Below are 207,050 nucleotides of genomic sequence, written 5' to 3'. Positions count from 1 at the left end.
GAGACTATGGGAAAGTATATTTAGCTCTAATTTCATGGGAATCTTAAAATCTTTCAGGGCTTCTGAGGCCAATAACCTATTACTTTACTAATTACTATTTTTTAGCTAAGGTTTTAATTTTTCATTGTTCCCCTATCAAAGCAAAGTACATAAAAGGTTTCCTGATATAGAAAAATAAAGTTTTACTAAATGGCCTTTAAATTATCTTTCACTGCTCAAAGTAGATGAAGCTTTGACAAAGTCATGGTAGACCTATTCTTATAAAAAAATCTGATAATCTCTCCCAGTCATATATAAGTGCAGACTGTGGCCAGTAAGACTTGTTAGTTTTTTGTTTCTGTTTTTGTTTTTGAGACCAGTTAGTTTTTATTTTAATCAGTTCGGCTGAATTAGAGCTGAATCTTGTTTTCATAAAGTTTTCTCAGAAAGAAAACATATTTCTATTTAATTGTATATATTCCAATATAAATATAGGTAATGGGTTGATTTACCTTAATGCTTCTAATTCTTAAGCCATCAATAGCAAGCATTATCCTTCATTCTTTTTTCATTTCTTTCCATTTATTTACAGAGTAAATAATTATATATATATATATATATATATATATATATATATATATAGTGCTTGACTATATGTGTGTGGGTGTTTATGTGTGTGTGATTATTTTCGTTTATTTGTTTATTAATTCTGATGACAAGATAAACATTTAAACAAATCTGATACAGAAATGGTAACTTTTTATGTGACTACACTCATAATTGATTTGCAAATTCAAAGGAAATCTGAATGTCACCTCTTTAGGAATCTGAACTATTGAATTTTTTCCATTGATCCAATACCTCATCATCTAATGGGTCATTTAGAACAGTTTTGGCTCATGAGCATTCTTCATTCCTGGCTTTGAAGTATTGAAGTGACTGTATTAGCAAAAATTACAGCGACAGGTGTGATTACTGACTACCCATCCAACACTAGGACCAGAAGCTCCATGAAGACACATTAATCGGGCTTTGAACCATGGAGATTAAGAAGCATACAAATACAAATCAGATCATTGTATAAGGAATTATCGAACTTAACATGCTGTTCCATGAAATGATCCAAAAACAGAAGCTCTGATTCCATGGTAGAAAAAACTGGCAAAACATCAAAACCTTGAAAAACACATGCACAGACCTGAGAACACCTTCCAAAAATGTGTTCCTTTTTGTCACTAACCTAAGGTTTATTATTGTCACATCTCTTGAAAAGCCTTGAAAGCAATAGTTAAAATACCTTTAATATTTAACTTACCTAACTAATTCATTTTTATTACTTGAAAATGTGAGTCATTTCAGCTGATATTTCTGAAGGCCACATATTGTCTTTTTATATATTTATTTTTCATGCATTGAACTGATCTACATAGTGTTAACTTTAGGGCTGGCTACGGAATTCCTCAAGATCTTCCTATTCCTACCTAAGGAATTCTTCTCAGCATGGGGTATACAGAGAAGAGGGTGTCAGGGAGCAAGAAATGCTGTCCCTTTAAGGATCCTTCTAGCTGGACCAAGAGTCAAACTGACATGAGACAGATGAACAGGAGATAGTCAAATTTAATAACGTACATACAGGGAATCCACACAGACATCGGGATTCCAAAGACAATCAGGAAAATGAGGCATATATGTCATCCTGAATTAGAGAAGAGGGTATTAGTCTAGGACTTAAGAGGAAAGGAATGCACTTCACAGGGTGATATAAAGAACAACAAATGTTTCATAATTAGATGTTTGCCCTGCCATGCAGATGGGCCACTGAGATAAAATTTATCTCTATTAACCCTTAGTCTGGAAAAAAAAAATCCCCAATTTAGATTTTCCTATGTAGTAAAGGGAAGGGCAAAAATCCCTCGTGAGACTACAGGGTCTCAATTGCCTTCAGGTCAAACAGTCTACATGCCAAATGGCTCATCCTGGGCAGGCTGCCCTTGGCCCCTACAATTCCTTCCTCTGAAATTTCAGGGAAGTTGACCTGGTATATTGTTTCATCTCATTGAACTCGTCCCTTACTCCTGACAACAAGTCAATTCAGTTAAATTCATTTCAGGAGGCAGTGATACAATTGTGTTCTCAAAGTCAGGCCTATGGTTCAAGTATTCAGGTATTAAATGAGAGGTGTTTCTTTAGAAACAAAAGCAAAATAACAGTTACTGATTGGATCAAATTATAAACCAGTTTCTGAGTTCTTAAAGGTAGCCAGTTAAGATTTCTAGAGGTCAGGCTGCAAGCATTTTCAGACAGAGTGAGGACAGGCAGGGATAATCTGACAGATTGTCCTCGTTTGTAGTTTAAATGTCTCTGGCCATCTTTTTGAGTGGACCACAGAGTAAAACACACAAACATCATCTATACGTGAACATTGTGGCAATTTCTCTGACATTTACATCAAGTTGTTTATAGTCAGTTTTCAGGGCTTTAGGAAAAAGAATAATTTTAGCTCTCAAATGATTCCAAGTTGAAAAGATGGGGAAAAAAATCAAATGTTGGTTTAGAGGTTGTAGCCAGGCATTGGAGGATGCTAGAATAAATAGGGATTTACTCCAGTTTATAATGAATAGTATTAAAATCTAATATCTACAAAAGTGTTCTATTGAAACAAATTTTCTGTCTGTAATCACTCTCATTTCTACCAAAGATAGCCAAATTAACAATAATTTACAAAACAAGTCTAGTTTCAAAAAACAAAAACAGAACAAAACTTGGCCCAATTATTTGCAAAAGTGCTCTGACAGTAGTGATGTACCATATAGACTCTTTAAAACCTACTTTACTGGAACTTTTCATTAGGAATATCTAGACTGAACTTTGAACAGCCTCTCAAGGACAGAAGCCAAGCCAAATACTTGCCATCAGACAATGCCTGCAGTATGTATACATTTGGGTGAATTCCTTTTTTCCAAGGGCCTCAAAATATTCTGTTTCCTGCACCTGCCAGGAAGTGACCTTCTTTACTCAACTGGTAAGGCTTTGGCAAGTCTGTAAACAAATTACCAGGCTGATATTTCCAAGGTACTTAATTCCTTAAAGCTGGTCATAGCTGAGTCTACCCTAATTCCTTAAAGCTGGTCATATCTGAGTGTATGCATATCTCTCTTTGACATTCCAGTCAAAGTTTTGGTAATATAACCTACGTTTTCAGTTGTGTCCTGTCATAAGAAATACGAGTTCTTATTGAACTTATGCAAATAAATATACTGCCATAAAAATATGAGTACTAACTGAGAGTTTCTGAGTTCTGGAGGGTTCAGGTAGGGAGAAAACAAATGTTTCAATTTGTTCACAAATGTATATTTTATCAAATTACTATCAGTTTGCTTAGAAGTTTTCTTAAATTAAGAAAAACAAAACACTTTAAAAAGTCAGCAACGTTACAAACAAAAAGTTATAAAATTTATAGCTCCTTAGTTTATACAAGTCTCATGACATTAATTCTTGTTCTACTTGAATTCAGTTTTTCTGGTAGAACCAGAAATTTTTACCTAGTCAGTTTTATGATCTTAAAGCTATCAGAAACCTGTACTCAGAGTTCTTTCCATGAGTCTCGCTAAAGATGAAACACATCTGCAGGAAACTTTTATAAGAGCATCTGAGTAAAAGTATCACTGTCTGTAAATAATAAAAAACTTAAAAAATGGCCTTGATTAAAGAGCTGATTCAAGTTCATTACAATGCAATTGACAAGAAAATATGGCTAGTTTGTGACACACACACTTCAAGATAATAACATACCTGGTTATTATCACCAGCTTTCTGGGAACTTTACACAATTTTTAGAACACTTATTTTAATAACATATCTCTATAAATATAATCTAAGAAAGTTTAATATCACTTATCTGACAATGCTTCCCCTGTAACTTAACATACAAAATAAGCCTAATTAGTTTAATTTCTCACAATATTATTGTTTTGAAATGTTTCAGGGGCCCACTGGAAATTTCAGTTAGACTGTGGTCAAAACTTTTCATTTTAGAATTTCATTTGGAGAAATATGTCAAAAAATACGAAAATGTTTGAATATTTGATTAAACATGAACAGAAATCATTATGGAATAATATTGAAATATCCATTTAATGAAGTGACAATAAAAGATATCAAAGGCAAATAAAGAAGGTTACATAGTTGTGAGCAAAATTTAGCTCTTTTAGTATTAATATTACACTGTTTATGTAAGTAATCAAGGACTATAATAATAAATTATCTGTAATAAATATAGCAAATTATTTTGGCAAAACAGAATCCTTTTTCTTTTTTTTTTTTTTTTTTAGGCAGATAACTTAAAAGGTAAAGAAACACTTTGTTTCTATTTCCGTATTAAAAGCAGACTGGGGTGCCTAGGTGGCTCAGTCAGTTAAATGTCTGACTGTGGATTTCAGCTCAGATCCTGATCTCAAGCTTGGTGAGATCCAGCCCTGCATTGGGCTCTGTGCTGACAGCTTGAAGTCTGCTTGGGATTCTTTCTCTCCCACTGTTTCTGCCCGTCCCCCTCTCACTTACATGTGTGTTTGCAAGCTCTCCCTCTAAATAAATAAATGAACTTAAAAAAACGAGCAGACCCATATTCGAGAAATATTTGTCCTTTTAACAAAGAGAAAACAAATATTTTACACTAGTGTACTTTTGATGTTAAAAGTCATTTGTTTACTTAAATTTATCTTAATCTTAGCAAGCGTCAACCACACATGTAACTCCTCTCTAAAGATTCCTCCTCCACAAATCTGCAACCTTTTTACATTTAGACTTTGTCCTAAGTCTTCCTAAGTCTTTGTCTCACTTTAGGACAAAACTGCTTTCTTTTCCCCCAAAAAACTTTACTCTCATTCTTCATACTTTTTCTTACTGAAATCACAAATCTTAGTTTCCTTGCATACAAAGTTGTTTCCCTTATGATTTCCAGTAGTCGTCATTACACTGGTCAGATTTTTTAATGCTTAGAAACCTTAATTTCTAGCAAAAGCTAAGTAGTAAGCAATTGTGAACTGTTTGCTACACAAGAGTTCTTTATTTTGGCAAATATATGACTGTATTGCATAGTTAGAAACTCTTTTACAGCAATTTTTTTCAATAAAGCATATTTACAAAAAGACACAAATTTATCTTTACTTTTTCTGTAATAAGACAAAAGCAGATACCTAGGTTTAGCACTTAATGTTTCGTTATTTACCTAATTTGGAAATGACCTAGATATTCAATAAATTTAACTTAACTCATCATTTAACTTAGCAACACTGTAAAGTTTTAGATTACCAAAGATTTGGAGAGCTATTTAAAAGTGTATCCACAAAACTATTCACTTATTTATATCTCTTTAATTTATTTGTTCTTAACAATTATGTTTATACTACAAATAAAACTTCATGAGGCACTAGACACAGACATTCTAAGCTTTTTTTTCTAAAAATAATTTGCAACAGAGATACCATAAACTTATTTGACTTTCAGTAAACATAAAGAGAATAAAAGTTTTATATTTAATGCTGATAATTCTAAAGACATGTATATCTTAATTAAACCAACAACATTAAATTTGCTTTAATACTGAATATTTTCCCAGATCATGTGAACTTGAAAAATTGAGTTAGTTCTTATCTTTCTGAGTTTTACAATGCCCAATCCTTACAAATACTTGCCTTCAAACCATTTAAATAGAGTCCTTTTTCAGATTAATTTTAGTAACACCATCCAGAGACAGAAAAAATACCACATTTACAACATACATGGAGATACATTTTAAAAAATACACAGATAAGACTGTTTTTACTAATATCTGTGAAGAGGAAATTATAGGCTCAATTTTCAGTTACAGGCTCAGTTTTCAAATACCTTCCTCTGTTTTCTTTTTTTCTGATAAAAAATTTCTTCCTTAAAGTTTGTATTTCAAAGAATGGCTCTTAGGTCCTAAAGAATGTAGGGGTAGAAAATTTACATCACAAAGGCACACAGAAATTACCCAAGATTTTTCGAAGGTGGGTATTTGGAACATATCTGCCCATTATCAGAGGTGTTAGAAACTGCAGTTTTTATTTTTCATGTTTTAGTGTTTATTTTGAGAGAAAGCATGTAAACAGGTAAGGGACAGAGACAGAGAATGTCATGCAGGCTCCACACTGTTAGCACAGAGTGCAATGCAGGGCGGGATCTCACAGACCATGAAATCATGACCTGAGCAGAAACCAAGAGTCAAGACACTTAACCAACTGAGCCACCCAGGCGCCCTTGGAGTTTGTATTTTTAAAAAGGTCTCTTTCCCCTTCTGTTTTTTCTTTCTTCAGTCTTAGGCAACTGTGGGCTGTGTTTATATTTCAAAAAAAAAAAAAATAGATTTATAACTTGAAGGGATAGAGAAAGAATGTAAAAAAAAAAAACCACCTATTTTTTTCCTAATGTCTCAGGGTAATTGCTATTTAAAACTTACCTTTTTTTTTTTAAGTACAGAACAATTTAGTTCCAATATCCTGATCTTTTATAATATCCACAAACATTTTGATAGGAATAGGTGAGGTTTAGAGATTAGTAAAGATAGGTGGGTTTTGACTTGTTTTTAGAGTTGCATTTCTGGTTTTGTGGAAATTTGTAAGACAAAAACAGTTGACTCTAATTCCCCAAAGAACTGGATTATAGCCTAAACACCAAGGGTCACACTTGTCTTTTTAACTAAATTTGCTTCTTTATATCAGGGAAAAAAATTAAATAACATAGGAACCAAAAGATTTATGCCTTTGTAAAGTCTGTGTAATGCATTTTAACACAAGCCTTTCTTCCCGCCCCCCCCCCAACCCTACCCCGGGTGCACCATTCAATCTTGGGTTCTTTCAGCCCCTGAATATTGGCCTTCCACTGATCATTTGTAGGAGGACTTATGAAAAAGTGTTGTCTTGTTTCCTCTGTGAAGGGAAGGTTGTGAATATAGTCAAATAATCTTTCTAGTTACTTTCTAAATTTGGTAGGATCTTTTCAAAGTAGGGGTAAAAGGTCTTTATAATTTAAAAGATGTGCTGTTGTCCAGGGGACACAAATTCTTTTGCAGAGGGTGTCTAGGATATACCTGTAAAGGATATTGCATGGTAATAATGTCTGAAGCTGGCAGAGCCTGATTTCAAGAACCCTGGAAGGTAGGAGTAAAGCAAGCCCTATTGTCAGTCTGGGTGCTTTTGTTAAATTCATTTCTGGCTTTCAGCATTTACATGAGCAGCCTTTACACTTTGTACCTAGAGATTAGGCCTGAATGATCTCTGTAAATCTTGCAGGGAAATGAGGCTGGACTTTAAGAAGGGGATTTTATATTGGGTGCGGATATTTATTTTTGTCTTAAGTCTAGTTTCTGTTCTTTTATCCTGCCGAGGGAGTCCCTGAGGCCAGTCATTATACCACTAAGTCAATGGAGTGTTCTCTATTATATTTATATATAATATAAATATAAATTATAAATAATATTTATATGCAAACATAAATTTAGAAGGAGAGAAAAACGACTCTTACCACTCTTGCTTCATTGGACTCCGCAGATAGATTCCAAGGGACTGACATGGTTAAGACTGCCAACTGCATGTATGTGTGTGTGTGTGTGTGTGTGTATATACATACATATATATATATATATATTTACGTGTGTGTGTGTGTGTGTGTGTGTATTAAGATTCCAAGGGACTGCCAACTGCATGTATGTGTGTGTGTGTGTGTGTGTGTGTGTGTGTATATATATATATATACATACATATATATGTGTGTGTATATATATATATATACATACATATATATATATATACATACACATATATATGTATATATATATATATATCTCGCAGCCAATTTTTAAAAATGTTTATTTATTTATTTTGCAAGAAAAAGAGTATGAATGGGGGAGAGGCAGAGAGAGAGAGGGAGAGAGAGAATCCCAAGCATACTCCATGCTCAGCACAGAGCCCCACGACCGTGAGATAATGACCTGAACTGAAATCAAGAGTCAGAGGCTTAACCAACTGAGCCACCTGCACACCCCCAGTCAATTTAAAGAATCCATTAGGCGGCCATTAATGAGCAAGATCTATTACTACCCACTGAGACCAGTATGTTTTTCAATTGTTTAATGAAAGACACAAGAGGTGTCTAGAGAGGGTATAAATGATGCAACCCCCATGATCCAAAAGTTTACTCCTGAAATTAGTCTAAAACCTCAAAGGGCTTCCTTGCACAGGCAGTAAGAATGGTGTATGTCTGGTTTCCCATAAAAACATGAGATACCTCCAGTCACAGGCCCACTAATCTGTGACACCAGGCTGTTGTTACTGAAATGGAAATTTTCAGCAGTAGCAAACAGTGAAGATTGAGACAACAAAGGTTCCTGTAGGCTCGTACCTCTCATGACAGACTCCCATAAGAGCTGACACAGCAGAACTGAGACAGCTGGAATTCTAGTCTATTTGGCCATCGAAATGCACCCTGGTAAGTGCACCGTCTGAAAGGTGGAGACCAAAGAGACTGTTCTCACTGGCCACAAAACCAAGCTCTTAGGACATAGAACAAGGTGAAAGGAAAAATCACATCTGGAATATGTACATTAACAGCTTTATCTAAGCTTTGGGTCTTCTCTTGGAGCCACTCTAATACCTAGGAGAAATGTGCCATGGGATTGGGGATCTTGTGCCATTTTATAGTGTATCTGATTGCACAGAAGTTTTCTTGAAGTTGGTGGGTAGCTTAGTGTCAATCTAACCCATTCTGTGACCAAGGTATCCTATCATGGGAGTCTCTGAGTTCAGTGGCAAGCGCTCTACCAGGTTTTAAATGCTCGCCTCCTGTCCACCGGTTTTGCAGCTTTGGCTTCCAAGGTGTCCATCAGCAATAGCCCTTCCCTCATGTGTACATTCAAAGTCTGTTTGACAAACAACATGAAAGACACAGACAAAAGAAAACAAAGTCATCTCTGGGAGGAAAGGGATCAGTAACCAAAGAGTTGTTAAGCCCAAGGAACAACTTCCACACATATTTTCTTCTGCTAATCTAAATTTAGAAAAAGAGAAAAACGACTCTTGCCGCTCTTGTTCCATTGGACTTCCCAGATAGATTCCAGCAGGCTGGCATGGTAAGAAATCCTACCTGGTGCCGGCTGTAAGTCAGATGTGCCAGGATCTCTCAGCTGCAGCTGTGTCCAGAGAAAGCAGTGTCCAGCAAGTTAAAGTGTCCTGCCAACTATGCCAACTGTCCCAGAGCAAGAATTCCAGTCTCCTTCAAGTGTTCTACCTGGAATAACATATTAACAGGAGATAATAAAATTTAATTGTGTACACACAGGCAATCCACAGACATGGAGATTACAAAGACTGTCAGGCAAAATGAGGTATATATGTCATCCTGAGCTAAGGAGAAGGGGCTACAGGTCTGGGACTTCAGAGGAACACAGTAAAAAATAAACACAAGCCCCACGGGGCGCCTGGGTGGCGCAGTCGGTTAAGCGTCCGGCTTCAGCCAGGTCACGATCTCGCGAGTTCGAGCCCCGCGTCGGGCTCTGGGCTGATGGCTCAGAGCCTGGAGCCTGTTTCCGATTCTGTGTCTCCCTCTCTCTCTGCCCCTCCCCCATTCATGCTCTGTCTCTCTCTGTCCCAAAAATAAATAAACGTTGAAAAAAAAAATTTTTAATAAAAAAAACACAAGCCCCAAATGGAGTCACTTAGACAGAGTTCCCAAACTAGTGCCCGATACATAACCCAAATGCAGTTCAATATCCCACAGAAATGTAGTCTTTAACTATTCAGCCAGGAATTTTCCAATCTGTGACATTGATTTTGTCATCTGGATCCTCTCCATCCCCCAAAGAAAGATGAGGTATTCCACGTGAGACACCTTGCTTTGCCTCCTAGAAACCACCATCACCTGAAACAATCCTTTTATTTTGCTAAAAACCTTCTTGCCTCCATCATTCTTCTATAAAAACCTTCCATTTTGAGCAACTCTTCAGTGAGCCTCTCTACTTGCTAGTTACAGTGCTGACAGATTCATGAATTAGTTAATAAAGCCAGTTAAACCTTCAAATTTACTTGGTTTAATTTTGTTTTTTTTTTTTAACAGAAGAAATCCTATTCACAGGGCAGTAAGAAGAGCAGATATTTCATAATTAGATGTTTTTCCTGCCATACAGATGGGTTATTCAGATGCAATTTAATTGGTAACCCTTATTTTGCAAAAAAAAAAAAAAAAGACCCTCAATTTAGATTCTTCTATGTAGTTGAGGGAGGGGTAAAATTTCTCTTGAGCCTGCAGGGTCTCAATTGCCTTTAGCTCACAACAGTCTGCATCCCAGGGGCACCTGGCTGACTCAGTCAGTAGAAGATACGACTTTTTTTTTTTAAACTTGTTTTAATGTTTATTTATTTTTTTAAATGTATTTTTTAAAATTTTTTTTTAACATTTATTTATTTTTGAGACACAGAGAGAGCATGAACAGGGGAGGGTCAGAGAAAGAGGGAGACACAGAATCTGAAACAGGCTCCAGGCTCTGAGCCGTCAGCACAGAGCCTGACACGGGGCTCGAACCCACAGACCTTGAGATCATGACCTGAGCTGAAGTCGGCCGCTTAAGTGACTGAGCCACCCAGGCGCCCCAATGTTTATTTATTTTTGAGAAAGAGAGAGACAGAGAGACAGAGAGAGAGACAGTGTGAGTAGGGGAGGGGCGGAGAGAGAGGGACACACAGGATCCGAAGCAGTCTCCAGGCTCTGAGCAGTCAGCACAGAGCCTGATGTGGGGTTTGAACCCAAAAACCGTGAGATGATGACCTGAACCAAAGTTGGATGCTTAACCAACTGGGCCACCCAGGCGCCCCAGTAGAACACGTGACTCTTAATCTCAGGGTTTTGAGTTTGAGCCCCACATTGGGGATAGAGTTTACTTAAGAAAAATAGATAAAATAAAAAATTTTGGGGACGCCTGGGTGGCTCAGTTGGTTGAGCGGCCAACTTCGGCTCAGGTCATGATCTCACAGTCCGTGAGTTTGAGCCCCGCGTCGGGCTCTGTGCTGACAGCTCAGAGCCTGGAGCCTGTTTCGGATTCTGTGTCTCCCTCTCTCTGACCCTCCCCCGTTCATGCTCTGTCTCTCTCTGTCTCAAGAATAAATAAACGTTAAAAAAAATAAAAAATAAAAAAAATAAAATAAAACATTTTTAAAAACCCAGCCTTTAAAAAATAGTCTGCATGTCAAAGCAGTCCATCTTGAGGTGGTCTGCCCTTGGTCCCACAAGAGTAATATATTGTTTCTGCGAATGCCACTTAGTCTACTTGTGACTGTATTCCTATGTTTCCTTGTCAGCAGTGGCAACAATGGATAGGGTGTTGCAGAAGTAGAGGGACCTCCTCTTGGGCTCCTCTATGGCTTGTGGGCACTCCCTTCTCCTCGAACCTCATATCCTTTGCGGTGTCTTCTGGACCAAACAGAAACTGGCAAAGATTTAGTGGACAGAACTTCCTTTGGATTCAGAGTGAATATAAGACAATTAGAACACAGAACAGAAAATACATTAACAAATGCGGATAGGTGTTGGATAGAAGGGCAATAAATGCAAAAAGTTATCAGAAAGAGCAATGATGGGGGAAGTTTGAACTTCAGAGAGAGAAGAAAGTCGATAGGGATGCTCATCCTTCATTTCATCTCATATCTTTCTCCTGGTAGACTTCTGTCATTTTTCATAGTTAGCAAGCAGTTGCCTTTCCCTATCTTTTACCTACAAAAAGTCTATGGTAGAGGACACCACAGCACACTCCAGACTGAGACGTAGCAGGGGTGTACTGCTGGTCAAAAGAGGATAGGTCGACGTAGGGCCAAAATTCTTTTTAACAGGTTAAAAAATTGTTACATCTTCATAGAAAAATATCAACGGGTACAGAAGGTCATAATACAAATTGCAAGAGTCATGGTGTCTCCAGCCACTGGTTCCAATAGAAGAAAATAGACATATCAAAACCTTCCTGTGCACCTTCCCAAAGATTATGCTTATAGCAATGTGTGTGTGTGTGTGTGTGTGTGTGTTCTTATTAACCAAATAGCATTTTATTCTATATAACCATTAAAAAATTGAGGCTAATTACATTCATATGTCAGTTGTTTATTGAACAACATATTATTCTGTATTGTTATGTATCTTTTTCCAGAGTTGTAGAGAGTAATAGGCTATTTCAATGGTTAAAAATCAATAGTTAATACTAAATAATGGCTTTGTATTTTAATTATGGTATAAAGTGTTCCATTGTATAAAAGACTCTATTCTATCCTTTCATCATTAATAAAATCAGTGTTTTTATAAGTTATTTGTTGTTGTTTTGTTAGTTTTCTATATAAGTATTTCTTTATCAATTACACTTCAACAGAGGTCTCTGGGTACCAATCCCAGTACAGTTTTATTGCTTTGGCATTTTCTCTAATGGTATTGAGATTGTTCTCACAGTAAACTGTTCACATTATAGAATAGTATCCTGGCTTCTCAGGTCCACTTGAGAATGGTGACCTAGAAGCAATGCTTGCTTTTCCTTCCTCACTTTTGACCTAACACTAGTTAACCATATCCATGCACATCAGGCACAGAGTTTTAATCAACAGACAGTTCCTGTTCCTCTCATCTTTTCTCTGCGGTGGGGCTCAGAGCATTAACTAACCTGAGTGCCTGGTAGAATGTAGACTGGGAGATAGATTAATTCAAACATTGCTCATTTTGTACTGGGCTTTTTCCAGGTCATCTGTTACCTTTCAGAAAGAGGAGGAAAATTCAATTCTGGACGGTTAAAAACTCCCTGGAGTCATGGATACCGTCTATGGGGTGGGGTCAGGTGTCCCATCAGGATCAAACACAGAACACTGAATCTTGTAGGGATATTTAGTAATGGGCAGAGTTGGGTTTGACACAATGTTCACCAAACTGTATTATTATGCTCACCGAACTCATTATTTTAGCTGGCTCACTCAACTAGTCTCATTAACTACAAATAATATGTGTTAAGCTCAGTACTATTAGCTTTCAGTTTGCCAAAAGCTGTTGAGGGATCAAGCCACAAAGGAAATTCTTATCTGCAAAACAAGGATGAACACGAGGGTGCTGACTATGGGCGCGTATTCCTTTTTAGGGTTTGGCCATTGCAACACACACACACACACACACACACACACACACACACACCCTTAGTTTTTGTTACCCCTGAAGGCAAGTCTTTGCGTAAGAATACATTTGGTGCGACCACAACAGCTGCAATCTTCCTCACCCAGAATTCATGCAAGAAGCAAGACTGGAGCTTCTCCGTCGTCATTGTAATGGCCTCAAATAAAAAAAACCTTGTCACCAGGGCGGGGGTTGGAAGGCACTGGAGCGCAGCAGCCCTGCGAGCAACCGAATTCCCTCCTCTGTCGCTGATTGGTTGAAAACTGGGAGGCAATGACCAGCCTCCAGCGGCTCGACTCCTCATTGGCTGCGAGGAGGTGGCAATCAGGGCCGGCCCAGGCGGCTGCGCCGCTTCCAGCTCTATGCTGCCGCCGCGGTCCTGTTGCGCTGTCGCTGCTGCTGCCGCCACCCGGGTCCCTTCGGCCGTGCCTCTGCGTGGGGGCTGCCTCTTCGGCTCCGGTCGCAGACACCATGGTGAGTGCTTCCAGCCGGGTCGGGCTGGAACATCACACCGCGCTGCGCCGGGCCTGGTTGCCCGAGGGAGCCGGCCGCGCCACCGGAGCTCGGGCGGGGGCCGGGGAAGCGCACCGTGGGTCGCAGGAGCCGTCTCGCCTTTTTGCCTCTGTCCAGGGCGGGGGGGGGGGGGGGGTGTGGTGGTGGTAGTGGGAACGCTGGGGGTCGCGACAGGGGCGGTGAGTGCCTTTGCTTCTTAGGGGAGGGTCCGCCACTCTGCATCGCGCAGCGACTCCCCAGACTCGGGAAGGGGACGTGCGGCTGAGGCGCGAGGGCTTCTCGGCTCAGGCTGACCCCATCAGTGTGAGTGGCTGAAGGTCAGTGGCGGGGAGGTGCCGGGTTCGCGTCCCCGTCGCCACATTTTCCCGGATGCCCGACTTGCCTCGGACTGGTGACAGGTGAGTGGAGGGGTAAGAAGGTGTCCAGGCGGTGGGGCGGCCGGGGACGGAGAGGATCTGCCCTTTATTGGGGCGGAGGTGGCGCGCCTCGGATGCCCCTCTTTAACACCGAGTACTCCGAACCGAGCGGAGCCACGGGGTAGGGCAGAAGGTTAAACCAGAGCCGTGGCAGCTGAGACTGCAGCCTCGCCCGCAAGCCCCTGCCCACCTACTGCGGGTCCCTGACGCTCAGGTTTCCCCTGTCCCCGCAGTACGGATTTGTGAATCACGCGCTGGAGCTGCTGGTGATCCGCAATTACGGCCCGGAGGTGTGGGAAGACATCAAGTAAGTGACTGGCTCCCCTAGCACGGGCTCTGCGCGCGCGCTCGCTCGCGTGTGTGGGGCGGCGGGGGCGGGGGGGATGGGAGCAGTGTCGGCGGGGGTCCCGGGGCGGCCCCGGCGCTGCACCGCGCGCCTCGCTGCGTCCTCCGCTTCCTGCCTGGGTCGTGGGCGCGCATCCTCGGAGATGCCTCCGGCCGCCGCTCCCGGCTGCAGCTGCGCTCCCACGCTCCGGAGCTGGGACCCGGAGAGGAGGGGCGGCCGGGGCGGGGCTGCGAGGGCGAAAGCCAGGCGGAGGAGCCCCTGGGGTCACCGCGGCCTCCCGACCCGGCCTGAGCGTGGGAATGCCCTGCCAGCGCCGGGGCGGTTCCGGAGCTCTGCAGGCTGGGCGACTCCCACGCGGAGTGGGGCCCGGGGGACCACTAAGGCTTCCGCGACGTTCAAAGAGCCGGAGGCCTTAGGAACTGACGGCAAACCTGGACTCCTTTATGATTGACACACCTCGCAGACCCATAAAACAGCTGAGCCTTTTTAGTGTGCAAAAACTCAACTTCTCTTGAGACAATTTCTTGAGCAATTGAATCAAGTGCATTTATTCATTTGAAATGAAGTAAAATTGGAATGTTTTTTTTTTTCTTTCATTTTCTCAAAATTTTGGTGTCTACTATGGCGAAGGCTGCCTCGCAGGAGAGCATCCTCACGCGGGGAACCCAGTACTTGGGCTGTGGACCGAAATACCACAGCCACCTGAAACTTTAAACCTGTTGGAACAATGGGTCATCTCTGCAGGCATGTTAAGCATTTTGATCTAACAAAATTCTCTCTCTTTTTCTTCTCTCTTATTCTGGTGAAATTTGCACTTAACTTGTATGGATGGGCACAACCAACTAGATAAAGCAAAGCCATATACTGTATGTGGGTTTTCATTCTGGAACACCAATCTGTCACATCGAAATGGAGATACAGGGAGTGATTACCTGGGTGGGCAGAAAAGAACAAACACATTGTTATTCCTTACATTCATTTCCTAACCTCACTGATTTCATTTTGTTATATCAAGTGGGTGATGCTTTCATGTTCCCCACCCCCCCCCCCCCAATATATTCCAATCATTAGCAATCAATGCTAACAGGTCTTATTATGCAGTCACATGATAATGATTTCTTTTAAATACCTCTTTCCATGGAAATGGTCAGGGTTAAATATTAAGCACTAGAATGCAACTTTTCCCTTCCTTGGGTTTGTATGGTTGAGCATGGGTTCATGTTCCATGAGCCATTTCTGTTACTCACAGGGCTCATTTACATATTAAGTAGAGAAGTGGAGATTTGGAAATTATGGCTTAAATCAAATGAGTATTTAGGCACTAAAGCTTACTTTGGGATTTGAATCTGTCTGCCTTATTAATACCTTTGTAATTTTTATTTTGCCTGGTAGAGTTACAGAGAAGGCAGACATCAAAAGCAAGATTTTAAACAGTGTAACTTAGTATAGGGTTATTTTTAAGCCCCTTTCTTTGTGAATTTATGAAAGCATCATGCATGTCCCCACAGGTTTTCCCACCCATAATATAGAAATCCCCAAATTTCTGGATGAAAATCCTACGACAATATGTTTAAAATTTTGAGAGCACAGTAAAATCTATCATGGCTAAATAGGCATTATGTGTTTTAACCAGATTTAGAGTGTATGTCCTAGCCATTATCAATTTAAATCACTGCTAAATACAAAGATGAAAAATTACACTTTAAGAGGAATGTATCAGCAGTTTTCAAAAATTAAATTATCAAGTGATTTGTTTGGATTGGCCATATTTTCCCCAGAGAAGGTCAAACTATCTAAAAATATTCAAACTCCACTGGTGTGAGAACTTTGTCAAAGTAGGCTAAGAATATTGTTACATTCTACTTTACAAAACAATGCATTTTTAATTACACATCAGTATCCTTTGACTCACTAATTTATCTTTATTTCTGAACAGTATTCTTAACCCATTCAAGTGTTAATAACTTAAATCATTCAAAATGTTTTTTTCCTGGTAACATGAAACAAACCATATGGGTGTGTGTGTATATATATATATACATATATATGTTTACATCAAGAATTATGTACCTCTGCAAGAGGAATACTATTAAACTAGTGTTGTAGTGCAGGTGTTAACTTTGATTCTTTTTTTTGTCTGAGCATCCCTTTTGTTGGAGACCATATTGTCTTGGGTACCATTTAGTATCTGGAATAGAGAAGATTGTTCAGTTTTCTGTGTTGAGAGGGATTAAAGCAGCTCATTGGTTTCCAACCCAGTCAGCACCTCTGAGGGGTTACTATGCTCTCCCTGGAAGAGTATTTGCTTGGCACAGCAAAGAGATCTCACTTCCTGGGGGCTGGAGAGGAAAATTTGGAGCAGCTTAACTTAAAAATGCTCCTTGGGAGATTCTGATGCCTCCTCTCAACTTCATCCTCTTGTCCAGGAAGGATCATTGCAACCAATGGTACAAGACACTTTCTGTTTTAACTTTTTATGAAAAACTAAATCTGTGATTTGTTGTGTGTGTGTGTCTCAGTAAGTACCAAACGTCTCTATCTTCCTCTTTGGTCTTTTTGAGAAACTACATAAATTGATGTTTATAGAAGTTATATATAACACTTTTTTTTGTTTAGTAGGAAATGGCCATATATCCTCCATGAGAAGGAATACCAAACATTTAATGACAAATAAAACTCTAAGTTACAGATTCCAGACAGAAAATTTTAAGCGGTAGGAGCCAAAAATGCTTCACTGTAAACTCCATATACACTTACACTCTTACCAATCATATAACCATTTCACACAAGCTTTAAGTTCCTCTTTTTAAGAAAAAAAATCATCTAGACTAAGGATCAGCAAATGTTCTCTTAAAGGTAGTAATATATATATATATATATATATATATATAATATATAATATATAACTATAAAGATAGTAAATAATTCAGGTGCTGTAGGCTAAGAGTCAATAATGAGGATATTATGTAGGTACCTATATAAGTGTTAAGATGTAACCATCTAAAATGTAAAAATTATTCCTTGCTCTCAGACCAGACAATCCAAGGGGCAGTGGGCTGGATTTAACCCATTTACTAACCTCTGATCTAGACCATAAATACATATGAAAAAGCAAAAGAGACCTCTGAATCTACCTCAAATCTTGTTTTGTTGGTTTTTCAATTTTCAGATGGTCTTTTCTAGAAGCCATGGTTCCAAAGTGATGAAAAAAAAAAATAATCATGATTTCAGAGAAAACAAAGTCAGGATATACATAATAGAAGAGCACCTAAGCACTCGATTTAATTATCTCTGTTATCCTTCCATCATCCCTGGCGAAACAGATAATTGCATCAAATTAATGGGTGCAAATTTAGATTGACCTAACTTCACTGAAGCATAAGGATGGATTCAAAACACTGGAAAATCTAAGATGGTTGAAAGTATAAAAAAACAAACCAAAAAAATACCTAACAACTAATTATTTTGCCTAGAGTTGAGTGGTCCAAGGAACGAATTAAAAATAGATTGGAGGGGCGCCTGGGTGGTGCAGTCGGTTAGGCGTCCGACTTCAGCCAGGTCACGATCTCGCGGTCCGTGAGTTCGAGGCCCGCGTCAGGCTCTGGGCTGATGGCTCTGAGCCTGGAGCCTGTTTCCGATTCTGTGTCTCCCTCTCTGCCCCTCCCCCGTTCAGGCTCTGTCTCTCTCTGTCCCAAAAATAAATAAAAAAACGTTGAAAAAAAATAAAAAAAAATAGATTTGAAATTCGCAAGTGCTATATGGTACATGTCTTATCCCTTCTCTGTTTCACTAAAAGGTATGAGATAAATATTTGGATCAAAATTTTGGTATGAGATTTGAAAATAATGTAATCGCGTTGTTAGTTGATAACATGTTGGAGCAAATTCCTCTAGAAGGCTGTTGATCATCTTGAGTAAAGAATTTGTGTATGTTTAGTATGGTTTTATTTGATGTAGCTACAGCAGGGCAGCATACTTTTTCATTCATTGATTTATTCCTTTTTTCATTCTCTAGTTAAGCTTATTTTTAATGAACATAGTGTAGTCCGTCAGGCACTGAGGGTAGAAAAGTAAGATGTGCTCCTTTGCTTCAAATAAAGTCTTATCATACTACTAACTCTTATCAGAGTTATCAGGATATTTTCTGCCTGTAACTCAAACATAGAAACATTTGGACCTTCCAGTTTTGAAATTAATGTATCTAGTTGAATTTGCTAGTCACAAATCAGTCATTATTGTTCATATTAGCAAGTTTTTGCTATCAGCTACTTATGTGGCTTTTCCCACGTTGTCTCAACTATCCAAACCTCCCTGCGTAAGAAAACATTATACCTACTGTATACAGTTGTTGTTATAATATGCTGAAAACTGCCTGAAAATGTTTAACACAGATTTTGAAAAGTAACTGCTTATTAATAAATGGTAGCTATTATTAATTTTACTCTAGAGCCAGAGTTTTTTGACTCTTCTCTTCCCCAACTCACCTGAAAGATAATGAAGTTCTCTTTTGAGTAATAGTAGGTCATTGAAGTCTACATAGACTAAATGTTCCCTCATTGGTGTAGATGAGTCACTTCACTGTCACTGTCACTTGTTTTTCTCTTTTGTCCATTCTGTGCAACTGAGACCAGTTCTTTAAATTTGAAGTGCCTCTTAGACTCTATTCTTCTTGCATTCTGGTTCTTAGAACTTTCTTTTGTGCCGCGCGAACAGCACCCTGGTTGGGTTCTGTGTGTCAGGCTTGTCCCAGTCTCTCTATTTTGCAGATCAAGGGAAGACTGTTACTTTCATTATGCTGGTTTTCTGCTCATGTCCCACTTTGGAATCACACTTACATTATACTTTTCTGGTTCCCTCTCCCCTCATCCCTATGCATTGCTTGAAAGAGTAGCAGCAGTTTCTCCTTATCTATTTTATGAAAATAAATGAGAACAAACAAAAGAATGCACCATGTTTTGCCATGTTTTAATAGATTTTCATATTCATTGAGGCCATATAACTAAATTTCTATATCATTCTGACCCTTGTTCAAGTAGGTTTTTATCTATTAATGGTACTCTATATTATAAAAATTGTTTAAAACTTCCAAAGTCCTTTCCTCTATGCACTTTCAGTTGAGTGCTGAGATAGGAAAAGCCCTTTCCAGCTCATTTTTTCCCTGCTTTATTGAGATATAATTGATACATAACACTGTGTAAGTTTAAGGTGTGCCAGTGTGTTGATTAGACACATTGATCAAGCGTGAAATGATTGCCACCATAGCATTAGCTACCACTTCTCTCCTATCACACAGTTACCCTTTCTTTGTTCTGGTAAGAACATTTAAGATCTACTCTCTTAGCAACATTCAAGTATATGACCCAGTGTTATTAGTTATAATCAACTTGTTAATCTTACAACTGACTGTCTTCCCCTTTGCACACTAGCTCCCCATTTCCCCCACCCTCACATCCTGGGAACCACCACTTTGCTCTGTTTCTCTGAGTTTGCCCTTTGTAGACCCCACATATAAGTGAGCTCAATGTTGTCTGAGGCTTGTTTTTAATGATTGAGCTGAGTTTCCAGAGGTGAAATGACTGTCCTGGGGGATTATATGTAGGAAGCTGAAAGGTCAGGACTCCAATCCTGCTCTTCTGGTGTCAGTTTACTGTTTCTCTTAAGATAGAAATAGGGGCAAATATAATATACGTATAAAAAGGAAACCATATTGTCATGCCTAGAAGCTTCTTCAGTACAAATAAACAAATTAATATGCAGGTAAAAATGGGTAAATTTGATCATTGTTAGGATTGAGACCTCCTTCTGTAGAAAGACCTGCCAGTCACCCCGAAAGATAGAGGTAGGCATAGTGCATGAGCTGATAAGCTCACTAGCATTTGAAGTTATTCTTGCAGGTGGCAGTAGATGTCCGTGTGTGAACCCCTTCGCATACCTGCCAGTGAGCTCTTTCCATAGGGCTCTCCCAGAACCTGGACCATGTCTGCTGAGCAGCCAGGTGATAGGCCAGGTCCTAGCCTTATCTTGGGGTTTTTCTTTGATGATTTGAAGTATCCCCCTGAAATCAAGCCAGGTTTTTGTTTTACTTGAGATACTTGCAAATACTTTCTGTAATTTTCGAGAATGAAAACGAAGCATAGAGACATATTATTTAATGGGGTGTCTCAGAGAAGGAGCTTCGCACGGTAAAATCAGAGCCAGAGGCGACATTAGAAAATCTGTATTCTCCCTTCTAGCACACCCAGACCTAGTTGTGGCAGATGTTAGCTAGACATTGCTGCTGTTCGCAAGGAGCGATGTCCTTTTGGCTCTCTCTCCTGTCCACAGGATAAGGGACTTGAACACATGCTTCTCTTCAGTGTGTTGGAAAGCAGTAGGTATGAACTGATAGTGTGTGCACATCAACAGGAAAACACACTTTAGGAAATCTGTACAACTGGCCCAGTTCAGAGGGTGACAACTCAGAAGACATGAGTACTTGCAGCTTCTCCATCTGCTTCTTTTCCTCCCTGTTCATTAAAGAGGAAATGGTGGGAAAATGGTGTTTTCGTGTCTAGTAAAACGGAGCACCTTTTTTATGTCAAAAGATACTGAGGTCTGCTCAGCAGACATGATCCAGGTTCTGGGAGAGCCCTCCAAAAAGAGCTCACTGGTAGGTATGTGAAGGGATTTACACACCGACATCTATGTCCGCCTGCAAGATCTTTCTATTCCAGGCACAGGCAAATATTCTGCAGTATTTTTTGTATCTCTTTGTCACTGTGGCTATGGGTCCATTGCCTGTTCTGATCTGCTTGCCATTCATTGTTGAATCCTGAAATATTAAATTGTTGCCTTCTTGGAATTCTTTGTGATCAGTTTTCAAATCACTCAAACATAGGGACCTTTCGGTCCACAGCTCCCACTTTCAGCGCTCAGCCTCAATGGGCCAGTTTTCAGTTCCTGAAAACCTTGAATTTTATGTGTGAGAATAACACCTGTGCTTAGCAGTTCTCATCTTCCCTCTCCCTATCCCCTACCCATAAAAGGAAACATCTTTCAGCCTTGAGATGGCAAAACAAATGTTACCTCTTTTTTATTTCTTTTTTAATTTTTTTTTAACGTTTATTTTTGAGAGAGAGACAAGAGGATGAGTGGGGAGGGGCGGAGAGAGGGAGACACAGAACCCACAGCGGGCTCCACACTCTGAGCCGTCAGCACAGAGCCCGATACGGGGCTCAAACTCATGAACTGCGAGATCATGACCTGAGCTGAACTCAGACGCCCAACCAACTGAGCCACCCAGGCACCCCAGAACAAGAGTTACTTCTTAAAGGAAAGCTTCTCTCACCTCCAAAGCTGATTTTTCTTCATAGTACATACCAGAGTTTATGATCATGTATTTCTACTATTGGTTAATGTTCGTTTTGTGTTAGTAGATTCTAGCCTTTGTAAAAATTTCCTAGGGAAGAGCCTGGTAGATTGTTGTCCTTTTCTTCTCTCTCTTTCCCTCTGTGTATGTGTGTACGTGTATGTATATATGTATATTTATAATCCTTCACATTTTTAATTTCTAAAGAGTAGAACACATACATATTCACAGACTTTTTTTCTGTAACCAGTATTTATTATGTCAGAATTTATGTAACCAGAATTTATTATGTCACAATTTTTTATGTCACCATTTAACACAATATAAGCTCTGTTGAAATGGACTTTTTTTTTTTTTTTACATATCAGCAAGGCAGAAGATAGAGCAGTATATTATAGCATCTCCTTTTGGAAGAGTCAGAGTTCTTCTATGTCATTTCCCTGTGTACATGGATATAATGAAACAATTAAAAATACTGCTGTTGGGTTACCAGTTTCATATACCAAAAAACAGTTACTGGATTGGATTCAGGACAAGAGTGAATCCTTTCGCAAGTGTCTAAAAGTCGGGTAGATGTGGCGCTGTTTAAAGTCAGTGCTATAAACTGTAGATAAATGTTTGTAATGCCAAAATTAAATGTAAAAACCAGATGAGAATGCTCATCAGGTCGTTCAGTTGTGAATGTAACAGCTCATATATATTGCACACTTACCATTGGTTCCTCAGTCACAGTCCTAAGTGCTTTATACTCATTGTGTCCCCTAATCCTTACAGCCACTGTAGACAATAGATTTGTTCATTGTCCTGATTTGATAAACAAGGGAAATAAATGAGTCTTCAAGACTTTAAAACGCTGTCTCAAATCCCTCAGCTGTTAATCATCAGAGCAGGGACGTGAATGCAGGTAGGCTTGCAAGAATCACGTTACGTGCTTTTCCCTAAAGAGAAGGACCTATGACCTTCTTTCCAAAGGAAGCCAGTTTAGCATCGTCATTGGCCAGATGCATGTGTATTAGTACTACTCATTTTTTGTTTTGTTTTCCTGGACTCTTCAAGCACTTTCACGGGTGATTTAAGCTATGACTTTCTTAAAGGTGGTTTTATTCACCAACTCGCACATCTATTGCAGAAAGTCAGAGCCTCAGAAATTTTGAGCAACCTATTTATCTTAAAAGAGCTGTGACTCTGCTTACAAGGTGAGTTAATGTTGAAGGGCACACAGAGGGATCTAAGTGAATTCCTGGGTCTGATGAAGCTACTGAAAAGGGTTCATGTGAGACGTTTGTGGATGTGTCTTCAGAATTCAGGCAGTTACTAATGAGACTCTCATTAGACTCTCATGGCAACTCGTACAAAGGAAAAAAATTGCAATTATATATTAAGAATGATGTCACTTTGCCGCCATCTGTGTCACTCTTGACTGCATTTACTGTTACTGTTTACAGTACTCGGATGAGCAAACACCTTGACTTCAGGAGGAACCTTTACTAACTGCAAGAGACTCCAAGCAGAGAGCTGTCACTGCATTTAAAGGGTCTGTCTCTCCCTGCGGTAGCTGCCTCAAACCAGTTTCTCTGGAGATTCAGACTTAGTGGGAATCAACTATTGAAAATTGAGATGTCATTAATACTTCACAGCCACTCAGAAAAAAAACAATGTGAATTTTTAACTGTTTAGATATTATATATAGTTACCTGTGTGTTATAGTGGGAGATTTCAATTTTAGTAATGGTTGGACACCATTCAGCATTTATGATGTCCTTACAGTGCACTAAAATAGACCACCTTGGGGTTCATTGTCAAGACAACATCTACGGTCCGTCTTTTAATTAAGCATGTTCTGTCATGATGGTTTTTAAAGGTTCAGTACCCCTTTAAACTGCCACTGGTCAGTTTGCTTGTATCATGTATGCTGGCCTTTTCCTTCTGAGACCAGACCCGATTTTGAGGCTTTATTTTCCAAATGCCTGTATTCAGGGTCTACCATCACAGAATACCCGTTTCCATACCTCTCTGGGAAACTTCTGTACCTGAAAGCCAGGTCCCTCTGGCATACTAAACTTATCTGAAAAGTGTCTCACAGCAGGAATTCAGTGACCAAATACGGATTCAGGTTTTGTATGTTCCCATTTTACAGTTCAGGAATATCTCCTCAACTCTGCTGTCAGAGCAGAGCCCGCTCGGATCCTCTGTCTCCCTCTCTCTCTGCCCCTCCCCTGCTCGCACATGCTGTCTCTCTGCCCCTCCCCTGCTCGCACATGTTCTCTCTCTCTTTCTCAAAAATAAATAAACATTTTTTTTTTTAAAAAGGAATATCTCTTTAAGTATGGAGCTATGAAAAATGCTGCCTGGATATTTCTGACAAATTGTGCGCCTACTCTTTAAAAATTAAATAGTAGTTTGAAAACAAACTGTTTACTTTTGCCAGTAACGTTTGATTGTTTGATTTTTAGTACGCAGTTTAGAAACATGAGAGGGAAATGTGTTTAATTACCCCATTCACCTCTTTTATTTTATTTATTTAAAAAAAACATTTTTTTTAACGTTTATTTATTTTTGAGACAGAGAGAGACAGAGCATGAACAGGGGAGGGGCAGAGAGAGAGGGAGACACAGAATCTGAAACGGGCTCCAGGCTCCGAGCTGTCAGCACAGAGCCCGACGCGGGGTTCGAACTCACGGACCGTGAGATCATGACCTGAGCCGAAGTCGGATGCTTAACCGACCAAACCACCTAGGCGCCCCTCACCTCTTTTAAAACATGTACAAATTTATTGAGCACAATGCTCTATTCCAGGCACGTGGGTTAAGCCCCAGTGATTAAAAAAGCAAAAGGTGAAAACCAAAACCACAAAACACCATAATAAAAATACCTACTATTCTTTTGGGGAAAGGCAATTAGTGTAAATAAATGATCAATTTAAATTCCAACAAATAGCCATTTTTAAAATTAAGTGGGAAATTACTACTGGGAAAATTTTTCATGTACACCTACTTAATTTTTAAACAATTATTGTGGCTACAGATACATCGAATATGATGATTTCTCATTTCATCTCCAGGTGAGAAGAGATAGGACTTATTTGTTTTCAGCTCTTTGAATTAAGAAAACTTACCATCTAGGGGTGCCTGGGTGGCTCAGTTGGTTAAGCCCACAACTTCGGCTCAGGTCATGATCTCACGGTTTGTGGGTTCAAGACCCGCGTCAGGCTCTGTGCTGACAGATTAGAGCCTGGAGCCTGCTTCAGATTCCTTCTCTACCTCTCTCTCTGCTCCTGCCCTGCTTGAAGTCTGCCTCTCTCTCAAAAATAAATAAACATTTAAAAATTTTACAAAAAATAAAAAAAGAAAGAAAACTTACCATCGAATCAACAAGAAATTAAGTATACCTTTAGTTTGACTCTTTTGATGCTAAATCAAAATTCCCAACATTTGGTTGTCATTTCTTTCCTTCTCGTCTTCCACCTGCCATTTTGTCTCCCTCCTTCAGCCCTCCTCCCTCATCATCTTCAACAGCTAGACCTCTGTTAGCTGGGTGTATTGGGCATTAAGTCGGTGGGAAACACTATTCTAAGCTCAGTACATAGGTTAACTTTGCCAACCAACACAACTCCAAGTAAGTACTGCTGTTCCTCTATTTCACAGATGAGGAAACCAAAACCCCAGAGGTGAACTTGGCCCAGGTTAGCGCAATTGCATGTGGGAGTAGCTTAGCTGGTGCTTTTGCACACCATGTGAGAAAACACCATGACTTACCATACAGATGGAGCCAAATGGGCTTCTCTCTACCTAGGTTTACTTGTTAACCAAAGAAAATACCTTTTTTTTTTTTAACTTCATCAAACCTCATTTAAGCCATTTAAAAAATGAGCCTCTAACTATGTCTTACTATCAGCTGACTTCTTTTATTGAGTAATACACTACTAAGTAGAAAAATTTAATGCTTAATCCAAACACAGTTCTTGCGTATACAGGTAAAGATAACACGAATGCCTGCAAGGTATACTATTTGGAAATAGGGGAAGACTATATTCTTTTGGGGTCATCCAAGCAATATTTAAAATAATAGGAAGCAGGAGGATGTAATAATACAAACTAGGATATATGATGATAATAGTTCTGTTGGTTGCCCTTTGATAGATGAGCACTACCGAATAAATTTTAATTCAATTTACTTCTGGTTTTATATGATAGTTGCTGTGATCTAAAAGTTATTGGGAAAAAAATACTTAGTTTTTGAGAAAATTTTAAATTATGTTTCCCGGAAAAGCCTGTGTTTTTTTCGCATGTAAACTAAATATAATTTTTCAACTAAATATAATTTAAATAACAGAGAACTACATAATTGCTTTGTGTATGCAGCAGTTTAAACAAAATTAAGGCTCAGAAAATATATTCTGAAAGATAAGTGAGTCTTGAAAATTTGGGTAGTGTACTTGGCTGAATTTGGATAATGTAGGCACAAAAGAAACTCTATCCAGAAAATAAGCCTTAAATATTGTTAAATGTCATATCTATATACTTGATGCATCCTTTACTTTTGCTTTTATGAAAAAAGCTAGAAACTTAATGGAGATTTATGAGGTGAGGTCATATTACTTGAATTGTATAAATCGTTTATGTAATCTGAATATCCTCTTACTTCCCAGCTTTTCTCACGTTTGTTGGTTACCCTCTGTGGTTGTAGGTAGCTAGTGAAAAAACATCTCCAAAACCAAGGAGATAAGGTCAGAAGGAAGCCCATTGAAGCTTCCTTCAAAAAAATAGTGGCAGACATATCTTGGAAGATGTTTCTGAGATATATTATTGTCACATCTCTGCATCCTCTGGAGGCTAAATCATTTGACAGTATAAAGTCTGAACAAATATAAATTTGTCCAGAGGTTAGAAGAAAAATAGTATTGAGAATGGAGACACACTGAGCAAGCATTTCTAGCAGCTTCAGTGACCCTATTGCCTGAAATTAATTCCTTTGCATATTATTCCTTTTGCACTGTAAATTCTCCTGCTCAGTCTAATGTATTAAACCATTTTGCACTAAAGTGTCTGTGATATCCCCAATTCACTTTTCCCCCAAAGAAGGAAAAAAATGAAGAATGAGCTCCAGAAGGAAGGAAAATGGGTCCGGAAAGATTAGGTCATGGAGATCAATTTTACCTGCTAAAATTTTGCTTGGAAATTAACTTCTCCAAGGAAACTCCTCATAATCACTGTATTTAACAGTGCATCCTTCCTCTTCTTCCTACATCCTTACTCTTATCCTTTTATCCTAATCTACTTTCTTTTGTAGCATTTATCACCTCATGATAGATGATAAAATTTGAGGATATGTTTATTGCTCATTGTTTCTGCCAGTTAAAATGTAAGCTCTGTGAGGGCAGGGATCTTTATTTCCTTCATTGATGTATCAAAAGTACCTAAGAAAATGCCTGGGGAGTAATAGGTGCTCAAATATTTGTGGCAAAATACCTCCTCCTGGGGCTGGGGGTGGGGAGAGTAATTAAAGGGCCACCCAAAATTCCAAAAGATTTCTAAAATAAATGTAAATAAGGAATTCTAAGTATTTTAAATAATTAATTAGAATTTAGTGTAACATTTTTCAAAGAAGATGATGATTTCCTTCCATGTACTACTGTTTAATTTATAGTTCAGCCTCCCTCCAGGGAGCATGTGGGTCTGATCACTTCAGGAAGTAAAACTTAAAAGATAAGGGAGCTTATTTTATTAAAACAAGAGAAAGGAAAGAAGGAATGCATTGACTCATGGTTAGGGGATTTCTAGGGAAATGGCCATTCTTCTATTTTATGAAGAGAGATTGAGTATACTGCTTATACTTCATTCATTTAACTCTTGTTATAGATTGGTGAGTGTTTCCGAGAAAGTGAGTTTATTACAGAAATTTACGTCATTTGATTTACCCCATTGGAAGAGGGCACAGTGAAAACATAAATTAATTTATATTTTATTATATTATATTTAATTAAAACATATCTATATTTTATTAGAATGCCCTAAGTTAGAGGCTTCAAAATTCTTTTTTTAAACATTTTTTTTTTTTTAAGATTTTTTAATGTTTATTTTTGAGAGAGAGACAGAGTGCAAACTGGGGAGGGGCAGAGAGAGAGAGGGAGACACAGAAACCAAAGCAGAAGTAGGCTCCAGACTCTGAGCTGTCAGCACAGAGACCAAAGCGGGGCTCGAACTCACGGGACTGCAAGATCATGACCTGAGCCGAAGTGGGACGCTTAACCGACTGAGCCACCCAGGCGCCTCTACATTTCTATTTTTTTTTTGAGAGACAGAGAGAGACAGAGCAGGAGTGGGGAAGGGGCAGAGAGAGAGACACACACAGAATCGGAAGCAGGCTCCAGGCTCCAGGCTCCGAGCTGTTAGCACAGAGCCCAGCGTGGGGCTGGAACCCATGAACCGTGAGATCATGACCTGAGCCGGTAGGATGCTCAACCAACTGAGCCACCCAGTCACCTCAGAGCCTTCAGAATTCTAATCTGTTGAGCAATGCTATTTTGTAATAAAATGTCAGTGGCAAAATGAGAAAAATTAGGCTATCTGTATCCTTCAAATCAGCAATTCTGTTTCTAGGAATGTATTCTATTTTTACATAGAAATATAATCAATTAGCTACAAAGGTAGGCATCAAAACATTGTTTATACTTGCAAAAAATAGAAGCAATCTAAATACATACTAAAACTTCGGTGTGCCTACACATGCAATTTTATGCAAAGTATAGAAATATATTTTTTGACATGAAGAGATATCCATCAAATACTAAGTCTAAAAAGGAGATTTTAAAGCAGTTTAATCTGGTCCGTGTTATACATACAAGTGTATTGAAACATGAACAACTCTAATATAATATTAGCAGTAGTTCTCTCGGAATAATGAAGGATTTTTAAAAAGTTTTTCCTTTCCTTATTTTACATTTTTACACAATTAAAAATTATAATGTGCAAGACACATAATAGCATTTATCAAAAGGTAAGTCAGTGGTTGTACATTGTATCTTCATAATTTGGGGATATTTCACTGACTTCTGGTATTAAAAACACTTAACGGTTTGGAACATGTGCTTCTTTTATTTAATAGCTGTGCATGTTCAGTAAAAGGAAGATTTCCACATCTTATGTACAGCTGTGTAATTTTTTGAATATGTAGACATAAGAAGCCCTATTGTCATTAATTATATATATATAATATGTATGTATAATAATGTGTGTATATATGTATGTGTGTATATATATAATAATGTGTATATATATGTGTGTATGTATATATATATATAATATTATAATGTGTGTGTATATATATATACACACAGACTCCTCAACAACTTAGAACATACTTCTGCATACTGTCTCTTACAGTGTAGGTGTTGGGTTATATTATTGCTCTTGTTTTTAAAAAGTGAGGGTTTAATACGCATGTGCTTTGTGTGATTTGTCCACGTTTATTCAGCTGGTGAATTCCAGGCTCTGAAAGTCAGATTTTCATACCTACCGAAATCAGGCTCTCTTGTTTCGTTTTGTCTTTTACATGCACTGTTATGCATAACTGTAAGGACACATGTAGTATACTATGAAGAACACAGGGTACTTTTTAAGAATAGCTACATCCCACCTGGACCTAAGACATGCCACCATTTGGAGCTTTTCCCCTGAGCAGACACTGGTATTCCAACCATGAACAGCAGCTGTGATACAGATTACAGCAGCTTCCAGAGAGAGAGAGAAGGCACTATGGCCTGCCTTGGCAGCGTTTCAAAAGGAGCTATTTGAGCTACAGTGTTTCATGTTCCCCTGATGACAGTGGCTAGTTGGTCTTGCATTCTTCTGGCAGCACACAGGGATTTAGAGGAATTGGATTGGGAGTCAGATTGATACCCAAGCTCCACGTATTTTTGTGAATTTAGCATTGGAAAAGATATCTGCAAACTTGTCAGCTCTCTTCTACAGCTGGCAATGTTGTGAATAATAGATTTCTCCTTTGGACATGTGTTTGAGAAAATAATCCAAATCCTATCAAAATAAATGTATTTATATATGACAACTATTAAAAATGAATGAATACTCTATATATTTTGAGCTACTGCATGTAATAAGCTAAGGATCTGTTAGCAGATTTTATCAGTCCACTTGGCACCTCAAACGTGTTTAAAACGTAACTCTTGATCTTACCTCCCCTCACCCACACCCCTCCAGTCCGCCTCCAACGGCCTGGCCTTTCCCAGTTTCCTGTTGGTGACAACACCCTTCCAGTTTCTCAGGCTACAACCTCGGTGTCATCTGTGTGCCCTGCCCTTCTCTCACACCCTGGATCCAATCCATCCGTAGATCATGTTGGATATGCCTGCAGAATATATTTCATCTCGACCACTTCCTCTATTCACTGCTTCCACTCTGAATCAAGTTACCAGCCTTTCTCGCCTGGGTTTTGACAGTTGCCTCCTAGCTGGTCTCCTCACTTTGTCCTAGACCCTTCTGGTCTGGTCTCAATGCAGCAGCACAATTAAGTCCTTTAACCTACGTCAGTTTGTCTCACTGCTCGTATCACAAGGGCCAGAATTATCCATCTCTTTCAAGTAAATGTCCACCCGGCCTCCTTGTTACCACTCTGACTCATTCTCTTACAGTTACTCTGCCCCCCACCTCTGTTCCAGGCACGCTGGGCTCTGCTGATCTTCAGACACCCAGACTGCTCCTGCCTAGCCTGCTCCACCTTGCTCAGTGGCTCAGTCCCAAAGCTTCTTCAGACTCTGCTCAATTGCCAGTATCTCAGTGAGGCTTCCTGGCTTTTGTACTCAAGCTCCCTCCCCCCGACCTGTCTTTATTTTTCTTCACACTACTTGCCATTATATGTTACGTATTAGTTTTATTCCTGTCTGTCTCCCCTCCTAGAATGCATATGTTGCAAGAGGTCATGTATTTTTGTTTGACTTGCTAAAGGTTCTATCCCTAATCCCTGGAACAATGCCTGGTACATATAGGGACTCAACAAATGTTTGCCAACCATTTGTTAAACCAAAACTTATTTCTTGATTCTGTTTACTATCAGGTGTTGCATTGGGCATTACTATATACATGTAAGTCTTGCTAAAATATGCTTAAATGTATCATTTTAATTTGAGGAGGGGAATGTGAAATAATCCCTTCTTGAGCACTAGACTTTTAGGCAAATGACATTGATTTCAACAAACTTGCCAAAAATATCCTAGTTCAGGTATAAAACCATGGTTTATGCAATCATTGTAACTGTGGTAGCTACTCTTTTATTTCAACTTTTTTCCCGTCTCTTGTTTTTGTTTTCCAGAAAAGAGGCACAGTTAGATGAAGAAGGACAGTTTCTTGTCAGAATAATATATGATGATTCTAAAACTTACGATTTGGTTGCTGCTGCAAGCAAAGTCCTCAGTAAGTTGAATGTGATGTTCGTTCTTTGTCTAAGTTACATGTAGAAGAAGCCCAAAGGAATACACAAACCAACATCCCATTGTATAGTTATGCAGGTTGTACACTGCACAATGGTGGAGGGAAGGCCCAGGCTACACTGAGACCCAGTTTTCTTTACAAGCTCTTTGGAGAATGGAGAAGCTCTCTGCACCCCCTCACAGAAAGCCATCTGTTGGGGGAGGAAAAAAATTATTACACTTAATGTAATAATCACTTTAGTTTTGGTGTCAACAACATAGTAATTACAAAAGGGTAGTATGCGGAAACTGTCCTCAAATCTCTCTTGCGATCATGGATTCTGTTAACTGTTGGTAAAGGAAACAAGAAACTGAGGTCTATGCCAGGGAAAGCTCATACAAAGTAGACAAAATTTAAAAAGAGCTTCACGGAAAAAAAAAAGTTGATCTCAAAGTTATTGACACAGTGCTTAATTTACAACCAGGCTACAGTTTGGGTAGAATAAAAAGATGCTTTTTAGCTTTGCCAACTGTGAGTAGAAGAGCAAATGTCTATTGCAGAATACAAGAATTACAAAGAAAGTACAGTAAATTGTTAATAATAAAAATATTCAGCCTCATTAGTAATCAAAACTGAAAAAAATCTGAAATAAGTTTTTCATACAAATTTGGCAAGTTTTAAAAAATTGAATGTTTAGTGTAGTCAAAAGTAGAGATAAAGGGGAAATTGCACACATTTTTCATGTGATGGTAAATTAACACATTGTAGAGAATAATTTTGCATCATTAGTCAAAGTCTCTTAAATAAATCTACAAACCCTTTGGGAATTTTTCATAATTATTATGTTTATTTGCATTAAGATTTATGTATGTTTTCACTTCAGGATTACTTGTATTATCAAAATTAGAAAAGTCTGCATTTTCCATAAGAGTGGATTGATTAAATAAATTGTTGTGTTCCTGTGTTAATGAGATAGCAATTAAAATTGATGTTATAGAAAAAAAATTGAAGATTTTAGGAAATATTAATAATTGAGCACTAAGAAAGAAGAGAATATTGGGGGACACTATATGCAACCAACTTATTAAATATGTGTATTTACCTGAAGAAAACCATTTTTCACCACAGAATGAAGTCATGTGCATTCTTGATGATTTTCCTTCTGTACTTTGCAGAAAAAATAAGTTAATACATTAAATATCTGTTTTAAAAAGCTAGAAATTAATTTAGTAGTTTCTCGTGAAAGCTGAGAAACTGATTATTTTACATATAAGTACAAATTGACACTGCTTACCTGTCAATGTGTTGTCTTCAAAGATTTCATTGTATTGTTCAGGCCATTATTTTCTCTTGTAATCTATGTCTACTTGCACAAAAATTGAGGATGTTTTGACTTTACATTACGCACCTATTTTCATTCTTCCCACTAACAATATTCTAGCTATAATATATTTTATTGTTGTTCTCTCAAATCTATAAAATAGATCTCAATGCTGGAGAAATCCTCCAAATGTTTGGGAAGATGTTTTTTGTCTTTTGTCAAGAATCTGGTTATGATACAATCTTGCGTGTCCTGGGATCTAATGTCAGAGAATTTCTACAGGTAAGCGATTTGAGGTCCTGTAGTTAAAAGTTCTGAGTTAGGGATTCTTAAGGAGAGGCTTTAGAATACTGTTGCTCAGCCAACTAGATGAGAGTTGTCTTCCTACCAAAATGGAATCATAGTGACTTTTTCTAATTCATATAAAATTATGGTTATTGGGTAGTCTTGAATACATTTTAGCATTTTTGTTTCATATTTTTTCTTTAACTTTTGATTGCTGATCTTGAATATTCAAGTTGTAAATTAATGATCTCTGAAAATCTCAACATGGTCTGTTGTGATCTGTTTCACTGCCTCCTTTTTAATGGTTTGTATGTACTGGTAATTGTGGTTTTATGTTTTAATTTTTTTTTTAAACATTTATTTATTTTTGAGACAGGAAGAGACAGCTCATGAATGGGGGAGGGTCAGAGAGAGGGAGACACAGAATCTGAAACAGGCTCCAGGCTCTGAGCTGTCAGCACAGAGCCCGATGCGGGGCTCGAACTCAGGGACCGTGAGATCATGACCTGAGCTGAAGTCGGCCGCTCAACTGACTGAGCCACCCAGGCGCCCCTGGTTTTATGTTTTAAATGTATATAATGTGGTCTTATTTTCTCTTTTAAGGCATTCCTAGTTTGTATAGCATAATTAAATAGTACATCAGTATCTGTGAAGTTCGACCTGGGCTCAACGTTGAGGAGAAAGCACCGTGACTTTCAGGAGCTTTCAAAACAAGTGTGAGAAGCATTGCTCCCAGTTACATATTAATTAGCCTACTGTAGAAAGGAAAGTAGGAACGCTCTTCCAAAGTTGGTTTCAGGTGAAATGAAAGAACTAATGTCCCCAGAGGCCTTTGTCTTCTATTCTTGTTTAAATTACCTTAAAATTTTTTACCAGTAAATTACACATTAGATGAGAGACTATTTTTGGATTGACTGCCCTATTTTAAGCACAGGAATTTGTAAGACCCTCTTCTTGAAATGTGTTAAGGTTGAAAATTATGTGGTTGTTTGTAAAGGATATTTCTACACCAGCTGCTGAAGGCAGCCAGATCTTGCTGGAAAATGATGTCAGTGCAATACTAGCTGAACCAAAGCCCAGTTTTGAGGGAATGTAAACTACTTTCAATCCAGCTGCATTATTGATTTAACAGCCAAAATAAGAACTTTCGTGTTTAATCAAAATGTCTGCTGTTTACATAGTGACATTTTTCTTACAAACTTAAAACAGCATTAAATCAAGATGGAAACTGGTTTGCAATCCCCTGCCATGGATTTACAGAACTACTGGTGTCAAAAAAAAAAAAAACCTGCCACTTCCAAATGAAGTCGCTGCCAGGAGATTTTTAAATTAAACTTTAAAAGGCTGTATGTAAATGAGTTATTTTAAATGGATTAAAGTTTGATACTTAAAGTTTATTGGGATTTTGGATTTTTGAATACATAATTCCATTTTTTAATACTTTTGTTGCCTTTTGGCACCTTACTAGCAAAGTTTCAATTTGTGATTCCTCTGTCTTTTAACTTTTGTTCTCAGTGGCCACATCTGCATAAGGAAACAACTATCCAAAGGATCTTAACAATTTTTTTTTTTTAACCTTTATTCATTGACCTTTTGCTAAATTTGTAATGGCCCAGGAAGGGAGCAAGCAGCCTATTGGTGCGTTTCTCCAGGTTCTAGAACTGTACCATCCAATAGGATAGCCGCTAGCCACATGTGCCTAATATGCATTTGAAGATTTTTTTTTTAATGTTTATTCATTTTTGAGAGAGACACACACACAGGTGTGAGCTGGGGAGAGGCAGGCAGAGAAGGAGACACAGAATCAGAAGCAGGCTCCAGGCTATGAGCTGTCAGCGCAGAGCCCAAGGCAGGGCTCAAACCCATGAACAGTGATACCATGACCTCAACCCATGAACCATGAGGTCATGACCTGAGTCAAAGTCAGACGCTTAACCCACTGGGCCATCCAGGCGCCCCTACTACTATATTTGAAATGTGATGTGGTATGTGCAAAATACACAGGAGATTTCAAAGGCAAAAAGAATTACTAAAAGAACACAAAATAGCTGATAAATATTTCATATAAATTACATGTTAGAATGATAATATTTTGGGTATATAAAGTTATATAAAATATATCACGAACATTAATTTTGCCTGTTTCTTTTTTCTTTTTTAAACATGAAGGCTATAAAATTGAATATTACACATGTGACTAGTATTTGTGGCTTGCTTTAGTGGCTATAATTGCTTTTTGTTTCCACTGGACAGTATTATTTCAAAGAAGCCTAGGTCCCTTTTCCTCAAATCAGTAGGCAGCTTTAGTTAACATGTCTTTAAGTTGCACATGATTTTGTCTCCCAGTGTGTGAAAATGAAGAAACTAGAAAGTTAGAATATTGTGAAGTTTTCACCAATATTATATATTTTTTATCTAATTCTTTTTTTCCCTCTTTTTCAAATTGCATATCTTAACAGCAAATTGAATGTACTAAAATACTCCTTTTCTTAAAAGTAGGTATTTAACTTATGATTAGCCTATTTCTATAGAAATTTTAAATGAATATTTTTATTCTGTGTAAGTGATTATAAAATAAAGCAACTGATTTCAATAAATTTTTTTAAGATCCTATGAAATAAAGCCACTGATTTTCATAAATTGTCTTCAGATCTTCATTCACATATAAAAAATTTACATTTTTTGTTACATAAATCAACAAAACATTCGTTTTTGTAGACTTTAATCCTTCACCAAAGAGAAAGATAAACTGGGTCTCATTTTAAAGAGAGTTTAGGGGCACCTGGGTGGCTCATTTGGTTGAGTGTCCGAATCTTGCTTTTGGCTTGGGTCATGATTTCACAGTTCATGGGATCGAGCTCTGTATCAGGCTGATAGCAAGGGGCCTGCTTGGGATTCTCTCTCTTGCTTGCATGTTTTCTGTCTCTCAAAATAATAAATAAACATTAAAAAATAAATGGAGTTTAAAAACTCTTCTGTCTTTTTCACCCCCTGATTTTAATCAGTAATCAAATCCTTAGAGTCTGTTTCTTAAATACTGTATTTTGAGAATTCTACCACTTTTTTTCATTTCCTCTACCCTTCTGTGGGAGCTGTCATTCTCTAGAGATTGGATGGGTTACCTGGCCTCCCTTCAAGACTCTTCCAATCTCTTTTCCACTCTACTGGTTTTTCTGAAATGCAAACTTTCTCATTATATTATTTTCTTGCTTAAACCCTTCAATGCTTTTCAGTTACTCACTGGAAAATGTGGAAAGTACTTAAAGCAATTCAAACTACTTACATCCCCTATCCATCCTTCCTCTTCCTTTCCCCCAGCCTAGCCAAACAGAATTTCCTTTAGAATCTTTGTTTTTATCTTTCTGTCTCTATCCTCTGAGTTTTTGCACCTGCTCTTCCCTTTGTCTGGAGCACTGTTACTGATACTTTTCATCTAAATAAATCTTGTTTTTCTTGCTGGTCAAACTACTTGTCCAGGAAGACACCACTCCTCTCTCCAATCTCTGGCCTCAGGGCAATTGCTGTTTCCCATGTTTTCATGTTTCTCAGACTGTATTATCATTTCCTGTTTGTTGGGCTGGAATGTAAACTTCATGGAGCCAGAGACCATGTATAATCTCTTAATGATGGTATCTCCACAGATACAGTTGTATCTGGGAAAGAATAAATACCATTTTGAAGATTGAAGAATGAAGGTTTGCTTGTTTCCACAAAAATAGGAAGCGAATGCAATAAGAGCTCAAGATTAATTCTTGTATTAAAGATAAAAAAAAACTCATTTTGAGGAGACTCTATAATTTTATTTAGAGATGAGTTATAGTTTGAAATGTCCATCGCATGTGGACAGGGCAAATTAGTGTTTATTAATTAACATACAAGTTACATTATTTATATCTATGGAAACTTATAAAATGATCATCCTAATATCTCCATTTGGAATTCCCAGGCAACAGTATAATAGCTACTGGAATTACAACATGGGAAATCATTTGGCCATGCCTTAGGCTGGGCAGCCCTGACAATTCATCATGGTTCTAAAGAGGATGTCCTTGGAAGTTGTCTGTCCTCAGCCTCTCAATTGTACACATTATTAAGAATTTAACATATATTCTATTTTTGCTTTTCTTGAAATAATTTTCAAAAGTTTTGAGTACCAGGAACAGCATATAATAAGCAATCAATAGTCTTTGTTTTTGTTTTTGTTTGGTTATTGTCAAGCTGGCTAACATACAGTGTATACAGTGTGCTCTTGGCTTCAGGAGTAGATTCCCATGATTCATCACTTACATACAACATTTAGTGCTCATCCCAACAAGTGCCCTCCTCAATGTCCATCACCCATTTTCCCCTCTCCCCCACCCCCATCAACCCTCAGTTCTCTGTATTTAAGAGTAATAGAGAGTCTTTGAATGTTAGAATTAGTTAATTCTGAAGTGTGTGTGTGTGTGTGTGTGTGTGTGTGTGTGTGTGTGTGTGTGTATTTGGCTCAAGCTATTTTATTCAGATAATTCTTCTTCTTTATAGAAATATTATATTTAAGAACACACTGAATAGATATTATCTGTCTTTTAGTTCCAGAAAAATGTTTCTGATGTAAATTCTATCATTTCCTTTGATTAGTCAATTGAAACAATTTAATGATTTAAATTTAACAATTTAAACAGTTTAAATAACGAACAGCTCTTATTTAAAAGGCTTTTCTACTAATATCAAATTTCTGACCCTGCTTATCTTTTGTGCCTCCAAATTAAATTTTAAAACTTTTACACCATGCTTATTTTTAATCTACCTCAAGACTTAACAAAAAACATCTAAAACTACTACATGGGTAAGTATAGGGAATATTTATTTATTTATGTTTTTCATTTATTTTTAAATGATTATTTCTTTTTTGAGAGAGAGAGAGAGGAGAGAGAACACCAGTGTGTAAGGTGGGGGGGGGGGGAAGCAGAGGAGAGAGGGAGTGAGAGAATCCCAGGTAGGCACCATGCTGTCAGTGCAGAGCCCCACAGGAGGCTTGAAGCAGGGTTCAATCCTGCAACTGTGAGACCGTGACCTGAACCAAAATCAAGAGTTAGAAGCTTAACCAACTGAGCCACCCAGATGCCCCAACTGAGGAAGCATTTTCAGAAGAAACTTTTTAGAAACATTACACTTCTAAACATTACATAGTTTGGAATTGTTTTTCTTTAAATCTCCTGTGAAACCATCGATTTGTGGACTAGTGATAAAAGTAGATAAACTTTGGAATGTATTATTATCCTTTAGGTGATTTAGTAAATGGAAAGAAACATGATTTATCAAAAAGAGATGAACGAAAACAGGAAGACATTTTTAATTTTGAATTGTGTACATGTTATTTGAATATGTTGTCCTAAAAATAAGACCTTATATCAGCAAGTTTTTCTTCTATTCTGCCATTTTCTTATTCTTAAATTAAGAATAAAACACGTAGTTTCATGCTGCTACTGTAGTAAATTTCTATTTGAAGCCTCTACTGTATTGATTAAAATACCACAGGAGATATGTAGGATTTGAAAGCTTCATTAAAAAAAAAAAAAAGAAAAAAGAAAAAAATAGCTAGTAAGGAACATCCAGTTTGACAGCATTTCCACTTAATTTATGCTCTTCTTACTTCCAGTGTCCTGTTTGCATTATTGTAGATCGTATTTTTCCAAAAATCACTGCATTAATATCTATGTCACATGCTCCTGTGCAATATGATTTTGTCACTCCCATCAAGAGGTGGAATTTGCCTTACCTTGAATCTGGGTTGGCTTTAGTGATTATTTGACCAATAGAACATGGCGGTATTTTGATACTTCCTAAGCTTGTTCATAAGAAGTCTTTAAGTTTGGGGGCGCCTGGGTGGCGCAGTCGGTTAAGCGTCCGACTTCAGCCAGGTCATGACCTCGCGGTCCGTGAGTTCGAGCCCCGTGTCGGGCTCTGGGCTGATGGCTCAGAGCCTGGAGCCTGTTTCTGATTCTGTGTCTCCCTCTCTCTCTGCCCCTCACCCGTTCATGCTCTGTCTCTCTCTGTCCCAAAAATAAATAAACGTTGAAAGAAGTCTTTAAGTTTGCACCTGAGTGTCTTGGAATAGTTGCTCTTAGGATGCTCCCTCCAGGACCCCAGCAGCATGAAATGAGAAGCCCAAGCTACATGGAGAGGTCACGTGTAGGTTGTCAGCAGCGCGAGCTGAACTCCCAGCAAAGGGCCAACAACCACTGTCAGTCTTTTGAGTGATCTATCCTGGGAAAACAGCCTGGTAGAGTATTATGATGACACCATCGCCAGCTTCATCTGACTCCAACCCAAGGACTTCCTGAGTCCAGAAAATTGGCAGAACCGTGAGAGATATATTATTGTTTCCAGCCAATCAGTTTGGGGTGCTTTGACATGCAGGAATGCATAATTGGGACAGCACTCTGCGTATTGTTTGCCTCTTTATTTTTTATGTCTACATAAAAAAATTACTTTTTATTTTCATTACTACATATATGTACACTTATATACATATTAATGGATGAGTCAAGAGCTTTGAATAGGCCATGTTTGATAAGGATAATATATAGCCTTGGGGAATGAAACCCAAGTCAATCTATAGCACGGCTACCAATTCATTCTCAGTGGTGTTACATTATGATTACATACATTATATATTCTTTACCTCCCTAATAAGTTTACAGAGGTAAAATGAAATTGCAATGAGCATGGAAAGCTGCCAGGGTTGATTATTGAAAAATTAATAAATTAATAAGTGAGCAATTTGCCATCTTAGAGGTTAGCCACGATTGAAATTATGAGCTTGCTTAAATAGGCATCGGAATCTCAGTTGAATATCAAACACATATTCTGTTATTGTCTTCTGGAAACACCGGTTCCTTCCCTAATTTTGGTATGCTGGCAGTTTCACTCATTCATTCGGTTCATATATGTGAATGTTCCTCTACAAGCACCTCTGTTCAAGCTGTGATGGGATTTTCCTCAAATTCATGTTGGCTCAAGGTTTTGGCTTTTAAAGCACAACGCTGTGCTTTGGCCAGCCCACCAGGAGCAATCTGGGATTGATGACAGATCTAAAATTCTTCAATGTTTGTGCAAAATGCTATTTTGAGAAATCTGAGGATTTTCCTGAACAGCTGTGAAATTCTAATACTTCCCTAAATTATTTACAATATTTCTTAGACAAAAATGCACCATTCATTTTATTTTTAACTTTTGAATTTCAAAAGGAACTTTTTCTCAACATCTAAAATGCCAATTTCTTTAAACTGTAATTCTAAAATTGACAAGTAAGGGAAGATGAGTATTTTAGAATTGTAAGATATTTTTTCTCTTTGAGTAATTGGTATATTTCTTCACAAAATAACCAGGATTTTTTTTTAAACATGAATTTAAAAACAGTAGAATAAGTGAACAATTTAGGCAGGTAATTTTATGACTATTTGTCTTTTTTTCTTTAATTGAAATATTTCTCTTGAGAGGATGGTAGTGATAATTATATGTAGTTTTAAAAATATTACCAGTGAAATAATTTTAGTGACTCTGATAACAATTAAAGAATTTTTTTTAATGTTTATTTTTGAGAGACAGAGAGAGGTTGGAGGAGGAGTAGAGTGAGGGAGACCGAGGACCCGAAGCAGGCTTTGCATTGACAGCAGAGAGCCTGACACGGGGCTTGAACCCACAAACTGTGAGATCATGACCTGAACCAAAGTCAGGTGTTTAACCGACTGAGCCACCCAGGCACCCCTAATTTCTTTTTAAATAGACCCTTACATTGTTTCTTTCTAAAAAGATTCTCTGTGTCTTTCCAGTTGGAAGGCTGCATCGCAGGAAGTAGCACCAAGAGGCAGGAAGAATATCATTAAAAGTGTTAACTTTTTACTTGTTCTGATCTCATGCTGTTCACACCCCAACCTTGGTTCTTCCCATTATACGGGGTTGAGTTTTCCACTTTATTTAGAGCCTGCTTGTTTGAATTTTTTTATGTTCAAATTCTAAAATGACTTATTCCTTATCAAACTCGACAAAATTTGTTGCAAATTGCAGGCTGTTTGTAACAAATGGTGTTGGTCGTGTTTCTCAGAAGTGTAAGAAGCAAAATCAATGGAGATACGTTATCTCATTTTCCTTCCTTGAAAAAAGAGAGGTTTGAAATGACTGCTTTTTAAGATTTCTTCCCATTCTACACTTCAGTAATGTTCTCAAATAACACAGGCAACTCCCTTTTCCACCTTCTCTAGGAAGAAGCTACTTGGAGACTGAAAAATCTCTCTTAAAACTTTCAAGGAAAGGACTTACTCCACCCACTTATGTGGATCATTTAGAGATTTTTCATTAGATGCCAAGGAAGGAGGGAAATGAGGTAGTTAATTCCTGGAAACTTTGTCTCTGTAATTATGTATGAAGTTATTTTTACTGTGCATATTATAGAGACAACTTGCATTTATTTTGAACCATTCCAAGATCTTTGAAAATATGGAACTTCAAAGTATTTCTGAAAGGAATAATAAATACTCATTTGTTTCCTACATCTGTGGATTGTAGTGAATCCAGAACTCCAGCACAGTTTTCCAGGATGAGAGCACTAATTTTTCTTCTGTAAATAATAAATGCTAGGTGACATGATAGATTGGACTTATGGATAACAGAATTCCTGAGTAGAAGAAGTATATTCATTTTGCTTGTAGAAAAAGCAGTAAAATGATACCAGAACATTAGGAAGTGAATTCAGAAAACCTGACCAACCTTTTTGGCCTCTTGAGGGAAAATAGATGAATGGACCTGCTCCCTATCGCTTTTTTGTTTTCTAACATTGTAAAGCTAAGAAGAACGAAGTCAAAGCATATTTGAGGTTTGCTTTATTGTTTCCTGGGAATCCACTGTGCTGAAATATGTGTATCTATATATATTTTTTATGTCTCTTTTATGTATATACTTCCTTGTAATTGGTCATTCAGGTCTTTTTTTGTAATCCTACTCCCATGGGTACATTTAGAAATAAAATAGGATACCAGTTTTAATATGAAACTCTTGTTCTCTAGAATACATTGCTACAGCCATGTGGATGAATAATTAGTTTTATATAGATAATATTAGACAAAGTGGGCATGGTTTTCCCTTGGCTTTTTTGAGAATGTTTTTTGTGGCCTTTGAGGTTGCTGCAAATAAGTACAATCTAACTACAAATAAGGCACATTTTTAGCAATATAAATATACTCAAATGAAATCAATTTAATTTTTAAACATGAATTCTATTTCTAATATAACAGGCTGCGGTCGTCACTTTAATTTTGAGAGAATAAAACCAAGTAAGGAAAGCTGTAACTAAAGAAATCTCAAGAGTATTTTTTATGTTAGATACAATCTAAAGAAAATCAATATTACATTAAGTGGTGTTAAATTTTTTATGCTCCGGGAAAGCACTTTACTTGTCCATTTAATTAATAACAAATTCAATAAAACAGCAAATCTCTGGAGAGCTGGTTACCACAAAAACTTCAAAGATGAACATTCTGACTTGATGTGTTTTAGTGTCCCTCTTGCTTTGAAGTGACAAATTTAAACACGATTTTATTACCAACCTTAGTATTATAAGTATTTTTATTTAAATTAGAATGGGTCCACATTAAAAAAAAATTAACATATATTTATTTTTGAGAGAGAAAAATGGAGAGAGACAGGGTGTGAGCAGGGGAGGGGCAGAGAGAGAGGGAGACACAGAATCTGAAGCAGGCTCTAGGCTCCGGGCTGTCAGCACAGAGCCCAGTGGGGGGCTCGAATTCATGAACCGTGAGACCATGACCTGAGACAAAGTCAGAAGCTTAAACGACTGAGCTACCCACCCAGGCACCTGAAAATGGGCCCACATTTAAGGTGCAGTGCCTGTCTTTGTGTGACTCATGGGAAAGTGGTCTTGGGCTATCTTGGCCGATCTCTGACCTTCGTTAGCATCAATGGTGCTGCTTCACAGTAATGGTGCCAGTTGTTACTGCCTCATGTCATCTGTTTAGCTGCATATAGAAATGTGCTAATGGCACAATATGACACAAGATGAAAATAGGTGAGTATGGAAATGATATTGGCCTTGCTTTATGATATATTTAAACATTTTGTAGAGGACAGTTTGAAAAAAAGTAAGATACATATTTTCAAGTTCTTGTTGGACTCCACTTTTTTTCTTTGAAATCAGCCACAGCATCGTACGTTAGGGCTGATTACGTTAGGATGTTTCCTATAAACACAGCAAATAGCTCAATTTTTACTTTGAGAGAAATGGAAATAAGTATCAAGCTTTTTCTGGTGATTTTTCTTCTCACCAGATTTTCTGTCACATTTTTTGCAACACCAGTAGTAGTAGAAGGGATCTTTATGTCAGACAGTCTTTGTGCCTCCCCTTTTCGGGAAGAACCTCGTATTACTCAACCAAATAAAACAGTTTTAGGCCTTCAGCGGCTTGTCGTTTACATGAACCGTTCAATACTCAGGGTTTGCCATATTCGATTCCTTTTATATGGCAATAGCAACCTCTAGAGGCAAACAGGATGAACTGAAATTTTTGTCAAGAGCTGGCCTGAGTTGATTATAACCGGTGTAATTTTTAGAAAGAAAACAAAAATCATTTGGTATCAAGACAATTAAAAAATAAACCAGATTCACCCAATCAAGAAGACTGGAAACATTTATCTGAATCAGAATGTCAATCTTTCACGACCTAGTTGAGGGCTTTTCTTCACTTTGAAGTCTTTGGACCCCACTCTTTAAGTCTGAGTTATTGGCTCTCATATTTATGCGTCAAAAGCCACTCTGTACATTTCTTTTATGATATGAGCCATGAACTGCTTAAAGTCAAGATTTATGTCATGCAGATTTGTATCTTAACCTCTACCCTGCCGCCAGCCTGTACCACATACGGTTCATAATATATAATGCATATGAAATAACTTTATAGAATGGATGAATCATTGAAAGGAGAGGAGAGAAAATTAAACCACAGTGCCATTGGTGCCTTGGTGGAATATTTCTCAAATTTGGGTACCCATCGAGCTACCTTGTATTCACCTCTTAATATCTTACTAGATACTTTTGTTTCCCTAATTGACTTCTTTGAGACATTTGGAACTGGAACTATAGTTCAATTTTGGCCTATCTCCAGCACCTTTTTGATGCATTCTTTTATGCTCATGGCATTCTGAAACTATTTTATTTTACCCATTTGTTTTTAGTGATAACCATCGGTTATTGATGGATTAGTATTTGCTTGGTGTATTAGTTTTTATTGCTATCATAACAAATAACCACAGATATTAAGGTCTAAAACAACACAAATTTATTATACTATATTTTTAGAGGTCAGGGTCCATTAAGGTTTCACTAGACTCTAATGAAGGTGCCAGCAAGGCTACGTCCCTTTATGTAGTCTCTAGGGGATAATTGTTTCCTTTCTCATTTAGGTGTTGACAATTCAGTTCCGTGCTGTTATGGGGCTGAGGGCAATGTCATGTTTTAAATCAAAGTCTAAATTCTAAAGCTACCTTGTTCTTAATTCTTATACCATGCTATGTTGTGGATATCCTACCATATATGTGTAACACACACCCACACATACACTCACACACATACACACACATACACTAACACATTATCAACTGTTATTTGAAAAACCATGTTGGACTAAGGAAAACATATTGTTTGCACCATTTCTCCTGGTGATGTTTATGCAAACAAGTTTTGTGTATTAGTGAGTAATGCATGCATGCTAGTTTGGCATGGTCTATTAATGGCAAAGCTGCAAGAACAGAAAATACTTATTGGTAAATTTATTTGTTTTAGTTTTCCAAGATTCAGGTCCAAAAGAGAATCATTTCACAGGTCAGCTATGAAGCTGTATCTTGATTGGAGGCTACTAATGAATATGAAGAAATTCTGCCACTTTAATTTAGAAAATGTTAATTCTAAAATATTACTTCACAAAGTAGTATGCTTATATTTTCATATGCTTATCACTCTGATATAGTTTTTTGAATGAATGATTTTTAGGTTTGTAATGTAAACAGAGGGTAATATGGGGTCACTTTTGGCACCCATATTGTTTATCATAACATGCATATACAACTTCCCCAAACTCCTATAAATACGTATATCTTTGCTTTAGCCCATTCTTTTTGCATCCCACTTGTTTATTTATCCTTTTTTAAAATGTATTAACTGATAATAGGCTCAGATGTTTTTATTAATTCTACTACTTTAGCCTTAAGTTCTCTCCACGTGTGGTTCCTGCCTTGTAGTTGTCTCCATGCACAAGGGAAGGCTGTGTTATGTGAATGTTTATTCAGTCAGTCCACCAACTAAAGTCAGATTTGAGCCTTGTTTCCTTATCTTGCTTTCTCAAAGTCAGCTGCCATTGTGGAAGCATCATTTATTCACCTCATTTCCTCTTTATTACAGAATCTTGATGCTCTGCATGACCACCTCGCTACTATCTACCCAGGTATGCGTGCGCCTTCCTTTAGGTGCACTGATGCAGAAAAGGGCAAAGGACTCATTCTGCACTACTACTCAGAGAGAGAAGGACTTCAGGATATTGTCATCGGAATCATCAAAACAGTAGCTCAACAAATACATGGCACTGAAATAGACATGAAGGTAATGGTCAGTAATGGAGGCTCTTCTGAACACATCTGACATACAGAATATTAAACATGACACTGTGAATTTACCTGTAGCTGTCACTTCTAGTGGACCTCACCAGAGGCATATTTATGAGCCATAACAGTGCTACACCAGCAATATTCTATATTTGGCCTTGGAAATCATTATACAGGATATTTTTTCCCTATGGCAGCAGAAATCTCTCTCCAATTATACATTGCTTAAGGCAATGTGAAACCTAGCTTGCATTTCCTGTATGCATCGGCTGGGTAGCAGAAGGAAAAGTGACTGGTTAAGCTGTAGCCTTCAGAATACAGAAAACCCAAAATGTGGATAGTCAAATTCTAAGATACATAAGATATACATATATAATATTAGATATTATTTTACTGATCATTGTCTCTGTAGATTCTTTTTATCTGTTCCTGAAATAATAGTTGGGATCTTTCATTTTGTGATCTAAAAATTTTGTTCTTTTAGAAAAAAATTGGATTACTTGGTGAAAGAAGTCAGGTCTTAATATTTAAAAAATGTGTTGCTATTGATAATACGTGCTCTAAGTTTTGAGTGAAAATATCAGGGTAGTGCTACATCAGCTGTGTAATAAAGAAAACCATTGTTTTTCTCTCTTTTTGACCCTGCAGTCTCTCCCAGTCACCTGCTCGGTGTGTGCCCAGAATGCTTAGCCTTACGAGCCATTTTTTAGTTGCTCGAAGTTCGAGAGAATTAGGGAGAGAGATATCCTATTTCAACTTTTTTTCTTTATGGCTATTTCTTAGATGTCAGAGTTATGTTCTAGCACATACAAGAAGCCCAAACTTTAAGTACAATATTATACAAAATAAAAATTGTCATCTTTAAATTGTTTATATTGGAAAAGTGTCCCATATATTTAATCTAGTAATGCCATGTTAGATTCGGTGGTTTTCTTTCTTTCAAGAGTTGATGTCAATTCTTGGTGTGACACTTTTGGTGAGTCCCAGGTGCATCCTTAGTTTTTCTACGACTAGAAAGTAGGACTCTGTGTAACTTGACATTATCAAATCCAGAGACATTTAAAAAATTAAAACTGTGGGTAGAGAATCAACATGTATCCATGGCTAGGAATCTCACTGGAATTTAGCCAAAATATTCTATGCCTTTCATTTCTTATTTTTGATCCTGACCCCAAACTAACGCTACACTTATGCCTAGTGAGCCTTTGTCAGGGGCTTTTAGCATACTGTGTCTACTCTTGTGTTTGTTTTTTTTTTTTTTAGGCAGGTTGAGCAAAAGACAAGTACGTAGAAACTTCAAGAAAAAAACACAAATCAGGGCGCACTTGGAGATTGCAGTTGCTATGGTTATCAGTGTACTTGGCATGGGAGATTGGCAGCCGTGAGCACACTCTATATAAAATTCAAGATTTTACTTAGTTGCACGGTTTCCTTTATACAATATTTTGTTGCCTTGTGACCTTCATGTATTTAAGTGCTCCCACACAGACCTTCTGGAATATTTTCAGTTTTAGTTATATTTGGTATATTTAATTTTTGTCAAAGACACCTTTAATTTCCTGAAGTATTCTTATGTTGAATCCGTAAGCTTAATGAGTCTAGGGTTACCAGATAATTTAACTACTTAAGGAATATTATACCGTGTCAAGAAGTGATATGCCAACAAGAGCTTAAAAATATGATCAGAAAGCAGTTCATTTAGGGGCACCTGGATGGCTCAGTTGGTTAAGTGTCTGACTTTGGTGCAGGTCATGATCTAGTGGTTCGTGAGTTCGAGCCCCACGTAGGACTCCGTGCTGACAGCTCAGAGCCTGGAGCCTGCTTCGGATTCTGTGTCTGTCTCTCTCTGCCCGTCCCCTGCTCGCTCTCTCTCTCTCTCTCTCTCTCAAAAATAAATAAACATTAAAAACATTTTTTTTTGAAAAAAGCAGTTCATTTTGACAATTTAATCAAAACAAAGGAACAAGATTGAGGAATTAATTAGTAAATTTAGGTTGCACATAATTCAGTTCCTTTAGCTAAAATGGAACCAGAGCAGACCATCCAAACTGGGCTTGAATTTGAAGACTGACTCTTATTTTGTTCATGAAACTTTAGAGAAAACAACCTTAGTGAAGCAGACTCTTTAAATCATCGATAAAAATACTAATATTTAGCCAGTGTAGTAGGTGAGTGTGACTCCCGGGAGTAATATCCTAATTGCATCATGAAACGATTTGAAAGAATATGTACAAGGGCGTCACGTTAATTGTGATTTGTTCTTAAGTCTCAGAGTGTGCTGCTGGGAATGCATGAGCAAAAAAAGCCAAAAAGAGCAACATTCTGCCTTCATTGAGCTATAACTGAAGAACTACTGTGCCCACTACTTCCCATTTGGATCTGGCCACAGTTGAGATACAGTTTTTCCTTTTGGAAGAGGATGTGTTGTTTCTGGTTTCTTAAACTCAAACGAATAAACATCTTTTCTATACCTTAATAATGTATTTGCCTATGCGTAATATTTCAGAAATGTCACTATTTCTGTAAATTATAGAGCTTTACTCACTATTATGATTGCTTCCCTAGAATGAGTTCCTAGACTTGTAATTAGATTGAAGAATGCACAACTTTTTAGGGATTACTTGTATATTATCAATCTACCCTTCAGAAAATTTAATCAAGATCCCCTCCCACTTGTGGTATTCGAGATAACTCTTTTTCTGTATCTTACCCAATTTGGTATGTTGTATAATTGCTATTTGACGGATAAAAAGTGACATTGCATGTATTTTTAAATATGTAGCTCTATTATTTCATTTCCTTCTGTTTGCACATATCATTTTTTATCATATTAAATAAAACCACTTTGTATGGTTTGTGGGGTATTCACTGTACAATTGTACCTGGCTGAGCGGGCTGAGCCTACCAGGACAAGGGGGTGATTTTCTCCCAATTCTATCAAAGAAGCCATCTGGGCTGCTGAAGGATTCATACCAGATTTGCAATTTTATTGTAAGTAATTTTTCAGTCTTCAAATTGCATAAGTCAATGTCCAGAAATAGTTTCCTATTTAAGACATGCATAGTATTTGCATTGATGCATATTTTAAAATTAACTCTCTAAATGCAATTCTCATAACCAGTTTCTTAGGCATTTAGGATTTTAAGTAAACTGAAATGCAGTCAGTTAACTCATCTCCCCCTCTGAAAAATCCAGGTTATTCAGCAAAGAAATGAAGAATGTGATCATACTCAATTTTTAATTGAGGAAAAAGAGTCAAAAGAAGAAGATTTTTATGAAGATCTTGATAGATTTGAAGAAAACGGTACCCAGGAATCACGCATCAGCCCGTATACCTTCTGCAAAGCTTTTCCTTTCCACATAATATTTGACCGGGACCTGGTGGTTACTCAGTGTGGCAATGCCATATACAGAGTGCTTCCCCAGGTAAAATGACATCACACTTCCTTGAGGTCTGAGGCAAAGGCTCTAGAGTTGTTATATGTGGCCATTTATTCACTTAATACATTGATTATATATCATGTAATGTGCAGTACATCGTATATCACAGAAGTTTTTTAAACTGAGCTAAGTGTATTTGAGCATATTGCAACTTTCCCTAGGACAGCTATTTATTCTTCTTCTGTTTTAATCACTCACAGGGACAATGGGAAAATTACATGGGGATACTATTGTTTTAATGAGAAAATGGGTAACTTTCTAGTCATAAGCAACTCCTCTACCAAATGATTATGATTTTCTACTTTAAAGTCTTACTGAGCTGGCTTAATCTAATCTCAAATCATAAGAATTATTTCTACTGATCACATGATCCTTTCTTTTCATCCACATTGTAGCTCCAACCTGGGAACTGCAGTCTGTTGTCTGTCTTCTCTCTGGTTCGTCCTCATATTGACATTAGTTTCCATGGGATCCTTTCGCACATCAATACAGTTTTTGTATTGAGAAGCAAGGTAATCAAAATATTATTTCTTTCAATGTGAGTAAGGGGTGTTATATCTTAGAAGTGTCCCTGATGGAAAGTTACCTACTATACTATTCTATTATATGGAGAAGGTATAGAAAAATTCAAACCAAACCTCAGAGGGAGTCCTGTTTCAAAGGCAAGATTATTGATTTTTGGTTTGCCTGAGCAGCACTGGAACTCTTACTAACTGATCAAAATTAACAAAAGTAAATTTTGAGACTGTATTGTTGGGACAGTGCAATTTCACATAATAAAACAAATATCTTTTACTCCCTGTACAGCTACGATGTACTATTTTAGACATCAGAAGAACTGATAAAAAAAAAAAATACACTTTTTTAACTTCACCCAAAGCCACTGATTTAATTCTTCCTTAAATTGTCTATTATTCTTGGTGCCATTTTTGTGGGAATTTAAAAGTGATAAAATATTCTTTTGGTTGAATGTTTAAGGAGTACCCAGATCTCATAGTTTCTGTTCTTGGGAGTGATACAGCAAACGTGTCCTAGAATATATATTTTGTCCTTCCTGAAGCCCTTGGAAAGGTCTTACCCACACATACTTTATGTATTTGGAACTACTCCCAGCCTCTCTGTGAATGCAGGTATGGGGGATAGAGACACTTGGTTTCTTTTTTTTTCATAGAACTTAGTATTATATGTTGGAGCCATACTGGAAAATCAGAAATAAGATTCACAGTAGCTTTAAAACAATATGCAAGCATAGTAAGACTATTATCTTTTTGGGTCCAAAGGAGATAGTCAATTCGTTTTTCTGCAGTGTTCGCAAGGTAATCACTTTGCTTATTACCTGGCAGTATTTCTGTGAAATGCCCTTCCTGATCTACTTGGTGTCCTTATTCCCCCTGGACACTTTGGTGGGAAATGAGGTATACATGTCCTTTTTGCTGACTTGTTGTGTAGGGAGAAAGATACTAGTTTAATAGCTGTGTCTTGGTTTTTCAAGGAAGGACTGTTGGATGTAGAGAAATTAGAATGTGAGGATGAGCTGACTGGGACTGAGAGCAGCTGCTTACGTCTCAAAGGGCAGATGATCTACTTACCTGAAGCCGATAGCATCCTTTTTCTGTGTTCACCAAGGTAATCATTTTTAGATCAATTATAATAGATAGAAATACCCATTTTTAGCTAACAGAGAAATTCAAAAGCATCTTATTTAATGATGTCTACATGTTTCAAGTATAATTAGGTATTACAACCCCTGTTCATACAGCACTCTAGTACAAGGATAATTTCATTTAACATTTGTAACAAGCTCAGAAGAAATCCTGTATTCTTTTTTTTTTTTTTTAATTTGTCCTGTCTTAATCAATGTGCCAAGTGTATGTGCCATCAGATCATGGGAAAATCTAATCTGGTAGCTAATGCTTAGCTTTGTACCTTCCAAAGAGGCACCACATAGAAAAGAAATTCCATAAAGCATTTAATATGATGACATAAATGCATGGATATATTTGGCACCGAAAAATTACTTTCTACAATTATTTCTAGATTTAAAATATAACTACCCTATATTGAAAATATTTAGCTACTCTAATCAGGATATACTATTCAAAATATATTATTACATTGAAATTTATGTAAATTATGTTTTTTGTAATGAACATCAGAAGGAAGTAAAACTGTAGGATGATATTTTTCCAATTTGAAAAAACATTTTACCAAAAGATGCATGGCAACTCAGAATAAGGAAAACATACCTAAATTTACTTAGAAAAATAGGAAAAGGTAACTGGAACTTTTTAGGTGGTATTTTGTGTATTTATAACTTTGTATGACAGAAACCTATGCACATTATTTAGTAACACATTCACTACAGCATGTTTTGCTGAGCTACTGGCTAAAAATTTAATTTAAAGTCCACCGTGATCACTCTTCATTTAAAGATACTGCCTGAAAATTTCTGAAAACTCTAATGAACTTTATAACTTCCTTTAATATTATTTAAAAAAATTTTTTTTTCAACGTTTTTTTTTTATTTATTTTTGGGACAGAGAGAGACAGAGCATGAATGGGGCAGGGGCAGAGAGAGAGGGAGACACAGAATCGGAAACAGGCTCCAGGCTCTGAGCCATCAGCCCAGAGCCCGACGCGGGGCTCGAATTCACAGACCGCGAGATCGTGACCTGGCTGAAGTCGGACGCTTAACCGACTGCGCCACCCAGGCGCCCCCTTTAATATTATTAATACACTATTAACAACTACATAAGACTAATGATTATTTTTTCCTGAGAATATGCATCATGAAAATAAAAGAGACAAACTTAGAGAATATCAACCCTTTATATCTTTTTATTAGTCACTTTCATTGTTCTAACTGTATTTTTATCTGGTATCAATGTGGTTTTTTTTTTCTTTTGCCCTTTCCAAGTTGAGCTTTAGTAGAATGACAGCTGTTCAATAGGGACAATTTCTATTCATGGAGATAGGGGTCTCTTTGGAAACAGAAGCAGAAAATTTGGAGGCTCTTTGTTAATTACCATATGAAGAAATTGGTCACATATTGACACATTCACAATTTGTCATATGGTACCTGTCCGTGTATTTAGAAAGATTTGTACTTGTGTTAAATGAGATCCACTAAAAGCATTTTATTTATAAATAATTCTAAGATGATTAGTTTAAATTTAGGGGAAAAATGTTACTAGTTCATTAAGATAATAAGTAAATTTTTAGAAAAATGAGACATAGAGGCACTTTGGTGACTCAGTCAGTTAAGCATCTGACTCTCTTTTTGGCTCAGGTCATGATCCCAGGGTCATGGGATTGAGCCCTGTGTGGGGCTCTGCTGAGTATGGAACCTGCTTAAGATTGTCTCCCTCTGCCCCTCCCCCACTCCCTCTTGTGCACACAGGTACTCTTTCACACACACACACACACACACACACACACACACAGAAAAGTGAGATATAATTTGATTGTTTTTAAACTCCATACAAGAATTTTTAGCCATTTTTATTTTAAGCTTATAATCTTTTTTTTTTTTTTTCTCTGTTCACGGGCAGTTCTTGTATATCAGCTAGCAGGTGATCTGTCCTCTTTTCAGATGAGTCTATTCTGCCATTGAGCCGAGTTGTTCCAGGTTAACATACATATGCATTTTAACAAAATCTAAAGAAACCATATGGTTCATTACTAAAGTCTTTGATCATTTTATTTTTCTATTTTGACATGCTTATGTTGGCTTTGATTTGTGGACATTTCTGCTGAGAATGTATAACAAGGAGACATTTTATTAATCCAAAATTCTTCAGTAAAGCCACAACTCCTTATGTCATTTTAGAGAAATTCTTATTGTGAATGCCCAGAAGTTATTACTTTATATTTAAAGAATTCAAACCAATAATATAACCTTAAGATATTTTAACCAAAAAATAAATTTTTAAAAAGCAGCCACTTATCAGATCATCACTGAATCAATACAATTATGCTATTCTTTTTTTTTTAATGTTTGTTTATTTTTGAGAGAGAGAGAGACAGAGGAGGGGCAGAGAGAGAGGCAGACACAGAATTTGAAGCAGGCTTCAGGCTCTGAGCTGTCAGCACAGAGCCCGACACAGTGCTCTAACCTATGAACCATGAGATCATGACCTGAGCTGAAGTTGGATGATCAACCAACTGAGCCACCCAGGTGCCCCTATTATGCTAATCTAAAAATAACTTCGGTAAAAAAAAACAAAAAACATAGGTTACAAATATGCATACACTTTAGTAAGATTATATAATGTTTCAAAAATGAGAAAAATTTTCAAAGCAAACAAAAGCAGTAGAAGAAATTAGAATGAGAAGTAAGAGTAGCACATAAAATACATGTCATAAAGTTATAAGCACATAAAATACATGTGGAAGATAGGTCATAAATCTGATTGTAAACTTTTTATCACTGCATCTAAAAGAGAAAAGCAACCAGTTACAACAGTCAATGGATGCATAAGGCAACAATGAACTGGTTTCTCAAAAGAAGCATTATCATCCCTGTTACAGAGGGCAAAAAGAAAGTTTTCTCCATCTCTTTATAATGAGGGGAAAATGTGATTGCAGTCCATAACGGCCACGTGTTAAATACCAGGTTAATTTTCACAGGATAGTTTTCTCCTTTATCTTTCAGTTTAGGCTGATGGAATCAAAAAGTGAGATTTGGCAAAAATGTATGTCACGTTCACTGCTCCTTGATAGATTTTTTTTAATGTTTATTTATTTTTCAGACAGAGAAACAGAGCATGAAGGGGGGGGAGGGTCAGAGAGAGGGAGACACAGAATCCGAAACAGGCTCCAGGCTCTGAGCGGTCAGCACAGAGCCTGACGCGGGGCTCGAACTCGCGACCCCAAGATCATGACCTGAGCCGATGTCAGACGCCCAACCGACTGAGCCACCCAGGCGCCCCTGCTCCTTGATAGATTTTTAAATATATGAAAGAATGAAGTTATAGTCTTCATGCAACTCTCCATTTTTTTTTTTTTTTTTTTTTTTTTTGTCTTTAGCCTGACCTATTGAATGGTAGGAGATGACCAGATTTTACTCCTTGACAGTAGTCAGGCTTGATGTTAGCATGTACACAAGTTGGCACTGACTTCGCCTCATTTCCCTATCTATCAGTGTGATGAACCTGGACGATCTGACAAGGAGAGGTCTGTACCTAAGTGACATCCCTCTGCATGATGCCACGCGCGATCTCGTTCTCTTGGGAGAACAATTCAGAGAGGAATACAAACTGACCCAAGAACTGGAAATCCTCACAGATAGGCTGCAGCTCACGTTAAGAGCCTTGGAAGATGAAAAGAAAAAGACAGACACGTAAGAATGTAACCTTGTGGGTAAGGAAGGGCATTGTGTATTGTGACTCTACTTTGGTTAAGTTTGGTAACTAAACTAGAAAGGCATGCATGGGTTTCAACTAAGTTGAAAGAATAAATGCCATAATACCTCCCTGAAAATCAATACAATAATCCAAGTATGTATTTAAATGTGAAGTATCCATTCATTCCTTCCTTCATATGAGAGATATGTTCAAAGCATCCTCTGTGTGCCAAGGGCTGGCTGGGTTCTCGGGGTTGCAGTGAACACTGTACTTAGAATTGGCCTTCATTTTCAAAAAATTCATTCAGATATGCACTGTGCATACTACTTGGCCTTGCTTGTATATATTCGTTAAAGGCACTAAATCACTGGACATTCATGAGAGATTTTACCCAGGGTCTTGGGTATTCATTTTTGATGGCTTGTCGGAGAATTGAAGTGATCTGTCTGACTTCTCCTAAGAACTATTTCATTCTACTTGAACACCCAGAATATTGATAACAGCATCACTTTCTGTACTTTTCTTTGCATTGATATGTGTGTGGTTGCCCTGAAATGAATGCTGTGCCCACACATAAACACGCCAGTTAACTATTTATTAATTACATGGATGAAATAGAGAACGACATTTAATGTCTGTCTATACATAGCTTCTTAATTCACTTGTCTTGACCTTTGTATAGAGAAGCTGAAAGCTATGTCTGGTTTCTTTGATGCCTCTTTACTTTCCTTGTGGCTCTCAACAGATCCCTGAATCCCTCCAGATATTTTGCAGATTTCAAAAAGGATATGGGATAGGCGGCTCAAATTCCTCCCACTGCTTAAAAAAAAATTCAAACTGTAGGTTTTATTGGTATGTGGTACAACTTCATCCTTGAAAATAACACATTGTATGAGGCTTGTAAGATTCAACTTAGCACAGTACGTCCTCTGGCTTTAGGGAAGAAAAAGGTAGAGAGGCATCATTTCTTCCTCTGGATCCTCATGCCAAGAGCCATCGGTTACCCCAGTTTCTGCTTCTGTCCTATCAGTCCCTCGGCTCTCACCCTCCTCCCATTGTGCTTACCACACTTGTCCCTCTGCGTGGTACCTGATGCCATCGAAAAATCGCAGGATTGCTTATAGAAGTACAGTCTTTTCTTGACGAGCCCAGGCTCCACCTGTTTTTTCCATTTCTTCCACGGAAGAAAGAGGCATGGATGAGACTGGGAGGAGATCTACTTGGTTTAATGGTATTTACACAAATTCAGGTAAACTTCTTATTCCTGAGAGATAAACACGGTCCTGGTATTATACTACTCAGACAGTGTTCTAAGTGCTGGTAATGACAACTTTCCTACTGTGAATACTGTAATAACAGGTCAGAATTCAGTACCACGGATGAAAACTCTGACTTCCTATTGCCAGGGTTCTGCTTCGCCTATTTGGTTGCCTTATTTCCATTTAGTTTGAATTGGTTTGGATTTGGAGGTGTTGCATGTGATTAAAACAAATAAATTATGGTATTTTTGAAAACTTACATAGATGGCTAGTAATGGGTGTCTTATAAGACTCCAGGTTTTTACGGTACAAACGACATCAAAACTGTGATTCCCAGCATTTCTTCCTGCGGCTTTTTCTCCATCCCGCTGAATAGGCTGTTGTATTCTGTCCTCCCTCCATCCGTTGCCAATGAGCTGAGACACAAGCGTCCAGTGCCTGCCAAGAGATATGACAACGTGACCATCCTCTTCAGTGGCATTGTGGGCTTCAATGCCTTCTGTAGCAAGCATGCATCTGGAGAAGGGGCCATGAAGATTGTAAACCTGCTCAATGACCTCTACACCAGATTTGACACACTGACTGACTCCCGGAAAAATCCATTTGTTTATAAGGCAAGTCCAGACCACATCCTAATGCAGTGCCCTTCAGAGTCTGAATTTTGAGACCCTATGTTCCGAGGCACCATTCTCTGACTATAGCCCTACAGCCTTGGTGCAGTAGGCCTCCATGTATCCACTGTTTACCATTTTCTTAAATAATTTACCTCTTGTTGTAAACCTTTCTCTTCCCTGTAACCAAAATGAATAGAGCTGATGGTTCCCTGGTTCAAATGAAATGTTCAGCAGCTTTTTGCACTTACATTAATGAATCTGCACAGGTTGTTTCTCACCCATCATGTAAACATAGCATTTGTTTTAGTGCTCTGTCGGACACATTTTTACTGAAATACATAAATGCTTTGCATAGTAAAGAAGTCTTAGAGCATGAGAAGGGGACTGGGGACTCGGGTTTGCTTTTAGATTACACCGACCTGAAGATAAACATTTATAAGGCATTTATGCGCTTTGTTTCAATTGAAAACAAATATAATATTGGAAAAAATGAAGTCAGGGGATTATTGCTTCATAAAAGCAAGAATGTTAACCAGACCATCTCCAGGCATCTGGAGTAATAGGAGTGCCACAAGGACTATTTATTTTATAGTGGTTTTCTGAGGTACAGTGTGACATTTTGTGAGCACATCATAAATGTAAATGGTTATTGAACATGATAAACCATTGGACGTTGGGCAGTGGCTCTTGTGTCATAAACCATCATTATTTTAGGGAGATACTGGTAATAAATTGTTCCAGTGAATTATAAGCGTATCTGAGATGAGAAACCAGGAATTACTAGGGGGGAAATAATGCTGTGTCCGTGCCTGGCTGTAATCAAAGACCTCAAGTGCTGTGTGCAAGTTTCAAATAATTACAAGGTTTCATCTTGTTGGAATTGAATGTATTATAATTTTAAACGAATTCATGGGAGGAAAGTTTAAAGTTACTGGTAGCCTTGGGGAAATGTTGTTTATATAGAAGTGTAGCAAATGAAACAGTAATGTTTATTCTAACCAATGACCGTGTAAATATATGTGCTGTGTTAGGTGGAGACAGTTGGTGATAAGTATATGACAGTGAGTGGTTTACCAGAGCCATGCATCCACCATGCACGATCCATTTGCCACCTGGCCTTGGATATGATGGAAATTGCTGGCCAGGTTCAAGTAGATGGAGAATCTGTTCAGGTTAGTAAATAAAATAGATACTATAATAGCAGTAGCAGACCTTTGTGGTCAACTGACTCACATTCTTTGGCAGGCAGTCATTACGTCTAAGGGAAGACATCATCATGACAACAGACTATAATATTTTTGAACCCATTGTATTACATTTTTTCACAGAGATGGGAAATCTGTCCACCTTTTTGAAACTACCTAGTCTGTTCCATGTGCTGAAATCAAGAGGATGAGACCAAACTTCCTATCCTTTCTGGTTTATTTTTTAAAAATCTCTTTCCTGCGTCTCATATAAGTTGCCAGATTCATAACTTTGGAATCTTCTGACTTTAGAAAAAGTCCACTTTCTCTTGGAAGACAGATTTTGTGAGAGTTTTTTTTTTTTTAATATTAATGCTTGATATTTTTTTTTTACCTTTCCTTTAATCTCTTTTAAAAAAATTTTTTTTTTCATTTATTTATTTTTGAGAGACAGAGAGAGACACAGCACAGGTGGGGGAGGGGCAGAGAGAGAATGAGACATAGAATCTGAAGCAGACTCCAGGCTCTGAGCTGTCAGCAAAGAGCTCAACGTGGGGCTTGAACTCACAAACTTTGAGATCATGACCTGAGCCGAAGTCAGTCGCTAAACCGACTGAGCCACCCAGGCGCCCTGAGAGTTTTTTATTTTGTCTGCAATACACTTGGAGTTCTTCCAGAGAATTCTTATGATTTCTTTATGATGACTTTACGTTATTCTATGACGTAAAGTAATCAAAAATTAGTGTTTTGGTGATCGAGCTTATTGAAACAAAGCTTTGATTTCTGCAGATAACCATAGGGATACACACTGGAGAAGTAGTTACTGGTGTCATAGGACAGAGGATGCCTCGATATTGTCTTTTTGGAAATACTGTTAACCTCACAAGCAGAACAGAAACCACTGGAGAAAAGGGAAAAATAAATGTGTCTGAATACACATACAGGTAAGAGAACAGGTCTTGGTATTTACTGATTTGCAAGAAAAATGTCTCTTCGCATGTGTTTTAACTCTCTGCATGATTTTGTTACTTTTAAACAGTCATCACTTATGCTCTTAGGATTGTTTATTTTTTATTTGAGAATGGATCATCACTCCCACTTTCAATGAATCTACACCACCTTAGGAATTCCTTGCATGACCACCATTACTAAAATCCTGTGTTACTTTTAAATACAATTTTAACATGTGTCATTACTGTCTCGATTTCGAACTTCGGTTCATGTCCCTTTCTCCATACAACCATAGTCAAGACGTCTTTTCCTATTCCCTGTCCCCTATCTTTTAGATGTCTTATGACACCAGAAAACTCAGATCCACAATTCCATTTGGAGCACAGAGGCCCAGTGTCCATGAAGGGTAAAAAAGAGCCAATGCAAGTTTGGTTTCTATCCAGAAAAAATACAGGAACAGAGGTATGACTAATCAGCATGCAGTTACGTTTTTTAAAGACAGAATATAAATACAAGGAGCTAAATTATAATCACTGAAAATATGTCTCCTTTGAAAAGAATTCTTACTTGCTGTAATGAACTCTCAGGTAAAGCACTGTAAGTACTGAAACATTAATGAGCCAGTTAGAACAATGAAAACTTCTTAGGGGATACTTTATTGTTGCCGGCTTTACCTCTAATGAAATTAAACTTAAAAGCACCAGACGGGGAAGACCAGTTTTTGGTTCTTCCTCCATAATCTGGCTGAGGTGAGAGGACAGTGAGGGACTCCCTGGCCTCTTTGCTTAGCTTCATAAGGGGTTCTGAGATCACCATCTGGCCAGAGTCAGGACTGCAAGTTATGGGAGGTTTCTTAATCACGAAGCTTCAGATCCTTCTAAGGGCCAATCTATCTCCCTGTGGAATGTTTGGGGATCTTTAGACATCCTTGGCCCTCGTGCGTTTTTCCTAGAAAGGAGAGCCGATTTATACTTTTCCAGAATCTAAATGATTGCATAGGGGAACCTCAGGTCCGTGCTAGTGCTGTGTTTATACTCCGGTTGTACTTCTATGTGCTAGAGTTGACTTTAGACACCAGCCCTCCAAACTGGAATCCTGATTCACGCTGGGCTCCTACTCTCCCACACACAGGCCGCTATATCAGAAGTAAAGTTGATACCTTGTTCCCTGTTGATGTAGAGGTTCTTTAGAGAGGGTGAGACTACTTGATTATATTTCCTTTTCCGAACGTATACATCCCCTAAAAATGCTGGTAGAGCATAAGTCCTAAAAGGAATGGAATGCCAAGTTTTAAAATATTTATCTTTATCTTCTTTCTGCTGTTTTTACTTTAGATAATTTACTTGTGGTTTTGGCATGCTTACTGAGGCTCTTCTGATAAATTAAGCCCTACCTCAAGTGTTGCTCGTTTTAGGTGGGTGGTCCTTGTTTCACCCAGAATTATGATGGGAAGACTTAGAAAAACAGATGTGCATGCATATCTTAAAAAAAAAAAAAAGAAAAGAAAATCTTTGGGGGATACTACAAGCTTTATTATCACTGAAAATGAACCCTTATTTATTCCACTCTTTAAAGGAACCAGCACAGGATGATAACTGAATTTCAGACTGTGGGATGACGGGGACCGCAGAATGGGCTCCAGTTGTCCCCTGTCACACACCAAGCAATTATTCCCTGTGGATACAGATTTCGCTTTGTCCTTTGCAACGACCCCAAGCCTTTCTCTTAGGCATAGCTCTCATTATTCGTTATTCAACCTTTGCTCTGCTTTTGGTAATTTTCAAGGTTTAGTATATTACCTAAAGTTTGGCTTTAGATGTGGATAATGTGAATTTCATGTGTCTTAAGATCTACTACAAGCATTACTTAACATGGTAATTTGCAAGTGGTAGGCACCCAGTAAGTAGTTGTTGAATTTAATTAAATGACACTGAACAGTATTTGGTCGTGTGTACATATCATATCATGGTTTGCCAAATCTGTTTAGTGTTCCATGTATATGTACATGTATATTTTAATGACTATAATAACATATAACAAAGTTTATATCGTGTTGGTGTACATCATCATAGAAACCATTTTCTAAAAGAGTGAATTCTAACTTTTAGGGGAAAAAATGCAATTTATTTTCAGATTCCCAAAATAAGAATTAATATACCATGCTAAGAAAATAATGAGTATTTTGAACTGTGCTAATTTTTCATCAAAAATACAGGATGCACATTTCTGTTCTTAAAATATTTGGTTGCTCACCCAAATCATGTGGCATTATAATTCCTCTAAAATTCTGTAGTTTGTACTATATCCCTTGTATTAAATCCCTTTAACAACATGTTATAAAAAGTTGCACTGTTTCACAGTGAGCTATTACATTAGCTTGAGATAAATGTCAGGGCTCTAACCACATCTGAGAATAAAATTGGGAGTACTACTGGGATACTCCTGTAAGAGCCATTTCTGGCCATTTATTTCCCGAAATGAGCTTCTTTTTCTTAGCTTGGAAGAATGTGGTTATATCCAGGCCATCAGGTTCAGAAAAGTTAACTTTAATTTTGACATAGAATGCATCCCTATTGGAATAATTGGCCTGTTGTTCTTAAATAATTTATTAATATCTACCTTTATAAAATATAGTGCAACTACATTTGTGTAAGAGTGTTTGTCTTTAAATTTAGTATTTCGCATCAGCACAACGATACATGTATAAATGTTCCATGTTCCTGTGTAAGAAAATCTGCAATAAATTATTTTTTCCACTTGTCTCTAGACAGTTTTTATTTCACCAAAAATGATATTAATGTCATTATTGGCCATGTTATTAATGCCATTTTTATACATACATTTTATAATTTTCCCTGTTTTGCACTTTAATTTCAATTCAGTGTTGTTATGACGTTGAATGGCTGCACTTAGATAGGCTTAGTCTCAGATGCTCTTTTTCTTCAGTACCAACTAAATGCAGAAGCAAGACGAGACCCGGGGGGACAGATCCATGGATCGATAGGAAATGACATCATTCCTTGAGGATCTCAGTCTTTCAGGAGTGAAAGACACATGTACAAATAATTACAATATGTGATATTTGTAGTGTCCATCCAATTTAAGGAACTGAGAGAATACGTAGAGAATGAGAAAGGAGGGGATCAAGGTAAGACGGGGACAGGGGGCAGCAGGGAGACCAGGCAGGGTTTTATGAGGGTCTCACTTAAAGATGAATCAATGCCACAGGAGCGGGACTCTGGACCTCTTCCAGCAGCAGATGCTCAGGAAGTGTCTCCAGATTCTCTCCTGCCTAAGCCTCCTGCACAGCACGCGTTCTGTGCGTTCACTTTGCTCTGCATATCTTCCGAATTTCTACAATTCCTTGACGTGTCTCTGTTGCACTGACCCCGATGAGCCCTTCACGTTTGTTTGTTTTCATCCTCTTTTTATTGTTTCTGTTCAGTTATTTCACAAAGATTTTTTTGGTAAGAGTTTTAAAACATGAAGAAAAGGTTAAAGGACTCCTATAAGGCACAACCATTCACCAAGCACCTGGATTCTACACTTCTTAAAAATTTACTTTTTGGCGACTCCCTTTTAATTCATATTCTGGCTTTTTGTAGTCTGCTGGGTTTTATTTCTTTTGTTGAGCGCTCACCCACATACTATAAAATTCACTTTTTAGAAGTGTACAGTTCACTGTTTAGAAGTGTATTCACAAGGTTGTACAACCAACTAATTCCAAAATATTTTCATGACCGCCCCCCCCCCCCCAAATCCTGTAATCATTAGCAGTAAATCCCAATTAACCCCTTCCCCCAGCCTCTGGCAACACTAATCTATTTCCTGTTTCTAAAGATTTACTCATTCTGAGCATTCCATATAGCAGAATTGTACAATATGTGGCATTTTGTGTCCGTCGCTCAGCATACAGTTTTCAAGGTTTGTCCATGTGGTAACATAAATCAGTATTCCGTTACTTGTTAATGGTTCAGTTATATTCTATTGTACGGATTCGCCACATTTTGTTTATTCCTTCATAAACCATGGACATTTGAGTTGTTTCCACTTTTGGTTAATATGAATCACACTTAGGATCATCTGTACAAGCTTTTGTGTCCATATATATTCCCAGTTCTCTGGTATTAAACGTAGGAGTTTCATTTCTAGGTCATATGGAACTCTAGGTTTAACTGTGGCAAGCTGCCAAACTGTTTTCCAAGGTGGCTGCACCAGTTTTCTTTCCCACTGGCAGTGTATGAAAGTTGCAATTTCTCTACATCCTTGACAACACTTGCTATTGTCCATTTCTCTGATCCAAGCCATTCCAGTGGGCGTGAAGTGCCATCGCACTGCGGTTTTGATTTGTATTTCCCTCATGACTGCTTATGTTGAACATCTTTTCAAGTGCTGGTTAGTCATTTGTATATCTTCTTTTGAGAAATTCCTATTCAAATTATCTGCTCTTTGGGTGGGTGGGCGGCACCAGCCTGCCCTTGGGGTCTCCATTGGCCGCCTGCCGGCTGGCCTCTGCCCTCAGACTGGCCTCTGCCCTCAGGCTGGGCTCTGTCTTGAAGGCGTGAGTGGAGGTGCTGCTCCGGAGCTTGAGAAGGAGCCACCCGGCAGCACTGTGGAGGATCCAGGGGATCTGCAACGTCCCCCCAACCTTCCTCCCCCCCTCCCACCCCCTCCATCCCTGCACTCCCAGCGCCCTCTCCCCCACTGCGCTTCTCTTTGGGCGCTGGCGCCCAGGGTCGGCCTCTCACAGCTCCGGAAAGGAACCCAGGCAGCTCTCTGGAGCTGGGGACTGGAGACCCCATGAGGCCCCACAGAGGCCCAGGGGCAGTGGTGATGGTGTGCGAAGCCATGCTGAGCTGCACTGGGCTTTGGTGAGGTGCGACAATTTATCTTTGACTGTTGAGGCAGGAAAATGTGGATGATTACTACATCACGAGGGGGAGGAACTTGGCAGGGGCTAGTCAGAAGGCCTGTTAACATTTCTGAACCTCAGGGTATCATTATCTGTAAGACAGGAATGATCATTTTCTCCTCGTGGGAGGGATTTGTTGGGATACTCCTGGTATTTTGTTTTCTCTCACCATTTTGTGGACATTTTTCCTATCCCTGCGTTTATTCTGCAAAATGTTATTGATAACATTATCCATAAAAGACATTTAGGTACTGAAAAGTTGAAAAACACAGAAATTATTTGCCCCTTTGTAAATGGAGTTATTTGCTTTTTTTAGAATGTTTACCGGACTTCAGCTGGGTCACGATCTCACGGTCCGTGAGTTCGAGCCCCGCGTCAGGCTCTGGGCTGATGGCTCAGAGCCTGGAGCCTGTTTCCGATTCTGTGTCTCCCTCTCTCTCTGCCCCTCCCCCGTTCATGCTCTCTCTCTGTCCCAAAAATAAATAAACGTTGAAAAAAAAAAAAAAAGAAAGTTTATTTATTTTGAGAGCGAGCACAGTGGGGGATGGGCAGAGAGAGAGGAGAGAGAAAATTCCAAGCAGGAGCCATGTCAGCGCAGAGCCGAAGGGGGCTGGATCTCACCAACTGTGAAATCATGACCTCATGAAATAATGACCTCAGCTATGGGATGCCTGGGTGGCTCAGTCAGTTAAGCGTTGGACTGTGGCTCTGGTCATGATCTCTTATGAGTTCGAGCCCTGTGTTGGGCTCTGTGCTGACAGCTCAGAGCCTGGAGCCTCCTTTGGATTCTGCGTCTCCCTCTCTCTGAATCCTTCCCCACTCACACTCTGTCTCTCTCAAAAATAAGTAAACATTAAAAAAAAAAAATCATAACCTCAGCTGAGTTGGAGACTTAACCAACTGAGCCACCCAGGCGCCCTGAGTTATTTGGTTTTTAATTGTTGAGTTTTAGGAGTTCTTATATTCTGGACACTAGACTTAATAAGATCATGATTTAGAAATACTTTTTTTTCACCTAATATGTCGGTTTTTTCACTTTCTTTGTAGTGCACTCTGAGGCTCAAAAGGTTTAAATTTTGATATGGTTAAATTTGTGCACATTTTTCTTAGGCTGCTTATGCTTTAGATAGCATACCTAAGAAACCATTGCCTAATCCAAGGTCACAAAGATTTACACCTGTATTTTCTACCAAGAGCTTCATAGTTTTGTTCATAGTTTTAGCTCTTACATTAGGTGTTTGGTGCATCTTGAGTTAGCTTTGGATATGATGACCCTGGGAGTCCAAATTCATTCTTCTGCTTGTGGAAGTCCACTTACCCCAGCAGCCTCTGTTGAAAAGCCTATTCTTTCCTCATTGAATTATCTGGGCACTCTTCTTGAAAGTAAATTGACTGTAAATGTAAGGGTGTATTTTTGGACTCTCAGTTCTCTCCCTAGATTTATGTCTATCCCAGTGCCAGTACCACTCAGTCCTGTTGACTGTAGCTTTGCGGTGAGTTTTGAGATTGGGAAATATGAATCCTCTAACTTTGTTCCCCAACAGCTCCTTTAGGCACTGATGTTTCTCAAGATTTCTTCTCATATCCTTGAATAATCTCACTTGTCAAATCTGTGACTACCAATAATCTTGACTAACAGGAGTTGCACGTCTACTTTGTGCAAGGTTTTCTCCTTGCCACTTTAGATGGCTTATTGTATCCACATCCTAACAACCTAAATAAGTATGTGTTATCTTTTAATATGTTACTGTATTTTGTTTGCTAACATTTCACTCTGTTGGTTATGTCAATTTTTATAAAAAAGGAATGGTTTGTAGTTGTGTATGTTTTGTCAGGTTTGGGGAATTAATCATACATTTCCTCATAACAGATGTGAAAGTTTGCCTAATATTTTGGGGGGATAGTTAACAGTTTGGAAAAAAATTTCCAGTGAAGTTGTCCAGATTTAGTGCCTTTGTTTTGTTTGGTTTGTGGAATAGCTCTCTAATTGTATTCTTTGTTGCTTCTCTGGGAACTGATCTCTTTACCTTTCCAATTTATTAGACTTAACAATATTAGTTTTTTAAAAGAAAACTATCCATTTCATTCAGATTTTTAAAAGTATTTTAATAGGCACACAAAATAAACCTTTATGATACTTAATTTTTTCCCCACTTTTGAAGATTATTTTGCCTGAAATAGTGTTTGTTTTCTTCATTTATCTCTTAATCCTGTTAATTAGTGACTTTTTTCCATTTTCAGAGAACTGGGTTTTGGATTGGTTAGTTTTACTATTTTTCTATTTTCCAACTTCTAAATTTCTGCTTTAATCACTAATTTCTTCCTTCTATTTATTTAATTCAGTTTTTCTTTGTCCCACGATTTCGAGTTATATGTTTGTCTTAAGAATTGAACGCTATATGGGGCACCTGAATGACTCAGTCAGTTAAGTGTGCAACTCATGTTGATTTTGGCTCAGCTCATGATCTCACTGTTTGGTTGATGGAGTCGAGCCCTGTGTCAGGCTCTGCACTGACAGCGTGGAGCCTGCTTGGGATTCTCCCTCTCCCTCTCCCTGCCTCTCCCCTCTCTCAAAATAAATAAACTTAAAAACAAAAACAAAAACAAAGAATTGAATGCTGTACAATTTCTTCTGATAAAAAAACATTTGGACCAAGTATTCTGATACATCACGTTTTGCTATCATTATTATTTTTGAATTCTCCAGTTTTACGTGGTATTCTTTTGTTCCAGGACTTGTTTAATCATGTGTTCTTAATTTTCCTTTTTTTCCCCCCTGTATCTCCACTTTTCTTTGTCCCAACTCTGCTGTCCTGTTCAGTGTGCGTTTTATTCCTAGCTCCTTCTTCTCTGTACAGGTGTTTGTTCTGGCAAGGAGAGTTTGTTGATTATTTTCAGATGTCATACATCCCATGCCATCCCATCCTCATCAGACCTTCCCTTGGGCTCCTGATGCTTACTCAGTGATTGGTTTCTGTCGATTGGTCTTCCCCATTTTGGTTGCTAAAGTCTCAGATTAGTTGACTGAGCTTTCTAGTATGTATTTGAGATATCTGGATTCTCTGATTTTTAGCACCCAGTTTCTTCCTCCTATTTCCTAGATAATAACACCATCTGATGATTTTAGTTATCAGTGTTTCCCAATCCATAGGTTTTGGGTACATTTGGGTTGCAAGTAAGTGCTTTTGTTTTGGCTTAGGCACCTGTGGGTTTTTGGCTTTGCAATTTTAATTGCTATGCCTGTTTGTAAGGAAGATTCAGGAAGACTCAAAAACTACCGTGGCACTGCCATCTTCCCAGAATCCAACATATATTTATTGAACATCTAGTTGTGGCAGGCACTCTTCTAGGTATGATGTTTGGAATGCATCAGTGAACAAACAGCTCTGTGTTTGAACCACTTAAATTCCAGTTTTTGCATCTTGAATATTTTTTAAAGTCTTCTTTATTCTGCCTACATTATCCTACTTCAGGCAGTCATCATCTCTAATCGGAACAGTTACAAGATCTTCTTTATAAGTTTTTCTACTTCCCATCGTTCTCCCTCTGCATTCCACACTCCCAAATTGCTGCCAGAGTGGTCTCTCTCAGATCCAAATTACTCTCCTGCCTACAATCACGTAATAGCTATCCATTGTCTCTACACCCCCAGCAAAACATACAAAATTTACCAGCCTTCTATGCTAGTCCCTACTTTGTAATTTTCCACTATACTCTTTCTGGAATGCTCTGTCCCCATACTCTGCTGGCAAACTCCTATTTCCTAGGCAAATTTAGTCCTTCCTTATCTTCCTGTTCCACAATATTTACCATAGTTAGCACATTGTTTGTTTATGTGTCCGTTTCTGTATTAGGCTTTAAGTTTTTTTTCCTTTTATTTTTTTCTATTATTTTAACTTTATATATATATATAATTTACATCCAAATTAGTTAGCATATAGTGCAACAATGATTTCAGGAGTAGATTCCTTAGTGCCCCTTACCCATTTAGCCCATCCCCCCCTCCCACAACCCCTCCAGTAACCCTCAGTTTGTTCTCCATATTTATGAGTCTCTTCTGTTTTGTCCCCCTCCTTGTTTTTATATTATTTTTGTTTCCCTTCCCTTATGTTCATCTGTTTTGTCTCTTAAAGTCCTCATACGAGTGAAGTCATGTGATATTTGTCTTTCTCTGACTGACTAATTTCACTTAGCATAATACCCTCCAATTCCATCCACATAGTTGCAAATGGCAAGAGTTCATTCTTTTCGATTGTCGAGTAATACTCCATTGTATATATATACCACCTCTTCTTTATCCATTCATCCATCTATGGACATTTGGCTCTTTCCATACTTTGGCTATTGTTGATAATCCTGCTATAAACATTGGGGTGCATGTGTCCCTTCGAAACAGCACACCTGTATCCCGTGGATAAATACCTAGTAGTGTGATTGCTGGGTTGTAGGGTAGTTCTATTTTTAGTTTTCTGAGGAAACTCTGTACTGTTTTCCAGAGTGGCTGCACCAGCTTGCATCCCCACCAACAATGCAAAAGAGATCCTCTTTCTCCGCATCCTCGCCAACATCTGTTGTTGCCTGAGTTGTTCATGTTAGCCATTCTGACAGGTGTAAGGTGGTATCTCATTGTAGTTTTGATTTGTATTTCCCTGATGATGAGTGATGTTGAGCATTTTTTCATGTGTCAGTTGGCATCTGGATGTCTTCTTTGGAGAAGTGTCTATTCATGTCTTTTGCCCATTTCTTCACTGGATGATTTGTTTTTTGGGTGTGGAGTTTGATAAGTTCTTTGTAGATTTTGGACACTATCCCTTACCTGATATATCATTTGCAAATATCTTCTCCCATTCTGTCGGTTGCCTTTTAGTTTTGCAGATGGTTTCCTTCACTGTGCAGAAGCTTTTTATTTTGATGGGGTCCCAGCAGTTTATTTTTGCTTTTGTTTCCCTTGCCTCTGGAGACGTGTTAAGAAGTTGCTGCAGCTAAGATCAAAGAGGTTTTTGCCTGCTTTCTCCTCGAGGATTTTGATGGCTTCCTATCTTACATTGAGGTCTTTCATCCATTTTGAGTTTATTTTTGTGTATGGTGTAAGAAAGTGGTCCAGGTTCATTCTTCTGCATGTCGCTGTCCGGTTTTCCCAGCACCACTTGCTGAAGAGACTGTCTTTATTCCATTGGATATTCTTTCCTGCTTTGTCAAAGATTAGTTGGCCATACGTTTGTGGGTCCATTTATGGGTTCTCTATTCTGTTCCATTGATCTGAGTGTCTGTTCTTGTGCCATTACCATACTATCTGGATGATTACAGCTTTGTAGGATAGCTTGAATTCTGGGATTGTGATGCCTAATGCTTTGGTTTTCTTTTTCAAGATTGCTGTGGCTGTTTGGGGCCTTTTCTCCTTCCATATAAATTTTAGGATTATTTATTCTAGCTCTTTGAAGAATGCTGGTGTTGCTTTGATAGGGATTGCATTGACCATGTAGATTGCCTTGGGTAGTGTCATTTGTTCTTCCTATACAGGAGCGGGGAATCCTTTTCCATTTTATTGTGTCTTCTTCAATTTATTTCATAAGCTTTCTATAGTTTTCAGTGTATAGATTTTTCACCTCTTTGGTTAGATTTATTCTTAGGTATTTTATGGTTTTTTGTGCAACTGTAAATGGGGTCAATTCCTTGATTTCTCTTTCTGTTGCTTCATGTTCGTGTATAGGAATGCAACCGATTTCTGTGGGTTGATTTCATATCCTGCAACTTTGCTGAATTCATGAATCAATTCTAGCAGTTTTTTTGGTGGAACCTTTGGGTTTTCCATATAGATTATCATGTCAACTGCAAAGAGTGAAAGTTTGACCTCCTCCTGGCCGATTTGGATACCTTTTATCTCTTTGTGTTGTCTTATTGTAGAGGCTAAAACTTCCAATACTATATTGAATAACAGTGGTGAGAATGGATATCCCTGTCTTGTTCCTGATCTTAGGGGGAAAGCTGTCAGTTTTTCCCCATTAAGGGTGATATTAGCATTGGGTCGTTCATATATGGCGTTTGTGATCTTGAGGTATGCTCCTTCTATCCCTACTTTCTTGAGGGTTTTTATCAAGAAAGGATGCTGTATTTTGTCAAATGCTTTCTCTGCATCTATTGAGAGGATCATATGGTTCTTGTCCTTTCTTTTATTGATGTGATGAATCACGTTAATTGTTTTTGTGGATATTGAACCAGCCCTGCATCCCAGGTATAAATCCCGCTTGGTTGTGGTGAATAAATTTTTTTAATGTATTTTTGGATCCGGTTGGCTAATATTTTGTTGAGGATTTTTGCATCCATGTTTATCAGGGAAATTGGTCTATAGTTCTGCTTTTTAGTGGGGTCTCTGTCTGGTTTTGTAATCAACGTAATGCCGGCTTCATAGAAAGGCTTTGGAAGATTTCCTTCCATTTCTATTTTTTGGAACAGCTTCAAGAGAATAGGTGTTAACTCTTCCTTAAATGTTTGGTAGATTTCCCCTGGAAAGCCATCTGGCTCTGGACTCTTGTTTTTTGGGAAACTTTTGATTACTAATTCTATTTCTTTACTGGTTATGGGCCTGTTCAAATTTTCTATTTCTTCTTGTTCAGTTTTGATAGTTTATGTTTCTAGGAATTTGTCCATTTCTTCCAGATTGCCCATTTTATTGGCATATAATTGCTCATAATATTCTCTTATTATTGTTTTTATTTCTTCTGTGTTGGTTGTGATCTCTCCTCTTTCATTCTTGATTTTATGTATCTGGGTCCTTTCCTTTTTCTTTTTGATCAAATTGGCTAGTGATTTATCAATTTTGTTAATTCTTTCAAAGAACCATCTTTTGGTTTCATTGATCTCTTCTACAGTTTTTTGGTTTCGATAGCATTAATTTCTGCTCTAATCTTTATTATTTCCTGTCTTCGGCTCGTTTTGGGTTTTATTTGTTGTTCTTTTTCCAGCTCTTTAAGGCATGAGGTTAGGTTGTGTATCTGAGATCTTTCTTCCTTCTGTAGGAAGGCCTGGATTGCTATATACTTTCCTCTTATGACCTCCTTTGTTGTATCCCAGAGGTTTTGGGTTGTGGTGTGACCATTTTCATTGGCTTCCATATACTTTTTAATTTCCTCTTTAACTTCTTGGTTAGCCCATTCATTCTTTAGTAGGATGTTCTTCAGTCTCCAAGTATTTGTTACCTTTCCAATTTTTTTCTTGTGGTTGATTTTGAGTTTCATAGCGTTGTGGTCTGAAAATATGCACGGTATGATCTCGATCTTTTTGTACTTACTTAGGGCTGATTTGTGTCCCAGCATAGGGTCTATTTTGGAGAACGTTCCATGTGCGCTGGAGAAGAATGTATATTCTGCTGCTTTAGGAGGAAATGTTCTGAATATATCTCTGTTAAGTCCATCTGGCCCAGTGTGTCATTCAAAGCCATGTTTCCTTGTTGATTTTTTGATGAGATGATTTTTCCATTGCTGTGAGTGGGGTGTTGAAGTCCCCTACGATTATGGTATTACTACTGATGAGTTTCTTTATGTTTGTGATTCATTGATTTATGTATTTGTGTGCTTTCACATTTGGCATATAAATGGTTACAACTGTTAGGTCTTCTTGGTGGATAGACCCCTTCATTATGATATAATGCCCTTCTGCATCTCTTGATACAGTCTTTATTTTAACGTCTAGATTGTCTGATATAAGTATGGCTACTCCAGCTTTCTTTTGTTGACCATTAGCATGATAGATGGTTCTCCATCCCCTTACTTTCAATCTGAAGGTGTCTTTAGGTGTAAAGTGGGTCTCTTGTAAACAGCATATAGATGGATCTTGTTTTCTTATCCATTCTGTTACCCCATGTCTTTTAAAAAAAATTTTTTTTCTTGACGTTTTATTTATTTTTGAGACAGGGAGAGACAGAGCATGAACAGGGGAGGGTCAGAGAGAGGGAGACACAGAATCTGAAACAGGCTCCAGGCTCTGAGCTGTCAGCACAGAGTCCAATGCGGGGCTCGAACTCACGGACTGCGAGATCATGACCTGAGCTGAAGTCAGCCGCTCAACTGACTGAGCCACCCAGGCGCCCCGCCCCATGTCTTTTAATTGGAGCATTGAGTCCATTGACATTTAGAGTGAGTACTGAAAAATATGAATTTATTGCCATTATGATGCCTGTAGAGTTGGAGTTTCTGGTTGTGTTCTCTGGTCCTTCCTAATCTTTGTTGCTTTTGTTATGTATGTATGTATGTATGTATGTATTTATATTTTCATCTTTTCTCCCCTCAGAGAGACCCCCTTAAAATTTCTTGCAGGGCTGGTTTAATGGTCACAAACTCCTTTAATTTTTGTTTGTCTGGGAAACTTTTTATCTCTCCTTCTATTTTGAATGACAGCCTTGCTGGATAAAGAATTCTTGGCTGCATATTTTTCTGATTTGGCACATTAAATATATCCTGCCACTCCTTTCTGGCCTGCCAAGTTTCTGTGAATAGGTCTGCTGCATACCTGATCTGTCTTCTTTTGTAGGTTAAGGACTTTTTTTTTCCCTTGCTGCTTTCATGATTCTCTCCTTGCCTGAGTATTTTGTGAGTTTGACTATGATATGCCTTGTTCATGGTCGGTTTTTGTTGAATCTAATGGGAGTCCTTCTATGCTTCCTGAATTTTGATGTCCGTGTCTTTCCCCAGGTTAGGAAAATTTTCTGCCATGATTTGCTCACATAACCCTTCCCTATTTCTCTCTCTTCCTCTTCTGGGGCCCCCTGTGATTCTGATGTTGTTCCTTTTTAATGAGTCACCGATTTCTCTAATTCTTAAATCATGCTCTTTTGCCTTAATCTCCCTTTTTTCCTGCTTCATTATTCTCCATAAGTTTGTCCTATCGCTGATTTTCTGTTCTGCCTCATCTATCCTTGTAGTTGTGGCATCCATCCATGATTGCAGCTCAGTTATAGCATTTTTAATTTCATCCTGACTAGTTTTTACTTCTTTTATCTCCACAGAAAGGGATTCTAGTCTATTTTTGACTCCAGCTAGTATTCTTATTGTCATGATTCTAAATTCTGGTTCAGACATCTTGCTTGTATCTGTGTTGGTTAAATCCCTGGCTGTCGTTTCTTCGTGCTCTTTCTTTTGGAGTGAATTCCTTCGTTTCATCATTTTGAAGGGAGAAAAGGAATTAATGGGGTAGAAAAATTAAAATTATAAAACTTAAAATTAAAAACATTTGAAAATTAAAAAATTAAAAACACACACACACAAAATTGAATAAATAATGCTGGATCCTAGGTGTGTTTTGGTTCTGGGTGTTGAAAGTGGTTTGATTGATTAGAGGAAAAAGGGGGAAAAAAAGAAAAGGAAATCGTTTGAGAATTTGAAAAAAATGAATACACTGATGTAGACTAAAATGAAATGATAGAAGTAAAATAGAATTTGAAGAAAATTACACAAAAGTAAATAATATAGTAAAAAAATTAAAGAAAAGTATTTTTAATAAAAATTAAAAATAAAAATGAATTTTTTCTCTTTCTGTATTTAAGAAAAAGAAAAGAAACAAAAAAAGAAAAACAAAAAAGAAACAAAAAAGAGACAAAATAGGGAAAATCATTTGAAATTTTGAAAAAGTGAATACACTGTAGTAGACTAAAATAAAATGATGGAAGTAAAATATAATTTGAAAAAATATACATAAAAGTAAAAAATATGGTAAAAAAATTGAAGGAAATTTTTTTAATAAAAATTGAAATAAAACTGAAATTTTTCCTTTTCTGTATTCAAGAAAAAGAAGTGAAAAAGAGATAAAAAAAGAAAATTGAATAGATGGACCCGCTAACTGATTGAAATATGGCTGAAATTACTTCATTTTCCCCTAGAAGTCTGACTATGAAACGCTTTATAGTCCATAAACAAATCAGGTGGTGAGACCTGTGTGCTTCAAGAGGAAGGTTGGCCCAGTTGGGCAGGGCTCAGTGTAATGGCTCCGTTCTCCACTAGATGGCGCTGCTAGCCTACTGGGTTGGATTGTTGCAGAGCCTGTAGGTGCGTATACGCATGCATGGGAGAGGTTTCCATGGAGTCACCCAGCTACCCAATCTCTAGTATGGAAACTGTTCTCTATGATCAGCAATCATGCACCCGTCCTCTGTCTTCAGCTTTTGTTCACTCCCGCTTCTTCACTGCCCATGACCAAGCCCCAGGCAGTACCTCTCTCTCCAGCTTTGTCTCAGATGTGGCTATTTTCCCCGGCCCCTTACTTCTGAAGGACTGTGGCTTTGGCCCGCTCCGCCCCTCTGCGGGAGGGTCTCACCGAGCAATGGCCGAATGAGCAGTGGCTGAGTGTCGGCTGCACCCAGGAACGCTTGCCGGACCCTGCTTCTGCCAGTGCCCCGAGACTGCGGCCAGTTGCCAGCCCGCCCCAGAAAAAGTTCGCGAGATAGTATAGCGGCAGCTTTTCACGGATTACGGAAAATCACAACACACATCTAACACCGAGCCGCACCCTTAACGACCCTGTTCCAGCACCAGCGGATGTGGCCGTTTTCTGGGGTCTGCTGGGACCAGGTGGCTTCAACAACCTCTACCAAATGTCCTTACAGCAGTGGAACCGCTTTTCCCTGTGTGGCCCGAGAACCTCCCGGACCCCACTCTGCTCCTGGGGATTCGCCCTTCCCACCAGAGCATCGCCAGGTATCGAGCTGCGGAGTCGCAGCCTTTGCGTTCCCCTTGTTTGCAGTCTTAATGGAATTTAAACCCTCTCCTTTCTCCTTTCTCCCTTTTTAGTTTAGTCCCTGTGGCTGTTTCCAATTTTCCACTTTCTCTCCAGCTGCTTTTGGGGAGGGGTGCTTTTCCCATATTCTCCCCCCCCCCCCCCCCCGCCCAGTCCTCTCTCTGCTCACAAAAGCACCTCCCTTACCGCTCCCCAAGTTCAGCTTTCTGCGCCGCATACCTGCTGAATTCTGTGGTTCAGGTTGTGCAGATTGTTATGTTAATCCTCCAGTCAGTTTTCTAGGTGTGTAAGATGGTTTAGTGTTGGTCTGGCTGTATTTCATGGACGCGAGACACACAGAAAACTTCCATCCTGTTCTGCCATCTTGGCTCCCCCTGGCTTTGTTTTTTAAGGCTAAAATAAATAGTTCCTCCTTTCCTAGATTGGTCCCTTGAGCCCAACACCAAATGGGCACTTACCATATGTTGGGTGGAGGAGAGGAGGGAGCAGTCTCTTCCAGTGGTGGGACCACAAACGAGAATCAAAGAGAATGATACATGGAGACTGGACAAAAAGGGAAGCACAAAAGGACTTTAAAAAGTGGCATTGCATAATTTGTGTTTGGAGGAGACCATACTGTCACTGAGGTAGGGGCTGATTTAGAGAGAGAAGAACCAGATTGAGGGTGGAACTGAGGGGCCTCTGCTAGTTTGTGTACTACTTTATTGTGGTGGCAGGACAGAAGGTTTGCTGAAGACAGATCAAAGTTCAGTGAAGCAATCCTACTGAAAACCATCCAAAAAAATTAGAGCCAAATGTTATGAAAATGTTATGTCAGTTTGATTTGACGATAGAAGTACACATTTTAAAACTTTTACAGTCGAACACCAATTTATATACACACACAAAAATATCTTGCAGAAGGAATTCATTATTTTATTTGGTTTAAATAAATATAGGGGTAAGTCACCAAATGACATGTTCTGTTTTCTGTGTTATTAAAGTTTGTGACATTGTAATAAGAAATATCTATTTCATCTTTGTCCCCTCCCTGTTTCTAAACACAGGACTCCTTGGGGATGGCTGGGTGGCTCAGTTGGTTAAGCTTCTGACTCTTGATTTCGGCCCAGGTCATGGTCTTGCTGTTCGTGAGATCAAGCCCCATGTTGGGCTCTGTGCTCTCAGCATAGAGGCTGTTTGGGATTCTCTCTCTCCATCTCTCTCCGCCCCTCCTCCACCTGTGCTTACAGGCTCTCTCTCTCTCTCTCTCTCTCTCTCTCTCTTTCTCAGAAATAGATAAATAAACATTTAAAAAAAAGGAACTAAAACTCTTGGAATTTCCTGAGCAATGAGAGGACAAAGGTGTCTTTTTTACTTTAATGAGGTGACTTTTGTTTACTTATTTTATTTATTTATTTTAAAATTTTTTAACGTTTATTCATTTTTGAGAGACAGAGAGAGAAAGCATAAGTGGGGAAGGGGCAGAGGGAGGGAGACACAGAATCCGAAGCAGGCTTCAGGCTCTGAGCTGTCAGCACAGGGCCCGACGTGGGGCTTGAACTCACGAATTGTGAGATCGTGACCTGAGCCGAAGTCAGATGCTCAACCGACTGAGACACCCAGGCACCCCTATGAGGTGACTTTTAAATCACACCTAAGGATGGAGGCTGGTGCCAGTGGAGCCAACCATTGATTGGAGGGTTGGAACTTTCAGTCCCACATCTGAGCTCCAAACTCCGGGGAGGGTAAAAGGACAGGAAGCTGAAAAGAATTGCCAAATGGCCAATGATTTAATCAATCATGCCTATGTAATGAAACCTCCATAAAAGCTCAAAAGGACAGGGTTGGTGAACATGAGGACATAAAGGGTGAGTGATGCCATGGGAAAGGGCTTGGGGGCTCCATCCTTCACCTTCACCCACCTTGCTCTCTTCCATTTGACTGTTCCTGAGTTATACCTTTTATAATAAACTGGTAATTTAGTAAGGAAAATATTTCTCTGAGTTTGCATGCTGTTCTAGGAAATCAATAAAACCCAAATAGGAGATTGTAGGAAACTTTGGATCTATAGCCAGTTGGTCATGAACACAGGTGACAATCTAGACTTGCAATTATCCTCTAAAGTGGGGGACAGTCTTGTAGGACTGAGCCCTTAACCTGTGGAATTTGATGCTGTCTCCTAGTAGATAGTGGCGGAGATGAGTTGAATTTTAAGACACCCAGCTGGTTTCATGAGAACTGCTTGGCGGTGTGCAAAAAAAAAAAAAAAAAAATACAAACAAAAACCCACATTGTAAATGGGCGCAGAATTCTTAAAGGGGAAAAGTCACTTACCTGCTTACCCCTAAGTAAATTTCTCTTTTTGCTGTCCTCACTAATGACTCTTAAAAGCTCTAGAGGGCAGCAGAGAATGCTATTTAGAATCTAAGTCTGATAAAGAATTGGAAGGGACACAGTACAGTACCTCTTGGAAGTGCAGTTCACCACCTTGGCTCCCGACTGTCAGTTCTTATGTGCAACCTTGAATGCCTCCCTTCCACTCATCCATCCTCCCCTAGGTTCAAAGGAATGTCATCAAAATAACTATTTCTATCTCATTATAACCGTTTGTGTAGCATGAAACGTATTCACACACATCTTGTTTCAAAATTTCACCCATGTATTTCCTACCAATTCTGTAGGAAGCTGTTTAAATTTATTAAAACAGGCAATTGTGACAGAAGCTATAATTTTGTACAGAAGAATTATAGACAAACTAAGCTGTATTTGTCTCATGTTAAAACCTATTAAATACAAATAAGCAAGTACTATTTATTTACCAGGAGAAAATTAGAAAACCTCTTCTATTGTATTAAAAATGTATTTAAATGATACCTCCTTGCTACTTCTACTATATTGGAGAGAGGAAATAGTGTAGGGTAGATTTTAAAAACCAAACGAAAGCAAAAAACACTGGACAGAAAGTTAAGAATCTGAATCCAGTTCTCATGAGTTTAGCCCTGTGGTTTTAACACATCATTTAACTTCTTAGGATTTAGTTTCCTAATCTTTAAAAAAGGAGTTGAAAAAGATACCTAAAGTTAATGCTTACTCTAAAATTCCATCATTTCTTCAGTAAAAATTCGAGTGGAGTGATGCTATGACTTTGGTGTGGCCCTTTTGGAAATACTTTGATAATCTGTACTAAATGTACTCTCTTAACAGTTAATGAACATTGAGTAGATCAACTGAGCCATTTTAAAGTAACTTCTAAGAAATGAACAAATCCAAGGCAAAGAGTTGATGAGGACTTTTGGCTGCAAGCTAAAATCAGAATGCCTAGATCCTGATTAGTGTATGAAAGTATTAATGTATGTGTTTCTATTAAAAATTGACCTTATATTATTTACCTAATTATGATACCTAAGTTTGAATTCTTTAATAAAGTTTTTTTTTAATTTTGATTCTCTAAAATAAGGGGAGAAAATGTACCTCTATTTTAAGCAGTAATCATTTTGAATAGAAAATTACGTCTTAAAATTAAAGACAGCAAGTGTCAATATTACCTGTAAGGTTTTTAAAATTAGTACTAGGGGCACCTGGGTGGCTCTCAGTTTGTTAAGCGTCTGGCTCTTGATTTCAGCTCATGTCATGATCCCAGGGTCGTGGGGTCGAGCCCCACATAAGTCTCTGCACTGAGCATGGATCCTGCTTGGGATTCTCTGTCTCCCTCTGTCCCTCTCCCCTGCTTACACTCTCTCAATATATATAAAATAAGATAAGATAAGGTAAGATAAGATAAAATAAAAATGTTTAAAATTGTTACCAGTTAAATTTATTGCCCATTGTGTATTAAAATATGAAGCATTTCCCTTAAAAAAAAGAAAAGAACTTCATTACTGAAACTTGGAAACAATCTGTGTCCATCAATGGATGAATGGATAAAGAAAATTGATACATACATACAAATGGAATGTTATTCAGCCCTTAAATAAGAGTAATCCTGGGGCACCTCGGTGGCTCAGTCCTTAAAACGTCCAACTTTGAATCAGGTCATGATCTCACAGTTCATGAGTTCACGCCCTGCATCTGGCCCTGAGCTAACAGTGCAGAGCATGCTTGGGATTCTCTCTTTCTCTGCCTCTTCCCCACTTGTGCTCTCTCTTTCAGAATAAATAAATAAACTTAAAAAGACAGAGAGACAGAGAGAAATCTATTTGTGACAACATGGATAGATTTTGAGGACATTAAGGGCATTACGATAAGTGAAATAAGCCAGACACAGAAAGGCAAATAATGCATGATCCAACTTATGTATAGAATCTACTAAAGTTGAAGTCATAGAAACAGGGAGTAAAATGGTGATTACAAGAGATAGGGTTTGGAGGAAATGGAGGGATGTTGGTCAAAGGTACAAACATAAGAGGAATGAGTTCTGGAGACCTAATATACAGCATGACTACTGTTAAGAATAATAATGTGGGGGCGCCTGGGTGGCGCCGTCGGTTAAGCGTCCGACTTCAGGCAGGTCACGATCTCGCGCTCCGTGAGTTCGAGCCCCGCGTCAGGCTCTGGGCTGATGGCTCAGAGCCTGGAGCCTGTTTCGGATTCTGTGTCTCCCTCTCTCTCTGCCCCTCCCCCGTTCATGCTCTGTCTCTCTCTGTCCCAAAAATAAATAAACGTTGAAAAAAAAAAATTTAAGAATAATAATGTGTTGTATACTTAAAATTTGCCAAGATCTTAAGGGCTGTCACACACATATGCACACACATACACACAAAAGGTAAATATTAGAAGTGATAGATATGTTAATTAGCTTGTGGCAATCTTTTCATAATGTATACATATATACATACATCAAAACATCATCCTGTACGCCTCAAATACATGCAATTTTAATTTAACATTTGTACCTCAGTAAAGCTAGAGAAAATGGTTTTGTCAACTTAAAAAAATAAATTAAAAAAGTTTATAAATACTTTCCCTTTTGTGGTTTTGTGCACCACATGAATAAATTTCAACATAATTTATATATATTCACGAATATAAAACAATCATAAAGTTCTAGGCAACCACAACACGAAAATCTGGGAGTTTAGTTTAAATGTATTAGGACAAATAACAGAATCAAAGGGATTTGGCTCATCTCTGTGTAAAAATCATTACAGTGTAAGGCACAGGCTGAGCCAGCTTCTGGGCAATTGGCACTCTCAGTGGGAAGGGTCACAGTGTTTCCCAGGGAGTAAGGAGTTTGCATCCTGGAATCTGGGACAAGGTGATGTCAGGGCTGAAGAAAATATCAGTCTCAGGAAGTAGGTAGAAACCAAATTTAGGATCTGGCAGGAAAGCCTCGGATCTTAGAGATAGGGGCCGGGAACCTAGAGATCGCGAGGCAGGAAAGATCTGGGAGTTAAACGTGTCTCGGGGTCCAAAGCATTTTAAAAGCAGGGTGCCAATGTGTATGTGCAATGATGGTTTTGAAAAATGTGTGTTTAATGATTTTACATTCTCAATTTTAAATATAGAGCGGGATATAAAATAATAAGGCGGTTATAATTCCTTGATGCATTAGTAGAACTATTTCTGCATCCAAAGCACCGTATCTTTTAAGCTTGTTTAGAAAATTGCAAGGGTGGTCTTTGTCCACATGGCCAAAAAGAAATATAACATCAGATGTAAATTTGAGTCACATTAAAATAGGGAAATTTTAAGTGAAAAAATGTCTGGTAGCCACACTTCAAAAAGAAGAAAGAAACAGGGTGCAACAATTTTAATAATATGTTTTATGTAACCAAATATATACAAAATATTATCATCTCAATATGTAGTCCATATACAATATTATTAATGAAGCATTTTATATTCTTTATATCTTCCTGAAATTTTGAAATCCAGTGTGTGTTTTATACTCGCAGTACATCTCAATTCAGACTAGTGTTAAAATTTTATATGTTAAATATTTTAAGAGTCTATTTGAGCAGCACCTGGGTGGCTCAGGCTGTTGGGCATCTGACTCTTGATTTCAGTTCAGGTCATGATCTCGCAGTTGGTGAGTTCAAGATGGTGCGGAGCCTGCTTGGGATTCTTTCCCTCTCCTCTCTCTACTCCTCCCTGTCTCTCAAAATAAATAAACTTAAAAAAAAATTTTTAAGAGTTTATTTGAGCAAAAAACCATTCCAAGTGGGCAGTACTATACTGGGAGTGGTTAGGAACACTCCACTGACTGGGATATCAGGGAGAGACTTTTCTAGAAAAAAGGTGGAAACAAAGTAAGGAAAATTTTGAATGGCTAATAGTTTAAAGTATAGATGGCTGTTTGTGATTGGTTGTCTTTGGGTTTCAATTTCATAACCCTGAGGCATTTTCAGGCTTAGATTTTGGGTTGCTTATGTAGACTTACATGGCCTTAGAGCCACATCAGTCTAATGACCTCCTCATTTGGTTAATTTAACACCAGCCCTGCGTGCCTTGGTGGCTCAGTCGGTTGAGCATCTGACTTTGGTCAGGTCATGATCTTGCAGTTTGTGAGTTTGAGTCCCGCTTCGGGCTCTGTGCTGACCGCTCAGAGCCTGGACCCTGCTCCCGATGTTTGTCTCCTTCTCTTTCTGCTACCCCCTCCCCCCCACCAAATAAACATTAAAAAAAAATTTAAAACAAACAAATAAAAAACACCAGCCACTTTTCAAATGTTCGATGGTCACTCAAAGCTGATGGCAATTATCAGACAGTTCAGGTCTAGCTACACAGAATACTGACTGCATCTTCTATAAAAAGTGAATAGTCATATGAAATATTTTATTGTTTTGTTTCTTCCTTGCCAGCACGTTGAATAGTACCTTGTTATTTATAAAAACAAAACAGGGGGCTCCTGGATGGCTCAGTCATTTAAGCATCTGACTCTTGATTTTGGCTAAGAATACGATTTCATGGTTGGTGAGTCTGAGCCCCACGTAGGGGGGAACCTAAAAGTGGGGAACCTACTTAGGATTCTCTCTCTCCTTCTCTCTCTGCCCTGTCCCTGCTCTCCCTCTCTCAAACTAAATAAATAATATAAAAAATGTAAAAATATAAGAACAAAACAAGAAAAGTAGCTGAGTAGTTGAAAGTGAAAGTAGTCATGTGATAAAGAAAAAAGTATATGTATGCTTATACTTCCTATTTTAATTTATAATATGCAGTTTTGAATAGAGCTTTTTCTTTTAAACTTAAACACTCTGTGTACTACAACATAATAGAAATGGTGATAAGAAGAGTAATGAAGGAAAATGAGTTCTATCTGAGAGATTCTTAGAAAAATATTTAAGGAAAGAGAAATTGGACCTTTTCATAAGTTGCTAACATTAGCAACTTAATGTTAAAATATTATAAAGATTATAAGGAACCTTGCATTTCCACTTGACAATTCTTTTGCAAGTTTTGCGAAAGAAGCAATTATAAAGTACTAAGCAGCACCTATTATCTTTTGACAAAGACTATAAAAATCTAGTTTATCATTCAGTTACCACCCACGTTCCATTTCTCCTCTTCATTTGTATTCTTGTTAAATGCTGCTCTTTCCCTGTCAACGGAGCCTATTTTTAACACCTGACAGGAGTATTATCAAAGTACTAACTGAAAATGAATAATGCAAAAGATAACTACTAGCAGTTTTGCACACCTGTGGACACATGAGCAATTTTTACTTCACTTGTGCTCAATAAAATCCCCTGAAAGGTAGGAGTTCTTCAGATTTCAGTGGGAGAAAATATGCCTATCATACGGAGCTCATGCTCTCCTCTTTCGTGCTAAAAAGGTGTTCCTGGGGCGCCTGGGTGGCGCAGTCGGTTAAGCGTCCGACTTCAGCCAGGTCACGATCTCGCGGTCCGGGAGTTCGAGCCCCGCGTCAGGCTCTGGGCTGATGGCTCAGAGCCTGGAGCCTGTTTCCGATTCTGTGTCTCCCTCTCTCTCTGCCCCTCCCCCGTTCATGCTCTGTCTCTCTCTGTCCCAAAAATAAATAAACGTTGAAAAGGTGTTCCTGATTTATAAACTTTTGGGGATTTAAAGCTGTTTATATATAGCTCATTGCATTTGTTAACATGTAAATCCCTTTTAAAAGTTCTTTTAAAAATAGCGTTAAAACTGTAATAAAAGTTACAAAATTCTTTCAGCATACGTTTCTTTAAATGTTGTACTGCACTGTAACAGTTATTTGAACTTGGCATGAAAAAGTTGAACAAAGAGGTGATCGGAATCCCTGCAGCCCCTCAAACTCACACACAAAAAAATCTACACTACCAATGGCATTTGGGGAGCAATACTACAGTCACTGGGTACCTCATGTGCCCAACACCATTTTGAACATTTTCATGCGTTTAATCCTTAGAGCAACCCATTGGTAAATACTCTTATTATTACCTCCATTTATTTTATTTTATTTTATTTTATTTTATTTTATTTTATTTTATTTTATTTTATTTTTTCATTTTATTTTTATTTTTAATTTTATTTTAATTTAATTTAATTTAATTTAATTTAATTTAATTTTATACTTTCAAACTGTATCCAGCTTTATTAAAGATGCTTTTCATAAACAATCATGGTATTTCAGGCAGGGCATAGGGAGACAACCGCTAACAGCATACAACAACTTTTGGGTTGCCTGTGTGGGTCAGTCGGTTAAGCATCTAATTCTTGATTTCAGCTCAGGTTATGATCTGACAGTTTCTTGAGTTCGAGCCCCACGTGGGTTCTATGCTGACAGCGTGGAGCCTGCTTGAGATTCTTTCTCTGCAACTCTCTTACTTACATTCTCTCTGTCTGTCTCAAAATAAATATGCTTAAACACACACACACACACACACACACACACACACACACACACACACCAGTACACAACAACTTTCAAATTCCCTTCTTCAATGGACTACCAAAATCAGAAAGCCTCTATGAAACCCACTGAAGTCTTCATTTGGTGTTCTGAACATCAAAGTGAAGGTTGACATTTCACATGTAACATGTTGTTTAACCACTTTTCACAAGTGGGCCCTGACTCAGGAAGTGAAATGACAATGGCAGAATTACCAAGATCCACAAGCTAAAAAAGAAATGGTTTTAAGAGATGCCATCTCCGTGGTGACACTGCAAAGTCCAGATTGCCTAGTGTGCTGGGGACCACTTCCTGGGCTCAGGTTCCAACGGGTCTTTGGGTTTAAGGGAGTCAAGTCTATGGTGAAGGCAGAAAGGAAAAAGAAGTCATAAAAAATTGAGGAGGAAAGCTGGTAAACGCAAGTAAAAAGGACCAGCCAGATGTCTGAGGCTGGACACTCCCCTTGCATGCTTTTGGCTTCTGCAATCTTGTTTGCCTCTTACATCAGCCAGCAGCCAGGAACCGGAAGCTTGACTATACTAGTCCTGCCCAACCCAGAAGCAAATATAATAACAGATCAGTAAAACCCGAGCCAGAGGCTAGGCCTTTAAAGGTAACTCTGCCGGCCAGCAGCGGTGCGAAATAAACAGTCTTTTCTGATTTCCTGAGTGTGTGCTTCTTGTCCCTTCCTGGGCACCAGGTATTTGCTGTAACAAAATGAATTTCAGTTTTTCCACACCACAAGTGTTTGTGCCAAGGTGGCTAATGTGTGTCAACATCAAGGAATCCCCCATTCCTGGGAACCAAGAGAAAGTTTCTCAAAACTATAAGGCAAAGGTGTTTCACCCCTGTATCAATCCAGCTTCGGAAATATTCTATTAGTGACATGGGCCCTTTCCCCAAACAAAATGAAGCTTTCTGTATACTACCAATATAGTTCAAAAAAAAAAAAAAAAAAAAAAGAGAGAGAGAGAAAGGAAGGAAGGAAGGAAGGAAGAAGGAAAAAGAAAATCCTGCATTTTTATAAAACTTGATGAAAAATAGCATTTCACCAGGAGTAAACAGTTGTCAAAAATGCACACACTTCACTTGGCGTCTCCAGGACCCTCACCTCCCTGTGCCTGGTCTGTTTGGGCATCTCTGTTTTCCGCAGGGTTGTTCCCATCCTCACCAGTATTTGCTTTTCCCTTTTCCTCTTTGGGTACCTTCTCTCCTTTCTTCACAGGGGTCTTTTGAGGGCTGGGCTCTGGCTTTGGAGGCACAGAGAGCCTGCAGACCTTTTCTGTGGCTCATCCTTCACCTTGGCTTTCCTTCTGCTAGCATCCCCTTCAACGATTCTCTTAGGTATGGTGGTCGTGACAGGGGGATGTAAATGCTGGTTGGGGGGATGCAGTGGCCCTCGGTTTTAGCCCATCCAGGGTCGTTCTTGCCTCTTCTTCACACAGCTCCACCTCCATTTTACTTAAAAGGAAATGGAGCACATAAAGTTTGGGTAATTTGCCAAAAGTCAAACAGAGAGTGAGTGGGAGAGCTAATAATTATACATGGCAACTAGGTGCCAGAACCTTCGCTTCTAGGCAGAATGTTCTGATGCCTAACATATTATAGGCAAGCAAAGCAGTTGGCAAGGGGTGAGCTTCTGATGAGAGTTTTAACATTAGATTATTATCTGTCAAGTGATAAAGTTCTAGTTGGACAAGTGTGCAAGAAGTGTGGGGGAGATATGACCGGTGGTTTTAGCCCTATACCTTATGACTAATACTGAAAGGCAGGATTTGGAGGGCTGGGGCACAGGCAGGTGACAAAAGCAGGTCCAGAGAAAGAACACGTGATAAAATGCAGTGTAGGTCACAAAGCAGCAATCATAAGGATAGAACAAGAGGATCATATATGTAGTAGGAGAGATGTCGTGATAGCGATCAGGCCTTCTAAGTATGAAAGGCTTATGGTCTGCCTGAAAACCAGATTTGCCTCAAGTTTTCAGGTTGTGGGACTGTTTAATTCCAATAGTATGCTTTGATGGGCCATAAAAGTAAGGATAGAAAGTCATTTACTGTACCTTTCCATTAAGGCATTTTCTAAGAGTGCAGACTCCTTGGATGTGGAGGGAACCCTCCGAACGTGGCCAACCTCGCTGTCATGCTCCTCGCCTCTATCGACTAGCAGCTTCATTTTATCTGTAGCAGTTGTTGACTAAAAGAACTTTTACTGACTTTCCTTCTCAAGTCTTCTAACAAGGTCTGCCAGAAATACAGGAGACCCTGGTTTCCCATCCTAGTTTAGGTCTGTGCTTCCATTGTACCTGGGCATAATCCACTGCCATTCTTCTGTCTGATAAAATTTTGATGGCTTGTTCTCTTGTCAAATAGATTATGAAACAATGCATGTCCAAGACTGCATCTCCATCCACTCAAATCCCCAGCAGCCAGGCTAGAGCTTTGCCAGACGGCAGGAGTTCAGGATTGTCGATGTCCTTCTTCCAGGGGCGCCTGGGTGGCTCAGTCAGTGAAACATCTGACTCTTGGTTTGGGTTCAGGTCATGATCTCTCATTCATGGGATCGAGCCCCACGTTGGACTCTGCTTGGGATTCTCTCTCTCTCCCCTCTCTCTCTGCCCCTCCCTCCACCTACTTCTCTCAAAATGAATAAATAATCTTTAAAAATAAATGATGTCCTTCCAAATACTAGAGAATCTACTGGGGAGGAAGAATGATATTTGCGCAGTTTCTAAAGCATCTGTGTTTTCCACTTAGCAGTTTGTTCTTTGTGCTGACTGTGGAGTTATTTATTGAAACAGCCTTCTCTTCACATACACATGCACATGGATGGTTAGTACCAACTTGCAGTTTGAACAAAGCTTCACTGAAGATATGAGGGAAGAGATCAGATGGGAATAGCTGCAAAACAAAAAAACAAAAAAAACAAAAAAATGTAACATTAAAGTTCATTATTATTATTCTCAGGTATCTGAATTTCACTGATTATACTCAAGCACAGCAATCCAGCATTAGTCAAAAGACCACTCAGAATCTCTGCCTTCTTGTCTCTTTGCCAGCTTCTGGTGTCACCAATTCTCTGTTGACCACCTGGAGGAATTGTCTATTTCCTTTTATTAATCTCGGCGGAGGGCGGGGGCGGGGGGCTGGGGGAGTAGGAAGGATGACAATTTATTATTATTTTAAGGGAAAAATTTTAAATTGTTAGCAGTTATCCTTGCTATCAGATAAAATATTGTTGATATATATGAACAGATCTCATCATTCATTCAAGGGTATATGCGTATTTTCTTCTAAATGGTGCCATCAAAAGAAGACTTGATTAGCAAAAGACATATATGATGGATTTATTTTCATATAGCTCCAATAAATATACTCAATTTGACTACTGCAGTAAAATGCTATTATTAGAGCATAAGTATTTTATAATCCATTTTATTCATTTAAATTAACCTAGATTTCCCCATATATACCTTCCACTCTCCCCACTGGCACAAGTGTGTGTGACTGTGTGTATATGTGAGTACATGTATCTTAGAGAATTTAGAAGATGATATTAGCCAGATTTAAAACAGTAATTATATGTATGTAAAGAAAACTGACTCACACTTAGATATAAAAATTTGGATTTTAATTTTTTTTTCAACGTTTATTTATTTTTGGGACAGAGAGAGGCAGAGCACGAACAGGGGAGGGGCAGAGAGAGAGGGAGACACAGAATCGGAAACAGGCTCCAGGCTCCAAGCCATCAGCCCAGAGCCTGACGCGGGGCTCGAACTCACGGAGCGCGAGATCGTGACCTGGCTGAAGTCGGACGCTTAACCGACTGCGCCACCCAGGCGCCCCCAAAATTTGGATTTTAAAATCTTGAAACTTTAACTGGATATTCCTTGACTTTTTTTATTTTTCTTTAAACAGAACCAAAACTAGTAACAGCCTTATTTACTTGTTTCTGTAACTCCCTAATAATATACACATTTTGCTTTTTCATACGGTTGTAAGAGAAAAAAATGGAAAAAGATGCCAACACTTCTCGATCTGTGGGCTTGAAATAAGAGAAATGCCAGGCAAGTCCTGCACTCACTGCTGTCAAGGTGCTGGCTTTCAGTGTTAAAATTCATCCTTGAAGCTCAATGAAGATCTCACAAAAGGCTCACTGCTTAGCTCTTGCAATAGTGCTGATTCAAAGGTTTATTCAACTTTTGTTGCTATATTTTCCCTTTTGTTTTAAAGGAATTTTAAATTAGATAAAATTTGTGTTGCATCGTAAATCTATATTTAACAAAAAGGCAAAGTCTTAACAAGTTTCTAAAACTTTCAAAAATATGAGATCCCAACAATTTTGCTAAATAATTAGCACTTCAATCAGTATTTTGTATATATAAAATATTTTATTGTCTTCAACCTTTTCTTTTTGTCAAAAGAAGAAAAATTACTCTGACCTTCATTCTAGAACTAAAGCATCTATTAAGTTATTTCGGAAATTTAATCACCCAATATTTTTCTCAAAATTTTTAAATGTCATGACCTGGTTTGCCCATTTACTTTTCTTTTTTCCCCTGGTAATTTTTTTCAGATGTTTGCCATAAGCAGCAACTACTTTAAGTGAAAAGAAAACAAATCTTTCTCCTGGTTCTCACTCAGTAATTTGGGAATTACACATTATTTATATGGGATTGTATATCTTTGTCTACATTTTAATGACTGAATTCAAATAGATTTTTCAATTACTATCTACTGTATTATTTTAATCACTCAAAAATCATCAAATTGTTAAAAATCATTTCTAAAATGTTGCTCCTTATTAAAGCACAAGTTAAGCTAAATAACAGCAAAAGTATCAACACTTTAACATCATTAACATCAAATAATATTTCCATAATGGAAAAGTACCATTCTCCAGGCATAAATTATTTATGTGGCCAAACTTGACCGAAAACAAATATCGTCATGACACTGAAATAGGAAATCTTTATTTGTTCTTCCACTGTGAGGCATGATCTATTGGGGGTCACCAACATAAGTGTCCACAAAATAACATTTCTTTACTAATGGACTACCAAAATATCCCCAACTCCCAACGTTGTAATGTATGTATATTTCTCTTCATGTTTTTATGTGTGAATTCTTCCCTTGGGAGATTATACACATGAACAGACACACACTTGTATGTATGTATGTATATATATATAGAGAGAGAGAGATAGATATACACACACACTTTTGGAAGAAATACTTATGTATTTACTTTTTGAGATTTTTATATATGATGCATGTGATACGATATATACATAATATGAATACATAACATACTGCATAATGTTAAATATATATTATATATAATATGTATTTATGTTTTCAATAGTAAAATTTCTGGGTCCTAATTAATGTGTAAATTTAATCTGCATACTACTTGCATAGAATCTGTCAACATTACTATTGGCATTGCATGGAGATTCCCATATTCTGTTGGTATCATACAGCCTATTTTTCCTTTTGATCTGCAACCACAATCTAACCACTCCGTTCAAGAAACGATAGTGTCTCTTCCTCAATTTGCTGCAGGGCAAAGATCAATTACCTTAGAGAAGAATTTAAGGATTCCTATAATCTAATCACTTCTTTTATTCAAAAGGATTTCTAGTTCAACTTGATGTCCTTTCCACTCTCTCTAAACTAATCTCCTTGATGTTTTGCAAACACACTGTACAAATCTACAGCTGTAAGGTTTTGTTTCAAGCTTCTATGCTGAAGACCTTGCCTTCTCTCTGTTTATCCAAGTTCTACCAATCTGATCTGCAGGATTCAACTCTGTTTAGATATCTCCAAAACTGTGAATAGTTATTTCTCTTCACCTTTTCTGAACTTTTTTTTCAATAAGCTTTCTGAAACTTAACAGTGTATTAGTATAGATGTATATATGCCATGTTATTAATATATATGTACATATAATCATGTATTAGTTTTCTTTTCTCTCTGTCTCTTAAAACAAGAATGATTTAGTGGATTTTGTTGTAGGAAAGCTCCCTTTAGGCTCAGGAAGATAAAGGAGTTGAAGGAGATTTTAATTTACTTTTAACAGAGACAGAAATTCTGCCAGTGCCTTAGAGAGATGTGCTAATTTATTGAGGACCTCCAAATGGTCACTGACAGAGTTCATATTTAATTGAATGGTACACTGTGTTTTGGTAACATGAAAATTTTTAATTCATTTAATACTCAATCTCCATGAGTATGACATCAGGGGGGAATTTTGGCTTAACTTCTGAAAATACAGCCTCATCCTGGGATCATTGTCTACTCAAGTTTCATTTACCTTTCAATCCATAATTAAAACTCTAAATCTTTTATTGTAACGTACAACTGCAGTGGAGAGATGAAAAATCGTCTTTCCATACCGTATCTCAGTTAATATTATCATGTTATTTATCAAACCGTCCCCAAAAGATTTCTTTCTATATAAAAATGCATCCCCTGCTACAAAAACAGTTACCAGAGGCCACTGCTCACTAAACTTCAGGTTCCATCTGGGATAAGAGGAGCAAAATTCTAGAAGCAAATTTCCAACAACATAGGTTTTCAGGTATCACTTTGAAGCTCTGACCATTTTCCTCCCCAACAATCTGACATCTACCTCCTGAGCAATTGGATGTACCATGGGGAAGGTTCTTTGTTGATTCATGGCATTTTGGAGAGGAAATAGCACTGATATATACATATGTGTGCTCTTACCAGAAACATGTCATATTTTAAACTGTACAGGGTTTCCACAAATGTATTCCTCTAGCCTGAGTCTTCTCTGTATGAATATGATAAACATGGCTTGAAAAGCAAAACCCAAAAGATGATTCCTACTTGCTCATTTTGCAGGCAGTTTACCAAGGGCTGCCAATTAATATCTTTTCTTCAAATACCTCAAATAGCTCTATTGGGTCAACTTTATAGTTTGGCTTCAGGTCATTTTTCTGTCTCAGAGGAAAAGCACATCAGCATGAATCATGACCCATGACCATACCTGAAAGAATTAAGAGTACTAGGTCTCTCGTTCTGAGCCCCTCTCTCTGGAACAGAATGACAGTATTCTTTCCCAAGGTTATTTGTCATTTATGTGCTCCTTTTCCATATTCCACAGCTTCTGCCTATCTGTTTTTCACCTGGAGACTTGACCTCTCTAGGCTATAGTTTCATATGCAGCCATGCCATCAACCCCTCACAGGCAAGTAGCAAAAATCTTAGTGTTCCTTTCGTCCATTCCCAATAAAGTGTACTGTTAGAAAGGGAAAGATTAGGGGACTGTCACTACACAGGCAGTGGGCCAGGGCTTCCAATTATTCCCAGGTGAGCCACATAGTGTGGAATCTTCATTCAGTCTATTTTTCCCCTTAGAAATATTTATACTTTCAGAGAAATTGATATTATGGCATTGATTGTTTGCATGGTGGCTCTTCCCTCTTCCAGAACATACAAGTGCAGTCCTCGACCTGGTACAGCTAGACACAGTAGAATAAGAAAGATATTTTTAAAGTGAGAAAGTCAGATAGTATGTGCTTGCATCATCCTCCAACATTCATTCTCATCCCCATATTCTTTACAAAGAATGCTTTGCAAAGGTGCTCCTCCACTATCCCTCATATTCAGATAAAATCTGAATTTACTCATGAGTCGGATCAGCTTTTCATACCTCTATCATACTCTTTCCATTTTTAATAAAGGTTTTGATTCCAGTTTGAGGATGGTAGGAGATATATTAAGTCCATATGATGTTAAGCTTCTTATCTCATTTTGCCACATTAGCAGCAATGACATGTCTCCTTGATCTGTGAAATGCAGTTGGTAGAATCAAACAGAAACACAATCTGTTGTTCCAAATCTGTGAGGGGATTGACTTCAGTCAAAGGGTAATAAAGCCCAAAGTAGTAATCATGCCTATTCCAGTCAGAACCTATTTGAAGTCACATGGGGTCACTGGTAAGAGTTCCCCTAACCTATCTGCTAGCTATTGTCCTTGAGAATCTTACCCAAAGCCTTGTAATCTTTTCCTCTTGGCATTCTGGGAAGTGTTTTATACAGGAGAAAAGAATGTCACTTTTATACCCATCATTGAATAGTTTAAACATCTCTGTATTCTTATATTTCATATACCAAGTAGCCAGCTTCAGGGGCCAGAACAAGCCTCAGACTTTGCATTGCAAATTCCTTTTGAATCAGCCACTAGGCTTTTCCCAGATGGACATCTACATGACCCATTTAGATTTTTCTTCAGAATTCTTACAGAGATTTCTAAAATTTCATTCTCCATAGAGAGATATTCCTTTTTTTTTATGTTATCAAGCTTTTATTTTTTTTTATATGAAATTTTTTGACAAATTGGTTTCCATACAACACCCAGTGCTCATCCCAAAAGGTGCCCTCCTCAATACCCATCACCCACGCTCCCCTACCTCCCACCCCCCATCAACCCTCAGTTTGTTCTCAGTTTTTAAGAGTCTCTTATGCTTTGGCTCTCTCCCACTCTAACCTCTTTTTTTTTTTTTCCTTCCCCTCCCCCATGGGTTCTTGTTAAGTTTCTCAGGATCCACATAAGAGTGAAACCATATGGTATCTGTCTTTCTCTGTATGGCTTATTTCACTTAGCATCACACTCTCCAGTTCCATCCACGTTGCTACAAAAGGCCATATTTCATTTTTTCTCATTGCCACGTAGAATTCCATTGTGTATATAAACCACAATTTCTTTATCCATTCATCAGTTGATGGACATTTAGGCTCTTTCCATAATTTGGCTATTGTTGAGAGTGCTGCTATAAACATTGGGGTACAAGTGCCCCTATGCATCAGTACTCCTGTATCCCTTGGGTAAATTCCTAGCAGTGCTATTGCTGGGTCATAGGGTAGGTCTATTTTTAATTTTCTGAGGAACCTCCACACTGCTTTCCAGAGCGGCTGCACCACTTTGCATTCCCACCAACAGTGCAAGAGGGTTCCCATTTCTCCACATCCTCTCCAGCATCTATAGTCTCCTGATTTGTTCATTTTGGCCACTCTGACTGGCATGAGGTGATACCTGAGTGTGGTTTTGATTTGTATTTCCCTGATAAGGAGCGACGCTGAACATCTTTTCATGTGCCTGTTGGCCATCCGGATGTCTTCTTTCCATAGAGAGATATTCCTAATTGTCCTAATTGAAGGCTCATTTGATTGGACACACAGCAAGGCTATTGACAAATTCCAATTGTCTATGAATATCCAAATGTTATTCTGGTGGTGGGAGTCCCATGCTTCAGTATCCCCAAGTATAATGTCTTCTATTATGTCCATTGTGTGGACTTACTGTGCCTTCTTCAGCCAAAGATTTATCATTCACAGGGTGAATGAGGGCTCATTTCTAAACTGACTTACATCTTTCAGTGAAGAATTTTCCATCAATACACCAAGAAGCTTGTTTTGTTTAAACAGAGAGGAAATAATGATGTTTGGGCCATTCAGTAATAGGAACTCCCCATTTTGGGGATTTTGTCATGGCCCTAAATGCACAACTACAACCTGTTCTTGGATGCAATATATTCCCACCCTTCCCTTCCTTCAGAGCTGCCACTGAACATGCTTCTGTAAAGACCATTTCCATTTTATCATACAGTCCTTCTGAATTGTTCTGTCTTTATTGGATGACGTCTCTGACGTTGCAGCTGAATTGGGGCTTAGAATTATTTGATGTGGTTCTGTCTCCACTAAAGCCTGGTAACAGATCAATGATTGACTCCTATGAGGATCATCTGTAGTTGCTGCATTCAGCAACTTGCAACCCTAAACTTCCACTATTTTATGCTGAGATGCAATATTAGGCTTCTGTCAGGGAGACAATAATCTTCATACATCTATTTGACAATATTTTCAAAATTATCTGTGCTTTTTTTAAAGTTAAAATATTAACTGTGGATGAAAATAGGGTAATTCTAAAGGTTCTCACTTAGCATGACAAAATGGAGCAAAAGGTTAAATTGACTTATTTAAGCTACAAGCCATTAATGGCAAAGCCCTCTATTTTATACAATAAGTGCATTCCATTATGGTAAGTGCATTCCATTCCTATCAGGTATAGGCAATGCCACAACAAGATGTTTTTGTTTTTCTTTTTTGCTCTCCAATGTGCAATTTCTTATTAATACTTATGTCATCCACTGCAGCACCAATGCAACCTCCAAGTTGTTCTTTCAACTTCTGGATATTGCCCTACATAGCTTCAAGTTCCTATGTGACCTTGTCCCCTTTCAATAGGAGGGCTATGTAAAAGGCCCAAACATTTATTGATATCCACTATTATTGGCCTCAGGGTTGTATCACTGGAGGGTTTGCTGGTTATTATGTCACAAGCCTAGAGTTCTTTGCACCCACAATATTTCAAATGCTTCAGAACTATTCCATTTTTCTGTAGGTGCACAGACTCTGTATTTCCATCTTCATCAATTCCCAAAGAGGTAACATTTAAAGTTCTGCAATTGTATGTTTAATTATATTTACATTTAAAACATTTGGGATTGTGTATTTAAAATTCTGAGATTTTTTGTTTGGATGCTGAACATGGCAACCAACCAAAATTAATATCCATCCTGAATAGTCTCCTCCATTCCACTGTGTTTACCATTCCATTATTTGTCTCTTGATCATTTAAGCAAAGAAATGAAGAAAGCAAGGATTCATTTGCAATTGATGGTACTTTTCAGCCAAGTGGTCCAACTGTCCTCTGGCCTGTTACTGTATAATACTGAGATGGTACATTTGTAATAAAGGCCTAAATAAGTAGCCTCACAGGGCACCTGGATGGGTCAGTCACTTAAGCGTCCCACTTTGGCTCAGGTCATGGTCTCACGTTTTGGGATTTCAAGCCCCACATTGACTCTGCTGTCAGTGCGGAGTCCATCAGATCCTCTGTCCCCCTCTGTCTGCCCCTCCCTTCACTTGCTCTCTCTTTCTCTCTCAAAACTAAATGAACATTAAAACAAAATAGCCTCATAGTACACTATGTTTCCAAGTTCCCAAAAGAGCTTTGAGCAGAAATGAGGCCCATTTTGTTTGCATGTTTGTTTCATATATCAGTCTCGATTTTACCTTGTGTTTCATTTTCCTTTCCCTTTCCTCATCAGTAATTTCACTTTTACAAGAGTGATTAACAGACACAGCAGCCTCCTCTTTTCTATCATTTCCCGTTTCATTCATCTTCTTTATTTCAATCAATTTTGCCATTTTTCCAGAGGTCAAAGCTATATCAGGCAAAGTCTATGGATGAGATTGGTCTCTGCTTAATCTGTTTTAGAGCTTTTGTTACTTTTAACCAAGGGTAAGATGACAACCCTTAGGCATCAAAATCTCATGACATCCATAATACCTATTGTTTTCCCAAAGTAATTCTGACCTATTGATTTAGGGGTCCAAAAGCTACTCCTTATACTGCTTGTGTTGCTCAATTCTCTTTACTGACTCTATGGTCTAGGGTCTCGGAGCTTAAGTCTCAATTACGGGAAGTGAGGCTTACATTCTGAGAAGTTCTGTTCTTAATCAGTTGCTTCTTTTATTACAACAATCCTTATGTAATTTCTTTTAAACAGTATATATTTGTAATGTTTAAAGCATAGGAATATCGGAAGGTAAGTTAGTAAAGGTCATGTGAAATACTTAAAATTTGTTATAATTCAGGATTCCTCAAGTCCAAAACATAGGAGTTATCTCAATTATATTTTGTGACTTTCTCACTTTTTGTTAGGCATAGAATAATGTTTGTGGAGTTTTTCCTGATGGATTCAAATCAGTTAAATATTTTTTCAATGTGTTGAAAAAGAGTAAGAATAGTATCTCCTTGGTTTCACTTAACAAATTTGAATAAGTAGAGGAGAAAAGAATTGCAATACAAGAAGTAAGAAGCTGTCCTGCAGTAAGCCTGAGATTCAGTCACACTAATATTAGCACAACAAATGATTTTTCACAACGGTCACAAAAACAAAAACAAACAAACAAACAAAAACTCATGGCTTTGCAGCCAAATATTTTATGCTAGATTTTGGTCCACAGGGCAGAGAAATGAGTTACTTTTCACACTGCAGTACCATCAGTCCTATATTTTCTGTTTATTGGTTTATTTACCTTATTTATTTCTTATTTCTTATTTTATTTCTTGTTTGTTTATTACCTTATATATTTCTCCACTTCTCAATCCCCTTTCCACTATAGGCAATCTTTCTGATGTGTTTTTATGTAAATATTTAATGTGATATTTTTGTTTACTTTTTAAATATGTGTTCTCTTAAAGACATACTTGCTCTGTGTGCATGCATATTCAATTTACATAAACTATTGCATTATAGAGTTTGGGAGTCATATATATATGTTATATATATGTTATATAAATTATAATATATATGTTATATGTATATATATGCTAAGTTTATTTATTTTGAGAGAAAGAGAGAGACACTGGGGGAAGGCAGAGAGGGAGGGAGAGAGAGAATCCCAGAATCGCCATGCTGTCAGTGTGCAGCCCGACGTAGGGTTGGATCTCACAAACCTTGAGATCACAACCAGAGCCAAAATCAAGTCAGATGTATAACCAACTGAGCCACCCAGGTACCCCAGGAGTGTTTTATATTTTAAACTTTTCTTTACTTAACACTTTATTTTTTAAGATTTATCAATATATCAGCATTTGGGGGGGAATCACATTTAATCCATAGGGTCCCTCTGCTGCTTAGTCTTGCATGGCATGTACCCACACCATTGCCGTAGGTCTCCCCAATGATAGCTATAAGGATGAAGCAGCTTCTAGCCTGTCACATCTCTGGGAGAGAATTTCTCTGAAGTATTTGTCATGATAGGGATGGCCAGGTCATGAGATAAACATATTCCTCATTCGACTGAGTCCTAATTGCACTGGCCTTATCTCCACAACACTAAGCACTTGCTTATAAATAAACTTGAAAACAACACCTTAAAACTTTTCAGATGTTATTCTCATGTGGCTGGAAAGGAAATGAGACCTGGCAACACTAGAATGAGTTTGGGGTTAGAGTTCTATGACTTGTTGATTATTTCTTAAATGTTTTTGGCAAGACTTCTGAATAATTCACCATTGATTGAATATTCTGAGAGGCTGAAAGCAGGTTGATTGATTAAATAAGCACATGGAGATATGTGGAGAAACTGACAAAACACTATGTACTCCCAATATACCAATAAAGTTAAATAAATATAACTTTATTTTTAAATAGATTTAAATATCCACCTGTATAGGAAATACATAGAGATTCCTGCTCCTACAAAAGTTATACAGTTATACAGTATAACTTTCCAGACAAAGTAAAATAAAATTACGTTGAATTTCAGTGAAAGTAAATATTCTCAGAAATTTTGTAAAGCACAGATTGCACATATTATTTCCAGAATAAAAAAGTATCTTTTCTCCTCACATACAGTTCATTTACCAGGTCCAGTTTGCATTTTTAGATAGGACATAAGAACATAAAGGACATAAAGAATGTCCTTGTACATTATACATTCATTCATTAAAAAAAAATTATGAAATGCCTACTACACCATCTCTACTGTTGTAGGTGCTGGGAATTCAATGTTGAAAAAAAAAACAGTACCTGCCTGCTCTCTCTCTCTCTCTCTTTTTTTTTTCTCTCTCTCTCCCTGTATGTGTATGCATGTGTGTGTGTGTGTGTGTGTGTGTGTGTGTGTGTGTATGTGTTTGTGTATATATATTATATATATGTAATATATATATATTATAGATATACACATAAGTATAGACAGAGATAAAGATGTATAAAGAGATAGATACCTACAGTGGCTTTTATTGAATTCCCAAGATATAAGATAAAATTACATAACAGTGAATTAGTCATGAAGAAATTTGAAGGTATTATGAAGAGAAAAGCAAAAGCTTTTGTCCTATGTGAACATTAGCGTTCCTCTATGTGATTTCTCTTCTTCAGATGACGCTGAGGTGGAGGAGACCCCTGGGTCATTTGAGGTATCTTCAGCAAGAACAAAATGCATATCCAATACAAATTTGTGAATATATATTCAATAATTTCTATAATTGTAATCATGCTGGCCCCACAAAATAGGTCCAGTTGACCACCAACATCTGATGTAATAAGGCCAACAATGAAATTGAATAAATAATGTGTCTTTTATAAAAGGCACATCGAACATTACTAGAATTTAAATTATTTGAAGCTAATAGATTAACCATAGTTGATATTATATGAAAATGAATTAGTTGTATTATGTTAAGTTATAAAGTAATAGAAATTAATGATATATTAAAATAATATTTATGTAAATCATCTCAAAAAGGAGAGAGTTACAGAGAAAGAGTTAACCAACTGATGAGAGAGAGAGAGAGAGAGGAAGAGAAAGCAATTATAAAATCTGTTTCCAAAAATATAACTTAAAGATTTTGGAAGATAATAAATTGAGGCAAATCAATAAAACATCCTAGACAATTACAAATTCATTTCCATGTGCTAAATGAACAAATGTAACATTCAGGTGACTAACTGAATGATGATGTTTTCCAGAAGCAATTTGTGAAGCAATTTGTGAATTCTAGCGTCCTAACTATTTCTTTTTAAGCACCTGTAATATTTCATCTAACTAAAATATGTTAGCACAGTACTGCCTTCTCTTTAAGAAATTTTTAAAATCTATATTTGTCTTTATTGATTGTGCTTAGTTGTAGTAAAATGTGACACAAAATTTACCATATTAATAGATTTTAAGCATGTAGTTCTGTGGCACTACGTACATTCCCACTGTAGTGCAGCCATCACCAACGTCCATCTCCAGAACTTTTTTATCCCCCCAACTGAAACCCTGTACCCATTTAAAAATGTCTCCAGTCTCCCATTCCCCCCAGCCCCTGGCAACCACCATCCAACTTTTTGTCTATGAATTTGACTACTGTAGCACTGACTTCTTTTTTTTAAATTATTTTTAAAAATGTTTATTAAAATTTTTTATGTTTATTTATTATTTTAATAATAATAATGAGTGAGGGAGGAGCAGAGGGAGAAGGAGACACAGAATCTGAAGCAGGTTCCAGGCTCTGAGCTGTCAGCACAGAGTCTTATGCGGGTCTCAAACCCATGAACTGCGAGATCATGACCTGAGCTGAAGTCAGTCTCATAACTGACTGAGCCACTCAGGTGCCCCTGTAGCACTGACTTCTTAAATAGATTACATTATTAATCTTTTTCTCATTGCCTTGTACCATTCTTAGAATCATGCTATTTGTTGTACAGTTTGGTAGTGAAATATAAGTTGCCTCTAGACCTTTGAGAAATTTGTATATTTCCTCCCCATTTAGGGTCTTAGCTGCCCATGTGTGATTGCTGTTATTTTGCCTGATTGATACTCTCTACTGTCTCCTACATCACTTCCTGTAAATATGCAATAAGATCTACAAAATCAGCAATTAAATTTGTTAAGGACATGAACAGACAATGCTTGTAACTTAAAGATTGAATTTTACTTGAGTGCTGATTCATGGGGGCACATGTACCCCAATGTTTATAGCAGCACTATCAACAATAGCCAAATTATGGAAGGAGCTCAAATGTCCATCACCTCATGAATGGATAAAGAAGAAGTGGTACATATATACAATGGAATACTACTTGGCAATGAAAAAGAATGAAATCTTGCTATTTGCAACAAGGTGGATGGAACTGGAGGGTATTACACTAAGTGATATAAGTCAGTCAGCAAAAGACAGATATCATACGTTTTCACTCATAGGTGAAAGTTGAGAAATGTCACAGAAGATCATGGGGGAAGGGAAAGAAAAAACTATATACTTACAAACAGAGAGGGAAGCCAGCCATAAGAGACTTTAAATACAGAGAACAAACTAAGGGTGGAAGAGAGTGGGGTGGCAGGGGGATGGGCAGGACAATCGGTGGTGGGCACTGAGGAAGGCACTTGTTGGGATGAGCACTGGGTGTTTTGAGTGAGTGGTGAATCACAGGAATCTACTCCCGAAGCCAAGAGCGCACCATGTACACTGTATGTTAGCTAACTTGACAATAAATTATATAACAAATAAATAAATAATAAATTGGAAGTACAAAAAGATTAAATTCTACTCGCTCAGTCTCTTCTTTTCACTCCAGTCTGAATGGAGTTCTGTGTGGATGTCTGAGATGCTTATCTACTCAGAAGCAGGATTGCTGAAACACTCTATAATAGTCAGTTGCTTGGCGGGGAGGAGTGCCTGGTGTCTGAAAGGAAAGCAAGATGCTGAGTTCGAATATGAATGTCAGCCTTTCTTGGTGAAACCCGGTGTGAGGTTTACTGGAGGTGTGTCTAGGGAGAGAGAAAGTGTCAGATTTAAATGACAGATGAAGACTAGCACTATCACTTCTCCATTGAGAAGCTAAAACCTTAAGTACAAAAGGAAAAAAAAAAAAACAACCTGAGAGAAAATGTCTTAAAAATTGAAGAACAAGTAAATTAACACTTACCAAGTAACTCAGACACACTCACTGCCTTTTGCTGCTGAGTTATTTTATAGTATAAGTCACTGTAGTTTATTTCAAGGTTCACAAGATTCTCCCTAGGGATAAAAACAGAGTTAATATGGCTCAAGATTGTCAGCATTACTTTTAATGCTTATTTGATGAAATTAATATTCATTTTTAATTCAGTTGTCACTTAATGTTGAATTAAACACAGCACTGTAATCACAATAGCTTGTTACATTTGGAAGGTACTCTTGCCATGTTGGTATTTAAGGAGAAGAATTTTTCCCCAGATCCAATAATTTTTCTGTGGCTTATTCCTGAGAAAATTGGAAAAAGACATTAAATGTCAATATCTATTGAGTAGATTGGAATATTTACAAACATTTAAGTATGTGTCTGATCTGAATTCAAATCTTGTCTTTGTTACTTGTGTGATCCTGGAGAAACCATGTGGGTTTCTGGAACCTTGGTTTCCTCATCTGTAGTGGGGGTTTTAGAGTCAGGATTGGATTGGATTGGATTTAATTTTTTTTTTTTTAAACTTTTTTTTTTTTCAACGTTTATTTATTTTTGGGACAGAGAGAGACAGAGTATGAACGGGGGAGGGGCAGAGAGAGAAGGAGACACAGAATCGGAAACAGGCTCCAGGCTCTGAGCCATCAGCCCAGAGCCCGACGCGGGGCTCGAACTCACGGACCGCGAGATCGTGACCTGGCTGAAGTCGGACGCCCAACCAACTGCGCCACCCAGGCGCCCCTGGATTTAATTTTTTTAATGTTTATTTTTATTTTTGAGAGAGAGAGAGAGAGAGTGAGTGGGGGAGGAGCAGAAGAAAGGGAGACACAGAATCCAAAGCAAGCTGCAGGCTCTGAGCCGTCGGCACAGAGCCTGATATGGGGCTTGAACTCATGGACTGCGAGATCATGACCTCAGCCAAAGTCAGACACTGAATCGACTGAGCCACCGGGCACCCCTAGAGTTGGGATTTTAAAGCTATGTGAGGAGAAATTAAATAATGTATGTAAAGAATTGGCATAGAATCTGGTATATACTGGGTGTTCAATAAATGGCAGTCATTTATATCATTAATATATTAGGGCAGACTGTTTTCCTAGTGTCTTCTAGAAATCTTTACTTGAGACCAAAGTGAATAAAAATTATTTTAAAATATCTCTTGAGATAGCCTCGGATGCCCTCACACTCTGTCCCCACCCCAGCTCAGATCTTACTTTGAACTTGAATAACATATCCAGTTGTCTCATGGTATTTTTCTTTGAATGTTCAATAGGTATTTCAAATTGAACATACTCCAAGTCATACTCTTCACATTTCCTCCATTTATAAGGTATTAACAATACACAGCCAAATCCATCGGTAAATATTTGCTTTACCTTCAAAATATGTACAGAATCCATCTCACCTGGATTTTTCCAATAGCTTTCTGACTGGTCTTTCCACTTCCAACTTTAATGTATTTCACTGCAATATCTACATATCCTATTTTCTTCACATAATGATCAAAATAATACTTCTGCAACTAACAAATCATGTCACTCTTTTGCTCAAAACTCCCTAGATACTCCCCAGTATACTCTAAGTAAAACTCCATGGCCCTACCTCTGTCACCCACCCACTTTGAACTTTCTCAACTCATGCCCTACCATCCTTGGTCATTGCTTATACTGCTTCCTGCCACACCAACCTCCATTGTGCTCTATCCGTATACGAGGCATGCTGTTGGCTTAGACTCTTCCTCTGCATTTGATTTTCCCTCCTGCTGGAATGTTCTTCCACCATTTATCACTGAGGCTAATTCTTATATCTCCTTTAGATCAGTAGTTTTCAAAGTGTGGTCACAGACACTTAGGGGTCCCCGATATCTTTTTGGGGGGTTCATGAAGTCAAAATTATTTTCATAATAAACAAACATATCATATCATGTGATATTTTCACCGTGATTGTTATTTCAAGAAAGCTAGCAAACTGGCAAACTATGGTTATTCAGACTATGATATTTGGTGGACATTGTCACAGAAATGAACACAATGACTTGTTGCTTCAATAGCTGATAAGATTTGTAGTTAATAATAAATTTCGAGGGGCACCTGGGTGGCTCAGTTAAGCATCCAACTTCGGCTCAGGTCATGTTTCACAGCTTGTGGGTTTGAGCCCCATGTCAGGCCCTGCGCTGACTGCTTGGAGCTTGCTTCAGATTCTGTGACTCCCTCTCTCTTGGCCCCTCCCCCATGCACCTTCTGTCTCTCTCAAAGATAAATAAACATTAAAAAAATTAATAGAAAATAATAATATAAATTTTGAGCCTAGGTTTTAATGTGACAGTTAGAATTTTGGAGAATTTGTGTCTGCTATGATGAGCTTGACAACTCCCCAATTTTTAAAGACTTTTCTGATAAATAATGATATTAAAATGAAATATATATTATATAATAAAATGGATCAATATTTGGAAGATCTGCACAACTCAGAGAATTTTTTCTTTTTTTTAATGCTTATTTATTTTGAGAGAGAGAGAGAGAGAGAGAGAGAGAGAGAGAGAGCATGAGCAGGAAAGGGACAGAGAAAGAGGAAGAGACAGCATCCCAAGTAGGCCCTGTGCTGTCAGCGTGGTGCCCAATGAGGGGCTCGATCCCACGAACTGTGAGATCATGACCTGACCTGCAATCAAGACTCTGATGCTTCACTAACTGAGCCACCCAGGTGCCCCTAGAATTTTTCTAATGACCAAGAAATAACGTTCAAAATCATTCATGGATGAAAGATCCATTAAAAGTACAAGACCAAGAGATATTAATATATTTAAGTACAAAAACTTCATTGAGATGTTTTGATATATCACTACTTTCAAATGGCAGCTTTCCAGTGCCATCCTTGCCTCTTCCTATCCCATAAGAGATAAACTGATAGGAAAGCCCATGCACTTTCTCCTTTGGTACCTGGGAAAGTTCAAACCCTTGGGATTTCTAAGCCAAGTCTTAATTCATAACCACATTGCAAGGCAAAGGTGGCTGCCTCTCCTTGTTCTCTCAAGCCAACAGAGGATCTGCTTGGGAGACCCCAGGGACTTCCCAGAAAGTCTCATTATATGACTATGAATTTTTTCATACTCCCTTGATGCGAGTGTGGCATCATGGGTCCCAACATCCAAATCAGATTTTGAGTACAGAGTTAATTCCACTTCCCATGGGGCAACGACAAGATGCGTATTATAATGAACATGTAAGAAACTTCACTTGTTGAGCTCTGATGTGTTATCAAAGAAACGTGTCACATATCCACAAAAGCTATTAAAATATGCCTGTCTTTCCCAACTACATATCTGTTTGACCTAAGGTTTTCTTCACAGTCTTCAACCAAAGCAACATGAACCAACAGATTAAATGAAAAAATGAGAATCTAGCTGGCTTCTATTAAGCCAGACACTGAAGAAATTTACAATATTCTAAAACAATACTACTCTTCTTCCTAAATTTTATGTTTCTGAAAATAGTTATTGTTTATAAAAATCTTTTATCTAATGTTGCCATAGAGTAATTGATTATTACTGTTTCAAATGAGTGAATAAATAACATTTTTATAGTTTAAATTTTCAATATGACAAATGTTGATACAACTCACACAAATAAAAGCTCATTTGACTCTTCAGTAACTTCTAAGAATGCAAAGGGACCTTGAGATCAAAAAGTTCGAGAACCACTGCTTTAGACCTTTGCTCAACTGCCACCTTCTCAGGAAGATCTTACTTTATTGCAATCCTCAACCCTAAGAACAACTCTTCCTGACTCTGGCTTCCTCGGGCCCTTTTTCTCTGCTTCCTTTCTCTCCACAGCACTTAGCACCGTCTGATATGACTATATATATTTATTGTTCATCTTCACCCCAGTGGGAATAAGTGCAACAAGTCAGGGTTTTTGTCTTTTGTTCAGTGAGGAAAACTTAATGCCTAGAACACCTCAAATCCTGACACAGAGTAGGTGCTCAGTACATATTTGTAAAATGAAGAAATAAGGGAACAAATTGAAGATGAAACCAATGAAGGAAGGGGTAGATATTAACCTGTCTGTTTATAAGCTGAGGTGGAAACCAACCACCTGACGATTTTTCAGATGGCAACAATAAGAATGAATCCTATTAGCAATGTTTCTTGGAATTATGTGGTGTTTTCTCATATATCTAAGGAACATGGCTGTAAATCACTCTCCTAATTGTTCACAGTTAGAAATCAATATTCCTAAGTACACTTACTTCAAAATATATCATTAATATGTTTACTTAATTTCCACTGGTTTAACCCAGGGTGACAGGAGAATGTATTTTATTTAAGTTGATAATCAGGAGTCACTGCCATATTTACAAATAATAAAACAGCTGCCAAAGTGAAGGAAATAATAAAGTCTTGGGAGTCCAATAATTTCAGCAATACTGCAATCTTCTTGCTCTCCATTGTGCTCCTAATTTGCATGTACACTGATAATATTGTTTCATTTCCTAAGCACAAACCTCATAACTGTTTCCAATCATTATCCATCTGTGTTTTTGAGAGAAGATAAATTCATCCCTTACAAAATAGTGTGACATTTATTCTACTTCTCGCAGGCATGTGCCTTGCCTAGTAATTTGGCTCTCATTGAATCTATGCTTCTTGAAGATAATGAAATTGTTTGGGATTTAAGTCCAAGAATATTTGTTTGTGTCAGGGGAGGCACAATTATAACATATTTGGGTTTTAATAACAGTAAGGAGATCAACATAAAAATCGAGAGTGTATTGCGTTTACAAAACACTAAATAAGGACTTCAGTTGCTTGAGTACGCGTGCTGTATTAAGGGGAATGAATTAGTTTTGCATAAAACAAACAATTTGATACAATTTTTACTTGAAAAATTGTCAAATTAAAACAGAACAATTCACAAAGTTCATTTGTTTTGCTAATGGAATTGGCCTGGATTCAGCCAAAATTTATCTTTATATTCACTTGCAAACTGCCTACCTTAGTCAAGCTAAGCTTCCTATCATCTGTCTAATGGGGTTTGGCAGCTGCCACATGAGGCCCTGGATTGGTCATAGTCTGAGGTTGGCTTGTGTGCACGGAAGAAACACAGACAAGTCTTCACATATGTTGGAAGTTGCTTTGTTTCAAATCTTACCGCGGCTAAGATTTCACATCTGCTCTCCTGGCATTTGTGTTTTCTGATTTATTACTCTTTGATTTCTGGTACCTGTGCCCAAGCCAGTTTCCTAATTATATGTGTGGTTTCTAACCACCAGCTCCATCTATGATTTGGACACCCTGCATTCCGCTGCATCAGTTCAGCGACTCGCCCTATTCCTCGCAGTAATGGCCTCAACTCTTCACAACCATGTGAGGTCCTCACATATCCATTGTGTGATAAGATTAATTGGAAATAAATTTATAATAATCTAAGTTTTAGGGGAAAAAAAACCTCTCAATGTTCTCTAGGATCATCTTTGTTATACATGGGTTCTTTTCTGATTCACCGATATGTCTCCAAAATCATGCCTACATTCTTTGCATATTAAATAATGATGAAACTCGGGAGATCTCTAGCAGCCAAAAGTCACACAAAGTACTCTTCTTGGTCATATTTTAGCATAACAGAAATAATACCATACATAAATCACTTTCACATATTAAAATGGAATACAAAGAGACATCTGTACTGGATACAAAACCATTAACAGAGATCATTGCAAATTTTCTAGCCTTTTCTTCTTTTTATCTGCTAAGTATTTGAAATCATACCTTATCAACCCTGTCTTGATGAAAGTACTTTCTCTTTCTGATTTAAAAATGTTTTAAATGTTTCTAATTTCTGAGAGAGAGAGAGAGAGAGAGAGAGAGAGAGAGAGAGAGAGAGAGAAAGAGAGTGTGAGCAGGGGAGGGGCAGAGAGGGAGAGAGACACAGAATCCAAAGCAGGCTCCAGGTTCTGAGCTGTCACCATAGAGCCTGATGTGGGGCTCAAGCCCACAAACTGTGAGATCATGACTTGAGCCAAAGTCAGACCCTTAATCAACCCAGCCAGCCGGTTGCCCCACTTTCTGATTTTTAAGATCACTTTATTGTTTGGGTATTTACATGGGGAGAGTATTTTATTTATGTCATTAAAATAAATACCAGGATAACACTGGATTCAAAACACGCTTTTACTGTTAGATACCCGGCTGTGCAAAAGTAAATCAGCTTTTAATTAGTTAATATATTTTAATTATATTAAATGAAATTGCAAACACCAATGTACTGTGTTGCTGTTTCAGGTGCTCAACTTAAAAATATAAACATGAAACAAAGAGAAATGTTAAGGCTGATCCCTGATTTTAAAAGAGTTCTCCATGAAGTTTGACTTGCAATTTCTAATGGTGTAGCAGAAAGAGACCTAATTTAATCCTCAGTTAATGAAACTTGGAAGTATATATCTGTGTGGAAAAATACAAGGAATCTGTGGTCATAAGTCTTGGGCATAAGTTCTTTCTGTGCCACTGACTACCTTTATAGGACATTTACATGAGATACGGTGTGCTTCAGTTTCCTTACCTGTAAAGTGAGAAAAATAATTTGTGTTCCATCAACCTTACAGTTATTAAAACAAACTATGTGATATGCAGGTAAGGAGTTTTCACACTTTAATTTTTTTAACGTTTATTTATTTTTGAGACAGAGAGAGACAGAGTGAGCAGGGAAGGGGCAGAAAGAGCAGGAGACACAGAATCTAAAGCAGGATCCAGGCTCTGAGCTGTCAGCATGGAGCCTGATGCAGGGCTTGAACTCACAAATCGTGAGATCATGACCTGAGTTGAAGTCAGACACCCAACTGACCGAGCCACCCAGGTGTCCTGGAGGTTTTCATACTTTAAAGCATCAACTAATATTAGTCAGTACTATTATTTTCTCCAGTTGGGTCAACAAGGGTGAGATCATGAGCAAATTACTCAAGCAGGCCTCATTTTAGTTTTCACACAATTAAAGGATTCAAGGGCATGACCTTATGTACTTTTAAAATTCTAGGTTTTCATTGTCAATTGAGTGACATAAGTCTTTGCCTCCTTTGATTGATCAGAATTTTGTTTTCTCAGCCTTTAAGAGTTTTGAGTAAACAAAATATTCGTGCTGATTTCAAGGAATTTACAAGACTAAAAAAGATTACCTGATATATTCCTGACTTTGATTTAACTTCTTGGAAAGATATTTCAAAGCTTTTTGACTTGGAAAAATAGAATAAGAAATAGTAGCAGGGTATTCTGTTTCTTCACAAGGAACAGGGCAGCTAGAATTATGTTTTCCCATTGTACATGATTCCTTAATTTTAATGTAGTCTGAAATGAAAATCAGGACAGGATATTGAGAAAAGGGGATCATTTCACAGTTGAGAGGAAAGAGCTTTTTAAAATTTTATCATTTGATTTTCAATGCTAAAAACGTGGTTAACAATTTCTATCATCACTGTCTTAACAAATGGTGTTTATATTTTATATTTTAACATAAATACAGCGAAGGAGACAGAATATGAAACATAGGAATTATTATCTTTTAAATTCATTGAGTCACTGGCTTCTGACCTTTGTGAGAAATGAGAAGATTTTTCTAGAAATTCTTTGGGTTTATCTCCATAAAATAGTATGCATTTGGACAGGAGAAAGATGGAAAGTTGTTTGTGTGACCTTATATCACTTTGAGAGGAACTTTGAAATATAATCCTGAAAGCCAATGACTCAGGTTTAAAGTAAACTTATCCTGCGGTTTATCTCAAGTTCTAACAGCGTAAAATACATGGCTGGGTGTTCAGATTATCTTGTAGCTGTGGACCTAGTGACTTCTGACTCAACCACCGAGGTTCTCCGTCCTGTCTTGTCTTGACTTCTGTAGAGCAATCAGGCTATCGATGCAAATGTATCCTTGAAAAATCCCCTGCAGGAGGTGGTATTTGTCTCCAGCTTTCCTTTGGACCACATCCTGGTACCCAATCTCTCTGCTCCTCACTCTGGGTAAATATTCCTTTCTTGTTCTTCCCTGTAGTTTTGCTACGGAAACTCTTTGTTCTTGTGAATGCTTTGTTTACCAAGACTCCCTGATTAATGGCAAACTTTGGGTTTCTTCTCTGGAATCTAAGTATGATACTTCTTCAGGGCATGACTTTTGCTTGCGTTCTCTGGTTCTTGATTCTGGTAATAAACACCATCCTTTCCTTCAACTGACACAAACACATCCACTCACACACACACATGCTGTCATAAGCACACATTTTTCTGTGTAACCCATTATCACTCCACACTCCCTGAAGGACTGCATGCATGATTTATTTCCCCAAACTTTCTCTCCAGCCTCCATCAGGGATAGGAAATCATAAGAAATTTGACAACGTAACTCCTAACTCCACTGGTGAATAATCTGACTTCTGGGGGCGCCTGGGTGGCGTAGTCGGTTAAGCGTCCGACTTCAGCCAGGTCACGATCTCGCGCTCTGTGAGTTCGAGCCCCGCGTCAGGCTCTGGGCTGATGGCTCAGAGCCTGGAGCCTGTTTCCGATTCTGTGTCTCCCTCTCTCTCTGCCCCTTCCCCGTTCATGCTGTCTCTCTCTGTCCCAAAAATAAATAAATGTTGAAAAAAAAAATTTAAAAAAAATAATAATCTGACTTCTGCATATTCAGCTTGAAAGATATTAAAAAATACATCAGGTTCCTTCTACCCGTATCCATTCCATGAAATATTTTACAACAATGGAAAAGAAACTTCTCATTCTGTTCCTGGTGTCCTGGAGATATTTCCACAATGGGATAGAACAGCAAGTTTTATAGAATATTATTCTATTTTAATTTTAAAAAGCAATGATTTACCATCACAAATACAAACCTATTTATGTGGAAAAAAATAAAAGTAGAATATACTAGAGTATTAACATTAGTTCAGAGTTAAGATAAATAATATGAAAGTAAAAAAAAATATTGCTTAAAAAGAAGTTGTACTCAGTAAAGGTGGCGTGTATGGTATTGGTCTCATTTGCATAAAAATTTATATAAGCATTTACATATAATGCGGTGTATAGCGAAATGAATAAATGAGAGGATGGTCACCTAAATAATGATAATAATTCTCAGAGTGATGCAACTTGTACTGATCTCTGCGAGATTTTTCTCTGTTCTGTAATGTTGGAACTAGTCACAACAAGCATGCTTTATTTGTGTAATAAGACAAAAAAAAGCAAGGCTATTTTGATTATACAAAACTATAAAATTGAAAAAACACAAAATTTGGAAATAAAAATCACGCGGTGCCTGGGTGGCTCCCTCAGTCAAGCATCTGTCTCTTGATCTCAATTCAGGTCAGGATCTCACAATTCGTGAGATAGAGCCCCACGTTGGGCTCTGCACTGACAGCACAGAGCCTGCTTGGGATTCTCTATCTCTCTCCTTACCTCTCCCCTGCTCATACTCCCTCTGTCTCTCAAAATAAATACACTTTAAAAAAAATTCCCCTTTTTTTTAAAGAAAACAAATAAGAATCAAAGCTTTCTGCTGTGACTTTGTCACTGAATATCTGTTTTTCATAAGAATTTTTTAATGTCTATTTATTTTGAGAAAGAGAGAGCGAGAGAGCATGCAAGTGGAGGGAGGGCAGAGAGAGGAAGACAGAGAATCTGAAGCAGGCTCCAGGCCCTGAGCTGTCAGCACAGAGCCTGACATGGGGATTGAACCCACACACCGTGAGATCATGACCTGAGCTTAAGTCTGACACTTAACCCACTGAGCCACCCAGGTGCCCAGGTCAATGAATATCTTTAATTCAGGTGCATCTCGAATTCAGAAGGTTTTGTTTTGTTTTACTGTCTATGTCTATATAAGCTACTGTTCTTAATTTTAAAAACATTGAAAAAGTTCCTCTTTACAGTCTCTATTCTGTTTCATCTCAGGACTAGCCATACTATGGTTTAATGTCTTGTATCACTCTGTGCAATTTTCATATAAATCGTGAGAATAAAGAAATAAACCACTTACCAAGTGTAGGTGAAACACAGTTGTAAAACTTTTGTAGGTCACACTCTATCCCATTTCCTTAAAAATAATAAATCTAAACATAAAGACTTTACATTTCATGAAATAAGTGACCTAATGACAAAAATATATTTTATCCATCCATCTTGTTGTTTGCAGAACAGTGAGAACAACAACAAACTATGAAACCATGCTAATACTTAAGGTATTACATTGGAATACCAATATACATTGGAAGGAAAAATAGAAATGTTTTTGTTAATTTCCTTTTCTTTTCCTCCATCTATACCAGGCAAAATCATTTAAGTGGAGATAATGTCTTAAAACATAGCTTTGAAATTTAAAATTATTCTCACACTTATCATCTCATTTGTCCCTACACTAATCCTGTGATGTGGGAATCATCATTGTTACAAATAAGAAACTAAGGTTCAGAAAGTGGTTTGTCCAAGCAGTTGCAGGGGAGCTGGGCTTGGCTCATTTTGCTCACCTTCTGTCCTGTTCCTTCTATCCATTGATTGATTGCTTGATTTTTTTTTTATGGTATTGGAAGATGCATAGCATACAGTATACTTTCTTTAAAAAAAAAAAAGTTTTTATCTAAGTTCCAGTTAGTTAACCTGCAATGTAATATTAGTTTACGGTGTACAATTTAGTGACTGAACACTTCCATATTTACATATGATTTAAACTGACCTATGATTACAATACTTACATGTGATTTAAACATACATATACACACTGGCACATCTGGCATGTTGCCTTTCTAGCGGTATTATGGGGCGGGTAAGGACCAATATTGTTAATCATTGGCTGTGGACCTTGCGAGAAATTGTAAAATCAATATGTAGCAGAGCTGAGATTAATTCCAGGCTGATTCTAAAACTTTAGTCATTGCGCCTTAACGTAGCTAATTGTCTACTGCCGTAACCCCATGTGGTCTCTGGGGTTAGCCTCAATGTTTAGTCAAGGATCTTGAAAATAACCAAAAGGGATTGTCCACTTATAATTTGCAGATACATTTGGCTAACTATGAGGAAGTGCTCTTTGTAAAGGAAATGAAAGGAATACAAAAATAAAATCTACTTTCAGCATTAAATTGATAAAGAAGCCTGTCTTTCCCAAAGTATGCTGGGCTTCTTCAAATGCTGTTTTTCTCATTGCAAAGAGCAATGACGTTTTGGAAACAATCCATATCTGAAAAACTGATTTTGGGGATTGGCTCTGCAAGTTGATAGATAGTAGAGGTACTTTCGCTGCTTCATTTAACGTCTCTATATTTTTAACGTCCTCGTCTATGTTCTCACATAGATGGATATGTGAGGATCAAACCAAATCAGATACTATTTTGGAAGCACGTGGGATATGCAAAAGTTTGCACAAATGCCATGCTTTGTATTTTATATTTCACTTTGTCTAGCTCCTAATTACATATTTGTAATTAAATTACAAAATTACATATTTGTAATCCAGTTTCTGACTTGTAAGAAGTAACACATTTTTAAATTATAAACATTATGGTTCATCCATCAGTTCAGATATTTTTTTTTTTCTCAGAAACTTTGGAAAGATAATTAGGAATGATGGATCAGATCCAGCATTAGCAGTTTTACAGAATGGCAGTTTTTTGTTTTTGTTTTTTTTTTAATTTCAACGTTTATTTATTTTTGGGACAGAGAGAGACAGAGCATGAACGGGGGAGGGGCAGAGAGAGAGGGAGACACAGAATCGGAAGCAGGCTCCAGGCTCTGAGCCATCAGCCCAGAGCCCGACGCGGGGCTCGAACTCCTGGACCGCGAGATCGTGACCTGGCTGAAGTCGGACGCTTAACCGACTGCGCCACCCAGGCGCCCCCAGAATGGCAGTTTTTGAGGGGCCAGAGGCCAATGATCAGAATGCTCGAAAGAAGGAAGTGATGATTCTCAAAATTCCTAAGAAGTTTGCCAAGTGGAAACCATTGTTAATAAGAGCAGAGTTAGCATTAGTATATCCAGTGTGTGTGTGTGTGTGTGTGTGTGTGTGTGTGTGTGCACGTGTGAGATGGGCCATAGCAGCAAATTTAAAGGGCCAAACTGGTATTGCCTTTAATGCACTCTACACTTCTTTATAAATTTGCCGGAGAAGGGGGATGAGGCAAATCTGAATAAAAATAACCAGTGTTTATATAGAGTGTATTCTGTGTCAGGTGGGTTTCAAGCTACTTACATGCTCCTTTCATCCTTATGACATTCCCATGAGCTAGGATACTATTATTATTCTTCCCAGCTTATAGGAGGTACAGAGAGGTTTAGTTGAAGGTCACATAGAGGAGAAATTGTGTAGCTGAAATGAACAGCCTGGGTCAGAGTCTAGCTCTTATCCACCCTGCCCTACTGCATCCTTCGGGGCTTGCTTTCCAATATCCATGACTGGAAATGTTCCAAATTCTATGCAAAGGGAGCCTCGGTTGTTTTTCTAACCACAAAGAAAAGAATTCCCCAATGATGAAATATTTGGGGTTGATTAAGATTTATATAGATGATGGGGCGCCTGGGTGGCGCAGTCGGTTAAGCGTCCGACTTCAGCCAGGTCACGATCTCGCGCTCTGTGAGTTCGAGCCCCGCGTCAGGCTCTGGGCTTATGGCTCAGAGCCTGGAGCCTGTTTCTGATTCTGTGTCTCCCTCTGTCTCTGCCCCTCCCCCGTTCATGCTCTGTCTCTCTCTATCCCAAAAATAAATAAACGTTGAAAAAAAAATTAAAAAAAAAAAAAGATTTATATAGATGATCTAATTTTGCTTTCAAACTGAGAAAACTGTGATGATCGGTTTTAGATATTTAAGAGCACCAGACTTACATGCTCAAAAGAAGAATTGGGGCCTCGTTCAATTTTCTTTTCTTTTCCAGAAATCTCCACTATGACTCCAGGATTTAAAATCTGTCAGTGGAGGTTGTATTTGTTAAATGGATGACTTTCTGGCATAGAATTTCATAAGAATGGAAATCAATTTTCTGATACGTTCATTTCCTGTGATTCAAATTAAGTAGGAAAAATTAAATAAGGGAAATTTGTCATTCTTCATTTACCAGGAAGCAGAAAAGGTAAACATCCACATTGTTCTTGTATGTGCTGAGCCATGCATTCCTTCAAGCAAGCAGAAGTGCTGTAGGTACTAAAATTCTGCAGCTTGATGTTAGGGTTGCATTCTCCCCAGGGGTATTCTTGATGGAGTGTCTTGAGATAAAATAAATACCTGGCTCAGGAAGTTTATCTGAGTCAATCCATACATCTCCATTCCAAGTAGAGAAGCTAATATACATTTTTACTTTTTTCCTCAGATCTCTTTGATTCTTTTTTTTTTTTTAATTGACTACATTTGCCTATTTTGCCTGCTCTATTAACATGAAAATCCCTGAAGGTAGATATAACAGGGGTCCTTTCACACATATCCCAAATGCTCTGTACCTGTAGTGAATTAATAAAATTAGACAGACTGCTCTAAAAATTAACTCATATAAGAAAAATAGTATCATTTATGGAAATAATGTTAGCATATTAATCAGTCCACCCACAAAATAGGAACCAAAATCATACACACACAAAAAATCCTTTATTGAGTACTTATTTTATGCCAGGCAGTGGGTAAGTGCTTTCTTTATGTCATTTCACGTAAACCTCATAATAACCATGAAAACACAATATTATCTTTATCAGAGAAAGGAGATGGAATTTCAGGAAGTTAATTAAGGAAATGGCAGAGCAAGAGGCTGGCCAATGGAAATCAGCCAGACATGTCTGACTCCAAACTTCCTCCTCTTCCCACTTATTTTTCTTCTTTCCAGAACATCTCATTGAGAAAACGCACAGTTCAGCAACTTAGGAGTCTCTTCATATTTACTGATCCTTTCCATCTCTAATGGAATTTAAAATTACGTTGATTTTACCAGGTTTCCCAGCTTTCACTTATGTTGTACATGTGAATTCATTGTTTTTGCTAAATAGTTACCTCCTAGTAATGGGAAAGAATTTGAAATGAAACTATGGAATTTCCAGAGGTCTTCTGAGAGCATGGCAGAAAAAGGTTTCTAATGGAAGTATTATTTATGTGTATATACATTTATTACCTTACCTGATTCCCTCAGACTTTACACCTTGTGAATATTATTTACCTTGACTTGGCGGATTGTTACCCGTGCATGCATTCCCACAGGTGACGACAAGCCTAAACCATCAATCTGGGGCACCTTCTGTGGTGAATGGATAACAAAGATGATTCCAGCATAAACAAAACCAAGGGTTTTTTCATAAGTGAATTCCTCCTGAAACAAACAACAATTTCCCCAGGTTACAAATTGATATCAATCCTACAAAAGTTTAAGAATTAGTTATACTATCTCATGATAGCATTTGACTTACTTAAAATCAAACATTTCATATCACTGTTCAATTTTTATATAAAAACTGAAAATTAAACACCTCTAAGACATACTTTTCATGGTTGAATCACATGTCAAGGTGTCAAGAGTTTCCATAGATTACTTTTCACCTTAGATGAATGCCACAGTACGTATCATGACTGTTAATCATCTGATTTCCTGGAGGCTCTCTCTTCACCTTGTTGCCTTTTAGTTGCTTCTTCCTTGGCTGTTCTCATCGCTTCATTGGTTTTAGAAAATCATTTGGCTCCTTTCGTCTCTTTGCAATTAAAATCTTTGGCCTTCTTTAAAATTGAAATTCATTTCCTCCTAAGAGTGAAGACTTACACTATTTCTTTAACATCATGCTCTTCTATAAATCCTATGCCAGATGAAAAAAACGAAGAAACTTCTGGTGATTTTGTTATTAAAGATCTTCCTTGACGTACAATGAGATTGCATCCTGATAAAGCTATTGTAAGGTGAAAATACCATAAATCAAAAATGGATTTAATACTCCTAACTTACTGAGCATCATAGTTTAGCCTCGCCTACCTTAAACATGCTTAGAGCACTCACTTTAGTCCACAGCTGGGCAAAATAATCTAACTCAAAGCTCTTTTTAATAATAAAATGTTGACGGGGCGCCTGGGTGGCGCAGTCGGTTAAGCGTCCGACTTCAACCAGGTCACGATCTCACGGTCCGTGAGTTCGAGCCCTGCGTCCGGCTCTGGGCTGATGGCTCAGAGCTTGGAGCCTGTTTCCAATTCTGTGTCTCCCTCTCTCTCTGCCCCTCCCCCGTTCATGCTCTGTCTCTCCCTGTCCCAAAAATAAATATTTGAAAAAAAAATTAAAAATAATAAAATGTTGAGTATCTCATGTAGTTGACAGAATATGGAACTGAACATGAGAAACAGATGGTTGTATGGGTGCAGAATGGTTGTAAGCATATCAGTTATTTATGCTGGTGATTGCGTAGCTGTCTGGGAGCTACTGCCACCCAGCATCACGAGACGCTGTCACACCACATATCATTCGCCCAAGAACAGGTCCAAATTCAAACTTCGAAGTGTGACTTTGACTGAATGTGTATCACTTTGCACCATTGTAAAGCTGAAAAATTGCAAGTGGAGACATTGTGAAGTCAGAGACTGTCTGTAGTTGTAATTTCAGGTTATAAGGAGAAAGAATGGTCTTGGGGATACGATGATTTTTCCTGTGAATAGGTCGATTGTATATGTAATTACATTTAATGAACGTGCTTAATATTCCATTTGTAACTCAGGACCCTATTTCTCCTGGGTCTGTTAGGACTCTAAGAAATACTCGGTTGGCTGGTCTGGACAAGTATTTAAGAGCCATTCACTTATGGAATATTGCATTACATCTGCAGACTTCAATTGCATCCTAAAAATATTTGGGAAATTCTAGCTTGTATAATCCACAATGTAACATTGGAACTGACCATATGGCCAGTATTGAAATCACCTAGAAATATTTTTTTAAATTTTTTTATTGTTTATTATTTTTGAAAGAGAGAGACAGAGAGCAAGCAGGGAAGGGGCAGAGAGAGAGGGAGACACAAAACCAGAAGCAGGCTCCAGGCTCTGAGCTGTCAGCACAGAGCCCAACACGGGGCTCAAACTCACAGACCGCGAGATCATGACCTGAGCGGTAGTCAGCCGCCCAACAGACTGAACCACCCACGCTCCCCTGAAATCACCTGGAAATATTAATCAAATATATGTACAAGCATATACAGTATATGATCAAATATATATACATGCATTATACTGTGCAGTACTGTGTTGAGCAAAAAGTATCTTGAATGAGATACAAGAGGAAGTTATGAAATATACCTTAAGAAAAATTCTTTGAAAGTAACCAATGGCCCCACTCACTTGGATTGGAAGATAGGATAATTCAATGGGATTTGGGGAAACTAGATGTATTTCTCAACTTTGCCATTAATTGTGTGATTTCGGATACTTAATTTATCAGCATTTCAGAATCCTCATTTATAAAACCACTATAATGAAGTAGATTATCTCTAAATGTGTAATACTAGAAACAGCTGTGTAAGATAAAGCTTAAGAATTAACCTTGGGTGGGAGCTACACCAGGTATGCTTGAAGCTGACGTCTGTTGAATTTCTTAGGTGTCTGGACATCTGCCTCTCAAGCTTAAACACTTAGACTTCTTGGATCAATTACCAATTTACAGAAGCTACGCTTAGGCAAAATCAATTTATACAAAATTCTTTCCATAGCAAGTATTTTTAAAATAATCCTTCAGACTATAGGTTCCGTGGTTTGTTAAATACGTGTGGCATGGGTTCTTTCCAAAACATATTGCCTTCTTTACATAAAAATCTTTCTAAAAATATTCTTAAAATACATAAAGTCATCTTAAATTAACTACACACATTGTGATTTAGAAACCTCTGGTTTCCTTATTTTGTGGCATAAATGTTTCTGGAGTCACAAAACTGACAGTAGTATAGCTAAAAATGTCCAGGTTAGCCTCTAAATTATGAATTTTTAATATTAGAGATCAATATTTGCATACATGGGACTCCAGTCTACATAATCAAAAATGGAAATAATATACAATTCATGGGCACAATATGACGGGGCAAAATGTTTTGATCAAGTCTTTTGATCATTCTTTTTTGTCTTGAGCCCTGGCTAGGTTTAGGAAAATTCAGTACCTGATTCAAATTGAAGAGCAAGCTTAATCCTCTTCCAGAGACACTCACTTTGTTCCTTGCTGATATTTTCGCCATAATTAAAAGTAAAACAGTTTCCATATTCAGTGAAGACATGTGCAAAGTCCTCCAATATGAAAATGAACCAAATAGGGGCGCCTGGGTGGCTCAGTCGGTTAAGTGTCCGACTTAGGCTCAGGGCATGATATCACGATCCGTGAATTCGAGCCCCGCATCAGGCTCTGTGCTGACAGCTCAGAGCTTGGGGCCCGTTTCAGATTCTGTGTCTCCTTCTCTTTCTGCCCCTCCCCTGTTCATGCTCTGTCTCTCTGTCTCAAAAATAAATAAGCTTAAAAAAAATAAAAAAAAAAAAAATGAACCAAAGAAAATACAATCAGCTGGGTAGTTTGGTCACTTTTGAAGTTTAAATTGCTCAAACTTTTTTTTTTTTAAATCAGATGTCTAAATGAGAATGCATAAAGATCAGAAAGAATAGATAATGTGGTGACTCTGGTTTGTGCTCAATAATGGTTTTTATTTTTTTGTATGTGATTATATAGGTGGGACATTTTAATATGTAAATAAGCAAGAAGAACTAATCAGTCTTCCATGGAATTATTAAGAGGATACTGGAGTATTAATCTATGATAATGAGAGGCTAGAGTTGCCAGGAGTCATCATGGCTCTGGGAGGGAGAACTCACACGGGAAAAAGCCAACGTGAGTCATGAGACAGAGAGAGAGGACCTAATACATGTTTACTATAAAATTTCTTGGTGACAAGTTTAAATATGTTGGTTGGTAAATAACAAGCAACAGAGAAGAACTTCTTCTCTAAATTAAGAGTACAGCAGGGCTTTATCTCTGTCAGATGTCTGTCAGGCATTTTTTTTTTCCTGTTTTCTGTGTGCTAAAGAAGGCTACCAAAAGGATACAGAATTGTGTCCCCAAATCATGAATTTATGAAATTAACTTGGAATCACCTGACAACACATGCTACAGAATTGCTGATACAAGAAACAGGATGCCAAATTGCCTTTGCTAATAGTTTTCGGGTATATCTGAAACTTTATCTTAAGTGTAGATTAATCCTATAAAGGATAAAAACAGGATGTTATGAGTGATCAGAGAAATATACATAATTTTCACAGTCAAATGCTGGTGCCTACTCATTTTCTATAGCCCCCAAGCCAAAAAAACTAAATGTTGGCTCCTTAATGATAATAAAAATGCTACCTTGGAGTAAGTTACTGAAGAATGGGAAAAATTAAAATATCCCCTGGGGTGAAAATTGTTTTTGTTTTGGAAAGATTATCCTTCAATAAAGGTAATCGAAGATTTCTGTTTTCTACCTTTTCTTATCTAAACTACTTAAGAAAAGAAATACGTCTCGTGTGTATTCCACGCCCCTGATGTCATAATGCTCAACTAACTAAACACAATCTTTGAGCAAGTTTCAATTGATTCCCCACGAAAGTAAACTTTATCTCAGTGTGAAGCAGTACTGTGCTATAGTTTTATTATATTGATGACATTGGAAGAAATATCAAACCATTACCTGTGGGCCACATGGCTTTCCAAAAAAGTCACATTCCAACAAAGTGCTATTGTTGAGATAAAGACCTTTTTTTTTTTTTAAAAACTCTGTAATGCCGAAGTTTTGATAACTTGCAAAAAAATCAATAGCATCTTTAAAGCCAGTATAATTGGACCTGATTTCCTGAGGATAGAGGACGTTGGATACAATATTCCATAAGAGAAAAATAATACTAAATTTGGCTGCAGCATCTGTTTGGAACCTATTAGTAGAAATAAAGGCAATATTTATAAGAGCAAAAACTTTCTATTATCTAGAAGACACATTATCTAGGAGCCAAACATCTGGCCCCTATCAACTTCTCAGGCATATCTGCTACGCTGTCCTTCATTCATAACACATTCAAGCAAAATTGAATCCCTAAGAAGTCTTTGTCACATCCTGCAATTTACCTTGTATTTGTACATACAGTTTCATTTACCTAGAATACTTCTCAGACATTGATCTGGATACGTCCTAACGGATCTTCGAGATGCAACATGAAGAGAATAGGAACACGAGGTCACTAAGAATATAGACTTAGGGGCAAGATTTCCTGAGTTCAAATCCCAGCTCTGTCATTGTTGTAGCTTTGTACTGTGCCCATGTGGTTATGTTGGAACTATTTTCCAACATCTTCTTCCTTGGATTTATCTGGTTACAATCTGAGGTCATTGTAGGGTCGGAGCTTTGGTCTGGTACACACATTGTTGTAGATCTCCTGACTCAACTTGTTGGTGTGGGACAGCAGCCAGGAGCTCCCTGGCCTCCTTAAGCTTCTTCAGATCTTGGGTCAAGAAAGAGTACAACCTGGAGAAGGTGCCAGCTTGTCCTGTAGGTCTCCTACACTACCAAGATCAGGGCTTGTGAAAAAGAGAGACACGCATTTCTAGTCTGTGTTTGTTTCCTTCACTTCAGATCTATTTTCCTTTCTGACTGCTGATGTTGCTGACTTCAAGCCCAGCACCAGAAACAGAGGCAAGAGACTTACAAAGACTGCTTAACCAGCCCCTACGTGCAGTGGACTTAATCCCCAGAATAAATCCCTTATTCTGTGTCACTCACAGGGCTTCTTTTTCTCTAATTGAGCCCTGATTGTTACAGCCACTTAATGGGATGACTTAGCCAATTTCTTCCTCTCACTGTGACTCAGTTTCTTCACTTGTAAAATTGGTGTATGTTAAAAAAAAAAAAAAAAACCTGTCTCAAAATGCTATTTTGATGATTAAGTTATTTTTCCTAAAAAATTTAGAAGAGTGCGGAGCAGAACGGAGTCGCCAGAGCCAAACGCAGACGAGAGGCCCACGGAAGAGGGTAGGAAGGGCGGCGAGGCGGTGCGCGCTCCACGGACTGGCGGGAGGGAGCCGGGGCGGAGGGGCGGCTCGCCGGCCAAGCAGAGCCCCCGAGTCTGACTTGCAAAAGCGGAGGGGCCTGACGGACTGTGTTCCCACAACAAGCGCGACTTAGCGTCTGGGAGGTCATAAGTTAACAGCTCTGCTCGGAAAGCGGGAAGGCTGGAGGACAAAGGGAGGGAGAGCTGCTGAGCCCCCTGACAACAGAGCTCAGTTTGGTGGGGAACAAAGGCGCTCGCCAGCGCCATCTCCCCCGCCCATCCCCCAGCCGAAATCCCAAAGGGAACCGGTTCCTAGCAGGGAACTTGCTCGCTCGGCGCAAACACCCAACTCTGCGCTTCTGCGGAGCCAAACCTCCGGCAGCGGATCTGACTCCCTCCCGCTGCCACAGGGCCCCTCCTGAAGTGGATCACCTAAGGAGAAGCGATCTAAGCCTGCCCCTCCTGCCCCCGTACACCTTGCCTACCCACCCCAGCTAATACGCCAGATCCCCAGCATCACAAGCCTGGCAGGGTGCAAGTAGCCCAGACGAGCCACACCACCCCACAGTGAATCCTGCCCCTAGGAGAAGGGAAGAGAAGGCACACACCAGTCTGACTGTGGCCCCAGCGGTGGGCTGGGAGCAGACATCAGGTCGGACTGCGGCCCCGCCCACCAACTCCAGTTACCACCAGAGCACAGGGGAAGTGCCCTGCAGGTCCTCACCACGCCAGGGACTATCCAAAATGACCAAGCGGAAGAATTCGCCTCAGAAGAATCTCCAGGAAATAACAACAGCTAATGAACTGATCAAAAAGGATTTAAATAATATAACAGAAAGTGAATTTAGAATAATAGTCATAAAATTAATCGCTGGGCTTGAAAATAGTATACAGGACAGCAGAGAATCTCTTGCTACAGAGATCAAGGGACTAAGGAACAGTCACGAGGAGCTGAAAAACGCTTTAAACGAAATGCATAACAAAATGGAAACCACCACAGCTCGGCTTGAAGAGGCAGAGGAGAGAATAGGTGAACTAGAAGATAAAGTTATGGAAAAAGAGGAAGCTGAGAAAAAGAGAGATAAAAAAATCCAGGAGTATGAGGGGAAAATTAGAGAACTAAGTGATACACTGAAAAGAAATAATATACGCATAATTGGTATCCCAGAGGAGGAAGAGAGAGGGAAAGGTGCTGAAGGGGTACTTGAAGAAATAATAGCTGAGAACTTCCCTGAACTGGGGAAGGAAAAAGGCATTGAAATCCAAGAGGCACAGAGAACTCCCTTCAGACATAACTTGAATCGATCTTCTGCACGACATATCATAGTGAAACTGGCAAAATACAAGGATAAAGAGAAAATTCTGAAAGCAGCAAGGGGTAAACGTGCCCTTACATATAAAGGGAGACCTATAAGACTCGTGACTGATCTCTCTTTTGAAACTTGGCAGGCCAGAAAGAATTGGCAAGAGATTTTCAGGGTGCTAGACAGAAAAAATATGCAGCCAAGAATCCTTTATCCAGCAAGTCTGTCATTTAGAATAGAAGGAGAGATAAAGGTCTTCCCAAACAAACAAAAACTGAAGGAATTTGTCACCACTAAACCAGCCCTACAAGAGATCCTAAGGGGGACCCTGTGAGACAAAGTCCCAGAGACATCACTACAAGCATAAAACATACAGACATCACAATGACTCTAAACCCGTATCTTTCTATAATAACACTGAATGTAAATGGATTAAATGCGCCAACCAAAAGACATAGGGTATCAGAATGGATAAAAAAACAAGACCCATCTATTTGCTGTCTACAAGAGACTCATTTTAGACCGGAGGACACCTTTAGATTGAGAGTGAGGGGATGGAGAACTATTTATCATGCGACTGGAAGCCAAAAGAAAGCTGGAGTAGCCATACTTATATCAGACAAACTAGACTTTAAATTAAAGGCTGTAACAAGAGATGAAGAAGGACATTATATAATAGTTACAGGGTCTATCCATCAGGAAGAGCTAACAATTATAAATGTCTATGCGCCGAATACCGGAGCCCCCAAATATATAAAACAATTACTCATAAACATAAGCAACCTTATTGATAAGAATGTGGTAATTGCAGGGGACTTTAACACCCCACTTACAGAAATGGATAGATCATCTAGACACACGGTCAATAAAGAAACAAGGGCCCTGAATCAGACATTGGATCAGATGGACTTGACAGATATATTTAGAACTCTGCATCCCAAAGCGACAGAATATACTTTCTTCTCGAGTGCACATGGAACATTCTCCAAGATAGATCATATACTGGGTCACAAAACAGCCCTTCATAAGTTTACAAGAATTGAAATTATACCATGCTTACTTTCAGACCACAATGCTATGAAGCTTGAAATCAACCACAGAAAAAAGTCTGGAAAACCTCCAAAAGCATGGAGGTTAAAGAACACCCTACTAACGAATGAGTGGGTCAACCAGACAATTAGAGAAGAAATTAAAAAATATATGGAAACAAACGAAAATGAAAATACAACAATCCAAACGCTTTGGGACGCAGCAAAGGCAGTCCTGAGAGGAAAATACATTGCCATCCAGGCCTATCTCAAGAAACAAGAAAAAGCCCAAATACAAAATCTAACAGCACACCTAAAGGAACTAGAAGCAGAACAGCAAAGGCAGCCTAAACCCAGCAGAAGAAGAGAAATAATAAAGATCAGAGCAGAAATAAACAATATAGAATCTAAAAAAACTGTAGAGCAGATCAACGAAACCAAGAGTTGGTTTTTGAAAAAATAAACAAAATTGACAAACCTCTAGCCAGGCTTCTCAAAAAGAAAAGGGAGATGACCCAAATAGATAAAATCATGAATGAAAATGGAATTATTACAACCAATCCCTCAGAGATACAAACAATTATCAGGGAATACTATGAAAAATTATATGCCAAAAAACTGGACAACCTGGAAGAAATGGACAAATTCCTAAACACCCACACACTTCCAAAACTCAATCAGGAGGAAATAGAAAGCTTGAACAGACCCATAACCAGCGAAGAAATTGAATCGGTTATCAAAAATCTCCCAACAAATAAGAGTCCAGGACCAGATGGCTTCCCAGGGGAGTTCTACCAGACGTTTAAAGCAGAGATAATACCTAGCCTTCTCAAGCTATTCCAAGAAATAGAAAGGGAAGGAAAACTCCCAGACTCATTCTATGAAGCCAGTATTACTTTGATTCCTAAACCAGACAGAGACCCAGTAAAAAAAGAGAACTTCAGGCCAATATCCCTGATGAATATGGATGCAAAAATTCTCAATAAGATACTAGCAAATCGAATTCAACGGCATATAAAAAGAATTATTCACCATGATCAAGTGGGATTCATTCCTGGGATGCAGGGCTGGTTCAACATTCGCAAATCAATCAATGTGATACATCACATTAACAAAAAAAAAAGAGAAGAACCATATGATCCTGTCAATCGATGCAGAAAAGGCCTTCGACAAAATCCAGCACCCTTTCTTAATAAAAACCCTTGAGAAAGTCGGGATAGAAGGAACATACTTAAAGATCATAAAAGCCATTTATGAAAAGCCCACAGCTAACATCATCCTCAACGGGGAAAAACTGAGAGCTTTTTCCCTGAGATCAGGAACACGACAAGGATGCCCACTCTCACTGCTGCTGTTTAACATAGTGCTGGAAGTTCTAGCATCAGCAATCAGACAACAAAAGGAAATCAAAGGCATCAAAATTGGCAAAGATGAAGTCAAGCTTTCGCTTTTTGCAGATGACATGATATTATACATGGAAAATCCGATAGACTCCACCAAAAGTCTGCTAGAACTGATACAGGAATTCAGCAAAGTTGCAGGATACAAAATCAATGTACAGAAATCAGTTGCATTCTTATACACTAACAATGAAGCAACAGAAAGACAAATAAAGAAACTGATCCCATTCACAATTGCACCAAGAAGCATAAAATACCTAGGAATAAATCTAACCAAAGATGTAAAGGATCTGTATGCTGAAAACTATAGAAAGCTTATGAAGGTAATTGAAGAAGATTTAAAGAAATGGAAAGACATTCCCTGCTCATGGATTGGAAGAATAAATATTGTCAAAATGTCAATACTACCCAAAGCTATCTACACATTCAATGCAATCCCAATCATGCTGAAGGTTGAAACTAGACCACTTTCTCACACCATTCACAAAAATAAACTCAAAATGGATAAAGGACCTAAATGTGAGACAGGAAACCATCAAAACCTTAGAGGAGAAAGCAGGAAAAGACCTCTCTGACCTCAGCCGTAGCAATCTCTTACTCGACACATCCCCAAAGGCAAGGGAATTAAAAGCAAAAGTGAATTACTGGGACCTTATGAAGATAAAAAGCTTCTGCACAGCCAAGGAAACAACCAACAAAACTAAAAGGCAACCAACGGAATGGGAAAAGATATTCGCAAATGACATATCGGACAAAGGGCTAGTATCCAAAATCTATAAAGAGCTCACCAAACTCCACACCCGAAAAACAAATAACCCAGTGAAGAAATGGGCAGAAAACATGAATAGACACTTCTCTAAAGAAGACATCCGGATGGCCAACAGGCACATGAAAAGATGTTCAGCGTCGCTCCTTATCAGGGAAATACAAATCAAAACCACACTCAGGTATCACCTCACGCCAGTCAGAGTGGCCAAAATGAACAAATCCGGAGACTATAGATGCTGGAGAGGATGTGGAGAAACGGGAACCCTCTTGCACTGTTGGTGGGAATGCAAATTGGTGCAGCCGCTCTGGAAAGCAGTGTGGAGGTTCCTCAGAAAATTAAAAATAGACCTACCCTATGACCCAGCAATAGCACTGCTAGGAATTTATCCAAGGGATACAGGAGTACTGATGCACAGGGCCACTTGTACCCCAATGTTCATAGCAGCACTCTCAACAATAGCCAAATTATGGAAAGAGCCTAAATGTCCATCAACTGATGAATGGATAAAGAAATTGTGGTTTATATACACAATGGAATATTACGTGGCAATGAGAAAAAATGAAATATGGCCTTTTGTAGCAACGTGGATGGAACTGGAGAGTGTGATGCTAAGTGAAATAAGCCATACAGAGAAAGACAGATACCATATGTTTTCACTCTTATGTGGATCCTGAGAAACTTAACAGGAACCCATGGGGGAGGGGAAGGAAAAAAAAAAAAAAGAGGTTAGAATGGGAGAGAGCCAAAGCATAAGAGACTGTTAAAAACTGAGAACAAACTGAGGGTTGATGGGGGGTGGGAGGGAGGAGAGGGTGGGTGATGGGTATTGAGGAGGGCACCTTTTGGGATGAGCACTGGGTGTTGTATGGAAACCAATTTTTCAATAAATTTCATAAAGCACAAAAAAAAATTTAGAAGAGTGCGTAGAATATAGTGAGAGGTAGGTAAATATGCATTAAATAAATGAATGCCTCATTTATGGTCAAAGTACTTTCCTGGCAACTAAAGCAGAAGTTATCTATTTGCCCTAACTACAATAAGGATTTTGTAACTCCCTTATTCTGCTGAGCAACTTTGGCCCTGCCTTATGTATGGTTGTTTAAATGTATACTCTATATTCTTTTCAAAATGTGATTGGTATTTCATACTTTGGATATTATAAATCTTGAAACTGAGCAAACATGTTCCATTCAAATTTACTGCTAGAAAGCATAGAATAAAATGTGTATCCACCCTTGGTAAGTAAGTACACAGAGCTATGTGGTGCATGGTTTGTGTGTATGTAACCACACTCTTGGACTTCCTTTATGTCCCAGATTTTATATTATATTTTATCTTCACTTTCAATTATATTTTATATCCTTTTGCTTTCTCATATAAGCCACGTGAAACCCTTTCTCGGTCAGCGTAGAACACATACAAAACCAAACATAGAAAATAGAAAACAAACCCAAGCCAATATACATCCTTTCAGAGATGAGAAACTGCTTTAATGGCCAGGTCCTAAGATAGTGTCTTACTTACCCAGCTTTGACCCTTGCAGAGCCTGTCTTAAATCCACCAGCCCAGGTTCTAGAATCCTATACATAGCCTGCTATGACTTCCTCTTCTCTTAAAAACACAGCTAACTCATGGTGGTATTCTACTAAGTGTATCAGAGCCAACAACCTTGCTTTTCTTGGTCAAAAGTGTTTGTAGTGATCTTTGAGGAGTTAGCCATCTACATTTGCAGAGGATTTGGGGGAGAGTCATGGTGTTAGCCCTAACTGAGGGATGGACCTTCCACTTCCTTCAGCCTTCTGTCTCTCTGAATGATGACAGCATACCAGGGATCAGCTCCAAAGCCCTGCGATTTTGGGTCAAGAATCATTACTACTTCATATAATGTTCACCGGATTCTTTTCAAAAGGATTGTGCAGAGAAGTGAAGGAATTACCACACGTGTAGGAGGTATGAATACAATAGATAAAATGAGTACAAGGGAAGGCGTTTTAGAATAATCTTTTAAAATGTTTTGTATTACATAATAATAGTTGAGACCATGAGGGTGATTTAAGCAGATGAACTAAACTTAATGAATACAGTCTAACAATATTTGGAACAAAGGAAGTAAAAAAAAAAAACTGTGAGACATATTGTTCAGCATAAAACCGAAGGGCCTTGCCGAGTTTATTTTCAACTTTAATTCAAATTTTAAAACCTTCCTGTGTCTCATCTTTCAGAAACCTTGCTTAGTTTGAGAGTGCTCACTCTTTTATTTAACATACACTGGTAAGAGGCTAGCAAAAGAAAACATAATAAAAATACACTGATTTGTTTAAACAAGTTAATAAGTGATAGCCAGTCAACGAATCTGTCATTCTTGTGTGCATTAATGCCCTCTCACTACACATCCCCAGGTTATGTAACCCAAATGTATATGCTTCATCTGATGTCCAAGTTGATGCCTGACTCAGCCCTTCACTTAGTCCCACCAAAACAGATTTAAGTCCACCATGCATTAACAAGAAATGAGTCTTTTCCAGATCGTTTTATGGAAAGGAAAAAGGGGGAAGAATGTCTGCTGGTTGGATCTCCTAGGAGCCAATTTTAATATCTTATCAGATCTCTCACTAACATAAAATCTTTGACACGTGTTCATTTTATATTTGTATGAGTCATGCTTTCATCTTTTATTTAAAATCTCTTAACATGTCTTTGTTTTTTAAGCGTTTATTTATTTTTGAGAGGCAGAGAGAAAGCATGAGTGAGGGAGGGGCAGAAAGAGAGGGAGGCACAGAATCCAAAGCAGGCTCCAGGCTCCAGGCTCCGAGCTGTCGCCCCCGACGCGGGGCTCAGACTCACAAACTGCAAGATCATGACCTGAGCCAAAGTCGGTCACTTAACCAACTGAGCCACCCAGGCACTCCATATTATATTCTAATTATTGTAATAGATACAATGATTTTCTCTTTTTTGCTACTAATTTTTAAAAAATTTTATGTGGTAGGAACCCTTAATATGAGATTTTTCTCTTAACAAATTCGAGTATACAATATTGTGTTGTTGATTATAGGTACAATGTGGTACAACAGATCTCTAAAACTTATTTATCTTGTATAACTGAAACTTGATGCATATATTTTTTAATGTTTTTATTTATATTTGAGACAGAGAGAGACAGAGCATGAGCATGGGAGGGGCAGAGAGAGAGGGAGACACAGAATCTGAAGCAGGGTCCAGGCTCCGAGCTGTCAGCACAGAGCCCAATGCAGGACTCCAACTCACGGACTGTGAGATCATGACCTGAGCTGAAGTCGGACGCTTAACCTACTGAGCCACCCAGGGGCCCCTGAAGCTTTGTGCATATTGATTGCTAACTCCCCAATTCCACTTCCTGTCCCCTCAGTCCTTAGCAGCCACCATTCCACTCTTTGATTCAATGAATTGGACTATTTGAGAGACATGGTATAAGTGGATTCATGTAGTACTTGCCTTTCTGTGACCGGCTTATTTCGTTTAGCATAGTGTCCTCAAGGTTTATATTGTAAGGCTTCATATTGCAGAATCTCCTTCTTTTTTAAGGCTGGATAATATTTCAGTGTATGCACATATCACATTTTCTTTATCCATTTTTCTATCAATGGGCATTTAGATTGTTTCAGATCATAGGTATTATGAATACTGTTGCAATCAGTATGGGAGTGTCAGTATCTCTTTGAGATCTGTTTTAAATTCTTTTGGATACATACTTAGAAGAGAAACTGCCAGGTCATATGGTAAATCTATTTTTAATTTTTTGAGAAGCCTCTAGACTGTTTTCCTAGCCAATGTTCCCTTATGCATTCCCACCAACAGCGTACAAACATTCCAATCTATTCAGATCCTCACCAACACTAGCTGTCTTTGTTTTTTGTTTGTTTTTGTTTTTTGATAATAGACATCCTGACAGGTGTGAGGTGTATCTAATTGTGTTTATTTGCATTTCTCTGATGGTTAATGATGTTGACCATTTTTTTTTCCATATAACTATTCTCCATTCATATGTCTTCCTTGAAGAAATGTCTACTCAAATCCTTAGTACATTTTTTAACTGGGTTATTAAGTTTTGTGGGGTTTTTTGGGGGGGGGAATTGTTTATATTTTGGAGATTTACCTCTCAATGGTTACTTTTTAAAAAAAAATAATTTTTTACCAGTTATGGTTATTTCTCTGAAGAGAGGATCTGTGAAATTCCTCACACTGCCATTGTCAAAATAGTATATACATTTTATTTTAAGAACAGATATCTTCAATCAGCCTTTGCTTATGTTAGAACACAGACCATTTAACATAGTACGAGGCAATAGTATTAAAAATCTCTGGGGGATGGGGTTGATTTGCTTTTACTCTTTGGGACTTTGGTGCACACCTTGACACATATCTAACAGTCACACAAGTGTGCTATAATATCTAATATATATTGAACACTTGTCCAAGGAAAACCCCAGGAATGAGAGAAAATGGTGTATGTGTCATCTCATCTGATGCAACAGGAAATGGGTAGACAACGCCATATCATTTTACACATACAGAAGTTGAAGCTAAGATTAAGTGACTTGTCCATGATCAAGTAGTGGATCAGTGGGGGATCATAAGGAAATCGCCCTCCCCGTCTCTAGGGTAAATCCAGCATGTGCTCTTCCAGGCCATCCATTGGCAATTACAGGGCTTTTCTGGACGGCGTCATGGGGCACAGCCACCCTCCTACAGGAGACCTGATACAGTCATTGAATTGTAGTTTTCTGGAGGGAATTGTAGCTAAGGACTCAAGAATAGCAGAGTATTAAGCCAAGTGTAAAGCTCTTCGAGCTTCGGGCCCCGTGTGATGGCACAGGTCACGCATCCATGACGCTGGCCCTGCCTTGGTTACCTTAAAGGTCTTGTTATGTACACATCAGAACATTTCCTGTCTCCATACTACCTTCGCACAGTGGCTCCCTCTTCAGGTTCTTCTTCACCTCCATCTAGGAACTGCCTGGGCATCCTTGATACTCAGACTTCCATGACACTCCAGACCGAGACTGTCCCCTGTCCCCTGTGCTTTCAGAGCCCCTGCACATACCTTTATGGTACTGCACAATTATCATACACACTGCATGGTGACTGTTTATGTTTCTCTCTTTCTTCCTAATCAACGAACTTTTTAAGTGCAAGGATCCAGACTTTTACTTTTATCTAACCGCAGGATTTGGTGTGATGCCGAGTAAATAACTGTGGAAAGAAAGAAGAAAGGAAAGAAAGAAAAATTAAAGAAGAAATCAAATAAGCTCCTTTGCCTTCCTAAATTTGGGTTTTTAGGTATAATTTAAGAACTTCAAAGGTTTTATATACATTAAATATCACATAGTAAAACCCAACTTATGTTATACAAGCAAGGTTACCCTAGCAAAGTGATAGAGGCCTATCACTACTAAAAGAGTAATTGTTACCTGTTTAAATGACAAAACGTCACAGCTGGGAACTCGATCTTTTCCACATACTGAACCTCGATGGACATCGTGGTGGACCATGTGAAGTAGCTGACCAAACGACTGTAGACCTGCCACACCACGAGTGACACTGAGCCCGGGACCACCACCAACCAGATCAGCTTGTGAATTTTGCTCTGGCTGCGAACAAGGTTGTGTACTCCTTGGAAAGAAGTGGAGATGGCAAAGTCATGGTCGACTTCTTCCGGTCATTGGCAGATGGCAGCGGTTTCTTTGAGAGGCATAGCTTTATCTTTTCCAAGAGTCCTTAAATTGAGCAAAATAATGAAACAAACACAAGTAATGAGTTAGAAAACCTTAATGCAATCTGCGAGAAACACAACCCAAAGAAAAGTTGGAACAGGTTACCCTTTTCAACTTTTTCAAAATCCATCTTGAGTTACATGGTTTCTTTAGAAACTAAGTAGACGTGTTGATTCCATGGGTCGAATTGAATGGGATGCTTACAACTCATAATCTTTAAAATAATTAGCTCTCGGTTTTGAAATACAATTCCCCCCCCCCCCCCCCCCCCATGAAACACAAAGTCTCTTAGATGTCTTGAGCAAAATCAGGCTGATTCTTCTGAAAGTTATAAGTGGGGTTAAAAAGCAATCTTTAATCTTTGACTTTTAATTGATCTTCAATTAATCATAGTCCTACAGTAACGCGTGTGTGGCTGAACGTAACCTCTGCAACGTCACAGGCGTCGAAACACAACTATTTTACTTCAGTTGGTTAATCTAATCAGAATGTTTAAAATCGTGTTATCAGTTAAGCAATCTATTTTCAACCTCTTTAGAAAGTGAGTTTTTTCAATACTGTCAGTAATAAATCAACTCGTGTTTATTTATATTGATTGATAAGGGCTGGTGAATGTGGCCCTAAATTTTTCCTGGCAATATATAACATATTCTGAATCTTATGTTGGAAACAAAAAAAAATTTGTTTTTATTTTTCTGTAGAAGACATTCAGAATTTCTTCGCTGAAGGAAGTCTGAAATACAGCTCAGAGGATGAGATGGCCTTTGACATGGAAATAGCATTCGCCTGGTCAGGCCTGGCCTCTTATAACCTGTGCTACTGTTCAGAAACTGTGCCAAGTTTCTTAACCTTTCTAGTAAGTGGTTCCTCTTCCATCAGATGGGAGAACAGTATTTGCCTCATGAGTTTGTTGTATTAAATAAGACAATACCTGGGGATAAATTGGCACATCACCTGAACCATGCATGAAAAGTACTCAATTAGTATTACCTATTTTTATTATTCTGCTAATTTTGTAGTGATGTGGCAAATGGCGAAATATTCGGGGATTTTTAAACATTGTCTAAAATTCTCATTTAAGAAATGAATTCTTAATGGCCTCACAAATGCTTATAATTAAGTGAATTGACTTAATGTTTTTTGCTTCAATTCAAGAAGTATCATTTGTTTCAACTGGTCAGCACTTGTTTCTAAAAGGTTTCAAGTGTGGCTTATCATTAAATCATTACTTAATACATCATAGGTCCCAATCAATTAGCTGAGCTTACATCATGATATATAAAAGGCACTTATAAACATTTTCTAAGGGACTCCATTTCATTTGTAAAGTCTTAGGACACAATTACAAATTATATTATGATTATTTTACAGACTAGACACTAAGCAGGAAATTATGTATTAATCTGAGTAGCCTAACTTTAGACAAAAACTTTACAATTGTCCCATGTATCGTTGCTTTTAATATTGAGTTAGGCAATGTATATATAAAGTAATTGGCCCAGTCCCAGGGAAAAATTAGAAATATAAGAAAAACTATTGTGGGGCACCTGGGTGACTCAGTTGGTTCAGCGTCCAACTTCGGCTCAGGTCATGATCTCACAGTTCGTGGGTTCAAGCCCCACCTTGGGCTGTGTGCTGACAGCTCAGAGCCTGGAGCCTGCTTCGGATTCTGTGTTTCCCTCTCTCTCTGCTCCTCCCCCACTCATTCTCTCTGTCTCTGTCTCTGTCTCTCTCACAAATAAACATTAAACAAAAAAAATTCTTTCTCTTTCTCCATCTGCACACCTCTCCCCACTTGTGATTTCTCTCTCTGCATCTGTCTCTAAAAAAAAAAAAGCTATTGTTATTTTTATTTCCTAGCAAAATAAATTAACAATGCTCTTTTGTGTGTATTACTTAGCCATCAGTTTACAAACACAAAGAATGAACTCTTACTGAAGGACAACTCAGTCTCTGGGCATCTGGCACCCTTCCTACTCCAGGGCCCAAAGCTGTTAGAAGGGGAAGAGTGATCTAGTAATTAGTAACTGGCCAACCAAAGTATTGCCAGTTGCAAGCATACCCTGAAAAATCAAAGTTTTCAGGTGTATCTGTCAACTTGTTTAACATAGACCCATTCCTTGACAATTACTGCGGTTTTACTGGAATATTCTTAATCATTTGCGAAGACTTTAAAAGAGTTTTGAAAATAATTATTATTGCTCATGAATAGTGAAGAAACAAGGTGAAATATTCCTATGAGGAAGGTTAAAATTGGTTTAATAAATGACACACCAGCGGAAAAGACAAAGCAAACGTCTTTCCTGACTGAAGTAAACCCTACAGAACTACGGCAAGTGGCCCTTGCATTGAATACTGATCTTTAGAGAAGCATTTTAAGGAACATCAAACAAGTTTTACTGTATTTAGAAACAAAACAAAACAAAACAAAACAAAACAAAACAAAACAAAACAAAACAAAATAAAAAACTTAGAGGCACATGATACATAGAAACAACAACAACAAAAACCCAAACAAGATAAAACCAAAAAATAGATCCTAGCATACCGTGATATTTCACAACGATTTTTGTTTGACTCCTTCATAGAAATTACTTCATTCCTACATAACAGAAACTCCATTACTTATATCCAAGTCATATTGGAAATCAAATTTCCCAAATGGAAAACATAATCTCCCTTTCCCTTGGCTAATTTCTAGCCTGTGGGAATGAAAATGGTAACTGGAGGAGTTCACTCCTTACCTTTCTCAGCATAGGCTTTTGGTTTTTCAATCTGCTTCATTCTCAATTTCAGCCTGTGGCGTCCTTGAGGTATATCCAATTTTCATTCATAACCGTGTTCATTTTGTGGCCTTTATATAAAATGCACCAATTGAGGTTGTAAAACGTGGGGGCAGTATAAATATTTGTGTTGCTATGTTTTGCCTCATAAAACACATAATCTGCAAACCCAAAATGCTGGCAGAACCAGCTATGAGTATTTATGGACTGACGAGAGGCCATCAGAGAGGGAAACAAAATACATAATTGGGAAATCTTTTTCTCTGAATGAAAGGGACAATCCCTGCAGATATCTTTGGTTTTAGAATCACCCCTGACCAGCCTTGTTGACACTTAGGCGGTGTACCTGGAAGAGAATCTCTTTAGCTTTCATTTCTACCTCTCTCTTTCTACCACTTTGAATCAAAACGTGGTTGAAGTGAAATTTGGGGGGTAGAGAGGCCTTTTCCTGGCTGAAGTGACTTTCTTAGTAACAGATGTAAACTGTTTTAAACAGAAATAGTAATCAATGAAAGTAACAAAATAAAACATTAGAAAATTTCTCCTCAAGAAGTAATGATTGCTGAAAGCATACTAATTCAATAGAGCACACAGGCCAGTTATTTGTCCATATTAACATTTTTGAGAAAGTATATTAAATAAAAAGTGAGAAAATACATTGTTGTGTATAAATGGCACCACCTATTGACACAACTGAGGAACTGCATGTGTCACTACTCCGAGGCTTTTAGAATTTTGTAACACTGACCATTAACATGGTTAGATATATTTTACATACAGTTTCTTGGAAACTCAGTACTGTAAGCTGAAACTAGTGTTATATGGAGGCAAAGTAAGAAGTTTCAAGGGATGTGAATGAAAATCCTGGATACTTCCCCAACAATCAAAGATTTCAGGAAGAGGGTCAATCTCATGGTGGATAAACTTCTCCATGAAAGATCTCTTCTTTGGGGTTAAATGACAACCTCAGTTTTTAAAATTTAGGTATTCCTGAGAGGAATAACAGCTAGTTACCTATTCACCTTGCCTTCCTGGCCTTCCTCCCTTTCTTCTTACCATCTCTCCACAGCAGCTGCTGGAGCCCTTTGGTTAGCAAGGTCATAGATTACAGTGTTAAATAGGCCTAATTATTTATATCCTATATTTTCTATCCTATATAAGCCTATTATTTATATTCTATAAATAAGGTAATTATTAGTTATCCACTGTTTGAACTTCTTTTTTTTTTTTTTTTTTTTTTTTTTTTTTTTTTTTTATTAAGTAACAAGTCTTACAATTAAACTTATTCACTTCTGTACTTGGCAAATCAGCTACACCTCTCCTCTAAGGGCCTGCCCTCGCGGTCGAGTTTTATTTTTTTAAAGGTTTTGTATTTTTTTTTAAGTTTGTTTAGTTGAGATAGAGAGAGAGCGAGAGCGTATGTGCGGACGTGGGGGGAAGCGTCCAGAGCCTGATGCGGGGCTCGAACTCACGGACCGCGAGATCGTGACCTGGCTGAAGTCGGACGCTTAACCGACTGCGCCACCCAGGCGCCCCTGAACTTCTTTTTTTTTAATGTTTATTTATTTTTGAGAGAGAGAGAGAGAGAGAGAAGGGGAGGGACAGAGATAGAGGGAAACAGAGAATCCGAAGCAGGTTCCAGGCTCTGAGCTGTCAGCACAGAGCCCCTCGGGGCTCCAGCTCACAAACTGTGAGATCATGACCTGAGCTATAGTCCGATGCTTAACAAGCCACTGAGGCGCCCCACTGTTTGAACTTCTAAAGGCAGAGTCATTACTTGATTCAAGTTGAGAACAGACTGGTAAGAAGTGGGGCTAATCCAGAAAGAACAGGTCCGGCAGGCAACAATAATAAAGAAGGTGGGTGGGGAGAGGGGGTTCCTATGAGTGTGTGTGGTGAGAGGAGGGGAACAGGTGGTGAGGGAAGCAAAATCAAGAGAAAGACAGTCTTCCAAAGCTATATTTTATCTGCCTTATAATTTAACCAAGGCTCAAAAATAACTAGCAATTTTCCTAACGTTTCTTAATATCTTCACTTCCATGTCACTTCCTCTTTCTTGGAGCCCACACTTTAAATAATTGTTTTTAATGTTTATTTTTGAGAGAGAGAGAGAGAGAGAGAGAGAGAGAGTGAGTGGAGGAGGGACAGAGAAAGAGGAAGTCACAGGCTCAAACCCATGAACTGTGAGATCATGACCTGAGCCAAAGTCGGACGCTTAACCAACTGAGCCACTCAGGTGCTCTGACCCCACACTTTTAGTTATTTCCCCACATTGCCTTCGGGTGTTAGAGAGGGAGAGAGACAGGGAGAAAGAATGAAACAGAAAGGAAGGAGAGCAGGCAAGATCTCTCCATTTCTTGCCTGTCTTATACTTAATAAACAAGAAAAGAAAGAAAATCATCTTCTTATTTTTATTTGCTCAAACTTGTCCCTCTCTTCTGGGACATTTAAATATGATGAAAGTATCTGTTCCTGCTTGTGCTGATGTAATACCTCCTCATCTCTCTCCCTCTTGTTTTAATTTTTTTTTAACGTTTATTTGTTTTTTGAGAGACAGAGAGAGACAGAGCATGAGCAGGAGAGGGGCAGAGAGAGAGAGGGAGTCACAGAATCCGAAGCAGGCTCCAAGCTCTGAGCTGTCAGCACAGAACCCGACGCAGGGCTCGAACTCACTAGCAGTGAGATCATGACCTAAGCAGAAGTCAGATGTTTAACCAACGTAGCCACCCAGGTGCCCCTCTCCCTCTTGAAGATAAACTTCTCAATGCTGATTTCTTCTCTCCTTCTCTCTTCAGGTGAAAAATACTAAACCATCTCCCCCACTCGATTAGCAACTTTTAGTAAACTTAAATTCCATCCTTTCTGTCTGGCGAGAAAATCTCCCTCTCATTTGCCTTGTTCTTCCCTGTTTGATTGAAATCAAAGCCCAGTGTCTTTTCCACAGTTATCCCTTATATCTTCTTCCTGATCTGAATTTCCTTAACTCTTTGAGGGATTTCCTTAAACATCAGTACAGAAATTTCCACTTTCCTTTTTCCTACTTTCCAGGCTTCTTGTACTTGTTTTGCATAGCAAGTGCATTTGCTAAAAGATAAGATTTTTCAGACCCCGTCCAACACCACCCCACAACATGCACACACACAAAAGTGGGTAATTACATGGCAAAGCAAATGCAGTGAGGATCTACAGAGTTCTGAACTGTCATTGTACAGGTAGCACCAACAGCAGAAAGCTACTCATTATTATTGATAAACTCAAAAGATAAAAGAGAATGAATAGGAAAGAAACAAAACCTTTCATCTGACCTCAAATTTGAATTAAGAACATAAACAACATTAAGAATTTTATGCAGTGTCTAGAGAAGTATATTCTGGCCCAGTCAATTAAATAGACAAGTATTTCCTATTTATTCTATTTTTCAGAAAATCTTATGTTTTTCATAAAAATGTCGATCCTATTGAATTGGCAGATATCTAAAGTTATTTTAACAAGTCATCTTTGGCTACTACTTTTATTTATTTATTTATTTATTTATTTATTTATTTATTTATTTATTTTTGAGACAGAGAGAGACAGAGCATGAACGGGGGAGGGGCAGAGAGAGAGGGAGACACAGAATCAGAAGCAGGCTCCAGGCTCCGAGCCATCAGCCCAGAGCCCGACGCGGGGCTCGAACTCACGGACCGTGAGATCGTGACCTGAGCCGAAGTCGGACGCTTAACCGACTGAGCCACCCAGGTGCCCCTTTGGCTACTACTTTTAAATTTAGCTTTCAATTAACACTCCGTGTTTTACATTTTGTTTAGGGCAATGCATAACCATTAATGGTGATGCATTTTTTTTTTTTTTAATTTAGACAGATTTGGAAAAGCAGTATAGGATCTGCAAAGGAAGACAAGGTAAAGAATATGTTTTCTTTTACTGGAAATAGGTTTTTTCCTTAATAATTTTGGAAAGAAAAACCAAAGAGAATTTAACAACTTAGGATGTTTTCAATAAATACTTTGATAGTGTCTTGCTTTGGTTTGTAATAATACAAAAAGCAGGACCGATACTGGTATTTTCTGTTATATCCTGTACGTAAGCATTGTTGGTTAGTGGTTTTGCATTCATTGCAATATAATCTTTTTTTAAAACACTAAGTGGGAGCCTGGGTGGCTCAGTTGGTTAAGCATCTGACTCTTTTTTTTTTTTTAATTTTTTTTCAACGTTTTTTATTTATTTTTGGGGACAGAGAGAGACAGAGCATGAACGGGGGAGGGGCAGAGAGAGAGGGAGACACAGAATCAGAAACAGGCTCCAGGCTCTGAGCCATCAGCCCAGAGCCTGACGTGGGGCTCGAACTCACAGACCGAGAGATCGTGACCTGGCTGAAGTCGGACGCTTAACCGACTGCGCCACCCAGGCGCCCCAAACATCTGACTCTTGATCTCAGCTCAGGTCATGATCTCACACTTTGTGAGTTCAAAGCCAGCGTCACACTTTGCACTGACAGCATAGAGTCTGCTTAGGATTCTGTCTGTCTCTCTTGCTTTCAAAATAAATAAAGAAGCTTAAAAAAACCACTAAGTGGAAGAAATTAGCCACTGTGATCATATCCATTCAACACAAATTCGTTCATCTAAATGATAGCATTTAGTGTAGAACGGGGCCTTATGATAGACCTCACTGAGTCCAGCCCAATTGTCATCCTCCATCCTCATCTATGGAAAAAAGGAGGAAGCTCAGACATGAGGTAAAAGCTCAGATGTTCCACGAAATCAGGGCTCTTTGCCTGTTTTGTTTGCTGATCCGTCCAACTCTAGAAAAATGTCTGGCAGGTGGGAGGCAGGTAGTAAGTATTTGTGAATGAATAAAAAGTTTGTCCTAGCCTTGTACTTTTCTCATGACACACACAAATATAAGAAAATTATTGCAATTTTTCCAACCTATTATTATTATTTTTTAATGTTTATTTTATTTTTGAGAGAGAGAGAGAGACAGAGAGACAGACAGACAGAACATGAGTGGAGGAGGGGCAGAGAGAGAGGGAGACACAGGATCTGAAGCAGACTCCAGGCTCTGAACTGTCAGCACAGAGCCTGAGGTGGAGCTTGAACTCAAGAACTGTGAGATCATGACCTGAGCTAAATTCAAACGCTTAATCAACTGAGCCACCCGGTGCCCCTCTAACCTCTTATTTTTAAAAGTACAAACTTACAGCGATGCCTGGGTGGCTCAGTCAGTTAAGCATCTGACTCTTGGTTTCAGGTCATGATCTCACAGTTCATGAGTTCAAGTCCTGCATCAGTCTCTGTGCTGACAGTGTGGAGCCTGATTGGGATTCTCTCTTCTTCTCTCTCTGCCCCTCACCCACTCACACTGTCTTTGTGTCTCTCAAAATAAATAAATAAACTTAAAAAAAGTAAAAAAAAATTAAAAGTACATACTTATAGTAAAGTGGAAAAAATTGTGCAATGAATACCTAACTACGCTTTACTATAATTCACTAATTATTAACTTTTTCCCACATTTGTTTCATCTTTTTTTAAAAAAAAAATTAGCATTTATTTATTTTTAGAGACAGAGAGAGACAGAGCATGAGTAGGGAGGAGCAGCGAGAGAGGGAGACACAGAATCTGAAGCTGGCTCCAGGCTCTGAGCTGTCAGTACAGAGCCCAACACGGGGCTTGAACTCACAGAGGGCAAGATCATGACCTGAGCTGAAGTCGGACGCTCAACCGACTGAGCCACCCAGGCACCCCACATTTGCTTTATCTTTGCTTCTAAATGCAATACATCATCCTCTTCTTTATTAAAAAAAAAAAAAAAGGACATCCTCCTGCAAAAATACAATATAAAAATCTTACTCAGGAAGCTTTACTGCGATACAGCACCATTACTTATTAGGCATTCCACACTCAGAATTTCCAACTTCCTCCCCAAACAGAAAGGTATTTTATTTATAATGTTTTATTTCCCCAATCCACCATCCTATCATGGATTGTGTTCAGTTGTCATGTCTATTTAGTTGCCTTTAATCCAGAACATTTTCCTAGCCATCAATTTATTTTTGTCCTCTTGTTACATTTCTATTTTTGAATAATTGATACATGTCATATGTTTTGCAGAATGCCTCTCAATGCTTGATTGTATAGTTTCTTCTTGATGATTAGGCTCCAGTCAACTATTTAAGGTCACTGGAGTACCACAAAGTTACGTATGTTCTTCACAAGGCATCACGTCCAGAGGCCTATACATCTCAGTCTCTCCTGTTATTGGTGACCGCACATTTGATCTCTTGGTTAAAGTGCTGCCTGTCAGATGTGTCCTTTGTAAATGTACTTGTTCCCTTTAATAAGTAATAAGTAACACTGGGAGCGATTCTTTGAGATTAAAATATCTTGTTCCCAACTTTTCATGCAAGGATTTTAGCATAGATCAATGAATCTTGTCTGAATTCATTATTGCTCTGATGTTTCCAAAATGATGATATTCTCCTTCTGTCATCATTTCTGCTTTGTTGTTGTTGTTGTTGTTGTTGTTGGCATTCTTCCAGAAACAAGAGCATTAATTTCTGGTTTCTCTGATTTTGTTTTTAAACTAATGGATTATTCTATATATTAAAACATAGTCCTATGGTTACTCATTTAAGGGATTCTTCAAAGTAGCACCTTTTCTGCAAGGACTGAAGTCAGTTTTCTGTGCTTACTGCTGTCTCATTTTCCATAATTATCCATTAAAAGATTGTAAGTCAAATATGTGTTAGAAGAAAAATACTGCTAATTTTGAAAAGACAGACTTATTATGCATTAGACTCAGATTAATCAATTTAAAGCACCAAAACAATTAGCTGTAGGAGAAGAGGTGGGGTTCATGGTAGTGTCAGTTGTCAGTTATTTGGATAGTTGTGAGAAATGGTAAGGCAACATATAGACATATATCTACATCTTATATAAAAGAAACCAAGAGATTATATACTTGTCGTGATATACTTGTCTCCATGAAGAAGGTGAAGGATTTTTCTTTTAAATAACTCAATAATTTTTTATACTATATTTATTTTATGTTTTTCTAGCAAATATACTAGAAACCAAACTTCTTGGATCAAAACAAAAGTGAATAGCATGCTGTGTATTTCTTTATTCTATGTCTTGTTATCTGAGTGTATCTAATAAGATGTTGATCTTGGTATCCAAACAGTTCTTCTGATTCATGCTTTCATGTATTGATTTAATGGGATGTTCATCCCTAGATGAATGTAGGAAGTGACTGCTTTATAATTTACGTAGGAACGTACACAAGAAAATGTTACGTATCTGTGACATCGTCATTAACAATCATAATAAATGTATCATGAATATAGTCTAATTATTTGTTTAAAAAGCCCATCCTGGGGCAACTGTATGGCTCAGTAAGTTAAGCGTCCGAGTCTTAGTTTTGGCTCAAGTTATGATCCCACAGTTTCGTGAGTTTGAACCTCACATTGGGCTCTGAGCTGACAGTACGGAAATTGCTTGGGATTTTCTCTCTCCCTCTCTTTCTGCCCCTCTCCCTCTCACACATACTCCCTCTCTGTCAAAATAAATAAATAAACTTAAAAAAAAAAAAAGCCCATCCCTAGCTGGTGTGTTCAACTTTCTGAAAATGAAAGGTTTTTGAGAATCTGCTAATGAGTTTTTTACTCCATTTCTTGCCATGGTGTGCTATTGGCTCAGTGTGTGGGAGGTTTTTGTTTGTTACTCAGCTGCCGCCAGGCCATCAGTAAAACAGCTCTGTTTATACACCTCTGTAGTTTTGCTTACAGGATTGAAAAACGTTCCTGTTATTGGTCGAGATAGGGGGAAGGACTCCACTAATGCTTAACTTGTAGGCCCAGAAAGTTGCAAAATCATGTGTCCATATAGAACATGACACTGTGGGTCAAGGTTACCCAGACAGGGTCTAATTATACAAACATACTAGCTGCAATTTTATGTTTCTTTGTTTTCTTCACTCTAACCTCTTACCTTTTTGTGCAATAGAACATTTGAGAGAAATGTATTTGCCAGAACAAAAATATTCATTTGTCATTATTTTCATATTTTTGAGGACTATTCTAAAGGAAGGTTATAAGTTGTGTGCTTAGTGTATCTTACCAAAAAAGAAGTCAAAGCAAAGCAAAACAAAAACACAACTCAAAAATAACAAAATTCAAAAGTTGAACATTCAAGAGGCATGAGGAATAATATAGTATAAATGATTTAAAAATTTTCACCATGTGAATTTTATACTACAGTGGTATAGTTTCTCTCCAAATTCATGTCCACCTAGAACCTCAGGGTAAATTAATTTGGAAATAGATTCTTTTCAGATGTGATTTATTTAAGGATCTCAGATGATGAAATAATTCTGGATTTATGGTTTACCAGCATCAATTTGCCATCTGTGTGGAGAAAAGAGAAGATGTGGACACAGAGACATTCACAGAGAAAGGCCATGTGAAAACAGGGAGAGATTAGAATGATGTAGCCACAAGCCAAGGGACTCCAGAAGCCACCAGAAGCTGGAGAAGTTGAGGAAGGGTTGTCCCCCTGGAGCCTTCATTGGGAGTATGGTCCTTACAGCATCTTGATTTTAAACTTCTAGAGATCTGTGAGATAATAAATTTCTGTTGTTTTTAGCAACCACATTTGTTGTGGTGATTTGTTACAGTTGTCCTAGTACACTTGCTGAAGAGAAATCAGATGAATTTTAAGATTTATAAAAAGTTGTGAGGTTCCTTGGCAAATATAAGAATTTTAAAACTGGAAAAATAAAAAATAAAAAGACTTTTAAGCCTGATGAAAGAGCCTAGTTCAACTGTGTTTTTAAAAGGTGACTGCTGAGACTGTATGTGAGATGAAACTCATGCGCAGCTCTGTGGCAAAACAAATGTGACAACCCAGATGAACGTCAGATAGATGTAGAAGATTTTTTTTTAATTAAAAAAATTTTTTTAATGTTTATTTATTTTTGAGACAGAGAGAGACAGAGTGCAAGTAGGGGAGGGGCAGAGAGAGAGGGAGACACAGAATCTGAAACAGGCTCCAGGCTCTGAGCAGTCAGCACAGAGCCTGACGTGGGGCTTGAACTCACAGACCGCGAGATCATGACCTGAGCCGAAGTCAGACGCTTAACTAACTGAGCCACCCAGACGCCCCTTAGATGTAGAGGATTTTTTAAACAAACATTATTACAATGGCAAGAAAATTCATGAACATTTATGTTGCATCATAAGACCAAATTCTTTGTAACATTTTTAGTAAATCAAGAATAATGAAAAGTATTTTTATACAGTACTTGGGTTAGCATTAAATTCTCAGGGTTAATTATCCTCACTCAACAAAGATAAAATACCTAATGTGGTCCAGATACTGCTTGCAGATGTATAGGATGCATCAATGAGCAAAACATATGTTTAGAAGAGATGACAATAAACCTAATCACTAAGTAAGTTAACTAATGAGTTGGAAGATGAAATGTGTTATGGGAAGAAGAAGAAGAAGAAGAAGAAGAAGAAGAAGAAGAAGAAGAAGAAAAAGAAAGGAAGAAAAAGAAAGAAAAGAAAAGAAAGAAAAGAAAAGAAAAGAAAAGAAAAGAAAAGAAAAGAAAGAAAAAGAAAGAAAGAAAGACAACATGGCAGAAGAGATCAAGATTTCTCAGTTTTGAGGAAATGGTGTCAGTTATTGTAATAAGTGGGGTAGGCAGTGTAGACATATTTGGGAAGGTAATATTTGAACAGTTTTGGAAGCAGTAAAGGAGAACATTGAAAGCAGTAAAGGAGAACGCAAGAGGAGAACATTCCAGGTACTCTGCATAGCTAGAACCAAGGTCCTGTGTGGAAGCTATTTGTTTTTGAGGAAGAGCAAAGAAGTCAATATAAGTGGACTGTAGTAAGAAAAAGAGAGGGGAGAGGATCAGAAGGATAATGGGAAGGCATATAATACTAGGCTTGTAGACCACTGTAAGAGTTTTATTTTTTATTTTAATAAAATGGAAAATTTTTGTGATTTGTTTAAAGAATGACATGAACCTATTTATGTTTATTCTTGCTTACGGTACTGGGAATAGCATATGTGTGGGGGGTGGGTGGGGTGACTGAGTGGGTAGTGGAGAAGGTTGTAGGAAGCTGTTGGATTCTTACATTTTTAAAGGTAGAGCCAAAAGGATTTTCTTGTGGATTACACGTGGACTGTGAGAAAGAGATAGGAGTGAAGGATGACTCCAGGAGTTTTGACCTGAGCAATCAGAATGAAATTGCTATCACATGAGATAATAAAGGCTCTTTGTAGATTTTGCAGAAGTGGCAAGGTTAGCTCAGTTCTAGACCTGTTGAGATTGCAATGCCTATTAGCCATTCAGGTAGAGATGTTGGGCAGGCATTGGGAGAGGGTTGAGTCTGGAGTTCAGAAAGGAGGTCTGGGCTGGAGACAGACATTTAGGAATGAGTGGCAACTGGATTGTATTTAAGGCCATTAGAATGAGTCATCAAGCCAGGGAGTGTAGCTAGAGAAGAGGAGATGATCAAGGACTGACCCCTAATCCCCAACTTTAAAAACTATGGGAAAAGGGAAGACCATATGGAGTGACCAATGAGAGGAAGGCAGGAGAAAAACCAAGAGAGTGAGATATACTTGTCTCCAAATGAAAAAGGTGACTCACAGGGGAAGAGTAGTCAACGGTGTTAAATTCTGCTAATGATTCAAGCAAGATGAGACCTGAAATTTGACATTGAGCTAAACACTGTGACAGAGTTAGAGAAGGGGTAGTATGAATATTCCAGTGGCCAAAAAGAGAATCCAAGAAGAAAAGTTTGAGACAGTGCATATGAACAACTCTCTTGAGGATTGTTAGTACTAAATGGAAAAATTAAAAACAGTTTTGACACGCAAAATGTGGTCAACGAAAGTTTTCATGAGTTTCAAAAACAACAGCATGTTTACATTCTTATAGATATGATACACTTAAGAGTCAAAGTGCAACCATGTAGAAGAAAGAATCCATAATTGATGGAGCAAAGCTCTTGAGGTGCCATGATGTAATACACAAGTGAAAAGTTTGGTGTGGATAGTTCATTTATGGTAAAGGGCAGGAGCACAGAGTATGTAGGGGTTGATGGTAGGAAGCGATGGAAGAGTCAAAATGGAAATTCTCTTCTGATTGTTTCCACTGTTTCAGTGAAAATGAAATCAGAATCTTCAACTGAGAGTAGAGATAGGGGTAGAGGAGAGTGTAGAAGGTGTGAAAATTAATAGGATGAATGGTCTGGGGATGTATCAAGTCACTTCCTGGCAATGTAGAAAGCCCACTTGAGGGTCATGGTTATGATTACATGAATTCAATAGTGTGGCACTTGTACTGGACAAGTACAACATTTTCTTGTGGATGTAAAAAGGTAGAAACAGGTGAAATTAATTTTAGTAATATATCTTATTTAACAATAAATTAAAGTATTATTTTGACCTGTAACCAACATAAAAATTACTAAGGAGACATTTTCCATTCTTAGTGTTTGGTCTTTGAAATCTGATGTATACATTACACTCACATATATATTTGGACCAACCACATTTTAAGGGTCCAATAGCCACATGTGGCTAATGCCTCCTGCACTGCTGGTGTGGGTCTGGGTGATCACTGCGGAGTGACTGGCCAAGAGACAGTGGAGTTCAAGGTCCTCAGGGGAGGAGGAGAGTTCAGGGAACTAAATGGCGAAGCTGTTGGCAGGATCGTCTATACATATATTGAAAATTTCAAAAAGCTAACAAAGGGGAACTTTTGAGGAGAATGACAGACAATAACCAGGTAGGAAAAGTCAATGAGAAACAAGGAGGATGATGCAAGAGTCAGCAGGTAGTAGCAACAGTGAAGAGTAATGGAGTTTTTGGGAAAGAATAGTCTGAAAACAAGTAAGTAGAATTTCTGTCCCTTCCCATGGTACAAGGGCTGGAGGGAGAAGAAATAGCATATGGCAAATGGATTGTGTTTAGAGCCATGAGAATGAGATCTTCTTTGGGAGTCAGTATCTTTATAGGAGGTTTTCAGGTGAGTGAAAATAATAGGTTAAGCAAGAAACACTGGTTTGCTTACAGCTGTTAGGATATGAATGTGTCATTGCTGACGGTGAGGAATTGTGTAATGGGCATTTTTGTATACATACTTACATTTTTCAACAGAGGTAAGAAAGCTTTGCCTAAATTTATAATATTAAAAACAATGACTTTTCTGGACAGGGGAGAATTCAGGGAGTATAAAACTCAAGTTAATGATTGGTTATTTCCGGGAGGTGGACCTCTAGGAACTTTCATTTTTGACTTGGTCCCTTTTTGTATTAACATGTTGTTACAACATGTATGTTTTTGTTTGAATCAAAATAATCAAAGACCTATTCTCTCCATGAGGTCCTTTAATTTGATGTAACCTCTTTCCTGAAAAAAAAAAAGGGTTTTGAAAAGAATAGCTAAGTGAATAAGATTGGGGTGTGGATGTGAGTGTATGTTAAATACCTCGTTAGATTAAAATACAAAGAACAGGGGCGCCTGGGTGGCGCAGTCGGTTAAGCGTCCGACTTCAGCCAGGTCACGATCTAGCGGTCCGTGAGTTTGAGCCCCGCGTCAGGCTCTGGGCTGATGGCTCAGAGCCTGGAGCCTGTTTCGTCTTCTGTGTCTCCCTCTCTCTCTGCCCCTCCCCCGTTCGTGCTCTGTCTCTCTGTGTCCCAAAAAAGTAAATAAAAGTTGAAAAAAAAATTTTTTAAATACAAAGAACAACCAAATGATCAAGAGTCAATAATGAAGGAAACCAGAATATGTCACCCCAAAATATACTTCTTTGACTTGAAAGTGATTTTAAGCTGAAGGCAATTAAGAGGCAGTACATGCAGAAAAGACTACCCCCCCCCCCCCCCCCCCCCCCCCCCCCCCGCCCTTCTGCTTAAAGGCAGGAAATGAATTCTCGTTTTACTGGAAATGGACTTTTATCAGCCCAGAGTAATTTGCAAACAAACCTTATTAACCTAACCTTTATCTTTCTAGTTACTTCTTCACCATACCCTTTTGTCCAAACCCCTTGGTCCTGTTATATGTTTATTTATTTACTTATTGTCCAAAAGGTATAAAAGCTTCCTGTTCTGATCACTTTGGGTCTTCATTCTCTTATGAATGTACATGTACTTGAACAAATTCAATAAGATGTGTCTCTTTTCTTCTCGTTAATCTGTCTTTGTCAGTTTAATTTTCAGACACAGCCAGGGACCCTAAGACGGTTGAGGGAAACTTTGTCCTCCCTTACTATGACAATTCATGTGTCCCCTGTATACGAAGCAAATCCCAACCTTCAGCAGGACACACATGTTTCTCAGAAAAGACACCAAGTCAGACAGCTAAAAGAAAGCTGGAATGGCATCTATTGACATAAGTGTATTTGCAGAACTGCTGAGAAATTGCCATTGATGTGTGAAATGGATTGAACAATCAATGACGGAGCACTGGTTCTTTATCTTCTGTTAAATAACATCTGTCCCTTGGTTGGTGGCAGCAGCTATGGTTTTCAGAGCCTGTGGCTTCTTTACCATTGTCTTTTTAGACTGAGGTGACCAAAAAGTTTTGCTGAAAATAAGCCACAATCCACTCAAGTCAGAATGATGACTTTAAAAAAAAAAAAAAAGTTTAAAGTTACCATTATTTTTGTTTTTATAGAATTCCTTCCTCTTACATGTTGTGATTACCCTATTTGCTATTTTTTTTTTTTTTTTTTTTTTTTTTTTGGTTCATCAGGTTGTTTATACTTTGTCAACCAGTTTGGACAAATATCAAGATAATAAACTCATTTAGGTGACAGAATTCCTTGATTATCGGAAGGCAGCATAAAAATAGAAAGAGCAGTGGTCTGACTGTGTCTCCCCCCAAATCATATGTTGAAATCCTAACCCTCAAAGTGATGCTGGTAGGAGTTGGGCCTTTGGGAGGCGATGAGGTTAGAGGAGCCTTCCAGAATGGGTAGAATGGGGTTAGTGTTTATTAAGGAGATCCGACAAAGCTCCCTAGTCCTTTCAGTCATGTTAAGGACCAGTGAGGAAGCAGGCTCTCTCCAGACACTGGTTCTGCCAACTCAATGACCCTAGAATTCTTAGCCTTCAGAATTATGAGAAACAAATATTTATTACTTACGAGCTACCCAGTTTATGATATTTTTGTTACAGAAGCACAAGTGGACTAAGATAGTGTTTGACATCGGATTTGAGATTTGTAATGTGAACTCTACTATTTGTTGTCTGTGTAGCCATGAGAGGTCACTCGAATTCTCCAAGGTAACTTTTCTGCATCTGTATAATCAGTCTAGTATCATCTCACAAAGAATTATATGAGATAACATGTCTGCTACAGGGTAAACTCAACACATGTTAGCAATCGTTGTTCTGGATTAGCCCATATTGTCAGTTAGGAATGACTTGGACAAATTTTTTTTGGTTGAAAGATTGACAATAATTTTAATTTCAAGCATGCATTCCTAATTTTTACATAGAAAAAATATCACACTTATTTCAGTCTTCAAAGGCATGTGCAGTCTATAGTCTTTTATTTGTCTTGTAGTATCATTCTGTATAATCAAATCAATCATGTAATATCATTAAATCAAATTCATATAACTTTGTAGTGTCTACCATGAGTAAGAAAAGTTATTGTGTTCTCTGGAGGATATAAAGCCTATTCTTTCTTTCTTTATTTTTAAGTTCATTTATTTATTTTGAGAGAGAGAGAGAGCACACATGTACGCACATGAGCTGGGGAGTGTCAGAGAGGGAGAGAGAGAGAATCTCAAGCAGGCTGTCAGCACAGAACCAGACTTGGGTTCGAACTCATGAACGGTGAGATCATGACCTGAGCTGAAAGTAAGAGTCAGGTGCTTAATCGACTGAGCTACACAGGCACCCTTAAACCTGTTCTTTAAAGGCAGAGACAAAGCAAACATTTGTCAGATGTGTTTTCATAAATAATAGACTTTCTGAAATCAGAGGAATTCGATCTCACTGTGGGTAGATGGTGCTCTGAGATAATCTGATAAAGGAAGGATTTCAAACAAATCTTCCAAGAATTAAGGAAAGCATCGGGAGATTATTTATGTAATTTTGCACCCCATGAAAACATTTTGTAAGGTTGTGTTTATTACATACTGCAGCAGGGGAGACGGCACACAAAGAACTCGGTTTCCCTCTTCCACTAACATGAGAGACTCTTACTTCTCCAGGGAAAACTCCAGCTCCACTTCTCACCCCTGCCTCCTGGATGAAAATTAGCACACTCGGTCACCAATCACTGGTTATATAATCACAGTGCTTCTCCTTGTATTTCATTTATTTTTACCACATTGGACACAAAACAACGTCAAATCACCAGCTGAAATGTCAAGATTTTGATGAGAGGGACACTATATTTAGGATTTTCAGTACAGGATTTTCCAAATTTTATTCTATATAATACTAGTTCTTTGATAAATTTCTGTGGATATTAAAAGAAGAATCACCTAAATTTGTGATTTACCATGCACTTTGGGAATTTTATTTTATTTATTTTTTATTTTTTTTATTATATGAAATTCATTGTGGGAATTTTAAAGGTTTTAAGAGGATTTGCAGGGCCTACTTCTGCTTGTGTACAGGTAGCATTTGATGATAGAAATCTTTATTTCCATTATTCCTATGAAATCAATGAGAAGTTTTGTTCCAGGCCATCCCCCACCAAAGTGATGAGTTACAACTGAAGTGTGCAAATAAACAAACCTTCATTGGCAATTTAGGCACATCATGATCCTCAATAGAATATCTATTGATTGAGATTAGTGCCATCCATCATCACCTTCATCCATATTCTAGGTAATCTCCTTATAATAGAATAAAGGAAACTTGTCTTTGTCTCATTATCAGAACTGTTTGTAGATTTCCCCAATAACTGATTTATCTTTATTTTAATAAGACTGTGAGTCAAGTACTTATGTAATCTCCTTCTTCATATTGGCTACTAGAACAGCCAAATTTTGGCCCATCTCTAAAAACTGCCTGGATTCTTCCAGCTTGCATTATAATAATCTCATTTCTGGCTGAATCCTATTTTCTTACATTCATTTTCCTCTAGACCATTTCTCTTTATCTGCCTAGTTGTAGGTGCATTTTTTTTTCATGTTCATTGAATGTATATTGTAAATTTCCTTAGCCTTTTTTTTCCTTTTGGAACAAGGGGAGTATAGACAAATATATAACTATATTTTACCAACTACTTGCATATGTTTTGTTTCATCAACTCAGTCTCCTTTTAGAGAAACAGTGTTATATAGGAGAACGATCATTGCATCCTTGGAGCCAGGACAGATGGCTTTGTCTCAATTTTGTCTTTACTAGTTGTTGCAGTTAGTTAATATTTTGAAATTCTCTGGACTTGCCTTTTCTCAGTTGGTTAGAAATAGATAGCCTAGGTTAAAGACTTCAAGCCAAGTGCTTTGGGCTGGAAGGTACAACAGAACTCCTGTTCCTGCTGTAGAAAAAGGTAGAATGACATGGGGTTAACTTCTGTCAGATGTGGGATAGGAACAGGGCTGGTCTAAGATACGTGGGTAGCTAGAGTAGGCTAAATTTTTTTGCCATTTAGATAAATATGTCTTATGGATCTGTTTTCATTTGTTGTTTTTGTTTGTAAAGAACACACTTTGATTTAATCAGAATTACTTTTAAAAACAAATTCACACAATAATTCTCCTCCAATATCTATACTGGAACAGATAATTTGAAAAAAACGTCAACAAATGGCATCGTCACGATCTTTTATCTTTTAAATTCGAAAATAGCATACCAAAATGCTGAGCAATTATATATTGAAAATAAGTTATTCATTTCCACTAACCAGAATATTTTTGCATTATTTAGTTTCAGAATTTTAGCTGACATTTTGTCACACTCGTGGCAAGAATGTTCAACTGCAAAAGGTCAGGGCTAATGAGAAGTCTGTGTTGCCTCTCTTAGCCTTGAGGATGCTTTCTATGTAGTCAGGAGAAAACTCTGGTTGTATTTCACCCACAAGAAAAGAAGCTATGCATTCATGTCTGTATTCAAGTCATCACCCATTACCCAGTACATTTGTAACTCTCTCAGGCAAATGAGAGTAGAATACAGGCGAGCTTAAAAGATAGATGACATTTAATACTAAGCAAAACCGGGATATGTTCGCCGTGTTCTGTTGGAACAGATGTGTCACAATTGTATGAAGAGACAAAAGTGCTGGCAGAATTGAGCGTCACATGTCCCTGTCATTAGAGGCAAGCAAAACTCAGAAAGACCTGCATTGAAACAAGTGCAGTCACACTCTGGCTGGTCACACAGTTGTAACAGAACATTAAGTTGGATTTATGAATTTGAATTTATTGGATATACAGTTTTATTTGTTTGCTTTTATAAATTTTCCCTGAAGTTTAAATTCTATGCAAGATGTAAACATCCTTATAGCTGATATTATGTTCACCTAGATCTGAGTCTGGCCTACTCTTTTTTGCCATTTGGACCTAGTTAGTGTCACCCTTTCATAGCGGCCTTTCCTTATCAATCAAGCCTTCCCACTCCATTATTCTCTGTCTCATGACTCTATTTTATTTTATTCATAACCCTTATCGTGATCTAAAATTATCATTCTATTTCTTACTTTGTCTTAATTTTTATTGTCATTTCCCTCTCATTATAGGTATTAGCTTCATGAAAGAATGGATATTTTCTGGGGGCGCCTGGGTGGCGCGGTCGGTTAAGCGTCCGACTTCAGCCAGGTCACGATCTTGCAGTCCGTGAGTTTGAGCCCCGCGTCGGTCTCTGGGCTGATGGCTCAGAGCCTGGAGCCTGTTTCCGATTCTGTGTCTCCCTCTCTCTCTGCCCCTCCCCCGTTCATGCTCTGTCTCTCTCTGTCCCAAAAATAAATAAAAAAAAAGTTGAAAAAAAAAATTAAAAAAAAAAAAAAAAAAAGAATGGATATTTTCTGTCCTGTTCATCATTTTAATCCTAAGGCTTAGGACACTGCCTATCATAGTCATCAGACTCAATATTCTGAGTGAATGAATACTTTTAGTACAAACTTAAATAACCTTATAATAAATGTAATTTAAATCATCACTCAAGATTGTTTATATTTTGGTACACTATTTCAAAGGAATCTCTGTTATTGGACAGATGATGAGAATAGGTAACTTTTAACTTCTAAACCTTAGGTTATATTTATCATACCTAGGACATTATGAAATAAAATGTAAAAAATACTAAGCACTTGTTTCTACATCAGAGATATGAGTCTTTGGGTATCCTGTTGATAGTTTATCTTATTAACTTTGGATATATTTCTTTCAATTTGGCCGTTTAAATAGACCCAAGCCTTGAGGCAAATTTGGAACTAGACTTATTCTTTCACCAATGCCTTACTTCCTGGAGCAACTAGTAAATCTGTCATAAAGATCAGATTCTGGATATTGTGATTTTATCACATCATTAAATAAAAGTTTAAATCAAAGTCAAATAAACAAATCATTACCGTGAAAAAATGACTTCTTTATTGCATAAGATAATTAAAGGTATTCTTAGATTTACAGTAATGCAGAACATGGAACTTAATCTTTGATTAAGAAGAGAATCAGTAAAAGCATATAGAAAGGAAAAACTCAGATTACTTTTGGTCACCAAGTGCATGGAGGTTTTCCCCCTTCAAGCAATCTCTCTCTCTCTCTCTCTCTCTCTCTCTCTCTCTCTCTCTCTGCCCCTAGTTATTGCAACCACTGAAGACTTTAAAATCCCACCTGGACATCAGGTGAGAACAGGACAAAGGGTGGGCAGAAAATTAAACCGCAGATCAAACAGATAGGAAGCTGGTGAGCAGACTGTGGTTACTCATGTTTTCACCAGGCATTGGCTACAGAAAAGATAAGTGGCCCTAACAGGCAGGGTCTCTGCCCTAGAGTAATAGGGTGCAGAGGCCACCATGAGCTCCCAGCTAAAAAACATGGGAGGGACAAGAAGAAAAGGCACTTCCAAGGAAGGAAAAAGAAAGCTGGACGTCTCCTACAGTTTGACTCAATTCAACACTATCTACCTGGAGATAGTGTCAGATCCAACAGGTTAGGGGCTCAGTCTCACAAGACTGCCTTCACTCCACTTCAGATGTCAATCACAAGTAGGAGGTCCCCAGGTTCCCCACAACTTTTGCCCCACTTGGCTACAAATAGGAGGTCCCCGTGACCCTCTCCTTGCCTTCAGTTAATTTACTATACAGTGGCTCAAAGAAGTCAGGGAAACATTTACTAAGGTTGGCCTTTTATTAAAGAACATGATAAAGGGTATAGATGAGAAGCCAGATGAAAAGGTACATGGGGCAAGATATTTGGGGAAGGGTGCCAAGCTTCTGTGGCCTCTCTGAGTGTGCTACTCTCCCCACATTTCCACTAGTTCACCAACTCGGAACCTCTCTTAACCTCATACTACTAGGATTTTTATGGAGACTCTCACATAGACATGATCAATCATTAACTCCATTTTCAGCCCTTCTCCCTTCTCAGAAGAATGGGGGGCAGGGCTGAAAATTCCAAGCTTCTAATCGTAACTTGTTCTTTCTGGTGACCATCGCTCATCCGGGAACCATCCAAAACCTCACCCAGAGTGGCCTCAATAGAACGAAAGACTTCCTTCTCACACAGGAAATTACAAAGTTTTTAAGAGTGGTATCAGGAACCAGGGTCAAAGACCAAATATAAGAACCAGAAATGTTCCCAGTGCTCTTATCACTTAGGAAATTAAAAGGGTTTCAAAAACTCTGTGCCGGGAACTGGGGGCAAGGGCCAATATGTATTTTCTCTTATTGTCACAATGTGTTATTGAAGTCTAACAGTTGGGAGTTACAAGGCAGCTTCTGTGGGAGAAAGAGAAAAGACTTCAGAGAGAGCGACCTCCATTTGTATTCTGGCTCTGTCAGTTACCAGCATCTGTGGTCACAGTTCTTAGATGACTAAATCCATGAACCTATAGAACAACTCTAGCATAAGGCCTGGCATATAGATGTTACGAAAACATAGTTCTTTTCTCTTATCCTTTATTGAATTTTCTGCATCCATTTGTGCAAAGAATTTCACAAAATTGGCCAATTATTGGGGAATGATCGATCTAATCTCGACCTCATGAGAATTCAAAAGGCACAGAAGATAGTTAGCTGCACCTGAACAACTTTTACTGAGTTTGCTTAGCAAACTGTTGACTTACTGACCTGCCTGTATGCAAAGATTAAGTAGAAATATGCAACACACAGTACCTGCAGCTTCACAATTTTATTTTATTATTTTTAAGAAAATTTTTAAAGATTTTTTAAAGTTTATTTATTTTTGAGAGAGAGAATGGGAGAGAAAGAGAATGTGGGAGGGGCAGAGAGAGAGAGGGAGAAAGAGAGAATCCCAAGCAGGCTCCCCACTGTCAGTGCAGAGCCCAACATGGGGCTTGAACCCGTGAATCGTGAGATCATCACCTAAGTTGAAACCAAGTGTCAGACACTTAACCGACTGAGCCACCCAGGCACCCTGAAGCTTCAGAATTTTAAAACCAAAGCTCATTGACTGCCTTCATCGGTTATCCAGGTTTTTTCCTTCTCATGTTTCTCAATATTGTCAATAAGCCACTCTTCTGTTTGATACCTGAACTTTTAAATTCATCTTTGACTCTGCTGAAAGAAAGGTGATGAAAAGATGACATTCACTTTCGTCAAGAAGTTGTTGTGTCTCTGTTTACCTGGCTTCATACAAAAGATTCAAGGGGGAGGAACACACAGTACTCTTTGTCTAGAGGCAATAAAGCCTAGTGAGCAAGTCAGGCAGAAAACCCAGGGATAATGATTACATGTGATAAATGCTAAGAATTTAAATATAAAAATTTGTTGTTGAAACACTGGAAAGGAAGTAATTACTGTTACCTAGGGTATCATAGAGGGAAGTGCTATTTGAAATGTGTTTTTTTATTTTATTTTATTAAAAAATTTTTTTTTTAACATTTGTCTATTTTTGAGACAGAGAGAGACAGAGAATGAATGGGGGAGGGTCAGAGTGAGAGGGAGACACAGAATCCAAGGCAGGCTCCAGGCTCTGAGCTGTCAGCACACAGCCTGATGTGGGGCTCGAACTTGTGGACCGTGAGATCATGACCTGAGCTGAAGTCACATGCTTAACCGACTGAGCCACCCAGGAGCCCCTGAAATGTGTTTTAAAGACTGAGTAAGAGTTCAGTAGGTGGAGGGACAGGGAGATTACTCTAAGCAATGAGAAGTTAGAAGATTCTCAGAAATTAGTGTCTATGCTTTGGATTTATTATAAAATGTTTGGGTGGAAAGTGAGAGGGAATGAAATCTGAAAATTACATAATCTAAGAGTGTGAAGTCTTCGGTTCTCTCCTAATAAATTAGGGCATTATGTCAATTCTGTTGAATGTTTAAAGTTATAAGTTTATTCCAGGGGCTCCTGGGTGGTTCAGTTGGATAAGCGACCAACTTCAGGTCATGATCTCACGGTTCATGAGTTCAAGCTCTTTGCGTGTCAAGCTCTGTGCTGACAGCCCAAAGCCTGGAGCCTGTTTTGGATTCTGTGTCTCCTTCTCTCTCTGCCCCTCCCCTGCATACATTCTGTCTCACTCTGTCTCTCAAAAATAAATAAATGTAGAAAAAATGTCTTTAATATATGTTTATTCTAGTAGCATCAGAATTTTCTTCCCTCTTCCTTTTCAAAGAACAGACTTGTCTATTTGAGCATTTTGCAAATTTTCCTGACTCGAAACCCCCTTTAATAGTATTTTTAAAGATGGTTTTAAGTATTACTTTAGTAATAATAAGATGAACCATATGAAATTGCTGGTTTTTAGCTGTTTGGACTTACCAAAATAAAAATTTCAGATGATCCAAACTGTATATCGGGCTATATGAAGATTTTTCATCATTTCATTGATTTTATTTGGTTAGTTATAAAATGTGTTCTTTTTTTTAAAAAAAATCTTTAACTTTTATTTTTGAGACAGAGAGAGACAGAGCATGAACGGGGGAGGGTCAGAGAGAGAGGGAGACACAGAATCTGAAACAGGCTCCAGGCTCTGAGCTGTCAGCACAGAGCCCGACGCGGGGCTCGAACTCACGGACCGCCAGATCATGACCTGAGCCTAAGTTGGACGCTGAACCAACTAAGCCACCCAGGTGCCCCTAAAATGTGTTCTTAATACTTTCAAAACTTATTTATGGAGATTTATAGCATAGTGCTTCTGTACAATTCATCCTATTCAGATAATTTTAAAATGAATTCTCACTTATAAATAGTACACTAATCTAAAAATATTCTATAAAATTTTATAACAAAAAGCATGACTTTTTGGCAAATTTCAAACGGCAATATATCAAATTTGACCTGGGGGACGAAATAAATGTTAAAATGTCAATTGGAGTTTTACCACAAATTATATCATCAATAGTGGACAAAAGCAGTTTTTAAAACCTTGTGTTTGAAAATGCTACATCTTACATTTGAAATATCAATGGAATTATTTTTCTAATATTCATGGTTTTCAAAAAATTAGGAAAATATGGAAGTACAATATGAGTTTATCTGTAAGCATTTCTCCACAAAGATCACATTCCATAGACCAGGAAAACAAAAATGTCACCTGGTGCCTGGCTCCTTTCTGATCCTTTTTTGCTGTGTGAGACTCAACAGTTTTCTTACCTACAAAATGGCTTAGAGTCACCTTACATAAATATATCTCCCAATATATATTTTTTTCTCCTTGGAAACTAGTCATCCTAAATCCACAAAGGGGAAGAAATAATCTCTTAATTGATCCTTAATTAACATCACAAGTACCCCTTCCCTTGAAATAGGTGTCCTAGTAGTTTCTTGTCTGCCTTTCCTTGGGTCTGTCATAATAAGCAAATATTAGTTACGGATGGCTGTTCCTGAGTTTTATGAGATTGACTTTGAAAAGCTTCTACTGTGTAACTAAGTTTAAATGCTGGCTAAAGAGTTTTAATTTTCCTCAGACTGCCAACTATGAGAATCAATCCAAGCATTAACAACAACAAAGCAACATCAACAACAATTGACTACATGATACAATAAAAGGTAATTCATTCTGTCTGACCAAATGAAAGACTTCTTGAATGGCTGCTATGTTCACAGAACCTTCTGTGCTTAGCAAGGAAAAATATTTTGAAAAACCAAAAAGTAACTGTTCAGTTCTTAAATGTATTAGATCTCATGATGAGTTAGGGGATCTATATATATTAATTAGGCTTTCTCCAAAGCAGAGCCTGAGACAGGGACTTGAGCAGAGGGAACTTATTTGGGAGACATTCCCATGAATAATAATGACAGAGCAGGAGTGTGAGACAGGAAGGGAAAGAAGAAAAGCCAAAGGATTCATTTGTGAGGTCAATGCCCTAAATAACTGGGATTCCTCCAGGATAGTTGGAGAAGGGTGCAGAGTGCCTTCAGAATTATCTTCTGCAAAATGAGATGCTGGAGCATTTATCCATGAGAACTCCCTTCTTGGTTTAGTGTTTCTATGTCTACCACAATCTTTGTTGACAAAGAAAAATGTGAACAGTTGGGTACAGGGCAGGGCTAGTTCTAAGCTATGAGGATTATGGGAAAGAATAAAATGGAACATTCTATAATGGGTTAACAGGTTCATATAGCCTTTTATTTGGAAACCAATACGGTGATGACTGAAGAAATAAGAAAATTCCTATTCACTTTCTAAATTTCGCCCAACGCCAGATCCTGCTAATTCTTGCCTCTGTTTCATCTCACAAGCTCACTTCTCTATATCCTATCCTTTAAAATCACAAGGGAAGAACGAGAGATGTAGGTTTTGGTTTTAGTAGTCTTAATTGTTTTTAATATTTTTTTATGACATATGTGAGGAAAAAAGTCATCTTATCGCTCAAGTTTTAGGTATTTTTACTCCTAAAACAGGTTAGATGGTTTCTAGAGTCTGTTTTAGGCCCAGAATTGGTCATGACTCATGTCTTCTAAGCATGCTTATCAGTCAATATTACCTTTAACGTATCCCTTCTGTAATTAATGTGTACAACAGAATTATATGCATATGGGTGTATAATGAGATTAGAAGTTACTATAAATCCTTGCCTTGTACCAGTAGGTTCTGTAGTTACCTGCTGTAATGCCTGAGGATGTCATCGCCAAATTTGATTCTTTGAGTTAAAGTGTATTTCTGGGAGATCTGTGTAAAATATCTGTACATAAAATATCTTGGGGCAGCAAAGACTATATTGGTTATAGAGGTTTTACATCTGATCATGAAGAAAGATTTCTCAATCTGAGGTAAACATCACATTGAGAAATTGGTTTCCAAGTGGCAACATTTTATGTATATATATATATATATATATATATATATATATATGTATACAACCAGTCATATATTTTATAACAGTTTTGATTGCAAAAATTAAAGGGAATATATGTATTTGAGGCATTGTCGGTTACTTTCCTGGCTGAAGGAAACAAGCTTTTCTTAGATTAATTTATAATTTCCCTGATGCACTAAACTCAAATCCTTGAGTAATTGGTGCCTGGGTTGCTAAGGTTAACCACTGAATTGACACTACTTAGAAAACCCAAGTGGAATCCGATTTAAAAAAGAAAAAAGAAAACGGTGTTGCTTCAAAAATATCTACTTTTTTCTAATTTGTAGTGAAAAGAACATCTCCTTATTTCTTTCACTAGTATGTTCACCTTTAAGGGAAGAACGCTTCTCAACCCAAGAGACTTAAAAGAGTCGAATAAATAATTTACCTATATTCTTTGTAAACACATACCGAGTTGTACAACCATGTGTTGAAAGGGGAGTTATTAAATATTTTCTGCTTCCGGACACCATGGGCAGGGCACTAAGAAAGGGCGCTCTGCCTCTTTTGCAGACAACCCCTCCCCACTGTGTGAGCAATGCCAGAGTCACCTGTAAAAAACCCAAAGGGAATAGGAGGGGTTTAGGGTATGGTTTCGCTGATTTCCCAGTTCTCTTTATGGCATGGCATGTTCATGCTGTTTCTCTTTCTGTAAGGCTGCATTAAACATTATAATTTATTATAGTCATAAAAATCAAGATTTCAGGGTGGATTGGGACCTTCAGAATTCTGATGAGTATTGAACCACTTCCATTTGGTAGCTGATCATGTATGGAAGTTAAATCACTTTTTCCCATGGCACACAATTCATCAGTGGCAGAGCCAAGACTAAAAATGAAATACCTGACGTCTAATTATTTTGGTGAATTTGACATCAGATGACCATTCTGAGGGTTAAATACATGGGAAATTCTGGCTGTATATGTAGTTCTTAACATGTAGCAGTGGTGTACCAAGAACAGGGTGATGGAGTTTCTACCCTGGCTCAATAGTTTTTAAAGCCATAGTTTAGAACTTGGACAAATAAATAATGTTTTCTGGGAAAAATATTTTATCACCAACATTGTCTCAAATTGTGGGCACTTTATTACTGTTTTTACATGATCTATAAAGTACCCTAGTGTGGATGACTCCCAGTGTCCTACAAATGCTATGCTGCAGGTAAGCAGTAAATTAACAATGTCCATTTAAGGTCCAATACAATACAACAAACGACCCAACTGCTGGTAACTTTCAGATGAGATTCAGGCCAGAAGCTCAGGGAACATGAGACAGAAATGAGGTTTGAGCATGTACCCTGCCTTTGTCATATAATGAATTTCGTCTCCCAGAGACACCCAAGTTCAGCTTTTGGCTTAGCACTCGTAAGAATATAGACATATGAGACTGGGAGAATAAATAACTTGTTTTTTACAAGCTCATTATATTATATATCCTAAAATTTAATGCCAAATGTTTTATTGGAATAGAGTAATTAAATGTCTTTAAAAAAAATAGCCTCCATTGCTTTATTTAATGTTTGTTATTTTGGATATAAAAGCAGAACTTAGCTAGTCAAATGACCTGGTTTGGCAGAATACTCACTTTTTTTAGCAAACAAACTGGCCCCCACACAGATCCCCACTAAAGTTTACAGAGTTCAGCTTCTGTACCAGTTGAAACTAGAGCCTACCTAAGAGCACAGAGAGAGAACTGATTGGCTGGTGCAGAGCGAGGAGGATATATAAAAGGCCTCTGTGGAACATCTGGGAAGGTCAGTGATATCACCTGTTCAGAGTCAAAACTTGGAGCTTCTCAGACGGTACATTTTCACCATGAGTGGGTGCCCATTTTTAGGAAACAACTTTGGGTGAGTATTTACCTCTATTTTAAGTATGGTTAGGCACTTAGAAATGCCAAGTAAGAACGCTTCAATTTCTGAATTTCAAATGCACTGAAAATTGTCGCCCATATTCTCTTGTTAGAAAATCAACTTTAAAAACAGTAGGAGAATTTTGACTACTCATATTGTTAGTTATTACGCTGTCTCAAGATCTCCTGTTTTCTCCTCACTTATTTAATCTGTAGATGTGCTTTTAAAAAATTGTCCATAGAAGGCAGTGAAGACGACAAATCACAAACCGGTGTGAATAGAGCCAGCAAAGGAGGACTTATCTACGGAAACTACCTGCATGTAAGTGGGAGAGCCCTTACAGTGTTCAGCCTCCATTGTTAGGTGCTAAATTCCACAAAGTGACATTTTCATGTTTTGGGAGTTTTTTGTGTTTTTTTTCTCTCAGTCACCAAAAAGTTTTCTGGACCTAATGATATCCCTTTTCACGGAATGTATGCCTTTTCAGCTTTTTAAAGAATAATTCAAGAGACTCATATGTGAAAATTCACCTCTCTGGCAGAGATACAATAGAAGCAGAGGACATTATCTTGAGCAGAAGAGTGTAAATGATAAGATAAAGTGTAGATAACTGGCAGGCATTTCACAACTTGTGTAAATAAGGCATAGTCACTAAATCCCAGCCTAGGTAATTGCGAATGTATCCAGAAAAATTCATTTATTAAATCCTTTATCATAAAGTAGAAATGTTGAAGGTACATGTTTTCTTGAAATCGTTAGTAAATGAAAGAGGGATATTACAAATGAGGTCTTTGGCAATAAGTCTGGGGTCAATTTACAGCGTGTTTGTCATATATATATATATATATATATATATATATTTTTTTTTTTTTTTAATAGACTTTATTGACAGATTGGTTTCCATACAATACCCAGTGCTCATCCCAACAAATGCCCTTCTCAATGCCCATCACCCACTTTTCCCTCCATATTTTTAAAGAAGTGAAATATTTAGACCCTTTGATGCTTTCATTGATGGGTTGCTGAGGATGAGCTGATAAAGAATGTTAAGATCTTCTTAGAATAGGCTCTTTAGGGAACAAAAGAGTGGAAGATGAACAGTGAGCTCAGCAAGTGACCAAATTTTTATCATACTCATTTCAAGAGGCAGAGGGATATGATTTCTCAGTGAGTGTAATGGTATTTTTATGATAGAATCCTACGAATTCTATTCTATCCTACCTATTCTCTTTCTTCTGAAGAGAATAAAAATCATAAATTTAACTCATTCTTTATAAGACTCATGCACTGTTGAAAAAATAGATTGCTTCCTGAGAATTTGGGAACTGAGGAATTTTTTTTCAGTATCGTATTCTACTTTTTTTTTTTAATTTTTTTTTTTTTAACATTTATTTATTTTTGGGACAGAGAGAGACAGAGCATGAACGGGGGAGGGGCAGAGGGAGAGGGAGACACAGAATCGGAAACAGGCTCCAGGCTCTGAGCCATCAGCCCAGAGCCTGTCGCGGGGCTCGAACTCACGGACGGAGAGATCGTGACCTGGCTGAAGTCGGACGCTTAACCGACTGCGCCACCCAGGCGCCCCTACTTTTTTTTTTTTTAATGTTTACTTAATTTGGAGAGAGAGAGTGAAAGAGAAAGAGAGAACGCAAGTGGGGGAGGGGCAGAAGGAGGGGGACAGAGGATTTGAAGGACTCACCCTGACAGTAGTTTCAGTGCAGCAAGCACAATGTGGGGCTTGAACTCATGAACCCACGAGATCATGACCTGAGCCAAAGTTGGATGCTCAACTGACTGAGCCACCCAGGAGCCCCTTGTATTCTACTTCTTATTAAAATTAATAAAAAAAAAAAACAAGTTTTACAATTTCAAAATTAATCCTTCTTTTTTAAAATCTTTTTTTAGCCTTATTGAAATATAACTGATGTATAACATTGTGTAAATTTGAATTATATAACGTGTTAATTTGACACACATATATTGCAAAATGATTACCATCATAACACTAGCTAACATCTGCATGGCGTCACATAATTACCATTTCTCTTTGTGGTGAGGACATTTAGGACCTACTCTCTTAGCAACAGTTTATTAACTATAATCCCCATGCTATATATTAGATCCCCATGATTTATCCATCTTATGGAAGTTTATACAAAATTGGCCTTTCTATTTTTTGTTTAAAGTTGGAAAAGGTTTTGAACGCACAAGAACTTCAAAGTGAAATAAAAGGAAATAAAATCCATGACGAACATCTTTTTATCATAACTCATCAAGGTAAGTTGAACAAAAGGTTGGACAGTAACTATTCCACAGGCATTTCCCAACAATAATGAAACCTACAATTCTTTTAACTATAAGATGGCCAAAGACTAAAAAATCCCTTCTGTTAGAAATCCTTGAGAATATTTTACTGCCAGGTAAATTCTCATAAGGCATCCTTCTAGGGTTTATAACTGTCTTCTTTATGGTTTTTTTTTTTTTTTACTGTTATTTGGATCAGGGAGGACTTTCTCTTTTTCCTAAATCCAAGGAAACTTTCTGTCCCTTGTAATTCACAAAAAAATTACAAGCTAACAAGTTACTATTTTTCAACTTGGAACTTTAAAAAACTATTTTCAAGAAATAGATCACTGAAATGTATTGTGACTTTACACAATCGTATATAAATCTGGTAGTAAACGTAAATGTTAAATTTGCCTAAAATGTATGTTTATTCTCTCCAGACTTCTTACCTCTGGGCAGTGGCTTTTAACATAGGAATCCATGACTTTGGGAGTTTAGAAGGTCCCTGAACTCTTAAAATTGTGTTCAAAATTTCATGAATATGTATCTTAAAGAGGTCCATGGCCCCAGAATATTAAAATTTACTCTAAGATTGTTGGTGTCATAATATTGTCGAATGTCTGACCATGACCAATGTCTCATGGTAGCTGGTGCCCCATTTCTAAACATGCTTCTTTTTCCTACCAGTTCTTTGTATCTTTTCCTCAAATGGTTGTTTAACTGGCTGGTTAAAATGAGCAAGTCCTCAGAGTGAAAAAATAAAGATGGAAAATAAGTGGCTTGATATGTTGTTACTTCTCCTGTTTTCACGTTTACATTTTTATTGGTGACTTAGGCCAAGACAAAATCAGTAGAAGAGGAATTATGGCAGGGTAGCACAAATTTGGGGACAGAAAATTGTTTAGAATCCCACCTCTACTATTATAAATTGTGTGACTTTGGTCAGGTGTCTTGACCAATGATTCTACTTCTCTGTTTATAAAATGGAGAGAATGACTTTATCTTCTTGTTCATAGAGTTCTCGTGAAGACAAAATGAGTTAATGTGCCTTGAGCCCTTAGCCCAAGGTATGGCACATAATAAGCATCCAAAAAATGGAAGTATCATTATTTGATAGGGAGACTTTCCTTCCATCCTTCAGCTACAACATGTGGTCAGTGGGTCACAGAACAAGCCACACAAAATAAAACTTGAAAAAAAGATACAGAAACCGATTAATAAATATTTGATTTGTTCTTTGTCCAAATATGAAAATTAAATCCCTGAAGGTCTCCTTAAATATAATTTAAAATTATAATTTGATTCCTGTAATTAGTACAGAAACATGCCCTTTACCCAAACAATAGCACCAAATAGAATGCACTAGGAATCTCTAGGATTATTGATATTCTATACTCATGTAACAACTACACTGGCTATTTAATTCATTTATTCATAAAATAATTAGCCATGGTTTATCTTATGCCAAGCCCTGTCCTAGGTACTGAGGGGAGCAGAAGAGTATAATGAAGTTTTAGACCATTCATGAGCTTGTCCTCCCATAATATTCTAAGCCTCTAGAAACCAAAATTTTGTCATATTCATTAGGTTAGTGGCCATTAATGTCTCAGTTTATAGATGGAGCTGAGTATCACTGCTTTTCCACACACCTTCAGCATCTGAACAGGAAGTTAGAATTAGATTGTGTGTTATATATTAAAAGACCTAGACAACATATTTGTTGAGAGAAATCAAAATAATAATAATGAATATGAAGCTTGCAGATAAAGTGACTGGCATATTAAAACATCGAAAAAAGAAGGCTATGATAACATTATGACTGATACGCATTTTTAGCATAAAATAAGGCTGTATTGGCATTTATTATTTTTAAATGACATTTTATTTCTTTTTCAATGTGTTAGCCATATCTTTCATGCGATTCTGGTCAAGAAGTGTCCCATAACTTTTCAACTGACAATGATTTTTCTCGTTGCAGCTTATGAACTCTGGTTTAAGCAAATCCTCTGGGAATTAGATTCTGTCCGAGAGATCTTTCAGAACGGCCATGTGAGTTATTATATCACAATATTGGATTTATATATATATATTTGGAGAATGTAGAAAAATACTGTTAATTAGAAAAACAATACTAACGAGGGAATTATTACTTAGCAGAAACATTTAAAAAAACTTTTCTGAGTGGACACGAATGTAGTGATACTTTCCCTATGCCATTGCTGCCTTCCAGCTACACATGGCTCTAAGGGTCCTTTCAAGTTTCAGTTTCAGGCCCCTTGTTTAGAACTTGATTTTTTTTTTCCCCCTTGAAGAAAGTTGTTATGTATGATGGTAGATTGCCAATATAGCTAATATAGATCCTTTAGTTAAAAGGTATCAGGATTGTATTTCTTTTCTTTTCTTTTTTAATGTTTATTTTTGAGAGAGAGAGACAGAGGGAGAGAGAGAGAGAGAAAGCATGAGCAAGGGAAGGAGGGCAGAGAGAGAGGGAGACACAGAAGCCAAAGTAGGCTCTAGGCACTCTGAGCTGTCAGCACAGACAGCGATGTGGGGCCTGAACTCATAAACTGTGAGATCATGACCTGAGCCAAAGTCGGATGCTTAACCGACTGAGCCACCCAGGTGCCCCTCAGGATTGTATTTGTAATGAATATTTGCTATAGGAAGATAGGAACAATGATGAGGAAGTGAAACAGTAAGAAAGGAAGAGGCAGGAAGAGAGTAGTAGAAGAAAGAAAAAGAGAAAAGAGAAGAGGAAGAAGGGAATACAGAGGGAAAGCCTGGAGAGGCTCAAGAGTGGGAGGAGAGCAGAGCAGAGCTGAAGGGCACTTCCCCACCTCCCAGCCTGCCTCTTGCTCCCACACACCTTCCCCAAGCAGCGCACAGACTGAGGTCCTGGCCTTTGAGCCCCTGCTCCTAGAGAACTCTGCACAGACAGTACTCTTCCTACACATATGTATACAATTCCCATTTATGTTAAAGGCAACTTCTGGGCCCTCAGTAAAGAGCAGATTTGTCAAGGTGTTGCTTAACCCTAACACAGAAGTGTCCATGTTTCTTTGACCTGTATTTCTAGAAACAAACTAAGAGAGAAATTTACTTTGAAATCATTGGACATTGGGTTCCAAAATTGACTTCTCACTTGCTTCCGTATAATTTTCTATTTTAAAGAAAGACTAATGAAGTGCCTGGGTGGCTCAGTCGGTTGAGCGTCCAACTTCGGCTCAGGTCACGATCTCATGGTTTGTGGGTTCAAGCCCCACGTTGGGCTCTGTGCTGACAGCTCAGAGCCTGGAGTCTGCTTAGGAATCTGTGTCTCCATCTCTCTTTTCACCTCCTCCACTCACAGTCTGACTCTGTGTCTCAAAAATAAATAAACGTTGAAAAAAAAAGACTACCGATTCCAATTTTGCACACAATCTTTGCACACAACTTATAGTTGCTATTCATATTCAATATATATGGATGGCAAATGTTAACTCCAGTGTTCCTCTTTAAACTAGAGAGAAAGTTGGGGCGCCTGGGTGGCGCAGTCAGTTAAGCGTCCGACTTCAGCCAGGTCATGATCTCGCGGTCTGTGAGTTCGAGCCCCGCATCAGGCTCTGGGCTAATGGCTCAGAGCCTGGAGCCTGTTTCCGATTCTGTGTCTCCCTCTCTCTCTGCCCCTCCCCCGTTCATGCTCTGTCTCTCTCTGTCCCCCCCAAAAATAAACGTTGAAAAAAAAATTAAAAAAAAAAAATAGAAAGTTAATAGGAATGCACTGTGGTTTGTAGTCTATCTTGTATCTTCTAGAAATCAGAACCGATTACTCAATGTTTCATTTCTTAACTCTCAGGTTAGGGATGAAAGGAACATGCTTAAGGTTGTTACTCGAATGCACCGAGTGGCAGTGATCCTTAAGCTACTGGTGCAGCAATTTTCTGTTCTGGAAACGATGACAGCCTTGGACTTCAATGATTTCAGGTGTGTACATGTGGCTTTGTAATAATGCAGCGCGGTTTACCTTTCCATTCCAGTGGGGTAAGAAGAGAACATGTGTGCCATGTGCTCTTTGAGTAAGAAGCCTGTCCTCCTGACCCTGTGTCACTATAAACATGCGGGGATCTTAATCTCAAAGCATTTGAGAAGTTATTAAAAATCATTCATCACTCACTTTTACATATGGACATAATATTATGATTGCTTAATTTCAATTCATTTTTTGTGCCCTGTTTTTATCTCAAAAGAACGTTACACTTGATCTTAGGCAAAAGGCCAAGAAGCCACTGCAATGAATTTTAGACAACTTATCAAAATGACTAACGTGGCTAAGACAATACATACAACTAAATTAAAGAGAAATTAAAAACTAAAAATAAAAGAGAAACAAGAGTTGATGGGATGCCTGTCAGCAAAACTGTCAGTTTAAGTTATGAATTAAACTATACATTTTAGCTGTGCATTTCCAGGCGGGCAAAGCCATATTTGTACTTTTTAAAAGGCTTTTTTCATGCCAACATTTGAGAAGAGATTTTCTTTAAGAGTACCAGGTGAATTTAATGATGTAATAGGCTGTCTCCAACACGTGTGACAGTCAGGGGTTTAAAAATCCCTTGTGGTGGATTTAAAAATTTGAAGACTTACAACCAATTAGATGAAGGAAGCTTAGAAGGATAGAAGCGTTTGGGTGGTTGTGGGGTGGGAGTAAGAACATTTTTTGATTGCCTGTTTTGTGTGAGGCATTATCTCATTTGTTTTACTGGTAGGATCTCGTTGGTATACTTAATACTAGGTAGTGAGATCAATAATAACATCCAAGAATATAAATTTTAAGAGGGATTAAATAATATTTATAAGGAATCTTTCAGCACTATAGAATAAAAATACTGTTCAATGTACACCTGTCTTTACCTTAGGAAACAAATTTGTACACAAACACATAAACATATATGTATCTATACGTGTGTGTGTGTATATATATATATAACACACACACATATATGCCATTTCCCAAACGATATAAACATGCCGTCTTTAAATTGATTAACTGACAGCAACAGTGATGTTTAGGTAGCTCAATTTTCTTTCTTTGGGAGGATTAAACCCCAGGTCCAACTCTAGGCAGTTATGTGTTCTCGGTGATGTCCAAGAGAGTAAAACTAACGATCTTTCACAACAGAAGAAAGCATTACAGTGATTTACAATGTCAACTCCTGTCATCTTTCTTTTCTCTTCCCTTCCTCCTTTTATTCTCAAAGAGAGTACTTGTCTCCAGCCTCAGGCTTCCAGAGTTTGCAATTCCGACTGTTAGAAAACAAGATAGGTGTTCTTCAGAGTTTGAGGGTCCCTTACAACAGAAGACATTATCGTGATAACTTCAGAGGAGAAGATAATGAACTGCTACTTAAATCCGAGCAGGAAAAAACACTACTTCAACTAGTGGAGGTACATGCTCAAATACTGTCTCTAAAGTCTAACTCCCCACATCTTGTTAATTGCGCTTCTGCTACATGGAAGTTTTAAAACTCAAAGGTTTTGTCACATTCATGGTAAATAAGAACAGAAAGACTTTAAAGGAATGCTTCAACTCAAGTAATTGAAATATTTAAACTATTAAGAACTCCCTTGAGAATTTCAGAAATATTTATATAACAACTCTATGTTAATATTTAATCGCCTTCTTATCTTATAAAATGATTCCTTTAAACAACCCTGCTAAACAACATTTAACTAGCTGATTTTAACACCGAGTGTAGTTAATTATTCAGTGAGCTTTATTCTCTAAAATATTCCATTATTGAAAAGTTCCACAAGTTGTGTGTTTTTCTCAATTAAACTAAATTACTAAGAGTATAATCTTCAGAATTTGTTCCTTTCATATCTTAATTCCCCATGGGTCTATAAAAGGTCTTGAGGGATTACTGTTTTTTCACAAGTAAATTATTAAATAAAGATTATATGGTCTTGATTTCCTTCACAAGGGTTTTTCCTTTGCAAATTAAAAATTTCTTTTAGTGACTTATACTTTGCACACGGATCCCCTGGGTATTGTAAATGTGGACTTAGGTTAATATAGTATATATAACTCCAAATAACAGCTCATAAAGATACGGAGGGAAAGAGTCACAAAGTTAATTTCAAAACCAAAAATAGGTCAGATGAGAATCCATAGGTGCACAAATTTTGTTTCATTTCTACATTAAAAAGTCTTGTATATGCAAAAAAAAAAAAAAAGGTTTGTGGACTCTTAAAATAGCTGAGTGTTTAGTTGATTTCAGATTTCAAAGTTGCCTAGATACCATGCTCCTACATTTAGAAGAGATCATATGATATGCATGTCATAATTCCTTCATATCCTAAGACATAAGGTATTTTGAGAATAAACCAGAAGACTTCATTAAAACAACATTTAGATATGTTCATAGACTTATAGAACAAAATTGGAATTTCTGTAATAACACATTTCTTAATAAATACAGAGTAAACATTATTAATATGATTGCTTTAAAGATTAAGAAATGAAATGTAATAAATTGCTATTCATTAAATGAATAAATTTAAGGGAAAGAGAAATATTTATATACAAAAAAACTTATGACATACTTCCTATTTCAAGTTCATAGATGTTAAGTACAATGTATTTTATATATTTGAAATTTTATAATATATTTACTTAAAAAAAAAAAATACTTCAGGCGTGGCTGGAAAGAACACCAGGTTTAGAGCCACATGGATTTAACTTCTGGGGAAAGCTTGAAAACAACATTCTCAAGGGCCTGGAAGAAGAATTCACAAGAATTCAGGTACTTATGATGCCATAAGTAAATATATTTACTACAGATGAAGTATTGAAAATTTTATTTAACAAATCCCTAATTTTCTTTTAAACGTTCATTTTTCTTACATTCTTTTTCTTTCACAAATGCATCTACACAAAATATATTACATGGTTGATTTTATTTTATTTATGTACAATAGAAATTAAAGTAATAAGTTCATTCTGGGCAAGATTTTGTGTTTGATAAATATATAAGATTAATAGACCTTTTTTACTTCTATCAAAAATTTCATACCATGACCAATTCTAGACAGAAGTAGGCTCACAAAAGACCAGTCAACCAAAGATATCCTGGGTCCTTCTTAACTGCTGTCAGTTACAAATTTCTTTCACTTGAGAAAGATACTGTTGATTCCTCATTTCCCTCAAGCTACAGCCCCTCCGCCACCGTCCTCTCTTCATTACTAAATTTCTTGAAAGAATTATTTCAATTCTATGTCTGGAGAGGCTGTATCTGGAGAAGCCATATCAGGTAGTGCTTACAGCAGGGACGTTGAAATCTCATTATATGGGTTCAAGTCCCACCTTCACCTCTTAAAATAACTGTAACATTGAACTTCTTCTGTTACTTAACCTCCCTTTGCTTCACTTTCACTAATGGTAAAACAGAAAATAAGAGTATCTACCTAGTAAAACAGAAAATAAGAGTATCTACCTTGTAGAGTTATTATGAGCATTTAATTAGATTAACATTGGTAAGGTATTTAGAACAGTAGTTAGCATAATTATTTCTTTTTCTTTCGTCTAATCCTCAACCCAGACCAGTCTATCTTCTTGTCCCATCATTCACAGATGGCCTCTAGGTATGTAAATTCAATGGCCATTTTTAATTTACTTGATCTCCTAGTGGCATTCAATAATAATGACTACTTACTCTTACTTGAATATTTTTTGCCCCTTGGATTTGGTACATACCATTCGGTCTTCCTTTAATTCTATGGCCCTATTGTCTTGATTTGTTTCCTTTATTGGCTCATTTTTCTTTCTCAGACCTGTGGGTGGTGGGATTTCACAATGCATTGGCTTAGACCCCTGTATTCTCTCTCTACTCTTTCCCTAGATGAACTCATTTATACCCACTGTTTCAATAGTTACTACTATGCCAATAACTCCCAAACATTTACCTCCAGCATTGATATCTCCTTTCATTTCAAATGACATATTTGACACCTTACTTTATAATTTCCTCCTAGTCCTCTCAAAAACATAATGATAAAACCAAACTTAAAAACAATTTTCTCTTCCTTCCTCTCTCATGTCAACCTAGTCTTCTACAAGTTGTAGAAGTTTTTCTCTTAGAAACCATCTTGTTTGTCCAGTCTGAAATGTGCAATCGATCTTTGGTACCTCCCTCTTACTCAATCACTTCTTCAAGTTATCACCAAATCCTACCAATTTTACCTTCTAAATAGCTCTCAGATATCTCCATTGAATGTACCACCACCAATCAAGTGCAAACTGCTATTACTTTTCACCTGGACTTATAATATTCTCTCAACTATTCTACACTTCTCCCCAATATGACTCCATCCCAATCTATTCTCCATACTGCAGTTGAAACAATCTTCTCAAAGGGCAGAACTGATCACATTTTGCTTTTGCATGAAACCCATGTCTCCCTATTGTTTTTAAAATGAAGATAAACGTCTTTAACATAGTCTTCAAGGTGTTTTCTGATCTCATGTTGTCCAACCATACTGAATTTCCTTAAGTTGAATTTAGTTCTTTGAATTTACCACCATTTCACAGTCTTTTTATATGTTTTTCTCTGGGCTCGGAATATTCTTCCGCAGGTGGCTCCTTCCCATTCTGCAGGTTGTGGCTCAAGGAAAACTCCTTCAGAAAGATCTCCCCTGACCTCCTCATTACTATAATTTATCATGGCATTATGCTTCTCCTATATGCTACTATCAATGTTTGCAATGTAATGCCAAGGTGATTATTTGTGTGTCTTATTCCCATCAGATAATATGCGCATGAGATCAGGGAACTAGATTTTTTTAAGTGTATTTATTTATTTTGAGAGAGAGAGAGAGAGAGAGAGAGAGAGAGAGAGAGAGAGAAGGTGAGGGGCAAAGAGAGAGAGGGAGAGAAAGAGAATCCCAAGCAGACTCCTCACTGTCAGCACAGAGCCCAATGCAGGGCTCAAATGCACTATTGTAATATCATGACCTGAACCAAAACCAAGAGTCAGACATTTAACCAACTGAGCCACCCAAGCGCCCAAGGAACTCAATTTTTACTCACCTTATCTCTATCACCTTAGCATGACATTTACTAAATAAATGAATAATTAACTGACAATCATGTGCCTACAAGTTCTTACCACACGAGCCATCATTCAGACAGATGGAAAATAATTGAGTTAACTAATTTTTATGTCAGCTCAATTAATTGAGTTGTAAGTAAAGCATTTGTTGGAGGCAGAAGAGTAAGAATTTCCTGAAATGAATCAATAGATATCAAATGAACAAATATCTGCGGGTGAAAAGTATCTAAGAAATTATATTTATAAAATACTGAGTATAGAATATTAATAGAGTTAATAGTTTTTCTGACTGGAAATTCTTAACTTTTCCTTTATTTCCTTTCCTGTGATAAAAAACTGCTGTCTAAAATTAGATCATTACCGACTACTCGTAGTTACTTCCGGTTTTGCCCAATCTGAGTCCATTTCTCATGATATTGATGAAAATCTCTCATGGGGTTAACAAATCACGTAAACTTAAATAAAAGGATAGAACCAGTGAGTGTCAAGAAGACCCATGTCATAATTTGTTGTGATATTAGATGTTACGGTAAGTTTTCCAAGTATACCCTTTCTGCTCCTGGTGAGTCTATTTCTCACAAAAGATGTTTTCCAAAATAAGAATCTATGATCTCTCTTGGGAATATTAATGCAATATTTCTCCTAAAGGCTAAGGAAGAATCGGAGGAAAAGGAGGAACAAATGGCTGAATTTCGGAAACAAAAAGAGGTGTTACTCTCCTTATTTGATGAGAAACGTCACGAACATCTCCTCAGTAAAGGTATTTTATTCTAAGGATCCTTTTCCCGGAATGTATGCCTGTGAGCTCAAAATATCAAACCTCACGTGGGGGAAATAAAATGAAAATTTATATTCCACTTACAGAAACAAGAACTGGGTTCATTTTATCTGTTACAACCTTATGAAGAAGTTCACATGCTCAGTTCATCTTAAAGACTTTAGTCAGAAGCTTTCATAATATGCATCAGCCGCGCTGGATACCAAGAGAAATTGAATATGAGTTTGCACTTGATCTTAGCCAAAAGGCCGAGAAGCGATTAAATATGAGTTTGCAATTAGTTCACAGCCTAATAGAGATGGAAATGAAGACAATCGGTGTAATTGTAAACAGTACAGTAGCAGCAGGAGACCAAAAGAATAACTATTGTGAGGGCTGGGGTGGCTTGCCAGAGGAAAGAAGTTTCCCAAGCAGACCAGGGAAAGCACATATTTAGCTCCTCTGGCATAATTAACATTGGGCTATTATTTTCTGAAAGCAATTGACCAGTATAATCAATACTTTCATTATATAACTCTTTTATGTGTTTAAAATTTTTGTGTTCATTTGTATTTGGACCTTTTATTATAAAGTACTTATAAGCCTTACAAGTTGTAAACTTATATAAGTGATATATATATAGGCAGAATAGAAGTAAATATTAATTTTTATAACATTAGTATAAGGCATAGCAGTATATGAAATTAGTATGAAATCCTGCAAACTTAAATGTTGTTAGGCCCAGTTTTCTATAAAACCTCTGTAAAGAATAGCAAAATTTTGTTTTTCTGCCGATAGAGCAAAGCCTTTTATCAGAGCACACATATAAGATTTTGTTTTAATGTTTTACTTTACTTTTGAGAGAGAGAGAGAGAGAAAGACAGAGTGGAAACGAGGGAGGGGCAGAGAGAGAGACAGGGAGACACAGAATCCTAAGCAGGCTTCAGGCTCTGAGCTGTCAGCACAGAGCCAGATGTAGGACTGAAACTCACCAGCAGTGAGATCATGACTGAGCTGAAGTCAGATGCTTAACCAACTGAGCCACCCAGGCACCCCTATGAGATTTTATATAAGGGTTGTACTCCTTGAAGCTGAGTGATTTTAAGTAATCTAAGTGATTTTAAGTGAATCAGAAAATTACTTTCAAATGAACCTCAGAATGAATCTTATTTAACTTTTTTTAAAGTAAGTCATTTTACGGTTTGACTTGAAAAATATATTTGTTTTATCATGGAAGTTAAGTGTTTTCTATATCAAGTTTTCCTAATATGATATTTAAAGGTTTTGAAAATTTAAAGTGCATATATATTACATATATATTTAAAGTGTGTATATGTATAATATGTATTACATATGTATTTAAAGTATGTATATATATATGTTTGCTTTTTAAAATCTAAGGAATAAAAAATTTAAATAAAACTTTACATTTAAAACTTAATTATTTAAGGTGATGACCAAAATTAATATGACTGACCTCAATTTCTCATTAAATTAAAACTTGCTATGTATCTTACAGGTGAAAGAAGACTGTCATACAGAGCACTTCAGGGGGCCTTGATGATATATTTTTACAGGTAAAAGCAAATTAGAAGAGTAGAAGCAGAAATTGAGGAGTGGATACAGATAACACAAAAAGTATAAAGCTTATTTTTTCAGCAGTCAATCCAATATGTAGCTATGCCATTTATTTCTATTTTCTTCACACGTTCTGTATGTTTTTTATTGTAAATGTTGTTAATAAATATTTAGAGCATAAAAAAAAAAGTATAAAGCTTAGGTGCCTGGGTGGCTCAGTTGGTTAAGCATCTGACTTTGGCTCAGGTCATGGTCTTGTGGTTCGTAAGTTCAAGTCTTTAGCCTGCTTCAGATTCTGTGTCTCCCTCTCTCTCTGTCCCTCCCCCACTCACACTCTGTCTCTCCCCTCTCTCAAAAATAAATAAACATTAAAGCATAGAGCTTATAAATTGCAATCATAGTTTTAAAAAGTCATTTAGTTTGGGGTAAAACTTAGAAAATAATTGTGAAAGTTCACTAGTTTTTTCTTTTAGAGAGTATGAGTATAATTTTATCCCTATAGTGGGCAGAAATATACATATATACACACACTAGTTAATTAAACATCTTTGTAATTAAATTCCACAATACATCATATGACGTTAAGTGTCCTAAAAAGCCAAAGTGTAATCTACCTCAGAAACTCGGTCATAAAATGTGTCCCATCATTACACAAGGTTGTAGAGTTATTCCTATCTTATGAAATTAAAAAAACAAGTGGGTAAAATGAAAACACCTTTATAAATTGTTCTCTTTATCCTGCAATTTCAAGTAAAATTGTCTTCACTGTCTGAAGTGTTTGAGGTTTCCCTTAAATGTCCACCTACTCCCATAACATGTGTATAAAGGCCTCGTCTTCATGTGTCATAACTTAAATGTGTCAGAACGATGGAGAGCACACAAGCAAACATTAAAAACAGCAACAAAAGTAAAATCTCTGTTTACTGGGCCTCTTACTTGTATTTATTTGATTTTTTTAATCTTCTTAAATTCATTTCCTCAGAAATATCAATAAAATCTTTTGACTCTTTTCCTAAATCCCTACTAAATCTGTGCCATTCAAGTTCACGCCTTGGAAGCAGAAAATGTACTGAGATTTGTTGAATGATTAGAAGAAAGGACAAAACATATAGATTAGAGGAAATAAAGGGCAGTTTTTGTTTTTATGTTTTAATATCTTTGCCCAGAAGAAGTTTTTGAGTGGTATTAGCTGGTGAATCTGAGATAGTGTATATTTACCATTTAGTAAGAATCAATGTTAGCTGTGACTCTGACTGGTTACTTCATGTACATTATATGGAATATTCTAGACTCTTTACACAAATGCTGTAAGATGAGCAGTAGTATCTTCATTTTTGAGATGAAGAAACTAAGACTGAGACAGTAATCCAGAGCTGCTACAGCTCTTAAGAGGCAAAGTTCACATTTGTTTCTGGGGCCAACAGATTAGAAAACTCCTGCCCTCTGAACACCCTGGATTTGCTTCAATAGACTTATTATTTCTCCTTTAGGGAAGAGCCTAGATTCCAGGTCCCTTTTCAGTTGCTGACTTCTCTCATGGACATAGACGCACTCATGACCAAATGGAGATGTAAGTCTGCCCACACCTCCCAACACTACCACCCAGCCTCGATAATCCTTTTCCCCATCCTGTTTCTTTATTCCTTTTCTCTGTCTGCTCTTGTTCCCACTATCTTTTCTTTCCTCATTTGTGTGGGAATGAGGTTTGTTTTTTTTTTACATCAGCCCGAGTTATTTATTTATTTATTTATTTTTCAAATCAGCCCAATTACTCTCTTCCAGGGCCATTTACCTGGTACACAGAGCAGACACAACACCTAGGGCCCAGAGTACCTTTAGGGGCCCATGAAAATGTATTATTTAATAATCAGAAGAAAAAATTAACTATAGGTTAAAAAAAGTGTCTTAATATATAACCACAACTTATTCAGCTTTAAGCCAACACAATTTTAAAATATAATTTTATACACATGCACATATATACATATGTATATGTTCATATATATAGGCATATGTGCATGTGTGTATATATACGTATATATGTACATATATACGTATATATACACACATATATATGTGTGTGTGTGTGTGTGTGTATGTGTGTGTGTGTGTGTGTGTGTGTGTGTGTGTGTGTTTCATGGAAGAAGGGACCCATGCGTGAAGACAAAAGTGGCAAGGGCTCCTGAAAGTCATAATGCGGCCCTAAGCCTCCCTATTGTGTTCGCAGGCTAAACATAATGATGGATGGAGTCATATGCATGTAACCTGAACCAAGTGGGGTGCCAGGCAACCTACAGGTTTCATCTGGCTCTCACATGTAAACCTTCCATATGGCTAAGTGATGATAAGGTGTGAACCTTTTCTCACAAGCAGTAATCATTACCAACCCCTTGTTTTTAGACCATTGTGGAACTAAAGGCAGAAAAATATCCATGGAGTTAATTTGTGTGTTTGCCTAGATAACCACGTGTGCATGGTGCACAGAATGCTGGGCAGCAAAGCTGGCACTGGTGGGTCCTCTGGTTATCAGTATCTGCGCTCAACAGTCAGGTAAGATGGGGAAACTCACCTGCTTTTCTTGGTGGAAGTCACTGATTTTTTGTTTCTCCGCATACATGTGCATTACCTAGGAAATGTGATTCATACTTGCTCCCATCTGAACCGCTGACAACACATTCATGCTGACTAGATTAAGGTATTCCTATTAGAGAGGTTGTTGTAAAAATCCTTAGTCCTGGAAGTTCATCCTGAGATGAGATGGGGCAAGGTACCAGTGGCTGCATGACCTGTGAAGATATGAGGGAGTTCATCCACATAGGAATGTTTTCAACTCATTCTGGCCCAAGTTTGGACTAGACTCAAACACTTATCATTCATTCCACTAATGTCCTCATGCCCAGGTGAATGACACAGTGAAAAAATAGTTTGTTCCCTGGTATGACTATTTTCTAAAAACTATTTCCATCTACTCCAGAGAGTGCCCAGAGAGTATTTACAAGAAAAGGGGTCAATATTTATTTAGCACTTAAAACATGCTAGAGAGATTTCTAGGACATCTGTGTTCTTAACTCACTTAATGTTCACAATATTATAGATGGATATAGAGATAGACATATATGAAAACAGGGAAACTTGCAAAGCTCTTTGGGAAAGGAGAATCAGCTCCAGAATAAATAGATATTCACATTTAGTTCCCCAAATTCTTTTTTTTTTTCAACGTTTTTTATTTATTTTTGGGACAGAGAGAGACAGAGCACGAACGGGGAGGGGCAGAGAGAGAGGGAGACACAGAATCGGAAACAGGCTCCAGGCTCTGAGCCATCAGCCCAGAGCCTGACGCGGGGCTCAAACTCACGGACCGCGAGATCGTGACCTGGCTGAAGTCGGACGCTTAACCGACTGCGCCACCCAGGCGCCCCTCCCCCAAATTCTTTATATTGTACATGGCTTTCATCCCTATTCATCCCTATCCCAATTTCAGATTGACAAGTTATAAAACATGCATGCTCAATTTTTCATCATTTTTATAAATTTTCACTTTCCCTAGGAATAAACTCTAGACTAAAAGATTTATAAGATTCATAGGTTTGAATTTTCAGTCCTTACAATACCTTCTCTTTCCCTGGGGATACATTCTCTAAGCATGAAACAGAACATGATTGCCTGTAGGACATGAACCCCCACATCAGTGGGTGGTGGGAATAATTAACACAACTAGCATTTCTAGCGTGTCATGATCTCATTATGTCTTTACAAAAGCCCAGTCAGAGGAAGGGATTGTAGTTTTTATTTTACAGAGTTAGGGACCAAGACACTGAGGTTTAGACAACTTGTCCAAGATCACACGAGTTGCAAGTGACAGAGCAGAGCTTCAACTCTAATTTGACCTCAAAGGCAAATGTTCTTCTGCTGTAAAACTGCAACAGTTAAAATGTTTGACACACACAAGACCTATTGTAAATGTCAAAACCACATTTATAGACATTTATTATGAATCTAAGATGGTACTTCAATTTATTAATCCATTCATGTCAGTTACTTGACAGCTATTTGGCAGGTGGAAAATATTTTCTGATGAACAACTAAGAATTTTGTGTGTTTTCATTTTTAAAAATTTTGCATACCCTCCTTTAAAAGTCAGACACAAGAACACACCCTTATCTTTATGAAGGTAGCATGACAATCATAAGACTCTAGGTTTTAATCTGAACCAATTTGGTCAGGATCAACGAAACATGTAATACTGTTTTATGGCATGAACTTTGGATATGGAGTGAAAATAAGGCCATCTTAATGATTATACTCCTTAATTATATATATGTATATATTATATATAATACACAAAATGTAATTTATAATATATAAACATAATATTAAATACTAATTATGGCAAAAAATCATGAAATTTTTTTGTTGAAAAATTTTAAATATTTCATGCCAATGAATCTACATCTGTATATTTGTGTTTTTCCAGTGACAGGTACAAGGTGTTTGTAGATTTATTTAATCTTTCAACATATCTGGTTCCCCGACACTGGATACCGAAGATGAACCCAATTATTCATAAATTCCTTTACACGGCTGAATATTGTGACAGCTCTTACTTCAGCAGTGATGAATCAGATTAAACTCATCTCCAAATCTATGAAGGCATCGATTTCTCAGTCTGTGTTTTTTAAAATTTTCTATGAGTTGTCATGATACATCAAGAGTCCTAATGTAATATATGTATATATATATAGGTAAGCATTGTGGTGCTCTGATTCAATTCTGTAAATAATTTTATTAACTCATTTTTGTAATAATGAATTAAGGAAATTAATTCAGCTGAATTGTAACATTTTACGTAGAAGGTTTTCCTATTAAAACCTCAATGTCCCCTAATAATTACACCTTAAGGTAAACCATTTAACATAATAATCATTATCTCATTTTGTACTTTAATAAGCTTGAAACTTCAGCAATTTCAAATACTTTGTGCAATAAAATGTGTCATTCTACACAAAGAGTTGTACAATCAAAAAGTTTAAGAGATATTTTGCCATATATTGTTTTGGAAACATTGCTCGTATTTATTAGGACTCTCGATGACCAATGACAGAAATCTATCTGAAGCTTGCCCAGAGGGGACTTGGCAATTACTCCACTAGCTCAAAGGATTGAGAGGAGTCTGGGGATGCATCCAGTTCCTGGAGTACCATATTCCTGGAACTTCTGAGGATCCTCTGTGTCTCATCTCTTCTTTTCTGTAGGTGTTGGCTTTACTCTTCCCTGTTGTAGGCCAGCTCCTTCCTCGGGTGAGGTTCCTGCTTCCAGCACCTCTAGACCAGAAAGGCAAAGGTGCTTTTCCCAGTTCCAGTGCTTGTGGTCTGGGAGGTATAGTCAACACAGGATTGAAGTGGACATGAGTAATAGTTCCCTGAACTTTCCAGAAGAAGGGAGGAGAAAATAGACTAAACAGTGATTCAGTTCATTTCTAGTAAGTATTAGACCAAGAGTTTAGATCAGACAGGAGCTTTATTCTTTTTCTATATTGGCCTGGATATTGGCAATACTTAGTTAAATTTCTTTTATGAAGGGAGTGCAAAATATTATCAAAGGAATTTAAATGCCTATCAGCCTTGACCTAGGGTGGTTATCTATAAGCAAGCTGCAAATTCTTGATGAAATTGAACTATTCTTTGGTCTCAGTTACAAGTTTTATCTTATAAGGATCACATCTAGTTTGTCTCTGGACAATTACATAGAATTGCTTTTTTTTTTTTTTTAATTTTTTTTTCCAACGTTTATTTATTTTTGGGACAGAGAGAGACAGAGCATGAACGGGGGAGGGGCAGAGAGAGAGGGAGACACAGAATCGGAAACAGGCTCCAGGCTCCGAGCCATCAGCCCAGAGCCTGACTCGGGGCTCAAACTCACGGACCGCGAGATCGTGACCTGGCTGAAGTCGGACGCTTAACCGACTGCGCCACCCAGGCGCCCCCATAGAATTGCTTTTACTTACAAGGCCCTAGCATGTTTGTGTGTGTGCGCGTATGTGTGTATGTGTGTGTGTGTGTACATGTGCACATGTACATAGTACCTGATTGTGGCTAAGCTGAAAATTATAGAGACAAGTAAAATGGTGGCTAAAAGCAATGGCTTGGGAGCTTGGGAGCAAATTCCGGCACTGCCATTTATTAACTATCTGCTCTGGTACAAATTCCAGTTTAAGCCCCAGTTGACTATCCATATGACAGGGATAGAAATACTTACCTCAACTTTTGCTTTTCTCATGCAGTAATGAAAAAAAAAATACATTAACAGATGTTCTGTCACCAAGATGCCTTGGAATCTCAGATTGAATGCTATTTGTAAAGGTTTATTCTTTTAACAGACTAAATGATTTGACTTAGCTCTTTTTATTTTTACTTCTTGGTGTGATTAAACTGTAGAGTTGTAAGAGTTTTTTTTTTTTTTTTTTTTTTCCAAAGGATATATTAGTAATTCTTAATGTAAAGTCAAAACAATTTATAATGCCAGTTTCTACCTGGGCTCCCATTCAAACTTGTTTCTAGTGTTAATGATAAGGATCCACTTCAAATTAAAATTTTTAAAGGGGATGCAGAGTTTGTATAAAGTTGTGTAATTTAGTATTCACTTTGAGATCTTTAGTATCTTTTCCCTTTGTGAAATCACACCCAGGAACATCTTGATGATTTTCATTGTGACTCCCAATTATTATGTGAAAATTTCATTGCTTTTCTTTTAGTCTCACTGGGTGAACTTCAAGTAGCTAGTTAGGGCTGGAGCATGGCATAGGCCCATGTAGAACAGCAGAGACTGAGGTGAAGAAGGTAGAAAAGGGGCTTCTTTGTGAAAAGTATTTAAAAAGAGTTGGCATGTTATCTTTTTTTTTTTTTTTTTTTAACGTTTATTTTGAGACAGAGAGAGACAGAACATGAACGGGGGAGGGTCAGAGAGAGAGGGAGACACAGAATCCGAAACAGGCTCCAGGCTCTGAGCTGTCAGCACAGAACCTGACGCGGGGCTCGAACTCACAGACCTCAAGATCATGACCTGAGCCAAAGTCTGATGCTTAACTGACTGAGCCACCCAGGTGCCCCAAGAGTTGGCATGTTATCTTTTAGGCATTACAGAGCTCCGCAATGGTTTAAAGCAGGGGAATAACATGATAATAATGTCTCACAGACATGCAAATCCAGGGAACACACGGTAAATCGATGATAATAACATCCGTCAGAATCACCTGGAGCACTAATTAAAACAAAGTATTTCATAAGTCCTCAAGTGGCTTCTGGTCTGGGGACTATACTTTGAGAACCTATGTATTAAGGGACATGGGGTCTGGTAAGTAGACTACTGACTAGTGGAGATAAGACATTTCTAAAGAACATGCATCTAGGAAAGGATGGTAGAAATGGAGAGGAGGTAGGCGGTTAAGTGATGGGTTACTAAAGTGTAGCTGACCTGATTAAATATCTAAAATTTCCCTCACTATGTTTGATTGGGTGATTACATAATGTTGATGATGTTAACCAAATAGAGACTCTAGGAGGTGCAGACATATTTTTGTTTCATTTCGTTGTGTTTTGTTTTGTTTGTTCTTTGAAGGAGGGAAAGGGGAATAATTTTGGACACATTGAGGTTAAGGTGTCTATGGAGAAAACCAAAAAATTGAATATATAGGTTTGGAGCCGAGAAAACATGTGAATGTAAAGCACATCAACACTGTGTTCACAAAATGTAGGCCTTACGCTTATCAAAAGAGTCTTTTTCACCCGAAGTCAAATATACGTTGTTTTATTATAAATGCCATCAAAATCCAGAACAGCTGAGAGGTATTATTCATTTTATAATTAAAAATCATTTAATATTTGAAAAAGATGATCAGAAGAGTACTTATACAGAAGTCAATAAATAAATACAAGCTAGACAAACCAGGACATGGTTCCTTTCTGACCTACTTGGCTAATGAAAATGTTAATCAGAATTATCAATATTTTTCCTCCTGGAACGTTTCTACACCTGGGTCAACACACATTATTTTGAGATTGCTTTGGTTTGGTGTAAAACAAAGAAATACAGTGTTTTGTTTTGCTTTTTTCTTTTTCTAAGAAAGGGGATGGATAAATAAAGATCAAAAGTAAGAGGAAAATGAGGCATCCTCATTTTTTTTTAATGCTTATTTATTTCGAGAGAGAGAGAGAGAGAGAGAGAGCACGTGTGAGCAGGGTAGGCACAGAGACAGAGGGGAAGAGAGGAAGGACCCCGAGCAGGCTCCTCATTGTCAGCACAGGCCCAGATGTGGGGCTCAAACTCACGAACTGCAAGATTGCGATCTTAGCTGAAATCAATTGGATGCTTAACTGACTGAGCCACCCAGGCACCCCCTCAATTTTTTTAGAGGTTGCTGTTACGTCTAAAATTCTGTTTTTGTTAAGATATTCCACCTTAGAAAGCAACCATAAATTTCAGAAAAGTTTGCATATGCAATATTGGATATGATTTTCTTATATTAATCCATTTAATACTATGTATTGTGCTTCTGTTCACTGAGTAGGTCAGCTCTTATGCCCCGAGGCTCTTACACTCCCACACACCCACACATAATGACTTTTGTAAGAGAGAACACCAGCATCAAGAACCAGGAACCAGGAGGAAGGCAGAGATGCACAAAAATGTGGTTCTAATGGGAATCTGGAAAAAATAAGCAGAAGAGTGGGAAACCAGAGAGCCTGGGAAATTCAGTTTGGCTGAGACCTCAGACTGATGGGATTAGGCTTTGAAAGGGGTGGTGCCTAGGAATGGTGGGAGGAACCGAAAGGTGAGATCCGGGTTTGATAAAGGCTTAGAAACAAATGGAGCCAAATAAATGGTTATAAAATAGTAAAAATAGGAGGCTTCTTTAGTCAGGGAAGTTAAGCCACTAGGAAAATTTAGGAGTGGCACAGTAAAGAGTAAGAGAAACAGAGTGGGAAAATGCATTGCTCCTCAACACAGGGAGAACAAACTAAGAAAAAAGACCCATTGGAATCCTATTGACAAAGTTTCCTAACAACAGTCGCTCAGACAATGCTACTTGAGTTTTTCCTACCATATAGCTGCCATATCGGTCCTTCAATTTCAATCTATTTCTCTTAAAAAGTGCCTTTCTCCTTTTGCTTCTTTCTACATGACCTTTCTACAGTTCAAGGGGTATGCGTCTTTTGTGGAGGTAAAGCAATTGGCATTTCAAAATCCTTAAGAAATTCCATCTCGGTGGGCTGTGAATTGTGAGAAGCCCGCCCCGTTTTAGGCTGGCTTTCTTCTATATAAGTGTGAGCTAAGGCTAGTGATTATATTCTACAAAGAAAAAGCAATTCCTATCCCTTCTTTAATCTTACTAGAAGTATATCATTAAAACAAGCAAACAAACAATAATCAAACCAGATAAGTCTCTTCAAATTGAAGAAATTCTTAACTTGACCTTCATCCTAAAGTAGGCAACTCTTCCACAGATTACTTCCAGGCCACTGAGCTGATGGCCTACAGGCAAATAACACTGAGAATGAACTCTATGCTCCATTCCATTATGAACCTTCATTTCGTAGTTGTCCCTTGATCTGCCCAACAAATCACACAAATACAGCAGAAACAGAATCCGCAATACCTAGAAAAAAAGAAATCATCAGTGCTAGTCTATTTCCTCCAAAAAATAATGGAATGATTATAGCTGTTAGGATAAATATGGCAACTTCAAAAGAAGATATTAGAAGACATGACTAATATTTTTGTTTCAAGAAACTACAAAAACCCCCAAAAGACTTATTACCTGAATAGATGAATATATCTGAAATCTTTATTGCACTCATATATATTGCTTAGAGGCAATACAATTATTTATAGGACTGTTTTAAATACAATTTGAAAATTCAACCTTGGAACTTGCACAAAATTTAAATAAATCACAAATGTGCTATGCTTTCTTGGCATACAAGACCATACATCTCAATATCATGGCGAAAGCAATAAACAGTCCATTTGAAGACTGGATTTCAGTGTAATTAGTTATGTATTTAAAATCTCTTGGGGCCATGGGATGCTGTGTTATAACATCATTCATAAGAGAAATGTGATCATCACCAGGTATGGAACTTTCAGGAAATACTCATTTTCAGGAAGGATTTGGATCCCTGCATAATTACTAACCAGGCAAGCTTTGGAAAATCAAATTGGAAAACAGGTAGACAGGAGAAATTATTTCAACTCACCCTCAGTAGATGGGGGATGAAGAAGAGGTGTGTGTGGGGGGAGGGATACAGAGTCATAATGAGGCAATTATGAACCAATGTTGAATCATGTTCTTGCAACTCTCCTGCCAGAGCTCTGAAGCAGCCTAGATCCAAGCACCACCACTTTGACAGAGATCATTTATGTTTAGCAGCAGAAGTTCAATGAATGGCAGCAGTAATTTACCTGCAAGTTCCAAAAATGTGAAAGCCCCCGACGATGCTAAAAAGTGGAGGCCTGATTGGGTTGCTAGTGCTCTGGCTGGAAGATTTCTGTGAGGATCACTCTCCTTCATAAATAACTGAAGATAAATATTTTATTGGGGTGATAGAACAAATCATTGATTAACTCTCATGGATCCTACTTTATGCAACTATTGGCCAGTAGTCACTAGATTGAATCAAAATAGAAACTGTCAAACTTTTCTGTACTCTCTTTTCTCAGTCTATCTGGAGGGTTCTACAACTTTTAAAAACCTGTATGCATGTGAGGAATCATTGTAATGAGAAATTAAATGATCGCTTTCATATGTAATATAGTTTGGCTCAAACTTGATTCCTAACTATGCTGATTTTCTAGATCAAAAACCTTAGAATACAGGTTTAAATATAGGTTTTTAGAATACAGCATAAAATACTAAACTAGCTGTTTTAATTTTGCTTGTAGTTAATTACCAAAAAAAAATTTTATTCAGTAAGATAAGTATATTTGGTATTTGCTTTAGCCTCTCAATCCCAGTTCTTGTTTTGCTTGAATCTATAGGTGTGACAAGGGACATATTAAATCAGAGACCATCCTAATGCTCATATTTTCATGCATTTTGATACAAAGAAAAAGTGATTCTTGATAATCCTTGAGCGAATATGATAATGCACAAATTGAGGAAAATTCATACAGTTATATAAAATAAATTAGAACTAGGTGATGTTTTTGGAGAATTTTGGACTCCTAAGTTGATTATTTATATGGTGTTTGAAGTTAACTTCAGTAAATTATTACACCATTTTATCATATTTTGCTCATTATATTCGTTTTCAGGGAAGTCTCTCCTCCTTTTCAAAATATGAACATATGCAATAGTGTCTCTTTTAAGAACACTGTTTAATTAGGTTAATTAATTAATTTATTTTTGAGAGAGAGCAAGCACATGGGTGTGCATGCGCATGAACAGGGGAGGGGCATAAGGAGGGGCAGAGGGAGGGAGGGGGAGAGAGAGAGAGAGAGAGAGAGAGAGAGAGAGAGAGAGAGAATCTTAAGCAGGCTCCAGGCCCAGCAAGGAGCCCCACATGGGGCTCGATCTCATGACCACGAGATCATGACCTGAGCTGAAATTGAGTCAGATGCTTAACTGACTGAGCCACCCAGGTGCCCCAACACTATTTTATTTGTAACAGTTGGCTAAAGAATGAAAATTATTACTGTAAAAGTATACTATGGACTGGACAGATATATAATTTTAATATAGTCGAAGTATCTTCCTGTACATTTAGCCTGAAGTTTTAAACATCAATTCATGACTCACCACAAATATTGCCTCCCATTTTAACATGGGCATAGCCATCTACTCCCCATGAACTTCCCCATGAGTTCCGCACAATCCAATATGGAGTATTTCCTACAAGATATAAAATGGCAACAAGTTCTGAAAAACTCAGATTTTCTTGTGAATGCATGTTTATTTAAAGGCTAGTTCTGGATAAGTATAGTAGCTCTGAGCAAAAGATTAAAAATGTAATGTTATGCTAATATATACTAGCCAAGTAAATTGGAGCTGTAGTTAGTGTCACACTCTAATAATGGAAAAATACACGTTTGAATTTGGATAGCATGAAATGAAAACATACACGCAATTCCAGGGAATTAGGAAAAGGGGGGTGGGGGAGGAAGAACTGTTAGATATGTATGATAAAATAATAAGCAGGTCTTTTTTCCCAACAAGTATTGTAAACATTCCAGGTGGAGAATGCACATTATTTAAATCAAGAATTATCATCGTTTTAACAAGGTATTAATTGATCGGGGAGGTGGACATGACAGGGCATTTGTACCTGGAAGTCTACTGAAAAGCTGTAAAGGTCTTAGGAGGACTTAGACATAGAACGACCAAATTTCAGCTTGGTTGATTGAATGATTGATTTTTAAATGTTTTTATTTATTTTTGAGAGAGAGAGAGAGAGATAGAGTACTAGTGAGGGGTGGGCAGAGACAGAGGGAGACACAGAATCCAAAGCAGGTTCCAGGCTCTGAGCTGTCAGCACAGAGCCCGATGCGGACTCAAAGCCACAAACCATGAGATCATGACTTGAGCTGAAGTCGGATGCTTAACCAACTGAGCCACCCAGGCGCCCCGAAATTTCAGCATTTTAAAAATAATGGCGATCATTTGTTAATCAGAGTTCAGGCTGGAAAGTAACCAACCAAGTCTGATCAGCACTTACCTATTTTATCAAACCCAGTTATGAGAACTGCATGATTTGCTTCTCCACTAGAGCAATGGTGCTGTATTATGCCTCCTAAATAGTCTTGCCAGCTCACTGCATCTACTACCACAACCAATGGGCCAAAGGTGACAAGTGCTTTTGCCATTTCGTCTTCTTGGTCACTACCAAAAGAGGAAATATACAGTCAAGGAGGTGAGAGAGAGAACACAAGCAGGGGAGGAGCAGAAAGAGAGGGAGACTGAGAATCTCAAGCAGGCTCCATACCATCAGCCCAGAGCCCCATGTGGGGTTTGAATCCACAAACCGTGAGATCATGACCTGAGCCGAAATCAAGAGTCAGACACTTAACCGACTGAGCCACCCAGGCGCCCTAAGGAGGTTAGTTTTTGAAGTAAAGATATTTTATAATCTATTTAATCTGTGCATGGTTAGGAATAGATTTGGTTGCAATTACAGAAGATGTAAAGAACGGAAACTAGAAGAAGTCTGGGAGATCGACAGCCCAGGACTGCTATGAGGCTTCAAGACATTGGAAGTCAGAATCTTTCTAGATTCTCGTTCTGCCATGTGAGGTTCCCATTGCCAAGGTCAATTCGTGGTCCAAGGTGGCTGCTGGAGCTCTAGCCATTTAACGTATCTTTTAAACAGCAAAAAGGAGAAAGAAGGGCTACATTCCTGTCAAGAAGACTTCCAAAAAGTAACGTGCACATTGTGCATATGCCTATATGTATATGTATTGGCTAGTACTCAGTTACCGGTTAACTAAGTTTAGCTTCAGGGAAGATGGGAAGTGGAGTTTTGTAGCTAGCTAGAGCATCTAGTTCTAAGGGGATTCTTCTAATAAGGAAAGTGAGAAGACTGAATGCATGGAGACATATCTCTGCCACACCATGTGAGAATCAAGAAACTGACCAACTTCTGTTAACGGAATGCCAAATGCAGAAATCATAGGGGAGGGTTATCTCAAAGTGGCGACTGTCATTATGCAACAGAAGAGATGCCAAGGTGCCAGGAGAACTAGTACTAGATTGCAAAGACGGCGAAAGGCATAGTTATTGCTCTCACACATGGACGTGTACTGATAAAGCCTAATGTTACACAACACTCAGCCGTCATCAATCTTGGAAGTATGTGATTAAACCATTATTTACACTTTTAAAGGTCAGCTTTGTGTGTGGACACTGAAACCAAGTCATTCATATTTCAAGCCATTTAGATAGCATTTGGGAGTGTATTGCTACAGCAAGTTATGGTTGGATTTGTAGCTTGAAAGAGTAAATAATCCATCGTCATATCCAGCCGGAGATCAGTTTCTATCAAGGGGATATTTTGTCCACAGGTGGGGAAAAAATTGAGTGCATAAGAGAATTTATTGAGACAGAAACTACACATTCATTCTAAACATTTATCCATATTACCTGTTAACACGAATATCTTTTTCTTGGAGATCTATAAGCAGTCAATCCTAATTTTTGCTACCGTAATAATAACTTGTATTCATTAATATTACCTTGGGACAGGTAGGGTATAGTCCGTGAAGTTCCACATAGCTAGGTTCAAATTCCAGCTACAGACTGGAGTCATTTCAGTCACACTGGAGTCCAGTGACTCCAGCAGGTGACTGAAGTCATCTATGTTGCAAATCAGTATAAGGATAAAATTGTAGGTATAAATTTTATAGCATGCCTACACATAAATCATACTCTACATTTAAAATAAATATTGCTTCCTTTTCTTATTTCTAAGTTATCTAATAAACCAATTTTGCTCAGCATAGATTGTAGTGTATAATGTGTATTTTATTGTATTCAAATTTTTGAATATTTTATAGTAAAAATTTTGACTATTTTGCTATCCAAATATGACAAATAGGATTATCTCTGTAAAACAGTGATACAGCTGTCTCTACCTTTTGAAGAAAACAAAAGCTATACCGTAAATATATGACATCAAAGATCCAGTGTCAAGGACAGCATGATGGAAAGAGAAACATCAAGAAGAAGAAATAGTTTTTAGAATGCAAAGGGTAATTAACATTGTACGATCAAAAACCAATTGAGTAATAGTCTCTGCTTGGAGGCAGCACTAAAGAAAAGATATCAAAGATGCTGGAAAATACGAAATAGGAAGACATGCCAGTCAAGACCAGCAGGCAAAAGTTCCATTTAGCCCCAGAACCGACTAGCATTGTTACCATCTGTGTTTCAGAAAGACGTTGGCTTTTATCAAGTCAAAATATACTCCAAACAGCATCTTTTTTCCATTATTAGCCCAACATAGAATTACAATCGACCGTGAACCCAGGGATAGGGGTGCCGAACCTCCACATAGTTGAAAGTCCATATATAGCTTTTGACTCCCCAAAGCCTTAATAGTCTACTGTTGACTGGAAGACTTGCTGATAACATAAGCAGTGGATTAACCCATTTTTTTGTACATTTTATGTACTCAATTACTGTATTCCTGCAATAAAGTTAGGGAAAAAAGTTTTCGTAAAATCATAAGGAAAATAAAATACAGTACCATTTTGATTTTACTGGAAAAAAACCCACGTATTAGTGGAACATGCAGTTCAAGCCTGTGTTGTTTGAGGGTCAAGTGTACTATCAAAATATACGCTGCTGATAATGGACACGTTATCAAATCTTTTCCCATATGCTTACTATCCACTTTATGGATCAGTAAGATACAAATCCTACAATCTTTAAAAGAATTCTCAAGTTTACTGTCGTCAAGATTTAGTGACTAAGGTAGGTCTTTTCTGTTCTAGACTCTACATGAGTATGTATTTTTCCATTTTCTCATTCCTAGAATTCAGTGTGTTAATACCGTGCCCTAGTTTTTCAGTCCATTGTTAATACGGGGTTCCTTCTCTTTTTCTTGACATAGTCACTCTCATATTTATTTTGAGTTCTGAAAGGTCTTTCCTGGGGCCTGATAAACAAAAATGCATGAAGAAGCCTGGATATAAATGGTAATTTTCCTTTGCGACTAGACTATGTTCTTACGATTCAGTGAGGTTTTGCTTGTTTGGTTGGTTGCTGGTTGGCTTAGTTTTAGATCTTTTCAGGCTCTGCATGAGATTTTTTGGAGTTTTTGGCCGATAGCTGTGTGTGGGCTCACACTGTCTGAAACTACTGAAAAATTAAAGAGCTCATGACCTGAGAAATAGAGGGAGGGAAAAAGTATGAGTTTCAGAGCTCAACAAATATGAATTCTAATGTGGCCCTATAGTTAGTTCACGAGCTCTGTGACCCTCCTTGAGTCTCAGAAACCTCAACGGAAGTGATGGTATTTAAGTGTTAGGGGCCTAGTCGAGTGCCTGGTTACAGCGTTGCTGCGGAAAATCTTCCCAAGTCCTCTGGCCCTTGCCACTGCGGTGGTGGTGCTGGTGTTGGAGGCGGTAACAGGGGCACAATCAGCCTGGCTTCAAACATGGGGCCCGCTGTGGTTTTTTGCCTGAGGCTCTTCTCTTAGAGCCAGGAAATCCAGCTCACCCCCCCACCTCTACCCTGGCAGCACCCTCAACTGACATGGAATGCAGTGATCATCAATTTGGATGGGATAACATTGAAATGCATAGTTTACCTTGGCCCCAATAGCTCGCCGGTAGGCCCAGTACCCTCAGTTCTATTTTGCTTAATAGGAAAACCCTTCCTTTCCTGTTCTGTCTCATTTCTCCATTTCCCTTCCAGAGTTTCTCGGGATTACTGCTGGAACATGATGTTGCTTGCTGAATCCGTTCCTGCCTTAGACTTTCATATCTCCAGTGACAGTTAATTCCATCCTTTCAGCTGTTCAGGCCAAAAAGCCTGTTCTCCTCCTTGACTCTCTCCTCTCTCATTCTTTACATAAAATCCCTCAATATTCTCTGGGGGGGCTTTACTTTCTATGAGGGGTATTAACCTATTATGTCTCATATCTAAGACCATTCTTCTAACGCTGCTCCGAGATTATTACTAGGTAACCTTTTCTTTCTTTCCTTTTCTTTCTGTCTTTTTCTTTCTGTCTTTCTTTCTCTTTCTTTCTTTCTCTTTTTCTTTCTCTTCTTTTCTTTCTTTCTTCTTTCTTTCCTTCTTTCTTTCTTTCTTTCTTTCTTTCTTTCTTTCTTTCTTTCTTTCCAGATTACCTTATCTCCTAGTAGTCTTGTCCATCTTCTCTCCATTACAGTCCCAGTGGGCGTCATTGTTCTTTAAATATGCCAAACATGTTTCTGTCTCAGGGCCTTCGCCCTTACAGCTCCTGCTGGGAACAGTATTTCCCTAGATGTCTACATGGCTATATTCCCATAGCTTCTCCAGGTCTTTGCTCAAATGACATCTTTTCAAAAAGCTCCGTCCTGGCCCGTATACTCCCCTTCCTTCAACCTGATGTTTCCTCTTCCTCCCACCATTTTACTTAGTTTTTTTTGGAATGATTACACCTAACATGCTGTACATATTTTTGTTTTCCTTATTGCCTGTCTCTATCACTAAAATACAATCAGTTTTTTGTCTGTTTTGTTCACTGCTGAGCCCCCAGAACCTGAAACAAAGTTCAGTAAGTATTTGAGAAGGAATGAGTAAATCAAAGAGAGATCTTCTTGGGGGAGTCTAACACAATTAGCTTAGCACTGTATTATCAGAATGTTTATATTCAGTGTAAACATAGAGATTTTTTTTAGTGGGACCTCTGTTCTTCTTAGCCAAAGAATTACATGGATCATACTTCAGGTCCAATGCCAGTGACTTACATTCTCTCTCTCTCACTCTCTAATTCAAGCTAATACCTATTCTTCTCTGGTTTCTTCCTAATTTTTTTTTTTTTTCACTTTGCTACTCATGATGGGGCATTCCCTGAAATTTTTAAGTGACATTTTGAAAATCGAGTTATTTCTTGTGCACACACCTTCCTTTTACTCCCAAGGAACTGGTAGCTGATAGAAGCACACTTTCTCATTTCTGAAAGTGCATTTCCTTCAAAAAGATGTGGAATGATGCACTCAATGACTTTGCACATTTAGTGATTGATTCTGAGGAGCCTCCGTCTGTGGGATCGCAGTTCTCTGGTGTTTGGTTCCTAGGGTCACCCCGAGAGTCCTTGCTGTGGACAGGAGCTGTGCCGGCAATGTGCCAGCCCTCTGGTACACTCGTGCTTATTCAGAGGGGTTCCATTTTCTTCAATGATCTAATTTCACCCTTGATTTCCTTCAGATCTCATGGGTTGGCACCATCTGGACCAAGAGACTCTTTTATATTCAGTATCAGTATGTTTTAGGGTAGTCTGTCACCTCAGCTGAATATAATTTACTTTCTGCTTTCTCTGTTTCAAAAGACTGTGTGAAGTTTCCTCTACACTTTTTTAAACGCAAAAAGGAGTTGTTTGTGTCTTCCTTTGTCCTATTATCCCTGAACACCTATCTTGCACTGTATTGAATGGTCACAATGGTTTTCTAGCTGGCTTTCAGGTTTTCATGCATTTTTAAAGCCCTTTTTAACGACTGTTTCCCTCTGAACCTACCCAAAGTCATCTTGCCCTTCAACTTCCAACACTTCAGGGCCCTTCCTCGGCCTATCTTTATCCACCCCTGTGCTTCCCTCGTGCCTATAGTGCGTGCCGCATAATCTACCTCCAGTAATATACTCTTACTTGCTTCTAAGATTCAGTTTACGCTTTTGTTAAAGTCGATGCTTTAAAAAATCCAAGGGTGTTCAAAAAATGCCTCTTGGTTATGTAGATTGCTCGATATTAGCTGGAGAGTAACACAAAGCAATTTTGGATTGATTCAACAGGAAGGTTGAAATATACTAATGGCAATTATGACAACTCAATTTGTTAAGAGGAAGGTGGTCAGTATAAATTACACCTTAAGCTGGATTTAAATGTGTTAATTCTATTCTAATGACAAATGGAAAAATAAGCTGATCGTGCGTAAGAAACAACATCCATAGCACTCCATTGGTCTCTCTGGTAAAAAGCAGGTCTTAAAACAATTGTAAGTAGGCACTTATGCCTTCAATCAAGTTATTAATTCTGAATAGCCAACGGATCAGAAATTAAGAAATAGAGGGAAAGACACACTAGGATAAGACAATTACCTGAAGTCATATGCAGAATAACCTTTGATTGAAAATCCAGAATGTGAATCAGAAAAGTAACGGCACAGGCCATTTTGCGCTTTGAATGGGTACTCTGAATCTCTCACCAGTTTTACATGCGTCTAAGAGAAAATGAACATCCAGAATGTTCTTTATTTAAAATGCAATTGTTTTAGAAATCAAATAGAACTTACTGCAACATGTCAAAATAAGATTCAACTTGGCCACGCCCTCATCACGCGGATATTCCTTACATTATTAAGACCTTAGATTAAATCTTTAGGTGTTTGGTAGGGACATAGTAAGTAATTAAACTCAATTATCTTTCTCTCTTACTATTGTTTCCCTATATCTTCCTTCCTTAGAACCTTCTTCCACTGGATAATAAAGTCTTATCATTTTTCTCCTGAGGTTAAAATAAGGTGAGCCATTTTCCTTCCAAAGCCATAAGTTCTGTCAGCAAGTCTCTGAGACTCACTCAGCACAGCGTTTTATGCACAGGCAATGGTCAGGTCAAGCATTCTTTCCATCCACATCTTTGTGCCATTCGACTGGCACATGTCATTTATTTTTTAGTTGTGGAGACGCAATCTTACTTTCCTGATTCCTGGCGTTACAGAAGCCAGGGACCACACCATTCTTGGTTGCCCCTGATGTGTACCGAGCAGCTTCTGGTATGCAGTGACTCAAAATACAGAAAATGAACAAGGAAAGGATATTCAAATTTGGGAAATTCCAGCTTGACCACTTTTACAAAACATAGCAACAGCCTCACTGTCTGGCTTCATGCAGTGGATACTGGATATAGGACAATGTCAGAGAGTGTCCTAAGAACACCGAGAGACACTGTGGTATATGGGATAAAGCCCTTCAGTGGGAACAGAAGACTTAAGACACAGTCCTGGCTCAGCTGCTAATTTGGCAACATGATCTCACCTCTCAGGGCTCATTTCTTCATCCACGTAAAGAGTTACTACATTTGCTGATTTCTAACATCCCTTATAATCTCAGTATTCAAAAATTCTAAGGAAATCAATAATCGTATGTTCTCATCCTTCTGGGACATGATGCGAATGTATCTATGTAAAAGAGCACTGACCTATTAAGAAGTGCTAAGAAATAAACATACATGTTTTTCTGGAAACAGATCTCAGGTAAGATTTTTCACGCTTTGATTTCTCAACAGCCGACTTGCCTGAAAGCAATTCATTTTGAAATCTTATGATTAATTCAAGCTTCGGTCGTTTACATTTCTGAACTTAAAAACATTCTTTGGTATATGAGAGTAAACTGTTTCCATTCTAAATGCATGTTAAGTAAACAAAAGCAGAAACGAAGAGTTCGAAAGGCCGAGAAATCACCTTATTCAGCCAGTTCAAAGCATTGAGAGTAGACCCTCCATTGCAGCCGTAATTATTATATGAACAATCAATGACCTGCTGAACACTTAGGTCTTCCAAAGGCTTCCCTTTTATCGCATATGCAGATTCCACGGCACCCACCACACTGAAGGCCCAGCAACCTCCACACTGTTTAAAAAGAGAGACAGCATAGTGTTTATCCTCAAATGATGTCCAAACCAAGTTTGCCAACATCTCTACATATCACAAGTTATCAAGTCAATTAACATGAGCAGACTCTGCGGGGGGGGGGGCTGCAAAATACTGCCCATCCTGTAGATTTTCCAACTGCCAAAAGAAAGGAAAACCAAAATTCTCTTTCAAGCATCAAAATGTAATCATAAGAAAAAATAAATTGTTAGTATTGCCATTGCACAGTAGACAATGCAAGAAAAAAGCGAATTTTAGAGACTGAGAAAACACTTGGACGAACTGATGGTCTTTTAAAAGACTAACCAGTGCACTGAACGGGACTTCTGCTTTTAGGAAGTGTACCAACTTCCTTCTTGTTTCTCCCCGGACACTCTGCCGCTATGACATCCACCATCTCCATGAGGTGACATGGGGTGAGGATATGTCATATACGTTGTATTCATGGCTTGATGGACACGGGAACTGAATGATTTACTTTTTTAGGCTGTCAAGGAGCCAGCACGGGCATATCACGTATGCCCATAAAATGTCATAATGATAAAAACCCATACTGGTCATTCCTTACTCAAATATTGCCTGACACTCTTCCTGATTCTGGATCTATTAACTGGATCTTATTGAACAAACTGGAACAAAAGAATAAAAGTGTTGGCCCTGAAAAAAAGGGGAAAGATGGAGGAAATGAAATCAAGGATCATGCACAAGGAAGAAGGACCCATAGAAAAGGCACAGGTAAGAGTAAGATTTGCAATTGGGCACTGCTGCCTTAATCATAGGACATGGGCTGCACAGTTGGGCAAAGAAAGGAAGACGAACAATTGGTCGTCTTTGTCGAGCAACTTTATTGCAACTATATCTATATCTCCAGCGCCTACGGCATAGGAAAATATGCAGTAACAAACTTTACTTGTGGGTTTCCACACCTTGAGAAAAGCAAATACAGATTGCAGGGCACCATACCAATAGCTAGCTTTAGTTTACCTTTCCATAGCTGCCCCAGGGGGGCAGTTTCTGTTCAAAAATATCTCTCCAGTATATTTCTTTGTTTTTTTTTTTTAATTAGAAAAAAATATTTTAATGTTTGTTTTTGAGAGAGAGGGAGAGAGAGAGGAAGAGAGAGAGAGAGAGAGAGAGAGAGAGAGAGAGAGAGGGAGAGAGGGAGAGAGACAAAGCACGAGTGGGGAGGGTCAGAGAGAATGGGAGACACAGAATCCAAAGCAGACTCCAGACTCTGAGCTGTCAACACAGAGCCCGATGTGGGGCTCAGACCCACAAACCATGAGATCATGACTTGAGCTGGATGCTTAATCGACGGAGCCACTCAGACACCCGTACAGTATATTACTTTGATTAAATATTACTAATTCTGGGGTGCCTGGGTGGCTCAGTCGGGTGGGTGGCCGACTTTGTCCCAGGTTATGATCCCACACTTTGTGGGTTCAAGCCCCACATCGGGCTCTGTGCTGAAAGCTCAGAGCCTGGAGCCTGCTTTGAATACTGTGTCTTCCTCTCTGCACCTCCCCCACTCTTCTCTCTCTCTCAAAAATAAGTAAACATTAAAAAAAAAAAAAGAAAGAAAGCACTCCCCTCGTCTGTTTAAGTTTAAAAAAAAAAGATTAAATCAGTTGTATTCCTTTAATACAATACAGACACTTCCTGGAAGGATTCAGTTTCTGACTAATTAATACTTCACTCTGGATTCAATAATAAAGCAAATAAATGATCTGGTGGTAGAATTTATATCAACGGATGTATAACCTGAGAAGTAAAAAAGGATCATCCTAACTAGATAGTGACTGCTCTAAGACACTACACACCAGGAAGCTAAAAGACCTGGTGAGGTTTCCACTGCAGATAAACTGAGACTGTATCCCTGTGGTTAGGGGATCAACTTTCCCTGGTCAGCTGATATTGCCTATGCCAATGGTGGGGGTTCAGAGGGACAGGCTTATCTTCAAAATAACAGTCAGGCTTTGGCCTCTGTCTCTCATTTCACCAGAGATTCTCCCTTAGTTGTCATTTCTGGATGATTGGAGATCATCTCTGTGATTTTACCCAGAGAAATGATGGCTTCTATCACAAGTTTGACTGAACTGGACCTCAAAGGTGACTTCCCACACTAAGAGTATTTAAAAAGAGAAAAGCAGCAGCAGCAGCAACAACAACAACAACAACTCCTGAAACTCACGGTCTGCTGGTTTCTCACTTGTGTTACAACACGCTTGTCCCGCCAGTCGAATCTTAATGGTAAAGACACATTGGGTATGGATGCTTGCACTTCTGCTCGGTATCTGGGAAATCTGGAAGGTTTGCTTCTTAAGTAAATAGCTGAATTGAAACATGGAAGGAAAAGGCAGCCAACATTATATTATAGGGAGGCCCCCTGGGATTCTTTTTGCAGGAACTTTTCAAACAGAAACAGTAGCTTTCTGGTAGAACCTGCCATTTGAGATTTTCCCTTATGCTTTCTCGTAACATGAAATGCACTCACTGAAAGCTACCAAGATAGGAATTCCTACAATAGTACTAGGAGTTGCCACATAAACTGACTTGTCTTTTAGAACTTGGTCAATAATAAAAATGAGTCTTCTTGACATCGCTGGTTTTATCCTAACCCATGGAACTGTGGATGTCTTGAATAGAAATAGCACTAAAAAACTGCACAAAGGATGGAACATTGGCCCTTACAGCCACATGGAAACGTCTACAATTATAACATTTAGATCTTAGGCAATAATTACAAGAGAAGGACCATGAATTAATTTTTCTGTCAGCACCTGGCACATGCTTGACGTTCAGTATGTAATAAATGTTACCTATGACTCACGTCACCAGATTCACAATTACACAATTCATCAAAAATTACGGAAACGAATAAAAATCCGGAAACCAAACAACCAATGGCACAATCACACCATACCTTTAAACTCTTCAGGAAACAAATGAGAAAATTGATTTATTCCATAGACGGCACTGGAGTTTTCACCAGGGAATACAGAATTCAAGTATCGATGTCTATGAAGACTTTCCTAAAAGAAGAAAAAAGTTAATTTACGTGACCTATGTTAACTTTGCAGAGCAATTTATGTGTAACTAAATCGGGCATATTTTTCAGGTATTAAAAGTCAAAGCTTGATTTCTTTCCTGAAGATCACAATCAAAGACTGCATAAGAGGCCCAGATCAGATTTATAGACATTTGTATGTAAACTACCGTCTGATTTCAGGTACATTTTTGAGGCCGGGAAAGGTATCTCTTATCCATTTATAATTCCTCTTCCCTAAGCATGCTAAAAGCACTAAATATGTTTGTTTAACACACTGGAAAAAATAAAATGAATTGCAAATAAACACTAGATGCTAGTGAAAATTATCACCAACTGAAACTCATTAGATTAAAAAATTTTGAATTTGGAAAGTGTGTCTTTATCTTTGTATTTCCCAGCACTAAGTAACAAAGCATGACAAAATAGACAAGTAAATAATAAATAAATCTGATTCTTTTTGAGCTGTATAGAGATGTCTATCTCATTAAGGGTAACAAGTCTTTATGAAAAAGAGGCAATCCTGGAAATGTCCCAGGAAGATACATTGGCTTGTCGATCTGGAGGGAAAACGTGGCCATTATTTACAGATTCCTCGGCTCTGAATGTTGTAATGTATCTTAACCTATGAGAAGATGCTTCCATTTCCTAACGCTGACCAACCATGCAGGAGCAATAAAACTTCAGGGGACTACCATTTGGTAAGTTTCCAACTCTAGCTCTTATGTATTTGTTTATGGATTTATGTGTTTACTGTGTGCCTGTGTCTTAAACCTATAAGCAAAATGAGGGCAAGAACTGCCTGTCTTACTCATCACCGCATTTCCCGCACTGAGCACTTGGCTGGCACACAATAGATGTTTAATTACTATTTGTTGTTGAATAAATACACAAAGGACATTTTGCATTCCTGCTCTTAATAGCTTTAGGCTGTTTATTTTTAAACAAATTATTACTGAAACTAATCGTAATCTTATTTTCTCCTTACTGAGCTGTCCTGGAAGGATTATTAATGAAATAATTAACGCCCAGCATGGAGCCCCATGCATCAGGATCTTGAGATCCTGACCTGAGCTGAAATGGAGAGTAGGACGCCCAATGGACTGAACCTCCCAGGTGCCTCTGAGAAGAGTTGCATTTTGTAGACAATCGTCTCCTGGGTATGGCCTCTTGACAGCCAACATGAATAACTATATAAGTAAATACATATCCTTATAACTTATATAAGTTAAAAAATATATTTATTACCCTGGCCTCCTTGTGCCTACAATCCTCCAAAATGATTTTCTTGAGGAGTAAGGCATTGCGTTTATTTATTCAGCCAAGGAATGCCATTATCAGTATAGATGAGATGAACTACATTCTCCCTAAAGGGTGTGGGTCACCACAGTATACAACCAAGCTCGGGGCAGGGGTAGAATATAGGACAGGAAGTTTGTTCTCAAACAATTGTACCGGTGCTTCTGGTTTTAAAAGCTGCAATGTAACTCAAGAGCAATAAAACACATCTTCGGTTTGGGCAAAACACAAGACTGGACAGAATCAGGCAAGGTTAGGACTTCCTAAACAATGGAATTTTCTAGGGGAGAGAGGAGGAGCAGAAAAGAGTACAGCTATAGAATTCCAGGAGAAATCCCAACAGTATATCAGCAAAAAAAAAAAAAAAAAAAAAAAAAAAAAAAAAAAAAAAAATATATATATATATATATATAAAATTCCAAAAAGCAGTATTACTAAATTCGTACTTACTTTTATTTAGAACAAATCAATTTTATTTTCCAATGAAATGACATCTTTCATGATTAAAAAAAATTGTTAAATGGTATCAGATATAGAGAACACACTGAGGCAAGTTCTAAATCGGTATCTCTTGATCTCAGTAAAAACCTATTTATATTCAGCTAATTTGGTCCACTCTAGAGTTTTAATGCTGGGGTAAAATCTAAGCATTATTATGAAGACTTCTGAAAATAATGTGAAAAGGAAATTAAATGCTTCCTCCTTTTCAAAATCTATTTCCACCAAGTGAAGAAGAATTTTTAAGGTCGCTACACCAATTGAAGGAGGCCCCGTTCACGCAAATCATAAATGGGAAGGATTCTGTGACCTCTCTAAATGCAGGGTCTTTGTTTAGAACATTGTGTTACAGGAGGTCACCAGCGCCCCCCTGCGGAAGGAAAACTGACGGGTTTCTTCCGCCTTTATCTGGTTCTTTTCACTGTAAAGGAACGGCTTTGGAAGGCAGTGAGAGCAGCCCAGGGGACTGCTAAAAGGGGTGCTTTTTCCAATCGAGAATACTTTGAACATATCCATTGATTACTTTGGGCGTATCATATAAATCTACCGCGACGAATCTTCCCCGGAAAATCAAATCTTTTGGTCAGCCCAGGCAAGGGAGAGCTGGCACAGGGGGGACGGAGGGAGAGGTTGACTTGCGAACTTGTCAGAAACCCCAAACCCATCACTGAGCTGCGGGCCGGGTGACCACCAGGGGTGGCGGCTCTCACTGGTCCCCTGCCCCAGCCCCGACCCGGGACCTGAAGGGGCGACCAGGAAACAGACACAGGGCGGCGCGCGCTCGGTACCCGGAAGGCGGCTGCCTGTCGCTCGCGGCTCCACGGCTCCGTCGCCGTGAAGGTGGCGCGGGGGTCCGCAGCGCGGCCGCAGCAGCAGAGGCAGCAGCAAAGCAGCCAGAGCGCCCGCAGCTCCATCCCCGCGCCCCGCTCCCGGAGGCCGGCGGCCGCCAGCTCCCGCCGCCTGCTTTCTCTTTCGATTCCTCGGCTCCTCCCCCTCCCGGGTTTGCCGGGCGGGAGTGGCGGAGCGGGGCGCCGGGGGCTGGAGACGCCGACGCCGCTTTCGTCCCCATTGCTCTGTAGGTGGGAATCCGGTTAGCCGGAAACCGTTGCGGTGCTCGCTGGGTTTTTTTTGCGGAAGCCTTAGGCACTTGGCCACGTGCTTTCTGGTGTCGTCTCCCAGCTGTGACAGCAAAGCCTGAGTGTCCATGTGCCGTATGCGACAATGTGGACGACTGTGTCACCTTCGCTTCCGGAATGAAGTTCTTCATTTTTCTTCCTTTTATCTCAGACTGATTCAGACAGTATTTGAAGTTAACTTGGTCTGATGCCTGTGATTCCTTCTACGAGGGTCTCTAACGTTCAGGACCTAATTCTAAAATGTTAGCGAATCTACACAAAGGCACTCATTCGTGGAGCAGATGTTTGTGAATACGTTAACAAAAATTTACAGTTGTGAAAATGCACAATTTCTTTATCTGGAGATTGTGGCCATTTCAAAACTCTCAAGCCTGTTTCTCCATTTGCAAAGAAAGGTAGAGGTAGTACGCCTTTCTGCAGTTTGTGGTGAAATTTAAATATAGTAATCCCCCTAAAACATTTTGTAAGATGCCTTGCGTATTTTAATTGTTTGGTTTTAGCTATTTATTCTATGGTAAGGTAGCTTCCCCCACCCCCACTTCTATTGTAATTGTTTTCCACCTTCTCAGCTTAGTTCCCAAAAGCCCATTCTTCATGCTTTCTTCTTATTTTTTTCAAGCCACATTGATGAGGTTTGGGGGTGATTGTGGGGTGGTCCAGAGCCCACAGCCAAGAAAGAATTCTTGAAGATGTGTATGGTGCAAAAAGGTGATTATATTAAAGCACGGGACAGGACCCGAGGGCAGAAAGAGTTGCGTTGGGGTTGTGAAAAGTGACTGGTTTTATACAATGAAGTTGGGGAGATAAAGTCAAAAGGGAGACCTCCAGAGGGACTTTGATATGCTGAAGAGGACTCCTAAGATACCTGAGGCCTTGCTATTGTCAAGCAAAGGTTGTTTTCCATCCTGTAAGGCGTTACCACTAGGACGGTGGGGGGTTCCTAGAGAAATGTCATCCACACTCTGTATTTGCCTCAAGTGTTTGTCAATGGGTTGCAGGTTATGAGGAAATTTAATTTTACCTGCCTTTTCCTTCTTGCCTTTGTTCCCCATATCATTATTGAGGGGTGATGTTTGGGGCTCCAGGAAATGGAGTCTATAGGTTTTTGGAGATTAGGCTATTGATAAGAGTGCCTTTATCTTTTAATTTACCAAGACCATTGTAAACTGATGGAGACTCCGGTCCTGTATGACTGTGATCTCTATCAGCCATTTGTTTGCTGTCCTCTTCTTTGTCCTTGGGCAGCCAGGAGTGCCTGAAGAGTATCACACATATCCCATGTTGGGGGCGAGGTGGTGGGGGGAGGGTGTTAGTATGCTAGTTTGTATTTTGCCCTCAGCCTGCCCCACGCTCCCTCATCAATATCATTTCATATTAACACAATCCTGGAGAATGGACTTCAGAAGGACCACAAGTAATGTACAAATCAGTTAGCATCCCAGTCTGGCAGCATCTCAGGAAAGGAATTTTTTGGTAGAAGGGGAAAAGGATTTTTCTGGTGGAAGGACCCTTGCAGGATCCCCTTGAAGGATCCCTCCTTCCTTCCTTCCTTCCTTCCTTCCTTTCTTTCTCTTTTCTTTCTTTCTTTCTTTCTTTCTTTCTTTCTTTCTTTCTTTCTTTCTGTTATGCCCAGAATTCGTGATTCCCAAAGACCACTAGGGAGCCGAGTCCGATGCAAAAGCAAAGAGCCTTTATTCGAGCTAGCTCGAGCTCAATCCCCTACCTGCACAGACGCAGCAGTGAGATACCAGGGAAAGAGAGAGAGTTTCAAAAGCACAAAGGTTTTATAGGGGTCTAGGGGCAGCCGATTGGCTGGGGAAGTGGCGTGTTTTGATCAGGAAGCTTGAATGGGTGAGCGGGAGGTCACTCAAAGGGAGGAGGCGTGGTCTAGGTGAAGGACACAGAACAAGATGGAGTCGGCTGGCGTAGGCCCGCCCTTTCACTTTCTTTCTTTCTTTCTTTCTTTCTTTCTTTCTTTCTTTCTTTCTTTCTCTTTCTTTCTCTTTTTCTTTCTTTCAGTTTATTTACTTATTATGAGAGAGAGAGCCAAGTGGTGGAGGGGCAGAGAGAGAGGGAGAGAAAGAGAAGGAGAGCGGGAGAATGCCAAGCAAGCTCCACACTGCCAGTGTCGTGCCCAGTGTCACAAGCCTGTGAGACCTGAGCCCAAACCGAGAGTCAGCCCCTTAACCCACTGAGCCACCCAGGCGCCCCAAAGGATCCCTTTCAAACATCCGTTGTCGCAGGTGTCCTGGGTTACTCTTGGAAGAGCCCAGCTCTGTTTCTCAAGTTTAAAGTGCACAAGAAATATAAATTCTGGGCCGGTAGGTTTGGAGTGCTTTTCTAACAAGCTCCTAGGGCCTGCCGCTGCTGCTGCTGCTGCTGCTGGTGCTGATGGCACAGGCTGCACTTTGAGTAGCAAGCACTAAACCGCTACTGCTATTTCTCCAGTTCTCACGGCGGGTGGGGGGGTTGGGGGTGTCTCGCTCGGAACTTTTATGCTCTTCTTGTCATTCCACCTCTGTTTACGTCCGTAGGCAGCGAGTGATAACTGAGTAATACTGTCTTCTCTGGGCCTCAGGACCAGCCATATGCAATTTGCAGTGTCCAGGGAAAAACGAAAATGAAAGGCCCTTATTCATAAATGATTAAGCCTTCCAAGACAGCATCAGCAGAGCACTAAGCCGAGTAATGGGCCCTTCTAAGTATGAGGTCCTGTGTGACTGCACAGGCCACACATCCATAAAAGCAGCTCTGATGGGCCTTTATATGAGACTCTTTTCTAGGCAAGCCTTCTAGAAGTCTTCAGAATTGATGTCATAGCCCTCTTAGACTTTTTAGAACCACCATCTGATTTATGTATTTAGTTTTTGTCTAGGTAAAGTGAATAATACTATTCTTTGCTGCAAAATTGGTAATAAAAAATAACGTACATCTGTTTTGAGTGTAAAGAGGAAAGACATGAAATCGTTTTATAGGCACATATGATGACACGTATTTCTCTTAGAATGTGTAATGATAAGGACTTAATTTAGGTAGTAAGTCCACAGATCAATGCCCATCTCAGCCTCTGGCTCTTCTGTCCTTTCTTGTGAGTCACTCAAGCTAACAATTTTTATTTTTAAATGGAGGTTTGCTTTTAGATCATTGCTACTGTTTATTAACAACCTACTGAGTCAGAAAATTTAAGTATAGCAGTGATCCTTAACACAGGCCAGTCGGTACAATAAAAGAGCTGTTTGAACGAAATTAGCTTCCAAAGCTCACATCCACATTTATTGAGCACCTTTTAAGTGCCAGGCATTGTTCTAGGAAATGAGGATACGTCAGAACCGTACATGACTAAAAAGACAAAAATCCCTGCCCCGTAGAGCTGGTGCCCGGTGGGGGGAGATACACAGTAACATTAGTAGAAGAATTAAGGAAAAATAATGTGGGATAAGGAAAGTCAGGAATGGGACGAAGTGGGGTTGTAATTTTAAGTAAGGTGCTTGGGACCGGCCTCGCTGAGGAGGAGACGTTGACCAAAGATAGAAAACGGTGAACTGAGACATTCAGATATTTGGAAGATATCTACAGAAGACTGTACAGGTGATTGTAGGCTAGTTAAAAGGGGAATCAAAATGACCTATCACATAATAAAAAAAAAAAGTGGGGAGGGCTTATCTTTTATCTTGAAAAGTGAAGGTCCCAAGTATCTGCTAATGTTTGTTCTAAACGCTATAAATTGCATCTGTAGGAGAGGTGTCAACTTTTTATTGAATTTGCAAAATGGCACAGGGAGCTTCCTTGACCTGTGATTTAGTTATCTATTGCTGCATAACAAGAGCCCCCAAACCTAACACGAATATTTATTATCCCCCATAGTATCTGTGGGGCTGGAATCTGGAAACAACTTGGATATATCTTCTGGCTCAGAAGGATATGGACAAGCAGTCAGAAGGGCTGTAGTCATCTGAAGGAGGATTTGATTGCAAGCTCGCATGGCTGTTGGCAGGAGTTCTTAGTTCTTCTCAGGCTTTTGGGCAAAGTCCTCAGATCCTTACCACCTGGGCTCTTCAGAGGGCTGCTTTGTAGCATGACGACTGTCTTCCTCCAGCTGAGTGGTTAGAGAGCTAGAGAACTGGCAAGGGAATGACTACGATGGAAGCAGCAGGGTGTTCTATAACAATCTTGGGAGGGGCATGCCTTCCCTCTGTTCCTGGTTACACAGACAAAGCCTGCTGCATTGTGGGAGTGGGGGGTTACACCGGGTGTGGATACCGGGAGGTGGGGCTCATCGGTGATGAGGTTTTTGTGGTGATAGTGGGGTCCGTGGGGTCCAGAGCCAACGACCAAGAAAGAATTCTTGAAGACATCTTTGGTGCAAAAAGGTGATTTTATCAAAGCATGGGGACAGGACCCTCGGGCAGGAAGAGCTGCCCCAGGAACATGAGAGACTGGTTTTATACAATGGAGTTGGGAGGAGGTAAAGTCCAGGGGAAGTTTCCAGTGAGATTTTCACATGCTAAAGAAGACTCAAGGAGACTGGAGGCCTAGCTGTTGTCAAGTTAAGGTTGTTTTCCTTCCAGGAAACCATGAGCATTAAGACAGTATGGAGTTCTGGAGAAATGTTTTAGTCTGTCAGCCTCAAGCATTTGTCAATGGGCTGCAGATTATAAGGAAAGTTAGTTCTCTCTGCCATTTCCTTCTGCCTTTGTTTCCCACATCACTATGGAGGGGTGATGGAGACTTAGGTCCTGCAGGACTAGGATCTCTATCAGTTAACCATTTGTTTTTCCCTTTTCCTTTGTTCTTGGGCAGCCAGCAGTGCCCGAAGAATATCACACATATCCCACCTGGGGGTGGGGAGAGTTGGGGGTGTATGTGGCCTGTCAGCTTGCCTTATGCTCCCTCCTCAGTTGGTGCTCTCTGGAAGACCAGCTACCATGACCTCATCTTTCATTTTAGCAGCCCAGTGTCAAACATGGTCATCTTTGTCTATGAAAACAATCTGGGAGTCTATCCGTTTTTACAAATGCTTCTCAACTGCTATGCTGTTCAAACCATTATTTATTGTTGCTTCTAACCTGTCAAGAACCTTCTGGGTTTTCTCCAGTTTTTAATCATTCCACTTCATTTTTACATGGCTTTGTTTGGGAGTTATTTTGTTGGCTTTAATTTTGACTGAATAAACACTTAGGGGTTTATTATGATTTACCATGTGCTAAGCACTTTACCTTTATTTGTTCCTCATGATATATATCTGCAGTAGATAGTATTATCATTTCTATTTTATAGATGGGGAAACCGAGGCACAGAAAGGTTAAGATACTTGCTCAAGGTTATGCATCTAGTAACTGCATCTAGCAATTGAGTCTGCCATCGGGCACTAGTCTATGCTATGCAGCCTCTCCTGTTCATCATCATATTTATGTACTTCGCGACATCCTGCACCTTCTCAGATATGCATTATTAATTTGTTATCACTATAATCGCGTGAAATATTATAACTTCAAACGATCAGCTAAAGATGGTCAACTAATTTGAAACATAAGCTGAGAAAGATATTAGTATTACTTTGGGGAACATATTTGAATGGATATTAGTTTTGTAACAGATTAGTTCTTTAGTGGATCTTTTCATGATATGAGGAATTTTGCATCCCTGCAGACCTTATAGCTGCAGGGTTTCGGGTAATGAATACACTGATAAGGAAGTTTGTCCTTACCTCTAATACTTACATTAGCCGTGCAAGGTAGGAATTAATATCCTCACTTCGCAAATGAGGAAACTGACTTGTAGAGCAATTAAACAATGTAGTCAAGATCCTAAGTGGTGAGTGGCCACAGTAAGATGTAAATTGAGCTGTCAGATTTCAGAGCTCCTGCTGTGGATTTTGGCTACACCAGGCTTCTCCGAGTTAATCCAAGGCGTATTTTATGGTTGTTTCTTCTTCTTCTTTTTATTTTGTGTTGGCTTTTCTTTATTAATTATACCTTTTGTAGTGCCCTCTGAGCACTTTCTTATGTTCTAATATAACATATAGAAAAACATGACATCCCATAATGGAGTTGAGTTATTGGACTGCTTCTGAATTGAATGGTTGTTTTTTTTTTTTTCTTTTTAACTTTTCTCCCTATGCTATGGAAAGGGATATCATTCCTCCAGGCAGTTAATTAGCCAGTATTGGATTGAAATATTTGCTTGCCTTCAGTCTTGGATTTTACAGCGAAAATTTTACTCATGCCATGAAATCTCACGTACACACACCTGCCTCTTTTATTGTTGTAGCTGTTGGTTGGGTTCATACAGTCATCTATGTAACTCCTGAGTAAGAAAATGTGTTGCATAAATTTCCAGATACGAGACTTTCACATTTCCTCTCTGGCCAAAAAAGAAGAAATGCTGTCTGAACAGCCACCGCTAACGGGCAGGATTTGTCAGGCTTTAGAAGTAGCTCATTCTAGTTTCTCAGCTGGAGGGGAAAGGCTGCCACAGGGGCTGCCAAAAATGTGGTGAAACAAAGGAGAATGTGGGAACGCCATTAATGAGAAGCCATAATGCATACCTTCTTTCTCCAAACAGTTAATAGAACAAAATGCCCCGAGAAACACCTGAAACCACAAGCAGTTTCTATAGAAACCTCAATTCATTTCTATTCTGCTGACATTTGAATAAATGTGAACAGAGGAATGCTTGCCTCTGCTGCGATACAGGCACTGTGGAGACAGAGCTAATGGGTGGAGACAGAGCTAATGGGTTATCTTAGAACCCTGATTCACCACCCACAGCAAAATAGTGTCACCTCCCTCTGCATAGGCTGACTGTTCCATAGCCGTAAGTATTTCGGAAAAATCTGGAATTCACAAGTAAAAAAAAATACATTTTGCATGACAATATTTTGCAGGAGCTTAAAACTCCCTTTCGTTCTCATGTAATAATGTTAAGTAGTGGAAATTTGTCATTATCATGAGCTAAGAGAGTAATTCTGGTATCCTTTATTCTGAGTATGTCACTAATACTAATGTACATTCTGTTTATTAGCTCTCAATTTCCTTTAAGCAAGATGGATCCTATGAGAAATACATACTTTTTGGCTTCTATTGCCTATGCAAAAATCCAAAGATGAGATGTAAGGAAAAACAAAGACTCACAGGAAGGAGACAAGCATAAAGAAAACCAGTCTTTAGGTGAATATTGTGTAAATGAGGGTGACTCATCCTGACTGTAAATCTAGCCTTATGGTAAATACTTATAGAAAACTCTGTCATTCAGGCCACATATGAAACAGACAGCTACTTGTATCCAAACTGCAGACACTGTTAGTTGCAGAATGATTTAGTTTTGTTGCTTCGAAGGATGGTATGGCTTCAATCATTTTTAATTGACCGCTATTTTTAATTTTTATTTATTTATTAAAAAAAATTTTTTTCAACGTCTATTTATTATTGAGAGACACAGAGACATAGAGTGTGAGCAGAGGCGGGGTAGATAGAGAGGGAGGCACAGAATCTGAAGCAGGTCCCAGGCTCTGAGCTGTCAGCACAGAGCCCGACGTGGGGCTCGAACTCACGATCTGTGAGATCATGACCTGCGCCGAAGTCAGTCGCCCTAACCAACTGAGCCACCCAGGCGCCCCGGTAACCGCTATTTTTTAAATACATTAATAAACTATATTTTTTAGAGCAGTTTTAGGTTTGGGACAAAATTGAGCAAAAAGTACAGAGAGTTCCCATAGACTTCCTGTCCCCACACAGAAACAACCTCCCCCACTATCAGCACCCCCTATCATTGTGGTACATTTATTCCAATCAATGATCTACATTGACATATCCTTATTCCCCACTGGAGTTCACTCTTGCTGTTGAATATTCTGTGGGTTTTGACAAATGTGTAATGACACATACCTGCCATGATAGAGTCACACAAGATAATTCTACTGCCCTAAAAATCTTCTTTGCTCCTATTCATCCCTCCATCTCCTGACCCTTGCAACTAACAATCTTTTTACTGTCTTCATAGTTCTGCCTTTTCCAGAATGTCATATATTTAGAATCTTATAGTATATGTAGCCTTTCCAAATTGGTTAAATCTCTCTTAGTGATATGCATTTAAGTCCCTTCCATATCTTTTCAAGGTTTAATAACTCATTTTTTTTTTTAGGCTGAATAACATTTCATTGTTTGGACATACCACAATTTGTTTATTCACTTACCTGCTGAAGGACATTTTGGTTGCCCCCAAGTTTTGTCAATTTATAAAGCTACTATAAACATCCGTGCGTAAGTTTTGTGTGAATGTAAGCTTTCAAGTCCACTTGGGTACATATTAAGGAGTACAATTGCTATATATATATATATAGAGAGAGAGAGAGAGAGAGAGTATATTTAGTCTTAGAAGAAATTGTCAAACTATCTTTCAAAATGGCTGCACCATT

At 38.2% G+C, this 207,050-nt stretch overlaps 4 protein-coding genes and 1 pseudogene across 5 annotated transcripts; 2 read left to right on the top strand and 3 right to left on the bottom strand.

Moving 5' to 3' along the window:
* The first annotated feature begins 13,522 nt into the window (after positions 1 to 13,522).
* Positions 13,523 to 61,036, top strand: GUCY1B1 (guanylate cyclase 1 soluble subunit beta 1). Its single transcript, XM_047856548.1, has 14 exons — positions 13,523 to 13,656; positions 14,345 to 14,418; positions 31,129 to 31,229; positions 32,711 to 32,829; positions 45,283 to 45,480; positions 48,678 to 48,908; positions 49,319 to 49,435; positions 50,416 to 50,549; positions 54,067 to 54,264; positions 55,904 to 56,141; positions 57,173 to 57,313; positions 58,115 to 58,269; positions 58,612 to 58,738; positions 59,852 to 61,036. Exons 1-14 carry the CDS (start codon positions 13,654 to 13,656, stop codon positions 59,873 to 59,875), a joined length of 1,860 nt encoding a protein of 619 aa, XP_047712504.1. The 5' UTR covers positions 13,523 to 13,653; the 3' UTR covers positions 59,876 to 61,036.
* A 22,765-nt stretch (positions 61,037 to 83,801) lies between these two features.
* LOC125164779 (non-histone chromosomal protein HMG-17-like) lies at positions 83,802 to 93,953 on the bottom strand (annotated as a pseudogene).
* Positions 93,954 to 96,664: 2,711 nt separating this feature from the next.
* On the bottom strand, positions 96,665 to 132,299 carry ASIC5 (acid sensing ion channel subunit family member 5). Its single transcript, XM_047857581.1, is given in 12 exon segments — positions 96,665 to 96,852; positions 99,233 to 99,324; positions 106,415 to 106,583; positions 109,258 to 109,314; positions 112,318 to 112,465; positions 113,401 to 113,550; positions 116,357 to 116,423; positions 116,425 to 116,480; positions 117,911 to 118,151; positions 129,213 to 129,450; positions 129,453 to 129,518; positions 132,260 to 132,299. Coding segments are annotated over 12 exon segments (1,512 nt in total).
* Positions 132,300 to 158,570: 26,271 nt separating this feature from the next.
* TDO2 (tryptophan 2,3-dioxygenase) lies at positions 158,571 to 177,069 on the top strand. The gene is made up of 12 exons (XM_047856994.1): positions 158,571 to 158,605; positions 158,824 to 158,929; positions 160,795 to 160,885; positions 162,873 to 162,943; positions 164,730 to 164,857; positions 166,132 to 166,318; positions 167,569 to 167,676; positions 170,629 to 170,740; positions 172,257 to 172,314; positions 173,806 to 173,885; positions 174,775 to 174,865; positions 176,790 to 177,069. The coding sequence occupies exons 1-12, from the start codon at positions 158,571 to 158,573 to the stop codon at positions 176,941 to 176,943; spliced, it is 1,221 nt and encodes a 406-aa protein (XP_047712950.1). The 3' UTR covers positions 176,944 to 177,069.
* A 3,523-nt stretch (positions 177,070 to 180,592) lies between these two features.
* On the bottom strand, positions 180,593 to 198,509 carry CTSO (cathepsin O). Of its 2 annotated transcripts, XM_047856857.1 has the most exons (8): positions 198,287 to 198,507; positions 195,579 to 195,687; positions 194,847 to 194,986; positions 192,467 to 192,634; positions 191,106 to 191,227; positions 185,026 to 185,189; positions 184,110 to 184,202; positions 180,593 to 181,967 (listed from the first exon to the last, which is right to left on the bottom strand). In XM_047856857.1, exons 1-8 carry the CDS (start codon positions 198,410 to 198,412, stop codon positions 181,933 to 181,935), a joined length of 957 nt encoding a protein of 318 aa, XP_047712813.1. In that variant the 5' UTR covers positions 198,413 to 198,507; the 3' UTR covers positions 180,593 to 181,932. The 2 variants fall into 2 exon arrangements, with proteins under 2 accessions (XP_047712813.1, XP_047712814.1); XM_047856858.1 differs by lacking the exon at positions 184,110 to 184,202 and having other exon boundaries at positions 198,287 to 198,509.
* Between the last annotated feature and the right edge of the window lie 8,541 nt (positions 198,510 to 207,050).

This window comes from Prionailurus viverrinus, chromosome B1 (genome assembly GCF_022837055.1).
Source record: "Prionailurus viverrinus isolate Anna chromosome B1, UM_Priviv_1.0, whole genome shotgun sequence".
Lineage (NCBI taxonomy): Eukaryota > Metazoa > Chordata > Mammalia > Carnivora > Felidae > Prionailurus > Prionailurus viverrinus.
Note: the sequence above shows the minus strand (reverse complement) of the source record. Positions and strands in the feature narration are given on the sequence as shown.

Excerpts from the sequence above, each read along its gene's own strand:
- GUCY1B1 (XM_047856548.1), top strand. Across the intron at positions 54,265-55,903 it reads GAAAAGAAAAAGACAGACAC|GCTGTTGTATTCTGTCCTCC; the intron begins GTAAGAATGTAA and ends CCCGCTGAATAG. Across the intron at positions 58,739-59,851 it reads GAAAAAATACAGGAACAGAG|GAACCAGCACAGGATGATAA; the intron begins GTATGACTAATC and ends CACTCTTTAAAG.
- TDO2 (XM_047856994.1), top strand. The coding sequence starts at position 158,571 with ATGAGTGGGTGCCCATTTTTAGGAAACAACTTTGG. Across the intron at positions 160,886-162,872 it reads TTTTATCATAACTCATCAAG|CTTATGAACTCTGGTTTAAG; the intron begins GTAAGTTGAACA and ends TTCTCGTTGCAG. Across the intron at positions 164,858-166,131 it reads TTGGACTTCAATGATTTCAG|AGAGTACTTGTCTCCAGCCT; the intron begins GTGTGTACATGT and ends TTATTCTCAAAG.
- CTSO (XM_047856857.1), bottom strand. The coding sequence starts at position 198,412 with ATGGAGCTGCGGGCGCTCTGGCTGCTTTGCTGCTGCCTCTGCTGCTGC. Across the intron at positions 195,688-198,286 it reads GACAGGCAGCCGCCTTCCGG|GAAAGTCTTCATAGACATCG; the intron begins GTACCGAGCGCG and ends TTCTTCTTTTAG. Across the intron at positions 181,968-184,109 it reads AATGGGAGGCAATATTTGTG|GTATTGCGGATTCTGTTTCT; the intron begins GTGAGTCATGAA and ends CTTTTTTTCTAG.